This window comes from Ceratotherium simum, chromosome 21 (genome assembly GCF_057802395.1).
Source record: "Ceratotherium simum simum isolate JZ-2026a chromosome 21, ASM5780239v1, whole genome shotgun sequence".
Lineage (NCBI taxonomy): Eukaryota > Metazoa > Chordata > Mammalia > Perissodactyla > Rhinocerotidae > Ceratotherium > Ceratotherium simum.
The window spans coordinates 45,846,382-46,122,726 of NC_141920.1; the positions used below are offsets into that span (position 1 = coordinate 45,846,382).

General features: G+C 43.4%; 3 protein-coding genes across 15 annotated transcripts; 2 read left to right on the forward strand and 1 right to left on the reverse strand.

Moving 5' to 3' along the window:
- The first annotated feature begins 1,982 nt into the window (after positions 1–1,982).
- On the forward strand, positions 1,983–217,684 carry RIN2 (Ras and Rab interactor 2). 11 transcript variants are annotated; one of them, XM_087445668.1, is made up of 13 exons: positions 1,983–2,330; positions 42,963–43,088; positions 115,402–115,494; positions 155,349–155,449; positions 175,726–175,918; positions 179,067–179,178; positions 182,017–182,137; positions 188,401–188,492; positions 191,784–192,950; positions 206,349–206,654; positions 208,746–208,877; positions 212,848–213,011; positions 215,825–217,684. In XM_087445668.1, the coding sequence occupies exons 3-13, from the start codon at positions 115,438–115,440 to the stop codon at positions 216,146–216,148; spliced, it is 2,769 nt and encodes a 922-aa protein (XP_087301794.1). In that variant the 5' UTR covers positions 1,983–2,330; positions 42,963–43,088; positions 115,402–115,437; the 3' UTR covers positions 216,149–217,684. The 11 variants fall into 11 exon arrangements, with proteins under 11 accessions (XP_087301794.1, XP_087301793.1, XP_087301800.1 ...); XM_087445667.1 differs by lacking the exon at positions 1,983–2,330 and adding an exon at positions 2,701–2,781; XM_087445674.1 differs by lacking the exons at positions 1,983–2,330; positions 155,349–155,449 and adding an exon at positions 2,701–2,781.
- Positions 217,685–232,075: 14,391 nt separating this feature from the next.
- NAA20 (N-alpha-acetyltransferase 20, NatB catalytic subunit) lies at positions 232,076–250,945 on the forward strand. 2 transcript variants are annotated; one of them, XM_087445678.1, is made up of 6 exons: positions 232,076–232,184; positions 240,194–240,218; positions 243,225–243,315; positions 244,026–244,161; positions 249,883–250,028; positions 250,512–250,945. In XM_087445678.1, exons 1-6 carry the CDS (start codon positions 232,132–232,134, stop codon positions 250,595–250,597), a joined length of 537 nt encoding a protein of 178 aa, XP_087301804.1. In that variant the 5' UTR covers positions 232,076–232,131; the 3' UTR covers positions 250,598–250,945. The 2 variants fall into 2 exon arrangements, with proteins under 2 accessions (XP_087301804.1, XP_087301805.1); XM_087445679.1 differs by lacking the exon at positions 249,883–250,028.
- Positions 250,946–253,689: 2,744 nt separating this feature from the next.
- Positions 253,690–271,532, reverse strand: CRNKL1 (crooked neck pre-mRNA splicing factor 1). 2 transcript variants are annotated; one of them, XM_004433709.3, is made up of 14 exons: positions 271,371–271,532; positions 269,350–269,502; positions 268,191–268,282; positions 267,213–267,371; positions 266,340–266,506; positions 263,127–263,305; positions 261,793–261,963; positions 260,700–260,891; positions 259,916–259,975; positions 258,058–258,138; positions 257,044–257,283; positions 255,730–255,831; positions 255,016–255,264; positions 253,690–254,051 (listed from the first exon to the last, which is right to left on the reverse strand). In XM_004433709.3, exons 1-14 carry the CDS (start codon positions 271,419–271,421, stop codon positions 253,884–253,886), a joined length of 2,064 nt encoding a protein of 687 aa, XP_004433766.1. In that variant the 5' UTR covers positions 271,422–271,532; the 3' UTR covers positions 253,690–253,883. The 2 variants fall into 2 exon arrangements, with proteins under 2 accessions (XP_004433766.1, XP_087301803.1); XM_087445677.1 differs by lacking the exon at positions 258,058–258,138.
- Between the last annotated feature and the right edge of the window lie 4,813 nt (positions 271,533–276,345).

Below are 276,345 nucleotides of genomic sequence, written 5' to 3' on the forward strand. Positions count from 1 at the left end.
TCTCTTTCTCTTCCCGGATTAATTTTTCTCCACAGCACATAACATCATCCACGCCATATATTTTCCTTGTTTGTCTGGCTCATTGCCTCCGTTTCCACGATTAGAATGTGAGTTCCCTGAGAGCACGGTGTTCCCTCCTTCTGGTTCACGGCTGTAGCCCTGCTGCCTACAGCAGTGCTTGGCACATAGTCGCTACTCAATAAACAGTCTTGAAAGACTAGCGTCCAAATCCATCTCTGCAGTAAAAGATGTTTTTCTGGGGGACGACAAAGCCAAATGGGCCCCAAATTCTGGAATAGATGGAGTCTGTGGGGCCACCCGTGGGGCAATGTCCACAAGACAAGGAAGTTTTCAAGAGGGTGAGTGGAGGGGCCAGCCGGGTGGCATAGTGGTTAAGTGCATGCTCTCTGCTGCGGAGGAGGCCCGGGGTTCAGATCCCTGGTGCGCACCAAGGCACCGCTTGTCAAGCCATGCTGTGGCCGCATCCCAAGTAAAGTGGAGGAAGATGGGCACGGATGTTAGCCCAGGGCCACTCTTCCTCAGCAAAAGGAGGAGGATTGGCCACATCCCAAGTAAAGTGGAGGAAGATGGGCACGGATGTTAGCCCAGGGCCACTCTTCCTCAGCAAAAGGAGGAGGATTGGCAATGGACGTTAGCTCAGGGCTGATCTTCCTCACACACACAAAAAAGAGAGTGAGTGAAAAGAGAGAAAGGGGAAAGAACAGAAAGGAGCAGAGGCCCTACAGCCTCAGCATTTACCTGGGGTGCTTTGTGTATAAAACAGAATCGTTCTGGGGCTAAAGGACAAAAGAGGGAGTGACGTGGGGCTAGTTCTGCCTCTGTACACCCTCCCTTTTGCCCATGTATCCAACCTTTCAGGAAATCCTGACAGTTCTCCTCTCAAAATAAATAAGAATCCAACTACTCTCCACCTCCATCTATGACCTGCTGGGGGCCACCTTCATTTCCAGCCTGGATTATGTGCACAGCCTCCTAACTTGTTCCCACCTTTGCCCCTGCAGCTGGCTCCCAGCCCGGTCAGACTCCTGGTCAGACTCCTCTTTCAGCACTGCGCATCAGATCATGTCACCCTCTGCTCAAACCCTCAGAAGCTTCCACCCACCAACTCAGAGCCTTTGACCCTAAAGCTTCCTCCAGGTCTGTCCTCACCTCCCTCAGGCCTTTGCTTCCACCCCACCTTCAGGAGGCCCACTCTGACCACCCACCCTCTTAATTCCGCAGCCTGCACCGGACGCCAGCACTCCTCCGCCTCCTTATTCTACTTTTTCTTTTGTTCTCGGTCACTGACCTTTTCTAACATCCCAGGTCATAGTGGACGTTCGCGGTTTACGCTGTCTCCTGCCCCTGCCCCTGCCCCAGAACGTCAGCTCCCCAGGGGCGGGAGATCTTTCTGTTGGCCAGCGTCTCCCCAGCCTTAGAGCGGGCCTGGTGCATAGCACCGGCTCGATTATTTATTGAACGGGCGACTTCGGACAGAAAGAGAAGAGTATTGGGTTATGCTTTCCTGCCAGCTGAGCTGATTATAAATGATAAATAACTCTTGGGATTTTAGAAGACAGGATCCACCACCAATGAAAGCCCGTCTCTTGGGCTAGTGGTCTGGAGCAGAACAAAAAAAGAAATAAGGCCTTTGTCCATTGCCTTTTTCTGCTTCTGTCCAAAACAGGTGTCTTTGAGACTCTTTCTGCGACACCAGCTACCTGGGCAACTCTAACACTGTCAGGTATTTCTCTCCGAAGGTGCTCTCCCCAGAAGGGAAGCGGGAAAGCTTCAGCAGCTCACCAGGGACCCGGCCGGCTCGGAGGAAAAGGCGCCTGCTGGTTCCTGGCTCCCGGCTTCCCCGCCTGCCGTGTCGCCCTCCCTCCGGGTTATAAAGGGCTCCCAGCGCAGCGCCAACCCCCCTCCCGCCTCCCTGCCGCTCTGGCCCGTCGAGCCCGCGCGGGCTGGGCGGCCCTGCACACGCAGCAACCAACCCAGGCGGCCCCCTTCCCAGCGAGGATGAAGCACAACACCCCGCGGGGCCGCGGCAGCCGCCCAGGCCCCTGAAGCGTGTCCGAGGCCGGCACACAGGGCCGGAGCCCACGCGGACCTCCCCGACCCGGCCGTTCCAGCCCGCGCCGCTGATGTGGGGTCGGCGGCTAGGCGGCGGGCTCGCTGCGGGCAGGGGGTGCGCACGCATTGTGCTGCTCTGTAGTGAGGGGAAAGCAAGGAGACAGGGAAGAAAATCTCCGAGAACAAAACTCTGGTCCTCCCCGGGGAGTGCAGAAGAGCGAGGCGGCGGCGCCGAGGCGGGTCGGGAGCCGGTCCAGGCAAGTTTGCTCTGGGTTAGATAAACTCTCTCTCCCTCGCTGCAGCCCGGTTCCTGCTCACCGGGTAGGACCTGAGGCTGCACGCCTGGAGGGGAGGGGCGGGGGGTGGGCGGTACAAGAGGAGGGGCGGCCGGACCCCTGGTCGCGCAGGCGCTTTCCTTGCTCTCTCGGATCGCTCTCGCCCGCTGCCCTCCCCGAGCTCGGGAGGGTGGCTGGGGGAGGGGGGATGGCTAGCACTGGAGCCGAGGGAGGGCCGGAGGCAGACACAAAGCCCTTCCCTCCCCTCCCCCTCTGCCTCCCCTCCCCTCCCCTTCCTCCTCCCCTCCCCTCCCCTCCCCTTCCTCCTCCTCCTCCTCCTGCTCCTCCCCGGCGGGGAAACCCAGCCCCGCGCTAGTCCGCGGGGCCACCGGTCGCCCCCGCCTCCAGGACCTGCGGGGAGGGCCTGCGCGAGGTAAGGGGCGGTGGCACCAGAGACCCCACCCCCTGTGCCCGCACCCATCGTCTGGGGAGACTCTGGGGCGCGGGCGGGGGCTCTGCGGGGTTCAAGGCGCCGGGTGCTGCTCCTCGCACTTCCCTTCTCTCTGGAGGAGACTTGGGGAAGAGAGCGAGCGAGCGAGCGTCCTCAGGTGTCGTGGGGACTGATGGGGGAGGGGGCGCCGGGACGGGGGCAGGGTGACATTCGGGCGCTGCAAGGCGGCCGCTGGTCCAGGCAGGGTCAAGGGGTATCCTCGGCTGATCTCTGCGGGGTTGGGGTGAGGGGCAGCCGGAGGGTGCAGGCGCGATGGCTCGAGGTGTGGGCGTGTGCATGCGCGCAGGAGCAGGAGGAGGTAGGGACCTTTGTCGAGTTCTGCCTGCGGGGACGTCTACGGGGTGTCAGGTGCGCCCCGCGCCTGTGCGCGCGGGCCGGACCCGGGGTCGCACAGCCCAGGTGCCTAGCGCAGACCCGGTCGGTGCGCCCAGCCGGTGCACGGGGGAGACGCTCGGGCCCGAGATTTCTCCCCCGGGTGGAGGAGCCCCGGCAGGAGGGTCGGTGAGTCCGGGCAGGGGGCGACTGGGCTGTCGCGGTGATTGATGACGGCGCCGCAGGCGGAGGAGGAGCCCCGGGTTCCTGCCGGGAAGGAACGGGGCCACATTCCCACTTTGAGGCCTCCCCGCCCCCTTCTGGGCTCGGCCTCCACCCTTGGCCTCGGCTCCCAGCAGCGCAGCGTCCACACACCCGTCACCCGGCCCCCCTCGACGGCCGGGGGACAGCAGGGTTTGCAGAATTCAGCTTTAAAGCCTGTGATATGTTGCCAAGAAATACAGGGCGAGACCGCCCCCTGGGCCCTAAGAGGCGCCTCTCTTCTCAGAGATCTCAAATCCTTAGGGCTTTTCTGATTCAGCAGAGGAGGCCTCACACAAACCCGGCACACGGTGGGGTCTCACTTTCTTTCAGGCTGAGGGTTTCAGCGCGTTGCGGTTTCTTAGGAACATGCTGCCATCAGTAAGGAAACCTCAGAGCACTCTTCGGCCAACAGGACTTTGTAAATATTGCAGCAAAAATAAACACTTGGCCACACTCACTATTAAGAAATAGTATGTTAATGCAATATTAAAAAAAATCAAATTTAATGTAAACAATCCATGATGAATAAAATGTCATAAAGATGGGTGTTGTTAAGACCCTGCCTCATTGTGCAATAGGAACAGTGGTTTCCAGTCTCCCTCAGTTTGGTCCCTATCTGGGGGTTGATGAAGGTTGACAGTGGCTTTCCAGTGTTGCAAGAGATTAGCAGTGCCAGCTTTAGATTTGGTCATGTTTTTTGCCTGTAGAGCTTTTATAAATTTTTTACGTAGTTCACATATGGGAGAATGTTTTGATAAGGGTACACGGAGGTGTACATTTTTCTTTTTGCCTCAGGCTCCAGTATATCTCTAGAACACTTGTGCATTGCCCACGCTCTGGCACTTCTGTAGAGGACATTGGCCACGGATTGTGAGGGGCCCTTACACTTGGAACTGGAGAAGAAAGCTGGTGGTTGACAGGAGGTTTGGGGTTTGGGGACTCTGCTCTCAGCGGTTTGAGGCTGGGGACAGTGCTACCAGAATCTCCTTTGTCTGGAGATGTTTTCCTGGAGACAGATTGTCTAAGTAGAGAAGGAGAGCTAAGATAGCCCACACTGGACCCCATGAGGGGCAGATGGGAGGAGGTTGACTCCCTTTGGGGCTGTGGTTTGTGCTGCTTGTGTAGAGAGAACTTCTGGGCACCACTCTTATCCCTCCACTCTCCAAATTCAAGGGTCACTCCCTACTCCAAAGAGGAGTTCCATGCTTCAGAAACAACTTCCTTGCCAGGCTAAATTCTCTTCCTCTGCTTGGAGGAGATAGAGAACTCATTTCTCCTGTGGGCAAGGGCATGCAACACTGGAAGGTCAGCCTTCGCTGGGCCCATTCTTCACATACTCCCCACATTATATCATTTTGGCGTTAGGTCCCACTCCCCTGGTACCTCTAGCCCTCCTAATGATCCTTCAGGTTTCCTAATAGCTTCAGCTGGGAAGGTTTCCCTGCCTCCCTCCTCCTTTCTCTGGTGAGGCACCCCCTCAGCACCACCAGAATACCTTGCGTGTATCACTTACGAGCAGTGTGCGCTGGACCCCAAGGTGGAAAGCCAGATCAGAGCTCTACTGCGCAGCCCTCAAGGAATAGGTGTTAAAAGAATGAAGAAAAGTATCCCTTTGTAAATGCATCTTGAGGCATTACAGAGCAAGAAGTGTATTCTTAGCAGATAATCATATTTTTATAGCACTTTATAAAATGCTTTTACGGATAATATCTCAGTTGTTTCTCACAACAATACTGTTAATTCCATTTGGTAGGTGAGAAAACAGGCCTGGAGAGGTCAACACACCAAAGCTAGAACCAGGGCTCCAGGTCCAGTAATTGTTTCGCCGAACCACAGCTGACTTGCTGGAGGTGGCTGGCTGTGCTCAGAGGCTCACCCCATGCAGTATTTGTCTAGAGCAGAATTTACCAAGTTGTGTTTTAGGATGCACCTTTACTAAAGAATTACTAAAGAGTTACAGTGGTAAAATATATTAGAGAAATGCTAATGTTAAGCAGTTTTCCACTGCAGGACTTTTCAGTGCCTTTATTATTATAATGTGTACTGGGACTCTTTAGGGTGACGCCATAATATGGAATGTTGGCCAACTTCATTTGGCTACGGAACACTCTTTCTCATGAAGCATCTTCTGGATCCGACGTTCCAAGGAGTCCACTTGTTACCGCCCAAAAGGGGGGTTTGTCTGTCCGCCAGGAGACATGTCAATAGTCAAGAGGCAAGGTGGCAGAGAGAAAGGACTTTTTATTACAGCCTGCTAGCAAGAGGGACCATAGCCGACTAATGTCTGAAAAACACTGTCCTAGTGAACAAAGACTTCAGGCCAGTTATATACAGTGATGATCTCCGGGTGGGGGAGGCAGCTGATCTCCTGGTGGGGGCATCCATCTGGTCTTAGTTCCTGATAGTCTTTGGTTTTACTGGATATGCATCAGAGACCAGGGCAACACCCTATACCCTGATCTTTCAGTTGTCATTGATGATGGCTGTCAGCCTGGGCTCTCTGCTAGGGGGTCATCACATTCCTAAGGAACTCAAGAGAACAAAGTTATCAACTTATAGCAGCTGGGAGGGGCCATAAAATCCACAGAGCATGTCTGGGCTAGTCAGAGGTCATTCAAAGTTACCATAGGGTTTCTTTTCTACAATATGGCTTCCCTCATGTCAGCCTTGTGTTGAGCCAGTATCACACTTTGGGAAATGTTGTTTAGTTCACCCAAATGTTTTTAGTTTACCTTCTGACACCTGGGCAGTTTCCGAGGAACATTGGTGCTTAGGATAGTAAAAATGTATATTCTGGACGTTAAAAAGGCACAGTAATCCCCCGTTGTAAATTTAGGATAAATTGTTGGTTTGCCAGCTTCTGTGAGCCTGATTAACATGAGTCGGTTCTCCAGGGTTTGATCAGATCTGAGGGAAATGAAGGAGTCGAGTAAACAATGCCAAAGGCCCTGGAGAGCTCCGTCTTCGTGGTGCCCAGAAGCCAGCAGATCTCAACCAGCCTTCCCTGAGGAGCCCTCAAATGCAGCTGTAGATAAGGGACGGCAACTTAGGGGTTCTTGTAGTTACGGCACATTTTGGTCGATCGCCTCCATTGAATAGGAGAATACACAGTCGTCTCACTTCCTCTCTCCCTGGGATCTGGCAGTGTGGATTCTGTAGGGTATCAGTGTCCACATTTACTCGTGAAAAGGTAGCAACAGTCACTCACTGGGCACCTCTGACCTGGAACAAAGGACTGCTGATGTCAGCCCCCAGTTCGTATGCACCTGTTGTTTGAAATCAGGTGTTTTTAAAAAAGAGTTTGCCTGCAACCTACTATTAGGCACTTTTCACGGATCAGTAGCCCCTCCTATTCAGGCTTTATTGCGTTTAACAGAGGAGGTGAACAGGGGAAGCCTGAGTTCGTATTTTAGGGATTCACAGGAGAGTTGTGGGCTAGCGGAGGAGCCTTGGAATGGTGATGCTGCAGTCAGAGGCACGGCCTGGGGAACTGAACGTCCACCTGCAGACATTTCTCAGTCTCTAGGGCTGAGTGAATTTATCTCAAGATTTGTTTCACAGATTTTTCTAAAGCATGGGAAGTAAGAAGTCTCTGAGATGTATATTGATAGGGTGGTGTCACAGAAGTCAAGGACAGTCAAGGCGAGGAGTGTTTCGAGAAAAATGGACCTATCAGTTGGTGTGTGTGTGTGTGGCCAAGAAGGAGAGTAGAGAGGAAATCCTGTGATTTTTTTTTTTTTTCTTTTTGTGAGGAAGCTCAGCCCTGAGCTAACATCCATGCCAATCCTCCTCTTTTTTTTGCTGAGGAAGGCTGGGCCTGGGCTAACATCCGTGCCCATCTTCCTCCAGTTTATATGGGACACCCCCACAGCATGGCCTGACAAGCGGTGCATCGGTGCCTGTCTGGGATCCGAACCCCGGGCCGCCAGCAGTGGAGTGCGTGCACTTAACCGCTATGCCACGGGGCCGGTCCCCCGGGTGTGATTTTTAACTGTCGAGTTTAAAAGTCCTGTGTGTTACCTGGATAGCAATTTTCAGTAAGCAGCTGGAGACACAGGGAGTCCTTGGAGCACTGTGGGGACCCAAGTGGGAGTTGATGAACTTACCTAGGGGGAGGCCCCAGGCCAAGCAGAAAGGGGACAATGCAGGGGCCGGGAAGAGAAGTGTGACACAATCCAGAACTTTCACCCTGCTTGTTATGGCCAGCGTCTGTTGTGAGTGGTCAGGGCTCAGGCTATCCCAGAGTGTGAGGTATTGTTAATGCCATCCCTGGGAAGTGTGGAGTGTCAGCTGCGAGTGCAAAGGAAACCACACACCTTAATACAGCCACTAGCAAACCGGCTCAGCAGCGTTATCACATACTGAATGAATGGATTAAGTGACTTTGGTTTTTTGTAGTAGAAACTGTTTTTAAACTTGCTAATGGTTTGGAGAAAGTCTGAACAGAGACATTGTGTAGAAGACTCTCAGAAAATAAAGTTGGATTTTTGGGGGGAGCATAGGTTGAGTCTATGGGCATTCCATCCTGTGTGAGATGTCTTATTCTGGTCAAGAATCTTTGGTGGCAAGGAGCCCCATCAGTAATTTTGAATACCCCCAAAAGTTGTAGGAAAAGTTATAAAGGTGTGCTGATTTGTGTTTTGAAACCATCTATAAGAATGATGTGTGTGTGTGTGGTGATGGGTTGTAATTAGTATTTTGGTGGTGAACATGATGTAATCTATGCAGAAATAGAAGTACAATGATGTACACCTGAAATTTTTACAATGTTATAAACCAATGTTACTGCAATAAACAAAAAATTAAAAAAAAAAAAAAGAATAAAGAGCTCTTACCACTCAACAATAAAAAAAAAAAAGAATGATGTAAGTGATGTTGCTGAGCTTCATGGTGTTCGAATGAGAAACTAAATCAGGTGTTCTATTTATTACTGCTGTGAGCTGATCTCTCGTTTTTGTTTGACATGACACGTGGTCAAGTGATAGTAAATGAAGATATTAACATGTAATCCCCCACTGGCCTGAAATTCTCAGAAGTTGAGCATTTTTAAAATTAGACTTGTTGGAAACATTTGTATTTTACAATTTTTAATGAATTAAGTCTATTTTAATTGAATAGGTTAACCTAGTAAATGAGATAGACATTTTATCTGTTTTTCACGTATATGGTTTTATGTGTTTGGTCAGGAATACAAAATACAAAAATCCAAACAATTAGGGTGGTTTAAATAGCTAGATGAACTTTATTTGCTTAATAAAACATTTCTTTTCTTTATTGAAGAAATCACCACAGATTTTTTTTTCCCAAATAGCTAACACCCCATCGCATTTAAGTCTGGTTTGATTACAAGAATACTTTTTAAAAATGAATTGAGGCAGATGTGTCTCCTGTATAAGCAAGGGGCACCCTCACGGGTCGGATTGCACATGAACTATTGAGTCCCAGGAACTCAGCCAAGATCCCACACCTCCCCGCAGGGCTGAAACCAGAAGCCGGGTCTCGGAAGACCAGTCTGGGGTCTGTCTGACTTCAGCACGCGGTGCCAGGAGAAGTGAGATGGCATCTAAACAACACTCCTCTTCTACTACCCAGACTTTCCCTGCCTAAATGCTGAGTGTTCCTGACTTTCTGTCATACAACTTTAACGTTTTGTGTCGTCAAGTGTTTGTACTTTTCCTTTGGATTTCTTTCATGGCTCCTTTGCTCAGAAAGCCTTTCTTGCATCCTCAAACAATTAGTCATTTATATTTTCTTTAATTCTTATGGTTTCAGTTTTACAGATTACTGTTTAAATGCATTTGGAATCATTTGGTAGGGAGCTGATGAAGTAAGAATGCAGCTTCTTTCTTTGTTTTCCCCACTTTCTTTTCCCCCCAGGCCCAGCGTTGTTTGGGGAATAAGCAGGCCTCGCCCCAGCTCTGTAATACTTGCAGGATTTGGCAGGGCAGGTCTCATCCACTTTCCGCCCATTTATCTTTCTTTTTCCCTCACATTTTCTTGGCAATGTTCACCCTTAATTCTTCCAGTTAAATTTTATTCCATGGGATTTGTTTGGAATTATATTAAGCCTAGACACTGATTTGGGAAGACCTGGTGGATAGTTTTTGATCCTCCTCTTCTAGTAAACCACAAATTGAATTAAATCCTGCAGGCACTGGTCGTGCATATTCAGACCACACTTATTTACCCAGAGGAAGGAGGCGCAAACCGGACTGGTTCTGCAGAGACACAGCGGCTCCCAGTGTCAGCACTGCGGGGAGATGTGGGATCCTCTGGGAGTGTGGGATGCTGGCTGACTCCCGGAACTCCGAGGTTCCTTTGTGATCTGACCGTCAGGTGCCCCACAGTAATTCCTGGCCTGAAGGGCCCTCCAACCTAGCAGGGGATACTTACAGGTACTGGCGAGGGCAAGCCAGTGCAGTCATGGCTGGACTAGGGAGACACACTTGTGCTGAGTTGGAACTTGAAAACCCCTAATTAAAGTTCTTCCTTATTTTCCTTTGCAGTTATTTTTCTTCTTGGCAATTTAGTGATCCCAAGGAGAACAAAGACAGAGGCTTGTGTCTTTAAAAAAGATGTTTATCCCTCATCTCTTTATTAAACAAGCATAGGGATGGAGGTGCTATTTAAGAGGCTTCTCTAGCTTTTGACAACTGTGTGTGTGAGAAGGAAGGAGACTCCACCCCAGAACAAAGGCGAGGGAAGGAGGGAGGGAGTGGGGACGGATGAACAGACAGGATGCCCCCAGCCCAGGTGATGAAGGTGCTCCATTTAGGATAGTTGCCTCAAAGCTTCTTATCCTCTTAATAGGGTGAGGTCTGATGTATGAAGTGGCAGTCAGGCCTGACAGCTCCCTGTTCTTCCCCCAGCGGGGGAGCCCTCTCCTGGCCATCTGTCTGTAGTTTGGGATTCCTGTCTTAGCACATACTCGGTATTACAAACAGTTTTTCTCTGGGCATATCTCATACCCTAATTATGCCTAATATTTTAAGCTAATGTCTTTCCTTAAACAGTGGACATGGTGACCTTAGGCTACATATGTGATCTAAACAATATGAGTGACCTCTTTACACTGTAATGTTGGCTCAGGCGATCCCCCCTCTTAAAGTCTGTTTTCACAGGGCTCTGGTACCTGCCGGAGCTGGTGTCATTTCAAAGAGCAGGAGCCAGGAGAGGGCATGACCTCTTTCTATTCAAGGGGGACGTGGTTGCATATAGAAGGGGCACTTGATCCTGTCCTGGGTGTCAGAAAAGGATTCACAGTGGAAGGGATTAGTTATGACGGATGGATTATTTGGTGATAGCTAGTAACAAGTGGGTTTTGGGTGGGAATGTCAGATGCAAAGAATGAGAATCAAGAGGAGCATGGTGCATTTGGGGGAAAAGAGGGCGCTGTTTGTTATGGCTCTACTTAGAATGCGAGGTTCCCCACTTGGATTCTGTGAAGCGGGGAGAGAGGAAAGACGTGGTCCAGACCCTCGAGGGCTTTCAACCCAGAGAGGGAGGCAGGAGCTGTACATTTGGGACAAGAGGAGGACAATTTAGGACAGCATCATGTGCTAAAGAATCAGATTGTGTGGAGAGATGGGGAGAGTCTGGAAGGGAAACCTGTCATCCGCTGCTCTGGGTACCACAGCCCCGTCACAAAGGAATGCTCAGGTCCTGCAGGGATTGTGCCCTATTTTTGATTAAGTAGAATCTCAGCCTCCTTTATCTATAACAGGAGATAAGGGGTGGTCTTCACAGAAAAGTTCTGGAGACAGTGGAGGACCCACCAGAGTGGCTAGATCAGCGGCCAGCTTACTGGAGTAGTTATACCCCTGCGTCGGTCAGTCTTTGGCTAAGGGCAGCCCCAAGCACTTCCAGCTCTGTCTATGCAGCAGGCAAAGCAGGTCCCATAAGCCCGAAGGCCGTCCTTCCACAGAGAGACACAGATGCTGGCTGTGGGAGGGAAAACAGTAAAGGGATCTGAGGGGATACGGCAGAGCACTGCCAGCGTCTGCCCCTGTCTGGGATGCTTGGTCTCAATCTCTCAACCTTACAGAAGCCGGCAGAGTGGACAGTTAGAAAGAATTAGCCCTCCTTCATTTCTTGTGACCTCTTCTTGTGATGGCGTGAGGGGCAGGAGTTTCTTACTAACCCTCTGCCACGAGCGATCACATGTATGGCTTACTGGCCGTTAGTGGTCACACTGGCCCACGAGAAGCCATCTTTGATGCTTCCTGGCCACGCTTATTCCCCGCAGTTCTGCTGCGGATTTTTATGCCCTCAGACCTTATTGGAAATATTCAGTACACTCACAGGATGCCTATAAATATGTAAATACTCTTCTTGGAAATAGTTTGCTTTTTGTTTCTATTATTGTTGGCTACCGGTTCCTTGAAGAGTAACTGATGAGGTGTAGGATGGAGGACATTGAGAACCTTGGGTCTAGGAGATGGGAGAACATTAAGATCTGAAGGAGAATTTCTTAATCACGTCTGGAAACAGCAGCATACACCCTCACTGTGCAGGCCAGTCATTTGTCAAATCCTTACTCCATAAGTCCACCTAAGCATCTGAGTGCATAGGCACCTCCTGCGTCCTTTCTGCCCCATCGTCATCATCATTGTCCCCTCCTCATTTCTGGAGGTTGCACAGGCCCTGCCACTGGCAGCATAAGATGGCGGGATATGCGAATTGTTTCAAACTGGCCAGTCACAGGAGGCTTCGGAGATAAAGCGCATTGTTATCAGGGGTTGCAGTTTAACATGCAGATCCTACCAGTGATACCACCAGTAAGAATTCCATGCATATCTATTCTGAGCATGCAGCAGCTGGAATAATGGTTGAGACAGAGAAACCAGAGTAACATGGCAGGACCATGTGGAATCAGATGAGATTTTAAACATGGTTCAAGATCTCAGGAGATATATCATGGTAAGGTTTAATTTGAACTATTGATATAAGGTGGAAATCAATCTCTTTTAGTTTTTTCTCAGGTATTTTTCATTTAGTTTAAGAATTAAGGGGCCAGCCTGGTGGCCCAAGTGGTTAAGTGCACGCGCTCTGCTGCGGTGGCCCGGGGTTTGCTGGTTCGGATCCCAGGCGTGCACCGACGCAACGCTTGTCAGGCCATGCTGTGGCGGCGTCCCATATAAAGTGGAGGAAGACAGGCACGGATGTTAGCCCAGGGCCAGTCTTCCTCAGCAAAAAAAAAAAGAGGAGGATTGGCAGATGTTAGCACAGGGCTGATGGCCTCACACACAAAAAAAAGAATTAGGAAATCATTAAAACGATAGTTGTAAGAGAAAAAATGATCAAACATAAGGATAAAAGAAAATGAACATGACAAAAGAAAGAGTAATGTTTTAGCTACTATTTTCCCACGAGTCCGTTTAAACTTCTGGGTCTTAGTTGGTCTTTAATATTCTGAGGGATTCTCTATACATCCCACGAAAGATGATACAGTGAAAGCATGAAAGGCTTGAGGGAAAGCTCTACTCAGTTCTTCCAGAGAGAGGAAAAGAGCCTCACAAGAATTATGATGCTTTTATAAAATTAATATTCTAGAAACAGAGATAAAAATCAATAAACACAGCAAAATAGTTGTTGAAGGTTGACTGAACTGAAGGTACTGTACAGCTCTATGATTAAGTATTATTGAATTTAACAAAACTGCCTTTGAGGAAACATTGTTTTGGTGAGTGCTGGAAAAATTGACAAAGGTAAGATACCATTTGACTTCAAAACATTTTTATACACCATTTGAAAAGCCCAGCACAGAAGCAAGGAGAAAGCCCTCTGACTGATAAAGCATTTTCCAGTAAACCATTTAAACAGAAAATTTCTGCAAATGAACGTTGGTGACGGAACACAATTCGCCTTGCCCTCAGTCTTGAGGAAGAAATGTGAAATCTTGTTTTTCTTGTAGAGTTCTTCGACTCAGCCACCACCATGACCTGTAACCCACTGCCCCTGCCCCTGGTTGCTGTCTCCCTTCTGAGTCACATCCTCACCTGTCTCCTTCCCAGCTCGGATTCCATAGTCTGGGATTATAACCCTTCCTCTGCATAAACCTTAATTCTCTTGCCGGTCTGTCTCAGGTACTCCCCTGCCTGAAGCACGCCTCCCCTAGACTGTGCCTGCACCGGGCAAATGGACATGGCTGGAAAACCACAGCCTCGGTAAGGGGTTTATGGCCGTTGATCTCAAGGAGTCCTACTCTGTTTTATTAATCCATCCACAGACTTTGTAAAAAATGACATTCATATATATAGGAGTGAAATAAAGTTTTGGAAATTAACACTTACTACTCTGATATTTCCTTTTCTCTTCTCTCTGATCCTATCCTATTTCGTTTACTTAAAATGTGCTGATGGTGACCTCCTAAACTGATTTCACACCCCACTCATGGGTTTTGAAAAAAGATGCTCTGGGTTATTATTTCATGCTGATTCCTCCTTTCCCAAACCTCCCACGTCCTCCCACGCTCGTCACTCTAGGGTAATGACCTTACTTCTTATTTCATTGAGAAACTGGAATTAATGAGAAGAACTTCCATCACTCCCGCCTTAAAACTACCAACAGCCCTGCATCTGTCTTCGTATGCCCTAGCCTCCTCTCCTGCTACAATGGATAAAACACTTGGGCTCCTCTGTGGGGTCAGCCCTTCTGCTTGTGCAGTGGATGCCAGCTTCTGTCACATAAAGGACATTGCTGCAGCATTTGTTCCCTGTCTGTCCTGGATCACCAGTTGTTCCTCTCTCTATTGGGTGATTTCCATCAGGTACACTCATACTGTAATATGGCCCATTTTTAGGCGACCCCCCCATCTGCCTCCAGCTCCTACTTCTTTTTTTTTTAAAGATTTATTTATTTATTTTCGCCCCAAAGCCCCAGTAGATAGTCGTATGTCATAGCTGCACAGCTTTCTAGTTGCCGTATGTGGGACACGGCCTCAGCGTGGCCGGAGAAGCGGTGCGTCGGTGTGCGCCCGGGATCCGAACCCGGGCCGCCAGCATCAGAGAGCACGCACTTAACCGCTAAGCCACAGGGCCGGCCCTCCAGCTCCTGCTTCTAAACCTCACTTTACAACAGAGCTCTTCACGGGGTTTCTGTGCTCCCTGCCTCCGGTTCCCTTCCTTCCATTCTTTCCTAGATCCACTTGCATCAAGACATTGTACCCTGAACGGAGCTTATCAGTGTCACCTATGACCTCCATGTTGCCAAATCCAGTGGTCAGTTTTTGGTGCCCATCTCGTTTGATCTTCCAGCAGCTTCTCACACAGGTACATGCCCTTCCTTCTTACAAATACTTGGCTTTCAAGACCATGCTTTCTCTTGCTTCTCCTACTTCCCTGGGGGCTCCTCAGCTGCCTCTGATAGCTTCCCCCTCGTTGCCATGATCCCTAAACATCGGAGCACCTTGGGGCTTAGTCCTTGGATCTCTTCTCTTCCCTACTGGTGCTTCCACTAGGTGGTCTCATCCAGCCTCGCTGCTTTATTTTTTTTTTAATTTTTTTTATAATTTTATTTATTTTTTTTCCCCCCAAAGCCCCAGTAGAGAGTTGTATGTCATAGCTGCACATCCTTCTAGTTGCTGTATGTGGGACGCAGCCTCAGCGTGGCCAGAGAAGTGGTGCGTTGGTGCGCGCCCGGGATCCGAACCCGGGCCGCCAGCAGCGGAGTGTGCGCACCTAACCGCTAAGCCACGGGGCCGGCCCGAGCCTTGCTGCTTTAAACCACCTGTGTGCCACTGGTCTCCAAATTAGGGGCCTCCACTGAACTGCAGGCTCTGTTGGATAGCCGATGGCCTTCTTCATACCTCCACTGGGTGGTCTCGTAGGAATCTCAAACTGAATGTGTCCAAAACAAACTCCTTGTCCTCTCCCCACACAGCCATGCTCCTCTCCTCCTCTCATCATTTCCGCATCTCAGCAAATGGCGCTCTATTCTTTCAGGTTTTCAGGCTCAACACCTTGGGCACTCCACCCAGTCCCCGGCACTGCCAGTATCTGCATCTAAACCGCCAGCAAGTTTTATCAGCTCTGCCTTCAAAATGTATCCCTGATCTGACCACTTCTCCCCATCCCACCATCCCCACCTCAGAGCCCCCAGCATCTCTCACCTGAATCTTGCAGTGTCCTCCTACCTGGTCTCCTTGCTTTGTTCTGGCCTCCCTGCAATGTTTTCCTCCACAGCATACTCACAGTGATCTTTTAAAGACGCGTGAGATCCTCTTGTTTCCCTCCAGTTTCCATCTCACTCAAAGTGAAATCCACAATCTTCTCCACAGCCTGCAAGTCCCTGTATGATCTGGGCTCCTTACCATTCTCACCTCACCTCCTACCACCCATTGCTCACTCGCTCCAGACACACCAGCCTCCCTGCTCCCCTCTGGGCCTCCACACTGGCTACTCCTTCATCTGGGATGTGCTCGTTCCAGATATCCACGTGACCTGTCCCTCACTTCCTTCTGGTCTCTCCCTGAACGTCACTGCAGAGAGGGTGTCTCTGACCACCCCATATGAAATAGCAGACCTACCACCCGCCCTCCTACTCACTCCATCCCCATGCCCTGCCTTATTTTTCATCAAGCATTTATTTTCACCTGATATGTATTAGGAAAGTCGGGGTTATGTCTGTTTTGTTCCATGCTGCATCCTCAGCACCTAGAATAGTGCTGGAATATAGTAGGTACTTAATAAATATTTGTTGAATTAAACAGTTAAGGCAGAAAGATTCTTGAAGGCTTGGGTAGAGTACCTAAAGAGGCCAAAATATCCCTTTGGGCTAAAAATAAAAAAGCATTCTTTGTTCTAAGGAAGCCTTCAAAAGTTCCAACAGGAGACGTTTCGCACCGACTCAAAGCCCCATGGCTCACGCCAAGGAATTGGGAAGAAAATGGGTTACGGAAGTACTTTCCTTTTATTGTTTTCCCAACCCCTGGAAAAAATTTCTGCAAGAGAGATTTTTTTAAAGTACAAATACATGTAGTGTTCAAAGTTAGAGAGGAAGACATTTGGAAATTTAAATGCAACCTCCAGAAAGATCTGAAGGATGGTGCTGAGGGACTGTGATGCTCTAAAGCTAATAAAGGACCCAGACCCTTGACAGTCACTGAAATACTCCCAAAAAGAACTTTCTCTTTCAAATGCTGGTTGCTGATGTGGAGGATCAGAATTGGCCACCACTAAACGTGTCTCTTTGCCTTGGCTTGATTATTTTTAAGAACAAAAGACTCTGAAAGAAACTTTGGCCTTCCCCCTAACTGCCTAAAAGAATTTAAGATAAAAGTCCTGTCCCCATGACAGGCCATCACGATAGATAGCTCTGGGTATCAATAGACTGGGAGGGTCCGTGACAGAGTAGGAGGGTCCTTGATAGACTGGGAGGGTCCTTGCTAAGCCCATTCTTATTTGTTTAGCAAACATTTGCTTGTTTCATCTCTATGTGAATTGTCTTCCTCCCCTTTGAAGTCCCAAACCACTACCCACAACATCTTCCTTTGTCTTTAGCTGAAGATGGTATTTAAGATGAGAGCCTCTGCCATTTTGTTGAGTTGCTCAGTTTTCCTGAGTCTCTCCCATGTATACATATTATAAAGCTTTGTGTGATTTTCTCCTGTTATTCTGTCTCATGTCAATTTAATTTGTAGCCCAGCCAGAAGGACCCAGAGTGGGTGGAGAATATTCCTTCCAACCCATGTGCGTGACTGGAGGAGCTGGCAACATAATTAGTGGGGTTTAATGCAAAATGCGAATGGGGGCCCCTTGTTCAAAAATTATTAATAATTTCAAGATGGTATCAGCAGAGCATTAAACCAAGAGTGGGGCCCTTCTGAACACATGGCCTGTGTGACTACATGGATCGTGCACTGCAAAGCTAGCTCCCGAGCCATGCAAATCTCATGTTACGTGTTGCATGAGGCATAAGCTTCCACTGACAAACACTTCAAGATCACAATTAATAATCACACCAGCCAAGCTAAGGGCACCAAGTGCCCACGTGGGGCAGATGCTGTGCTCAGGACTTCACACATACTGTTCTCGTTTCGGAATCCTAATAAGCCTGTGAGGTGGTTACCTGATGTATCATCCCAAGGTACCCATAAAATAGTTTTTTTCTCCTTTATTTTTTTCAGATTGTAGAAACTGAGGCCCAGAGAGGTTAATTAACTTGTCTGTGATCACACAGCATGAGGTGGAAGAGCCACAGTTCAAACCAGGTGTGTCCAACACCAGGAACTCTGCTCTCAGCACTACCCTATAATATCTCCAGACTATCTCTGCAGAAATGTGAAGGTGTACTAGTTTCCTAGGGGTGTCATAACAAAGGACCACCAACTGAGTGGCTTAAACAGTAGAAATTTATTGTCTCAGTTCTGGAGGCCAGAAATCTGAAATCAAGCTGTCAGTAGGGCCGTGCTCCCCATGAAGGTGCTCAAGAAGGAGCTGTTCCTGCCTCTCTCCTGGCTTCTGGGAGCCTCAGGTGTTGCTTGGCTTGTAGATGCATCACTCCCCTCTCTGCCTGCATCCTCACAGGGTGTTCTCCCTCTGTATCTTCACATCGCCTTCCCTCTGTGCTTGTCTATGTTCCAATTTCCCCTTTTCATAAGGACACCGTCATACTGGATTAGGGACCACATAGACACCTCATCTTAGCTTGACGAAATCCGCATAGACCCTATTTCCAAATAAGTGCACATTCTGCGTGGTACTGAGGATTAAGACATATCTTTTGGGGGGGACATAATTCAACCCACAACAGGGTGTAAAGTAGAGTCTGATCAAATATCCAGGAAGTGTGACCAACGAGCACAGTCAGAAAGTAGAGTCAGGCATTTTCAGTAGTAAATAGTTAACTCCACCATCTAAGTGCCTGACAGGAATCACCTGTCTCCTGCCTGGTTCTGCCAGGGCAGGGATCCTCAGCACCGTCATAGGACCGGGTGAAAGCCGAGAATGGGCGCTAAAGGCTTACGGAGATGGACGAGCGAAGTGGCTGGTTCTTGACTTGCTTTGGAGATGTGCAGTCCGTTAACCCACCATGGCTGGTTCCAGTGGTCTCTTGGCGGCACCGTTAGGTGCCGCAGTGTCTGGAGAGATCGGCGCTTAGTGAACCGCAACTTCTCCTTCCCGCTGGCTTAGGGTGTGCTAGACGCCAAATGACTGTGTTTGGGAGCTGAGTAATAGAACTTCAACATTCTTAATAATACAGTGATTCTGATCACAGTCACTTTAAAAATAACATCATGGAGTGTGATGATAAAATGTATTTTATAATATTATATAACTATGATAATACATCATCTACATACAATAAAAATAAAAGGAGTACGTGTAGCTTTCTGTAACACTTGTGGCCATGCCCTTGCTTTCCCCTGGCCAGCACCATCTCCATGACCTGGAGGTCCCTTCTTTCCGACTGCGAGTTCTGTCCTGTGGATCGACTGCTCTCATGCACGGGCAGGATTTGGAGGCCTTTTCAGGCTTCTGTCTTTTTTCTCACAGAAAATTGGTAAAGGCAGAGCTTCAGTTCCTGAACTCAGCTTACATAATGCATCTAAACCGACTCCAGAAACGGTTCTCCCTTCCTGCCCCCAGCAGCCAAGAACAGTCCCTGAGGCAGGAAGGAGAGCCTGGGGATTGCTTAAGAGGCCTGGGCTGTGGAGCAGCACAAAGCACTCAGCGGAGCCAACCCCGATTTTGTTTCCAGAGGAAGTCAGATAGGAATGTGGACTGGGCACATTGTGTTTTTCTTGGAGCAGCATGTGATAAAAGCGATATTTTTGCAACTAGAGAAGTGGGAAATGATCAAGAGCCAGAGATTGCAGAAGATGGGAGAGGAATATTTAGTCAGGAAAAGCTATGATTCTCCTTGTCTTCTGCCACTGTGGCACGGGAAGGAATTGAAAGGGCCTATAGAAAACCATTCCTATTCTAGAAAAGGGGCAGAAGAGAGTGAAACCCATGCATTCATTCAAGTCTGAGTACCTACTGTCTGTCAGGCACTGACGGGGGCTGGGGTACCCACTTCTGTGCTTTTCTGGATCTTCATGGCCATTGTCACGTCTTGTGAGGAGGATGATAGAATAGGAGTTTATCTTAAAAAGATCACCCTGACTGCTGGTTACAGAAAGGATTTCAGTGGAGCAAGAGAGACCACATGGGAGAAGATTGATTGTTCAGAGTGTGGCTCCAGACTCTAGGGAATAATTGGAGGGAAAATTTGGAGAATGGCCCAGCAGAACTCAGTGATGGATTTGATGTGAGGGATGTGAAGAGAGACGCCCTGGGCTTCTCGCATGACCACTTGGGTTAATGGAGGCACCACTGAAGGAGATGGTAAATCTGGGAGCAAAAGAAGGCGTGACAGAGTTCCACTTTGTAAATGTTAAGTTTGAGGTGCCTGTGAGAAGCCAAGCGAAGTGTGAAGAAGGGGCTGGCTCCAGGATCTGGAGCTTAAAAGAGAGCTTTGGATTGTAAATACATAGTTAGCCATTTTCAGTTTATACAGAGCCAGGGGAAGATAAAATTGCCTACAGAAATGGTATGAAGGTGTTGTCCTAGGGTAAACTTACGGAGCAGGATGGTAATAAGTGCAGAATTTTATATTTCGAAGTATGGCATCCAAAGTCTGTGAAAACATTGCAACTCAAGGGTTGGCTGCTGATTCCTTTCACTTGGCCGCATAGCTTCCCTTCAGACAGAGCCCCCTTGAAAGTTGGGACTGGGAGCATTTGCGTCTGGCTCCCTCTAACACAGAGGGTTTCTGGGTCTGGAGAGATGTTCCCTGGGGTTAGGAGACCACTTGATTTCAGCAAGAGACTGTCGATAGAGTGCTGGGGTGAGAGCACCAGTAGTCGTCATGAGAGCCAACATTTATTGAGTCCACGTGTGTGTCACTGCAAGGCTTGGTACAGTCCAGGCGCTATCTTATTAAATGCTTATACCAATCTTGAAGATGGGTCCTCTTACTATGCCCATTTTACGCTGGGAAAACAGAGGCTTGGACAGCATAAGTAACCTGCTCAAGGTCAAGCTCATCTGGGGGAACAGGGTGTGGATCCAGGTGTACCATTGACAGAGCCCCAGCTCCTCAGTGCCAAGCTGCACCCATCTCCACAAGGCAGCAGTCTAAGAAACATTTCCATCACGTGACCCACCGCCGGGTAGATGGGCGTGGGACTCAGTGCATCCAGGAGCCCATCCTCCACGGCTTGTCCAAGCCTCCAGCTCAGCTCCTGCCACAGCTGCAGAGAAACGCCCCGGAAATCTGGTTTTACAGTTTTCCTCAGAAATAGAAATACTATTACTAACCAATATTTTTGTGATGTTTATAGTTTATTAAACACTCCCAGGTATTCTCAAGCCTCAATCCTTCCTGTGCCCTAAAGTCCACCATTAATCTCTTTGCAGTTAATTGATGAACTAGGAACAGGGAAGGAGGTGGAGGCACAGGTCAAGGGGGGGACGTGTCTTCCCCCCCATCTTTAACTGGCTTCTCTTTTATTTGGAAGGCTGTGTGGCTGGTGGACCACCAAATTCTCATCCTTCATTAACAAATAAGGAATTTCAACTAAAAGATTAGTTACAGGTTTTTTTCCTCCTTTTTTATTATTTCTAATTGTAAAATATAACAAAATTTACCATCTGAGCCATTTTTAAGTATGCAGTTCAGTGGCGTTAAGTACTTTCATATTGCTATACAACCATCATCGCCATCCACCCACAGAACTCTTTCCCTCTTCCCAAACTGAAACTCGACCCATTAAAGGATAACTCCCCACCCCTCCCCCAAGCTCCTGGCACCATTCTGCTTTCTGTCTCTGAATTTGACTACTCTAGATACCTCATCTAAGTGGAATCATGCAGTATTTGATGAACAAGTTTATTGGCTTATTTCATATAGCATAAATACTATATAATTATGACATGAAATAGTGGCTTATTTCACTTAGGATAAGGTCTTCAAGGTTCAACCATGTTGTAGCATGTGTCAGAATTTCCTTCCTTTTTAAGGCTGAATAATATTCCACTGTATGTACTACCACATTTTGTTTATCCATTCGTCTGTCAATGGACACTTGGGTTGCTTCCACCTTTTGGCTATTGTAAATAATGCTGCTATAAATATGAGTGTTCAGATATCTCTTTGAGATCTTATTTTTAATTCTTTGGAGTATATGCCCAGAAGTGGAGTTGCAAGATCATATGGTAATCTATTTTTAATTTTTTGAGGAATTGCCAAACTGTTTTCCACAGCGGCTGCACCATTTTCATTCCCACCAACAGTTCACAAAGGTTCCAATTTTTCTACATTCTTGCTAGCACTTATCTTGTTTTTTGGTAGTAGTCATTCCTAATGGGTGTGACATAGTATGTTATTGTGGCTTTGATTTGCCTTTCCCTAATAATTAGTTATGTTGGGCATCCTTTCATTTGCCTGTTGGTCATTTGTATATCTTCTTTGGAGAAATATTTACTCAAGTCTTTTTCCATTTTTTAATCCAGTTGTTTGTTTGTTTTTGTTGTGTGTTGTAGAGGTTCTCTGTATATTCTGGATATTAATCCCTTATCAGTTATATGATTTGCACATATTTTCTCCCATTCCGTAGGTTGCCTTTTTACTCAATTATTTGTGTCCTGGAGACACACATGTTTTTAATTTTGATGTAGTCCAATTTATCTATTTTTTTTGTTGCCTGTGCTTTTGATATCATATCCAAGAAATCATTGCCAGATCCAATGTCTTGAAGCTTTTCTCCTGTATTTTCTTCTAAGAGTTTTATAGTTTTAGCTTTTATGCTTTGGTCTTTGATCCATTTTGAGTTAATTTTTGTATGTGGTGTAAGGTAAGGGACCAACTTCATTCTCTTGCATGTCGATATCCAGTTTTCCTATCACCATTTGTTGAAAAGACTGTCCTTTCTCCATTGAATGGACTTAGCAACCTTGTTGAAAATCATTTAACAATATATGCTTGCATTTATTTCTGGGCTTTCTATTCTGTTCTGTCAGTCTTTATGTCTGTCTTTATGCCAGTACTACACTGTTTTGGTCACTGTAGCTTTGTAGTAAGTTTTAGAATTAGGGAGTGTGAGTCCTCCAGCTTTGTTCTTCTTTTCCAAGATTGTTTTGGCTATTCAGGGTCCCTAGAGATTCCATCTGAATTTTTGGATGGATTTTTCTCTTCCTCCAAAAAGACACCATTGGTATTTTGATAGGGATTGCATTAAATTTGTAGATCACTTTGGGTGGTATTGACATCTTAACAATATTAAGTTTTCCAATCCATGAATGCTGGATGTCTTTCTATTTATTTCTGTCATCTTTAATTTCTTTCAATAATGTTTTGTAGTTTTCAGTGTACAAATCTTTTGCCTCCTTGATTAAGTTTATTTCTAAGTATTTTATTTTTTTTGATGCGATTGTAAAGGGAATGTTTTCTTAATTTCCTTTTTGGATTGTTCATTGTAAGTATATAGAAACACAACTGATTTTTTTGGGTTTTTTTGCTGGGAAAGATTTGCCCTGAGCTGACATCGGTTATCAATCTTGCTCTTTTTTTTTCCCTCCCCAAAGCCACAGTACATAATTGTGTATTGTAGTTGTAAGTCCTTCTAGTTTTTCTCTGTGAGCCGCCACCACAGCATGGCTACTGACAGATGAGTGGTCTTGTTCTGTGCCCAGGAACCAAACCTGGGCCGCCAAAATAGAGTGTACCAAACTTTAACCACTAGGCCATCAGGGCTGGCTCAAAAGCGCAACTGATTTTTTGTGTTGATTCTGTATCCTGCAACTTTGCTGAATTCTTTTATTAGTTCTAACTCTTTGTGGAATCTTTAGGGTTTTTTAACATATAAGATCATATTGTCTGTGAACAGAGATGATTTTACTTTTTCCTTTCCAATTTGGGTACCTTTTATTTCTTTTTCTTGCCTAATTGCTCTGGCTAGGACTTCCAGTACTGTGTTAGATAGAAGTGGTGAAAGTGGGCATCCTTGTCTTGTTTCTTAAAGGACAGGAGGGAATGTTTTTTTAATCCTTGTTTCTCCAGCATTAATGGCAGTGTTTTGGTATTTTTGTTTGTTTGTTTTGTTTAAATGCAGAGCTGTGTGCCCAGGGACTGAGGATACAGGCAGAGGCTGTGGAGCACCTAGAATTCCTGAGAAGGCTGGGAAGGGAAGGAGGCTGATGGGCCAAGGGCTGGGGATGCATTAGGGGAACCGCAGGGCTGTGGGGAATCAGCATGTGACTGAGATGTGAAGTGGGGGCTACACCAACCACTGGTGGCCTGGTTCACAGAGCTTCTTCCCCTCCAAGCCCAGGGGACCCATTACCCTTCCTCACACCACTTGGCCCCTTCTACCTGTGGCTCCCTGCTCACTTGTCCTGCTGGCGTCTTTGCCCCAGGCCACTGAAGAAGGTAGCTGGCGTCCCATGCAGTGGAGAGCCAGGGAGGAGTAGCACCAATCTCACTTACAAAGGAGAACAGTGTTTTTGGAACCTCAGCTCTGCATTCCTCACACATTTTCCCTTTAGGACAGGAAGTTTAAAATTCCACACTCCAGTTACCATAAAACTGCACCCCAGGGATTAAACAGGCTTCTATAAATTGTTAATTAGATCTGACCCCCACATAGCCTCGGGTTCCAGGAAATGACCATTTGAAACTAAACCCTTAAGTAAACTGGGGCTGTTTTTACTCATAGCAGAAACATTCGCCAATACTTTTCCCTAACTTTATATTTGTTTCCCAGCTGAGAACTGACCTTCTTTATAATAAGGGGATTTCCTGTTTGCATGAAATCTTTCATTTCTCTGGTGCAGTTTTCATTCCATAGGAATTCAAAAATACTATGAAAAAACAAAATGATCAGGTGGAGCAAAGTCTTGCTTTGTGGCATCCCTGGATTTTTACTTTGCCTTTTTTTAAAGTCAAATTTCATTCTTTTAGAAACAAACAAAAACATAACTGAGTGCTGGGAGGCTTGAGACCTATGATTACAGTCAACACGTCTACCATCCAGTCTTAGGCAGTGTGATTTTCCTCCAAATCTAAGGAAATTCCTAGAAAGGCAAATAATGCTACCAAAGCTATATTTCCAGTAGAAAAAAAAATCATGTCTCTATTTGGGGTCTACCTGAATATATTTTCATTCGTTTGGGAAGGAAAAATAAAGTGCCCTGATATAGAAGAGATAACTTTAGAAATGTAAAGAGTATTGCCCCTGAGCATTTATGAATTTATAAATTGTCTACATGAACATGCTTCACTGCCAGGTATTATAAAAAAGGTATAGTATTCGGTGTTCAAACAAGATGGTGAATTAAAGTTGTGTGAGCATTTACATCAACAAAAAACTTTAGATAACAAAAAGACCGTTAAAATCATTGAACCCTGAGACAGGCAGGAAGCTAGATATGAGCTGGGAGCAAGGTCACTCCATCAGGTGCAGCGTCTTAATTACTGGGCAGCGGCTCTTTGGACGGGCAGCACCCCCCCCAAGCCCGACCCTGACTGAGAGTAGCCCCAAGCCTCGTTATACCTCATTGGCATTGTGGTCTTGACCCTCCTTGTGGGGGATCACCACCATGACAGTTCCGGAGATGCCTATGTAAGGGAAAAATCTCCCCTCCCGACGTGAGGGTGGAGACATTGGCCCGATTGGCACAAGTTCCAAGACCTCCACCCACCCACCCAGACCCAACATTCCAAAGTCACCGACCACCACAACTTTGGTGCAGTGCTCCCCTGGAGCCTGCCTGCCCCTCCCCTTGGGGGTGTACTTTTGCTTTGCTAATAAATCCTTCTCTGTTAAAACTTCTGCGGTGTGTCTGCTCTCAAATTCTTTTGTTTCTGTGGACCAAGAACCTGGGACCACACTGCACTGAGCTGACTTGTGCCAGTGACAATCCTACCACCTAATTTTACAGGAAGAGAAACTAAGTCCTAAAAAAGTTAAATTATGTGCCCAAGTCTTGTAACTAGCCACTTCACATTTTTGGCCTTGTTAGCTGTGTGCTAGCACTGTGCTGTGTGGGGCATTTATTTAGATGTTGCTAATTAGGTTTGATTTTAATCTCAAATCATTAGTTGCTTTTTTTTTCCCTTCCTGGAGAGAAAACAGTCTTACCTAGAAGGAAAGACATTTAGTGTTTTTGTTTATCTTTCTGAAACATGCGATTTTGTAAATTATGTTTGTACTTCTATAACTGAGTTATTTTTAGCCATTTGGATTTTTTTTAGTTTGTTGCCTCCAATGTGTTTGCTGCTTTAATTTCAAACTGATAATTTTCTAATTTTTTCAAATTAAATAAGTAAAAATTTAAGTAAAGAGAAAAAAGCATCATCTAATTTCTTTCTACTCTTGATGTCACAGAGGACGGTGTTATATGAAAAAACTTGGCCATAAACCACTGAATAGAAAGGTGATCCAGAAGAATTGGACTCTGAATGTGAAGAAGTTTGAGAGACCCTAAGCAATTAATTTTGCTTATAGTTGTCCTTTTTTTTTTTTTTTGTGAGGAGAATCGGCCCTGAGCTAACATCTGCCAATCCTCCTCTATTTGCTGAGGAAGACTGGCTCTGGGCTAACATCCATGCCCATCTTCCTCCACTTTATATGGGACACCACCACGGCATGGCTTGCCAAGCAGTGTGTCGGTGCGCGCCCGGGATCTGAACCGGTGAACCGCGGGCCACCACAGCAGAGCGTGTGCATTTAACCCCTTGCGCCACCGGGCCGGCCCCTATAGTTGTCTTTTTATGTGTATGCCCAAGGGTGATATATGATTTATAAAATATATTCTAATTAAGTTGAATAGACCTCTTTTGATGAGAATAAAATAAAACTTCTGTGATTAAAAGAAAAATGGTTCCCACTATGCTGGAAACTACTTTATTCCATTTAGGGTCCGCACACAGTTTTGTAAAGTAAGTGCTTTGATCCCCGTTCTACAGATGGGTAAACAAAGGCTCTGAGAAGTTAAGATAACTTGTCCCAAGTCACAACGTTAGTAAGTGGGGCCAGAGCCAGGATTTGCTACCAGGAGTGGCAGGTTGTAAAGCCCAGCCCGACTTCCCATGACACATCCCAAACACAGGCCTGAAGCCACATCTCCGATTCTTAGCTGGGCCACATGCTGGGCAGGGAGAACCCTGAGCCCCTTGGGGACCAGGGGCTGAGGAGTCCCTGAGCTCCGGCGGCCACTGCTGGGGCCACACCAAGCAATGGAGTACTTGTGCAGGTGACCTTTGGAGCAAAGGATCCATTCCGAGAGCTGGGACCTCAGAGCACCCCTTGTGGGGTGAGGAAGGAAACTGAGGCCAAAGGAGCCACAGGAGTTGCCTTGTTAGTGACTAGGATTGTGTCCCAGGCCTCCCGACTTACTACGACTCCGGGGTTCCCCTTCTCCTCTCTTCACAGCCAAAGACCAGCAGTGGGGGATATGGGTCTTGGATTGGGAAACACTACAAAGTCAGAAGGTAGAAACATCAAAAAGAATACTGTAAGTAACTTGAAAGAGAAAATAGGGCCATGCAGCTGAGCCAGGGAGGCCGCTAATGGGAATGTTCTGGAGGATCCGTCCATTTGGATCACCATGAAGGCATAAAAGGAGATCTGGTGATATTCTCTGCAATTCTGGGTCCAAAGAAGCAGTGTCAGGCCCCAGAGGGCATCTCAGTGAGGATCGGGAGGGTGTCTGATTTCTGGCTCAATTCTAACTGAAGTCCAGCCAGTTCTGCTCCACAAATGCCAAATCTTGTGTGTCAAAGTGAGACCTAGCATTCAAAACCCAGATAAAAATATAATAATAACAACAGTTAATATCGTATTGAGGGTTACCAGGCCACAGGCACGGAGCTAAGGGCTCTTCCTATTATGTTACTGAATCTTCCAGCCAGTAAGTAGAAGGATTGTGATAGATCCGAAAAAAAGAAAACAATCAGCAAAAACAGACGCTGAGGAGCAGTCTTTAAGGAAACTTCCGGTTTGTTTTCTCAGAGACTCGCTTCTGAGCACAGCCTGTCCTGGGCTGTTTTCAATACGTGTGCAGGAAGGGAGGGGGGACATGTTGGGCGGTTCGTGGGGCAGCTTCTCTGGGCCGGGCCCTGGGCCGGGCGGGGCACAGATGTCTCAGTTCGTTCCTACAGCACATCCTCACCTGAGGGTGTGGTGTTACTGCCCATGGTTCGTGGGTCGGTAGAACTGAACCTCAGACGGGTGTAAATAACTTGCTCAGGATTCTAGGATTAGAAGCCATGGAAGCTAGGATTTGACTAAGGAATGTGATTCCAAATTTCAGGACCCATGTTGCCTCTCGGGATGAAAAACAGATTCATTTTAGCCACAGCTGTCAAACTGTAAGCCGAGCAGAGAGCCTCAGATAAGTGTCCCCAGATCCAGACACTAGAAATGCAAGTATGTTACATCCCAAACACTTAGAGATTTTCTAAAACAAAATCTTTGCTGGTGAGACAATCCAGCTACACCACGCTTGCAAAAGTATCGCAGCTCTTGCTTACAGAGCTTCAGTTAACACAATTGATTTGTTTTTTATTGGTACCAGCAGATTTTGTGGCTCTAGGAAAAGAATGCACTGAATCTTAAGTCTGCCCAACCAGAGCAAAACCAGCCCCACTCTGGAAGTCAGAGCATTTGCCCTAAAGAAGCACTGTTATGGCTTTTGTAATAGTTGAGTCGTTTTCCTCCCTGTGAGCACCTCATTAATAGATAATAGCTTTTATTTCTGATTATAAAGGTGATATCTACTGGTATACAATTTGAACAATTCAGAAAAATACAAAACACCAAAGCTCATTGATTCAATTCTTGGGCCAGAGTGTAATGTGGTTCAGGGCATGAATTGTTAATAGGGAAGATATTTCTTGAGAAATTTCATCCATCATGCAGGCAACTATATGATTTCAAGGCTGCGTATGCCTAGAACTCTGTGAAAAGGAAAGCGTTAAAATAGCCTGGAACAGTCATGACCCAGGGCTGTTTGCAGAGCTTCCCGTAATGGTCACGAACTTATGGGTTTTGAAGAGCAGTGCCTCCCTAAAAATATAGTCAACAAGGGAGACGGTGTTTCACGCTCTGCCGAGACATCACATGCCCGGCCATCTTCTGGACTCTGGATGTACCAAGTCTCTCCCAGAGCAGAGCAAGCCCAGGGTGACTCGGGTATCGCCTGAGCCCACCATGAATCAGTGCAGTGGTAGCTGACGTGTGCTGTGCTCAGGAGATGGCTCGTGCTGAAACAGGAGGCCGATGGAGAGGCAGTAAAGTGTGGTGAGCAAGAGCGTGTGTTCTAGAGCTGTCGAGCCTTCACTGACCAGCTCTGGATATGTAGGCAAACTGGTTAACCTCCTGAGCCTCAGTTTCTTCATATGTGAACTGGAGCTAGGAACAGCCCCTGCCACAAAGAGTTATGCATGTGCAATAATTAGATTTGACGGCACTTGGTATGCGCCAGCATTTGTTCTCGCGATTTCGCGTGCCGTAGGGACAGTAGTAGAGGTCCTGAAGGAGGATCTGGGCCTCTGTTCGTTTTGCCTCGGGTCTCCTGGTAACAGAGCCGGAAGAACAGCTGCCGCCTGACCGGATGGTCAGGAGAGGCTGGCGGACAAGCCCCAGGCTGTCAGGAGCTGGACACGAAGGTGTGTGTCCAGCTGATGTGGGCTGGGCACCTCTCTCCGGGTGGTGACGCAGGGCCCCAGGCTGTTGCTTCTTGCAGCCTGTCATCTGAACACACGGTCACAAGGCCGTTGCAGAAGGGGACGAGTGGCTGGAGACTCATGGGATGCTTTTAAATGTCACGTTGAGAGTGGCGTGCATCACTCTCCACCCATATTTCGCTGGACAGGACTCAATCACATAGACTCTCCTGAAATGCGAGAACATCTGAGAAACAGGAGGGGCACGTGGATGCTTAGTGAGCAGACGTGGCCTCTGCCACAGGGGCTGCCATGTTGTAAGCAGTGATGTAGAATCACTTATTATATTATTGCCAAGACAGAGAACACTGATCATGACTTTGAATAGGTGACTTTCTGGAGGTTAGGAAAACTGTGACCTGGTTTTAGGAATCCGTTTAGAAAAGCAGCGATGTTGCATCACCCTGGAAATCTTACATCTGCTTACCCTTCACCATGCTTTTACGAGAGGCAAATGACTGCAGACGAAGATGATGTCCTGTTTTGTTTTTTCCAGGAAAAGTATTTCTAGGCACTTATCTGTGGCCAATCTTCCTTAGACCTGTGCTTGCAATGCTTCCACTTATGATGCTACTTACAGCGAAGGATGCAAAGCCCAAAAATGTACGTGCTGAAGGTTACTGATGTCCCAGATCATCAAAGAAAGGTTACATTTCTCCTGGCAGGCTGGCTACTAAGGGAGAGCGATTTAGAACACATTTTAAACAAAGTCCTATAAAAACACCTGTTTAATTCTTTGAGGTTTTAATGCCTAAATGGGGAGCCATTCCTTTCTGGGCTCTGCATCTGACCAGAACCCGTAGGCCCCCATCAGACAAAGCAGATATTTACAGGGAAATGATTCATAAGATATTTAATGGACCCATCACCCTAGATTGGCCTTTCTCACTGAATTCCTTCAGGGAAAGGCCCTGATGGAGCCTGCCTATTCCTTGCTGTGTGCCCAGCACTTCACTCAATGCCATGTTGATTATTGTAAAATAACAAAGTTTAAAAATAACTGCTGGTTTGATTAACTGATCTTGCCAAGAATTCAAAAAAGCAGTGATTCTGGCTGTAAATATTCACTGTTTTCTCCTGCATTCTCAATGCCTGATTGCTCCTTCAGGCGTGAGCTTTGCCTGCCAGTCTGGCCTCTTCTCAAACATGACCTGGGTTGACAGTCCCTTGGCTTAATCATTAAGGTAGTCCCTATCTGGCTCACAGATGTACTTATTTCACGGCCACTCAAGAGTATTCAGTGGGACCCCCTGCACACCTGGATGGCAGCCCCCGCCTGGAACTGGAGAGGAACCAGGAGCTCCCCTAGCTGTGTGGCAAAGTGAGGGAATGGTGGCATAAACTGTTTCTACCTCTCCACTTGTGACGGCTCCTTCACTATGCTGCCTCAGCCGGAAGTCACAGCAGAGAGGCGGCCGGTGGTCAGAGCCCCCAGGGTGGCAGTGGGAGGAATTCTGAGAATCCATCTCCTGCTCATCCTGGTGGTTTTATTTCTCTATCGCATCATAAAACAACAAATGTTTCCATTATATTTGAGTGGTCCCTGGAAAAACCTTCCATGTTTAACAGGGTTTACATTAATGTGGTTTTCTCAAGTTGAATTCCTCCTCATTCATTCATTCCACAAATATTTATAGAGAAGTTAACTATATACACAGGCCTCTGTCATGGAATGCAGAAGGTCAGCCCCACTGCTGCCCCTTTAAATACTGGGCCATCGCCACAGTAGTAGCCCTGGGGATGGAGATAGCCCCAGGCTCTGCTCTGCATGCACACTCCTGTTGGGACCTTCTTGTGAGCTTCCCTGGACCCATGGGCATTACATCTAAGACCCCTCTCCTTCTCGCCCTGCTTGGATTGGTGACTCAGTTTGGGGTGTCTTCCTGGCTCTGACCTGGGAGCTAACTGTCTGGGTGGGAGGCTCTGAGAGGCTAGAGGAGAGGCCCCCAAGCTAGGGGCTGTCTCAGTCGGGGTTCCCCCAGAAAAGGGCCCTGAGCAAAGATTCCAGTGTAATTCATTTCGCGGGGGTAGGGGGGGAGCTCAGGAAATGCTGGTAGGGGAGTGGGGAGGTGAGTCAGGGGAGGGTGGCAGCTGATCCAGGGTGTGTTATCAAGAGCTTAACCCTGCCTCAGGGTTAACGCTGCCTCAGTCATCGCCTTAGTCATCGTGCCTCAAGGGCGGGGCGGGGGGTGAGGGGCCTGGTATTCCTGTGCCAGCTCCCAGCAGTCCTGGACGAGGGCTGGTTGGGGTGGGCGGGGGATTATACTCCCAGCACTTCAGGCCTGCCGTGGTCCTGGGAAGAGCCAATCCCATAGCCAGAGACATGCTCAGGCAGAGCTGACGGGCGGGCTACCGCAGGGGCCTGGACTGAAGGGCCAGGTGTGTCAGCAGGACTGGCACCTGGGGCCAGAAGGGCTCCACTCCAGCCCAGCGAACTCCCTGGATTTCAGCAGAGGCTGTTATCCAGGGCCACTTGACAATCAGATGCAGCTCTTCCAGTACCTTCCACATCCTGTGATTTCATTGAGGATGGCAGGTGCTGTCAAGGGCTCTGCCCTTTGCTGACAGAGTTGGGGCAGGTTTGGCTGTTTTGGTGATCGCTGATGATATTGAAGAATTTTGGCTTTGGGTATGCTTTAGTTGTCAGCAAGTATTTCAAACAACTGGTTTTGTGTGTGTGAATGCGTGTTAGTTATTACAAAGAGTTCCTTTTTTAAAAAGTTACATATACTGCTGTGCTGAGACACTCCTGTATTGTGAAGAGTAAATGGCTTTCGGTAAAACAGATATATTTAATGCAGTAAATGGCATTACTGTTTAAACAGAGAGAGCTCTGAGTTGCAGTAGAATAATGGTTGCTTAGATCCAAATCTCTTTGCATAACTTCCAAAAAAAAATCACCCATATGGGCCGGCTCTGTGGCTTAGCGGTTAAGTGCGCGCGCTCTGATGCTGGCGGCCCGGGTTCGGATCCCGGGAGCGCCCCGAGGCACCACTTCTCCGTCCAACGTGAGGCCGAGTCCCACGTACAGCAACTAGAAGGATGTGAACCTATGACACACAACTATCTACTGGGGCTTTGGGGGGAAAAAACTGAATAAATAAAAAAAAAAAAAAAAAAAATCACCCATATCAACAACAGAGCAAATAAAACCATCGTTGACACATGCCCACAGTATTATTACTAGGAGACAGAATTCTACAAAGTTCAAGTTAACTTGTGAGGAGGAAGATAAGCACCCAGGTCCAGCCTGGCTGGCTCCCTGTCAGGAGCGCTGGGCAGAGACTGCAGACAACAGGTGGAGAAAACGACAGGAGTCTGGGGAGCCTGGGGTGACGCAGCCCTGGAAAGACAAGTCCCATCCTGAGTGGAAATACCTGAACGCGCCTGGGGCCCTAGGTGACAGTCTTGGGAAGGATGAGACTTCAAGACTGAAGGGCGGGCGGTGGGTGAGGGGCTGGGTATTCCTGTGCCAGCTCCCAGCAGTCCTGGATGAGGGCTGGTTGGGATGGGCGGGGGATTAACTCCCAGCACTTCAGCCTTGGAAGGGCACTGGCCCCTTGGAGACGGGGAGATATGGAGAAAGAACAGTGAAAGGGGTAGAATCAGGAGACTCGCAGAGATAAAAGAAAAGCACAAAATCAGAAGAGACCCTCCCCTCTCCAAAAAGCGGTACAATAAAGAAGCTGCACTTCACCAAATCAACAGCAGAGGGGGTGTTCGCACCGAGAAACCTAGTTAGCCGCGCGAAGCCTGTCCCTTGTCTGCGTCGCCTCATTGCTGGCGTAGAAAAGAAAATGGATTAAAAAGGAACTGAAAGCAGCAGACAGCGTGCAAGGAAAGCTGCAGTCAGAAGAAAACAGTCTGAGAATCAAAACACTTCGGGGGATCAATGTTCTTACCCCTCTAAACACACACCCAAAACAGAAGAAAACGGCAATACAGTCTTCCAACATTAATTAAAGTATCCTGAGATAAGCATTTTCATATATACATTTCATATATATATGAACCTTGAATAAAAAATTCAAAAAATCAGTACTAAAATGGACAAAACTCAGTAAGATGTGAAATGAGAGTTGACTGAACTGGGGAGAGGAAATGAAGAAAGTCAGTTTGCAGATGCTGTCTTGTCCCTGGGACCATCCTCTCGGTGGACACGGACCGACCACTAACCTGGCCCCTTTCCCATCCGCCGTTCTTTCCTTCCTGAGTTCCAGCCCACGACAAGCATTCCTTGCCCTGAACTGTACTGCCTCTTCTGATGGGAAACATTTTGTCAGGCCAATTTTGGTGATAGTTTTTACTTTCCAACTTCTCTGTGAAATGCAACTCTCAGAAATACCCAAATACTTCCCTAGGGCGATTCAAGTGGTACTTGTTAAGTAGATAAAACTTTCCAAGAAGAGCTTCATCTCTCTTGGTAATATGTCAGATTTTCAGAGATAAACTTTTCAAAGATGTTTCCAAATTGCAATGAAGGTCCACAATAAATTGTGCCATATTTTATAGTCCACAAAGTAATTTCCACATATTATATTTATCTTTAAAGTTGCATGTTTAAACATAGATTTGATGGTTTCTTTCCCTCCTCTGTGTAACCAGAAGCAGCTGAGGAATGCTTAGCCTTGGTGGACGTATCTGAAAAATGAGAATGGCAGTGGCTTCCTTGTATGTGACATTTGCACTATATGGCTAACTTCAGACTGTGAGACAGACTGTATTTTTCTAAAGATGGCTATAACATCATCGCCCATCCCACATCCTTAGCCCATCCCACATCCTTAGCCAGCTCCCTCTCAAGAGATGAAGTCTAATCCCTTCCCCTTGTATCTCGATACATTTTGGTCTCACCTGTAATAATAGAATGCAGCAGAAATAATACTGCGTTACTTCTGAGGATAAGTTGAAAGAAGTAATGCCAGTTTCACTTTGCTCTCTGGAACATTCTTGCTGAGCCCTGAGCTGCCGTATAAGCAGTTATACTGTTCCATGGCTGCCATGCTGTGAGGAAACCCAAACTAGCACCTGGTAAGAGACCACCTGGTCTGAAACTACACCAAGTAGGAGAAAGATGCCCTGCTGGTCTCCAGTGGTGCCGGCCGGGCCTCACCCACCACCGCCCTTTGTTCCAGCTCCAGCAGCCATCTGACTGCAGCCACCTTTGGGACTCTTGGCCAAGCCCTTCCTGAATTCCAGACCCTCAAAAACCAAGGAGATGATAAAATGATTTTGTTTTAAGCCACCAAGTCTTGTGGTGATTTGTTACGTTGCAGTAGATAACTAGAAGGAATGAAGCCTCAAGGAATAAGGAATCAGGACAATTTCTAGAGAACGAGTAGTAACTATGCCTAATACCGTTTGTTGTATTTTTGTTTTCGATAACTTTTAAGGAGAAAGTTGATAGACCAGAACGTGTCTCTTTTGAGAAGAATTACGTTCCTCTCTAGATTTAGCTTATTAACTAACCTTTCCACTGGAAAAGTGTTGAGTTATTTTCAGTTGATTTTTTTTTTTTTCTTTTTGTAGTTGCAGAGCTTTAAATATCTATTGCTTTTGGCAAAAGTAGGTGATAGGACAGAATGCTGGAGAGAACTGTTTACTTTGTCCTCGAATGGGATAAAGCTTAAAAAATGCAGGAACTAAGAACATGGCTGCCATTCTCAAGCTTTCTGATGAAGCCCAAGGTGGAGGCTACATGAGAGCAAACATGACCGATGGTCTAGGCCATAATCAAGAGAAGTGACCTGAAATGGAGGACTGGAGCAAGATTTCCTTCTTAATGGAGTAGTGGCTGTGTTATGGAGTCAGACCACCTGGGTTTGCATCCTGCTCCCCGGTGTACTGGCGGTGTGACCACTGGCAAGTAAGCTCATCTCACTGTGCCTTAGTCGCCTCATCTGTTACAAGGGTTGTCACAGGGATTGAGTGAAAAAATACATGGGAATGGCTTAATACAATGTCAAGCATATAGTGAGTGCTCAGTGCTCTCAGGAATTTAAGCTCCAGATCCAGAGACCCAGATCTAGTGAAAGGGGGATAAAACGCAGGAACTAAGAACTGTCCAGAGATTTAATTGCTTGACTCAAGTGTATGGTTAGTGGCTACCATGTTACTGCCCCCTGCAGTAGACAGGACAAGTCTAGACCTGCTTAATCTGTCCAAGGCAATGGTCTTTCCCAAACAGGGAAATAGTTCTTCAATCAACAGTGTAAAGTGCTATACTCCCTTGCTGAAATTTCCAAATAACTTATCATGGTTCCATTGTAGAATTTAATACTTAAATTAAAAATGCCTAGATTGCTCTTAGCAAGCTAAGATTAAAAGGTAACAGCCTTAATCTGATAGATGGGATGTACACGGGCAGCTGTTACACCGCTCTTCCTTCATTCCCTACTTGTGTATGTGGGCTTTTGGAGAAGGGACTTTTTATCCTGATACTAATTATCCATTTATTCCTGTTAATTTTTTGACTAGTGTTGGATTTTTCAACTTGACTCAATTTATCTAAAAGTATAATAATCATCTCCCGCCCACACCAGCTCTTCTTCCGACTTCTTTATCCTCTCGGTGGCCATACTGGACACTTCCTCCTCCTGTTTGGCATAGTAGAGCATGGTCTCCTTCCAAAACGGCTCTCGTCTGGCACCTTCCTTCCTAGTTCAAGTCCATAGTTCCCTAGTTCAGATCTTCCTTATCTGCCCTCGCTGGTCCTTCCATCTGCAGCACCCCACCCCGGGGCACAGATTTCAGTGGCTCCCATAGGTTTACGTTGTAGAATGGAAGCCCTCCTCTTCGTCCAGGCTCTTACCTGGCCTGCCTTTCTACTCTAAGCCCCAGTCCCCCCAGGGCCAGCCAGGGTTCTAATGTTTTTACCTTGGCACATCTGCTTTTGGCCAAGTGGTTCTATCTAAACTAAAATGCCTTTCCCCATGCTCCCCCAGTCAAAGGTGTGCCCACGTGCTGCATCCGTTTCAGACGCCCACCTCTAAAAGCTGGACCCCGTTTGTGTCCCTACAGTGTCCTGCTTAGGCCTTGAACAAAACCCAGCCAATGTTTGTTAAAATGATTAAATGAATGAATGAGTTGCCCCTTTCTTGAATTGGAAAAATAGAATTAGAAATGGTTGAAAAGTTACCGTGGATAAATATGTATTCCTTACTGGTCATTTCTGAAGATACGAAGAGGTTTCCAAAATAGTGACAACAATGACTTTTGAGAAAATGACTCAAAAACAATCTTGTGGATCTCATTGAATTTAATCTTGCATATTGAAGCAAAGGTCAAGGAATCTACTTTGAAGGTATAGTGCTAAGGTGTAGATTGTTTAAGCTCAACAAAACTCTTAGCTTGTTCTTTGAGAGAAAAATACCAGAGTAAACAATGATCCACGAGGAGAGGAGGTGTGCCCCTCACCTCGATGTTATTACACTGAAGTGAGGAAAACTTAATAAAGTCACAGCAACGTGGCTTCTGAGGGAAAAATCGAGATCATTGGTTGAGGAAAGTTCACCAAGAAGCCCATTTTAAGGTAATCTAAAGTAATCTAAATTTTCTCCGTTACACAAAAGTCTTTGGAAAAGGAATAAAGAAATATAACAAATTTAAATTCTTATTTTTCACAAGGGCTATAATTTCTATTACCAAAAAATAAATTATTCCTCAGAATAAGCGTTCCCAGAACTGCTAACGGGAGATACTTTATTGCGAAGTGTTACTATTCTCATGCAAAGTCAGCATTTGGAATGACCTGTTAGTACAACTGAGGATCTTTATTCTGCTTTTATTGTGCCCATTTCAGATAATAAATAGATAAGGGATGAAGAGTCTTCTAAACTTACAAGAAATGTTCTTGTTTTGGAATTACCCATAATTAATATCTTAATTCCTTCCATATTTCCTTCCCTCCCTCCCCCGTCAGTTTCTTTGCAGGCAGTTTTCTATGGTTGGGGTAGGTAGGGGGCGGGATCCCCTCTAGGGACAAGGCCAGAGCAGTGGACAGGGTCAAACTGACAGTTTGAAAGAGAGAGAAACTATTCTTTGTAGATCGAGGAACTGCCCTGGGAAGTCCTCAGAGGGGAGGCCTATCAGGGTGGAAATGAGGCTTCCAGCCACTCTCCTTTGCTTGCTGGGTTCCACCTGTCAGCAGCAGTCATCCACATCAGTTTCCCCAATTCCCATTCCCGCAAAAATCTGCTTTTGTAAAAGGTGGTGCGAGGAGGAGATTCAAGTATATAATTTGCTTTACATTAATCAAATGCTGGCTGAGGTCTCAAAGTGTAATTTTCTATGAAGATTTAAACAAGAACAGAATTTATTCTGGTCTTCAGAGACAATCATCTGGATCAGACAAAATCGAAGTACAGTAGTGATAATACAGTGCAATAATACATGCTGTGAAAAAGATGTATAAACCAAGATGTATCAACTAAGTGCAGTGAACGTTCAAAGGAGTGAGGGATACATGTGGCTGGGGACTCAGAGTAGACTTGAGCAGTGGTGGCAAGAACCAGCCTGGGGGTTCAAGGTGGGGACTGTGGTGACTGATGAACCAGATGGACCTGGGCTTTGCCACTGACCAGCTCCTGGTGCTAAGCAGGTCACTTCACCTCTTCCTGCTCTAAAGTGAGAATCTAATGCTACCCACTTCGTAAGGGTGCTGTGATGGCTTAAGGGAGTCGCGTGAAAAGTACCCAGCATAGCGCCTGGCATGTAATCAATTCTTAATAAATGCCAGTAATTGCCTGTGATATTTTGAGATGCATCTTAAAGGATGGGCAGGATTATAGCAGGAGGTGGCAGCAGAAGGTAGGTGTTTTAGGCTGAGCAGCAGTTGCGTGTGTGTGTGTGTGTGTGTGTGTGTGTGTGTTCAGAATATAGCAAGTACACCAGCCAAGGGGTAGGGGATAGCCATGTGGTGTTACTGACCAGTAAGGCTTTGAGGGCTATTCCATAGAGAAACATTGTCCAATAGAAATGTAATATGAGCCACATATGTCATTTTAAATTATCTAATAGTTACATTAAAAAATGTTTAAAAAATAGGTAAAATTAATTTTAATAATATATTTTATTTAATCCAGTATATCAAAATATTTCAACATGTGATCAATGTAAAAAATTGTTAATGAGGTATTTTACTTTTTTTTTGTATTAATTCTTCAAAACCCTGTGTGTATTTTCTACTTGCAACACATCTCCATTGGGATTCCCCACATTTCAAGTGATCAGTAGCCACATAGTGGCTGCTGTATTGGACAGCCCAGCCATGGAGGGTCTTACTCTGATAATAGTAGCACAGTTTTCTTTATAGCTCTTCCTCTCTGTCCTCTCCCCTAGAGAGGTAGGTGGCAATGCCTTTCCCTAATATGAGTAATTTAAAGAAAATTAAAAAAAGAAAGGATAAATAGAGAGAGAAAAAGTGCTCCAGGTCACCATCTTTCACAGCTGCCCTAATCCTGAGATGTTCACTAACAAAAGCTCTTCGGTCAAAGAATTTTGGGAGATACTGGAGCATACTTTAACCCTTCTAGAACACATTCACATAGAGGCTCTAGAAATCTTACAACAAAGAAACCTGTTTTACTCCTTGTAACTCCACAGTCCTCAATTTATTAGGATTATGGAACAGTGTTTTTTTTTAACATTTACTAACGTTGGTAACATTGGTTGGCAGCCTGGTGTCTTCAACCTGCTTTTACGTTGAGAGTTTTCGTTTTTAAATATTTCATAAGGGCTTTAGAGCTTCTGATGAGAATAGTGACTCAGTATTTCCCACTGTGCATTGCACCTAATAGATGCTTGCTCAATATTTGTTTAATTAATGAATACTTGTGATCAAGACATGTCCCCTGCATAAATTTAGCTTTTCTCCATAGAGAAATTAAACTAAAACTTAAGATAATTTACAATTGTCAAGGTTAGAAACACTTTAGTATTCCCTAGAGAAATTCTAGTTTGCTAAGAAACCAATATAAGTTTGAAATGAATTTGCATTTGTCTTAGGAAAACAACCATGTTGAAGTTCAATAACCAACTGAAAACAGATGCCCTTTGCTGAGGAAATGCCTCTTGTGTCCCCATGCTGAGACCAGCACAGCCAGGCTGGGACGGCTTCTCGAGTCGCGGCAGCTGTTCACCCCGACTCAAACGGGAGCCTCAGGCCCTCTGCTTCTCGTCTTAGTAGCAGTCATAGTTTTCTTATATAAAGACACAGTCTTTATGTTGCTGGTGTTTTAAGTTTCTGTGTGTGAGATTTTATAACATATGTCATATATGTCCACTGTATGCTCAGTTTAATATCTATTCCTTAGGGTTGTTTGCGTTTGGCTAGTTATTGTATTTTTAAAAGTCAAAACCCCTTTGGAAATTGACTAATAGCATTTTGCCTGGTGAGTTTTTTTCCCTCGGGTGCTCAAAAAACCTTGTCTTAAACACTCAGAGATATTACTGCAGCAACATTAGTGAAAACTGGATATTGGCCGCAACATTTAATTGTCTCTCTTTTGTCCATGTGGTAAGCCACCAGAAACCTAAAACTACAATCTGATGTAAGAAGCATGGTGACTATTGAGGTACTGCTAGTGACAGCAAACCCCCTGCTCTGTAAGGCCAGATATGTTTATCAGCCTCCCTCGTGTACTGTTTTGTTAAATCCAGATTGGACATAGATGCCAGAGTGCTCCAACACGGTCTACAAGAATTCATGCAAACACCTGTTTTGTGTTCCCTACCGTGTGATGCACCATGGTGAAGAGGGCAAAGGAAAGATTAAGACCAGTATCCCCTGAGCAGCATACACTGAAACAACATAATTAAGCTCTAAGTTTGTAATCGTTTGAGAATTTTTCAAATAGGTGAAATGCTGCATGATATATAGATATGAAATAATGGTCAGTGGGCGAAGTGTAACACACAAGGGCATATGTGCACACTAAAGGAATGTACGTGTGAGTTTGACCTTTCTGGTTTTGTAAAATGAAAGATTTGGGGTATAATAAAGATTTTCAAAATGGGCATCTGTTAAGTATGGACTTTTTTTCAGGGGTTTGCATATCCTCTTTGGGAATTTTTGACATATGTTTTTATATCAAGGATAATATTTAGTAATTCATTGAACTATATTCTGGGTCATTTAAAGCAGTGTTTTTCAAACTGTGGGTTATGACCCCCTAGTGGATTGTGACCCATTAATGGGTGAAGTTGGGCACATCCAACATTGTTTTAAGTAAAAGTGATTGGAATGGAAAACATCAGAATGTATGGCTGGCAGTAAGAGTGAAGCATTGTTTTATAAAATGTTTGTTTCTGTTTTATGCGTGTGTGTATGGCTGTGGGTTATGATGTGAAATGAATTTATTACCATGGGCAGAAGTCAAAAGAGTTTGAAAGCCATTAATCGCTAGATCACTGGTTCTTAGCCTTTGCAGCACATTGGAGTCACCCAATGGGCTTTGGAAAATAGGGCTGTGTGGGTCCCATGCCCAGAAATTCTGCTGTAATTCCTTTGGGGTGTGACCTGGGCATGGGGCTTGCTTAAAATTTCTCAGGTGTGCAGCCAGGGGTGAGGACCCCTGAAGAGTTGAGCCTTGCAGCCAAGTTCTGCCAGGTATTTCAGTGCCTGCCTTTGGTTTGTGTTTATTTAATTTGCCTTGGGACCAAGTTGTCCCACAGATTGGAATTGTTGCAGGATATGAGGAAGGAGCAGAGGGGGCTTAGGTCTTTGCCCCAAGTGAAGGCCAAGTGCAGTCTAGTGGGGTGAATGAATGAAAGCTTCACAGTAGTTCAGATAGAGGACTGTGGAGGGGGAATTCGGGGAGTGGAAGAGAGTTTGAGATAATGTGAATTGTGTAAGCAGTTCCACCCGGTGAGCGAATGTCCCAGAGTCGGCATGATATGGGACACTGGAGTCTGCTCTTTCCCCGGATGGTCTCAGCTTGTGGGTGCTTCTCACCACTGCAAGCCTCTCCATACAGCTAATTACCTTTTAGGGGAATTCTTGATTTATTCTCTTATGTTAGTCCTTCCCCTCACAGAAGATGCAGCTCCACCATGTTCACATTACAAGGAGTGACTTAGTTTCAGCACAACGTCATCCATTATGTTAAAATAATCTTGTTACTCCTGATTGAATTGTTTACATTCTTGTTCTTGTATAATTTGTAATTGTCTTAGTTGTATAATTGTACAAGATCGTGAAAATAAGGTATTTATACCTAGTTATTTTATTTGTCCATACTTATTTAATATTATAATATAAGCAATATAATGGAGGAAATACTTGAATTTTCGTCCCTTGAAAGGATAACCTCCCTTTGCTCACTGGCTCCCTTTGTTCTGTGGGACTCTGCGGCTCACCCTGAGTGCAGTGGGCTGGTAAATTAACTCCTTAGCTATCTATTAGCAAAGATCAGAAGACATTGTGGGTGATGTAAATGGAGCTTACAGTTTATTGCAATTATTTTTCAGTAGTCCTATCTGCGTGTGAGGTAGGAATCCAGAGAAAAATTTGGATTAAGAAGGAAAGTGGGATTTAAACTATTACCCAAAACAAGGTGATGATGATGATAATGACAGTGACTGATGTTGGTGATGGTGGCAGTTAACATTTATTGAGCATTTACTAAGTAACCTGCAATGGGCCACTGCTTTCCGTGGATTATTTTACTTAGTCCTTAGAACAGCTCTCTGAGGTAGGTGCTGTTACAATCATCCTACTTACGAACCCAAGTTAGGTGATTTCCCTGAGTCTCAGCTGGGATTCAAGACCAACTATGCTGCCTCCAGGCCTGAGAGCTGAATCTTCTCAAGTCCATGGAGAGGGCAGGGAGGATATTCCAGGCCAGAAGTGCGAATCCTGGGAATGAAGGAAGGGATGTGTGTGACATCTGCCAGGGAGCATACCAGGGGAGGTGCTGGCAAGGAAGTCAGAGTCCAGTTATACAGCCTGATGGAGAAGTTGAGGCTATGAAATATTAATGAAAGAGTTAGGAAAAAAAAAAAAAGAATGAGATCATCTTCTTATCCTGATGTAGGGAGTCTGAGAAGACATCCTGAGAATGGAACAAGCAAAGTATGAGATGACACACAATAACCATAGAAAAGAAACACACGCATACACGTGTGTGTGTGTGTGTGTGAGTGAGAGAGCGACAGAGAGAGAGATTGAATGTTTGAATGCCCAGAAGTGATCCGGAAAGATATCATCCCAAATTATAACAGGGCCCACCTCTGCCAGGGTGCAGGCTATAGGTGTTAGTGCTGATGGTCAAAGGGAACTTGGCTTTGATCTAATATTTGCATTTTGTTTTCTATTTGCAAAAAAGATGACTGCATTCGTGTACTTTGGTAATTTAAAAAGGTTCTGGTGTTGATACAAGAGATGGGAGATAATTTGGGGATTTCATATTCAGGTGAGTCCTGTCCCCAAGTCCTAGACTGGAAGATGGCAGGACTCTTTAAATTTGTAGGCGCTGATGTGATGCAAGGGGTAAAGGAGCAAACAGATTGTCACTTCATTGACAGAAGACACAGCATTGTTGCTGATAAGTTCTGTTTGTTTTAAGTGGAGTTTTAGAAATCTGAGCATTGGCATAGAGATTTAGAGAACATTCGGGTAAAGAAAGTCATCCCCTCTGCAGTTACCTGGCCCAGAGGTGAGAATGAGGGTCAGAATAGGAAGGGAAGTCCATTCGCTATTCCCTCATTGATCAGTGTATCCTCCCAGAGCCAGGTGAGGAGCAAGTCGTCTGTGTGGTTGTTCGTGGTATTTTTAAAATGCATACAAAACCCTAAACAGCCGATTCTGTGTATTGTAGATGGACACAAGAGATCCGGACTTCTGAACTTCTCCTGGAAAAGATAAAACGTGCAAGCCCTTCCGAATGCGGGGGAGGTTGGGGCTGAACTGAAGTGGGAGAGGAGAAGAGATGCTGGCGTGAAGGGTAGGTAACAGCGAGATCATAAAACCCGATGCGTGACAACCCCCGGACTGCCTCGCATTTCCAAGTTCTTCACTGCCGGCCGGGATATTGTGTGCTCGAGCTTGGTTGTGTTGGTGTGAATGTGACCTCTCTCTGACAGAGGGTCAGGGAGGACGCTTACCTATTTCCACGTAGCTGAGGGATTCAGTTTATGATGCATTGGCAGCAGAGCCAAACCACGATCAGGACAGCTCAGAGCCCCAAGAGCTTTAAATATAACCGCTCACGTGTATGGAGGACTGACTACATATGAGGCACGGCTCTAAGCGCTTTAATGGGTTATTTTGTTTAATTCTCACAACAACACCATGAGACAGGCACTGCTGTTGCCTTCATCTTAGAGATGAGGGGCACCAGGGGCACAAAGACCCTGGTCAATTACTGAGGAGGACAGTCGCCATTGCTGGGGCCCCAACATAATTCCTTTCTCCCTTTCTTGTACGTTTCCCACAACCTTTCTTCCTGTCCCCACTTTTCATCTATTTTTGTTTCATGGAATCATAGATCTCCACACTGAAAGGGAATTAGCATCAAAAATTGTCAGGATAGGTCGCTGTGGCAGATCATAATTTCCCAAAATGGCCACAGCAGTATTACTGCTCTTCTAGAACCTTGCCACGCTCCCATCAAGCAGGGAAGTCTGCCTTCCCTCCCCGTGAATCTGGGTGGGACTTGGTGACTGCCTCGACAGAGACTGTGGTAGAAGTGACACTAAGTGACTTCAAAATGGAGATCAGCAAAGGTGACGTGGCTTCCACCTGGCTCTCTCACTCTCTTGGGACGCTGGCCTTTGAGACCAGCCACAGTGTTGTGAGGAAGCCCAGGCCAAAGGCTGTGTGCAGGTGTTCCAGCTGACAGCCCCACCTGAGGCCCCACTGACGTGTGAGCGGGCCTTTGGATGGCTCTAGCCCCGGCCTCAGTGCTGCCCCCACTGATGCTGAGTGGAGCGGGAACAAGACAGCGGTTCTCTGATGAACCATTCCCGCTGAGCCCTATGTCCACGGCAGATCCAGGAGCAAAATAAGCCTTGTCATTGTTTTGAGCTATCTCACGTGAACCCTCTGCAACTCCGTTTAAGGTAGATGTCATTACGCTCATTTACAAGTAAGAAAATGGAGGCCGAGTGAGATGAAGTGACTCACCCAAGGCCGCACCACGAGCAGGGATTTGAACCCAGGACTACCCGACACCAAGCTTGTGAGAGCCACCCTGCCCCAACTGCCCGTTCCTTCTGGACCAAGAGCTGGGGCCTGTGCTACCCCTCAGACACAACTGCTCTCGGAGAAAGCAAACACATTTGGAGTAGAGAACGAGAGAGTACAACTTTGGAGAGCTAGCTCTCGTGACTCTATTCCCTTAATTTGAACCCTCGATAAATTCTGCCGGTCCTGCCTTCAACAAGCAGTGCTCTTGGAAAGCTGACTCCCCTCCCTCCGTGATCTTAGATTCCATGGTGTCTGCTCATGTTACACGGGATACATTTTCACATCATGTAAGAGTCATTTGTGTGACCAAATGCTTCTGTGTCATCAGTGTTTCTATGTCTTGTTTGACTTCAGGCTCCCTGAGGCCAGGGATCTGTCTGTGTCTCGTATTCCTTGTTTCTTCTAGCATAGACGCTGACCCGTAGTAGACAATGAATAAATGCATGTTAAATAAATACCAAAGAACATTAAATGTGAATTTTCTTGAGAATGATGATGATAGGATAAGGAAGTGCAAAATTCCAGGTATTAATACTCAAGTCTTATCTTGGTGCGAAAGGTTTGTCTTTTGGGTCAAAGCTTTCTTTTTCACTTCCTCTGTCTTTCCTGTTAGATAAAACATCTTTCTGTTTGACTATTATAAATAAATAACTTCAATAAAATGCAATGGTAAATGAGACAATAACAGGAACTGTTGGGCTCTGAGGCACTGTTTCATTAGGGTGCTTTCCAAGTGGAAAATATTTTCAGATGTGCAACATTGGAGAATTGACTTTGGTGTGAGTGTGGAAATATGACGTATGTAACTTTTGCATTCATTCTGGTCAGCCTTTGCTCCTAGGAAGGGTGGCACTCGTGTCTTTCACCTTGTGTTTAGTTACCTACGTGCATGTCATTGCAGCCACTTGAGAACTGTGAACAATTCTTAGCTCTACATTGTCCAGAATGTCTGATACTTGATCTTATGCTTAGTAGGTATAGGGCTCCAGTAATAATGGAGGTGGCAACAGGACCAGAATATGAGGATTTTTTTTTCGAGAAGGATAGATAAATGCATGTATAATGTTAGGCAAGTTTAATTTTTAATTGTATTTTTTAGTGCCTAATCTATCAGTTAGCCTTGTGCCTAACAAACCACCCCAAAACTTAGTAGCTTAAAATAATAGCCATTTATTTAGTTTACGGTTCTGCCGGTTGACACTTTGGGCGGGGCTCAGCTGGTCTAGCTGTGTTAGCTGGGCTGACTCATGAGTCTTCAGTCAGCTGCCAGGTGGGCTGGGAGCCGGCTGGTCGAGGATGGGCTCAATGAAGGTGGCTCACCTCTATCCTACATGTCTGTCATCCTCCAGCAGTTTAGTCAGGTCTCCAAGAGAGTGGACACGTTGGCTTCTTGAGGCTAGGGCTTGAGAATGACCTGGTGCCATTTCTGTTTCATTCTGTTGGCCAAAGCAAGTCAGAGGCCAGTCCAGATTCAAGAGATGAAAAATAGACTCCAGCTCTTGATGGGAGGAGCTGCAAAGCCGCCTTACAAAGGGGGGACCTACAGGGAGGGGAGAAAACTGTGGCCGGCTTTGCAACACACAACACCAAGTAAAATGCAAATATTGTACCGAGAGAATTAGTAACATTACAATGGAGATGGTGGAAAAGAAACCATTTGCGTGGTTTATAACTTATGAGAAAAATGGAACTGGATTGAGAAGAGAGGATAGCAAGGAGAGGCTGAGGTGGACAGAATATAGAAAAGCCATGGGCGATTTCTCCGGTTCTCCATCCGCTTGAGTTTGTGAGGGGGGATTGAGACGGCGTTGGGGGAAAGATGGTGGCAGAGCACAGAGTGGATGGTTGATCGTAAAGAGAGCGTTTTTTTTTTTTTTTTTTTGCTATTCTTTCCTCTCCTATTGTCAGCTGGGGGTGGCAGGCCATGAGGGCAGGGTAGGCGGATCAGAGGTTAGTGTAAAGCAGCCACTTCATGTCTAAACCAATGGAAAGAGACCTCTGTGACCCTGACAGACCTGGATCACTTTAGTTCTACTTCCTTCCACTGAAGCTTCAAGTCCCACATGGTTTGATGGGTTTTGTTTGCTGGAAGAGTTGGGGGCCAGCAAAGCAGGAGGGGAAGGGTCAAATGATCTGGCTCCTGTATCCCTTTTTTCCCATGGATTTTCAGGAAGGCTTCAACTTACGAGCCCTCAGCCTCCTGACACTACCGCCGAATTCATTGTCGCATTTTATCGTCATGATAGCCCTCTAAGGGTGGGGTCGTTACCATCCTCACTTTGCAGATGGGGAACTGAGTGCTGAGAGGTTAAGTAACTTGCCCTAGGTCACACAGTCGTGCAGTGGTCAAGGCGGGGTGTGAAGCCAGGCTTTGGATTCCAGTGCATGCGCTGAACACCACTGTGCCAGGGGGGCCTGCGAGTTGCACAGAAATGGCTGCCCAACAAGTGTAATCGAGCAAATAGGGCTTGACCCCTCCCCCTTCCCCTTGCCGCAGTTTGGATGGAGGTCTGGGGAGTGTGTTAAGGAAAGGCAGGGCTGGTGGGTGACATCACCGTGGAGAATTCATCAGCAAGCAGTAAGAAGCAGCTACCTTTGGGAGGATCCCCGTCTTCCCCTGCGTAACTGGGGATGGGTAATTTTAATCTCAACTGGGTGATCCATCTCCTTCTCCCCCAGCTGAGTCCTGGGGCCCCCCGGAGGCCGGGTTTGGGCCCCCTATATTATGGTGCCCTAAGGAGTGCTCTGGAAGTGTCTAGAGCAAGCCTAGTCCTCTGCCCACCAGACTGAAGTCCTCAGGCCACTGCTGAACCTGTTGGAAATAATTCCTCACTCAGGGCAGTTCCTCTGGAAATACCTCCTATGCCTTAACCATGCACACCAAGGAGCACAACGCGACGGGCATCTCCAGCTGGAGGCCCCTTTTTATCTCCTCTGGTTCTCAGCCTTCTCCTCCCTCCATGCAACAGAATTTCCCTAACTAATATAACCAACGGAGAATGCTTCATTTCTCCTGTATTCTCTCTGCTCGATGTTTAGTTAGAGGCTGGTGCTGCCATCAGCTGGCTGAGAATTTAAAGTGGTTTTGTGAAGATGGAATTTATTCCTTTTCTCTTCATTTTCTTTTTTTCCTCTTTATTTTCTGCCATCCTACCACACTCTGTGTAACATTATCAGACGCAGCTTAGTAGTAAGGATAAGTGAGTCTTGCTTGAAAATGGGTGGCATTTATTGAAATCTTGCTGAATCAGGTCCTGTTCTAGGTGCGTTTCGTATTCTTTCCTCACAGCAGCCCTGAGAGGTAGCTAGGCACTGTTTTTGTCCCCATTTTACAGATCACAAAACTAAGGCACAGAGAGGCTGAAGTCATCTGTGTGCCATGGTGTCTGCACATTCAAGAGCTCAATGGATGTTAGTTATTATTTATAGAAATGAGCTGCATTAGTTTGGGTCAAGAATTAGGGTGCAAGTATTTATATGGGCCGTGATCACTGGAAGCACAGTAAGGGAGTGCAGGTGGGATAGGGAGGGAGGAGAGGCCATACAGGGTGTAACCACGAGAAGGTGACCACTGTGGGCAACTGGGGTCAGTCCCACTGGGGTCTGTGACAGACTGCGTAGGATGCATTTGGAATTATCCCACTAAGGGACACAGACGCTGGGGTCTTCTTGGAGAACTGATGGGGACCTTTCTAAAGCAACCGTGAACTTCATAATTATATCCTGGATGTTGCCACCCATTTGTCCAGAGAAGGAAAGAGGGAAAATCTATTGTGCATCATTCCCCTTGATGTACTTCCCCTTTGTTCTCTGCATCAGCTCTTACTGGGCAACACACCACCCCCAAACTCAGAGGGAAAACTAATAATGAGCATTTAATTAGCTCATGGAACTAAAAGTCACTGGGGTTTGGCTGATCTGGATTGGGCTCAGCTGGGCAGCCCTGCTGATCTTGGCTGGGCTAAATCACATGGAGGTGGTAGCTGGTCCAGGCGGGGCTCAGCGGGGCGAGTCTGGTTCTGGCAGAGGTCTGGCTAGGCTTGGCCTCTTGCTGAGGTCTAGTTCAGGCCTGCTCCACCTGAGTACATTCTAAGTGCAGGCTTGTGGGCAGTAGCAACCCCAGGGAAGCTCTTTTCATGACCATGACAGAGGCACAGGGGTGCAAGTGGAAACCCAAGAAGCCTCTAAACTGACACGTCTGTGCTATTGTATTGACTAAAACCAGTCACATGGCCAAACCCAAGTCAGGAGGCAGAGAGGTGTAGTCTGCCTTTACTGGAGACGTTTCTACTGTTGGCCTTGGTTTAGGATCATTAAGGCACTCTACTGTGCTTCCTCTGCCTGCTGCCAAACTGGGCAAATATAATGTGAAATTTAAAAGTCTTTGCCAATGCAGATTTAGTTATCACTTTGGGCAAAATCCCAAACCTTTAATGATATTCTAATTTGTTATTAATGGGAGGTGAAACGGTTATTAAAGCATATCAGACCTCCGTGGGAATTGTTGCCTTGTCTGGTCCCCATGGCTTTGTCGGGGACTCAGGAAGTGTCTAGAGTTGTTGAACCTGCTCCTCCCACGGTGACCACTAAACGTCTTTCCAAACACTCGTAAGTTGTTTATACTGTGTCTGTGCATTGGCCAAACAAGCAAGCAAGTCAACACAGACCTTGACGCTAATATCTTAACAAGGGCACCTTATTTGGCCAATAGAGCATTCTAATTAACCCATTAATGAAAGCATATGCCTTATTAATATTGTTAAAATGCCTGTGGACTTCGTGGTTTGTTTCTGTCTTTATAAACACACAGGATTGTGCAGAAACTACCAGATGTGTGAGCCAATTAATGTCACTTCTTGGTGGGAAGGATGGTGGAGGAGTGGAGAAATGAGACAGGGAAGGGAAGCAGTTGTGTTAATGAACAGATTACCGCTGTGGGCTGCTGGGGCGCAGTCCTGCTGGGGAGCTCTGGGAGATGGTGTCGACCTCCCCTCAGTTGTTTCACCCAAGGAGTGAGGATGCTGGAGTATTTATCCACCAACTCTCATCTATCGCTGGTGAGAACTGTTCCAAGGGGCAGTAACTCCCTGGGCTTCTGGTCCACCCATGAGTGAGTCAAGTATGCTGCTGTCATTAGAGTCTTCAGAAAGAGAGCCCTGGGTACTTGGCAGTGGGAAACTTTTGACATGTATGGAAATGGCGGGTGCTGGGGGGAAATGGGTGAGGCGCCATTAGCATCTGCTACAGGTACCTCTAGAGATTTTAGTGAATAGAAGGAGGGAATTTGAGCTTTTAAATCCGAGCACAGCGGAAGCCCTTCAAGCTCTTTGGACTGAGTGGGAAAAGGAGAATATTCTTTTGCATGGCTCTTTAATTTATCTAAATTTTGGTACAGCCATACAATGAAACATATAGTCACTAAAAAAAGAGGAAGAGCGGGCCGGCCTGGTGGCACAAGCGGTTAAGCGCGCGCACTTAGCTGCAGCAGCGCGGGGTTCGCCCGTTCGGATCCCGGGCGCGCACCCACGCACCGCTTGTCAGGCCATGCTGTGGCGGCGTCCCATAGAAAGTGGAGGAAGATGGGCACAGATGTTAGCCCAGGGCCAGTCTTGCTCAGCAAAAAGAGGAGGATTGGCATGGATGTTAGCTCAGGGCTGATCTCCTCACAAAAAAACAAAAGAGAGGAAGAGCTACTGTGCTGATATAAAACCTGCATCAAGTTATAGTTTTATAGGAAAAAAGCACAGTACTGAACAATATTTAGAATATGCTCCCATTTATAAAAACAGTTTATTTGAGAGATAATTCACATGTCATGAAATTCACCCATTTGAAGTGTACAAGTATGAGTGTTTGGGGAAATTTATACAATTTTCTAGAAATTTCGTATAGATGGAATCATGCGATATGTAGTCTTTTGTGTCTGACTTCCTTCACTCAGCATAATGTTATTAGAGTCATCCATGTTGTAGCACATGCCAGTAGCAGGTTCCCTTTTCACTGTGGAATCGTATACATTGTATGGATATATCACTTTTTGTTTATCCATTCTACAGTTGATAGACATTTAGATTGTTTTTAGTTTTGTTATTGTGAATAATGCTGCTATGAACATCCACATACAGTCTTTTTTTGGAAATATATTTTCATTTCTCTTGGGTAGGTACTTAACGTGTGAAATTTCTGGGTGGGTATATATTTAGTTCTTTAAGAAACTGCCAAACTGTTTTCCAAAGAGGCTGTACCATTTTACCACATTCCCACCAACAACGCATGAGTGCTCTGGTTTTTCCATATCCTCACCGACAGTTGGTAGTCAGTCTTTTTTATGTTGGTCACTCTGTTAGAAGTGTAGTGGCATCTTATTGTGGGGTGGGCATTTCCCTAATGACTAATGATGTTGAGCATCTTTTCATATGCTTATTTGCCATTCGTATCTCTTTTTTGGTGAAGTGTCTATTCAAGTCTTTTCTCATTTTTATGTTGGGTTGCTTATCTTCTTCTTATTGATTAGTAAGGGTTCTGGACTATTTCTGTTTCTGTTAAGTTCAAAATTATTTCCAAAGAAAGTTAAATAAAAAAACCCTAGCCCCCGTTACTCCCCCCATGTTATCTCAGAATGGTACACTCAGGAATTGTTTTGTAGTGTGGACATCCTCACTAGAAGAATTAAAGGGAAGGACGAGAGCAGATTTTAAATCTTTGCCAGAAAGAGTCATTGTCCGGTAACGACATGATGGATCTTTATTAAATCAAGACTTACTCCTTTGACCGCTTTTTCTCTGTGAATGGGAAATTGGTGATTAAAAAATGTCCAGATGTTGGATAAAGGGAAAACGTGAAAGGGCTTATTACTCTCTTTCTTCAGTTGCTGCAGAAGTTACTCAGCTTCCTCAGCCTTTCCCCCTTGTGTATGAGCAAGAGGCACTTGCTTTGTGTCCTCTGGACAGTGTAAGGGCAGACCTTGAGAGTGGAGGGATGAGCCGAGCTGTTCAATCACCGCTTCTGCAGCACAAGCACAGGCACCCGTGTTCCACAATGGCCGTTCCGGTTCTCACGCGCTCCACGCTGAGCCTGACTGGGGCACAATCAGCCCGTTTGTGGAGTCGCCTCTCTTTCACGTCCCACCAAATCCACTACTTCTATAATTTCTCACATTATGAAAGTGAACCAAATATATGCCTGTAGCTAAATTTACTGAGTTCAAACAGAAATTAATGGGCTAATTAGCCAATGGCAGATGGAATAAAGACCAATTGAGGTGGAAAAGAGAGATGTTCCGTCCACTTGCCATCTCCCTGACATTGAGCAGGTTGGCTTGTACTTACTGGCTTTCAATTTTTCAAATATTTAGTGAGTACCAATTATTCATTCATTCATTAAATCTTTATGAACTCCTAATATGGGTCAGACACTGTGAGGCTAGGGAGGGTTAGTAGGGAGCAAAAGTGGCCAAGTACTTTCCCGTGAGACTTCCATCCTAGTGGGTGAAACAGACAATGAGTAATTAAGCAAATAAATACACAGTGTATGTCAGGTTATAATAAGCATTACACAATGAAATAAAACAGTGAGGAGGTAGAGATAGATGGGTTTATAAAAATTCTGTACTACAGAGGATTAATAAATAGACCTATAGTTTAAAAAAATTTATTTATTTTATTTTATTAATTTATTTTCTAATTTTTCCATAATAAACTTGTGTTTCTTTGGTAATAAAAATGTATTCTAAATTTACAAAAATCATCAGATTCGAATGTCCACATGATTAATTGTATCACTGGTTGCATCATAGTTTTATAACCAAAAATATTGAAAAAAATCAACTGGAAAATAATACATAGTCTTTATTATCTGGGGTGTAGTTTCTGCACATTTTAGGAATTTTGGTATTTGGAAATATAAGATAAATAAATTATAGAAAACCAGATGTGTTTATAGAATGCCTTCCCAATGGGTAATTTGAAATGATGAATAATCTCTTCCAGTCTTGGTAAATTGTAAATTTTGCTAAGTAGGTCAGAATAGAAAGTGGTAGCATTAAATGCAAGATGCAGGGATGAAAACATTTGAGACTGAAATGCTGTTCCTGACATGATTTTGTTTTGTTTTTACTGGCAAATGGGAGAGCAATTGTGTGTCTCCAGGTTCACACAGCAAAACGTAAAGTGGAGGTTTCGGTCATTTGGTTAGCTCAGCCCAAGAAGACCGGCAAACCTGGATAATTCAGACAACAATCAGACCTTTCAAGGCTTGACCAAGGCTGTATGCCGTGGGGCTCGCCTCCCTGGAACAGGTGCCTACTGTAGGTATGTGGATGGCGCCCACTTCCTGCTTCCTTCCCTCTGCTCTGCCCCTCCTCTGTGCTTCCACACGTCTCACTCTGCTTTTTCACTAATTGGTGCCACTTTCAATCAAAAAAAGGTGACATTTTATTTCCTAACGTCACCACTGATTATAACAACGGCTCACAACAACTAGCATGGTCTTACAACACCCTCGCTCAAGACGTCCACCCAAACCTTCCTGCCCCCCACTGTCGAGTCATTTGATTTCTGGTCTATACTGGTTTTAAAATCCACTTGGCCGTCTCTGATGCTGGAATAAATCAAATCCTATCCAAATATTAACTTCATTTTATGTTCTGTAAACTTGGTCATGTTTTCTTATAACTAAACAATTCAAATTAATATTTATCCACTTAAGCATGACAAACTCAAAATTTATGTCCACATGGATTATTAATTGGCTCATACTTTAAGTCTAAGCTCTGTGACTCTGCTCATTGTTTTCAGTGATTCCCATCACTTCAAAGTGATTGATCCCATAGCTCTGAGGCTTGTTTTTTGGTTTTTTTTACTTGCTTATTTTTTGGATTCGAAGGAACCCAACTTTCACTCCCTTGTTTTGTGTTCCCAGATAACTCGTTATTGAGAAATTAAATGATGCTACTTAAGAGAAGGCTTATAATGAGGCAAGAATTCTGTCTACAAAGATAAAGTGTACTTTATGCAAAAGTTAAAATTTTAAAGTTTGGTAGTATTCAACAAAAATTATAGGAGTATGTAATGGGCTATTTGTGATTGAGTGAAAAATAATATGTTGGCTCCTATCTTATAACAAATACCAACTTCACTAAAAATAATTCATTTTATTTTTGTATAACTACATTATATATTATACTAGTTCAATTTTTTCATAAATAGTTTTAATAGGCTTTGTTTTGGAAATTTGCCTTTTTTTTTCTTCTTTGAACTTTAAAAAGCAGAAGTTATATTGACATGCCCAGTGTGGTATTTGCTGATGCCTGAGAGTGCGTGTGTGGTTTTAGTTTTTGGTTGTTGTTTTTCCCCCTAACCTTTTCTTTTAATGTGAATCACATTGTATTTCCCATTCCTGAGCACTGTGATTCATTGCCATCCACTTCCTCCGGAGCTCGCTACACCGTTGAGTCTTCTGGGAAATGGATGAGTCACGGCCTAGCAAGGCACCTTGCATTCCCATCGTCAGCATCAGCTCCAACAACTGTGTCTTTCAGAGGAAGATGAAGGTTACTGTAGCATCTTCCTTTGGGGAAGTAATAAGGCCTCAATTGAGGGGGTTTGTATGGCTTGTCACTCTCCGTGGGTTCATCTTTATGATATAACACAGGCAAATTGGATCTTAAAAAAGACAAACCTCTCCTTTGGTTAAGAAGCTTTTCAGGCACACTTCTGCCCTCAGGAAACAGACATAAGAGTTGGTCATAGCCCTTTGCCTGTGGCACATGCACAATGTTTGTGGATGGGTTGAATCTTAATATGCAGTCTTGAAAAACTTGGAACAGATTCAATTATCTGAAACATATTTTTGTCTAAACCACTTGGGTCTAATTTCAGAAATTTCAAGCCAAAGAATTTTTCTTCATAGGCCAGACTTGTGAAGGCATTCCTGAAGTCATACCTTCATCATAGCAATTATTGTTTCTAGGTTTCAACTTGCATTTACTATTGCTGATTGACAGCTTGTGACCGTCCATCGCCAGGGTGTAGATTCGATCCTACCTCCATTTGAGAGCACTTGATCTAAGGGTGCTGTGGCTGCCAGTTCTGCAATCAGGAGAACTCTCTAATTTTCCTTTTCAGAGTAAAGCCTCTTCAAGTTTAAGGAGCTAGAGCAGTTGAAGAGCAGGGACAAATGGTTAACCAGTTAGATAGGCCGAACGAGGTGTCAGAGGATCAAATTCTGGTCTGAGCCTTAGGTGGCTTTGGGAAACTGTTTTTGCCTCAGGTTTCTTATGAGTCTGTCAGCATAGGGAGTTAGAGGTGGGAAGGCAGAAAGAAAACAGTGCAGCCGGGGTAAGGGTTTGACATGGTTGACCTGCAATCAGAACTGGGCCACACAGACAAAAAGCCTGACCAAATATTAAGTGAGCCAGTAGGAAGTATAACTCCTTACCTGTTGCAGTGAAAAGGATTGCCAGCCCCGTCTCATTGAGACAACGGCACTCTTACCTGGATATTCTGCTCTTGCCTGTCCTGTTGATCATCTGGAATACAGATGATACGGAATAAGAATATAGTAGCCTTCCTACTTGGAATTAGGATTTAAGTGTTGGCACGTGGTAGGGGTGATCAAGAAGAGCCATGTTGTGCTGGCCTGCTTCAAGACCTTGGGCAGATAATTTAGCCTTTGGGCCTCACTTTCTTCGCTGATGGAATCAGATTGGAGCCGACTCTTCCTGAAGGCCTGGAGTGCTGTATTGAAAAGGATTGTGAGGTACCCTGTTGGGAAATAGCGCTGCAACTGATGATCAGTGTCTGCAGTGTAGGGAGAGAGGGAGTGCCTGATACCTGCCATCCACGCGCTCAGTGATCTCTCAGCTTCCCCCCAGTGCTGACCGCACCCTAAGACGTTGTGACTTATGACAAGTCTTGAAGGCTGTGTGTGTTGCCAACAGCATGGATAACTAGCTCACCTGTACATTGGCCAGAAACCCTTACAGGCATAGAAACTCAGTCAACACAAGGGGAGGCCCAAGCCTTAGGTGGTTTCTCCTAATTGGATTCACAGCTTGCTCCTGAGTAAACCACAGTGCCGGGTATTGATCTATCCTGCGAGCTAATGCCTGGTGGGGAAATGGAATACCCCCTGCTGTTCCAGAGTTTGTAGGCCAAAGAAAATACATTACTTTTTCAAAAGATGCCTTTGATGAGCTTAGAACTAGAAAGAAAGTGAATGGTATTGGTGGTTACTTCCCATGGATGACTGTTCTGCAATTAGAGGTCCTGGATATCTGACCCGTCCCCTCTACCAACAATCAATCCAGGGGATTCTGATAAACCGGTTTTCATAAAGCCTTTTTGTTTCAGTTTCTCTTCTCGCTGGGGTGTTCCGTTTTCATTATCTGGTCACTCCTGGCTGTCACAGGGAGGAGGAGGAGTTTGTTTCAATGTGATTCAAATCATGTTTGTTCTTTCCAGCCTTTTATTTATTTCATAGAACTTAATTTAGGGAACTGATTGGACATGGTGTGAGCTGGTCCCAGAACGTTGCTGCAGGCGACACTGACACTGCTGACCTGGATGAGCCTTCCTGCTTTATACCTCAAATTTCACCCATTTCACCCACTGGTGATCCTGCCTACTCTAACTCTGTCCACCCCCCGTGACTGTGTGCCTGAGCTCCAAACTCATATATGTAGCTCTTGCTTGGTCATCTCCACTTTGGTGACCCACAGTCTCCTCAAACTCAGCTGGTCCAAAGTTCAACTATTTTGTTTCTCCTACTATACCTGCTATTTTTCTAGACACCATATTTTGGTGAATTGTACCACCTTCCACCCGTTTCCTATGGATGAAACCTGAATGTTATCTTAGACACTTTTCCCCTTCCCACCTCCCGCATATATCAAATCCTGTACCCCCTAAATAGACCTCACATATATGCCCCATCCATTACATTCATCTCACATGTGTACTATCACCCCCCACCCCCAACCTGGTTGGCCCTTCACAATGTCACTCTCCTACTCAGAAGTATTCAGTGGTGCCTCGTCATTGTCCATAGGGTCAAATCTAAATTTGTTTGCATGGCCTACAAGATGATCTGTTCTGTCCAACCTCAATTCCCCTTCCACAGAATTCTTGGGGCTCTAGCACTAGTGAGCGATAGTGGATTTGTGGTTTCTCCAAAGCACTTGCTCACCCCTCACTTCTGTATGGCATTTCTCATGCTCTTCTCTCTGCCTGGAAGCCCTTCCACTGCCTACTCATTCCTCCAGGCTCAGCTCAGAGGTTGCCTTCTTTGTAAAGCTCTTCTGGTCTCCTTCAGAGGAGCTTACACTTTGTATCTTCTGTTCCTATTGCACTGGTCACAAATCTCAGTTTTAGCAGTGATCTTGTTGTAAGTGTCTGGGTACAGAGGGCAGCATTTTAATACGTCTATTATCTCACATTGACTGCCTGGTATATGGTAGATGCTCAGTCATATTTGTTGGATGGAAGAATGGTTGAATGAATTGTGGGCCAAGAAACACCCATCCTCAGTGCATGAGTTTGGAAAAAGAGAACTGGAAGGGTGAAAACCAGGATTAGAGCTGTCTCATTCCTCTCTCACAGGTTTTTGGGGGATGTTTTCAAACTACCCAGGAATATGGTCTCCAGAACCTTCAGGCCCGTGAAGTCCATTCTAGTCTGTGTTCCAGCCTTTAAGATGGACCCAGGTGTATTTTATTTCTAGGTGGCTCAGAGGTCTGAGCTTCCTGGGAGATCTGCAGACTAGAAATGGTGCAGGACAGGTATGGAACAGGTTGACCAGTTCTCCAGGACTGAAGAGGAGGGTGAACACTGCCTAGATTTGACCAGGGGCGTGGTAGCACTCTATTGTTCTTTCTATTGGGCTTCCTGTGTTTTCTCAGAGCTTATTGATGAATTTCTTTTAATGAATCCAAAGAATGGCAAGAATTTTCAGAGGTGGAATCAATGGAATAGATGGAAGAGATGTAATTGTATGAAGTGACACAGAAAATAAGGAACCCTAAAAGCCAAGAATAGATTCTAAACTGATATCCTGATTTTATCTTTAGAGCTCTCTTGCTTAGGGCGTATCCTTCCCTGATCCTCTCTGATTACCTTTACTCTGTTAGATATTACAATTATATTAACTTAGAATGCTGGTAATGGCCCTGCTAATGATGCTTATTCTCCCAGGCACAATAGGTGTTCACTGATTTATGCTAATGAGAGAGAGATACACACACAATTATAAATCCTGAACAGTAAACACCATATACATCTATTTGGATGAGCATAATGAAGTTTTAATTATTTATGGTCACTCTTTATTGCTTAGGCTAATATATGCGTTATTATGGTTATATAATTTTGACAATAATTTAACTTGAAAAGTACTTTGCTTGCATTTAATATTATTTCTTCACTTTGTAAAAGGAGGTGGCTATTTGCATGAATACTTCTTATCTTGGTCTAGCAATTTAGTAAACCAAGCTTTTAAGAAATCTTTTTAATAATTTCTAGTGATTAATAATAATCATTAGTATAGCTAACATATATTAAGGACTTAGTGTATTCCAGGCATTGTGCTAAGAAGTGCTTTTCCGTAGATTATTTCTTTGAATACCTGTCTTACAGAAGAGAAAAGGCACAGGGAGATTAAGTAACTGCTCAAAGTCTCCCACTCAGTGAATCCCTTGGTTGGACCCTTCCCTGTTTTAACAGTCACAGAGCCACAGCAAGATGTTGCCAATTGTTGGGTTTCTAACCTTAAAATCAAAGCTAACATCGTGAGGAAGCAAAAGGTAGTGAAAATGTTCGTGCTCTGAAATCTGAAGACTGGGTTAAGTTTGATTTCATCCCTTCGTAGCTGATTGACCTTCTCTGAGCAAAAGTGAGCAAAAGGTAGTAACACCTGCTTTGCTCCCTCCTATGGCTGCCCAGGGGCTGGTGTGAGCATCAGCTGAGTAAGTAATTGTGTAAAAGGGCTTTGAAAGCTGGTCCTGAGGAAAGTCCTGCTTTAGGGGCCTGAACTAGGGAGGCTCCCTCCGTATGACCCTTTCCTTCCTGGAAGAAGCTTAGGGCAGAGAAGAAAGCTTCCAAGACTGTTTCTTACCACTGCTTATCAAAGGCGGATATGTCCACCCTTGGTTGAATGTGAGATGATTTTAAATGGACCAAAGATAAATCTTTTTTGAGCTTAGGGATTTAAGATTATTTGAAAATATATAACTAGCACATCAAATTGTGATATCACCATGATTATTATTTAAGATGAGTTAGGTATATTTGTTTTTAAGTAAATTAATTTTAAAAAGTAAATAAATAATAGTACAGTATTCCATGGATATGGCAAAAATTAATGCAGGTCGATGTAGATGTATGTTGTATCTAGTGACACTCAAGTGTCCTTCAAGGCCCTTCCCTTGCCCAGAGGCCTTCCAGGGGCCTGTGGGCATTTTGCATTAGTAATTTTGTATTCTTTCTCATAAAGGAGGCTTCCAAAATAGAATAAGCCTTAGGCCCCTTGAAATCTGGATCTGCCCTTGTATAACATGGACTTTGTAACAATTATAGGAGCTTCTTAGAATCTCGGGAAGAGTGATTTTAGCAAGTTCTGGCTGCCAGGGACACAATAGGAGCCAAGAAAAAGAAAAATGGTCTTTAACAGTTTTTGAAAAATGAACTCAAGACATTAGTTACAAAAACTCAAGTCCCATCAATCATTTCCAGGTGGAGAGGAGCATTCAAAGGCCACCCTGTTAAACCCCTATTTGCAAGCTGATCCACCAAGATCCCCTTCACCAGGCTGGTGCACCCCTCCCTCCCCAAGCTGCTGTGGGAGTTGAATTCTAACAGCATCTCAGAGGCCTCCTTTTTCGGAGAGCTGCTCTCGGCCAGCAGGAACCTCCTCATACAGGAGGATATGCCCAGCCGGGCAGGCCAGGCCAGTGACTGACTGATACAAGCATGTAGAAGGCAGGCCTCTTGCCTCAAGTGGCATAACTGTGTGGTTCTGTTCATGCTACAGGGTTCCCTATGGGGTCAGGCCAGGGCTAGACTTGACCTGCAACCACAGGCTTGCTTGGCTCTTTATCCTTCTCTACTCTGCTTTCTTCACTCCCTGCCGGGACATGGGTGTCTGAATCCCCATCTCAGATGCTGCTTCTGGGGAATCTGACCTAGGACTAAGTCTTTCTCCACCACCCCTCCAAATGGTTGAACAGCCTATGCTTGACCTTCCCCAGCAATTAGGGGCTCTCTGCTTTCTAGGGCAGTCCATCCCATTTGTAGGCAGCTCTGATCGTTAGATAGGTCTTTCTTAGGCTGAGCCCATCAGGTTGAACCTAGTTGTAAGAAGAAAGCTCTCCTGCCCCACCCCACCCGCCTTTCCAGTCTTCTATTTACCCTAAACCTCCCCAGGCCTTTCAGCTAATCCTTTTGTGGCCAGATTTCTGCTCTTCTCTTGCTTCCTGGCTTCTCTCCTCACCTCAGTCCAGTGTTGCAGAATCCCACCATTGGTGCCCTCCAGCACTGAGCCCTACACTCACTGAGAGCAGAGGACTCACAGAGCAGGACTTCTTCCAGCAGACAAACTGCTTTCCATGAGCGCAAATATGCATCAGTGATTCAGGTAACTCCATCAGCTTGGGCAAAGATTCAGCTTCAATCCAGAGTCCCCTTCACATGTGCTCCTGGAAAACTGCACCTTCCCCCAGGATGTGCTCGAGCAATGTTTTTTGTATCCTTACTCACAGGATTTTGCATTTATTTCCACTAAATTTCATTTTGTGAGCCTATAGTCTCGGCCAGTTGAGTTGTATCTTGTATCTCAGTTACGTCATTTGGTCCCATTTTTCGAAAGCATGCTACAAACGCCACTAGAGATAGCCCAGAAGATTTTTAGGTGGTACTCAGATTAGCATTTTTTATACTTTTATTTCTTTATTTTAATTATTTTGAACTTAATTTATAGTACAAAAATATAATTAGCACATCAAATATATGGTCTTTTTATATAAATTTAAGTTAACAGTGAGTCAAGTTAAAATCCTTAAGCCCATGTGGTGCACAGTGGTGAGATTGTGTAGGCTGTGCATGAATGACTGGTGTTTAGGAAACACTGACAGAATATTTGCCGTTTCTTTCTACTTTAAGCCGTTTATCAACTTAACCTTCACACAACCCTTATCCCAGTTGAACTTTTTAATCAACATCCTGAACAGGGGGAGCATGGAAAGAAACTTGGGGTGTGCTCCAGTTTGATAGCAATCCATTGGCCAGGGCTCTTTGTGTACGGGCATTTAACTATTGTATTGTTATCCTCTGATGCACACTTTTCCATCTTGCTAAGAAGGTACCATTATTTGTCAGCTCCCTTTTTGAAATTCAGATCTATGGGTAACAGATTTTTCCTAATTCCCAGTCTAATAGCCCTTCCAAAAACTTAACAAGTGTGGCTAAACTAACATAGCTTGTCTTTCGAAACCCAAGCTGACCCCTGGGGATGAGTACTTTTTGCCTAAGATATACCATTTTTGCCAATAATCCCAACCAGAGTCATGCATAAGATGGCCCTCAAGCCCACGGCTACATAGCTGGAAGAGTCTACTGCCTTCTCTGTTTTTAGGCCAGGAGTCAACACTATCTACCAACCGTGTCCCAGCACCTCTTCAATTCCCTGTGAATGCTTGAAGACGACCACAGATAATCTCATATGCATTTTATTTTTAACAGTAGCCTGGCATGTGATCCCTCCAGATTGGAAAATGGAAATGCCTATGATATATCTAGATATCCTCTTACAACTGCCTCAGGGACTTTAGGATTCAATCCTGCTTATAAATGCTGGCCTCCTCTTCCCAGTCTTACAGTCTTCCTTCTTTTTTTAAAATTTTATTATTTTTTATTTTTAAAATTTTCTGTATTTTAAAATTTTCTGCCCTCGCCATCTCCCCTTCCCCTCTGGTAACCACCAATCTATTCTCTGTGTCTATGTGTGTGTTATTGTTGTTGTTTGTTTATCTTCCACATACGAGTGAAATCATACAGTGTTTGCCTTTCTCCATCTGGTTTATTTCGCTTAACATAATACCCGCTTAACATAATACCCTCAAGGTCCATCCATGTTATTGCAAATGGCAAGATTTCATCTTTTTTTATAGCTGAGTAGTGTTCTATTGTGTATATATACCACATCTTCTTTGTCCATTCATCTGTTGATGGGCACTGAGGTTGTTTCCAAGTCTTGGCTATTGTGAATAATGCTGCAATGAACATACGGGTGCATATATCTTTTCAAATTAGTGTTTTCGTGTTCTTTGGATAAATACCCAAAAGTGGTATAGCTGGATCATATGGTAGTTCTGTTCTTATTTTTTGAGTGATCTCCATACAGTTTTCCATACTGGTTGCAGCAGTTACATTGCCACCAGCAGTGTATGAGGGTTCCCTTTTCTCTACATCCCCTCCAAATATTATTGTTATTTCTTGTCATTTTAATAATAGCTGTTCTAATGGGTGTGAGGTGATATCTCATTGTAGTTTCGATTTGCATTTCCCTAATCATTGGTGATGTTGAACATCTTTTCATGTGCCTGTTGGCCATCTGTATATCTTTTTTGGAAAAATGTCTGTACAGTTCCTCTGCCTATTTTTTTTTTTCAAAATTGCTTTCTTTTTTTTTTTTTTGGTGAGAAAGATTGGCCCTGAGCTAACATCTGTTGCCGATCTTTCCCTTTTTGCTTGAGGAAGATGGTCCCTGAGCTAACATCTGTGCCAATCTTCCTCTATTTTGTATATGAGATGCCGCCACAGCATGGCTTGATGAGCGGTGTATAGGTCCACCCCCGGGATCTGAACCTGTGAACCCCGGGCTGCCGAAGTGGAGCACACGAGCTCAACCACTACACCACCGGGCCAGCCCCACTCTGCCCATATTTTAACTGGGTTATTTGTTTTTCTGTTGTTGAGTTGTATGAGTTCTTTATATATTTTGGATATTAACCCCTTATCAGATATATGATTTGCAAATATATTCTCCCAATTTTTAGGCTGTCTTATTGTTTTGTTGATGGTTTCCTTTGCTGTCCAGAAGCTTTTTAGTTTGGTATAGTCCCACTTGTTTATTTTTTCTTTTATTTCCCTTGCCTGGGGAGACATGATATTCAAAAAGATACTGCTAAGACCAATGTCAAAGAGCATACTGCCTATGTTTTCTTCTAGGAGTTTTATGGTTTCCGGTCTTACATTCAAGTCTTTAATCCATTTTGAGTCAATTTTTTGGTATGGTGTAAAATAATGGTCTACACTCATTCTTTTGCACGTGGCTGTCCAGTTTTCCCAACACCATTTGTTGAAGAGACTTTCCTTTCTCCATTGTATGTTCTTGGCTCCCTTTGTCGAAAATTAGCTGTCCACAGATGTGTGGGTTTATTTCTGGGCTCTCGATTCTGTTCCATTGATCTATGCATCTGTTTTTCTGCCAGTACCCTGCTGTTTTGATTACTATAGCTTTGTAGTATTATTTCTTTTTTTGTTCGTTCATGTTACATGTATTAAACACTCCAATGGACAAGGAGTTGAATAGGTTTGCTTTTCTTTTATTCTGCTGCCAGGCAACCTTATCTTGTTCCAAAAACACCTTTAAGAAGTTATTTTATGGTTTTATTTAGCTTTATTTGTGAGACACCCCTTTCCTGGGCTTTAGGCTTCTAGACGTTATTCATATAGATCCCTCGCCGTTTGGGCTTCACCTGTGCCTCTGGATGTTTTTGTCCTTCTAGCTGTGAGTTCATTGCAAAGTTGTCTGTGCAAACGCATCAGCTTGTTGTGATTCTTCTCCCTCTCAGCTATTTATGTACTTGTGTTTGTGGTGTCAGAACCCCATTTTCAAGAAATTTCCATCCTACTCGATAAGAAGGAGGACTTTTTTTATACTCCAACTCATCTTTAAACTTTAGAAATCTCTGCTCACAAACTACAAAATTCTCAGCAGAACTAGGTTTCTTATTCCTAGCTGTCATGAAAATAAAGATGACGTGCACATTTTCTCTCACAACGCCCATCACTTCCACTTCTCCCATCAGTTCCTCCTTGTTAATTGGAAGTAAATCAAGAATAGCAGCTCCTCCCACTGCTTTCTCAACTTCTGAGGGCTGAATCTGTCAGTGAGTTAGGTCAAGGGTCTGTCATATGCAGTTTTTATCATAATGATGCTATGAGAATGTGTGTGGACGGTTGAATCTCCGATCAGTTCTGTCTTCGATCTTTCTTCCTGATTTCTGTAGCGGGAACGAATCACTCATTTCCTGCATTTGACAATGGCTGTGGTATCCTGGCATTACTAGTACTTTTCTCTGTTCGTCTCCATTATTTTCCAACATGAAAACTCGTGTATAGATGCATAGATTTATTTGTTCTGGACTTACAGAGACAGCTTACTGAATCTCCAAAACAAACAAACAAAAATCTATTTCTTATGAGCAGAACATGATGAAATATGTCCTCCCTTCGTCATATTCTAAGAGTCCCATTCCTAAGGTCTCACTGACTCCTATGAGGTTCTGCTGAGCTGATCATTTCCTCCACCACCCTTAGATCCATTTTTGTTTTCCCTGACTCTGCTCTGTATTGTGACTGGACTGGCCTAACCAGCTACGTTATCTCAGGCTCCCTTTGCTAACTGGCTCCCTGCTAGTTATGAATGTGATGCCCTGATGGATGTTGAGGGTGGAAGGAAGGGAAAAGCCAGGGCAATTCACCAACCTTGGTGTATTAATGATTCAGATTTGTGCCTCAGCAAAATTACCGGATACCTGGAGTCATCGTTGGAGAATAGTTACATTTGAAAATGGTAGGCCCGTGAATGCTAAGGACTATTGAAATGACTAGTCATTGGATGCAAAGAGGCGTCGGTGAGAGGTTTGCAGAGGTTATAATTGATCCAGTCTTGAAGAGTGCATGGGCGTTTTCCAGACAGATAGAGTCATGATGAACATGCTAGGAAGAGGGAAGAGTGGATGAATGGTTATGGATACCCAGAGTTGTAGGTTGTGCTTGCAAATGGGAATTAATTGGGTAGAACAGGAGGCATGATAAGAGATAAAGCAGAAAAAAAATAGATTGGGTCCAGTGTAGGACGCTCTGTAATAATCTTGCTAAGGAGTTTGTACTTTCCCCTACAGGTGAGTTCATTGAAACCCTCGAGTTCTAGAGTGAGGAAGGACAAGACCAAGCTATATTAGAACAACTCTATTTATAATCCACTTTGTATACCAGGCTTCTACAGAATATTGTATTTGATGAAAGTGTGCTATGGCTTAAAAAGTTCAAAATCCACTGTTGTGGGTGATAGGGAATGTGTTGGTCAGGGTGTTTAGATGCATACAACTGAATTGCCTCTCGCTGGTTTATGCAGGAAGCAATATTGAGGAACAGAGTTGTCAGAATCATAGAGTGGGTCAAGAAGTGGGCCTGAGGCTGAACTTCGCAAGTGAGTCCCATAATGGCACAACAGAATCAGCCCTCCGAGGATCAGGAAGCTGGTGAATCAGAAGAGCCTTCCCCAGCTGCTCTCAGAGCCGCACCAGCTCTGCCGTGGCCACTGATCCTGCCTTTGTCCCTGCATCACTCAGTGCCCAGCAAAGCTTTGCACAAGCCCTTCTGCTTGGCAGAACCGAAATCACACGACGGCATCCCAGCAGCATGGAGGCCAGGAAGTGAGAGTTCTGTTGCTTTATTTTTGCATTCTATGTTGGAAAGACAGGAATTATCCTGCAAGACATTATCAAAGTGTGGGGAGTCTGGTCAAAAGATTTGGGGTATACACCAATGACAGGTGTCCACTTCAGGAAGGCACTTATTTTTTTTAGGGGAGGAGTATAGGATGATGTCTTAGTCTGTTCAGGCTGCTGTAACAAAATACCAGTTATTATAAACAACAGAAGTTTATTTCTCACAGTTTTGTAGGCTGGAAGTCCGAGATCTGTGTGCCAGCATGGTCAGGTTAGGGCCCTCTTCTGAATCTCAAACATCTGTCGTGTGCTCACATGGTGGGAAGGACGAGGGAGCTCTCGGAGGCCTCTTTTATGAGGGCACTAATCCCATTTGTGAGGGCTCCACCCTCATGGTCTAATCACATCCCAAAGGCCCCACCTCCTTGGCTTTTTCAACATATGAATATGGGCAGACACAAACACTCAGACCAGAGGAGATGAAATTTTAATTTTAAAATGTCATTTTGATGAAACCATTTGGTTTTTCAGCCAAAGCCAATCCTGATGACTGTGTAGAAGGTCTGTGACCACTGGTTTCTTTCATGTTTTATTTTAACAAGTTCTCTGAATCCAAGTTCATTAACTTTTACACCAGGTCTCAAATCATTTTTTACTTATATGGCATGACCCTGGAATCCTTTCTTGGCCCCTCTCTCATGTGTTATTCTTGTGTGGTTTGGTGAGGACCATGTGCCACCTGAGGTATAGAGCCCTCCTGTGTTACATGGGGAATACCCTAATAATGGAACCATCAGCCATGAATCCTAGCCCTTTGCAACGTCATTTCCCACAGCCTGTAACATACAAGCAGATGTTTATCACAGCTATTCCAGGCCACTAATTCAGTCTCCAGCCCTGCATGTGGGTTGGTTGGAATTTCCTGTTGCTGTGGGGTAAAGCATGTGCAGTTGCCACATGATGTGTCTCTAAAATGACTGAAGGGTCATCAGTGTGATGGGCATTGAGCTGTGCCACCAGACCCCCTTCAAGGAGGGGCTTGTTCCCCAGCTGCTGGGGTGTTGACCACAGGCAGCCTTCAACATCAGCCCCTTCGGGGGTGCTTCAGCTGCAGAGAGCTGCCTAGGGCAAGGTCATGGTTAAAGAATGAATGCATTTAATGCCCCACAATTGTAATGCTGGGCGTAATAGAATTCCTCCTCATCCCCCCTCAATTCTTCCAGGGAAATTCCTGTTCAAATTAATTAAAATTTGAGTGAATTCATAAGTGACTATTTCATCATTATAGCATCAAACCAAAACTGAAAGGATCTATACTCAACTCCCAAATCAGCAATTTAAAAATTAAATATGAAGAGATTTGTAATTCTCATTACATATTATCAGCTTATTCTTCGGGAAAAGTGAACTAATTTGATTTAACTTTATTCCTCATAGTTATGTGGTATTTTAATTGGAATTACGTTAAATCTCTATATTAAATTAAGGGCTATTTTCATCTGTAGTATTTCTAGTCTACCAATGACAAGACCATGATATCTCTCTCCATTTATTTAAATCTTTCTTCATTTTTCCCATTAGGGTTACATAATTTTGAATGGTTTTTATGTTTACTGAATTACATAATTCTCATCTATTTAATTTCTGTAGCTATTATGATGGGGGAAGATATTAAGTTTATATTCTATTACTAAATTAAATAATGAAATTGATTTTGGGTTTATAGTTAACATCCTGTAATTTTGCTGAACTTAACTATTTCCTCAAAAAAATTTTTTGTTGGTATTGGTACAACTTGAGGGTATATAGATCATACCATTATAAAAACAACAACAGCAGTATATTAGAGTCTTATAACTCTGCAAACAGTGGATATTCATTTTAGAGGGACTGGAAGATGCTGAGCATCATCATGGCCACCCCACTATTGTTACGACTACCACTTATTGCATGTCACATGCAGATACTTCCCTTAAAGCTTTATTTGTCTCCATTTTACAGATGTGGAAACTGAACCTCAGAGAGGTGAAATAACACTGAACATAAACTGCATGCACGCACGTGCACACACACGCACGTGTGCGCACACATATGCGCACATGCGCAGGCATGCTTGTGCACACGCGCAGGCATGCTTGTGTACACACACAGACATGGTAAATTACGGAGCTGGGATTTTTAACTCAGCTCTGACTGAGTCCAAAGCCTTTACGTGTAATGGCACAAAAAAGAAAATACTTGAGAATTAATTTAACTCAATACGGGCCGGCCCCGTGGCTTGGTGGTTAAGTGAGCGCGCTCCGATGCTGGTGGCCCGGGTTCAGATCCCGGGCGTGCACCGAGGCACCACTTCTCTGTCCATCCTGAGGCCGAGTCCCACATACAGCAACTAGAAGGATGTGCAGCTATGGCATACAACTATCTACTGGGGCTTTGAGGGGAAAAAATAAATAAATAAAAATCTTTAATTTAACTCAATAAACATGAGGAATCATTCAAAGAAAATTAAAATACCTCAGGGGAAAACAAAGGCTGTGAGAAATCAACAAATTTGAGCATTATCTTTTTCCTAATCTTGGCTAATTTCATAAGTGAGAAATAGTTTTTCATTGTCAGTTTAATTTGCATTTCGTAGTACTAGGAAGTTTTCAACATTTTCAAATTAACGAAATATTTTTTTATCCCGTGGTTTTTTGTGGGGTTTTTTTTTTTTGTTCATAACGTCTGCTGATTTCATCATTGGGATATTAGAATTTTTTATTTATTTATTTGAATTAATTGTGTAAGCATATTATCTTTTGTCAAATTCCTAGCAAATGTGAAGCAATCTTTTTACTTTGCCTTTTAATTATGTTTATGATGTGTGTTGATGTACAGGTACTTTTAATTTTTTGTATGTGTGAGGAAGATTAGCCCTGAGCTAACATCTGTTGCCAATCCTCCTCTTTTTGTTGAAGAAGATTGGCCCTGGGCTAACATCCGTGCCCATCTTCCTCTACTTTATGTGGGACACCGCCACAGCATGGCTTGACAAGCAGTGCGTCGGTCCGCTCCCGGGATCCGAACCTGCAAAGGCCGGGCCGCCAAAGTGGAGCACTTGAACTTAACCACTACACCACCAGGCTGGCCCCAGGTACTTTAATTTTTTATATAATTAAATTTATCAGTCTTTTCCTCTTTGATTCTGTTTTGTTTTTTTGAAGGGTGTGTGTGCTGAGAATGATCTTCGCTATCCAGAGATGAGACAGATGTATGCTTGTATTTTCATCTAGTTTTACTGTTTATTTATTTAATTCTATAATATATCTGAAATATTTTGAGTGGAGGGGGGCAAGAAAAAGAAACCACTTTAGCTGGCTAAAACAGTCATTTCACAAAAATCAGGTCCTTTTTTTTTTTTTTTTTTTTTATTGATGTTTTAATGGTTTCTAACATTGTGAAATTTTGGGTTGTACATTTTTGTTTGTCCATCACCACATATATGACTCCCTTCACCCCTTGTGCCCACCCCCACTGCCCTGGTAACCACAGTCCAGTTTTCTCTGTCCATGTGTTGGTTTATATTCCACATATGAGTGAGATCATACAGTGTTTGTCTTTCTCTTTCTGGCTTATTTCACTTAACATAATATGCTCCAGGCCCATCCATGTTGTTGCAAATGGGACGATTTTGTCCTTTTTTTATGGCTGAGTAGTATTCCATTGTATATATATACCACATTTTCTTAATCCAATCGTCAGTCGAGGGACACTTAGGTTGCTTCCACTTCTTGGCTATGGTGAATAATGCTGCAATGAACATAGGGGTGCATAAGCCTCTTTGGATTGTTGATTTCAGGTGCGTTGGATAGATTCCCAGTAGTGGGATGGCTGGATCATAGGGCATCTCTATTTTTAATTCTTTGAGGAATCTCCATACCGTTTTCCATAGAGGCTGCACCAATTTGCATTCCCACCAGCTGTGTATGAGGGTTCCTGTTTCTCCACATCCTCTCCAACATTTGTTGTTTTTTGTCTTGGTGATTATAGCCATTCTAACAGGCGTGAGGTGGTATCTTAGTGTTGTTTTGATTTGCATTTCCCTGATGATTAGTGATGTTGAGCATCTTTTCATGTGCCTATTGGCCATCTGTATATCTTCCTTGGAGAAGTGTCTGTTCATTTCCTCTGCCCATTTTTTGATCGGGTTGTTTGTTTTTTTGTTGTTCAATTGTGTGAGTTCTTTATATATTATGGAGATCAACCCCTTGTCAGATGTATGTTTTGCAAATATTCTCTCCCAGCTGGTTGGTTGTCTGTTCATCTTGATTCTGGTTTCATTTGTCTTATAAAAGCTCTTTAATCTGATAAAGTCCCACTTGTTTATTTTTTCTTTAGTTTCTCTAGTCTGGGTAGGCATGTCATCCGAAAAGATTCCTTTAAAACCAATGTCAAATAGTGTGTTGCCTATATTTTCTTCTATGAGTTTTATAGTTTCAGGTCTCACCTTCAGGTCTTTGATCCATTTTGAGTTAATTTTTGTGAATGGCGATAGCACATGGTCCACTTTCATTCTTTTGCATGTGGCTGTCCAGTTTTCCCAACACCATTTATTGAAGAGACTTTCCTTTCTCCATTGCATGTTCTTAGCACCTTTGTCTAAAAATTAGCTGTCCGTATATGTGTGGTTTTATTTCTGGGCTTTCAATTCTGTTCCATTGATCTGTGTGTCTGTTTTTGTACCAGTACCATGCTGTTTTGATTACTATTGCTTTGTAGTATGTTTTGAAGTCAGGAATTGTGATGCCTCCTGCTTTGTTCTTTTTCTTTAGGATTTCTTTAGCTATTCGGGGTCTTTTGTTGCCCCATATAAATTTTAGTATTCTTTTTTCTATTTCTGTGAAGAATGTCATTGGAATTCTGATTGGGATTGCATTGAATCTGTAGATTGCTTTAGGTAATATAGATATTTTAACTGTGTTTATTCTTCCAATCCACGTGCATGGGATATCTTTCCATTTCTTTATGTCATCATGGATTTCCCTCAATAATGTCTTGTAGTTCTCATTGTATAGGTCCTTCACCTCCTTGGTAAGATTTATTCCTAGGTATTTTATTCTTTTTGATGCAATTGTAAATGGTATTATCTTTTTGAGCTCTCTTTCTGTTAGTTCATTATTAGCATATAGAAATGCAACTGATTTTTGTAGATTGATTTTGTACCCTGCAACTTTGCTGTAGTTGTTGATTGTTTCTAATAGTTTTCCAACAGATTCTTTAGGGTTTTCTATATATACAATCATGTCATCTGCAAATAGTGAGAGTTTCACTTCTTCGTTACCTATTTGGATTCCTTTTATTCCTTTTTCTTGCCTAATTGCTCTGGCCAAAACCTCCAGTACTATGTTGAACAGGAGTGGTGAGAGTGGGCAGCCCTGCCTCGTTCCTGTTCTCAGAGGAATGGCTTTCAGTCTTTCCCTGTTGAGTATGATGTTAGCTGTGGGTTTGTCATATATGGCCTTTATTATGTTGAGGTACTTTCCTTCTATTCCCATTTTATTGAGAGTTTTTATCATAAATGGATGTTGTATCTTGTCAAATGCCTTCTCTGCGTCTATTGAGATGATCATGTGGTTTTTATTCTTTGTTTTGTTGATGTGATGTATCACGTTGATTGATTTGCGGATGTTGAACCATCCCTGCGTCTCTGGTATAAATGCCACTTGATCATGGTGTATGATCTTTTTAATGTATTGTTGTATTCGGTTTGCCAATATTTTGTTGAGGATTTTTGCATCAATGTTCATCAGCGATATTGGCCTGTAATTATCTTTCTTTGTATTGTCTTTGTCTGGTTTTGGTATCAGGGTGATGTTGGCCTCATAGAATGATTCAGGAAGTGTTCCATCTTCCTCTATTTTTTGGAATAGTTTGAGGAGGATGGGTATTAAATCTTCTTTGAATGTTTGGTAAAATTCACTGGAGAAGCCATCTGGTCCTGGACTTTTATTTTTTGGGAGGTTTTTGATTACTATTTCAATCTCTTTACTTGTTATTGGTCTATTCAGATTCTCCATTTCTTCTTGGTTCAATTTTGGGAGGTTGTATAAGTCTAAGAATTTATCCATTTCTTCTAGATTGTCCAATTTGTTGGCATATAATTTCTCATAGTATTCTCTTATAATCCTCTGTATTTCCATGGTATCCGTTGTAATTTCTCCTCTTTCATTTCTAATTTTATTTACTTGAGCCTTTTCTTTTTTTCTTAGTAAGCCTGGCTAAGGGTTTGTCTATTTTGTTTATCTTCTCAAGAACCAACTCTTTGTTTCATTAATCCTTTCTACTGTTTTTTTGGTCTCAATATCATTTATTTCTGCTCTGATTTTTATTATTTCTCTCCTTCTGCTGGCTTTGGGCTTTGTTTGTTCTTCTTTTTCTAGTTCTGTTAGGTGTAATTTAAGGTTGCCTATTAGGGCTTTTTCTTGTTTGTTAAGGTGGGCTTGTATCGCTATGAGTTTCCCTCTCAGGACCGCTTTTGCTGCATCCCATATGGTTTGATATGGCATGTTATCATTTTCGTTTGTTTCCAGATAGTTTTTGATTTCTCCTTTAATTTCATCAATGATCCATTGGTTGTTCAGTAGCATGTTGTTTAATCTCCACATTTTTGTCACTTTCCCAGGTTTTTTTTCCTGGTTCATTTCCAGTTTCATAGCCTTATGGTCTGAAAAGATGCTTGTTATGATTTCAATCTTCTTAAATTTATTGAGGCTTGCTTTGTTTCCCAACATATGGTCTATCCTAGAGAATGTTCCATGCGCGCTTGAGAAGAATGTGTAGTCAGCTGTTTTTGGGTGGAGTGCTCTGTATATGTCTACTAGGTCCATCTCGTCCAGTTTTTCATTTAAGTCTAATATTTCTTTACTAACTTTTTGTCTGGATGATCTATCCATTGCTGTAAGTGGGGTGTTAAGATCCCCTGCTATTATTGTGTTGTTGTTGATTTCTCCTTTTAGGTTTGTTAATAGTTGCTTTATGTACCTTGGTGCTCCTATGTTGGGTGCATATATATTTATAAGTGATATGTCTTCTTGATGTAGTGTCCCTTTTATCATTATATGTTTCCCTTCTTTGTCTTTCTTAACCTGTTTTATCTTTTTTTTTTTTTTTATAATTTTATTTATTTATTTTTCCCCCAAAGCCCCAGTAGATAGTTGTATGTCATAGCTGCACATCCTTCTAGTTCCCGTATGTGGGACGCGGCCTCAGCGTGGCTGGAGAAGCGGTGCGTCGGTGCGCGCCCGGCATCCGAACCCCTGCTGCCGGTAGTGGAGCGCACGCACTTAACCGCTAAGCCACGGGGCCGGCCCAACCTGTTTTATCTTGAAGTCTACTTTGTCTGATATGAGTATGGCAACACCTGCTTTCTTTTGTTTGCCATTAGCTTGGAGTATTGTCTTCCATCCTTTCACTCTGAGCCTGTGCTTGTCTTTAGTGCTAAGATGTGTTTCCTGAAAGCAGCATATTGTTGGGTCTTGCTTTTTAATCCATCCTGCCACTCTGTATCTTTTGATTGGAGAGTTTAATCCATTTACATTTAGGGTAATTATTGATATATGAGGGCTTAATGTTGCTGTTTTGTCACTTATTTTCTGGTTCTTTTGCATTTCCTTTGTCTCTTGTCCCATTTGTTTTGGACTGCCAATTCAGTTTGGTTGTTCTGTCTTATGATTCTTCTAGTTTTCTCTTTGTTTATCATATGTGGTTTTGCTTTGATTATTTGTTTAGTGGTTACCTTGAGGTTTGGGCAAAAAATCTTGTGTATGAGATAGTCCATCATCTGATAGCCTCCTATTTCCTTATACTAAGTCAATTCAGTCACTTTCCTCTTCCCCTTCTAAGTTGCTCTTGTTATACCTTATTCTATCTTGTGTTGTGGCTGTGTGTTTACAGTGATGAGGTTAAATTTCTTTTTGGTGAATTTCTTCCTTTGATCTTTGAGTTTAGTATTTAAGTGGTTGCTAACCTATTCCGGTAAAGATCTACTATTTCTCTGATTTTGTCTACCTACTTTTCTCCTTCCTCCAAGCTTTGTGTTCCCTTTCTCTTCTTTTTTTCAGGCCTGAGGGCCTTCTTGAGTATTTCTTGTAGTGGGGGTCTCATGGCCATGAATTCCCTTAGCTTTTGTTTATCTGGGAGAGTTACTATTTCTCCATCATACTTGAAGGATATTTTTGCTGGATAGAGTATTCTTGGCTGAAAGTTTTTGTCTTTCAGTATTTTGAATATATCATTCCAGTCTCTTCTAGCCTGAAAAGTTTCTGTTGAGAAATCGGCTGAGAGCCTGATGGGAGTTCCTTTGTGTGTTATTTTTTGTTTTTGTCTAGCTGCCCTTAATATTGTTTCTTTGTCGTTGACCCTGGCTAGCCTTACCACTAGGTGTCGTGGTGAAGGCCTTTGTCTGTTAATATATATAGGTGTCCTGTTGGCTTCGCTTACTGGTATTTCCTGCTCCTTCCCCAGATTTGGGAAATTTTCAGCTATTATTTCCTTGAATAGGCTCTCTGTTCCTCTTTCCCTCTCCTCTCCCTCAGGAATACCTATAATTCTTATGTTACATTTTCTAATAGAGTCAGATATTTCTCGGAGTCTTTCTTCATTTCTTTTTAGTCTTAGTTCTCTCTCTTCTTCCATCTGGAGTATATCTGTATTCCTATCCTCTAAAGTACTAATTCTTTCCTCCATATTGTCAGCTCTGTTCTTTAAAGATTCCAGATTCTCCTTTATCTCCTCCATTGTGTTCTTCATCTCCATCAGCACTGATTGGTTTTTCTTTATGATTTCAATCTCTTTTGTGAAGAAACTCCTAATCTCATTGAATTGTTTGTCTGTGTTGTCTCGTATTTCGTTGAGTGTTTTTATGATAGCTATTTTGAAATCTCTGTCATTTAGTTTATGGATTTCTGTGTCTTTGGGGTTGATTTCTGGGTGCTTGTCATTTTGTTTCTGGTCTGGTGATTTCATATATTTTTGCATTGTGGTTCCTGTGTTGGTTTTGTTTTTCCTCATCCTGGAAGTCTCTGGTTGCAATTTCCACCTGCCACCACTGTCTGGTGGTAAAGGGCTGTGTAGTCTAAGCCCCCTGCGCTCTGCCCGGGTTTTTCTGCTGCGATCCGCAGTTTTGTTTTTTTTTTTCCCCGCTGCGATCCAAGGGTCCAGTCCAGTTTGATCAGGTCTGCCTCGGATCACTAGGTCTGGTCTGGTCGAGCTGCAGACTCCAGGTTGCGGGGAGGGGGGAGCTCTCTCTTTTGTCCTCTGGGTCCCTGACGTGGGAGGCGTCTCGTTTGCCCCTCTTTATCCGCTCTCTGGGGTGCTCAGATGTTGATGGTAGCCCTGTGGCTCCTCTGAATCCTCTGTGCGGGAGTTTCCCACTGGCTGAGAGAGTCCGAAGAGCCACGGTTTCCCCGCCGAGGGCCGCCCCTCCCCCCTCTCTGGGAGCCATGTGGACCGGGATCACTGATCTGATGGGGAGGGAGCGGAGTTCTCCTTACCTCTCCCCACTTCCTCCGGGGGCCCAGCACGTTCGCTCTCAGATGTGCGGCAGTGTGGATCCCTCCGCTCTAGGTTTTCACTGTCTGGGATTCCGTTGTTGGTCTGTGGCTGTTGCTTTTGTTGTATCTTGTGGGGGAAGAGTTCACGGGAAAGCTCACTCCGCCATGATGCTAACGTCACTCGCAGGTCCTTTTTTTTAGTCAAAAAATCTTCAGAGATTTTAGCTTGAAAATTAAATTACATCTTCTCTCATTGGGAGAGGCTATTTTGTTCTTTTAACATGGAGTAACTTTTGCTAGTTACCTTCTAACTTATTTTTAAACAGATTCTTCATTGTTGGTCGGAGACTAGTCTTATCATACCACAGCGGATAAGCTACTATGAGCTGAACTTGCATTTGCTCTGTATCTTGAAGAATGGAGGTGTGCCCTGGAGGAATAGACTAGATACTATGGTTTCTTAACTAATTTCCTCAATCAAGTTTAACTAATTTCCTCAATCAGGTTTAATAGTGACTTTAGTAAGACCATTACTTTTGAAAATTGAGATATGATCCACATGCCATAAAATTCGCCCTTTCAAAGCATACAATTCTGTGGTTTTCAGTTTATACATAAAGTTTCGCAACCATTACCACTATTTAATTCCAGAACATTTCCATCACCTCAAAAAGAAGCCCCATAACCATTAACAGCCGCTCCCCATTCCTCTTTCCTCTCAGCCACTGGAAACCATTAATCTACTCTCTTTCTCTATGGATTTACCTATTCTGGACATTTTGTATAAATGGAATCATATAATATGTGGCCTTTTGTGTCTGTCTTCTTTTGCTTAGCATATTTTCAAGGTTCATCCATGTTACAGCATATATCAGTACTTCATTCTTTTTTATGGCTAAATAATATTTCAGTGTGTGGATTTGCTACATTCATCAACTGATGAACATTTGGGTTATTTCCACTTCTTGGCTATTATGAATAATGCTGGTATATGCATTCATGTATAGGTTTTGTGTGGACATGAGTTTTCAGTTCTCTTGGATATATACCTAGGAGTAGAATTGATGGATCATAGGGTAACTCTGTTTGCTTTTGAGAAATTACCAACTGTTTAGTAGCTGCACCATTTTACAATCCCATCAGCAAGGTGCGAGGGTTCCAATTTCTTCACATCCTTACTAACACTTGTTGTCATCCCCCTTTTTGATTATAGCCATGCCAGTGTGTGTGAAATGGTATGTCATTGTGGTATTGGCTTACATTTCCCTAGTGACTAATGATATTGAACATCTTTTCATGTGCTTATTGGCCATTTATATATCTTTGGAGAAATGTCTATTCAGATCTTTTTCCCATTTATTCATTGGGTTATTTGTCTCTTTATTGTTGTAAGAGTTGTACAAGTTCTTTATAAATTCTGAATACAAGTCTGTTATCAAATGTGTAATTTGTATTGTAGCTTTGTAGTAAGTTTTGAAACCAGGAAGTTTCAAATTCAAAGTTGAGTCCTCCAACATTGTTCTTCTTCAAGGTTGTTTTGGCTATTCTGCATCCCTTGCACTTTAGCATCAGGTTGTCAATTTCTGCAAAAAAAGTTTTGAAAAGGATTGTGTTGAATATGTAGATCAATTTGGGGAGTGTGGCCATCTTAACATCTTCCAATCCATGAACATAGAATGTCTTTCCATTTATTTACATCTTCCTTAATTTCTTTCAAGGATGTTTTGTAGTTTTCACTGCACGTCTTACACTTCTTTTGTTCTATTTATTCCTAAGTATTTTATTCTTTTTGATGCTATTGTAGATTGAGTGGTTTTCTTAATTTCATTTTAATTGCTAGTGTATAGAAATACAATTATTTCTGTGCATTCATTTTCTATCCTGCAACCTTGCTAAACTTGTTTATTGGTTCTGATTGTTTTTGTGTGTAGATTTCTTTGGATTTTCTGTACACAAGGTTGTGTCATCTGTGGGTAAAGATAGTTTTACTTCTTCCTTTCCAATCTGCATGCTTTTTATTTCTTTTTCTTACCTAATTGCCCTGGCTAGAATCTCTAGTATAATGCAGACTAGAAGCGGCAAGAACAGACATTCTTGTCTTGTTCTTGATCTTTAGGGGAAAGCTTTTAGTCTTTCACCATTAACTATGATATCAGGTGTGGACTTTTCATAGATACTTTTTATCAGGTTGTGGAAGTTCCCTTCAATTCCTAGTTTATTGAGTGTTTTTGTTGTGGATTTGATTTGATCAATTGCTTTTCCTGCATCTATTCCTAGTTTATTGTGTGTTTTTGTCCTATACTTTTATTAATATGGTACATTACATTGATTGATTTTTTTCAGCTTTATTGGTATAATTGACAAATAAAATTGTAAGATATTTAAAGTGTACATGGTGTTGATTTGATATGCATATACATTGTGAAAGGATTCCTCCCATGTAGTTAATTAACACATCCATCACCTCACGTGTTTATCTTTTTTTTACCTATTTTGGCGAGAACATTTAAGTTCTATTCTCTTAGCAAATTTCAATTATATAATACAGTGATATCAACTATAGTCACCATGTTATACATTAGATCCTCTGACCTTATTCATCTTATAGCTGAAAGTTTGTATCCTTTTACCAACCTCTTCCTGATTATCCCAACCCCCAGCCCCTGGAAGCTACTTTTCTACTCTCTGTTTCTGTGAGTTTGACTTTTTTTGGATTCCACATGTAAGTGATATCATGCCGTATTTGTCTTTCTCTGTCTGGCTTATCCCACTTAGCATAATGCCCTCAAGGTTGTTGTTGCATCCGTGCTGTTGCAAACAGCAGGACTTCCTTCTTTCTCATGGCTGAATAATATCTTTTTTATCCATTCATCTTCTTTGTCCATTTATTCCTGATAGATGCTTAGGTTGTTTCCATATCTTGGCTAATGTGAATAATGCTGCAATGAACATGGGAGTGCAGACATCTCTTTGAGATCCTTTTTTCATTTCCTTTGGATATATACCCAGAATTGGGATTGCTGGATCATATGGTAGAACTATTTTTAATTTTTTTGAGGAAACTTCAAACTGTTTTCCATAGTGGCTGCACCAATTTACATTCCCATCAACAGTGTATTAGGGTTCCCTTTTCTCCAATCCTTGCCAACACTTGTACATTGATTGATTTTTGTATGTTGAACTAACCTTGCATTCTGGAGATAAATCTCAGTTGGTCATGGTGTTTAAGCCTTTTTATATGTTGCTGGATTTGGTTTGGTAGTATTTTGTTGAGAATTTTTGCATCTATATTCATAAAGGATATTGGACTGTAGTTTTCTTGTGATGACTTTGTCTGGTTTTGGTATCATGTAATATGGCCTCATAGCATGAGTTAGGTAGTGTTTCCACCTCTTCTATATTTTGGAAGAGTTTGTGAAGGATTGGTGTTAATTCTTTAAACATCTGGGAGGATTCATCAGGGAAGTCGTCTAGTCCCAGGCTTTTCATTGTGGGAAGTTTTTTTTTTATTACTAATTCAATCTTTTTGTTTGTTATAGATCTATTCAGATTTTCTATTTCTTGAGTCAGTTTCAGTAGTTCATGTCTTTCTAGGAATTTATCCTTTCATCTAGATTATCTAATTTGTTGGCATACAATTGTTCACAATATTCTCTTATAATTCTTTTTATTTCTGTAAAGTAAGCAGTGATGTCTCCTCTTTCATTGCTGATGTTAGTAATTTGAGTCTTCTTTTTTTCTAGTTCAGTCTAACTAAATGTTTGTCAATTTTGTTTGTCTTTTCAAAGAAACAACTTTTGATTTTGTTGATTTTTCTCATTTTTCTATTCTCTAATTCATTTATTTCTGCTCTAATCTTTATTATTTCCTTTCTTCTCTTTGCTTTGGTTTTAGCTTGCTATTTTTAAAAATTTATTAAGGTGAAAGGTTAGGTTTTGATTTGAAATCTGTTATCTTTTTTAATATAACCATTTTATAGCTAAAAATTTCCTGTCAAGCACTGCCTTAGCTGCATTCCACAAGTTTTGGTAGGTTGTGTTTTTGTTTTCATTCATGTCAAAGTATTTTCTAATTTGCTTTATGGTTTCTTCTTTGATCCATTCGTTATTTGAGTGTATTGTTTAATTTCCACATATATGAGAATTTTCCAGTTCTCCTTCTGCAATTGATTTCTAATTCATCTATTTCTAATTCTTCTATTGTGGTCACACTTTGTATGATTTTAATCATTTTGAATTTGTTGAGGCTTGTTTTATGATCTATCTGGTAGGTATGACCATTCTTGGAGAATGTTCTGTGTGTACTTAAGAAGAAATGTGTATTCTGCTGCTTTTGGGTGGAGTATTCTACGGATGTCTGTTAGGTCTGGTTGGTTCATAGTGTTGTTCAAGTCTTATATTTCCTTGTTTATCTTCTGTCTCATTCTTCTACCCATTATTAAAGTGGTTATGGGAATCTGTAGCTATTATTGTTGAATTTCTATTTCTCCCTTCAATTCTGTCAGTTTTTACTACATGTATTTTTGGGCTCTGTTGTTAGGTGCATATTTATATTGTATATCTTCTTCATGGATTGCCCCTACTGTCATTATGAAATGTTCTTCTTTGTCTCTAGTGACAATTTTTTGTTCAAGTCCATTTTGTCTGATATTAGTGTAGCCTCTCTGGTTCTCTTTTGGGTACTGTTTGTATGGTATAACTTTTTCCATCCTTTTACTTTCAAGCTATTTGTGTCTTTTGAATCTAAAGGGTATCTCTTATAGAAAAGCTATTAGTTAGGGTTCTCCAGAGAAAAAGAACCAATAAGATAGATATAGATATAAAAGGAGATTGATTATAGGAATTGGCTCATGTGATTTTGGAGGCTGAGAGATCTCATGATCTGCCATCTGCAAGCTGGAGACCCAGAACAACTAGTGGTGCAATTCAGTCCAAGTCTGAAGGCCTGAGAAGCAGGGGAGCTGATGATGTAAGTCCAAGTCCAAAGGCCCAAGAGTCAGGGGGTCGGGGGTGGGAGGGGAGGCAATGGTTTAATTTCCAGTCTAAATCTGAAGGCCCAAGAAGCAGGAGAGCCAGTGTCTGAGGGCAGGAGAAGATGGATGTTTCAACTCAAGCAGATAGAGTTTGTTTGCCATTCCTTCACTTTTTGGTTCTATTCCAGCCCTCAGTGAATTGAATGATGCCCACCCACATTGGTGAAAGTGATTGTCTTTACTCGTCTATTGGTTCAAATGCTAATTTCTTCTGGAGACATCCTCATAGGCACACCCAGAAATAATGTTTTACCAGCTATCTGAGCATCCCTTTGCCCAGTCAAGTTACATACAAAATTAACCATCACAGAGAATATATAGCTAAATTTTTAAATTTCTTTTGCCAATCTCTGTTTTATTGGAGTGTTTAGTCCATTTATATTTAATGTAATTACTGGTAAGGTTGGATTTACATCTGCCATTTTGCCATTTGTTTTCTATATGTCTTATGCCTTTTCATTTGTCCCTTCCTCCATTATTGCCTTCTTTTGTGTTAAGTAGGTATTTTCTAGTGTACTATTTTAATTTCCTTGTTGTTTCTCTTTTTTAGTTATTTTTTTAGTGTTTGCCCTGGGGATTACAATGAACATGTTAACTTGTAACAATCTAGTTTGGATTAATACTAACTTAATTTGAATAATATATAAAAACTTTGCTTCTATATAGCTCTGTTTCCTCTCCTTTGTGCTAAATCATCATACAAATTATATCTTTATGTACTATAAGCTCATCAACACAGTTTTATAATTATCGTTTTAGGCAATTGTCTTTTAAATCAGATAGGAGAAAAAAAGTGTTTCAAACAAAAAATACATTTATACTGTCCTTTATATTTTTCTATGTAGTCACCTTTGTTGGTGCTCTTTGTGTCTTCATGTGAATTCAAGTTACTGCTTAGTGTCCTTGCATTCCAGCCTGAAAGACTCCCCTTTGTATTTTTTGTAGGGCAGCTCTGTTAGCAAAGAATTCTGTCATTTTTTGTTTATCTGGAAGTAGCTTACCTTCTCATTAATTCTTGATGGATAGTTTTTCTGGATATGGAATTCTTGGTTCTTGGTTTCCTTTCAGCACTTTGAATATGTTATCCCACTGCCTTCTGGCCTGCATGGTTTCTGATGAGATCATATGTCTAGGCCAACAGGCATGATATGAAATTCAGTAGGTAACAGAGCTTGCCATTTGCCCATTTCAGTTTCCATTTCTTCACCTTCTGCAGAGAAGGGGCATGCTCCGTATAGCTCCAGGAATCTGGGGCTGCTCTCAAACTTTAGATGCCTAGAGGAGCTCTGAGCCTTGGAAGAGCTTGCAGGTTTACTGGGGGTAAAAATCTCTAAAAAAATTTAAAGAGAGAGAGAGAGAAGAATTATATGTTAAAGATCCTGCAAAGAGGGGTGAACTGATATAAAGAGCAATGTCTATTTGTTTAAATAAATCTATTTAAGGAAGAAAAAAAAGGGAGAGAGAGAGAAGAGAAGGGAAGGAAAAGAAAAGTCAGACATCAAAGAGTACATACCATATGGTTCCATATATGTGAAGTTCAAACAGGCAAAACTAAGTTATGAGGTTATAGAAGTCAGGATAATGGTTCTCTGGGATAGGGCAAGATAGAGGCTTCTGGGAAGCAGGCAATTTTTTAATCTTGGTCCAGGTGTAGATGTGTACAAAAATTCATAGAGCTGTCCACTTAGGACTTGTGCATACATTCCACATCAATCCAAAATATAGGGGAAAATATAATTCTGGAAAGATATATTCCAAACTATCAATAGTGAGGGAGTAGTAGAAGTAGAATTATGGGGGGAAACAGGATGGGGAATGTCACTATGTCTATCCTGTTTAGAAAAAAAATTTTGTTTTTGCAGTATTGAGTATTAGCAGATAAGAAGGATTTCTGTTTTGGGAAAACATTAATAAGTAAGGACTGGTGGAGGGAATGCTTCTAATAGGCAATTTAGCACTGGATGCAGATGAAGATGGACTGGGGGGTCTTTGGGACGGTGGATGATTGTGAAGGGCAGGGTAATTTCACAGCACTTGGGGAGGACTATGGTTGTAGCCACTCCTTTCTGCATTGGGCATCATCCTGGGGCCTGGAGCTGGCTGTTTCCATTCGTGTCTCTTTCCCTTCGTGGCTGGAGGAAATCACACTCCCAAACGTGGTAAAATCTAAACTGATGGCCTGGATGCATCCACTGCAGACAGATTTGGCACTGTTTGTGACCCGAGGGGTTGGATAACCCAGCAGGTCTCGGCACACCTGCATCCCAGCATCTGTTTCTCCAATGTGGGATGTGGCTCTGGGTACAGGGCTGATGGTGGGGGTGCCACACCCACCCCACACACTGGATCCCTGGAGACCTCACCCAAGCCTCCTCCTCTAGTTCCTGTAACTCCACCCAGTGGCCTGACAGCACAAACTGCTCAGTTTAGTGGGCCTTTGAGGCCCCTGTGCTCATTTTTAATCTACACGAGTAGAACAACCTGTTTGTTAAGAGCAGGATTCCAGCAGGAGCTGCTGAGTGAGACTGCTGTCTCAGTGGGAAGGGCCCAGGTCTGATCCAGTGCACATGCCTGTGCTCACCGCCTCATTGCTGCACCCTGGCACTGGTTCTTATCCTCTCGGTGAGACATCACCACCACGTGGTTTCCACGGGAGGAACAAAATGGCTGGTGAGAAAAGCTGTTGTGCACAAGTCTCTTTTGTGGGTGTATACTTGCCTAAATACTTGTGAAGGAAATAAAATAAAGGCCAAGGTGGGGAGGGGCCTCCTTTCCCACGCAGTGAGAATAACTTGCCCATGTACATGCTTTAGAACTTGCCTACAGCTTTCATGAGCTAGATCCATTTTACCATCCCAGCCACACTTCAAAGTAGGAACTATTGTTTGCATTTTACAGATGAGGAAATGGAAACTCAGGGAGGTTCAGTCACCTACCCAAAGTCACAAAACCAGTCCAGCGATGGAGCCAGACGTGTCTCCTGGCTCCTGGCCTAATGCTTTTCCTCTACAAATGGCTGCTCCACCTGCTCCGAGTCTGCTGTGTCATAAGAGATTTGTTTGACTAGAGAAGGCCCTGTTCTCTCTTCTCCTTCCAACCTCCTCCTGGAGGATCTAGTTCAGCCCTTACCCCTGGCTTCTCTCCTGGGCCTTTCTTCTTGTGTCTCTGCATCCCCATCCCTCCCACCCCTCCCACTTCTCTTGGTGTGATGTGGTCGGCAGGGCCCTCTTCTTTCCCACTCATGCTCTGAGTGAATCATGTATTATTACAATGAGCATGTGTTATTTCTATAATCAAGGGGATAAAAACGCCAAAACTAATATTTCAATACCAATTTAGACCTCAAATTTCATGAAGAAAGGAACTGAAATTCAGAGAGAACATGCCTGGTCCATGGTCACACAATGTGTTACCAGTGGAACTGGCTGAGTCCAGATCTCATGGCTCCCATCCCCGTGGCTTTCTTCTGGTGCCAAGCCTTGGTAAGAGAGTGGTCAAGCTTGCCAGTACTTACTTAGGCAGGAGTTTGGAGTTCATTGTTTGTCCCTCATAAGGTGCCTGAGTTTCCCCTATGTGATGCTGAGCAGGCAATGTCTAGGGAGACAAATTGAAACAGACATACTCCTGTTTTGTTTTGTTTTTAGCATACAAACACACATCATCATTTCCTTTCCGTAGAGAGCTCTTCCCCACAGTTTACAGGAATGTTTTTTAATTGTTGACAGAGTTCATTCGTGGGCTCTTTTCAAGACTAAGTCGCCATGCCCCTTAGTCCAACCCAAAAATACATCTGATAATGAAGGAGATGTCTTTAATGTCCAATCACACCCTGAATTGCGGGAGAGCATCTTCATCCAGGCTGAGTAGTGAGTGATCAAGCCTCGAATCCACACAGTGCTGTTCCCTGGGCCCCAGTAGAGCCTTTTCCATGCAAGGAAGGTCCTCTCGTGGGCACCTCATTGTGCTTGGAGTTGTCCAAAACAATCGATCAACAGATGTCTTTTCTTTGTAGGAACTCATAGATTTAAAACCTTAAAACTTGGTCATAGTATTTTGTTGTTGTGAGTTGAAACATAAGTCAAATTCAAGCGAGTTTCCATTATCTCCAACATGGGACTTTTGCACCACTTTCTTCTTTCTTTGGCTCATCTCATTCCCTAAATAAGATGTGCTTTAGGGAGCATTTGAGCATATGAGCCATATTCAGTCCTTCCTGCATACCATGCAAGGACTTTGTCAAAACGACTTTATTATGATTTTTTAGCATTGCTGCCTTAAATATGAGTTGGCTTTTGTTCTTTCAGTTGTATTGAAGTTGTTCTTTCAGCTGAATTGAATCTATAACTTCACCTGGAGTTGGGAGTAACAAATGCAGCCCCACAAACTTTGTCTTATGGAATAAAAAGACCATTGAAATGATGATTTGAAACATAATGACAGAGTCATCTCTTTGTCTACTAGTAAGAGTTCATATTTGTTTTGGAAGATGATCTAGGTGACCTCATTATGAAGGGGACTGTCATGTGATGAAGCTGACCTTTTCAAAGATCAAAACCTTTGAGTGCCTCTCACAGTCAAAAATCAGGGAGAGGCTCTGGGCCTAATGTGGAAAGGGGTGGGGGGCGATGATGGAAGTGTGTGGAGCTCAACTGGTATTTAGTCAGCACCTCCTCTGTCCCTTCTCCATGTGGGGATCCTGTCAGGGATGTTTTGTCGATTCTATAATAAAGTCCCTGTAATATAAGCTTCACGGTTGAGAAGGGAATTGGGAAGCAGCATTATGGAAGTAGCACAAAGTGTTTGAGAAAGTTTTCTGGAGGGAGGCGGGGCATGAGAAAGCTCTTGACTGGGCAAGGTTCAGAAAAGCAGAAAGTTGTTGGAGGAGGGTGGAATAAAGGATGGACCAGGGCTGCTGAGGCACCTGACCGAGGTGTGTGGAGAATTTTATGAGAAGAGTCTGTAGAGTCCTTGTAGGTCTGCCATGGCTGCTCTGGGCAATTTTAATGTTTGGTTCAGAAACTCAGCAACCTGAAAAAGGAATGAGCACGTCACTCAGCTGGTTGTGTTCAGACCAATCAGGGCTGCCTGTGAGCAGAGCGGTGGGGTAGGCCAGCTGAGGACTTCACACCCACTCCCTTCAGCCAGGGCAGCTCTGCCCTTTTCTGGTGAACTTCCACCTCAGATTTCACCTGAAGAAAGGGATTCTGCTGCAAATACAAGATGTTGGATCTCATCAATGCAATCTATCCACCCCATGTTAAATATGGGGAAACTGAGGCTCAGAGGAGTGAGGCAACTCCTTTTAGGTTATACAGCTAGTCAAAGACAGAGTTTCTAGATTGTACAGCTAGTCAAAGACAGCCTCTCTTTTGTCTGATCCAGTAATCTTTATGTTACTGTATGCACCAGCATGTTAAAAAGTAAAATGGTAAGCAACATTGAAGAATGGTCACTTTCTTTGAGTTTCTTTTGAGAAGAACTAATTTGGTTAGAAGTGGAAAATTATTCTGACAAAATAACTTTTAGTTCTCAAAATGTTTTCAAATAAAAGATGTTGACTTTATGGAGAATACATTTTATAGTTCTATAAAACATGCAATGCTATGGTTCTACAACATGATTTAGGTAGATTAACAAGATTGAGAGTACAGATAGCTTAAATGGGATGCCAAAAGAATAAACTGTTAGTTTCCTGATTGTCGATCATATTTAAGTCCTCAAGTATGTCAAACTTCAATGCCACAATAATTTAAGAGAGAATAGCTCTAGAAATGATGTTGTTAGAGTATTTTTCCAGTTTGGCTCGTAAGATTGGAAACAGTTTGTAATTGCAATTCTGTGCTGTTGGGAGCTGCCCATTAGGCACTTCATTGTCTCAGATGTTTAATGGATAAAAAAACATCACTTGCCTCTGAATCTGGGACCAACTATTCTACCAAGATAAAAGCTAAAGGATCAAGGCCCCTAAAGATTTAATTGAAACCACTAGGATATAAACCTGATAAATAATAGTTTTCACTTCAGCTAAAATGTCTCCTATTGCCAATAGCATGTAATTCTATTACTCTCAACATTAGCTTATCATAATTCCAAAAAGTTATCTTGGTGTCTCAAAGTTATGTCTACTGCAGGAGGCACAAACTTGAAAACCTGGTAGTCATGTAAGCAGGTACATGACTAGTGTATGACAACTGGGAACAGTGGGGACTGCGGCCAACTAGAGACCACATTCTCTTTCGGGGCAGGGGCCCTGCTATTCCATCCCGCTGACTGTTGTCACAAGGGAATACAAGACCTGTATTCCCAGCCACTGTCATTTTTCATAAGATGACAGAAATTCAATTTGTAAGTGGTATGTCTTAATTTTTAAACATTGGCAACTACTCAGTTTCTCTTTTGTCTGTTTTTGTAGCATTGAACAGACCAAAATTAGTGTTTTGCCCTGCGGTCAACATTCTTCTGTTGCTGAATAGAGTAATGACGGAGCTGAATTGCCAAAGATATTCTTACAGAACGCTCATCTATTCCTCTTTTTCTTTCATCCTCGTTGAAAGCATTTAGCCTTTGTTTGCGGGTCGCTTGCTTCAGCTTGCTTGTTAGCATCCTTTTCCCCTAACAAAAGTCCAAAGGGTTCTGATGCTCCCCACCCACTCGCTCTGCCCCTTCTCCTAAAGCTGTGAGTTAAGGCAGTTCAGCGATATGTTTCAACTAAGAGTGGTAGGATTTCTGAGTGTGATTTTTCAATTCACATTTTAAAGAATCAGGGAAGCTAATGCAGAAATGCACGTGCAGTGGAAGGGGAGGAGTCCAGGCTGGCAATGGGATCGGCGAGGGGTAGAGGTGCTGGAGCTCCAGCTTCAGAGAGCCAGAGGGTGGTCTAGAACTGTGCTACCCAGCACGGTAGCCCCTGGCCACATGGGACTGTTGAGCACTTGGGGTGTGGCTAGCGTGAATTCAGATGTGCTGTAAGTGTAAAGTATACACCGGATTTGGAAACAGTATGGAAAAAAGGAGAAAGCGTCTAATTTTTTACATTGATTACAGGTTGACATTGATTACAGGTTGACATGATAATATTTTAGATATATTGGGTAAATCAAATATTGAAATTAATTTTATTTTGACTTTTTAATCTGGCTACTAGAAAATTTAAAATTACATCTGTGACTCTTATTATATTCCACTGGACAGTGCAGCTTTAGAACAAAGGTCTACAAACGTTTTCTGCAAAGGTCCAGAAGTAAATATTTTAGGCTCCTCAGGCCATACGGTCTTTGTTGCAACCACTCACTCTGCCATTCTAGTGCAAAAGTAGCCATAGACACTATGTGTTCCAGTAAAACTTTATTTACAAAAATGGGCAGGGGCCAGATTTGCTGACTCCTGCTTGATGAGAAGGTAAAAGCCAGTGGGAAGAAGAGGATGGGGGGGACACTTCTGGGGGGCTGGTGGCATTCTCTTTCTTGGTCTGGGTGCTGGTTAATTGGATATGCTAACTTTTTGTAAATTCATCAAGCTGTTTATGTATAATTTGTGTATTTTTCCATATGTACATTATACTTCAATAAAAAGCTGACTAAAAAGAGCCAGAGATGTGCTTCTGCTCTTGTTAGTCAGTGACAATCCTCTTCCCACTTTAACACTGAAACCATTTTTTTCAGTTCTCCAGCAGTAGTCAACCATTTAGTTGTCCCAAATGATTTGGCTTTTCCCCACTTACCTGTAACTCCTGTCTTACTGTCCATCATTCTGTACAATGGTCACGACTTTGGGAGAATTGTACAGGGACAAAAGTCAAGCTTCCGGCCATTCGGGGAGTTGTAAGCAAACAGAATTCACCAGAAATCAAAAGCTTATACTATTTAAAACTGTATATGCTTATGCCACCAGATTTTGCCAATTAAAAATTCTGGTTCCCTCTGAGCTCATCCTATCTGCAGACTGAATAAACGAGTTTTAATATTTTGTCCTTTAAATACAGACAGTCAGAAAAGTATGACTTTTCCTTCTGGATCTCGATGCTGACCAACTATAAGGCATTTGTGCGTGCCTGTTCGGATCTTGGGAGAGAGCCTGGAAAACAGGGGCCGAGGTCTGGGCATGGGAACTCGATACACAGCCGGGTCCAGTGGCTGAGAGAGTGTCCTTCTACCCCTAGCTCTTTGCTCCTGCTCTGCATCGAAGTTGCAGAGAGAGGGCTTCCAGAAGTGGAAACATTTTTAAATAAGTCTTTTAACTTTTCGCCTGTGTCTACAGCTGCATTGACACAAAGCCATGTTTGAGGCATGATGTCTCGGAAGCCTGGCACCATGGAGTGTTTTTCTACTGGGATCCATAATGGCTGGCTTTGAAGAGTGGTCCTGTGTTCAGTTTTATCAATGTGGTGCTTGAACCGAACTTTCAGCTGACCTCCAAAAGGAAATAGTTTTAAAAGGAAGAATTTTAAGTCTGCCAAGAGTCAGAAAATGGCACAGATAGAAAAAGCAAGGGTTTTGTGGTTTTTATATTAAAATACAAGTCTCTTAATGCCTCAAAACAGCAGCCTCCAGAAAAATGTGAAGTTTAATATATGAGGGTAGAAAAAGCCATTTGAAATTTTCCCTCTTTGTTCCTTGTGATTTATCAGAAAGGAACAAGTTCCTTTCTCCTGAGCCTCCTCCTACCTCTGTTTTGGGTTTATACGAGTGACTGTTCTCATTAAAGTAGATTTCAAAATACTCTGAAAAAGTCCATGCTGTGTCCACGACCTCCTGCCTGGGGAGATTTTAGCCTGGATGCTCTGCAAAAATGTGCCGTGGGGACAAAGGCCACTAACATTTGGTTAATCCAGCATCATCAGTTGCTTTCCTACCTGCACGCTGCTCCTTTTGCCCAACACATAATTGAGTGGGGACCCTGAAGGACGAGGGGGAGGTTTGTTCACTGTCTCAGCACAGTCTCTGACTCAGTGGAGGCTGTCATTTCTCCTGAGAGTGATCATTTGTAAGGAGAAATGCTACGTATCCCATCCTCAGTGTGGATTCTCACTGGATTTTAGACAGGCCATAAGCTCACCTGCAAATCAGTTCATGGGAAATGTAATCTACAGTTCTCACAAACCAGTTGGCCCCTATTGTCATCTTACCTTCTGTTTGTAGCAGTCTTGGTGGAGCTATAAAGAACAGCACAGGCTACTGAAGGAGGTTTGGGAAACCCTAAATTCAGCGGAAATGCCACCTACACTTTTATCACTTGACACATGCCCCTGGTACGGTATATTCAGTTATAAGAACAAGTTCCAAGAGGGTGCGCATTGAGGTTAGAAATGGCTGACAGAAGGGGCTTTGCCTAAACTGCAGTCTGACGCTGATCTCCAGGGCTGCTGGAACCAGGGCAGTGAGAGAAGACCATGAAGCAAGGGGGCAAAGAGAAAACCTCAAGGCCGATGAGATAAAGGTGGGGAAGGGGACCAGATGGCGTGGAGGTGACACTGGGCTAAAGAGGATCCAGTCCAGGAGGGAGGAAGGATTCGCAGTTTCAGGAGCTCTAGACACAGGTGAAGCTTGGAGCCAGCTGTAGATGAAGGGGATTGGGAAAAATTTCCAGCCACGGCGGAGGTCTACCTGGTGCCGGAGATCCAGAGGGACAAAGAATGTTGGGCTCCTGAGAGTTACGGGGTGGAGTGACTTCACGCTGTTGGTGGGCTCTGTGGCAGCTGCAATGACTGGCTGGGAAGGTGTATCACTTAGCTCTAGTCTCAATAATGCTGCTTAGCAAGGCACCCCCAAACTCAGAAGCATACAGCCACAAACATTGCTTTCTCACTCTCATGTCTGCAGGTGGCTGGAGTTTGGTGATCTAGGCAGGACTCAGCTGGGCTTGGCTCCAGGTCACGGGTTGGTTTGGGTCTGCTCCACGTGTCCCTCATCCTCACGGGCTCTCTGGGATGTGTTCTTCTTGTGGCCGTGGCAGAGGCACTGGAGCACAGCCCAGGTGCTTAAGCACTTTTAAAGCCAGTGCTCACATCCTTTATTCTAGTGGCCAAAGCAGGTCACGCAACCAAGCCCAACATCAAGCGGGCAGGAAATATGCTCTGCCTCTGCCAAGGGGAACTGCAAAGTCATGTGGCAAAGGGTGTGGATAGAGAGGGGTGAAATATTGGAAGTGGGTAACATGATCAAGTGGATTTTTGCCAGCGTGTCCAGCTGGTGACCCCTGCTCAGGATAGACCCCCACTAACTAAACCCACACAGCTGATACATGAGCCAGAATGCCAATTTATTGATTTGCAATGAGAAACCTGATTATGTTGTGGACTAGATAACTCTTATCATCCACTCAGTGCATTGTTTTCTTGTGGGAAAGCTACTTAGAGCATCAAATCATAATTCAAATTTTGCTTATGAACAGGGAGACAGAGCAAGGGACATTGGTTGGTGATCTCAATGGCTTGAATTATCTTAGTCCGGTTGCCAGAGGCCTCCATCTCCACTACAGGAAAATACTTGCCAAAGGGGTACTGGGCAGGCCACTTCTAAAAGGTAGAGACAGTGCCAACTCTTTTTTTGTGCTTCTCTTTTCTAACCTCTTCTGTGATCATTCTTAACCTACATTCTTTCTTTAGGTACAAGGCAATTGACTCAACTACAGCTTTAGAGATAATAATGAAATTATTCTTCTGTGACTACAAGCTAATCACCATATTGAGAATTAAGGCATTTGCAAGACTCCCCAGCTACCCGGTTATTGACTATCACTTAGGACAAGGTGCTTTACATGTTCATTGGTATTACAATGAATTCAATGGGTATCACACCTGATGGGATCTTACGATGCACGTTGGCCAGGTGGTCATGAGGTGGTTGTCATTTCCTGTGTGTGTACAGCTTGCTTGTTATTCTTGGGGGCCTGACTGGATACCTGTAGCACCAACATTTCAGTCAACAATGCATTTAAGCACCATCTGAGAAAGGAATAAGAGTCTAGGTTGTTGTCTGAAAACCTTCTATTGACCCTTTCTGAAAGATCAAGAAAATACCAACATCAGACTTGCACAACTGATGTCAGAAAAACCCATAATAGTGGGGCACTCTTTTAAGAGATCCTGCACAATAATGCTCTTGAAAGATCAGACTCTGTATATGAAGGAATTTTAGAACTATATTAATCAATTTATTTTGCTTTTAATGTATGTAGAAAAATTACATATGATAGTATTGTATGTCTAAATAAGCCTTCAGGCTTTTAAGAGTGCTTTCAATAAGATTAAATTCTAAGGGATAAGAAAGCTTCGTGTCATGGTTAAATTGGCAATATTTGTCCAACCAGATGGCATGTAAAATAATGGTGGTCTTACTATCAATGGTGACTTAGAGGCTATCAAATTTAGTATTTCTCCACTGGAGAATTCCAGTGATTGGTCATCAGAAATGGAACTAAATCATAAGTGGAGTGATTCCAGACCCTGCAGGGTTGCTAGTAATGAAGAAATAGGATGAGATACCACTTTTTGTGTGACTTTTTAGTGCCTTTATATAAGCCGGTATATCTTAGCTTCTATCAACCCTCATTTTGTAAAATTTTATTTTTATTAAGTATAATTTTCATACAGTAATAGTAAAATCTTAGATTTTACTCAGTGAACTCTATACATATACCCCTGTAGCCATCACTCAGATCACGGTAAAGAACATGTCCATCACCCCAGATACTTTCTTCGTCAATACCACCCCCAAACGAGGAGGGCCACTATTGTGCTATCTGTCACCAGAGATTGGTTTTGCCCAATCTTTGGCGTAAAATATCTACATTTTTATGACTGCCTTCTTTTGTTCAACATAATGTTTTTGCCATTCATCCGTGTTACGATATATATCAATAATTTGTTCCTTTTAATTCCTGGGTACTTACCCATTGTATGAATATACCACAATTTGTGTATCCATTTTCCTGTTAATGAATATTCACGCTGTTTCTAGTTTGAACTATATGAATTAAGTTGCTATGAATATTCTTGTATATGTGTCTTTTTTGTAGACGCATGTACTCATTTATCCTGGATGTATACCTGGATGTGGAATTAATTCCTTATTATAGGATAGGCATAGATATCAGTAAATAATCCAGTTTTCCAAAGTGGTTGGACCAAATTTTACTCCCACCAGCCGTGTGTGAGAGTGCTAGTCTTTCCACATCCTTGCTGACACTTGATGTGATGAGTCTTTTATATTTTATCCATTCAGCTGGTTACATGGTATATCTCACTGTGGTTTTAATTCAGATTTTCATGACGAATAATAGCTTTGAGCACCTTTTCAAATGCTTTAGATTTGCGTATTCTCTTTAGTGAAGGGCCCGTTCAAGTCTTTTGCTCCTTTTTAAAATTTGTTCTGTCTTTTTCTTACTGGTTTCAGGTTGGTTTTTTTTTTTTTTTTAGTATATTCTGGTCATAAGTTCTTTGTTAGATGTATGCATTTAGAATATCTTCTCCCATTCTTTGGCTTGTTCATTCACTTTTTAATGATGTGTTTGTTGAACAAAGTTTTAAATTTTAATGAAGTCTAATTTATTCCTTTTTTATGGTTTATTCTTTAAAAAAATTTTTTTATTGAGATGGTTCCTGCTTTTTTTTGTTTTCTGGTGAGGAAGATTTGCCCTGAGCTAACATCTGTTGCCAATCTTCCTCATTTTTTTTTTTCTTTTTTACTTGAGGAGGATTAGCTCTGAGCTAACATCTGTGCCAGTCTTCCTCTATTTTGCATGTGAGATGCCTCCATAGCATGGCCAATGAGTGGAATAGGTCCACTCCCGGGATCCGAACCCACAAACCCAGGCTGTGGAAGCGGAGGGCATGAAATGTTAACCACTTGGCCATGGGGCTGGCCTGAGATGGTTCATGCTTTTAATGTCCTGTTTAAGAAGTCTTTGCCTACCCCTCATCTCCCTCATCTAATAACTCCTATTTCTCTTGACCATTCAACTGCATACCAAAGTCAATGCATTTTCTTGAATAGAGAGAATGGAAATCAGATCAGGCTAAATCTGGGTGAGGCAGGAAGTGTGCCAGAAGTTAAGTTAGGAAGATGAAGTCTGCAGATTTGTAGAACAGATTGAAGCTAGAAAAGGCCCAACACTGTTGGTTTTTGGTCCAAGGATCTGAAAGGAAAGATGTATTCTAGAGGCTTTGTGGTTGGGTGACCAGATGATTATCTGTATTTGTGTTCAGTCTGTATTGTATCTCTTAGAGTATTTTCAGAAGCTTGTCAAACTTCTCGTAAAATCAAACCCTTAGATGTTCACAGCCCCTGATTTACTGCCTAGAGACATTAAAAAGTCAACAAAGTTTATATTTTAGGGACATCGTGCTAATGTCTAGTGGCCATCATTTTTCTTCTAAGCATTCAAAAACCATCATCTTAATAATCCTTTCTTGACCACGTTCAGGAAATAAAACCTCCACTTGGAATAACATTTACCCATCCCTAATCCACTGACTCCTCTCCCATTCTCCATAAGTTTTCCTGAAAAAGATCAGTGTCAATAATTCCATGATCTCATCTGTTTTCCTACAGTCCAGGGTAAATGTTTGGGTCTGCTTTTCATAATGAGATCCTGGCAAGGCCCCGATGGAAATGCCCCGGCAGTGGGGACCAGAGCCAAGCAGGAGTTGGCAGGAAGCACAGAAGATGCAAGGAGAAGGTGGGACCACTGTAAACGCTGTGGAGGACAGAAGCCTACATCCCAAAGTGGATTGAGATCAAGTAGCAGCAGCTGAGTTGAGACCCCGGGGCTCGGGATATGGGCTCTGGAGACTGTGGGGCTGGGAGGTTCTCCTGGGAAGGCAGAACAGTTGGATAGTGAGAACATACCTCCATGCCAGGCCATTCCAAGAGTTTTACCATTAGATTGTTGGGACAATAGGAATGGAACTTAGTCTCCTAAGAGACAGTAATTGGCAGGAACAAGATGAGGAGGAGGGCCGGCCCTGTGGCTTAGCAGTTAAGTGCGTGCTCTCTGATGCTGGCGGCCCGGGTTCGGATCCCGGGCGCACACCGACGCACCACTTCTCCCGCCATGCTGAGGCCGTGTCCCACATACGGCAACTGGAAAGCTGTGCAACTATGACATACAACTATCTCTACTGGGGCTTTGGGGCGAAAATAAATAAATAAATCTTTAAAAAAAAAAAAAAAAAGATGAGGAGGAGCCATGCAACTTCCAAGACGGTAGGCTGGATGAGACTGCAGAGATGCCCTTGGGCCTCCACCCTCAGGAACAGGGTACATGAGCTGGTGTAGTAGAAAGAGAGGGCTCTTGGGAGTCAAACATACCTGGTCCTAATCCTGGCTCTCCCACTTATTCACTGTAGGACACTAGACAAGATGAAAACTCCATCCTAAGATTGCTAAGAGGATCAAATAATATGTATAAAATGCCAATTTTCCTGTTATCCTCTCATTTCTGTGGTTCTTCCTTCCTGTTGCAACACCCAACAGATAGCTTTTGGTCCTTGTCTTTCCTAGCCACTTTGCAGCACTGGCCCCATTGAACAGTCACAATGTCTTGAAATAAAACCTTCCCTTGGCTCTCATGTAGATCCCTCTATTCCATAATAACAGCTATCATGTTGTTTAAGTCTTCTAGGGCTGCCATAACAAAATAAAACACAGACTGGGTGGCTTAAACAACTTAAATTTATTTTCTCATGGTTCTGGAGCTGGAAGTCCAAGATCAAGGTGCTGACAGGATGGGATTCTTCTAAGGCCTCTCTCCTTGGTTTGCAGATGACCACCCTCTTACTGCCTCTTCACGTGATCTTTCCTCTGTGTGCCTGCATCCCTGTGTCTCTCTATGTCCTAATCTCCTCTTCTTCTTATAAGGACACCAGTCAGTTTGGATTAGAGCCCATCATAACAGCCTCATTTTAACTCAATTACCTCTTTAAAGGCCCTCTCTCCAAATACAGTCACATTCTAAGGTATTGGGGGTTGGGGCTTTAACCTATGAATTTTGGGGGACAAAATTCACTCCATAACATGTACATGCTGACACTTCCCATGCTTGTGTCTTGAACATTGTATTCCACTTCAAGGGCCAAATCCACTGATGTACCTGCCTCCTGAACTTTCCACATGGATGTCCTACTGACAACTTACTCAACAATTCCAAAATTCAATTCATTATCTTTTCCCTAAATCTTTCCCTTCCTTGCCAACTTGTGGATTTATATAAGGTGAGCACTATCTCATATGAGTCTTATCAATTTATTGAATCAATTCCAATAGGAAAAATCAAGAAGAGCAGCATGTATGTGCCAGGAGAGGAGCAGTGTAAATTTATAGCATAGTATGAAGCGTGTGGCCTCTGGAGTCATCACTCGTCTCTACTACTTACTCTCTGCCGACTTTGGGGCCATTATTTCACACCTTTACGTCTCATTTCCATATTTATAAAATTTGGGCTGATTAGGATGCCAACCTCTTGTGGATGTTGTAAGAATCATATAAGACCATGAACATGCCCCAGCTGTGTACCCTTGAGGCTTATCATTTCAGTTCATACCAGCCTGACTTTTGGCTCCTAGGATTTGCATTTCTCTGCCAAAAGAGTAGTAGGAATTAATGCCCTTTGGGAGGAGACCTCAACCAATGACTGATGGGAGTTGGTGTGGAAATACCCCAAATCGATCACCCTTTCAGACAGGGTTATTCTGAGGCTTGTATTTGACGCTGTTTGCCAGAGTTTCCTTGTGGATCAAACTTCAGGTGTCTACAGCGGTAACTGGCATGAAAACCAGCCTCCCCTTACCTGCCTCATTCCCAATCCACCTACCAATATTTCTGGGGATTGTCTCCCCAACAAATTCCTTGCCCTGGAATCCTTGTCTTGGGGTTTGCTTCTAGGGCAACACAAATTATGGCAGTATGTTATGGTCTGAATGTTTGTGTCCCCCTAAAAATCATATGTTGAGATCCTAACATCCAAGGTGATGGTATGAGGAGGTGGGGCCTTAGGAGGTACTTAGGTCATGAAGGCAGAGCCCTCATACATGGGATCAGTGCCCTTATAAAAGACACCCCACAGAGCTCCCTAACCCTTTTCGCTATGTGAAGATACAACAAGAAGTCTGTGACCAGGAAGAAATCCTTTGCCTAACTATGCTGGCACCCTGATCTTGGGGACTTCTAGCCGTCAGAACTGTGAGCAATAAATTTCTGTTGTTTGTAATAGCTGTGGTATTTTGTGATAGCAGCTCCAGTGGACTAGAACACAGTATGTAAAAGCTTGGCTCAGTGCCCAGCATCTAGCAAGTGCTCAGAACTGTTGGTGTTGTTTCTGCCATTATTAAGATGTTGTTCATCCGTAGAAAGCAAAGATGCCCGTACGTAGGAGTGCAGTCTTCGTGCTGTATTCATCTCCAGGCTGCCCTGTGGGGGCATCAGGAAGCTGTGAGAGCCCAGTGAATAATGGTTAGTTTACAACATGCATTCTCAACGGGGCTGTATTGGCCTCCAAGAGCCCAAAATTGTTTTTTGGGGAGGCACAAAAAATCTTACTCTTTTTATTTATAAATCACAGAGTTCCATATGACATATAAACAAATATACAGTATATCTGTGGTATTAAAATTTAATAGGGGGGATCAATTAGAAAAAAATGTCTAAAAGGCTCCTGGGAGGGGAATAATAACAACAGTTACAAAACCCCACTGGTTTCTAACTGGCGGGAAAAGTTACTGTTGACGTTACCCAGGCCTCACACCATCCTGGGTGGCACTGTGTAGTTTGCAGGGTTCATGTCCTCTTTTCTGGAGTGGGGAGGTAACAGTGGAACTTTCATAAAATTGTTTGGTTAAATTTGCCCAGTGAGGCACCAGGCTTTTTGACAAAACATCCATCTGTTTGTGGTTAAGATTTTTCTGGTTCTTATTACAACTAGACTTGGTTACATTTCGAGAACCGTGAAGCTTGGCTCTGATGAGCAAGACGACCAGTTCATCCAACATGGTGTCCTTTGAATCTTTCCTTCCTGACTTCTCCAAAGCTTCTCCTCCTGGCTGACAGCACTGAATTTGGCAAGAAGAAAAAAGGACCAAATTCTTTAGTTCCAACCCACATTTCCTTTGTCAAAGTATGATCATTAAAAAGTTTTTAAAATACAGCTTTTCTACAGCCGTATAATGAGTATGACTTAAAAGATTTATTTCACCCATTAAGAAGGCATCACCAGGATGGCCAAGCTGATTCAAAGTAGGATATGGAGACTGATGCATATATAATCACTTCAAAGTAAGGCCGCTGAAATATGCTCACTAACTCTAGGTACAGAACTGGTTACTGTCCTACAAGGAAATCAAACCATAATCTTTAGAGTTGTTCTCTACTGGACAAATGTAATTTTTAAATTATATCGGGATGATTATATCTGGATATTTTGGACAATTTTTCTTAAATTATCATCTAGATTTCACCTTAACATTTTCTACACCAGTCTACTGGGCTATGAAATCTTAACAAGCTTTAGTTCTCCATTTTCCCTTTTGAGTGTCTGAAAGGCTACCTGAAAAACTTTGTCTCTTACATCTTTGATTAAGAGGTAAGAGCTAGGTACATTCAATGGTTTGCTGTAAATGTTTGCAACACCCTCATATGTAGAGTTTGCATATTTCCAGGGTTTAAATACTCCAACCATGGTGAATTTCAAACTACCAGTATGATGTCATTGAAGGCAGAGTTGGGAAGAGATGTATACACTCACTATTGTGAGTCAGTATTTTCTGTTTCCAGCATATCCTTGGGTGTGTGCTATGACATATATTTTATGGATCACAGTCACGGTATTCAAGTTACTTTCTAAGGATATAGAATCATGATCACTACATAAATATCTCTGAAGAGCCTGAAAGATCAGCTCATCCAATGATTCTAGCACTGTAATTCCTGGAACTGTAATATTCCTTGTGGGTCCCTCCGGGGTTATATAAACTTTCTGTTTAACAGTTGTATTTTTGAAAAATACAGTGAAAGTATACACATACATACGTATGTAACAAATATATAAAGAAATATATGGGACTGATGAACACCAAGTTTAGAATTCTTCTAACTTCTGAAATGGAGAAGAGGATACGATGGGGAAGAATCCACAGGGGTGATGAGCGAGAAGATGTATGATATAATCTTTAAACTTTTTTGCGTATCTTAAATACTGCATAATAAATTAATAAAACACTCATCCACAGATGGATTTTATATCAAATTCCAGGCCTTTAAAAAACACTAACACATAAAGTTGTGCTTCCAGACTAACTTATTTTGTACACATGATGGAATAAAGCATTCTCCTGTCCTCTCTATTTAAGTAAACATTTTCCATTGTTGCATGGTGAGCTGTTCTAAAACAATAAACAGTCACTAAGAATTTTGTTTTATTTTATTTTATGTAATGAGGCAGTGGAATGTACTTTTAAATTTTAAAATAATTTCCAACTTAATAAATGTTGCAAGTATATCAGAAAGAATACTAGCATGCCATTTATTTATCCAGATTAATAAATTTTTAACATATTACCACATTTGTTTTATCATTCTGTCTCTCTCACACACACACACATACACACTCCTTTTTCTAAATGATTTGAGAGTAAGTTGCATGCGTCATGTCTGGAACAGTTAATACTTCAGTATTTACTTAAGAGCAAGGATGTGTTCTTATGTCACCACAATACAGTTCTCAAATTCAGGAAATTTAACACTGGTGCGATACTTTAATCTACAGTTCATACTCCAGTTTCACCAATTATTCTAATAATGCCATGTATAGCAATTTTATTTTATTATGTTTTAGATTCAAGATCCAGTCCAGGATCATGCATTGCATTTAATTGTCATTTCTCTTTGGACTCCTTCAATCTGAAGTGAATCCTCAGCCTTTCTTTGACTTTCAAGACCTTGACATTTTTGACGAGTTCAGGCCAGTTGTTTTTGTAGAGTGACCCTCAGCTTGGTTTGTCTGATGCTCCTCAGAGGTGGATTCAGGTCCTGCGCTCTTGGCGGGAATGCCACAAAAGTGATGCTGCATCCTCCTCGGTGTCTAATAGCGGGAAGCACATGTGGTGGGTAACTGATGATTGGTTAAGCTATTGTCCTCAGGTTCCTCTACAGTGGCAGATTTTTGAGAGCCATGATTTGACAAAAAATGAGAGATGAATCAAAGGGGGGTTATTTAGACCTTTCTGGGTGGTGGCTCCAAAGTAGCTCTGAAAATGTCATCTGCTGGGCGACCAGCCTGCTCTCTAAGCTTGGAGGCATTTTTGTGGCCTGCGAAAGTGCAGCATCAGCAGTCTGCTCTGTGGTGGGGGCTGGAAAAGCCATCAGTGTCACATGTCTGTCATGGGGCACCCTGGTGCGCAAAGAGCTGAACCAGATTCTATGACAGGAGCCAACACCAGGCTGGGCCTCGGGAGGGTGGCTGAGTCTGGTTGTCCCCCCGTCTGGTGATGTGATATTTGTGCCATGTGGCTTTTCTAAGGTTTCTCCACTTTCCCGTATAAAATGAAGATGGTCTTTCCTCTGAGCCAGGGCTGCTGAAGCTCTGGGCCCCAAATCTGCATTGCCTGACCCAGGCCGGGACAGCAGCCTCTCACAGAGAAACAGGAAATTAGAACTTATGCACTTTCCATGTATTGGCTAAATGATGAGTTTCTCAGTGGTTCCATGTGGCTTGAATAACAGAGTAATTTTCGTTCATGGAGTAAAATACCCAAACTAATTAAGATGTATTGTATTGAATAACATTTTATTTTAGTGAGTTGTTTAGTTTCCAACACGGTTTTAAGTTCTATCACAGATTCACTCATGAATTCATTCCACAAGTTTTTCTTGGGCCCGGGAGCATGTGGTGTGGGCAGGGCAGATGTTAAGCCCTCATCCTCGTTTTGTAAATATCTATACCTGGGCACATTTTATATATATCCTGTATTGATAACACTGGACAGCACGCGGGGCCCTGCTGTGCAGAAGCACACAGCCTGCAGGCAATAAACAGAAACCTGGAATGAAAATGTCATGGAGGCTGTCAGAGGGGGCTGTGGGCACCCAGGAAGGGAAAGACCTAATGGGGGGGGGAAGGTCACACAGAGGAGGTGGTCCTTGAGCTGAGATCTTGAGGGATGGAAAGAGTTTACCAAGTAGCAAAGGGGGCATTTTAAACAGAGGGACTGTTGCAAGGATACAAAGGTGTGGCAGATGTGGGTGGGCTCATGGGAGGAGTCAGAAATGGAAATAAACCTTAGAGTCAAATTGGGGAGGACCGTGTAGTATACCCTATGTCAAAGGGTTTGGACTTCATGTCCTAAGTGTCCCGGGGCGTCTTGATTAGGTTTTGTGTTTTTAGAGCAGAGTTTCTCAAACTTGAGGGTTTCTGGGAACAAAGGCCCTGACTTACCCTTCCGAGGGAGCTGACTTATACCTAGATAGGTAGGTATGGGAGCGTGAAGCCTGGCGCTGCCACAGCCATTTCACCACTGGCCACACTGAGGATGGGCCACACTGACTCCAGCAAGGCAGGACCAGGAGATGGAAGAAAGCCAGGGAAATAAAACCTTGTTGAAATCATGGAGCCACTGAATTGGCCCACACCTCATGGTGCCCACTTCGTTTGAAGCCCACTGGATCCCCCTAATCACTTTTATTGCTTAGTGATTTTAAATTTTTATTTTGAAATAATTTCAAACTTCTAGAAATTTGCAAGAATAGTTCAGAGAACTCCCATTCACCATTTATTCAGATTCACCAATTTGTACCATTTTGCCCCATTTGCTGTATCATTCTTTGAATCAGTTGAAAGCAGGTTGCAGGCATCGTACCTCTTTACCACTTACTACTTCCGTGTGCAATTTCTAAGAACAAGGGCATTCTCTTATAGTCCCACAGTCCTATCATCCCAGGAACTTCATCAATGATATGGTATTTTTATCTAAACCACAGATACCGATTTTCACCAATCTTCCCAATAATGTCCTCTATAGCATGTCTTTCTCCAGTCCAGGTTTGTGTCTTTTTCTGGGATTCAGGTCTCTTTAATCGCTTTTAATCTGGGAGGATTCCTCAGCCTTTCCTTGTCTTTCATGACATTTGAGATTTTTGTAGAATCCAGGCCAGTTCTTTTCTAGAATGTCCTCAACTGGAGTGTGTATGATGTTCAGGTTCCACACCTCCCATTGGAATATGCTGTAACTGATGTTGTATTCTTCTCTGGTCATCACGTCTGGAGAACACAGAATCTGTCTACCGTCACTGGGGATTTTAATTTTCATCCCCTGGTCAAGGTGTTTTCTCGTTTCTCCACTGTTTGGATACTGTCGTTCCTCTAGCAATTAATATGAGCAGTCTGTAAGGAAACATTACTGGTTATTTTTAAGCCAATTTGAATTGGGTTTTCTGTTACTTCCAACATAAAAGCTCCTCACTGATTCAAGGGCCCATTTATATTGTGGGATTAATTGCTGATTACCATGGAGAAACAAGCAAGGGATTATGATGAGAAAAATAGCAGGAGATTCTTAAAAGCTTTAATTGTGGTCAGATGGGAGCAGAGCTGAACCCAAGTGTGTGGACAGCCTGAGAGGGCTAATCATTTGGTGATACTTCTTAGTCTTTGAATTTATTTTGCAACGGCTGGACAAAAAAAAAAAAGATTCTCCATTAATAAAAATTACATCCTCTGTTCAAAATAGTTTTATCATTAGTTGCACTGGCTGTAACAACATTTTAACTTATTTGCAAGTTTGCAACAATTTGCAAATAAGTCTTTCATTTCAATTTTTTCATCACTGGTAACTGGATAATGTTAGTTATACTCACAAAGGATAATGGTTATTTATAAAGACATACAAATTTCATTCAAGGGCCGGCCCCATGGCTTAGTGGTTAAGTGTGCGTCCTCTGCTGCTGGCGACCCGGGTTCGGATCCCGGGCGTGCACAGACGCACCGCTTCTCCGGCCATGCTGAGGCCGCGTCCCACGTACAGCAACTAGAAGGATGTGCAACTATGACATACAACTATCTACTGGGGCTTTGGGGGAAGAAAAATAAATAAATAAAATTATTTAAAAAAAATTTCATTCAAAATATGTTTATGTATTTTTTTCTGGATTTTAGCAAAAATGTTTCCATTAATTGTAAATGCAGTACCAGTTGCACAAGATTCCTAAGAGAAGAGGTGAACCAGACTATGAGACAAGGATTCAAGTGTAAGTCATTTACTGAGAGGTGATCTCAGGGGACACCAGTAGGAAAGTGGGGACGGAAGACGGGGAAGGGGAAGCAGCTATTAAAGTACGTTATCAAGCGTGTGTGTGTGTATGTGTCCGTTCATGATTGCCTGTGATTGTCTTGGTGTGGATGCCTCCAGAATCAGATAAGGATTCAACTGCAAATAGTTTTTTTGGGGGGGTAAAGGGAACACTGGTGGGAGAGTGGGAAGTGAGGAAAAAGGCAGCCAGTAAAGGAGTGTTATCCAGCCAGCCCCCGCTGGGGCGACGGGAGCCTAGTCTCACGGGATCCACCTGGAGACAGCACAGAACACGCAGCTCAGAGCTTCCCCCTGGGAGATGAGGGAGCTGGATCAAGGTGAAGCAAGTCACTGTTGCTCATAAGTAGCCGTGCACCGTGTATTATGCGGCTTCAGAATCTCACCTGCCCAGGACTGCCAACTTAGACCACTTTCAACTCCCTGGTCTAGGTTTGGCAGTGTGGCCAGGAGTAACGGCACATAAATGTCACGTGTGAAAATACTCAACAAGGATGGGTGGGTGCTAGTCAGGAATGTTCTCTATCTCCATTTCTGTGGGATCTGTAAGATCTCTATACTGGAGGGGGCAGAGCCAATCCACACACATGTCACTGCCAAGACTGGAAAATTGGGTTGGAAACAGATAAAAAAGGGGCCGTGGATATCCAATCAGGGAATATGGATATTAAATTCTAAAAAATGGGTTGCGAGCAGGGAAGCAGAATGCTGGGTTCATTCCTCTGGTATGGGCCTGCAGGATGGAGGGGAGCAGACACAGACGGTTAAAGATGGAGAGACATCAGGGAGCTGCTGAAACTATTAAGGTTGCCACTGTCCAAGGCCGGAGTGGACGGTGCAGAATGGGAAGGAAGTTAGGGGCATTTGGACGAGAAGACTCCTCAGAAGTGCGAGTGATTGATGTGCAGAGTTAAGTGAGGGCGGAGCTGAGCTTCAGGTCTGGTGTTGTCATTAACAGAGGGGAGCAAAGAATTCAGAGGAACGGAATGTTAAGTGGAAAGTCAGCATTTGAAGCTACATTTTAGAGAAGGAAACCAAAAATGAGTGCTTCTTTTTGTCTCTTTTTGTAGACAGATATTTCTGAGTTAGAACAGGAGGTAGGAAAGGAAGAAGAGGACTCCACAAGTGCTTAGTTTTGTTTTGCTTTGTTTTTTTTAAATTGGAACCAGACAAAATAAATAGCTGCAATCCAGAAATAATGCCCATCTGCCAACTGAATGATTTGGCTTCTGTCTGCTCTCTTCGTACACCTCGATGACGTAATAAAGGGGTTGAAAAGAATCGAAAACAGGGAGCAGGAAGGCAAAGGAAACACTCAAGGCCTAACTGAGAACAAGGTCCGTGGAGAGAGATGTGGGGAAAATAGGAGCTTCCGGCTGTGGGGAGCCTCATGTTTGTAAATAGAGGTGCCAGACAGCATGTAATGCCCTAACAGGCAAGTAAAATGGGGGTTCTTCAGGTAAAAAGGGTAAAAGCCCTCTATAAATCAAAATATCATAAGCTAACTGGGTCACTGTCCCCAGAGTAGTGGGGCGTTAGGTCTGTTACATCCAGACCCCTCATTTGGGTTAAGCCAATGGGGACAGTGAGGCAGTTGGGTTTGCCCAGTATTGAAGCAGATATAAACTCTCTTTCCTGGATTTAACAAAAACACATTCAGCCTTCTGGAGAAGAGCAAGAGGGTAAGGTCTTCAGGAAGACAAAAGCAATAACCTCTAACTTCCCCTTTGCTGGAGATCTATTACAGCCACCCAAAGAGAGGGAGGCCTTGTTTTACCAAGAGAATCGGCTTTGAGGTGACTCTCAGGATGTTGTCCAGTTTTCTATTATCTGCAGTACCTCGAGGCCAATAAAAGCTGATTGTAGAGGGTCATAAAATTACCTCAGCCCCAAAGCAAGTGTGCATGGCGGGGCTTGACCTCAGACACGGGTAGAGGTATTTTTCAATGCTTACTGGGTGTGTTTTGACCTCCAAGATGAGGGTGCTAGGAAGGGAAAGAGAGATGGTTTAGGATTAAGACAGGATTGGAGGAGGCGTTCAAGAGGTGGGTCCATAGTGCAGAGGCTGTAGTGTTTTAGAAAAACCAGAGGAGGAGAGAAGGCAGACCAAGGAGCACAATAGCTGGGATGCTTTAAGGAGAGAGCATGACCTCTTAAACTGGGATTAAGAGCTAGAGAGAAATCAGGATGTCTTAGAGCTGTTGAATCCAAGTCCATCTGTTTTCTCCAGGTGCCACAGGCTGTAACTAGGGCCTCTCGGGACTGCACCTTACACTTCTGCAAACTAGCATTGAGTGATGGCGGGAGAGGAACAAAATCAGTAGTGGAAGCTGTGTCTATTGTCTCGTGGGCCCTAAGATGATCCCACCTGCCCACCCAGTAGTGCCCCAAGACCTGGGCAAGAGGGGCTCTGCCCTGGGCTGTGCACTTTGTCCCACTCCAGCCTCCTCTCCAACTCCCATGGAAGGAGAGGTCTGCTGGGCCAAGGGTTGTGCCACCTGGAGCCCACATTCCCCACCCCTACTCCACTCCGGGTACACAGCCCTTGGGAGTCCCTGCCACGTGCCCGAGCCTGCTCGCCCCGGAACCTCCACACGAGGGCTGGCCCTGCTCCTGCTGTAGCTCCGTAGGCTGGAAGGTTTGGGAGGGAATGCCAGATGGACAGTGCTTGGACAGGAAGGCTGGGGTGGCCACAGAGCTGTCAGAGAAGGGAAGGGTGACAAGCCATGGGGTAGGTTCAGGAGCGCCCCATGTCCCCACATTCAGCACAGAACACTGAAGAGTCTGTAAATTTTAAACTGAAACTGGGCCTTCCAGGTCCTTATAAAGGTTCATTTGTCGTGGTAGGAGAACAGTTAACAGTTTGTAGTCTTGATTTATAACTTTTAAATATTCAGACATAAAGTGCGTGAGCCTCCATTTGTCTTCTTGCCCCGGGCCCTGAAAATATTAGTGTCCACCCAGCATTCCCTTGAGAAGCAGGAGAGCCCAGACAAGGTCAGTGGCACCCTGTCTCTGCTATCCACGCAGCCCATCCATCCATGGGCCCTTTGGACCTCACGTCCTTTGCTCCTCTTTTTCCAGAAGTCTGACCCCAAGGCTATCATGACCTGAAGAAGTCTCCCTTAGACGTGAGTTTGTACTCACTTTTAAATTCTCGCTATGGAAAAAGGATGATCCTACTGCCTCCACTCCACCTTGGGCTCCATGCCAATGGTGCTGCCGTGCCATAAGCGTGGGTCAGACAGCTGCACAGAAAGATAGGAGAGGTAAGCTTTGAAGAGAGCCTGCAGAGCCAAGCAGAAACGATTTGGTAGTTGTAACCGGTTGAGTAACATGCAACTGGATTTGTGAAATATCCCAATAATATGTGCTTGTCTCTCCCAGCAAAAGACATGAATGCTGTTGTTCAGCCAAGAGAGATTTTTAACATGCCTGAACTTCCGAGCCAGTGTTTCAGACACAAAAACCACCTTTCTGGTGATGGCAGCAGATATTGCTGAGAGCCTTACTGAGCTATGTGGGTTTCCATGACTCTAGTGTAGACACCGAAAATATTGTTTTGGAGAGCAACTGTTTCTTTCTTTATGCATCTATCTCCCTTGATAATTTCTGGATTCTGGCTGTGATTCTGGCTGGTATTAATGCATGTTTCTAGGGCATTTACTATGTATAGAAGGTTTCATGGTATTTTGTTATTTTGATATTGGATGGTGTGCTTCTGCTGACCATCCCACATGGACTCTGTAGGCTTAGAAGGAGGGCATTCTTCAGAGGAGGCCCAACTGTTCTCCAACGCACTTCTTTTTTTTTTTTCCTTTTTTTGTGAGGAAGATCAGCCCTGAGCTAACATCCCATGCCAATCCTCTTCCTTTTGCCGAGGAAGATTGGCCCTGGGCTAACGGCCGTGCCCATCTTCCTCTACTTTATAGGGGACACCGCCACAGCATGGCTTGACAAGAGGTGCATCGGTGTGCACCTGGGATCCAAACCTGCAAACCCTGGGCCGCCACAGCAGAGTGTGTGCACTTAACTCCTGTTAAGTGCACCTGGCCGGCGCCTCCAACGCACTTCTTATGAGCAAGGTTGGGGATTTTAAGGCTCTAATCCCCACAACACATAGACGCAAGTACATGCACCAACACACAGAGAAGTTGATATCCTCGGCCAGTTATATTTTATTGGGAGTTTTGCATCTGTTCTGGTGGATTTGTTTTTGTTTTGTGGTCTCTGATGAAGATGCAATGACTTGGACACACACCTTCTCTAGAATTCTGGTTTGTGCAAAAATGAAAGAGCTGAGAAACATGACTGGCTGGGATCTTGTAGAGAACAAAGTGGATCTGTATGACAGGAAAGGCCTCCAGATCACAGATTCCCTGGGAAAAATCCAACCACAGAAAGAACACGTTGACTCCCTAAACCAATGTTCTTATGTTTCAAAATGGTATAAAAATGTTATTTTTCCAGCATATCATGTGGGTCAACAGCATGGTGTGTATGTTCCTGGCATTTGAGCCTAACTTGTCATTCTTGAAGCTATGGTTCTTCCTATCATACTTTGAGGAAGCCTTTCCTTAAAAACTTTCCTTTCAGCCTAGATGACTTCTCTGTAAAATCTCTCGCATTTATTTATCCAACAAACATTTACTGAGTGCATTCATGCCAGGCACCATGTAAGGTATTGGAGCTACTACTCTGAATAAGGCAGATAAGATCCCCAGTGTCTGATCAGCTAAAGGAAGATCATTTCTCCTCTTCAACCTCTAAAGAAATGGAACTACTAAGTCTTAAATAACAGATTGAACATACGGCTTCCTTCAAGTTTTCCTGATGGCAGCATTTAACTTGGTTAAGATGGTAGCCAGAAATATTTCATGTCTTACTAGGGACAAATAATGTGGTTTCATGGATAAAGCACTGGTTTCAGTCTGGAGATCTAATTTCTTACTTTTGCTATCTTTTATTGCTTCAATGTATGAAGAATCAAATAAAAGCACCCTCTTCAGAGACCTTGTGGTTTAGAATGGGTGAATTAAATGCAGTGGTGAACTGGAGTCAGTTCTCCCTACTCACTAGAGCTGATGCGTAAATTTTCATGAATTTTGCAAGCCTGTTGATGTCATGTTGGTAGCTTGAAATTGCCCATGATGGGAGTGTTTACACCACAAAATAGGCAAATGCTAAAACTTGGGGCTTTTATTCCCCAGAAAGCCAGTTGTTAAACATTTTCCAGCACATTACTGATTAAAGGGGAGGGTAAATCTAATGGTGAAGTGGAAAGTTTGGAAAGACATCAGCATATGCAGGATCAAAATGAAGGAAAAAGAATCAAGTTAGTACATGAAATTCCAGGCAATATACGCCCTCGGGGTCTAGTTTATTCTATAGGGATGATATTGTCTTTTTTTCCTTCATAGAGGTATCTGTCGTGACATTTTAACCTAGGACATTTTATTTTATTTTATCGTGGTAAGAACACTTAACAGGAGATCTACCCTCTTTTTTTTTTATTTTTTTATAAATTTTTTCTTTTGAATTTTATTTATTTATTTTTTTCCCCCAAAGCCCCAGTAGATAGTTGTATGTCATAGCTGCACATCCTTCTAGTTGCTGTATGTGGGACGCGGCCTCAGCAAGGCCGAAGAAGCAGTGCGTTGGTGCGCGCCCGGGATCCGAACCCGGGCCGCCAGCAGCGGAGCATGCGCACTTAACGGCTAAGCCATGGGGCCGGCCCGAGATCTATCCTCTTAACCAGGACATTTTCATGTAACCATTTGGCCTTGTGTATGTTCTTTACTCTTTGCTCCACTAATGGCATAGGTTGATAGTAAACCAAACAAAAACTATTAGAAGAATAAAGAGTACTGAGTTTAGAATTATAGTAGTCTGCTGTTGGGCAGTAGAGTATTCCTAGAGTTCCGAGGAGGAATGCTTCCACTTTTCTCACTGATTATCTAAGAAAAACAAATTATCCAGTATTACGGCCATTTCGTGATGAAAGAGGTAAAGCTGTGCCCAGAATAATTTGTGATAGACCCAAACCCTGACTGATGAATTACATCTTGCTATAATTTTGGAAAGTGAAAAAACCTTCACCTGAGAAAAATTACACCAGTAGAAGAAAACCTGACAACAGCTAAAACTATGCGCAGCCAGATTGTTACTAAAAATTGACAGAAGCATCAAATAATCTTGCAAAATATATATTCAAAAGTTAACCCAGGAAAATTGGAACTTCACAGAAATAATGAAAACAATAACCACCATCTCATAGGGCAGGAACTTTAAATAGTAGTTTCATGAAGACAAAATTCTGTTTGATCAATCGCATCTCTGGTATAAAGTTAACAAGGAACAGAATTCAACCCTAAAAACTATTTTCCATAAAATTAAAATTAAATGGATATCCATGTGGAAAAATAAAGACTCTTGACCCCCTACCTCACACCATACACAAAAATTAATTTGAGATGGATCATAGATCTAGGCATAAAAGCTAAAACTATAAACCTTTTAGAATACAGCATAGAATATTCAATAGCTTTAATTCTTATATTAGAAAAGAAGAAAGGTACAAAATTAAAACAGAACTGAAAAATATTTTAAACAGTTTAACTGCCTTGTATAAGAAACTGACCAAGGAATTAAGATGGCTTAATGGGGCATGCTCCAGAAAATATTTTCTCCATGAAAATTATCAATAAAGGTATAATTCCAACTAAAATATTTATTTTTGTTAAGCATTGAGTTAAAACTTCCTGAGGTCACAAAGACCAGACTAAAATAATAGGATAAAAAACGTCTTTATAACAGTCTACAACTCTGTCTCCTGATCAGAAAAGCTGAATCAATTCCATTTCATTCAAGTCAGAAACTTAAATTTTAAAAATATAGACAGATCAAACACACACAGCAAAGCCTCCACTCCAGTCTGCAATGGTGATAGAAGAGTTAGAAACGTGCCTTTTTTGGTCCTCTTCACCCCCAAATTGAAACATCTTCTCTCAGATGGTCCAAGGGCCTCCCTATCCTATTTTTACCTAAGAAATCCTCACCAAAGGTGACACCTGCAAGTTCTGTTCTGGTTTGATGGGGCTTTACTTTATCAGTGTGTGCTTACTTTATTCCAAGATCTTTGAATTAAACATTTGATAAAGTGGTGATAAACATCGTAAAGCTCTACCTGCTTCTGAGAGCTCAGGGTCATCTTTCTGAAGCTATTCTGGTCAAAAGCACATTTGCTCGAAAGGAATATAAATCTAGCCAACTGCTCAAGAAAAGGGGACATGCATTGTCAGGATACAGATGCACTGAACCTTGATACTGCCAGGCTGGGTGGGAACGGCCTGAGGCCAAGACTCAAGACTCTCGATTGCACATGTGCATTCTCCCCTCCCCCACCTCCATATCTGCTCACTCAGAATATCTGCTCCCCATAAATCGAGCTGACATATGGCTCCAAATCCAGCTTTCAAGCATAAGCACCTACCCTGTGACTCTCAACTCGGATTCTCCAGCAGAAGGTTCTGTTTCCTCTGAGAACAGCCAGTGAATTACTAGCCTGGGTGAGGTGTCCATCTCCAGTCCAGTCAGCTGAGGGGATGGGGCAGGTGGAATCCCTCACGTTGCATTCTTGCAGGGCAGGTACTCTACAAGAGGTGGGGGTGGGTCAGGCCGGGAATATGAGTGAGGAGAGCAGATTGGTGGGCACTGGTGGACTGAAAGAGCTATATCCCATCTAAAGAGAACACTCAGAGTCAACCAGTGGCCATGCTGGAATGATAGCCCAGTGTGACTAGAGAAGCTAGACGTCTACTTTCTATGCAAAATGTCCTGAGTTTTTAAAGCTGCCAATTGTAGCAGACACTGTCAAGCCCTTCCCATGTTCCTTAGCATTTTCATGCATGCTGGCCTGATTTCCAACAGCTATTTTTGCCTGAGGGCTCTCTTTGGCCACTAAAGCCCAGTCTACCCACATCAGGGCCATGTTGGAAGTGCTGGTGAACTGGCCTCCTGGGGGCAGCCCTTGGCCAATGACTGGGGGGAGCTGGACAAATACCCCAGCTCCCTGGTGTCTCAGTTGCAACAACTCTGAGGCACTGTCTACACTGGCTCCCAGAGTTCCCCAGAAGGGTTGATGTCCAGTTGCCCACAGTGGCTACTTGCTTGGTAATGCACCTTATATTGCTGCCCTTCCTTCCCTGTGTCACATCCCCTCTCCCTGACCAATGTTTCCTGAAGTCACCTCTAATAAACTACTTGGACATGAATCTTTGTCTCAGGGTCACTGGAGACAGTTAATTCAAAAAATTTTTAACGTGTGTTACTTAATCTACTGTGTTTACACTGCAGACACAAGATAGACTCAATCCAAGAGCTACTAGGTTATAACCTCCAATCAATATTAACCACCTGTATAAACTCTTTTACCACCTTGGCCAGAGAGCCTTGGAAAAAAAAGCTCTAAAGTCCAGTGCTCACAGGTTAACAAGTAGACCCTGAGGAGACCTGCAGTGTGTGGCTTCTTGTGCATGGCATCCTTTGGGTTAAGAGCCAGTGTGACTTGTGAGGCTTTCTCATTGTATGCGTGAAGTCACTGCACACGTGCGCTGGGTATGTGGCCACTTACCACATGGAGCTTTTCAAATGAGCAGGTTTGAAAAGACATACTTTTGAAATGCCAAAAGAGAATGATCTCAGGGGTAGCCGCCCCCTCTCCCTTCTCAGTGCTGTTCCAGGTGCCCAGAGTGCACCAGCCCTGAGGCCTGAGCCACGCTCAGGAGAAGCTGTCACTCAGGGGAGGAATGGGGATATCCGCTAGGATGTGGAGAGGGAGAAGCAGGAGGCTAATGCTTACATGACCCAAGGGTTAAAATGAGGGCGTTGGGTAGGGGTGGGAGAGGCAGTTTCTGGTCCAAGAATAGGAGGAATTTCTGTTGCCCAGGGTGGTACCCATTGCCCTTGGTGAAAGTGTCCACACTTCAGCTACATGGGCATTGGCAGAGCTTCTGTAGCCTGGGTGAGGCAAGAGTCTCTGACTCCAATTTTCCAACGACAGAAAGGATGGATTTCTACCAGAATCAGCCCCATTTACAGGCCAACCCTGTCAGTGGCAGAAATACACTGTCTGACTCCTGAGCACCTTGCCAAAAAAAAAAATATATATATACACACACCCTTGGTTACTCTCCGAAAAATCGAGGCACTGAGCATTGTTCCTAATTCTATTTAAAAACACAGTTATTGAGTACAGGGGCTGGGAATACAGTTCTCTGTTTCTGATTTCTTACTTCTTACAAATTAGTTTCTTTTTTCAAGGAAAAGTTTTCATGATCTTAAAACTGCTTAAAAAAGTTTGACTATCGCCTGAGGGAAAATCAGTGCTGGACAGTGATACAAGATGCTTAAAGAAAGAAAAAATTTAAAAATTCACTTAACTCGAATTGTCAAGCCAGAGCCTGGAATAGAGTTTTTCTGTCCAACTTGTAAAATCCATGGTAATACAAAGATAATTATGGAAATATTTAGAGACTTTCCCTGGATCCAGACGCAGAGCCATCCCCACTTGCTTCTACCTCTCTCAGTCAAGACGAAAAGCATTAAAAAGAGAGAAGACCTGCGGTCATCGGAGCTGTTTGAGGAATCAGGCAAAAAGGTGAAGTGCATTTCTCAGGATTGGCCTTGACCTGACAGGTCCCCAGGGGTGAGTCACTTTCTCCTGCTTCAGTCAGTTTGGCTGTAAAATAATTATAATAACGAGACCTTGTTTACTAAGGACCGAAGTCCACTTTGCCTCGCCTCATTCAACTGCCAGAAAGAGGAAGAAAAAAGGTGGTGATTAGAAAGCTTTTGTGGCCAACTCTCACAGAAGCTTGGAGATGGGAACCCAGGACTTGAAAAAGCCAAGTTTCTTTTAAATTGGACTTGAGTGTAGTGGACGCCGATGTAAGTATAACTGCTGCTTCTCTTGTGGGTTTGCACTTGTGACGTGAGACAAAGAAAATAGGGAGTTTGACTGTTTTGACTAAATAAATTGAGGGGAGAGGAGAGGCGGAGAGGAGGATGCATCTCGGATTCTCTATCTTGCCAAGATCTGGCCTGTGGCCAGGTAAAGCTGGAAGAGTGCCAGCGCCAAGCCAGCTCTGTTGATCAGTGGACTGGAAATCAGGCACTCCGTGTTCCCACCCCCGGCGGCCAGCCTGTGCCTCCGTGCCTGTCCTCAGTGGCTCTCAGTAGAATGGACAGGACAGCTAGCCTTGAGCGGGCTTGCTCAGCGGAGTCAAGGCAGCCCAGAGCCTGGCCAGACGACTCAGTGAGTCCTTTATACTTCTCAGGGGAGGCTTCACCTCAGCCATCGCTCTTGGGGCCACGTGGAAAACCACAGCTAGGTCTATTCTGAAGTGGCGGAGCCTGGTGTCTCTAGGAGAGTGAGCAATATTCACTTCCTGCCTTTGTCCTTTGGCCTCACTAGAGCAACCAGCTCCGTTTACATTCCTTCAGTGATGTTATTGAAAAGGCTTGGCAGCTCCAAAATGTTTGCAGTGTCCTTTAGTCCCATTAGGGCTTTTTTTTTTTTTTTCCTTTACTAGCTTTTAGCTAGCATCTGGAAAGATCCGCTGGACGTGCTGGGCTTGTTTTTTAAGAATCCACTTTATCCTTCAGGGAAACCAGGAAAGTAGAAGCTTCCACTGTGTAAGTCTGGAGGAATCTTACAGCCTCTCAAACTACGGTACCTTTTTTGTTTCTTAGTCCAGCCTGTTATTGGGGTGATTTTAGGATGAATCTGCTGGTGTAACTTCTCGGGGGAGGAGTGGGCAACCATGAACGGAAAGAAGTTATTGTTTTAAATTATATTAAATTTCTGTCAATATTGAGCCAAGGTGTTAGAGGTTATGGTTTGGGAAAGAAACTATTGTTACAGCAGGAAAGACCTTAAACCAAAACTTCTTTTGGGCTGTTAAGAACTTTATTTTAAAAATTAGCGTAACCTATGATGTGCTGCCGTCCACATGGATTTCATTCCTTGGGAAGGACCTACTGTGGCACTTGGCAGCCTCTTCTTATCGCCTATTCTCATCTCCATCCTGGAGCAGCATTATGAAGAAGGAGGGATGCGACCTGTATCTTCTTGAAGAAATGTGATGTATCTGCCTGGCCCGCACAGAATCCAACTGGATGTTTCATTGAGGACCACTTGAGGTTGGAGTGCATGCATGCACTTTTCAGGCAGCTAATTAAACTAGTAAAATTTGGAATCCAAATTGCTCCGTTGCTATATGCAAAATTCCCTGCCTGTCGTGGCTCATCAGAAAAGGTTTGTATATTAGGAAACTTCTGAACAGAACAAAGAGACTTGGGTCTGGATGAGGAATGAAGTCTTGGCTCTCGCTGAGCTGTTCCTTAACTGCTGTGGGATGTCAAATCCCTTGCCGAGTAAACGTCTGAAAGGAAAAGAATTGCAGACATTAGGCTTGGTTTCAAGATGTTTACTTTTTGTGTGTGTGTGTGAGGAAGATTAGCCCTGATCTAATATACGTTGCCAATCCTCCTCTTTGCTGAGGAAGACTGGCCCTGGGCTAACATCTGTGCCCATCTTCCTCGACTTTATATGGGACGCCGCCACAGCATGGCTTGACAAGCGGTGCGTCAGTGCACGCCCAGGATCCGAACATGCAAACCCCAGGCCACCGAAGGGGAGTGTGTGAACTTAACTGCTACGCCACCGGGCCAGCCCCTCAAGACATTTACTTTTTTATTTGTGTGCTTCTGGGTCTAAACAGTTAATCATTTGCTCCGAAGGTTACAGTGTGGTTCCATTTCACTCAGTTCTGAACACAGTACTGTGTTTTCTTTCTGGAGTGACTCCAATCTGTGGACTTTGCTAATAAGTGATGAACTTCAAAGGCCTTGGAGCTGGGGCTCCATTCAGCTACTGAGCCCGAGAACCTGAACCTCTGGAGTCAGCAGAACAGCAGTGGAAATCTCACCAGTCTTCTCAGGAGGGTTTGGAACGTTGGCCTTCATCCCAGCAGGATTGCAAGTGGGAAGAAACACAGGGAAGACACCTCTAAACCTTTAAAGGGACTGAGCCATTGGAGAAAGGACTAAAATAGGTGAAGGCTCTGGAAGGACGGTGGGTGTGCGCTGCACTATTGTTTTTTCCTTGATGGGATTCCACCAGTCATAGCAGCTCAATAGAGGCAAATCGTGGCACTAAAACAAGCCTCTCTCCAAAGATCGTTGCTCACTAATGTGTATGCAGTCCTCTCCAAAGTGTGTAATTATGCTTTTCCCCTTGTTGAAATGTCCCTTTGGTGCTGCTGGCTCTCTGTCCCCCAGCAAATAATGAAACAGCCTTAGAAACTGGTAGCGGCTATGGTGACCTCAGCGCCTCCCCCCCCCCCCACTCCTGAACCCTTTTTAATATTCCTTAATGTCCCATGAGATTGTTTCACTTAATATTTTTCTCTTAATATTTGAAAATGTTTTCACTTACTATTTCCTTTATTGTCCTCCCACCGTGTTGGTCGTGGTTAGGACCAGCTATATCCTGTGCATGTTGTGGGGAGCAGAAGGGATTGTGAGCGAGAGGGCCATTTTATAATTGCTCTTGGTCCAGCGTCTCTGGTTAAGGAAGGTTTAGGGACGCTCCATCGTGTCTCCTCAGTGCACACTGGCCAGGGTAAGGCCAGCTGCCCAGGTATGTGTGAGTTTTACTTAGAAATGGACATCAAAGGTTTTGTGGCTGAGAGGGAACGTTAATGGGTTTTGGTACTCGAGTGAGGGAAATTCCAAGCTCACATAGCCATGGTTATGATTCAGAATCATACCATGCCTTTAAATTTTCCTCTGTGTTCCAAAGTGCACCCCCCCGCCCTTGGGTTATCATGGAGCTGTTTACATGCTATTTCTTACACAAACTGACCTCTATAAACAGAGACACAGGATTTCATCCCAGTCTTTGATTACTGTGGAGAAAATAGAGGGATTTATTCCCAGTGCCCTTGTGTTGACCTTGCCTGGGGGAGAGGGCTGGCAGCGTTAAGGATGACCTCATCCCATTCCAGCAGGATTTCCTTGGACAGGCAGGGTCTCATTCTTCCGCTGTCCCCCTGCAATCAGCCACATTCAGTCCATGAGCTTTGGAGCAGATTACGGTGACATCTCATATTGGTCCCTTTCGGACTTGAGCACAAGGTCAAGCAAACACAAAGCAATCATTCTGTTTTGCGCAGTCCCAGAGACCTTCTGCGTCAGCTGGAGAAGCGGGTGGTGGGGCGGTGAGGTGGGGCACAGTCTAGGAACTGTGCTGTCTGAGGCAGGAAATCAGCCTGAAAGGAGGTGGAAGGGCTGTGGTGGGAAATAAATGGCACTGTGTTATTGACGGAAAAAGATCTTGGCAGGACTGTTGTTGTGAGTGTTCTGTGGCTTAGAAAGGAATTTCCTACAGGCTGAACTAACCATTAAAAATGTCTCTACCTTCAGGAGTCCCAGGCGTGCAGTAGAGCCTCGCTGGGGGAAATGTCAGCTTGGATCATGGGTGCCCGCGGTCTGGACAAGCGAGGAAGTTTCTTTAAGGTAAAAGGAAGCCTTGATTGGAATTGCTGATCGGCAACTTGCTCCCTTTGCTGCCTGGGGAGCCACAGGCGCTCCTGCGAACTGCAGAGGGAAGCCTGCTCTCTGAGCTGGCTCTGGCTGAGGGAGCTTGCTTGAGCCCAGCTGGGAGCTGTAACCAGGTTTTACAGTAGGTTGGGGTTTTTGTGAGTTAGTGCTTCCAGACAGGCCCAGGACCCAGGCACAGAGAGATGCCAACCTGGGTAAGACAACTGAGGCAATCAGCTACTCCATTTTCAGCTGGGTGATTTTACGATGGAAGCTGGACTTTGTGTTCCAGAGAATCAATGCTGTAGACTCGTGTGTTTTACACTTTGCTTGATTGTACGAACCACTTAAGAGCTCATTAAACAACAACAATAAACAGATTCCTGGGCCTCACCCTAGACTGGTTGAATGTTATTTGCTAGTTAGTGTATTTTATCGAACACCCCAGAGGCCTCTTATGATCAGACAAGAGAGAACAAGGCAGTGTGACTAAAACTGCACAACTTTTTTATATGCATATTGATGTTAGTGGGATAAAGTGGGATCTCATTGCTAGCTTAATGCGATAAGATTCTAAATGGGTATTTTGTATATTCTGTGTGGGTGTTTTTTAAATTAAGACTTGGTGGTTATTTCTAATTGACACTTGGGGAATTAATTTTCTTCCTTTGGCTTTTGCTTTGTGTCCTCTCACTCACCCTTGAAATAATACATACCCATTGTAGAAAATTTGGAAAATACAGAATCATGTAAAAGAGTAGAAAAATGGAGGTAAAATGTGCGTTTGAGATCTGTCACAGGCAGGTGTTCAAACACCAGATCTTTTCCTCAAAGGAGGAATGATATAGAGGCCTCTTAATTTTATTACTGAGGAAAACTGACAATGTTTAATAATTATCCCACCCTGATGGGTTGTAAGTATTTATTAACTAGCATTTATACGCCTCCTGTTTCCAAGAGACCAAACCTGATTTACTGTGTCAATTATGGACTCCAAAAAATCCATCAGAAGAGCCTGCTATAAAGCTAGGTTCATTAAACTGACTGTAGTAAGGAAGGACATCGCCAGGACACAGTCCTGTTGGTGTCTAAGCAAGGGGAGGTCAGGAGGCATCTTTATAGGGTTTAGAGGTTTAGGCCCAAGTCCTTAAAGCTGCATTTTTCAAGGAGAGAAGTGATTGGGTTTCAGCAAAGTTTATGTCCTAATAGTTCAGCAAGACGAGGGTCTTGGCTCGTAAATCACTGTTTGATAAGCAAGCTGTTTTACCAGGTGAGCAAACTGTTTGCCAGGATAAATTTGCAGGAATTTCCTGCAGCAAACAGCAAAATTATTTATTGGTTTACAGCCTTAACTTCCTGGGCAAGAATATCTTGGAAGAAATAGTTATGTTGACACAGATGGTCTCGATTCTCAGTCCTAATAGTTTAGCTCTGTGGACATAGCAGTGTTAATTCTCAATTGGTTTACTCAACTTGAATCAACTTGTATAACATCCACCCACATGAGGCAGACAAGGGGCTCCTCAAGTCTCCTAGAGACCAGGCACTAAACCCACCAGGCTCCTGACTCATTCCGCACAGTCTTAGGCTGAGATGTTTATTTCATCCTGGTAGAAGGGATGAACTCAACCCCCTCCTTGACCCAAGCCACTGCCTACATCAGCCTAAATATTGGCTAGTCCGTGATTACCAGCTTGTGTTCGGGAAGCACAGTGGGATTGAATCTTACATAGTAGTTAGATTGTAAAGTCAGGGCAAAAGGAGAAAATCGAGTATAGTCAAAATTGCCTTTGAAAATTCCTTAGGAAGAGACCTTGTTGGACCCACTACTACCTATTTTATGTCCATTGTAGCCAGTTTTTCCTGCAGTCCTGGGAAAAGTCATTTTTGTTTTTCAAATTTTCAGTTGAACAGCAGGTGAAATAGTTCACTTGTATTTCTGGGCTACATCCTATGAGAGAATCCGTCAGACAAGAGGCGAGGGGCCTGTCTGAACCTGCTGAGGGCAAGTCCTGTTTCTTCATCTCTCTTGAGTCAGATGCCCTTGAGGAAAGCATTGGCAGAGTGGCAGAGTGTTTAACTTGGCATTGTCTGTATTTGTTTTTTTTTTTGGCGGAGCTTAAATTGTTTAATTTATTTAAGTTAGATCCTCCATGTAAATGATAGAGTTAGCTTATACATCTTTTCTTTCTTTCCTCTTCTTTATAGACAGTGCTATTCTTTACTATGGCTATTCCATAATTAGTTATTATGGAATAATGTCATTTCAGTTATGATAAATAAATAAATATTATTATTAATTATTCCATACTTAGGCATGCAGTTATCTACCAGGATGAGGTCAACTGCCCTTTGGACATTTACTACTGACTCTTTGGAGGTTGGTTTTAAGAATGCTGGGGTAGCGTTCAGTTGCCTGGGAGAGAAACACCACAAGCCATCCCTGACTTTGTGGAACTTTCAGTCTGAAAGCAAAGAAAGATATGAATCAAATAATCACAATACTAAACTCGTAATAATAAATCTTAAGAGGAAACAATGTTTCTTGTGAGAAGTAAAAGGGGCACTGAGAAAATATAACCTAATGTGGAGTTCCAGAGAAATCTTTCCTGAGGAAGTGGCCTTTTGTTGTTGTTGTTGTTGTTGTTTTTGGTGAGGAAGGTTGGCCCTGAGCTAACATCTGTTGCCAATCTTCCTCTTTTTGCTGAAGAGTAGTGGCCCTGAGATAGCATTTGTGCCCATCTTCCTCTATTTTGTATGTGGGACGCTGCCACAGCATGGCTTGATGTGTGGTTTCTGCACCTGGGATCTGAACCCACGAACCCCGGGCCGCCAAAGCAGACTGTGCCGAACTTAACCACTTTGCCACCAGGCCGGCCCCAGAAGTGGCCTTTGATGTGAGAGCTGAGGTTGACTCCGTATAATCTAGGAAGGTGGGTGGAGCTAAAATTGGGGGTGACTCTCTTATGCTACTGCAGTGCTCTTCCCCACATGCCCTATAACCGGAGAGGACAATCTCACAGAGCGTAAGAATTCATGGTTACATTCTTGGCTCACAGCTGAATTCTTCGTGCTCGTTATCCCTGTCTTGGTCATTAGGGCTCATATGATTTTGTGTAAAGTGTAGATAATTGAAAGGCAGTCACTAGGCTTCTTTTTCAGCATTATCTTCCCCTATCCAGTTTGTATTTTTAAACCAGAGTTGCTAACCACTGGTAGCAAGCCTTGATTTGTGGTTTCCCATCTGTCCTGGCTCATGGAAATGACTCAGAAAAGTCGCAGGACAGGATGGTCGTGGATAATGCACAGATTGTCTGAGCATTCTGGAGTAATCGAGAGTGCCCCAAGGTTATTGTTCTTGTGGAGTCACATCCTGAAAGCTCTGGCCACAGAAATCTGTGCTGGACAAACATATTTTCCACAGTCCTTCCCAGCACCATCCTTAGTTTCCCTCAACCACCTGTGAGAAAGAGGATCTTCCTGCTCTACGAGGTGTCTGTGAAAACACATAGGGGCGGTGGGTGATGCCCTGGACAAGGCAACCAAAGTTATCTGCACCTAAGTAATAAAATTGGACACGTGTTGCTATCAGATTTCAAGGGTGTGTTGTGTGAAAGAGATTGTGTAAGAAAAACATCATCTAGGCTGGGAAAGTTCTAGGTTGTCCTGCACTAGGGCAGAGATGCTCAAAGTCATCTTCAGTCCCTCCTTTTCCTGAATTCCACAGCTTCCCCCAAGACCCTCACCCCTACCTTGTCCAGGTGCCCAGTGCTGGCAAATCTCCCTCAAGTCTCCAAAATCCACACCCTTCTTCCTTTTCCTACATCCACCTCCTTACTTAGGTTCTCATTCTTTCATTTGTGGGTGCTACGGATGACGCTCATAATCCATCTGCACTACCATCAAACCTGTGTGTTTGTTTTCTCCCAAACCATTCCATCCATCCACGCGGCCTGCTTGTGGACTCTGGCTCCATGCGGGGCCCAGGACCAGGTCTGTACTCGTTGCCTTGACATTCAAGGACTTTCCGGCTGTGCTCCACCTTCTCCCCAACTTTTCCTGCACTGGTCCTGCCACTGCACCATCATGGGTCTGCTCCTGTGGCCCAAACCTGCCAATGCCTGGCCTCCAGGATTTGCCCACTCTGCCTCCTCTCCCTCACCTTCCACCTTTCCCCATCAGGCTCCAACTACCCTTCTAGGCTGGTGGAGACCCACTTTATCAACTGACAGTGGAGCTCCCATGGGCTAAGCTGGTATCTGCCTTTTCTTTTGTCTGAAGATAAAATTGTGGTAGAAGACCTAGCTGTGGCCCTGCTGTAGTGCCAGGAAGTAAACTTCAGTTCATAACGAGCTCTGCCGTGAGGGATCTGTTCTGTCCTTTTGTTGCCATGTCCCTGACCTGAGGGGGGGGTCCTCTCAATAGCATAGAACAGTGCCAGAAGAGGACCAGTCTGAATTGCCCACTCAACAGTTCTAATGTCTCCCAGGAGTGCCCAGGTGAGCCTGCCCTCACCAGCCTACAAGTTGGTAGAGCTGCCTGTTTCTGAGTGGCTGCTTCCCAGCCTCCCTTTGCCTCTGGGACATGGGAGCATTTGGTCTTAACTGACCAGAAAGAAGATGTGTTGTAACTACAGAGACCCTGCTCTTCTGTGCCTCCAAATGGTTCATTCTGTGGGGAGAAGCCCCGAGCCTGAGTTCACAAACCAGCGGGGTTGTTCGAGAGCCCACCTCAAGAGTAGAGCTTCAGTGTGGTCCTTTTGCATGGTTTGGATAACGGGTGCATCATATTGGTCTTTCAGAAACAGAAAGCCTGTGATTATAGTTCAAAGAGGCCGGAGAAGAGCTCTCTGGCACCACAAAGGATAGAGGTGTGACTGGCTTTGAAGAAACCTACTTGCTAAAATCTGACTCTACAAAATAGATAAACCAGGGGTGATGTTTCACTCTACCTCCATCATCCATATCTGGCACAGCTCCACATCTTGGGCCTCAGTGATTCCTGGTTTTTGAATTTTCAGACTATTCTTTGTGTGGAGAGTCTTTTCTCCCCATGTACAGCCCAGACAACAATTCACTGTTGTGTAACAGTGGACAGAGATGGCAGGGGCTTGAAAAATAATGGATGGAACCAAAATCACATTTTAGTCAATAATTTCATTGAACAAATCCTTGCATGGATCTGTGGGTGCTTAAAAGCCATAGATATGAGCGTTGGGCCCTTGACCTCCCTGCATGTCCCCTGGACAGTGAGTAGACGTCGTGTCCCATGCCAAGAGTCTGGGGGCACCGTGCACCAGTTTACGAGGAGGAAAGGACTAAGCGCCCTGCGGTGGAAACAATAGCAGTTAGAGATGTGGTTAGAGCGATTGACATATTGATAATTTTTCATAATAATATTGCAAAGCATACCTGACATCAGTATTTGTTGTGTCTTTTGTTTTCCATAAATAAATTCTTCCTAGACACTTACACCTGGAGAGGCCTTAGTGCCGTCCCATAGAAGTACAAAGTAAGCCACAGATGTCATTTTAAATGTTCTAGTAGCCACATTAAAACAAAACAAACAAGTGAAATTGATTTTAATAATATATATATATTTTTTTTTTGTGAGGAAGATCAGCCCTGAGCTAACATCCATGCTAATCCTCCTCTTTTTGCTGAGGAAGACCAGCTCTGAGCTAACATCTATTGCCAATCCTCCTCCTTTTTTTTTTTCCCCAAAGCCCCAGTAGACAGTTGCATGTCATAGTTGCACATCCTTCTAGTTGCTGTATGTGGGACACCGCCTCAGCATGGCCGGAGAAGCAGTGTGTCGGTGCGTGCCCGGGATCTGAACCCGGGCCGCCAGTAGCGGAGCAAACGCACTTAACTGCTAAGCCACGGGGCCGGCCCAATAATATACTTTTTTTAACTTGGTGTACCTAAAATATTGTCATGTCAACATGCAATCAATATAAAAATATTAATCAGATATTTTAAATCTTTTTTTTTTTGTACCACACCTTTGAAATCCAGTGTGTACTTTACACTGAGCACATCTTAATTCAAACCAGCCACATATCAAGTGCTCAGTAGCCACATGTGGCTGGTGGCTGCTGTATTGGACAGTGAAGGCTTACATTTTATCTAGTCTAAATCTCCTCCTTTTACAGATGGGGAAACTGAGGCCCAGGGAGGTGGAAGTGCCAGGGCTCGTTAGTCTACAGCAGGGAAGGAAATCGGACCTGGCCTGACTATCTCCTGTGGCACCCCCATGCTATGTAGCCTTCCGGAGGGTTCCACCCTGTTCCCTTTCCCCCTTTTCCGGTGAGATCTCCCAGGACACTCCACCTGGAGAGGTCTCAGGGACAGTGGCCTCTCTCTGGAGGAGCAGTTGGTTTCTTATGGATACACATGCTTGTCTCTCACCATGTGCTCCAAACGCTTCCAGGACACAGATCAGCCCCCCAGGATGTGACTTTCTAGGAATGCCATGAACTTATTGGACAGCAGTTCCTGTTTGTGTTTCCAAAAAGCAGTGGATTTCATGGTTTACAGGGTATTTTTTCCAGCGCGTTTTGGCCATCCATTTCTGATATTAAATGTTGCCTGTCGGGCCTCAACACATTCTCACTTGCTTCAAGGAGCTTTGTTTTCTAAACATAAGGAGTGAAATAGATTCCCCTGTTTCCCCTCAACCACATATTTCTCCAGGCTCAGTTGTAACTCTGAGTTTTCATAATTAGGAAGGGAGATAAGGGAGATGTAGATTTAAAGGGCTATTGTGTCAATTTATAATTTTCAAAAAGTTAAAACATGATTCTTGTACAGTATAGAAAGGACATCTGTCAAAGCTTTGTTCCACTCAACCAGTGTAAAGCTGGTTCGAAGAACACTTTGACAAATGATGTGTTTGTAGTTGACTTAAAAAGTCATTCTGTAATAAGTGTGCTGAATTAAAATCAAAAATGGTTAAAGTCCTACAAGGCAATAAAACTGTAACTTTTGGGGTAATCCTTTTTTTTTTTTCTGAACAGAAATCTCCAGGCTGACATGGGACCTCACAGTGCCTGAGCCCTTCATTAATAGCACATAGCAAAGTCAAACACAAGTGTATTTCCCTAGATAATGAAATAACCTTTAAGTGATCTTGTTAAACAACACCCAAGCATCACAATGAAAGGACATACTCAAAAACAAAGGGCTCTTCCACCTGGAAATTTCAAAACTTTCCAATAAACAACTTGTGAGTGAAAGGGGAAATACAAACTGGAATTACAGAATTTCTAAAAAATAAAATCAAAACACTACCTGTCAGAATCAATAACATACACTTAAAGCAGCAATCAGAGGAAAATTCATAGCACTGAATACTTTATCAGAAAAGACATGCCCCACCCACCTTTTTGCCTTATTTACAAGTTTTAAATAGTGTTTCTTAACAATTAACACTGAAATGATTTATTCCTCACCCCTTCTACAACCCTCTCCTTTGCTTGTCCCTAAATTTCTTTAACCAGGGATTGTGTCTTAAAAGAGTGAATGTCTTCAAAGAGATTGTAGAACCATGGGAAAGCTTGTTCTAAGTTAAATGATTTAAATATCACTAGAGGGGAAACTTCCTGTTCACTGAGGAATCGCGGACGTATTAATAGCATTAATTTCTGGGCTCTTTTTCATAATGTAAAATCCTGACAGCAATATGTTTTGGATATTGCTCTGGCACCTAAAATCAGGTGACAAAATCCTTCTATGTGTGGCTGTCACCAGCAGGTTCACTGGGCTGAGGCAAAATGGATGGAGCCTAATTTCCCTGAATAATATTCTTTCAAATGTCTTCATGCTGATACGCAGAAAACCACTTTCACAACAAAATCCAAAGCTGTATTATCTATTGTTGCAAAACTAATTACCCTAAACATAGTGACTTAAAACAACAAACATTTATACTTCACAGTTTCTCTGGGTCAGAAATCTGGGCACAGTTTAGCTGAGTGCCTCCAGTTCAAAGTCCCTATGAGATTGCAGTCCAGTTGTTGGCTGGGTTGCAGTGTCATCAGAAGGCTTGATCAGTGGGGAATCCACATCAAAACTCACTTGGCTGGTCTCAGTCCCTTGCCACATGGGCCTTTCCACAGGGCTGGCCTCCTGACCTGGCAGCTGGCTTCCCCCAGGGTGAGTGATACAGGTGCGAAGAAGAGAAATGAAAGCCCCGGTCTGTTTACAACGTAATCTTGAAAGGGATGCTGCATCACTTGTGCCACATTCTGTTCACTAGAAGCCAGTCCAGTCATCCAGCCCTTGCTCAAGGAAACATCACTCAAGAGTGTGAACATGAGGTTGTGGGGTTCACTGGGGGCCATCTTAGAGACCAAAACTTAGGTAATCCTACAGGGCCAGACAGAGTGATATGAGTGAAATGGATGAGTGGGCGTGGTGTTAGACAGATTGTTTTGGTGGGGACCAGAGCCAACTGGAGAGTACAGGCCCCTTCTGGGAAAGGAAAGCTGCTAACTTAGTTCCAACGAGCTGTTGTCATACAAGAATGAATGTGGGTCTTCTGATATTTTTCAAGAGAGGCCAGAAATCCAGATTTTTGTGTAAACGAATCCCAATTTAAAAAGCATTTTGAGGATGAAAGAAAATGCTTCAGAGGGCTGGCTGTGGCCTGTGGGCTGTCAGTTGGACTCCTAATCAGTTGGCTCAGAGAGGAGATCAGTTATGTGGAAGCTCAGGCTCCTAACACTGCTGACCCCCCAGGAGGCTCTGGGGGTGTGCAAGGGAGGCGGACGCCCCAGCTTCTGTTTCTCTGCGGGCCTCATGTTCAGCAGTGACAGAGCCTGTGAGTTCCAGCCGAGCCCAGGGAGATAAAGGGTCATCCGTGGATGGACTGAGGGAAGATAGGGAAAGGCACACAAGGGTCTCCAGGCCTTAAGACGGTGCCATGGGTCAGCCAAGGTCACCGGAGTACGTAGGGACTTTAAGTTATAGATTTCTCCTCCCATGTTTAGGAATAGCTTCTCTTCTTTAGCTAATGGGGTACCTAGAACCCACTATCCCTGATGGAAAGATGTCAAGGGAGGAACTACTGAGCTACAGAGTCTTCTTTCTCCTTTCTCTTACCTTCTAAAAAGGAGAATGGCCTGCCCTAAAATCTCTTTCCCATCTGCCTGTAATTCCAACCAGAGACTCATTTTGAATTAGTAAGTAGCACTTACTGGCAGAGTGTCAAATGTACCATTAGTCATTCACAGCTTAGTATAAACTAAGGCTTTCTGAACCACTAGCTGAGATCAGCCTAGGGAGGAAATTAGAGTTTACGTATGTTGAGGAGGAGTGGATGAAGAAAGATAAATTGGGGTCTCTGAGAGGAAGGACAGGGCTCAGGGGCCCACTGTGGGTGGGTCAGGCAGCACAGGCACCAGTCACCCAGAGTGGAGAGGGTGTCGGGAAGTAAGAGGTGCAGATATTGATAAGCACATCTTCTAGACGTTCTCCAGACACCATTGCCCTGAACCTGGAGGCTGTGTGGTTCCACATGGGCCCTTTATTTAGGAGGCATCTTCCTTCACCACTAAAAGAAAACTTTCTCTACTCATAACACTTCTGACACCAAATGTGTGGGCTTTTCCCCACATCAGTCAATTCTCCAATTCTCTGTGGTGTTGACCAAGGAAAAATCACTGACCAAGGAAAAATCACTATAATTTAAACAGCAGATATTTATTTGTGCAATTAGAATTGCAACTTGGGAGACACAGATTCAGGTAAAAACCCAAAACATGTCCTGATTACAGGAGAGGGCTCAGGGTTTTTAAACCTTGGAAAAGGGAGGATGAGGTGAGTTGTATGAAAGAAGAGTTCGTTGGTGCTGGATAAGGTAAGGATAGGTTTGTGCTTCATAGATTGGGTTGAGATTCGATCATCAGGCAAAAGGCTGGACTTGTACTTCATTGATTGGTTAGTGATTCTGTCATCAGCAAAGTCCAGTTTCACCAGTCCCTACAAACAGGATATTCTTGTCCTTACTGACTTCTTGGAATGTTGGCGGCTTGGTCCGGTTTGGAAGATACAGAAAACAAGATGCACAAGGCTATTCCTCTGAAATATCTATTCCAGCTCTGTTTTAATACAGCTCCACTCCTGTCATCTCTCACAGTGGACAGCAGCTGGTGTCCTACAATTAAATTCAATTCTGACACCGACTACCCAGAGTTAGTGTGGACTCCACAGGTTAAGGGCTCAGTCCCACAAGACTGCCCCCACTTCAGACGCCAATGGCAAGTAGTGGGTCCCCAGGTTACCCACACTTTTATCTGACTTGGCTACAAATCAGGGATTCCCACAACCCCTACTCAGGTTCAATGATTTGCTATAAAGTCTCACAGAACTGCGGGAAATACTTTACTTACTGTTACAGTGTATTATAAAAGATAAAGGATACAAATGAACAGCTAGAGGAAGAGGTATCTAGGACAGGGTCTCCAATGTCCTGAGCTCAGGAGCTTCTGTTCCCGTGGAGATTAAGGTGCACCATCCTCTCAGCCTCACCAAACAGAAGCTCTCCAAAACCCTTTATTTATATTTTTTATGGAAGTTCCATAATGTAGGCATGGTTGATTAAATCATTGGCCACTGAAATTAACTGGGGATTAACTCAGTCCCCAGCCTCTCTCCCCTCTGTGGTGGTGGGGTAGGGTAGGGGGTGGGGCTGAAAGTTCCAGCCCTCTAATCACATGGTTGCTTCCAATGGCAACCAGCCCCCATCTGGAAGCTATCTGGGGGCTTCCCCAGATTAACATAAACTCAGGTATGGTTGAAAGGGGCTTGCCATGGATAACAAAAGATGCTTCTATCACCTCTATCACTCAGGAAATTGCAAGGGTTTTAGGAGCACTGTGTCAGGAACTAGGGTCAAAGACTGTATATAATAAATAATAAAACCATAATAATTCTTATTATGTCATAACCATGCAGGCAGGACAGGTGTGGTTAACAGTCCTGCCCATCTCTGGAATGAGACAAACCCTAAAACTGGTCTTAACCCAGTTCCGTTACCTTCTACCTGTGTAACTTCAAACAAGTTATCTCAGCTCTTTGGGCCTCAGCCTCCTCATCCAGAAATTGAGGATGAGCGTCCCTCCCTCCCTCGTAAGGCTGCTCTTGTAAGAATTCATGATATCACTCCTCATAAGCACTTAGTTAGTGCCTGGTACATGATTGCGGGCCAGAGGTCACAGGGTCCTTAAGCGCTGGCTCTGCACAGAGCACACCCAGGGGCCTGAGGTCCCACTATGAACTTGCACTGATTTGGTTGGGCCTTGGATTTTTCCGCAGGGACTGGACTGACCTTTAGCCAGGTGGAGTGAGGCCAGGGTCTGAGAAAGCTGTTGCCCCCAGTACCAGGGGCTGTTGTGTTCGGTGTTACCAGAGACCTGGGCTACATATACCAACTCCTCACATTTCCATTTCCTTATCTGTTAAGTAAGGGGCTTCCACTGGAGGACTTCCTTCCCCACACTTCTCATGGGATAAGAATCCCTGTGGGGGGCTGGCTCCGTGGCTTAGCGGTTAAGTGCGCGCGCTCCACTACTGGCGGCCCAGGTTCAGATCCTGGGCGCGCACCAACGCACCGATTGTCCGGCCATGCTGAGGCGGCGTCCCACATACAGCAACTAGAAGGATGTGCAACTATGATATACAACTATCTACTGGGGATTTGGGGAGACAAACAGGCAAAAAAAAAAAGGATGCGGGTTGGCATGGATGTTACCTCAGGGCTGATCTTCCACACGCACACACAAAAAAAGAATCCCTATGGGTACTTGAGAAGATGGAAATTCCCAGGCCTGTCTCATACCCACTGAATCAGAACCTCCAAGGAAGGGAATGGAAACCTTTGGCATGAACAAAGGCCCAGGTGATTGCTATTGTCAACAACAAAGAGGCATAAACTGCAAGAGAAGTAAAAAGTTTATTTGAGGTCTCAAGAATTGCAATTTGGGAGACACAGATTCAAGTAGAAACTCAAGTGTGCTCCAATCACAGGAGAGGGGCTCAGAGTTTTTATGGAAAAAAGAAGAGGAGGATGAGGTAAGTTGTATTAAGGAAGAGTTCGTTGGTGCTAGATGAGGTAAGGCCAGGTTTGTACTTCATTGATTGTGTCGATGCAAATAATCCATAATCAATCTATAAGTAAAAATTGGGGTGAGTTTATTATATGAGCCAGTTCTGAGGACTGTAGCCCAGGAGAACAACCTTCACCAGGGAAGGAAGGACTCTGAAGAAGCGGGGTGTACAGAGCAGTTGTATACTGTCTTGGAACAAGGAACGTACATCACATACGACAGGAACATCTATTTTACCACAGTCATGAGATGCTTTGCTAGCACAGCAGGTCAGTGGTCACAAGATGAGCACAGCAGGTCGGTGGTCAGCAGGTCGGTGGTCATGAGATGAGCACAGCAGATCATTAATTAATCCTTAGTTTCTGGGAAGAAATGCTTATCCTTAAAGAAATGTTGATATGGGTTGGGGGAGGCATATATCCCTGTCCTTAAGGGCATCATTCTTGGCCTTGGGACATAGTAAATGTTTAAAGCAGATGTACAATGCATGCTCAACAGGGCATGTCAGGCCTTTCTGGAAAAACAAGGTCAGGCTGAATTAGTTTTAAACCAAGTGACTTCCTTATATACCCCAATATCATATTGCTTTTCATTTCTGCCTCAGCTGGCTTGAGATTCAGTCATCGGGCAAAAGGCTGGACTGGTACTTCGTTGATTGGTTAGTGATTCAGTCGTTAGCAAAGTCCAGTTTCACTAGTCCCTACAAACAGGATGTTCTTGTCCTTATTGACTTCTTGGAATGTTGGCAGTTTGGCCCAGTTTGGAAGATAAAGTAAACAAGACGTGCAAGGCAATTCCTCTGAAATGGCTGCTCCAGCTCTGTTTTACTACAGCTCCACTCCTGTCATCTTTCACACTATCCTCAGAGAGCCTGGGAATCACTTACTAAACCAGGTAGGCCCCTTCGAGGCGAAATGCCTGAGTCTGTGTGTCTGCATTTACAAATTCCTCACAAATTTATTTGCTATGCTAATGTGCATATTAGGATGTAATTGATACCTGAAATGTGGTCCCCGCTTGGCTCAGGCAGCATTGGCATCGCCCAGTGCTTGTTAGCGAGGCAGCCTCAACCGTGGTTCTCGAAGTGTGGTGCCAGCTACCAGCATCAGCTTCACTGGAGAACTTGTTAGAAATGCAGATTCTCGGATTCCACCCCAGAACTAGTGAATCAGACACTCTGTGGGGTGGGGCCCAGTGGCCTGTATTTTAACAAACCCACCAGGGGATTCAAGTTTGAGAACCGCTGCTCTATACCCTATATTTGAATGAGTAAACAGGACGATACAGAAAGCATAAAAATGTCCGTATTCTAGACTAGCTTCATGTTCCCCTCTGGAAAATAGAGTAATATCACCTTCCCAGCTGGGTTGTGAGCATCAAGTAGTTTATATCGGGGCAGAAGAAAATCCCCTTTCTGCCCTTCTTGTGTTCTTATGGCTGGACTAATAATAAAATTGACACAAGACCAGATTAACAGGAGAAAAACTCAGTTTAATACGTGTTTTCGGAGATCACACAGCAATGATGCTCGGAGAGTGAACAAAGCAGGCAATATATATATCTTTGCACAAAGAAACAATAAATTTGTGAAGAATTGACAGAACAGAGAAACTTAAGCTTGGGGTACATAGTGAGAAACTTACACAGAGTTTAGGCCTGAGGTAGTAAATCAGCAAGGTTTGTTGATGCAGCCTTCTCACCGGGAAGGCCCTCGCTCTGGTGATGAGGATGCAGGGAGAGCACCTTTCACACGGGAGACTGACTTCCTGCTTTCAGGGGAACAGAGACAGGAGGGTCAGAATGCCCTTTGCTTCTCCAGTAACTGTAATTCAAAATAATCAATATGCCATTGTGGGATGTTTTGGAGTGGCCTGCCCTGGGCCCCCACATTTAGACATATAGCACTTTGATGATTTCAATCGCTCACTCTCTGTAAGCTTTGGTGTTATTGCCACCATCTAAGATGTTCTTTTTTTTGTCTGTTTTCCCACTACACCCCCACATTTTACTTGCTCTCTCAAAAGCGGCTGCGCACAGACATGCTACGGGAGGTCCGCAGAGGCAGGGTGGCTCAGCTGCCCAGAACCCTGTGACAGACAGAAGCAAAGTCACCCCACCAAGCCTCCATCACCTCCCATCGCCACTTACCCACATTCACTGTGCTCAAACGTTCGCTGTGCTAAGATTCAGGGATGCAAGCTCTTCCTGTCTCCAGCGAAGGCCTGGGGGAAGTGAATGTTTAAACTCTACTGTTGGTATCCACTACCATTAGCCAAAGGAACAGAAAAACCAACGGAAGCATGACCTTTGCTAAACATCTGGCATTTAGATGAAAAATACTATTTTGGTGCCACTCCATATACACAGTGCAGCCTCCCTCTTTATTCAACCACTTTTTAAAATTTATGTTTAATTTCATAAACACTATTCCAGGGATCGTTCTAAGCAGTTTAAACCCATTAACTTATTTAATCCTCACACTATCATTATGCCCAGTTTACAGATGAGGAAACTGAGATGTGAAGAGGTTATAAAACTTGCCTAGAGTCACATGATTTGTGAATTCTGTGGTGGTTCACGGTGACTGCACTTCACCTTGGAAGGAATTTCTTAGAGATGGGACCTAGCACTCTTGGGGCCTTAAAATGCTGACTCTGTGCCTTGGCAACTCTGAAATGAGCTATGGGCCCCCTCCTCCCACCACGTTCCATGTCATGGTCTGTGTTGGGCGCTTGTTAATCAAGATGCCTGATTTGCTTTCCCTGCTCCTCCCCCCAGCCTGTCATCTACTGGCCACCCACAGCTGTCCCTTTCAAGTGGTCACGTCTCAGAGTTTCCTGCCTCAAAAAGAGAGGATCGCCCTTTTCAGAGACCCCCAGGAATACACACTTCATCAGAATTCAGTTTACTAGCTTGGGAGAACACATCAGAAGAAGCATGGGGGACTCCTAGTAGGAGGGAGTTGGGAGGGCTTATTATAGGATTTGGGTTTGTGCTGGCTAATTCTAAGGAAAGAAGGGTTGCAGATTTAGCAAATAAAAATACAAGACACCCAGCTGAATTTGAATTTCAGATATAGCATAAGTGCATCCTATGCAATATTTAGGACACAAACTAAAAAAGCATTCATTGTTTATCTAAAATTCAAATTTAACTGGGCATCCTGTATTTTATCTGGCAACGCTGAAGGAGGATTTGAGTGTTATCAGGACATGAGGGCAGTTCAATGATTGTGTAGCTTAGTAATTTTTATCTAGAAGGCGGGAGGAGTAAAGGGAGCTAGAGGCATCACTGGGTAAGCAGCAGCTGACGCTCAGCGTGTGTCAGAAGAGGGGGCCGTTTAGTCATTTTTGTGGTTTGAGTGTCCTGTGTTCTGTCTTGTTTCAGACCTGGTCCCTGGTGGTCTTGTCGAATTGGTGTGTTTACATTCTGTGTGTGTTATTCATATTCGTGTGGGAGCATGCCGGAAGCCTTGCTCACTTTCTCATTCAACGTCCAGATTCTGAGCTTGTTTCAGTGTCTGTCTCAGAGATGTGGGTCACTCGGGGTTCTGGTCCAGGACAGCCAGGTAGTTCAGTCTAGGCCTCTGGTTTTCTGGAAATATTTTTGATTGTTACAACTTGGGTAGAGGTGCGACTGGCTGGCTTCCTACAATGCACAGGCAGCCCCCAGAGCAAAAACTATCTGGCCCCAAATTTCCATTGTGCTGAAGTTGAGAGATCCTGGTCTGCAATGTAAATTAGGAAATAACCCATTTCTGAGGTCTCTCTAACTATCTCTGGGGCAGGTTTTCCAGAAGTAAAGGAAATGAAAGCAAGAAAAGTCCTTGCATGTCTCTCTAGCACCTGCTGTCCTGAATTTGCATCCCCTGGGCCTAGCTCATACCTGGCCCTTAAGGCCTATTAATAGCAGGTGTTGATAAATATATTGAATGAATGAAAAATGTGTAGACATCTGTGTGTGTATTGTACATACATTGTTCATCTATTCAACCTGTATTGACTCAGCACCTGTAAGGGCAAGGCCAGTCCTGGGCCCTGAGTGTGCAGTGATGGGGGAAGCAGATAACAATTAGAGAAACCTGAGCTTGAAGGATGGTGAGGCAGGGCCGGGCTGCCTGCGTGGATGACTGGGGAGGGCTTCTTGAGGAGGTGGCATTTCAGCTGAACTCTGCAGGAGAGAAAGAGGCAAGGAGAAGAGCATTCCCAGGCAAGGGAAAGGCTCTTGCAGAAGTCTAAGCAGTGCCTGAAACTCAGACGGAAGGACAGGTGGGGAGTGCAGTGGACAGCGGGGGTGGGGGACTGGCATGAAATGAGGGCCGGAGGGAAGCAGGGGCCTCCGTGCCGGCTGGATAAGGAGTTGGAGTCCATTCGTAGTGCAATTGGAAGCCATGAACTATTTTGAGGAGGGAGAGACATGGTCCAGCATAAGTGCAACCCTCAGAAAGCTCACTAGGCGTTAACACCCCGTCGCTGCTAATCCATCAACCCGGAGAACCAAAGTGCATTTCTCATCTTCCCTGGAGTCCCTCAGGACACAGAGCCGGCCTCCCCGCCAGCACAACCTGCAGCTGGCCTTCTGGTCTCTCTCTGCACTTTGTCCATGTGCCCAGCAGCGCTGTCCCAAAATGTCCCCTCTCCACTCTCTCGAAACTCCTCCCTGAGTCTCGAGGTCATCTCCAGTTCACTCTGCCTCGCCCCCCACCTTCTCGTCTGTCTTGTGCACATCGTCTTGGCCTGTCTGGAGTCTCGAGCTTGATTCTCTGCTCCTCAGTCAGAATCCGCACAGCTGACATGGGCCAGAGCTGACCCCCCATGGGGAAGGTAAGAGAGGGAGGAAGATTGTCAACTCTGGGTATGTGTTTGTGGGTCAGGCTGCCTCAGACTTTCTGACATCGCTTCTGTACCTGGAGTATGTGGAGTGGACCAGGGGGAGCAGCGGAGGAAGGAGACACTCACTCAGGACAAAGTCAGGAAACTGCCATCGCAGGCCAGGTCCGAGGGCGCCTGCTTTTGTAATTGGGGCACAGCCACGCCCGCTCATTTGTGTCTTGTGCACGGCTACTCCCGCCCAAAGCTGCCAAGCTGAGTTGCTACAGGGACTGTATTGCACTCAAAGCCTAAAATATTTACTCTCTGGCCCTCTCTAGAAAAAGTTTGCTGACTGCTGACTTGAAGATAATTGCATTCTGTCACTGAATTCTCAAAGGCGATCTTGAGTGTGTGTAGCAGTGTCTCCAGTTTACAAATGAACAAACACATGCCAGGGCCAGTAGGAATGTGGTCTCTGAGGGCAGGGCCCATTCTCTTTCCTGAACCACACTTTCTGCCTCATATAGGTCATCAGAAATAGCTAGAATGAATATACCAGAGGGCTCAACCTCAGATGCCTGCAGGGGCCAGGTGGATAATGTAAACCGGCAAAGCCAACTCAGGTGAAAGTTGATAAATGGCGACTGACCTTTGGCCTCGGTATTGGAGAACAATAGGGAGTGATGGGGACTGAAGCAAACTGAAGAGCAGATGTCCCGTCTAAAGAGGGCCACATCACCACTACAGCCCAGTGTTTGTAATTTTCAAGAAGCCAGCCCTGGTGATTAACCTGGTGTTTAAGATTCGGCACTCTCCCTGCCGTGGCTCAGGTTTGTTTCTGCTTGGGGAACCACACCACCCATCTGTCGGTTGTCATACTGTGGCAGCTGCGTGTGGCTGGGATGCTGAAAGCTGTGCCACTGGGATTTCAAATACCAGCAGGGTCACCCATGGTGGACAGGTTTCAGCGGAGCTTCCAGACTCAGACAGGCTAGGAAGAAGGAGCTGGCCACCCCCTTCTGAAAACATTGGCCATCAAAACCCTGTGAATAGCAATGGATCATTGTCTGATACGGCGCTGGAAGGTGAGAGGATGGTGCAAAAAGACTGGGCAGGGTTTTGCTCTGCTGTACACAGGGGCGCTAGGAATCAGAATCAACTCGACGGCACTAATAACAAAGAAACCTTTTAATTTTTAAACTCCAACTTGGGTTTTTATGTAAATCTCCTGATTTTTGCATGAAATATCATTTGTGTTTAAACATTGAAACTATTTTAACCATAAAGGGCAGGACAAGCCCGTGTGAGGCAAGCTGGGCGAAACATAGCTGCATGTGTCCAGAGACCACCAGGGACCTCTGATGTATGACGTACTCATTGGAGTGAGTATCAGCCTTCCTCGGGAAGGGTGGGTCCATAACGAGGTGAGAGGAGGCTCTAGATAAGGCCCCTGGGAGTTGTCCTGGGCCCTCACCAGGAAAACTTCCATACCAGCCGTTAGCTCTGGCTTCTGGTCAAGCCTTCTGCTGGACTCTGAGAGCAGCCTCATACTCCACTTATCAGCAGAGGGAAGAAAGCGCCCAGGAGCCAAAGAGGCTACAGAGATGCAGGAAGGCTGAGCTCAGAGAGGAGGGGCGTGAGTTCTGGGAGAGCCCCAGGATCTGAGATAAAGCTGCTAAGTTCATCCTGGAGACTGCCAACAGTGGCTTTCCAGGGGTGCACACATCAACCTTTCAAATGTAATAAACCCCGGTATTACTTTTAGTGCATCAAAGATAGGGGCACCCTCCCTGGGGAGATCCTGGTGCAAGTCTGAGAACCCTGGCTGCCAATCGCTGTTGCAACCGTTACCAGCTGCTTGACATCGGAAAAACTCTCAGAGCCTCAGTTTCCTCATCTGGAAAATGGGATTATTAAAAGTCCCTGTCCTATTGCACCAGGATGATGTGAGAATTAAATGACGTGATGGCTGGTACTTGCTGCAGTGAAGGCCACTCGTTAAGTGGTACCTGCAGTTGGCTGAAGCTGGCTAACAAAGTGTGACATGTGATGTGGACTTCCTCAGACTTCTCCAAAGTTAGGACCGCTTCCTTCGGCTCTCCACCCATCACATTCATAGTGCTCTCACTTCAAGACCTGACAAGACTCGTCCAAGAGGCAGGATGTTATGTTCTGTATGTAGGAACTTTAGAAGGATTTTGGACATCAAAGGGAGGGGGAAAAATAACCCTCTGGTAACTGGAATAATGCTGTGGAATGAATCTCTCATTCCCAGCATGCAAGTGAATGAGTGTTGACAACAGTTCATGTAACCCAGACATTATTACTAAGGCTTCAAGTTTGAAAGTTTAAAGCTTTTCAGAATTAAACTAGAGAGGCAGAAATTACTCCCAGGCAGAAGAAGTTAGTGCTCCATTTTCCCTCCCTTTCAGAGAGATTTGTTGAAAACCTACTATTTGAAGGAGCTGGACTTAGGGCACAAGTAATGGGAAAAATACACACAGGGAACACTGTGCCTGCTCTCCAGTCTTTGCTAATAATCTACTGAGGGACATAAAACACACTGTCACAGAGCAGCCCGTTTTATAGTCTCCCCCTGGGCCCCCCACACTGTCTCCTCCACCCCTGCCACTCACCCCACAATCTTTTCTTGCCTTACCCCGAAGACTACATTAAATGCATTTAGAGTTTCCCAAATACTGAAAAATTTTGACCCACTACCACTATTTATATGTAATTAAAAATAAATTTTTATTTTTCCCAAGTAACACAGACGTTAACTATTTGACTAAATTAAACACGTTTCCTTTCTGGAAACGTTTGACAGCCAGGTGCTGGGTGAGTCCATCAAGGATGAGCATTTTGGTGCACAGTGTGCTCCTAGTGTTGGCAACCCAGCACTGCTCAGCAGCACCCCCCACTGGCCTGGGCTGATTTGGGTTGGGCTCTTACGTGCACACCTGTGCCAGGCACCTTCCTTACGCTAGTCCTCCCACCGAGTTCTCATCGCCCTTTTACAGACGAGGAAATGAGGCTCAGGGAGATTGCACTCTCGACTCATAGGTCCCACAGCTAGCAGGAGCCTAAGCTGGCCTGCCTGGTGGCCACTGAGCATTGGAACCCCCCCGGGGGGGCACTAAGCAAGAGCTGTGGTAAAGGGGCTCAGCTGAGCATGGTGGGCGTGCACAGGGGCTGTGGCACGGCCAGGCCTCGGAGCCCAGCAGCCTTGTGCAGGAAGAGGTGCGGCCCCCTCCACCACGCTTCTTCTGGCTTGTGTTCCAAGGGCACATCGATGCAGATTTTGAGAACAAAGAACAGAGATAACTGTACTTTCCAAAGTAGAGATTTCCCACAATAAAAATGTGCAAAGTGAGCTTTGGAGATATGCTGGGAAATGTTAGGGAAGTGGTTTCCAAGAGCCTGGTTTTCATTCTTTTTTTTTGGTGAGGAAGATTAGCCCTGAGCTAACATCTGTTGTCAATCCTCTTTTTGCTGAGGAAGATTGGCCCTGAGCCAACGTCCGTGCCCATCTTCCTCTGCTTTATATGTGGGACGCCTACGGCAGAATGGCTTGCCAAGCGGTACCCAGGTCTGCGCCCAGGATCCAAACCTGGGAACCCCGGACTAGAGAAGCAGAGCATGCGAACTTAACCACTAGGTCACCAGGCCGGCCCCTGGTTTTCATTCTTGAGTACATTGTTTTAATTTACACCTCCTGGGGGTCGGGGATGGTGGTTTTTACTGATATCATATCAAATTTACAGAAGAGCTACAATAGCACACGGGATTCCTTGTATTATATACTTCCATGTGTGTATGTACTATATAATTTCATATATATGTTATATGTAATTTTAAATTTCCATAAAAGTTGCAATAATAGTACAAGGGACTCCTATATACTCGTTACCCTGGTTCCAGACTCACCAATTGTTTACATTTTGCCCCATTTGCCTTATCATTCTCTCTCTCCACACACACACAATTGTATAAATATTCCATAAATATATAAATTTGCCTTTATGTAGTTACATGTGTAATATATTTTCTGAACCATTTGAGAATACAGTGGAGACATCATGCCCCTTTAAATCCTTCAGTGTGTATTCCCTAGGAACAAGGACATTCGCTTACATAATCAGAGTAGAAGATCAAAACCAAGACATGCAACATTGATACAACACTATCTAGCCCACAATTGGTCTTCAACATTTGGTAATTGCCTGTTAAGTCCTTACACTATTTCTTTTCCCCTCATCCTGGATCCAATCCAGGCTCACTCATGCATTTAGATGTTGTGATTCTTTAGTTTCCAAATGGCACCGTTTTATTACATGTTAAACTTTTTGTTGAAGTGTAACATACATACAGAAAGTGCTCACATCAGTATCCAGCTTGATGAATTTCACAGCTTGACGAAAGTCAACATAGTTGGTACTGGTTCTGAATGGTGCCTGTGTATGCTGTCAAAAACATCAATCCCTTGATTATCAGAATAGACGATTCTCAGGACGTGAACCCAGCACGTGGGGACCAGGCAGTGTGGGATGACCGTGGCTTTGATTGAAGGACCTGCAGGGAGCCCTTTTAATTCAGCTTTAACTTCCTTGCCCTGCAGATTCCTGTGGCTCCTTGCACCATTTCAGAGTATCGCCTCAATGTGTTTTGATGATTGAATTAGGCTGAACATTAAAAGCAGATTCTAAAACTCCAGCTTTAACTCCAGCAGTCTTCCTCAAGCACCCACCAACTGGACCCAGACAAAAGTCATGTGGCCCTAGACAAGTTTCTCATCTGAACTAAAATGCTCCAGCCCAAAATAGGGCAGGAGCTGCCAGGCATTGCTCATAGACACAAAAGAAAGACATATGGGGTTCCACCTAGCTCTCCAGCTCCGGATCTGACCGCAGGTCTGCCGCTCCAGGTCGATGCTCCTATTGTTAGGCCAGGTCTTCCCTCCTGGGGCATCTCAGACCGGTGGCCTGGTTCCAGGAGGCTTGTCCGGCATTAGAAGGATTCCTGTCATCCTTTGCTGGGCTGGTCATTCCTAACCATCTTTGTGTGTGAACAGCAGGCCCTTCTTCTCCATCCTGAGTGTTTGATGCCATTAGGAAACAGAAGACACTGAGGTGTGAGAGAGGCACTGCTGAGGAGGCTGCATTTTGTCTCCAGCATCAAGAGGAACCCTCTGAGTGTGGCAGCCCAGAGGTGGCCCTCAGCCCGTATGTATGAGATCAATGAGAGTGCTGTCGCAAGGTTCTTCCTCTTCACATTTTGGGCCCTTTTGAGTTTTGCTTCAGATGACTGTTACCTTCTTAGGGGGGCCCAGGGCTTAGAAGCTGGAGCTGGGTTATCGTAGATTATTTCCTCAAAATATGGTCTCTATAGCATATATGTCTAAAAAAACAACACAAAAAACTCTGATATCCTGTTTTCTGACTTTTGTGGATTACGGTTTTATTTTTTAATTGTGGTAAAACATACATAACATAAAATTTACCATTTTAACCATTTTTAAGTGTACAGTTCTGTGTCATTAATTACATTAACACTGTTGTGCAACCATCACCACCATCCATCTCCAGAACTTTTTCATCTTCCCAAATAAACTCTGTGCTCATTAAACAATAACTTCCTATTCTTCTCTCCCTCCGGCCCCTGGCAACCACCATTCTACTTTCTGTCTCTACGAGTTTAACTATTCCAGGTGTCTGATACAAGTGGAATCATACAGTATTTGCCTTTTTGTGACTGGATCATTTCATTTAACATAATGTCGGGGCAGGCCCCGTGGCTTAGCGGTTAAGTGCGCGCGCTCCACTGTTGGCGGCCCGGGTTCGGATCCCGGGCGCGCACCGACGCACCGCTTGTCCGGCCATGCTGAGGCGCGTCCCACATACAGCAACTAGAAGGATGTGCAACTATGACATACAACTATCTACTGGGGCTTTGGGGAGTAAAAGGAAAAAAAAAGGAGGAGGATTGGCAATAGATGTTAGCTCAGGGCTGGTCTTCCTCACAAAAACAAAACAAAACAAAACAAAAACATAATGTCCTCAAGGTTCATCCATGTTGTCACATGTGTCAGAATTTCCTTCCTTTTTAGGGCAGAATAACACTCCACTGTGTGTATATATTAGATTTTGTTTATCCAGTCATCTATTGATGGACATTTGAGTTGCTTCCCCCTTTTAGCTATTGTGAGTAATGCTGCTATGAACATGGGTTGGATTCTGTTTTTAAAGATCATGTTCCTAGTTCTCTTGCCCTGATTCAGAATATTAAAACTTCTCTGATTAGGGGCACATTTCGCACAGGGCATGTGTCATGTGTGTTGTGGTGGGTGTGTGCTACGACTAAAGTTAAACCTGAATCTCTCTTGCAAAATGCAGCCCCCTGTGTTTGCTGGCCGGGAAAGGCCAATCGCTTTAATAACTGCCATCTATTCAGTGATCAGAAGGGCTTTACTGAGGTGTCAAGTGAGTTAGATCAAGCAAATTAAAGTTGTCAGTGGCACAACTGTCTGTGACCACTCACCAGACACGTTTCTTGTTATTCTTCTGTCTTACTTTCCCAATCACATTGTAAGCTTTTTTTGGCACAGGGACAATGTCCATACCTCTTTTGGCATCCATTTATCCCAGTACCCCAAAAGTAGCAGGTCTCCGATAAATGTGAGTTGACAATGACTCACATTCCAAATCTGCCACCTACCCATGCTGTGCATTGACATCTTTGGTTTCCCAATGCAGTACGTACTTTCCCACTGTCAGAAGAACTTTTCTTTGCGAATTTTCACTAACAATTGCTCCTCTCATGTGTGCAGCTGGGCAGCTGAATTAAATTAGTGAGTTGAAGTATTAATAAAACCATTGCAAGAGTTGATGCAACCAGTATATATTTGTCACCCACTATGTGGCCAGTTGGACAAGATGCTGGATGTACCGACATCAAAAGCATTGCTGTTGGCCAGCCCTGGTGGCCTAGTGGTTAAGTTTGGTGCGCTCCGCTTCAGTGGCCTGGGTTCAGTTACCAGGCTTGGACCTACACCGCTCTCTTAGCAGCCATGCTGTGCTGGTGGCCCATGTACTGAAAAATAGAGGAAGATTTGCACGGATGTTACCTCAGGGCAAATCTTCCTCAGAAAAAAAAAAAAAAAAGAAAGCATTGATCTTGTCCTCAGGGCTCTTAAGGCCACTGGAACCTAGCTCCTTGTGTGGGCTGTCAGTCAGCCGAGGAGCTTGTTAGAAATGCAGAATCTCGGGCCCTACCCAGACCTAAGAATCAGGACCTGCATTTGAACAAGCTTCCCAGGTGATGCGCGTGCACATTCCAGCTCAAGAAACACTAATCTGGTGGATATTGTTCTGTTAGTTTTATTCTTAATGATGAAAAGAAGGTTGGAAACCTCTTTATCAAAGTTGTTTTGTTTGTGTAGAGGAGAGATGAGGCCAAGCTAGCACTGGAACACTGTGCCCGATTCTGGTCACATAAACTAAGCCAGAGCAGCGTTGCAAGAATAGTCTAAGGCACCCCTATATACTCACCCAGTACCTGGGAACACTAGGAGGGTCAAGGTCTGAGGGGTGGTAAAGGCAACTGGCCGCCTAAGATGGAGGAGATAGCCTGAGAGGTCTTGCTCTGAATTTATTGTGAAAAGGAAAACAGTGGTTGGGTTCCCCGGCAGCAGATTCAGAGACAGGGTATGAATGCCAGTAGTCTCTTTGGGAGGTGATCACGGGAAGCTCAGGGAGGGGAGTATGGAAGTGAGACAGAGAAGGGAAGGCAGCCACCGGGGCTCAGTCTTGCTGGGGACCTCTGGGAGACTGTGTAGTGAGTGTCAGAGTTGTCCCTGTGAGGGCGAGGAAGCTGGGGTATTTATGCATCAAGTCTCATCCTGCTCTGAGCTCATCCAGCCAGAGCATCCGTGAACCTTGGGCAGACACTTCCAGGTGTTTGCAGTAGAAGGCTGTCACAGCGAAGGGAGCAGTGACCTCCAAGGGTTACAGGCAGGCCACTAACAGTACCTGCTACAGGTGTCCTATCTGAAATGTTGAGCCGTGGGTGCCTCGGCAGACTTCTGCATCAAAGCTCCGGTTCTTGATGAGGAAGAAACCCTTTGCATTTTAGTTTCAGAGCCTCAGTGATTCATCCTCTCAGACTTACTAATCATCTTCATAAGACTGAAAAAGACCAAACTTCACATTTTCTTAAAATCTAAATTCCCTTTTCATAATCCCTTTGCCTTCTTCCTTCCCTAAACTAAATATGTGTGCTCAGAGGACGTTGTCATACTCAGCTTACAGAAAAAAAACTTAATGGTCTATTTCAAAATTTTCATTTTAATGTTGCAAGTTGTGGATTCCTGCCTCCTCTCGAAGTCCTTTCCCTTTGAATCCCGACTCCACTTATTTCTGCTTTTTTTTTTTTCAATTGAGACTGAAATTCCACATACAGCAGTTACTATCCTCAGGGGCCGTGTCAGCATCCCCTTAAGTCAGCATTTCTTTAAGGGTTTCTGGAGAACACTGCTCCCCTGAAATGGTCGTCAACGAAGAGTCCTGAGGGCAGTAGGTCTGTGGAATCCTGCACCCTGTTCTCTGCCTGGAGACCCACACTGCATAGCAGCATCTTCAAAGATTCTGAGGGGTCCACAGTGACCTTGTTTAATCAAATGTTTAACCCGGTTTCATTGGATGTTTCCAATGTTGTTGGGATGGGAAACCTTTTTTTGAAATCATGCCTTTTCACATCCTACGCTGCTAGTGTGGGGTGAACATTTGAGGAAATGCTACTTTAAACACACACCCCAGCTCTCTCAGTGCATTTGAAATGTGTAGACGTTTGGAGTGGGCTGAGCAGACGCATTGGGGCACGAGAAAATTACAGCTCAGAGTTTACTCTGGTTTTTTGTAACTAGAAAAAAAGAGAAAACTTCCTTATGTGTAACTGATATTTCGGATTCCATATTGAAGTCAACCCTGGCGTGGAATTCAGTAGCTCGGCCGTGAGAATTGGCAGAACATCTTATTTGCTTTGTTTTATCAAGGCCTGCACCAACCAAGTGATGTATTGCTGGCACTTCCATTTGGCAAATTTAAGCAGTTATTTGCAGAGTATTATATTGGCAAACCCAGGAGCTGTGAAGAAAACGTGTCTAATTGCGATGCTGTGAACTCCAAGCTTTATATGAATTCCACCATCGAATTATTCTTTTACTTCTATTTTTCCCAAAATGAAAATAGCTATTTTTTCTATGAAAAAAATATGCTTATTGCAGAATAATAAAAAAGTGTAAGGAAGAAAGGGAATATCACCTATATTGTACCACCCCTAATTGCTCCACCTGGAAATGAGCTCTGTGAGCGTCTTGATGCTGATGCATCCGGAATTTTGCTCTGTCTGTAATTCTATTATATTACATAAATCCATGTATAAATGTGTTACATAAATGGACTCAGAGAATATATACTGTTTTGCAACTTTTCTCCACTTAATATCACTATATTGATATATTGACATATACTGTACCTATCAATAAATACATAACCGAAACAGCATTTTAATGGCTCTATAGTATTCCAGTATATTGCTATACCACACTTTAATGAGCCCACTATCATTAGACATTTAGTCCTTTTTCCATTGTTGACTATTATAAATGAAGCTGCCAAGAATGTTCTTCTGTATATATCTGATTATTTCTTTGGGTCAATTCCTAGAATTTGAAAGGCTGAATTTAATAGTTTCATACTTAAATTATTGATATATACATTCAGTTGACTTCCAGAAATGGTGTCATTATTTCTCCTCCAATGCTTGCAGAAAGCCCAGTGAAGACAGCTGTTCAGTAGGAAGCTGGAGGTGGTAAAAGGGGAGTGAATGTGACTACAGCATTCATGCCGCTGCATTCCGGAAAGGCAAAGAAGTACAGCTGGCAATCACCAAGAGTTTGAGCTGGAGGAGGTGTTAGAAATCCATTGATCTATTTAATGCTTGAGGAGACTGAAGTCAAGAGAGGTTAAGCACCACCCCCCGCACACAGGCACGTACACAAGGCTAAGGACCTGCAGTCGTCAAGTCTCTTAGAATGGACAGCCCTAAACTTCAGAGACGATTTTCAAAAAGTGAAAAACATAATTCTCATACAAATACATAGTTAGTGTGTGTCAAAGATTGATTTAACTCATTAAGGAGAAAATCAACAGGATGTTAAAGCTGATTACAGATGATAGAGACTGGTACATAAATAGTGGACAAAGGAATCCAATCTTGAACCAGCTGTAACATCCTCTGTTAGCTGGCTTTGTGTATCTAACTTTGCAAGGTTAGATATAGGCTTGATATTGTTGATATTCAACAATTTTTTGACCTTAACATTGCAATTTCATGTAGTTCAACCTAATACAAAACTGGCTAAAGATGTACAGGGCAATGAAACCAAAACTTTTGGGGTTATCTTTTCTACCAAACAAATATCATTTGCAATTTATCAATCTTCCACAATTTCTGCATCTGACTTTACAGAGTCTGGGCCTTAATCAAAAGAAAAGAGGGCCTGGTGGTGCAAGCGGTTAAGTGTGCGCGCTCCACTGCCATGGCCCAGTGGTCGCCAGTTCTGATCCTGGGCGCGCACTGACGCACTGCTTGGCAAGCCATGCTGTGGCGGCGTCCCATATAAAGTGGAGAAAGATGGGCACGGATGTTAGCCCAGGGCCAGTCTTCCTCAGCAGAAAAAAAAAAGAGGAGGATTGGCAGATGTTAGCACAGGGCTGATCTCCTCACACACAAAAAAAAGACTCAAACAAAATGACATCCCGGGTGATCCTTAGATAGGCTTGTTAGTGCCCAACTATGACTTTGAAAGGGAACTTTTTTTGCTTCAAGTTTTGCCTAGTTTTCTTAACTGTAGGAGCAATGTTTTATGGCTGAACGATCTGCGAGTGGACGGGGTGATCTTAGTGGTGAACCTACCCACGCTGCGTTGGCCTTGGGGTCCTTGCGAATGCTTGAAGGCTGAAGGGCACCATGTTCAGGTTTCACTCTCATTTCCCATGCAAATGGGCTCCTGGCTTTGAGTTTCCCAGGGACCTAGGGTGGAGGTGCCTGCGCCCTGTGCAGGAATCTGCTCTTGCCAGGCTTCCAGCCACCGTCCTGGCACAACATCTCCCAAGAGGCATCTGTCTCCCTGTCGCACGTGGAGAGGGCTCCAAGTGGAGCCCAGGAGGCTGGAAGCCCTGCTGGTCAACTCGCCAGCCCCCATTTTGTAAATTCCAGACTGCTAGTCCCCACATAAGCGTCTCTGTCACAAACAAGACAGCAAAACCAGCACTAACAATTGACCAGCACAACTTCAGCCTCTTCAACTTGAGCCCCATGAAGACATAGATCAGCGCATTTCAATTCTAAGATGTACTGATTTTCGAAATTTATCGTCTCTGAAATCATTTGTATCCTATAGTCAGTGATGTGTTATAATTGTAATTGGCACCTCTTTTTTTTCTCTTGATGCCATATAAAATAAGTGTATCTTATAATTGATAACATCTTAAATTTGATGGAGCACACTGTGTTTTTGTTTTTCTTGCCTATTGTAGACGTAGAGCCTGATGTTTAATCAGTAGTCCATAAATATTTCTTAAAAATATAAAGAAAAAATGCAAAATCAAACTTAAAACACAAATGCTAAAACTAACCAGGGCTGTACAAAACACTAGTGCCAACTCTTAGAAAGAACTTCATTCTTCATGGTGCTTTTCTCATTTGGCTTGTTACTTAAACTTAAAACTCAAATGCCACGGCAGTAATACAGTAATATCTATGACTCTGAGGTCATTGAAGAATCTAACAGAATACTGGCCTCAGACAACTGACAAAGGATATCAGGGCCTCAGCAGAATGACTGTTTGAAGATATACTACACAAGCTGCTTCCATATTTCGTATGTTGAACTACAGACACTATATGTATCTTTAAAAGTTGTTTTTATTTTTTCCCAAGGAGATACTAAATTGAAAGTTATATCAGAGTGTTTTCTCTGCAGGATTGTTTCAAATATAGTTAAAAAAAAAATAAGAAAAACAAGTCTAGACTAGGCCTCTAGAAGTTGCACTGAATTGGCAGTGACACCTGTGTCAGCACGGTCCTCCCAGCCCTTCACAGCCTGCCCATATTTGGTGTCAAATGTCTGGCCAGATAGAGCCAAGTTGAGTCTCTTTTACATGTTGGTAGAAGCATTTTACAATTTAGTCATTAGGGGAACTGTGTTTAAAGCCAACAGCTTCCACTCCATGAGAACTTAACCGTGGATCAGAAGAGAGCAGCTGCATTCTGGATGTGCAACCACGTTGTTGTCTTTGGTGATGAATAACTTAAAAATCTTGAGCAGCACCATGTTAGTGGCCTCCACAATGTCAGCTACTTCCCCATCATGTCCAGCTGAGGTCAGAATGGACTGAGTGGAGCTCCACCTCCTCCATGTCCTGATTTACCCTTGGTCAGGAAGGAAATGAATAGGGAAGTTACAAAGAGGAAGGCGGAAGGGGGAAGAGCACTCGTTCATTCAACAGCTCATGTGTGCCAGAGACTATCCCTGAGCTCAGAGGATACAGCGGTGAGCAAAAAGACACCATACCTGCTTTGTGGAATGTACATCCCATGGGGAGCCATTTGGGAGAGCCTCTGGCTCCAGGAATATCCCACAGGCAGGACCATCAACCACGAATGGTGAAAGAGGGGGGCCAAGTGGGAAGGTTGGGGGGCATCTTGGGTCAGGTTCCTCAGAAACAGGCCCAGAGCTAAATATTTTCATGAAAGTAGCTTATCAGGAAGTGTTCCCAAGAGAAATCCACAGTGGAGTGGGGCAGAGAAGAAATTGGACAAGAGTCCAATTTCAAGCAAAGTCCTCTGAGGGTAACTTTGGCTCCGTCTTAAAGGGAGCTTGGGGACAGTGTAGGTCTCACCTCAGAGTGGTCACAAGCACGGGGGAGGGAGCTGGAGTATTTATACCCTAGTGCCCATCAGTCATTGGTCGAGAACTGACTCTGAGGGTCCTTCTAGGTCTGTGCACCAGACAAAGCAGGTTCCAGCTGCCTGAAAGCCATCCTCTGACAAGGGACTTGGGGCTGGCTGTGTAGGGCCAGGTTCCCTTCTCCTGACCACTCTCAGGAGGCATTAGGGGCTGCCTGGGGTGGAAGCACTGGTCTCAAGGGAGGTCATCAAGTGCAGCTTGATGTTTGCAGGATTTTCAGATTTGAGGAAGGTCCAAGAGGCTAAAAGCTACAGATTCTAGGTCTATCAATGAGGTCCCCCAGGGGGTACCAACAGCACACAAGGGGCATCAGGTCCTGAATTTTCTGGGACTCCCCTAATTTCAAATATTTCTTTCCATTGTAAGTATATCCATGCTTGTCAAGTCTTTAACAAGCCCTGTGGAATTAAGTGCCTTTGGAGACATAGCATGTGGAGGTCTCCCTAATGGGCATTGCACAAGGACCTGTGCCCCCCAACAGATACAAATAGCCAACACATCCTGCTGCCTTCATCCCACTCCACACTTCTAGCACCCTTTAAACCAGACCTCTCACTTTTCTGTCATCTGTGGTTGGTGTAAATTGCTGAGCCCTCTCCCCACCAGCAAATACATCTGCTGTGGACTTTACCTGCATCACCTCAGTGAACTCTTAAACAGCCCTGAGAAGCCCACATCAGCGTATCCTCAGTTCACGGATGAGGACATTGATTTGCTCAAGGACGCGCTGCTTGAAGTGGCACAGCCAAAGGAATTCCAAGCCAGGCATTTAGCGAAAATTCTACTTTTAAATATTAAATTATTCACTTGTGTTTGTTTCCTCTAAATACTACTATTTACTACTTTGAGCTAAAAACAGAAAGTTATTCACATCAAAACATTCCTTCACCTAACTCAGAGGATGGTATGGGGGTAGGTTGCTTATTACCTTTTTCTCTACATAAGTGTGTTGGAGGTGTGTTGTATTTTCTTTAAGATAGTGAATGTTGTTTTTTGGTTAATAGGAAGATTCTGGTTGTGATTAAGGGGACGTTTTTGAATCAGCAGAGCTAAGATGGACATTTGCATAAATACCATTGAGCTCCTTTGCTCTCTGTTTGGAATGAAAAAACAAGGGCAGAGTTCTACCTCATGTTTCATGGGCCACTCCCAGCCTTTGGGCAGATTTGGAAAAGGGAGCCCTCTGGGCACATTCCTTGGCCTGCAGAAGGCAACTGGGGACAGATATAGCCATTCCGGAGCTTAGGGGCTTGGGGAACCCAGCTCTGGCCGTATTATAGTCGTCCCTCACCACATGGTCCTGACTTCACACCACACGCAAAATTAAATTCCAGATGAATGAAAGGCCTACAGATAAATAAATACATTATATGTAAATAAGCAAAACTATATATACATCTTAGCAAAAAATAGAGGAAACTATTTATACTTCAAGATAAGGAATGACTTCCTAGACAAGGGTCAGTAAACAAGAGGCATAATGAACTTCTGATTCTATCAACATTAAAAGCTTAAGGAAATTTAAAAGACAGAAAAACAGTATGAGAGAAAATCTTTTAAATATTTGAGACAATGGATTCATATCCACAACTTATACAACTTAAGAAAAATCAAGAAACCCCAAAATGAGCAACAGATAAATGAACAGGCAACACTTCAGGAAAAGAAATACAAGTAGACAACAAAAATATAATCTGAGCAAAGCACATTAAGACAATAAAAAGCCACTTGTACTCATCAGATTGGCCAAAGCTTAAAAGTTTGGTAATATCAAACACTGACAAGTGAGACGGATGCTTTCAAAGACGGCGGAGGTAGTAGAGATGGACACTGGCACCTGGAGGGCAATGTGGCTCCACCTCATAACCTCTTACACGCACGGAAGCTGGCATTTTCCCTGAGGTTTCACACAGTACAAAGGATGTTCCTCGCAGTAGTGCTTGTGGCAGCAAAACATTGGAAACGACCTAAGTGTCTATCAAAATAGAATGGATACATGGTATATCCCTACGTGGTATCTTTATGGTGGAAACCATTCCCACTTAAAATGAATGAACTGGGGCTTCGTGTATCAATGTGGATAAATCCCACATTTCACTGGGTGAAGTAAGCAAGCTACAGGACAATACACTAATATAATTCTGTTGGGGAGAAAAAGCACACAGTGATAACATTCAAGAATGATACACACAAAACTGATGATAGTGGTTACCTCTGAGTAGGTGGGATTCTGGGTGATGGTCAAAGGAGATTAGCTTTAACTGCAGTAATCTATGTTTTTCAATGGGATAGTATTCATGTATTATCTTTCTAATTATAATTAAATTTAAATAATTAAAAAAATAAATAAATGCAACCACCCTTGGGAGATATAACTGTAGGGGAGGAAGACCTTCCTCTATCCACTCTGGGTCCTTTCTGGCTGGGCTACAAATTAAACTGACATGAGACCGACTTGCAGGAGAAAATCAAAGAAAGCTTTATAACATGTATACATGGGCAAGACCCAGGGAAACTGAGGATCTTGACAAATGGTGGAGGTTTTCACCTTAAATAGCACATTCAGGTAGACAAAGGAGGCTGTTGGGGGTGGGAGGGTCGGCTATGGGCGATGACCAGAAAGCACAGTGATCAAGAGTGTGCAGATTTAAGTCCTCCCTTCTGCACTGATAAGAGTTTCTAGAGATAAGGTCATCCCCCCCTTCTTCTGCTACAGAGGAGATACTTTTACAAATGGAAATTTCCCTTATAAATGTAAATGTCTCAAACAAAGGATAACTTCTACTTTTACTTGGAATGGGCTTAGCAAGGACCCTCTCAGTCTATCCATATCCAGAGTTAAATTCTTTTTTTTTTTAATTTTGTTTTTTATTTTGAGAATTTTTTTGTGTATGTGAGGAAGATCAGCCCTGAGCTAACATCCAATGCCAATCCTCCTCTCTTTTGCTGAGGAAGATTGGCCCTGGGCTAACATCCATGCCCATCTTCCTGTACTTTATATGGGACACCACCACAGCAGGGCTTGACAAGCAGGGCGTCGGTCCACGCCCAGGATCCGAACCTGTGAAGCCCGGGCCGCCACAGTGGAGTGCGCTCACTTAACTGCTACGCTACCAGGCCGGCTACCAGAGTTAAATTCTTTTAGGCAGTTAGTGGTGGGGAGGAGGTCAAAGTTTCTTTCAGAGAAAATAATCAAGGTAAAGAGACGTATTTTGAAGTAGCCAATTCTGAGCCCCCACATAACACACACAGTTTAAAAACAAGACAAAAGGGCAAGGTTCTGAGATGCTCCAGCATCCTTCCCAGACACTCCTTTACAAATGAAGGGAAGACATCTTCATTACTTTTTTGTTTCCATGGTGACAGTTCCTGGGAGCAAAATCATTTGAAAGTTTGAAGGAAGCCCATTATTTTCCAGACTACTTTAGAAAAACCCCAACATAGATGTACCCACCAGACCACGAGGCTTCTCCAGCTCAGAGGAAGCAGACAGGAGAGGGAATTGTTTGGGTCATGCTGTTTTCGTGACCTGGAAATAGGTCTAATCCCACACAGCTGATGGGAGTGTAAAGGCCCATCACACCCCAAAGCCAAGTTGATGCACTTGGAGAATAGAAATTCCACAGTTGAGAGCCAAGCACTTGACACTTCCCACACCCTAGGTTTCGAGTCTTCATCATATCAGCCACACATCCCTTTTCAAACGACTGATAACATTCCTGACTCAGATGTGGAATTTGAAGATCACTGTATCAGAACTTGCTCTTGAGCACTTCCTCGTCTTATTTTTACTTGACCTTCAAGAGCATTTTTCTCCTTTTATCTAACCCTAAAAGAAAGAAAACAAAATTTGGAATCTGTCTTGTTTTCCTCCCTCCAGCCTCCCGCGCAAGCAGAGATGGCATACAATGCTTTCTGTCCTCAGCTGGAGAAAATGGGCGTCTAATAGGCAGAGACTGGGGACTTCTGGGCAGACAGGCAGAAGGAAGATTGGACTCTACAAACACTGGTCTTTTGTAGTTCCCGGTCTGCTGCTAGTGATGAAATGTTCTCTTTGCAGGCTGGCAGGTATCTGAGTGTGTTTTAAGTGTCTTTTAGCTTTCTGGGCTGTCTGCTTCATAGCATCAATCATGATTAATATAGAGAGAATTTAAATAGGAAGAGAATTTGGGAGAATTTAGGTGCTTATGCAAAGTGTTTTAATCTCATTGTCCTTTTTAATCCTCCACACCCCTCTCCCTATAGCATCACCTTAGCATCAGGGGTCCAAGGATGAGTGTGCCCAGATGGATTCAAGACTCAGCCATCATGGGGCCCAGACGAGATTTGAAGGCAGGTCTTTCCGGGCTCAGAGCTGGTGCGCTCAACACTGCTCCATGCTGCCAAACTACCAGCTGCTTGCTGCGAGCTAGACTGCCTGTAAACTGTACAAGGCTGCTGCCTGAGGTGTGGCCCCTCAGATGAGGTTCCTGCCTCCGGGGAAATTACCCAGAATGATTACAAAATGGTGCAGATCTGTGCAGACTCCTGCCCCAGACTGGAGTGCGACAGGTCCAGCCTTGTCCGGGCCGAGCCCAGGGTGTAATCTCAAATGGCGAGGAAAGAACCTCTAGTCCTTGGCCTGGATGCCAGTTAGCGTGAAAATCACCCAGGTGAACACTGTTATGCGTGAATGCTCACAGATTAGGGAGCCGTTTTCTGAGTAGAATGAAGGAGGGAACCCAGAGAACCAAAGCCAGGCCTGCCTTCCTCTCCCCTGTTGTGGTGGTCACCAGGGCCCCGTCCCTCTGGCCTCTTCCCCCTATGGCGGCTGCAGAAGTTCCCGTCCTGCCAGCAGCCCTCTCTCTCCCTGCTTCGGAAGGCAAGCACACCTCGCCACTGTTTCCCTGCGGGGGACAGACACAGGCAATGCCCAGGCTTTGTCAGGGCGGGCTCCGCTGTGCCCTGTACATGTTAGTGGCCGTCTCTCGGCTTGAGGCCTTAGTCACTGTGGAGTTTTCTGGAGAGAACACAGATGCTGTGGTTTTGGTATAAGAACCACTGTCTGTCTCACCAACTTAGTGCCCTGGAACCTGGTGTCCTGTCTCACTCTGACTGCACTGAGTAACAGCCGCTTGGCTCTATTGCCACCTTCCCAGGTGTTCACACACATCCTGGGCAGCCAAACAGGATTGTGGACAGCAGCGCTTGCTTGCCAGCTTGTCAGATGCTTAGGCAGCCCCTTCCCCTTGTAGCAATTCTGAAGATGGACAGGGATGTGTTGGGGTCCTGGGTTGTGTAAGTGGATTTGGAGAAACTTCAGTTTTAGCAGCACCAATTTTGATGAAGCACTTCCATTGAAACTGCTGTTGGCTTTAACATAGGAAAGCTTAGGTTAAAACTGGTCCCCTTGGGGAGTGATATTGTCTCTGTTTGCCCTCAAAGAATGAAATTTGGAAGAACGTAAAAGCATAAGGGATGAGATCAAACATCTACAGGAATTGAAAACAAACACAAATGAATCTGGGGACAATGTGGGAAACACCTCAAATCCAATCAGTGCCGCCTGGGCAGACCTCAGGGCGGAGTGGGTGTTTGGGAATGACTCTTGCTGGTGCAGGGGCCTGGTGGGTGTGTAAACAGAGCATTCGGAGAGGCAGACTTGGCTCTGGAACCCTAACCTCTGGTCCACTTGTCAGGTAAATCCCTCCATGCCGTCAGATAGGTGAGTTGGGGAAGAATGGGGTGGGGGGAGAGAAGGAAGGGGCTGAGAAAACCCTCATCCAGCAGGGAAGGGTTCCATAGCCATCCAGCCAGGTGCAGCCTCAGTCCTCATCCACCTTTGTGTCTTGGGGTCACTGTGCGTCCATTCTGCATTACAGATGAGTGGGGTTATCCGGGATTTGCCATCTGAGTGCTGCTGAGTGAGAACCACACTTTGTAGTTTCTTAGTGTTTGGCTAGGTATAGAGAAGGAGGCTAGTGTGGACCATAGAGGTCTGGAGATGCAGCCAAAGGTGTCAGCACAAGCAATGTCAGGAGGAAGCAGCTGGCTGGAGAGCAGCTGCTTCTCCTGGGGAAGGTCATTTGGGAATTTTATGTTCAAATCAATATGGTGGCCATGAAGGTGACTGTGGGTGGGGAGGGTGGATGTGTCTAGTGACCCATTTTCCTGCTGAGGCTGCGAATCTTTAATCCTAGGTTTGCCTGAGGCTGTGTCTGGCCCTCCATCGGACAGAGCTCTCTGCTCCCTTGTGGGCTGTGTGTGGGTCTTCTGTCTGGGACCATAGCCATGGCCCAGAATGGGAGGGGGACCCCAACCCAGAGTGGCGGGGCTTCTGCACAGACACTCAGACTCCCCAGCTCACCCCACTTGCTCCCACCTTTTTTCTTTTGGTGAGGAAGATTAGTCCTGAGCTAACATCTGTTGCCAATCAACCTCTTTTTGCTGAGGACGATTGGCCCTAGGCTAACATCCATGCCCATCTTCCTCTACTTTATATGTGGGACGCCTGCCACAGCATGGCTTGATAAGTGGTGCATAGGTCTGTGCCCAGGATCTGAACCCACAAACCCTGGGCCACCAAAGCAGAGCCCACGAACTTTACCACTACGCCACTGGGCCAGCCCCTCGCTCCCACCTTCTTAGTCCCTCTATCTCCTTCCATTTTCATACACATCCACCCTTTTTCCTATCTTCCTAATAATTTTGTGTATGAAGTATTTTTAAATAAATGGAAAATCACACATAACACTAAAATACACATCACTAGCTCTGTCAAATTCTATCATTTTGCCATTTCATTTTAAGAAGTAAAATCTCACAGGTGGTTGAGCCTCTTGACCTGTGAACACCTCTGTCCATTTCTCCTCTAGAGGTAGCCACTATCCTTGATTAGAACTATAACCCCCATATTGCATATTGGAGTAGTCTTTACATCTATGTGTGTATCTACAAACACTAAATAGTACAATTTTGCATGGTTTTAAACTTCATATACTGAATGTAACCCTTTTCAACTTGTCTTTGTTTTTTTGCTTTTATGAAAGCTTTTTGAGCTTTGATGTTTATATATGTGTTGATGCATACAACTCTGGTTCATTCATTTTAACTGCTGTGTAGTATTCAGTACCTTAACTTATCCATTCTCCTATTGCTGGACATTTCGGTGCTTATAATTTAGTTTTCTTAGAAATAGTGGTGCAGCCAATACTCTTATAAAGGTCTCCTTACACGATGTGCAAGAGTTTCTCTAGAGTGCATATGTAGGAGGTCTGTGTATCTTCAACTCTATAAGATATTGTGAATTGCTCTCCAAAGTGGTCTATGAACAATACTCCTCTAGCAGCACATGGGGGTTCCTGTTTTCCCACATCCTGGAATATTTGGCATTGTAGAACTTTTTCCTTTTTTTTTTTTTTTTTTGGTGAGGAAGACTGGCCCTGAGCTAACATCTGTTGCCAATCTTCCTCTTTTTGCTTGAGGAAGATTCTTGCTGAGCTAACATCTGTGCCAGTCTTCCTCTATTTTGTATATAGGACGCTGCCACAGCATGGCTTAATGAGCAGAGTGTAGGTCCACACCCAGGATCTGAACCCTCGAACCCCGGGCCGCCAAAGTGGAGTGCCTGAACTTAACCACTACACCCCTAGTCCAGCCCCTAGGACTTTTTAATTTTTGCCACCAGGATGTATGTAAAAGGAGATCTCCTGATCATTTTCTCTCCCAAGGCCCCAGTGCTTCTAGAAGCTCTATCTACAGCCCCCACCTCAGTCACACACAAAGGAGAAGGATCAAGCATGGAGGCCCTGGCTGACCTCCCTTCTGACCTCTAAGTATTGGGAGTGTGCAGAGCTATTTGCAGGGACCCTTTCTCTATCCACACTCTTCCCTTAGATAATCTCTTCCTGTTACAGGACTTGGGAACACTAACACATATGCCAGTGACTTCCAAAGGTATAAATAGCTCCATCTTCAATGTCAAAAGCCACTTAAATTTAATTGATGGCCGATAAGCAACTCAAATAAAACTTAACCTGCCCAATATCCAACTCAATTTCCTCCTCAAACCTAAGACTGTCCCGTATCAGTCAAGGGCACTGCCATCCGTCTAATTGCTCGAGCTCAAAACTTAGGAGTTGTCCTTGATTCTTCTCTTCCCGCCACCCCCACACTCCATCCATCAACTTCCATCAATGTCTATGTCACACTGGTCCTGGGTTTCCCCCTTTCTTTCTACCTCCACTGCTACCACCTTTGTTGGGCCACCATCATCTCTTGCCTGGACCCCCGCAGTTGCCTCCTGACTGGTCCTGCTGCTCCTCCTCTTGGCCTTACAAACCATTTCTCGCCAGCAGCCAAGGTGATCTTTCTAGAAGATAAAACAAGTAAAATGTCTTTCCCCTCCTTAAAGCCTTCCCATGGTTCTTAGTGTAGAAAACTCAAATCCAAGGATACTGTGATCTAGAATGCCGAGGAGCTCTGGTTCCTGCCTGCCTCTCCTTCCACATGCCTCCCCAGCCTCTGGGACTTTCTCTGTGTGGAGGGCTCTTACCTTGATCGTTTCACGGCTCCCTTGTCATTCAGGGCTCCATCACTTCCTCAAAGACCTGTCCTAACCATCCCACTGTGGCTAGAGTGGCCCCTTAGCTGTTCCCTACAGAATCACTCAATTCTCTTTTCATTCTAGAACTTCTCAGTGTTCTATGCTGTGGTTTGTGTCCCACCAGAATACCATCTTCATGAGAATTGTCAGCCTTACTCTATAACTTGTAGTGCCTGGCACGAAGTGGGTGGCCAAAGAGGTTTGTTGAATTAATGAATGAATAGACGGGGTCAACATTTTAGAACAGTCTACACGCTCAAATGAAGTTTCTCCTGGAGTCTGGGTGGATAAAAGCTGCTTGAGGCAAGACAACACTTGTCTTTAGCTAGAGGAGTGATTCTCAAACTTCTTAGTCCCAGGGCACCTTTACCCTATTAAAAATTATGGAGGACCCTAAAGACCATGTGTTCGTGTGGATTCTATCTACAGATATTTGCTCTATTAGAAAATAAATGAAGAAATTTTTTAAATATTTATTTTAAAACAATCTATTACATTTTGACATAAATAACATTTGTATGAGAAATAACTGAATTTAAAACAAAAATTAGCAAGCAGTGGCACACTTTGAGAACAGCTGCTCTGTGCATACAGTGCCCCTCAGCACCAGGAAAGATTCTGTTGAATGAGTGGATCGGTGCCCTCAAGAATTTAGACCAGCCTTCAGGGTCAGATGTAGCCTCGTCCCAGGTGTGGGTGGAGGATACAAGACCACACCAGCCTCCTGCCAGAACATTTCCCCATCCATTCCCCTATGTCTACCCTGCCCGCCCACTCACCCACTCCCAGACCATGCTGCCTTCTCTCTTCCCCTTTCCTTAACAGTCGTCTCTCATCAAAAGAGAACCAGAATAAATTGAGAAATAAGTTTAATGTTGTTGGAAACTGATTTGCCAGCTGTATATGTCTTTAAAATATGCTTATTTCTGTAGCCGCAGCAATGATTGTATAAATGGTAATCCAGGGAATTCCTCTTGAGTTTTCCCTTTGACGATATTAATGTTGAGGCCTGGTTTCACCAGGATTTGTTTGTTGCTCTTTGTATTCATGTTGAGAAACCAAACTGGGTGTCATATTCTTTTTCTTAGGGCAATACCGAAACCTAAGTTCTTCCTCTTTCTAAGAAGAAGCTGTTCCCTCTCTTATTTCTTCCTCTGGATAGAGGAAATTCAGAGCCAGGATTTAAAAAAATAAAAAAGTGGTCATCTCTGTGCTCCTATAGAAGTGGCTGGAGCTACCGGCCCTGGGCCCGCCTCTTCCACTTCCTGACGTCACACTATTTTTGTCTTTGAATAGCTTATTGACACGATCGCCTCGGAGATCGGAGAACTGAAACAGGAGATGGTGCAGACAGATGTCAGCCTGGAAAATGGCCTGGAACCCACCGAAGCCCACAGGTGACAGAGGCGATTAGGCGTCGGGTGCTGTTGGGGGCTGCGTGAACCCTCTTAGCTGCAAGGACTGCCGTTCAGGTCGCTCCTCAAGTTTGGGAGCTGGGAGAGTGTGGCCGCTCCAGATGAAGCTCTCTGTAGGAGGTGGGAGTGGCCCAGGAACCAGTTGTCTGCTTGTTTATTTTAATCACTTTGAAGGCACTTGAACTTTACACGCTCTCAATTCCTCCTGGCATCAGAATCCGGAAACCTAAAGTTATATCTACCGTATCCACCTACTCACCATGATGGAAACAATAACGCAGCGGGATCCTCCGTGTGCAAAGTAGAATTCAGTGTAGCTCCTGTGAGTCTCCAGAAGGTTTAAAGGGGAGCACTAAAGAGGATGGACTCATTTTGCATTCTCAGGTCAGAAAAAAGCGCCAGCACTTACCATAGCCATTAGCCTGAAATGTGATGCAGCATATTGGAGATTGGATGTGGTTGAAAATGATTCAGAAAGCGGAGGCAGTGTGCTGCGCTGGTTAAGTGTGATACACTGTGTACATCGTGCAGGTGATCTGAGTAGGTCTTTATCTGGAGAATGTGGTGCAGAGGTCCGGGTGGGGGCAGGTTGGAGGAGACCGCCAAAACCTCCTCCAGCTCTTGGATGCCGCACTGTAACGCACTGCTAGCAAAGACAACAGAGTACGCTCAGTACAAAATGACGCGGACACTTGGTGCCTTGGAGGCCAGATTCATTATTAGTTTCCCCTTTCCTCAGGAAATGGGGTTGAGGTTACCTGGTGCAGTGTGAGGGTGAGATTGATGGAGCTGGTTTTGCCTGCAATCATGAGACGGGCAGGTGGCCTGCCAAGGAGGCTAACCAGGTGGCACTGGTTGTCCAGGCAGGTTTCAAACCCGCCCGACTTGTTCCCTGCCGCAGACCGAGGGGAGAGTGCGCAATCCCAGGGAGGCACTTGGCAGTGGAAGGTGGTGCTTTGACTGCTGCGTCTGTCTCTGGAGGAACTGTATTTCCCCTTAGTTGTGGGAATTCTGTGTGCCTTCTGTGTCCTTTCCTTCTCCATAAAATAGCTGGAGTAGACCAGATGGTCCCCAGGCTTCCTGCAGCAGCGCCTAGGCGTTCTATGATTCCTCTAGACCTCAGTGTGATGGGTTCGACTGGTTATTTTCCCTGTAAACTAGACAAATGCACAAGGAGTTTTGATTCGAGACGTTCTACCTCACATTCAGAGTAGGTTCAGCCTCCGAGCAACTTTAGCCGGGGGGATTCTCTTTACCCTTTTCATTATTGAGCTAAAATTAAATTGGAAGTCTGGGCTGATGACCAAAGAGTGGAGAAGAGAGCTTTAGTAGCTGATTTCTCCCACTTCCAGGAAACCCAACACTGTGCAATGGACCCTGAGCTCTGCAGATGACAGACAGGAGCCGCAGTGACCTCCCCTCCCTAAGCTAAGCCACAGGGGATGTTAGGTTTGCTGGAAAGAGTGGTAGCAGGTTAGGGGCCATCAAGATCTTGGTCTGACGGCAGTGGTCTGGGGGTGGGGTTGCTTGACCATCATTTAATCTTTAACATCTCTTTTAATCTTTTTCTTTTCAAATTTAAGAATGACTATAAGCGTTCCCCAATAACTTTATTATTTTCAGATTAATGTCACTTATTCTTGAATGCTGTGTTGTTTAATGCCTCCATTTTTGCCCAGTGTGTCAGGAGGGCCAGATAATGGAGAGAGGGTAAAGGGGACTTGGGGCTGTTTCCAAAATGAAGGCAGAGCAGAGCAGGGCTGTGGCCACGGGAAACAGCAGGTCAGCCTGGCACAGAGCCGCCCAAAAGGCAGACGAGGGGACAGGAGAGCAGGAGCAGGTAGCAAAGCCACCTCAAGTGAAACCCACGTGGAGAGAAGAAGCGATTGGCCTTCTGGGACCTTGGCTGGGCACGTTCTGGTGGCTGCACCAGAAGCCCTGCAGTCGCCCTCCTCTGTCACATCGTCCTTGGTGAGTGTGAGCTGTGCTATGGCCTCACCCACCCTGGTGCAGTCACCAGGACGTGTCTGTGGTTCCTTAGTTTGTTAAACGCTGGGTTAAGTGCGAGGCTGGTGCCCTAGGTTAGGAATGCTCTTCCCTAAGTTAGGAATGCTGTTCCTCTACCTATGCTGGCTTTTGGTTTCTCATTTGCGGTTAATGTTAAGAAGAGGTTGAGATGTTGAACTTTTTCTTGTGTCATGGACCCCTTCTCAGAATAATATTTTAAATGCATAAAATAAAATATGTAGGATGACATAGAGAAAACAATGATATTGAAATACAATGATCAGAATTTTAAACATGCATGATTTCGTAGCAAATAAAGTGCAGGTACTTTATTTACTTACACAGTAGGTGACAAGGTCTAGTTGTAGGTCTGGGAACTACTGTCATCTGGAAGCAGAGATGAGAATAAACAGTACTTCTGCACCACGAGGAAACATCTGGGGCTTCTGTTGGTCACAGAGTTTCAGCTGCTGAGAGCTACTGGGATTTGTTGCCTGCATTCAAGATGGGAGGAAGTTAATTTCAAAACCAGGTTAGTGAAAGTAAACATGTCACTTTTCAGTTCTCACCTCCTGTCCTATCATCATTTGACACGGTCCGTCTACCTGCCCTTCCTGGACCACTGCTTGGCTTGGCTTCAGGGACACCTTGCTGCCTGGTTTCCGCTCACCTCGCCTGCTGCTGCTTCCCATCTCCTGGCTGGGTGCTCCTCATCTCCCTGATCTCCTAACCCTGGAGCACCCAGAACTCAGGCCTTGAGCCTCCTCTCTTCACGCCTCCCATCTTCTTTCTCCCACTAGCCTTGAGCAAGATACTTAGAAATCTCTGTGCTTCAGTGTCCACATCAGTAAACTGTGGATCATAACAGAGCTTTAGCTCAGAGTTGTTAGGAAGATTAAGTGAGTTAATAGCTGTAAAGGACTTAGCACAATGTTGGCACGTGGTAAACACAATACAGTCTTGCGTCTTAACGACGGGGATAGTTCTGAGAAATGCGTCATTAGGTGATTTTGTCATTGTGCAAACATCGTAGAGTGTACTTACACAAACCTACTTGGTATAGCCTACTATACACCTAGGTTCTATGGTGTTAATCTTATAGGACTACCATCGTGCATGTGGTCTGTCATTGACGGAAGTGTCGTTATGCGGCACGTGATGGTATGTTATTTACTGAACGAGATCTCTAGAGTGATTCCCAGGTAATCCCATCCTGATGGCTTTGATACCATCTGTATATTGGTGATTCCCAACTTATATCCCTAGGCTGGTCCTCTCTTTGAATCCAGATGTTTGCATGTAGCTTCCCACTCAGCCTGACCTTTGGCATCTCAAACTTATAAAAATCAGGACTGAGCCCTTGGTTTCCCTACACAGACCTGCTTCTTCCACCCCCCTAACCATGCCTCAAGGTGCTTGGGCCTCACAGTCACCCCTGATGCCTCTCCTTCTCTCATAACCACCATCCTCTCCATCTCAAAATCCTGGCGGCTCCACCTTTAAGATAGGTCCCCGGTGGGACCAGCACTCACTAGCTCCCCTGCCTGGTGCCTCTGCTTTCACCCGTTCACCTTCTCTGGGCTCTTATCTAAGCAGCATAGAGAACGCTCTAACTTTAGTTCACCTAATCCAAGTCATGTTGCTCTTCTTCATTAGTTTTCTATTTAAAACCTAGTTGTCACATGGCCTTTGAGACCCTACAGGATCTGACTCCTCACATCCCCTCACCAATGTCTCCTCTTAGTCTCTCCGCCTCCATCACTCAGCTCCAGCTGCACCAGCTCCTTGCCAAGCAGGCTCCTGCCTCCTGGCCTCTGTACTTAACTGTTCCCTCTGCCTGGAATGCCCTTCCTCCAGGAAGCATTTACCCTTGACCCCTCCCTTCCTCTGTCACCTTAACTGGCTTTATTTTTCTTCATAGAACTTGTACAGATCTGACATATATTCGCTTGCTTCATTGTGCATTGTCTGCCTCCCAGCCCTGGAAGGTGAGCTCCGTGAGAGCAGGAGTTTGGTCTATGTTCAAAGCTGTTTTTCCAGTGCCTACAAGTGTCTGGCGTATAGCAAACACTCAAATATTTGTCGAAGGGACGAATGAAAGATGCCAACCCTTAGGAGATTCTAAAGTATTCGAGCATCGGAGGCCTCTTGCAGAAATAAAACATCACCCTTGTGAAGCAATTAGGGGATACCAGCCAGTGCATGAAAAAATAAGAAGTTGAAAATGTGTGATAGGCCTTAAGCTTCCTCCCTAGCAAAGAAGAGGGACCAGAACCCCTTCCCACTATGTTCCAACCCCGCTTCCTCCAGCAATTCTGAGTTCAGACTGTTGTGAACGTTTGTCAGTAGAATAGGAGCTGATTAAATCTACCCCATGCCCTTTGCTAGTGTATTACCAAATAGAAGCTAGGAGGCCAGCAGAAAGATGAGGGCTTTCTTGTTCCTGATCATCTGCTCTCTCAACATGCTGTTTCTTGTTTCCTCTTTCTTCCCACTCCATTCCCCTCAAAGACTAGAGTATAGGAAAATAAAGGCTTTTCCTTTCCCCTCCTCCCCCAGGATTTCACAATCCATTTTCGGGTGGGGGAAGGGTGTCTGTTTGGGCAGGCCAGTGCTCCTCCCTCATCATCACCTGGACCCATCAGCCTCTAGGCTGAGACAAGTTTCTAAAGATTCCTGTGTCCTCAGGTAGAACAGAGGAATCAAACAAAACAACTTCCTGAAGTGAGGCTCAGGCCAGGTGTGCAGGATCCCTGAGGATCCTGGCCAGACCAGCCCACCGAAGCTGCTGCTGCCTTTGTTTACCCTCTTACTGCCCTTTACCTCCCTCCCTCCTGTTATCCCCTGGCTGGTACACTTCAGCCCAAGCAGATCCCTGGGGATGCCCAGGGTGCCAGAACTCCACACCTTTATCCCCCCAGAATCAGACACACAGAATTAAAAAATTCCTTGGCCAACTCTGCCCAATGCTACAGTGTAGCAATTGGTCACCAACATTGGCCTCTTCTGGAAGGGTCTGTGTCCCAGGGAAGTTCCGAGCTTCCCAGCAGCTATGTGATAGTGTTGATATCAAAACCACAAGAAACTCAGACTGCCGGTCCCTGGTGCAACCCTTCACTTCCTCACTTGAGTGGAGGTTAGGACGCAAGATTAGAAGAGAACAATATTGGCTCACAGTGTGGGGAAGAAATGCCCAGCGTTCCACTTAGGTAAGTCTCCAGTAGGATAACTGTGACCCTATTAGCTGTTCTGTGATCTAGTGAATGAAACCCATTCTCACTTAGTGCTGCTTTTAAAACACTTTCTGCTGAAGTAAAACATAATTGAGAAAGAGCGCACAAATTAATATATAGCTAGATGAATTTTCACAAATACCACATAACAGCACCAAGATCAAGAAATAGAACATTCTCAGCACCCCTCAGTGCTCCTTTCTAATCTCTGTGCACCCCAAGGGTAACCACTTTCCTAACTTCTGTTACCATAGATTAATTTTGCCTGTTTTTGAACTTTATATAACTGGAATCATACAGCATATGCTCTTTTAACTCTGACTTCTTTCATTCAACGTTTTGTATAGGATTCCATTGTGCGAACACAGCACAATTTGTTTATCCATTCTACTGTTGATGGATATTTGAGTTGTTTCCAGTTTGGTGCTATTTTGAATAATGCTGCTATGAACATTCTTATGCATGTCTTTTCATGAATGCACATGACACACATGAGTTAGGAATATAGGAGTGGAATAGTTGGGTTGTAGGATGGTTATGTATTCAACCTTAGTAAATAGTGCCCAACAGTTTTCCAAAGTCATCATATCAATTTGCATTTCCACCAACAGTGTGTGAGAGTTCTGAATGCTCTATTCTCATCTGCACTTGGTACTGGCTACTTATTCATTCTAGCCATTTGGATGGGTGTGTGGATTTAGAGCTTCTGAAACCATGGTGGTTAGAGACAGGTAAGAGAACCTGTATGTTGAGGGCCAGCCTGGTGGCATAGTGGTTAAGTTTGCATGCTCCACTTTAGCAGCCCTGGGTTCTCGGGTTCGCATCCCAGGCATGGACCCATACATTGCTCATCAAGCCATGCTGTGGCTGCGTCCCAAATACAAAATAGAGGAAGACTGGCACAGATGTTAGCTCAGCAACAATCTTCCACAAGCAAAAAGAGGAAGATTGGCAACAGATGTTAGCTCAGGGCCAATCTTCCTCACCAAAAAAAAAAAAGAGAGAGAGAGAGAGCGAGAGTACCTGTATATTATGACTCAAGTATTTATCTCAGTGCTTTTCCTTGAGTCTATGAGACTCAGGAATGGGGATTCTTTAGTTTTGATAGAGCATCGCATTTTTCCACATGTCTAAGTTAAAGGTTAAAGTCCTGGAGAATTCTGAGCTCATAGCCAGTTCATTGGGTGATATTTATGGAAACTGGAGTACGGAAAGGATTATTTGGAAGGAAGAGATAAAAAGATAAAATAATCCAGAATTAGAAGAAAAGGGCAAAGACATATGTACCTTTAATTATTTGTATTTCTACTTTTGAATTTTAGATCTAATAAACTTGCAGCGGGAAAAAATTGGCAACGAGATTCTCCCCATCTCTTAAATTCCTTTGCATTACTTTGTTCAGTACGTATATGCAGAAATATTTAGCGTCTCATGAACTGATTTGGCCAAGGCCATTAGCTGCATCATAACTAAAAAATGTATGCGCTTAAACCTGATACAGCTATTTTTGGAGTTTTTAAACTTCAAATTTATTCTGCCTTTAAACTCAGAATACATCTGCATCCAAGACAATTTCCTGTATTTAAAAAATATATGTCCTCAAGTTCAGTGACTTCAAACACAGAATGTAATATCCCTTCATTTTATTCCTTTCTATCTTTTCTTCTTGAAAACATCAGATACAAAATGATTATTCTTCATTGATTTATGCCTACGTTTACTCTTCTGAAGATTTTGGAGAGTGTATTCATGAGGTCATTTGGAAGCAAATTTAAGTCATCAGATGCAAAAATCACTTTTTATTTTGTCTTCTTACACAGTATCTATGTCATGTGTAGTGTTAGCCCGCAAAACAATATTTCGCTCTTTTGCCATATCTGGAAACCTGCCTGCACCTCAGGCCGTTGGTTCGGGGCTTGGGGCCCATCCTAAGGTTCCACAGATTTCTGAGAGCAGGCGGCTCTCCTAGAACCAGTCACACCTGTCAGAAATGTTGGTTTTCCTCCATTACTGTGAGCTCCGGTCTGGTTCACCAGAACAAGAGAAGTTCACATTAATCATTTGCTGCAGATTATTAGGTATATCTTGCAGTATCTTAGGCCCCTTGAAAAAAGTGATGTTATTAAAACTAATGGTTCCTTCTTACATAATGTCTATTTCTAAGAATTGTAAATACACATGTCCACTAATTCTTGAATATTTGTCAGTGCCTGCCTGTTCACATTCTTTGAAGAATATCTAATGGGAAGACAGGATAGAGAAGCTCTTTGACTTGGGTTGAGATTGCGTTCTGAAAGACAGTTGAAAATCCATTGTCTGAAACACCCAAGTGATGCCATAGACACGGCCACTCTTTCCCTCAGTGGAGGTGGGGGGGTGCTTTGAGGGGACTTTGTTCATGATGAGAGGAGGTCATAGAGTGTAATAGTTTTGTAGTAATAAGACATTTTCCTATCCTGCCTGTTGAGAATATTCTGCTATGACTAGCTGATCAGTTTCCCCCTAATCACCCATAGTGTTTCCTCATTTCAAGCCACCAAGAGTTTTTGGAATGTAGTTTCAAGGAATTCTGTGAGGATTGACCAATGCTTTGTTCAATGTAGCAACAATTAAGTTCAACTTAAAAAATATATTTACTGAGTGGTGCTATTTGGTAAAATACCTGGACAGTGGAGCCTGAAGATTTACACAACCTAGGGAGAAAGCAGTGTAAACAAGTGAATATCATATAACGGAATGAGGACATAACAGAGGACTATACCAGATGAATGGAGGAGTGTACCAGGTGTCCTGGAAACCTTAGGGGGGAAGCAGGTAATTCCAGGTAGGAGGTGGTTTTAGAAAAGATGAGATTCGAGACTCAACACCAACCTTAAAGTGTGAGATAAGCAGGTGTAGGTACAGCCCCCAGATTAAAAATGGCCAAAACAGCTGTTTAGTCTGTCTTGATTGGTGATATCTGTGATATTGCAGAAGGTTTTTAAAAAGAACATGTAAGATTTCTTTTTTCATTACCAAACGCACAACACAGAAAATAAAAATAAATATTTATGAACCCACCCCCTGAGAAAGAGCCACTGTTGAGTGTGTATTGGCTATTTTATTTCTTTGCCTTGGCATGTATCCTTCCAGTGTTTTTCCATGTGTTAAAATGGTAGATTGTGCATGATTTCCACTGATGTACAGGGTGTTTTTGGTCGTCCTGGAAATGTACAGTGTGTCCTAGAAATCGATTCCAATTGTGTTGAGGGGTAGCACCTTCCAATTTAGTGGCTGGCTTTCCTGTCAGCAGTACACTTGGGCACACACAATTGTAACAATGACATACTCTCGAGTTAGATATCTTTTGCCCTTTACAGACCTTGCCTGGCTGCTAGTATTGGTAGTTGATTCGGCCACAGAATATCTGCTTGGTGAGAATGCAGTTGTGATTTAGTCCAGCTACAAAGTAACACCAGTGTAACCAAAAGCATTTAAAGACTAAGAAGTGCAAATCCACGCCCGTTCCGTGAAGCCTCCGCGGCTCAGGCTCAGAGGTCAGCAGGCCAAGACTTGGAGCCACCTGGCTCCTTCTCCTCCTGTTTTCAGCTCCAGGGATACCCAGGACAACAGGTTCTTTGTTTCTATTTCTTAGTTTTACAGGAACAAATGAATGCCCCGCCAGCGTTGGCTCCATATCTGCCCTTTTCATCTCTAGCTGGAGAGTCAATGAGAGGAAGTTCATAAGCAAAAAAAGTCACCAAATTGTTCTCCTCTTGTGAACGTGGCAGTACCTCCGCCCTGGAGGCAGACGTGTGTTTTTTTGTTGATGTTTCCATTTCTGTGTTCTCTTCTCCTAGTCCTCAGTAGCTAGAACTTAAAAATCATCGAAGGCCCTAAAAATCTTCCGCAAAAATCCTCCCTCAACATGCTTTTAGAAATCTTTTTGAGGAAGCTGAGGCCTCCTCCCTCAGAGAGTAGCAGCCCTTAGCTACGCAGGAATAAAAGCCACAACCCAAAATATGTTAGTCTTTTTCCTTTCAGAGTTTAGGGGACAAAAAAGGTCTTGAGGAATTAAAATATCAACTTGCATGGTGTAGGGTAACTGCACAAGTCAGAGAACTGGTCGCAAGCCCAGTTCTATCAACTTCTAGCGTTTTGACCTCAAATAAGGAGATAAACTGGATGGCCTCTACTATCCCTCCCAATTCAGGTAAACATGCAGTGATCCTTACAAGGATATCCCTTCGCCAGGCCTCTGCCCCATCACTTTTCCCATCTTGGGAGGTGGGTAAAAGATTCCTCAGCTCATCTGGCAATTTCTCTCCTATAAACTGAGAAATTAGCCAGGGCCCCTGCCTGTAGCCAGAATAAATTTGGGCCTCCCTTCTTCTCCTGACTTAAATATTACAGAGCAGGGGTTTAATTCAGCTTCACAAATTCTAAAGAAGTGTTTTCATGATTGAAAGCGTTAGGAAATCATTGGACATCAACTACTAGGTATTTTTGAAATGGAAAGTGTTCTGGGAATTTTTTGGTTGCTGTATGTGTACATAGGTGTTTAACAAAAATTGGAATTTGTCCTTGTGCCAGAAATTTTTGTCAGATGGATCTCTTCAGTATGAGCTGTTGTTTTTGTCAGGGTTGGGGGGAAATCGTTTTTCTACTCTTCATGTGTTCTTATGGCTTGACTAATAATAAAATTGACAAAAGACCAGATTAACAGGAGAAAAACCCAGTTTAATGCATATGTATTGGAGATCATAGAGAAATGATGCTCAGAGAGTGAACAAAGCAGGCAGTCTATATATATTTTACACAAAGAAACAATAAATTTGTGAGGAATGACATAACAAAGAAACTTAGATTTGAGGTACGTAATTAGTGAGGCATTTAAGCAGAGTTTAGGCTTGAAGTAGTAAATTAGCAAGGTTTGCTTCTTCAGGCTTCTCGGCCCTGAATGCTGTGGTGATAAGGATGCAGAGGGAGCACCTTTCACATGGGAGATTTATTTCTTGCTTTTCGGGGAACAGAGAGAGGAGGGTCAGAATGCCCTTTTGCTTCTCAAGTAACTTAAATTCAAAATAATCAATATGCTATTGTGGGATATTTTGGGGTGGCCTGCCCTGGGCCCCAACGTTTTCTTCTTCTCTCTACATAAGAGGCCTTTTCTACTAACATTTTTTCAGAACCAGTTGATCCCAGACCCATCACTTCTCTTCCTCCAGCTCTACAAAGCCCTTGATTCATTTCCCACCAAGCCTGGCATATTGGCCACTGTTTGGCATTTGGGGTGTGTTTGCTTTCCTTTTGATACATACACAAGGATCTACTGCTCCAACCAAGAGCAAGACTATGGTGGACACAGGACTCTGACTTCTGCCTGGTCCTTAGTTCTTAAGACAACCCCTGCACTGGCCTTTGTAGCTGGAAGCCTGAACTCCCCAGCAGTGCCATGTCCCGGGTTGCACCTTTCTTGCCACTGCAGGTAGTTGAGGAACATCGTGTGAAAAGGCTTTGTTAGGCTGGGGTGCAGCTGAAGAGCCGACATGGGCAGCATGAGGAAGGGAGGCCCCCAGAGAGGCAGGATATGCATGGAAGTTCACACAAAAATATCAAGAGAAGTGGCTTCTTGTCCTTTCTTTGTTCCATCTGAAAGCTGAGGAGGACGAGCACCAGAGCCCAGGTTGGGACTAGACCCTAAGGATGGGGATGCTCCAGCTCCAGAGACCTGCCAGGAGCCATCCTCAAGAAGGTTCATTAAATGCTGATAACACAAGCTCCAGAGTTTTGTCTATAGAATAGACTTTGTGTCTCCTAGATGGAAACACATTGCCTTGCTTTTTTCGTATGAATATCTAAAAATTATTTGTGAATATCTAAAAATAAAAGAGACATCCTGGAAACTCTACTGAACAGAATCTTTATTCACAGTTCCCAAGATGTTCCAGGCTCTTATAATCAGTTCTTTTCAGGTTTTGTTTGTTTTAGTAACAGATACCTTTTTTCAACAAGAATCCATCTTTAGAGACAGGGGAAACTGAGGCTCAACGACATGTAGTAAGGGGCCCCGGACTCACAGTTATGAAGAGTCAGCTGAGACTTTGATTCAAGTCTGACGGCGAATGCTCTCCCCACCAAACCACTGAAGATTATGAAGCTGAGCAGAAACTGGAATGGGGTTGATTTGATTGAATGTATCACATGCCTTACAAAAATTAACGACTTGATATTGATGCATTCACATGTGCAGGAAGTGGGTGGTTTTCATCCCAAGAGAATGACAACTCTTCGGTAACTGAGTGTTAAAGCCCCCGTAGGTGTGTGCGCAGGGTTCTCACTTTGGGGTTTTCCAGACCTCACTCTGTGCCTGACTTAACCGAAGGCAGCTTTCCTGCCAGTACTATCCCTCTCTTCTGTGCACAAAGAGCTGCTTTTGTTGGAATCCTAAATCTCATTCCCAGTGTTGGAATAAGGCATTCTGAATTTGGGGACCTTGAATGGAGTGCCTATCACCAATGTCCTGTGTTGGTGGGCATAGAATTACAATTCTAGGCCAAAACTCAGCATTGACTTTTACAACCAAAGCCACCCAAGACGTACCCCTTGCCAGTCGATGGCAGGCTGGAGGGGGTGTCCAGGTGGGAAATTCATGAGCAGGGAGGAAGGAGCTGCTGAAAGTTTGAATTTGTTGTTCTGGAAGGAGTTGGGCTGCTTCCTTGTCTCCCCCCAGGCCCTGAGATGGCCAAAGTCCAGGGGGCTCTTGATACCTGTGGTGATTTTTGCCACCCTTTCCTGATAAACCCAGAGACAAGAACCCTTTGTCTCCTGAGACCGGAACTGAGCAGCCGGATTCTATTGATGGGGCCTGGCTGAGGAAAGGCCTGAATCAGAGGTTGTGCACGGGGGACCCCGGAGGAAGCTGTTGGAGAGACCCAGTGCCCTGGACCTTTCTCATTCCCCACTGAGCTTCTCTCTTCCTCACTCACAGGGAATAAACCTACTGTCTGCAGATCACCTGCTACCCAGTGCCCCTCCCGGCACACCTAGAGTAGGTATTTTATCAGTGCCTGTGCTGGGCTAGGCCTGAGTATAGCCTGGAGTTGAAGCCGGGCCAGTAAGAGAGATAAGTGTATAATGCAGAGTAAAATGGGGTATGTGCCCCAGAGCCATATACACTGTGGGTAAAGGAATTCAGTGTGCGGGAGATTACTTGCAGCTGTAGGAGTTAGGGCAGGAGACAGGATTTGGGCTTTTGGGGAGGTGGGTAGGAGTCTGTCAAGGCAGTGGATGCCCAAGAATAGCGTGAACACAGGCAAGGAGGGGCTGAGCAATGGCAAATAGATGCTTTTTTCAGGATGATCTTCCCCCTTGAATCTAAGAGAGAAGTTTGTAAAAACTAACACAGGAGGGGCCAGCCCCATGGCTTAGCGGTTAAGTGCGCGCACTCCGCTGCTGGCGGCCCGGGTTCAGATCCTGGGCGTGCACCGACACACTGCTCCTGCGGCCATGCTGAGGCCGCGTCCCACATACAACAACTAGAAGGACGTGCAGCTATGACATACAACTATCTACTGGGGCTTTGGGGGAAAAATTTAAAAAAAAAACTAACACAGGAAAAATATTCTTATGTTCTAATCCAAATTTCAGCGGCCCAGGTTCATGGGTTCGGATCCCAGGCACAGACCTATTCCACTCACCAGCCATGCTGTGGCAGTGTCCCACATACAAAAAAAAAAAATAGAGGAGGATTGGCACAAATGTTAGCTCAGGGCAAATCTTCCTCAAGCAAAAAAAGAGGAGGATTGGCAACGGATGTTAGCTCAGGGCAAATCTTCCTCAGCAAAAAAAAGTCTGGAAGGTCTACTGGGACCTTCAGAGAACCAGCCCTTGGCTGCAGGAAGAGCGCTCAGTCTTTCCGAAGGGTTGAGTTATCAGAGAGCATTTTGCTGGAAATCCAGGTGGGGTCTGGGAAGGTAAGACCCAGGGAAAGCCTGCCACTGACCCCTTCAAATTCCAAATCTGAGGCGGCCCTTGTGGCTACTCAGCCCCCCATCCAACACCAGGATTGGCCTGGAAGGAGCAGGCAAAGCAAGCAGGGATTCTGCTTCCCAGAAGAGAATTACCTTCCACACCTTTGTAAAGCCCGATATAGGAGACCAGTGGTGCCTGAGTCCAGAAATTGGGGAGTAGAGAGGGAGACAGACCAAAAGCGGAGCTGTGTTTTAGGAGGTTGCGATAATCATTCCTCCAACTAGTCCTGCTGCCTCAGTCTGCAAATGGCTCCAGATGGCTCAATTTACAGAGTCCATTAACTCTGTAAGTAGCAGCAAAACAGAATACCTGGATAAAACATGAGTGGCTTTTCCATGAAGGTAGATCGCAAATGTACCAAATTCCAGAGCAGATGGGATAGTGTTTGTGCTAAGGCACAAGCACTCACACATGCAAACACAGAGAAGGGAGCCAGAGAAGCATGGAATGTGGTTTAGGAGAGCATTACCTGATTAGAGGCACCACCCACGTTATTTAATTCCACAGAGGTCTTGCCGTTCATCCTCTGAGAGGTTTTCAGAAGTTGCTAATTAAACCAATCTCTTTTTTAGTTAAACTGTGATCTAACAGTCTGCTGTAAAAAGGAATATTCTTAGTACATTTTAAATATTTCATTGAAACAGCTTTTCTCCTTAAAAAACAAACCAATCACATCACAGATGTTGATATAAATTGTCCATATAAAAAATATAATTGTTCAGCTTAATGAAGGTGTGTTTTTAACACATAGAGAAAGTTTGGGGGCTTTTTGTTTTTTTTAATTATGCTTGTTTTGTCCCCATGTCCTAACTCTGAGGACAGAGCCATCCGGAGCACTGCACTTGTACTGAGACCCCTTAGCCAAATAGACGTGTACCACCCTTGTTGACAGGGATAATTTGGCATTTTGCCTTGTATCTAGGCCCCTTAAACTTTATTTTGACTATTCAATAGCCAAACTGGGATTTTTATATCTAGGAGATTGTTGATTGTGTTTACTGCACTAGTACTTTTCTTTCACAGAAACAACCTAACATCAAATTTTTATGTGTTTCCTATACTGCCTTGTTAATTGTCTATCTTATTTGTTTGAAAAAAGACTGGACTGTAAAGTCAAAGTATAACCCCCCATGTGTTGTGTAGAATGGAGCTTGGGAGAAGGAGTGACGGATTGAGAAGTGCGAGGGAACCACACACTTCTAGACCTTGGTCATTAGAAGCTGCATTGATAGATTGTGCCATCCTCTGGAGTTCTGGATTAGGACAAGAAAGAGCATCATTTGAAAGTTCTGGTGAAAGTTTTTGTTTTCTCTGAGATGAATCTAAGTCTGCAAATTTTAATAAAACTAGTCCTCGTGTCTGCCTGACTGTCCTGCATTAGAATACGCTTCCTGCAATCACTTATTCTTGCTCCTCCCTAAGCTACTGATGCCTGGCCCTGGGAATGAAGGGGATACAGCCAAGTGGAAAGGCCACTCTCATTCCACACTCTGAAGAGCCTTAAATCAGGTGTGACCGGAGGGGAGCTGGTGCTGGAAAGCCCTGTCCCCCATCGCCCTCTCCCCCCAGAGTAGGTAGAATATCCAACCGTCTGCTTCAGAGCCCTGAGGCCCAGGTGGGTTGGAATGGGGAGAGATATAGTGTATGAGCTTTCCAGTGTTTGTTCTCTGGCTCTAGAGACACCTGAAATTTGTGGGGCATTTTATGATTCATTGAATATTTTCACATGTGGGTCTCAGCTTCATCTCCCCATGAAAACAGCCCTAGACACTTGGAAACAGTAGTAATAGTTGAGTAAATAAATCAATTTTATACTCATAAAAACCCAGTGAGATAGTAGATATTTTTCCATTCCATTTTCTCCAAATTATTATTTTTAGAAATTTCAAACATTACAGAAAAGTTGCAAGACTAGTACTGTTCATCTAAATTCACCAATTATTGAAAACTTTGCCACATTTGCTTTATCTCTCTATATGTTCTTCCGTTTTTTGTGTGGAGGGGGGTGCAGGACTGACCATTTGACACTTACTTTCAAACATTTTCCCACTTTGCCCCTAAATTCTTCAGTATGCATCTCATGCTTCTCTTAAGAACAAGAGCGTTTTCCTACATAACTATAATAAAATGATCACGTTTAGGAAATTAATCATCTACACAATATCATCTAATATACACCCTTATTCAAATACCCCCAATTGTCCTTTATTGCTGTTTTTTATTCTGATGCCATATGTGATCAATTCCATGCACTCACTATAGTTATCACATCTGTTTAGTTTCCTTTTATCTATAATAATCCCACAGCCTTTTTTTTTAAAAAATCTTCCATGACACTGACTTTTTTTTTTTTTTTTTTTTGAAGACTGGCTCTGAGCTAACATCTATTGCCAATCCTCGTCCTTTTTTTTTTTCCCCAAAGCTCCAGTAGATAGTTGTATGTCATAGTTGCACATCCTTCTACTTGCTGTATGTGGGACGCCGCCTCAGCATGGCCGGACAAGTGGTGGGTCGGTGCGCACCCAGATCCGAACCCCGGGTTGCCAGTAGCGGAGCGTGTGCACTCAACCGCTAAGCCACAGGGCCAGGCCAACACTGACATTTTCGAAGAATTCAGCCTGCTGGTTTTGCAGAAAGTCCCTGAATTTGGATTTGTCTGTTTCCTGCCATGTAGATTCAGGTTAAACCCATTTTGGGGCAGGAAGACGACCCAGGTGATACTATAATCTTCTCAGAGCCTCACATCTGACGCTCTGGATGTCAGGTGTCTCATTTTTGGAGGCGCTAACCCCAATCACCTGGTTCAGATGGTGTCTGCCAGGTTTCTCCATTGTCTGGGCACCTTTTCCTCTTCATGATAAGTAATCTGCAGGATGATATTTTAAGACTGCGAATGTTCTGTTTCCTAACAGTCTTTCATCTACTGATATTAGCATCCATTCATGATTCTTGATGGCACTAATTCTACATGGTGGGGGTGGGGTATTGTTATTTACCACTTTCAGGTTAGAAAGACAAAGCTCAAAAAGAGCTCACCAGGGCCGGCCCAGTGGGGTAGCAGTTAAGTGCGCGTGCTCCACTGCTGGTGGCCTGGGTTCGGATCCTGGGCGCGCACCGACCACGGCTTGTCAGGCCATGCTGCAGCAGTGTCCCATATAATGTGGAGGAAGATGGGCACGGATGTTAGCTCAGGGTCAGTCTTCCGCAGCAAAAAGAGGAGGATTGGCATGGATGTTAGCCCAGGACTGATCTTCCTCACAAAAAAAAAAAAAAAAAAGCTCACCAGGTCTCAGGTGCCAGCCGTCCCACTGTGACCATGTCATCATTAGAATCTCCTGGATTAGGTTACAGTGGTTTATCTTTTATAAGCCACTCATTCTTTGCCCTCCCTCATATTTGCACATGGACGCCTATGTTAGAAATCAGGTTTCTATTAATCTCATCAGATTCTGTCTTGGGTCTTGGGTCAAATTCCCTGGAAGCAGAGCCTGAGATGGGATTCTTGTGCAGTGATTGATTGAGAGAGGCTCTCAGGAGCAGCCTGTGAAGGAGTGAGGGATACAGGATGGGATAGGGAGGAAACTGGGCCAAGATTTGGGGTCAGCTGATGTGTAGCCTCAGCCTGATCCCTCAGGGAGCTCTGAAGTGTGACTAGCACCTCACAGTTGCCCCACCTTGAGGCAAGAAGGCCACTCCTCTACACCCCGTGTCAGTATGTCTTTAGCAGTGGGCCTGCTCCCAGGGGAGGGCATAACTTCCTGGTCATGTCCAGGAGAAGGGGGCGGCTGTGAGCCTTGGGCAGCTGACACTCACAGCAGCGGGGGCGTGGGTACCTGGTCTGGTAAAGGGGATCTGGGGCAGGGCACCAACAGCATCCACTGCATGTTGGACGTGTCCCTCATTAGTTCTTTCCTAAAGGTTGTCCCTGATAAAAGCCAATTTGTCCTGTAATAATGTGCCACAACCCTCAGATGGTTGTCTGAATAAAGGCATTAGTGAGCTTAGTCACTTGCAAAGACAAGATCTAATTTATAGTTGCTCCTTTATGAGGCCCCATGAATCTTATTCACCATCTTCCTGTCTGGGCCCTGGCTTTTTAGGCTGAGGTCAGTTGTCAGAACAGAGGCTTTTTAGCTTCTTGAAACAAGTGAGGTGTCAGGAAGTGCCCTTCTAAGGAAAGAAGTGTCAACATGAGTGTCAGGATTGCCATGTTAGAGATCGTAGAATTCGGTCGTGGTAAAATATCCCCAACCTGAAATGGCGGGAGTGAGATGTTTCTTTATTTGGGTTCCGAGAATTCTTTCAATGGCATGTTACCCATCACCCCACCCCACCACCCCCACAAAAAAACCCACCTAATTGGATCTGAGTTGAAGTGCACATTTTGCTCTTAGGTCTCAAGCAAGTGCTCCTCAAAGTGCTCCTCAGAGTGGCAGCATCAGCGTCACCCAGAGCTTGCTAGAAATGCAGTCTCAGGCCTGCCCCAGATCTGCAGAATCAGACTATCTGGGGCTGAAACCAGGAATCTGGCTTAACAAACCTCAGGAGATTTCTCACACGGGCTCAAGCGCTGATCCAAAGCAGTGGTCGTAAACTTGGCTGCACGTTGGGACCGCCTGGGGAGCTTTAAAAAATTCCGATGCCTGCATTCTACCCCAAAGTGTCTGATTTATTTGATCTGGGATGCAATCTGGCCATCAAACCATTTTTAAGCTCCCCAGGCGATTTTAATGGGCAGCCAGTGTTGAGAATCCCTGCTCTAAAGTTGTCTCGTTTACCTTACGTGAAAGGAATTTTAACACCAGCTTCATTTTGAAGAGTTTGTGTTCTTAGCGCTGCAAAGATTCACTTCAAAATACCCAGAGGCTCTGGAATGGCATTTGCAGAATGAGAAACTGCTCTTTTTTGGCACAGACTCTCCCATCTGGAAACTTGTAGCAGAGGCAAAGGGAAACTTAGAGGGGCCAGCCCACGTGCTATCATTGTGAGTGTTATTACTGAGTCTGCACACCCAAAAATGATGACCTTCGGTTGGCATCTTCTGTATTCAGTCCGACTTCTTAGGAGTGGAGCGGCCCACGCGGAAATTGCACACCTCGTTTATCCACTCTCGCCTTATATTCAGCTTCATCCTTTGTCTTCCTCAATGTTGAAGACCTTATCCAGGCCACCCTTTGGGGTTTAGATGTTTGAAGACCATGCTTACCCCAACCTAAACTTGGACCATGCTCCAGGACCAGTGTTGATGACCAGCTCCTTGAAAGCCATGGAAAGTGGTTGGAATTTCTACCCTCTCACTCTTACCGGAGGCATGGGTTGGAATTTCTACCCTCTCACTCTTGAGCAAGTTCCTCAAGCAGTCTGAGCCTCCCAGTCCTCTTTTTGTAAACTGGATTCCAAGTACCTGCCTTTCAGGGCTGTTGTGAGAAGGAAATGAGAGAATGTTTGCAAAGGGCCTGGTAGACGGTAGACACCACATAGATAGAAGCTATCCTGTGCTCATGATCTTACCTGTTACATGCAAAGTTGGATGAACACCAGAACTCTTGAATATCTAGCTCTGACTAGCTATTTATAGCTGGTAAATGGCTATAAATAGCTATAAATCATAGCTATTTATAACTCTGGACACCTCAATAACTTCTTGGGCCTCAGTTTCCTCCTTTGTAAAATGGGGATTAAATACTCAATAACAGGATTAGTGTTGGTGCCAAAGGTGACGATGGAAGTCAATATATTTTTTTATTAAAATTTCATTCACATGTCATACAATTCAAACTTTAAAGTGTACAGTTCAGTGGTTTTCAGTATATTCACAAAGTTGTACAACCATCAGCACATCCCATTCCAGAACACTTTCATTACCTCAAAAATAAACTTCATACTCATTAGCAATCACTGCCCATCTTGCCCCCCTCCCCAGTCCCAGGCAGCCACTAATCTTCCTGTCTCTACATTTTTGTCTAATCTAGATATTTCATATAATTGGAATCATACAATGTTGTGTCTGGCTTCTTTCACTTAGCATGATGTCCTCGAGGTTCATCCATTTTGTAGCATGGATCAGTACTTCATGAAAATAATGAAAATCCTATTCATTCCAAATACCACTCATTTAATCCAAAAATTCCATTGTATGGATATACCACATTTTATTTACCCATTCATTAATTGATGGAACTTTGGGCTATTTCCACTTCATGGCGATTATGAATAATGTTAATATGATTTTATGAATTGCACAGCACCATTCAACTATGAGGTTTTATTATAAGTATTAGTAATAAAAATGCCTAGATGGGGCCGGCCCCGTGGCTTAGCGGTTAAGTGCGTGCGCTCCGCTGCTGGCCGCCCGGGTTCGGATCCCGGGCGTGCACGGACACACCGCTTCTCCGGCCATGCTGAGGCCGCGTCCCACATACAGCAACTAGAAGGATGTGCAGCTATGACACACAACAATCTACTGGGTTTTTGGAGGGGAAAAAAAAAAAAGCCTAGATGTGTGAAAAGAAATGAAATCCCATTCATTTGCATACAAAATGAATGTGCCTGAGTGTGAATGTGAATGTTTTGTCTTTGCTTTTAGAGTGTGCCATGGTCATGCTTATGATATATATGCTACTGAGATTTAGGACCTCATTGTTACCACAGGGACTTTAGCATTTACAGTTCTGCGCTCCAAGTAAGAAATGTGCAATGCCAGAGAGAGACTAAACAGCATTTAGGATGTTTAGAACCTTGAAAACTGCGTTAGAAGTAGAAAGTTGGGTCTGTTGAGTGTTGTTGAGTACTGTTGAGTACTCTGTTTAATATTAGAGATGGAAGGAAATATAACGTGGTGTCTGCCCTCAGAAAGCTTTCAGTCTGGGGGGCAAGACAACGAGGTGGGATGACAAGCTTGGCTATGTGCTATGATAGGTCTTGCTTATGAGGTTGTAGGGTGGTATCCTTGTTAGGGAAATTGTGCTGCAGACGTTTGACCCCTGCCAATTCTCTTTCTCCTAGCATGGTAAGACACATGGACGATGGCTATTCCGAGGAAAAGGATGTGAAGCCCTGCCCCCGGGACTCTGGCTATGACAGCCTCTCCAACAGGCTCAGCATTTTGGACCGGCTTCTCCACACCCACCCCATATGGCTGCAGCTGAGTCTGAGTGAGGAGGAGGCAGCAGAAGTCCTACAGTCCCAGCCTCCGGGGGTAAGACTCAGAGCCACAGGGAAACAGGTTGAGGCAGGCAGGGCTGCTGCTTTCTTAAAGAGAAAGACTTGGAGTTACAGAAAGTTCTCTCAGCCTGTTCCCACTGTGTACCTGGGTTGCAATGCAGGGGAATTCTGGAAAGTACGGAGGCAGCTCCAAGGAAAAGAGCCCATCACAATTTGTCTTTCTGTCTTCATCTGCTTGGTTATCATGGGAGGTTCGGGGCTCGGCAGGATAACAGGGCATCTGGTAATGAGGAGGGGCTGCTGGCCAAAGGCCCTGGGCCTGACTTCTTGCGACTCAGCATTGAGCATGAGGCTGGTTGTGGGGTCCTCAGTTCCCCCTGCTGTTTTCCTTTCATTCTGAGCCTGGGAACCCTGCCGGGGCCCAGCTCTCCAGCTTGAGACCCAGCCTTCAAAAGTGCTATGTCCACAGACTTGTCTTCTGTGACTACTGATATAATCCTCTTTTCCTTGGGCTTTCTCAGTGGCTTTCCACATGGATCAAAGTCCAATTCGGTTTCTTCAGCTACTGCTACCCAAGACCAGTCTCTTAATCGAGACCACTTCATGACTCTATAGAAGTTCCTCAAAAATTATTATTCAATGAGTGGTATATCCTGTGCTGTCCAACGTGGTAGCCACTTGCTCCATGTGGCTATTTAAATTTACATTAATTAAATAAAATTAAATTAAAAATCTGATTCCTCAAAGTTCTATTGGACAGTGCTTGTGTACAGTGTCTCTTTCCAAAAAAAGGATAAATACAATAAATTACAGATAAAATAAGACTTGAAACAACACTACAATAAATAGTAACTAAGAAATATATGGAGAGGCAAGGACAAAATTCCATTAGTAGCTGGCTGAGGAATTTCGTAACATTTGAGCACAAAAATAAACTTTTGAGTTTCCTATCAGTCGGAGCCTGTCTGTTATCACGTTTTGACTTATAAGTAAGTGAGTCTTTGTTTCTCATATGACAGAAACAGACAGCACTGAGACCTCTGTTGGAACATGCTCAGGGTGACAGGCACAGTATTTGATCATCTTTATGAGGAATTCCTTGACTAGCATGCCAGGTGGTTGCCTCTAGTTTGGGTCTGTATGATGAGGACCCCAGTTTTTGGAAGTTGAGTTGTCTGCTCCTGCATTTCTGCAAAAAACCTGAAGAGGGACATCGTCCTGTTGCTAGGCAACAGTTCCCTTCCCTGCCCGCCTTCCCTCCTGGTGCCGGCACGTCCGTTCCTGCTGAGACCGGGTGGGGAACAAGTCAGGCGGGATGTTCTCTCTGTCCACCTGCTTGATCCCTGAACAGGACCGTCCTGACGGGATGGGTGGGCTGAGGGCAGGGTGAGGACAGGAGCAACATGGATCAGAAGAGGCCAAGATGCACCAGGAGAAGCAAGAACGCTGAAGAGAAGGAAAAGCAGGTGTGAGAGGAAGGGAGATTTGAAAGCCCAGCCTTGGTGGCATGGGTCTGGCATGCCACTACCCTTAATTATTCTATAAGCTAAGACATGGGTCTGCAAACTGTTTCTGTACAGAGCCAGAGTGTAAATATTTTTGGCTTTATGGGTCATACAGTCTTTGTCAGGTCTACTCAACTCTGCTTTGTAGTGCAGGTGCAGCCATCGACAGTACGTAAACGAATGAGCATGGCTTTGTTATAATAAAGCTTTATTTACAAAAATAGGTGGCAGGATGGATGTGGTCTGCAGGCCATACTTTCCTGACCCCTGATCCAAGGCTGCAGACATGCAGGAAATAAGCCTAGAGGTTGTGCTCTGCTCTCCCTGTCCCCCATGGCTCAAGGAGAGCCCCATGGCATAAGGGAATGATACTTCTTTTCCACCAACCAACAGCTGCCTCCCAGCAGTGCTTTGGGCTTTTACTCATCAGATAGTACATAGGAAGCATCTGCTTCAGTTTTAGGGTGTCCCAGAGGCATCGACTCCCAGAACTGGCTACTAGATGAATCTCATGGCTGCCTCCCCAAGAGTGCTGGGAAAAAAGAGAACTCAAAGGTATCTCTGTTTTACTCCTTACCAGACACCCAATTCCGACAACCCCCAATCCCCCAAAAAATAGTTAGGAGCTATTGACTGGACGTACAGAGAGAAGTGAAGATTAGGTGCAAAAAATAAAGAATAGTAGGGAGCGGAGAGTACCATGTCCAAATGTAGAGGAAAGAGGAGGAGTAAAGAAACAGGACAGGATAGGCTGCTTGGAGAAGGGTCATGTACTACAGAAGGGAACAGAACTCAGCCAGGCCACCACACTGCACACTCCAGGGAGCACCATTTGATTGGTGGTCCAGGTAAATGGCGCCCCCTGGAGTTGTGCAATGCAGAGCAGTCCATGGCATACTTGCCTCTTCAGCGACAAAGGCCAGAATGGTGTCCTGAGATCTGCACTGGGAGTTGGGCTGGTTTAAAGCACGTGTCTGAAGACGATAGAACCTGGAGGGAATTGTTGGAAAGTGAGGTCAGTCAGGAGTAAATGGACTGCCAGCCTCAGTGTTGGCTATGGCGAACCTCAGAGCACACCTACCCACCTCCCGAACAGAGCAGCCATTCTCGGGCTCCAGCAGATTGTTGCCATGTCTGGTCTTGCCATATCATCCCGTTTTCCAAGAGAAGTTGGAAATTCACATTTTAATGTGAAAAACAAAAATTTCTGCTTTTTCACTGTTGGCAACAAATTCAATTTTCTATCATAAATACACTCATGAGCCAAATTAGACAATGAACTCCCAATTCACCACCTATGGTTTAGGCATGTTACCTGTGTTTAGAATCTAGGTTTCATCAACCAGAATGCCCATATAAGACACTGGCTAGAGAACACGTAACGCTAGCAGTAAAACAATCACCAAACTGAAAATGCTTCTGCAGACCAAGGGAGCTCTTAGCCTAACGGAGAAGGTTCTGTCAAGGGAAAGTCGGGTTCTTTTGAGCCCAGTTATCACAGGAAGGTGTCTGGCATGCTCGCTGATCGTCCCTCTCTCAGCGGTGGACTGTCCTGTGTTGAGCCTTGCAGTTTAGCTATGAAGGGGGTTCATGGATGTTGGGTGTGTGGGAAATCATATGCCCAGGTTCCAACCTTCTCGATGTTTCATAAGCTTGAATTTCTTTTCCCTCCGCTAGATCTTCCTGGTTCGTAAATCCACCAAAATGCAGAAGAAAGTCATCTCACTTCGCCTGCCCTGTGAATTTGGAGCCCCCCTCAAGGAATTTGCCATAAAGGAAAGCACATACAGTAAGTGGTCACTGGATGGTTAGGTCCTGGTTGACTTGAGGGCCACGGGTCTCCTGGGCAAGTGGAAGTGGAAAGAGCCTGCTCTTTAAGACAGACAGACGTGGGTCTAAGTCCTGGTCCTGTCACTTACTTATTTAATGACTGGGCAGGTAACCTCTTCTAAGAGCCTTGGTTTTCTTATCTGTATAATGGGGTGATGGTAACCTCAGAGAGTTGTTAACAGTTTAATTAAACAGCCTGTGTGCAAAGTGTGCAGACTACTGCTTGGCATAGGGCAGGGGCCTAATAGAGGTTGCCTTCCTCGCCCCTTCCCAGTTAAGTAGAGCATGGATTTGGTTCCCAGGTTTGCTGATGACTAAGCTGCAGGGCAAGCTGCAGCGATCAAGCCTTTTAATGGGCTCTAATGCTAAAACATGTGTGTGCACATCTTCCTGAATAATCCTTGAGCAGACATGTTCCCTCCAGGCAGTCACTGTTCAGTCTTCTACAAAATGGAGCTAATCAGAGGCAGAATCCAGCCCTTTGAAAAAATTAACTGGCTGAAATTTTAAAGGGAGGGTAGTGTTCAATAGCGTTGGTTTTCTTTCTGCTCTTCCTTGGTCATTGGAAATGTGAAGTCTTGGGAGGATAAGTGTTAAATAAAAAATGGAACACACAGTTCTGATGTACTGCCAGCCCCCAAGAAAGGATCGGAAGACAGATCTGCACTCCAAAGGGGAAGGCTCCATCAAAATCACAGGTTAGCAAGCTGAGGTGTGAAGGCCGAGAGAGGTGAATTTGGAAGCCCATCGACTGTCTCAATAGCAAGACTGAAAGCAGGGTTCTCATTTGCTTCTTGATTTGGACCTAAGCAAGCCTCAGTCCCTGCATTTGAAGAAATTGAAGGTATTGAGATCAGTTGACGGGCAGATATGGATTATGCTCAGCCCGGAGTTCCTAGTGTCACTAAGCCAAATGGCCTTTCACTGAGTCTACAGGAGACGTTTCCAGCAGAAGTGAAACCTGCCAGCCTCTTTGTGAGCAGCCTCAGGCTCACCTGTACACTCGGGTCCTGTGATGTGTTTCTTCTACCTCTCACAAGGTCGCTGATGCCAGGGAACAACTTCCACGTGCAAAGACACACGAGCATTTACTTGAACGTGGTGAATGATTCGCACCACTTTATTTACCTTAGGAGGTCATCAGAAAATAGAGTTCAAACCCACTGTTTTAAAAATAGTGAGTTAAATATTAAGTGAAAAAAGGCAGTGCTGAGTTTGGCTTTTGAAAGTCTGCTAGACAAGAAGTGATAGATCTAACCGGTTTTCAAATCCCTTCTAATATCCAGAGTTAACCATGATAAGACAGGCTGGAAGCCCCTTCCTTCCCCTCCTACAGTAAGTTCAGTTAGTGTTTGTACTTGAAAGCTTTCTTAGTGTTCATCTTAGGTCCTTCCTGGCTGAAGGTTTTCCCTCCCTATTTTATCAAGACCTCTATCACTTCCCTGTTCCTTTCCAGGGGAATTAAAGTGGTTGAAAGAGCTCATCTGAGCAAAGCATTAACCTGGCTATTACTGGTCACCACAGGCCTTGGTCCTACCATGATGGCCCCTTCCCAGCCAGTGCCTGTCTTCCCTACAAAATGAGGTGGATTGAGAGAGGAAGGACTTACTATAAAAACATATAGATATTTTGTCATAACATCTGGACAGTGTGGTTTAATGTGGTATTTATATACCACCTCATATTTGTATAGACTTCTTTTACATAAATTACTCCATTTTTTAAAATTTCAGTTCCCACTACTGCCCCTCTGGGAGACAAGGAAAGTATTACTGTCCATTTTACAGATGAGAAAACCATGGCTTAAAGAAATTAACCTGCCCCAAATGGGTTTCCTTCTACTTAACTCACTAAATTGTGATGCACACGTGTGTGTGTGTTTTTATTTGCGTGTGTGTGTGTCTGTCTGTCATGGTATATGTGTGGAGGCACAGATGTGTTTTGGAGTGCTACAGAAATACTAAATAAGCAAAATAATATAAGCAAATAACAAGCAAAATAAATGAGGATATGCAATGTTACAAAAGGGAGAAAAACTCATCTGATTGAGGAAATCTTCACAAAGCTGAGGATATGTGGAATGTTTTTGGAAGAATGACTGCAGGAATGACATTTCAGCCAGGATGGCATGAGGAGGGACTGGCAAATACATGAGTATTTGAAGTCAAACCACTCACTCTTCCACCATTTGGAAGATGTGCAAAATGGCACACCACCTTGCCAGAACATCTCTTCTCGTTAGGAAGCTTGTGCACTTGGCAGTGGCCGTGGTGGGTGGGGGCACCCTAAGTAAATGGGTTTTAGAATCTTTCATACTGAATTTAACCAAAAGCTGATTACTGGGAACCTTGTGTTATCCTCCGAACTTTGTGCTCCCTCTGCCTTGTGTCTTTACCAGACGTGGCCTGTTTTGGCAAAGATGACTGTGACCCAGGAGGTCCATCCTAGGAAAGTCTACGGCAGTGGGGGCCTTGGTGTTGCCTAAGCCCCGCCATGTGCTGATGGCCTCTCACTCCAGCCAGACTGGCCCCTTGACCCCCGCCCAACTTTGTGTTCTGAAGTTTAGAAAAAGGTAGTTGTGCAATTTGAGTCTGCGCTGGTCTGTTCACCAAGCCCTGGAGCACGTGCTCAGAATGAGTCAGGGGCTGAACTTCTGGGCCGTCGACTCTTTACTGGCCTGTTTCTGGCTGACATACATCCTCCTCAGCTGGTTTGGATAAGCCGCACAGTAGTTTGAGAGCACAGAGATGGCCCTGCGCACGCAGCACACAGCATTGGAGGGCCTTTCTTTTCCCAGGACGCACTCAGGGACACTCAGCTGCTTTCCGAAATCTCTCTTTTCCAGCCTTTTCCCTGGAAGGCTCAGGAATCAGTTTTGCGGATTTATTCCGGCTCATTGCTTTCTACTGCATCAGCAGGTAAGGCCTCTTCATCTCTTATGATTTCAAGCACCTGCTTGGTGTGTGTGCAACATAATCAGCCTTGAGGTTTCTTGATTACAGCAGGGCGGAGGGATCTGGGAGGCTTGCTGCCTATTAGATGTCCCTGGAAGGATTGGCAACTGAATTAAAATGGTCACCAAGTCCCCTGGGCCAGGCTTAAGATCAAAACAAACTACCCTGACCTCTCCAAGTGTAAAACCTCACTAATATGATTATGTCTTCAAGCTGCTCCCATGGCTCCTTTCACACAGACCCATCAAGCATGGGAAACACGCAGGCATGCACACACATACACGTATGTGCACACACACACACTCACAGAAAGGGACCAGTGATGCAAACCTGTAACATTTAATTTTATTTATTCATTTATTTTTTCCCCCAAAGCCCCAGCAGATAGTTGTATGTCATAGTTGCACATCCTTCTAGTTGCTGTATGTGGGATGCAGCCTCGGCATGGCCGGAGAAGCGGTGCGTCGGCACGTGCCCGGGATCTGAACCCCCGGCCGCCAGCAGCGGAGCGTGCGCACTTAACCCATAAGCCATGGGGCCGGCCCAAACCTGTAACATTTAAAGGTCCTTGATAATGTTTCTGAAACTCTTCAAGGGATGCAGTTAATTCTAGAAATTTGGGTTCCTTGATCCAGCCCATAAATCTTGCATCACTGCCCTTCAGGCCCGCTGGGTGCCCATGTCCTTTTCATAACTAAGCAACTATTTCAACCCACATGAATTTAAGCCAAAATCACTATGTTAACAAGCGTCGGGAGGGTGCGAGTTGTGGAAGGCTTTTTTCTTTTCTTTCTAGCCGTAACAGTTTTTCAAAGTGTGTTCCGTCAGTGATTAAGAATCCACCCTTTACTGCGGAGACAGACAGTGGCTCCTCCTAGGGAGTGGAGCAGTGGGCCTCCTGTGCTTTCCTGGGTCTGTTGCAGCTGATGGAGCGGGATGGGCGCGGTTACTAGGGTTGTGTTCGAAGATCACTGCTCACAGCCTGTGATCACACTCTGAGGCTGAGAAGCTTGTTTGGGATTGGTTTATTTTATATTAATTTAAGAGTCAAGTTATTTCTCAAAGACTGAGTTAGACGTTCATCGCACCTGTTGGAGTAGACCCTTTCGAGGGCAGGCACTAAGCTGTTTACTCCTGGAAGACCCCAGGCCAGTGGAAGCCACACAATCAGCGGCCAGAGGGCGGGGAGGCGTTTTCTAAGGAGGAATCTAGCGCTGCTTACCAGCAGGAAGAAAATGAGGGGCTTCACCTAGAATGGGACCAGGGCCCTGTGAGTACCCCCTAGGGGATGCCACCTGCCACGGTGTGGGCAGCACCCCTGGCCTGCATGAGGCAAGTGCTGTCCAAAGAGAGGAGGCTGGTGCAGAAGACCCCCTGGCTCCGGGGGTCCACACCTGGTCTGGTTTGAGGCCGACCAGTCCCTGGGAGTGAATTTCAACACTGACATGACAGTCAGAGGTGACGATGGCCAATGTTTACTCTTCAGAGTTTCCTTGTTGATGATTGTGCTGTTGTTGTGAAAGATTGTTACACCTATAAAACAGTATTTGGCAGCAGCACACAAAAGATACCATCGCTTCCCTCAGTGTTCCTCATAGACTGGAATACCTGCTGTCCAGGGCTGTTTGATGATGGAAGGAGATAAAGGACATGAAAGCCTTTTGTAAACTACAAAGCTTGGTACCAAAATAAGGTGCTTCAGAAAAATCCCGATGTTGACATTTTGTGATTAGGGAGACCCCATTTTCCTTTTTTTTTTTTAATGCAAAGGATCTTGATGTTTTAGTTTCTCCTTTTACATTGTATGTTACTCATTTACCTAAATCTGAGTATTTAGTAATCAGTAATTGATTTGATCCAGACTTACCAAAATATTTTTGAAATGTTCTAGTTGGTTATTAATAAATATATTCAAAGAGAGAAAGTGATTAGATTGTCAGGTCTGGTTTCACACAGAATGCATATGCACATATGCCCTAGACTAGAGAATTCATGGATCAATATGCATGTGATTTGCCACATCAGGAAGGCACACTGAAAAGTAGAGTTGAGAACACAAATTGTCATGCAAACCTTGACCACCAGTGTCTAATAGCTCTGTCAATTTGGTGTAATCAGCGTAGAGGAGAGCACTGCCTTGCAAACTTTGATGTGCACTAGAATCACCTGGAATGTTGTTAGAACGCAGATTCCGATTCCGGGGGTCTGGGGCAGCACCTGAGATTCTGCATTTCCAACAAGCTCGCAGGTGATGAGGCCGATGCTGCTGGTCCTACAGCTGCACTTTGGGTAGTGAGGGGCTAGAGGAAATAAAAATTATAATTATTAATTATTAAATATAATTACAATTTCAGGGGCTTTCTGTATCTGTGCTAGGCACCATACCTACATTATTTCTGATCGTCATGGCAACCCTGAAATTAGGATCATGGTGGAGACACTGTGGCTCGGACAAAGTGAGAAACTTGCCTACAATTCAATTCAAGTAGCAGATATTTGATTTGAACCCAGGCCTGCCTTGATGCTGAAGCCCATAATTTCCCACTATACAGTACAGCTTCACAGACCACGGAGTCCAACACACCTGGGTTCGCGTCTCCACTTCATCCTGCATTAGCGATGTGAGCAGGAGCAGGGTCCTCCCCATCGATGTCATCCTGTGCTTCTGATCCGTGGGATGGGGGACATTGAAGCTTCCTCCCAGGGGCATATAGGGGCCACACATGAATTAAAGTGCTTGGTGCAATGCAAAGTAGGTGCTCAATAAAGTTAGTCTCCTCCCCTTTAGAAATACGACATACAATGTTAAACAAGTCTAGATTCTGCATGTACTAGGACTCTCGGGTGAAACGTTTATACCTAAGATGGCTTTATTTTGTCTGTTATGTAAGTTTTAGAATCAAGCCCCTTTCCTTAACAGGGAGTAGGTGAGAAGGAAGTACCCCTTTTGTGCAGGTGTGTGTGAGTGTGTGCGTGAGTGTGTGAGAGAGAGAGAAGGAGATGCTGTGTGTACCCTTGGCTGGCACAGTGGGTGGGGGGACTCACGCACAACATCTAATTTTCTCGTAGATTGAAACCTAAAACCACCCATTAGCGAATGACGGGTGTGGTTTCCTGTCATGTATGTCATTAAGAAAAACCAAAACCAGGGCCGGCTCCGTGGCTTAGCGGTTAAGTGTGCGCGCTCTGATGCTGGCGGCCCGGGTTCGGATCCCGGGAGCGCCCCGAGGCACCACTTCTCCGTCCAACGTGAGGCCGAGTCCCACGTACAGCAACTAGAAGGATGTGAACCTATGACATACAACTATCTACTGGGGTTTTGGGGGGAAAAAACTGAATAAATAAAATCTTTAAAAAAAAAAAAAAAAAAAAACCAAAACCAGGCATGTGATGTTTAGGCTCCAGGTACTGCACTGGGCAAGGTAAAAGTTTAAAATAAACATAGCTTGGTTTTGTCATATGTGGCTTTTCCCTCAAATTGTCTAAAGAAAGTAGCTTTTAAATAAGTTGATACAGGGCCGGCCCGGTGGCTTAGCGGTTAAGTGCGCGCGCTCCGCTACTGGTGGCCCGGTTCCGATCCCAGGCGCGCACCAACGCACTGCTTCTCCGGCCATGCTGAGGCCGTGTCCCATATACAGCAACTAGAAGGACGTGCAACTATGACGTACAACTATCTACTGGGGGCTTTGGGGAAAAAAAGGAGGAGGATTGGCAATAGATGTTAGCTCAGAGCTGGTCTTCCTCAGCAAAAAAACAGAGGGGGATTAGCACGGATGTTAGCTCAGGGCTGATCTCCCTCACAAAAAAAAAAAAAGACAAAAAAAAAGAAGTTGGTACAGCCATAGAAACATATATTAGCATGGTGCTTTGGCGTGACAAAGTTCTGGTTCCCATTAATCTTCTTTTAAGACTCTAATCAGAGTCATGGCCTCTCCTGTTACAAATGCTGCTGTCCCCTGTGGCTCCACCCACTTTATCCAGATCAGATGCGAGGGGACAAGAAGGAGGTGCTGACAACATCTGGGGGCAGATGAGAGGGTCTCCTGGAAGCAGGAGGTGACCCAGGCTTGACACCCCAGGAAAGAGGAGCCTCCTGACTGCCAGCTCCTAGCCTTTGTATAAGCAGGGTATCAGAGCCCTTGTGACGCCCTCACATTTTACTCATGTTTTGCTCTTTTCATTGACCTTACTAATTTGTTATTCATTGTCAATAGCGTCAAGGGTTCCAAAATCCTCCAGTCATTCACATTTAATCTGATTCAGCCTAGAATGTTGCCTAATCTTACTGTAAACAACTAGTTGTTTGGTATAGTTGTTCTTTTCAGTGGAAATTTTCAGGGCATCTTGTGTAGATAAAATACAGGCATAAGCTCCAAGTTTTGTCCCTCACTTATTCCACTTCAGCCACAATGGCCTCCTTGCCATTCTTCATACATGTCAGACCCTCCCCCACCCCAGGGCCTTTGCACTTGCTGCTCCCTCTGCCTGGAAATTCTTTCCCTCATGGTTTACTCCCTGGCCACCTTTAGATCTTCAGTCAAATGCTACCTGCTCATGGGACCCTCCCTGGCCAACTCTCACACTCGAACACTATTATTTCCCTTTTGTACTTTATTTTTATCCATGGCACACATCCCTTTCTCCCATATTCTATAAACTGCATATTTGTTTATTGTCTGTTGCACTGGAATGAAGCTCCATGCAGGCGGGGACTCGTCTGTTTTATTCCCAGCACCTGGAACAGTGTCTGCCACGTCAGAGATGGCCACAACCATTTGTTGAATGAATGAATGAATTCTTTCTTTGTAAGAGCAATTCCACCACCGAAAAAACAACTCCTTTTCAGATAAATCACCATTGTTATTGAACATTCATTCATTTATTCAAAACACACTTTCTCCCTGTCTGCATCAGGCAAGGCATTGTGCTGAGCCCTGTGGGGTCTTCACCAATGCTTAGAGCATGCTCCTAACCCTTGTATATGAAAATGGACAGGGCCGGCCCGGTGGCGCAAGCGGTTAAGTGCGCGTGCTCCGCTGCGGCGGCCCGGGGTTCGCCGGTTCGTATGCTGGGCGCGCACCGACGCACCGCTTGTCAAGCCATGCTGTGGCGGCGTACCATATAAAGTGGGGAAAGATGGGCATGGATGTTAGCCCACGGCCAGTCTTCCTCAGCAAAAAAAGAGGAGGATTGGCAGATGTTAGCTCAGGGCCGATCTTCCTCACAAAACAAAAAAACAAAAACAAAATAAATAAAGTTGAATGTTTAAAAAAAAAAGAAAATGGACAAATGTTTTTTAAGTCTGCCTTTGCCCTTTCAAAGAAAGCAGGAGGTCATGGTCCATGTGTTTACCAGTGGTGATGCTATCCCCTGACCCTGGCAGGACCCTGCTGTCAGCTCAGCTCTTTCCTGTTGGGCCTGTTGGTCTGTGACGCTGCAGTGCCTGTGTTTGCCAGTCTACACATGGTGCCATGCTGCTTGGGGGCAGGGTTGTTGCATGAGGGCCTTTAGATTTGTCTTCCTACTCAAAGTGTGGTCCAGGGTCAGCAGCAGCAGCGTTGTCCGGGAGCTTGGCAGAAACGCCAAATCTCCAGCCTCACCTAGACCTCCTGTGAATCAGAGTATGCAGTATAACAAGATCCCCAGGGATTCGTGTGCACATTGCGCTACCTTAAAACACGAGGAAATTTTGTCTCCAGCACAAAGGACAGTGCACGGGCTCTGGCTGGAAGATGTCACAAGTAAAGTCAACAGATATTCATTGAGAACCTGCCGTGTGTAAGGCAATGGGATACTCAGTCTTGGTTGAGGGTTACACATTGCTGCCCAGGGAGTTGAGGCCCCACATTCAGAGCATCTAGCAAATTAGTACATAATATTTTATACATATGATAGATCCACCAACATAGTTAGCGATTCGGATATTAACTCTAGACTCATTTTAGCTACCCGGGAAGGAAATTTGGTCCTGACTACAGATACTGAAACCACGTGGGCTTGTCTCTCAGCCTGTCCCAAGTGTGAGAATATGGGCAGGAATAGTATTCCTACAGCCCTATCAGCAGTAGAGATAAGTTCCCGTCATCTTTAGGTATCTATAGGTATGATGTGGCATCTAGTTAGGACATTTTATATAGTTTAAGCTAAAACATCTCTCGGATGGAAATGAAAGCAAAAGATAGAAACAAGACATGTAATTACAAATATTCTCTTTTTTGAAAAATCAGGGACGTTCTGCCGTTTACCTTGAAGTTGCCTTATGCCATTTCAACAGCCAAGACTGAGGCGCAGCTTGAAGAACTAGCCCAGCTGGGACTAAGTAAGTAGGTGCCCCTGCCCTGGGTCTCTCTTGAAATGAATCCATGGAGCAGAGTCAATGTTAGGCTGGCTGATGATACATCATTACATCAAGAAATAATGCCCATCTCCGTGGCAAAACTTGGCCTTTAGGTCCATGAGGTCTCTGAATCACAGCTTATGAGAGTCTCTATTAAGTCAAATGTTGAACCAACTCTCAGAGGCCGGTGCTGAGTTTGCCTGGGTAACTCCCATATCTGCACGGTGTCTCCTGTCAAGGAGTTTGAGCTACCCAAAATGCCAAGTCCCAATATTACATAAACTTCTGTAAAGTGTCAAGTGTTTCCTTTCTGTGGCATCTTGCTGGGGAAGGGCAGTGCTTGATAGAAAGGGAAATCCAGTGCAGTGCATCTCACATGCCCAGGTTTTATTCTAGAGGAACGCACGGGCATTGGCAGCACTTCTGTGCTTTGAGGAATTTGACAGCACAGGCCTCTAGAGTAACATCTGTCTCACTTCCTCTCTTATTGTTCAGTTCCGGCCCTGGTGTTCTGGGCCACATCCCTTACCCTGCCGTGCGACCTTGCTCTGGCCAGCTGGGCACTTCTTCCCTGTCCTGCCCCTTTGCCAATGCCCCTACACCCAACACCATGCTGCTGGGCAGCGGTTGACGCTGGATCAGGACACACAGCTCACCCAGTTTCACTTCTTTGTCCCATTGCCCTGGGGAATCCCTGTGGGTTTAACTTTTGCAAAAAAGTTTTCCTCCCAGATCGGAAGGGGGAAATTCTCTTAAGATTTTAGGGCTTCGGTCTTCAGATAAATTAACAACTAGGCCATGATATTTGAAGGGACGTTTGGGATTCTAAAGTGCAAGTACCAGGACTCCTAGCACCTAGGAAACTATGACACTTGACCCAGCACATAAAAAATATGTGTTCCTCCTTTGGCATATTTTTCTCTTAATTTAAAGAACATGTTTTGAAGCGGGCGCCGTTGCCAAGGGAGCCTGCATAATTCACAGAGAAGCCTGGAGGCAGATTCAGATTCCCTTCTGAAACTTGGATTGCTTCAAAAGAATTGCCACATGTGTCTGAGGCCTGTCTGATGGGCAACTGGGAAGTAGGACTGGGACACAGAATCCTGGTAAAAATATCAAAAGTTACGCCACCTCTTGCAACTGGGTTTTACACACCTTTGGAGACGGTTTAAAATATTTCCTGAATTTAAGTTAATATAATCAACTAGATTGTAGGCCTCTTGAAGTCATGACCAGGTCTCAGTTTTCTCTGGTGACTTCTGTCCCCATAACTGCTGGTTTGGCGTGCAGTGCAGGCTTCGTGGCGGAGCTGAAGGACTGAAGCGTCCTGGACAGTGCTTGTGCCCTGCAAAGATAAAGGCCAAGATAGCTTGCTCTAGTGGCCACTAACCTGAAGCAAATGAGGGCTAATTAATATATATTCCACTCGTAATTGTCAATGTGCACATTATCCATATTGTGAAGAGACAGCATTGTTTAAAATTCTGTACCTCATTTATGGGTTGGTCCAACAAATATTTCTGGAGGGTCTGCCGTGTGGCAGACACTATGCCCCACACCAAGGGTTCAAAGGTTAATCGTGTTCATCCCCTCACCACCCAGGTTTATAGTCTATTTGGGAGGAACATGTACATGTGAGCTCAGTGTACTGAGCCTTATGAAGTCTTACAGTGGTGGCAGGAGAAGTCTAAGGAGCACCCAAAGAACAGTTCCACCGAGCCAGACACTGGCCAATACAAATACATACAAGGTGAGCCAGTATGTAATCCACAATTGTCTAGTAGCTACATCAAAGAAAATTAAAAAGACAGGTGAAATTAATTTTTATAATCCATTTTATTCAATGTAATATATCTGAAATATTATTTCAGTATATAATCAATATAAAGTATTAATGAAATATTTTACATTCTTTTTTTCATACTAAGTGTTTGAAATCCAGTATATACTGTATCCTTACAGCACATCTCTATTCAGGCACTAAATTTTCATCAGAAATACATAATCTGTATTTAGATTTCATTAAATTTACAGTTGAAAAAGTAGATTCACATACTCAAGTTCTGAACCTACTTAAAAGTTTTCCAGTAACTGGATTGCGCATCAGTTTTAAATTTAAATTGATTTGCATTAAATAAAATTTAAAATTGAGTTCCTCCATCGCACTAGCTGGATTTCAAGCGCTCAATAGCCACAGGTGACTGTTGGCTCTCGTGTTGGACAGCACAGAACTAGAGGGAAGGGAAGGAAGGACAAGAGAAAGCAGGTACTCAAGCGCCAATCGCAGGCACATTGACAACACAGACCAGGCAGAGCAAGGGCTCCCAGTGTCGGCCTCTCCCCAACCCCCCGCGACCAGCCATTCTGGGCCCAGAGGAAAGAAACACATTTTAAGCAAACACAGCAAGGCAAAGCTATAGAGAGAGAATAACCAATTCCAAATGGAAATTACAACAGACAGCATTTATCACCACCACTCCCTCCCTCGATTTGTGTGGAAAACTGAGACCCATCTGTCAAAGGAGACACAGGCAGTGTAGCTGCAATGAGCAATGTGCACTACTCCAAACAGTGTTGAATATGTAGAGCCATGGTAAGGAGGTTGTAGGATTTGGGAAGGATGGGCAGCAAACCACAGAGATAAATGGTTGAACTTGCAGTTAACATTTGCATAAGTTTGCTGTCTTCTTTTTGCTGATGGGACCCGTGTATGTATTTTTCCTCCTTCTGGGGTTTTAACGCTGAACACATAAAACCCCAAGCCGATTGTGTAACATCCCCCAGGCCCAGCTGCTGGTCCTGTCCATTAAAGGGGAACTGCCAGGCCCTCTGGGGAGGCACCGCAGGAGCAGTTGATTGGAAAGGGCGGTGTTGCTTTGCGAGTGGACTCCGCTTTTGTAAAGCAAGTCAGGGGGCTCCATGGCCTTTTCCAGGCTTATAGTGTAACAATTCCAGTTCTTTTTTTCCCTCACCTGTGAAAAGGCTAGGCTGGCTTTGTATGTTGGCCAAGCCATTTCTCAAGGGCTGTGAAGGTGAAAAGCCCCTGCAGCCTTCCTATGAGCCCACAGCTGGGCCTGGCAGCATTTCTGCCCTTTCCAGTAAAGGAATGCAATTAAAGCAAAAAAAAAGAGAGAGAGAGAAAGAACAACACCCAAGTGTAGCGCCTCCTCCAAAGACGTGCGTTGTCATGCAAGTGTGCTTTTTTTAATTTGTGAAGGAATGGCCCGAGTGTACTGTATTTACATTCTTGTGTTCACTGATAATGACTTTCAGATTTTTGGAGCTCTCCAGCTGACAACAAACCCCCAAACCCTCCACCTCCCCATAGGCCTCTCTCCTCAGACGGTGTTTGCCCTGCCTCGCGTCAGCTCTGCCTTATAAATGGAGTGCATTCTATAAAAACCAGGACGCCTTCCGAGCTGGAGTGCAGCCAGACCAACGGAGCCCTGTGTTTTATTAATCCTCTTTTCTTGAAAGTGCACAGCCAGGACCTCAGTGGAGGCCTGAAATGGCCCTGCACAAGGACTCCCAACGCGAATGGCACCGAGAGGCCTCGGTCCCCCCCACCCAGGCCCCCGCCACCTGCTATTAATAGTCTCCACACAAGCCCTCAGCTGTCCAGGACTGAAACCCGGGCGAGCATGCCAGAAACAGTCAACCATAACAAACATGGGAACGTAGCGCTGCTTGGAACGAAACCAGCCCCCATCCCTCCACCCCGGCTGAAGAAGCAGGCTTCTTTTCTGGAGGCGGAAGGCGGCGCGAAGACCTTGACCGGCAGCCGGCCTCGCCCCGGCCCGGAGCGGGAGCGGGAGCCCGAGCCCGAGCCCGAGCCCGAGCCGGCGCCGGGCCCAGCCGGCAGCCCAGGTGGAGCCCTGCCGGAGGAGGCCCCAGACGATTGCACAAGCGCCCGGCCCGGCGGCTCTGAATCACGGCCCCCGTGGCATGGAGGCCGGCAGAGGCTGAGCGACATGAGCATTTCCACTTCCTCCTCCGACTCGCTGGACTTCGACCGCAGCATGCCCCTGTTTGGCTACGAGGCGGACACCAACAGCAGCCTGGAGGACTACGAAGGGGAGAGCGACCAGGAGACCATGGCCCCCCCCATCAAATCCAAAAAGAAGAAGAACAGCTCCTTTGTGCTGCCCAAGCTCGTCAAGTCCCAGCTCCGCAAGATGAGCGGGGTGTTCAGCTCTTTCATGACCCCCGAGAAGCGCATGGTCAGGAGGATCGCCGAGCTGTCCCGGGACAAGTGCACCTACTTCGGCTGCCTGGTGCAGGACTACGTGAGCTTTCTGCAGGAGAACAAGGAGTGCCATGTGTCCAGCACCGACATGCTGCAGACCATCCGGCAGTTCATGACCCAGGTGAAGAACTATTTGTCTCAGAGCTCAGAGCTGGACCCCCCCATCGAGTCGCTGATCCCTGAAGACCAAATAGGTGAGTCCTTACTTTGCCTTTTTTTTTTAATATAAAAAATACTGTAACCTCCTAGGACAGCGCACCCTATGTTAGTTATCTGGGATGAAGGTTTCTCCGGAGTTGGAAACAGCAGCACACTCCACCTCCTCGCCGGATTTGAATGGAAACATAGCTTCTTAAGCAGACCTCACCTTATATCTGCCCCGGCTGCTGCATGCCGGGCTTGGAAGTGTTCTGGAGAGTGACTGATGAACTGCAGAATGGCTCTGTTCAGGGATCGAGTTTGCCTTCTAAGGTCTGGTTGCCCGCCTGATTTTGTGCTGTGTCTGTGTGACACAAAAGTGCGGCTCTGCAGGCTGTGCATGTGTAGAAAGATATTTTTGCTGTCTTCCGAGAGGCAGGGTGGTTTGCTGTGTTTTGTGGGGGGATACACTTTTTATTGAGATATAGTGTACATTCAGAGGATGCAGAGATCACAGGTGTGCAGTTGGCCGGGTTTCCACCTGTGTGACGAGCTGCCAGCTCAGTGAGCAGAACATGACCAGCATCCAGAAGTCCCCGGGACCCCTGCCCTGTCACTCTTCTCCCGAAAGAGTAGCTGCCTTGCTGGCTTCTAATCCCATAGAATTCAGTAAGAAAGACTGTTTTGGAGGAAGCAAAAAAGATGGAAAGGAGTTTATTTTGTGTACCTTTAAAATAGGTGACATAGTTTGGAGGTCACATGAAAAGTGTTTTCTCTGAAGTCCACGGGAAATACTTTCTTTATAACCTCACTGAGAGCTGAATTGTGAATACTTACTTCAGCCAAGGAAACATTGAATTTGGCAAGCAGTCTTTTTTCCAGGGTGAAAGTGTTGAAGGGGTTTATTTATTTATTTTTAATTTCAGAAGGTTGACTCTCAAAGGCTAATTTCAGAGAACTCATTCACGGGGCAGCAGCAGCCAAAAGAGCTACCAAATGTGTCCAGGCAGTTCATAAAGCTCAACCCAGATCTCTTCTTTCTGATTGGGCCTGTTTGTTGAAAGTAGTAAACAGTGTGTGGTAGAGAGTGGGCTCTCTCTCTTTCTCCTTCCCTTCCTCTCTCTTTTTCTCCTTTAAGTGAGTTTCAGCAGCTCTTTGATTTTCACACAAAAGAATCAAAGCCTTGTTTGTTTTCTTGTGGCTCAGCCGGTTTGATGGGGCGTGGTTAGAGCTGGGGTGTTGCTGAAGCGAGGGGCTGGAAGGAATGTGCCCTTGCCATGTGCCTTAGGAGTGAAAAAGGCTTCCAGGAGAAGGCGGAAGAGCCACAGAGGCCGTCTCTTTCCCCCGCCCCACCGGAGCCCACCTCCCGGGGAGACCACCTCAGACATAATATTACAAGGACCCGAACCTGCAAGGGAAGCTTCCTCTGGGGAGGCCCGGGGGAGAGGGAGGCAGTCGCTGACGTCAGCTGTGGGCTGTGTGGCGGGCAGCGCCAGCCGACCCACAGAGACAGGGCTCCCGGGGAGCAAGGCCCTCCGTTCCTCGCCTGCCGGTGCTGCTCCGGGAAGCTCCCCTGCAGCTGCTTTTGAAGTGAAGTTCGGATATGGTACTTGCTCTTAGAGCGCAAGGGCTCATTTTCTAACCAATAAATATATACTTTGCTGCTCCGGAAGGATGCAGCTTTTAATTTAAAAGCTAAGGTCATAACAGAAAGGGAAGCTGGCATCTGTGGAGCCTCTAATATGAGCCAGGCAGCCTGCCCAAGCGATTTCGGTGGGTCCTGGCCTCACCCCTGTGAGGCAGGCACCAGCGTCCATGGGGAGTGAAGAGAGGCACCTGGAGCCGGTTGTCCCAAGGCCGTACCAGCTAGTTACTGGCAGGTGCAGCATTGGAACTTACTTCCCTCAGATTCAAAGCTCATGTTTTTCTAACCTCACCCCTCTGCTGCTGCTTGCATTCATATTTTCTCATCAGAAATTAAGGAAAATGGAAAAAAAATAGTTTTTAATTGTGTTGTACACCTAAAACTAATACAATATAATATGTAAATTATATCTCAATAAAAAATCAATCAAAAAATTTTTAAATAAAAAAATTAAAGGGAATTGGAATAGTAGGCCACCCCTGTGTTGGGGCAGCTCAGACTCCAGCTCTCTGTGGAGGGCATGGCCTTCCGAAGCTTTGTTATGCTTTTTTATTGGTTTGTTTGTTTTGGTTTTTTAAACTTTTGCATTAAAGCAGACACTTCATCATACCTTTTGCTTCCTCAATGAAACTGTCATTCTGTTTTGAAAAGTACAGTGACTGCACTGACTGGGCTTTTGAAATTAAGAGGAAGGTGAGCCGGGGCAGAGGTTAACCTGAGAAACTCATCACAAGCCCAATTTCTGGGAAAGAGGGACTCTAATTATTAGAAAACCAGTCCCATTAAATGTGCAAGTTACTAGATTAGGCTTCTGACAAGAAAATGGACTCAGTCTAGTTGTCTGTGGTTTACATATTCCTAAATGAAGGGCTGTCTAGTTTACTAAGGAGTTGATAATACAGTGACTCGTAATCAAGTCAAGATTGGTATATTTGTGTAGATATTGTTCACATTTTGCAAATTCAAAAATAGAGGCCAAAATGTGTAGAGTGACTTGCAGAAGGTTATGCTGCCAGTAAATAGGGGAGTTTGGATTCAGCCCAGATCTTCTCTCGCAGTTGTGTGCTCATTCCCACCATATCTCACTTCCTGGGAGGATGTAATTAACTTTGAATGTAATTCACTCTGAATGCCATCCCCAGAATCCCAAGCCTTGAATTTGCTCTGAACAGGTGTCTACTAATGCTCGTAAGGCTTTTCAAGCATGCCACTTGGGGTTCTCTGCTTTAAAAACTCTAGTCTGTCCTTTCCCACAGCTTCTGAAGGAGATAGCTCTGAAGGAGGTGCAGATTTAAATTTAAATCCTAGATTTACAGAATGTCCGTCTGAAATCAAGGAAGTTGGAGGAGGCAGTTCATTGGTTTAACCCATGTAGAATTAGAGCCATCATTCATATGTAAAAAATGACCATATGAATGAATGCATAGCATATATGCATTTAGTATATGGAGATAGTGCTAGTCTGTCTTTTCCAGAGAGTGGTTCTTGAGTTGCGTAGAGAAAAGCCAATAAAAAAACAGAATGGCTCTCACCCACTGCCACTTTATCCATATGCTCCTGTCACAACCCTTTAGGTTAGCACTTTCTAGATGATTATAAAATGATAAACAGTCAATCTCAAAAATGGAAAACTGCCATTCTAAATGGTTGTGTCCTATCATGGAGAATTTGCATTCTGTTTAGACTGCTCTTTAAAGTACTTCCATCCAGAAGCCCTGCCATTTAGAGGTTCTCGAATAAATATTAGTTGACTGACATCACCTTTGCCCTCCTGGTTGGAGAATGAAGCCAATGAGGATAAGACATGGTGAGTCCCCATGTGAGCCAGCTCTGTATTGATCCCAGGGCCACATATTGTGTGTCCCTTCTGGACAGTTATCCACCCCCCTCACCACCACCCCCGCCAAAAAAAAGTGGTACATGGAAAGGCAAGCAGATGCTTTAACAAAAACTGTACACAGTTTCAGGTCATACTCAAAAGCCGTGAGATCAGTAGCCTCATCGACAGAGTGAGGTAGACTCATTCCTGGAGTGTCCCGCCCTGTAAGTATAGACAGGGTGTGACATTACTCATTATTCCAACATCTGTTCCTCAGTCAGACCATTCTTGCTTCAGGCTTTTTCAACCAATGGGATAAATTAGTTCAAAATTTCTAGTAGTGAAATCTCCACTTTGCAGAACTTGTTGCATTTTGGTGGTTAGTGTTTTGACTTTATTCAAGCAAAAGAATTTTTATTTCTGATTTGATGTTAATGTTGGGAAATCTCTCTGTTTTCAAGTCTTGTTTCAAGAGAAACAAAACTTTTCCAGCTCCAAAAATGTTGGTAATCCCAAATTTTCTATTTCATTCAAACTGCCCACCACAGACTATCAACAATGATACAAAAAAGCCAACTATTCATGTTCCTAAAAGTCAATAGTGAAAAACAAGACAATATTGTTTTGCTTCTTTAATTTCTTTTTTTTTTCTTTTTGTGAGGAAGATTAGCCCTGAGCTAACATCCATGCCAATCCTCCTCTTTTTGCTGAGGAATATTGGCCCTGGGCTGACATCTGTGCCCATCTTCCTCTGCTTTATATGGGACGCCGCCACACCATGGCCTGACAAGCAGTGCCTTGGTGCGCGCCCAGGATCTGAACCTGCAAACCCCGGGCTGCCGCAGTGGAGTGCACGCACTTAACCACTGTGCCACCGGGCCGGCCTCTGCTTCTTTAATATCTGTACAATAAAGTAAGTATTTTCTCTGAAGAGTATTTTAATTATTTGAAGAAAAAGTATCCTTAAACTCAATTCCCACGTATTTCAAAGAGAACATTAATTTACGTATACATGTGTTTTTTGTCTTTTTAGTGGAGAAATGATACTGAAATGTGGGTTAGACACCAGAGAGTATGGCACGAATAAGAAAGGGGGGTTGAAGTGATTCTCTGGGAGTTAAATAATTACAACTACTTTGCTTCATATCATTTTTTTTAAAAATGAATATTCAAGTCTGGCTCAAGCTTCAATATCCAGTGTGACATGTTATTAATTTTTAATTCACAATCTTCTTTAAGCCCTTGAGTTATTATCTGCTCTTTTTAAGATAAAGAGTCATTCTGAGAGATGTGGTCAGAGAGGCATAGTGGTGCCATGTTGAGGTTAAAACCTTGAATCTGACTTCTGATCTGGTTCATGTGACCATATCACCTCAAAGGAGCGAATGTCCTTGTACAGTTAACAAGGGGTAGAGAGAGGAGAAAAATCAACCTCTTGCAGCATATAAAAAGAATGCCTATATTATTTTTGAAAATTAGTTTAAATAGAAGACCGCAGCAAGAAGCACTTATTTTTCCCACAGGGCATTATTTGTTTTATAATTTTTACTTTAAAACATCAAAATTGGGTTAATTATGTTCTATCAACTAAAAGATTCACAACGCTGGAGTTAAGACTCTGCCCAGGAGTCCCTGACTCCATGATACTTTAGACAAGGGCACCATTAGCTCAATAATTCAGAGAGCCCTTGCTAACAAGGTGCAGATTGGAGGATGGCATCACCAATAAGGCACATGAAGATGTCTGTGCCAGAGTGTTTTCTGACTATACCAGAATCTTCCATCTCAAGAGAGAGATAAGCTCCTCCCAGGCAGTAAACATCACCAGGTAAAAGAGGAATTCATATCGGAATTGACAGCGTGAGCCGAGGAAGGAACACTTGATATGCTACAGTGATTGAAATGGAAGCATCAGAATCCTTAAGACTTGGACACGTTTTCCACTACTCTACTCCTGCCGAAAGGATGGTGCTGACTGGCTGTCTTGGTGAGGCGAGCACCACGTAGAGGAGCCCTCGCTGTCCAGGGGTCCCACCCATAACCTTGCTGCATTCGCCCAGTCTCTCAACAGGGACCAAGTCGTGCAGGCACAGCCCCTGCCCTCTCACTTCAGACACAATGTCCACTTTGGAGCTTCTTGCTTATTCTTCAGGGCCGGGGCCTTCTGTAGAAGCCAGAAGTCACAGCCTGCCTCCTCTGTCCAGTCGAAGAGTATGTATTAAATGCATGCTGCATTTTTAATAGAACCAAGTGAAAGCCTCCCTAATCCCTCATCCATGTGTGGTTCTTGATGGTTTACAGAGCACTTTTATGCATGAAGTCCCTTTAAATCCCCTTAATACCTTAGGAGGCCCCGTTTATTATCCTCATTTTTATAGATGAGGAAACAAAAGCTTAGCGACTTCAAGCCAGAATGCAAGTAGGACTGAAACCAACTCGTGTGGCTAGTTTTTCCTGCACCTCCCATGGTGGCTACCACTGCCTTTCTGGTCCATTTTACGAGGAAGGAGAGTGACTGCAGAGGTGAATCAGACCGTGCCAGAGGGTGCCTGCTGTCCCATGACAGTGTGGGTGCTGTTACCCTGGATCACCTGCCCCAGGTTGAGTTTGCCGGGTTTCTGCTCCGTAAAAGTAAATGTCCCCCCACCCCCCCTTTCTATCCTCTGTTCTTCGGAAGCTAGCCACTAAGCACTGCCCACACAACAGATAGGGGTAGAATTAATCTCCATCTCCCCAAGCCCAGGGGATCTACATAAATTATTTGGAATTCTTCTGTAATGAAGATTGATCTCCTCTCTGCCTTTGTCTTTACTGGCCTTTTGCAAGAAGGCACTGAAATCAGTCTGATGGATTCTGTACACAAAATATGACATGAATATAGCCTGCACTTTTGCATAATGCCCTTTCTTGAAGCCAAGCAAAATGAACAAAAATCTAAGTGAATCCCAATCCCCTTATTATCTTAATTTTGGCTACATCTCTGCTGCGTCCTTATTTATTATTTATGGGCTGAAGTGTGCATTGCTGACCACACTTACAGCAAACCCAGGTTACAGGACATCAGGGCAACAGAGGGCTCTGCAGGGATGGGGCTGACTGCGCCATACCTGGGCAATGGCTTCATCACCAGAGGCATGCTTCCTGTAACCTGCAGGAGTAAGGAGAAGAGACATGATGTTCACGTAGCCACCCAAAGGAAGGATTTCCAGCTCAATTCAGCAGTCACTTTTGGAGCACGTGCTGCATGGGGGCCTCAAGCTGGGCACTGCAGGGGGCTCACGTGACGACTCCCAGGTCTGGCGTTCAGAGGGCTTCTTGAGGAGAGAGGTCTAGTTGCCTCTCTGCCTTGGCAGAGGCAGCAAAGAACTCTGAGGACACAGGGAGTGGGGAGAAGGCAGGCACACAAGTCTTTCATGGGAATCCATGTCAGGAAAGGCGAGGAGCCCACCAGACACAGGGAACAGCATGTGGAAAGGCGCAGAGGGCCACAATACTGTTGGCTGCAGTGAGAACACGGGCTGCTTGTTCAGGAGGTATGGTGGGAAGAAGGAATGGAGGGCAAGGCAGGGTACATCCCCAGGAGCTGTCTGAGTCTTTAAGGCAGTAGAGAGCATTTTAGAAAGATCACCCCAGGCAGGGGAAGAGTCAGGCTCTTTAACAGTCTCTCTAGCCCAGGTACCAACCAATCAAATCAGATGCTGGCCATAAACACCTGCGGACCAGTGTGACAGGCTAGGATGCCAGGGGCCTGGAGTGGACAGACATTGAGCAGGGACAACAGCATGAGCCAGGCCCTCCCCAGTTAGTGGACCAAAAACTGTTTGTGATGAACCGAATCCACCCTTTGTCCCACAGGCTTTCTCATCTGAAATGAGCTGGGGGGTTCTCTCCCTCTCTATTCCAATTGCTCTGAAAGATACACAGCTGCCTAAGATGTTCAGTTTATCTATGGTTTTCAGCTGTTAGATGGAACAGAATGAGCCTGTGACAAAACCTTGGGAGTTTCGGGGCAGGAAAACCCAGAGGGCCAGACCTTCTGTCTTTGTACCTATGGATAGGAGGGGGTGAGGAAGAGTAAGAAGACGTGAGAGAGAAAAATGTACAGGAAACCAGACGGCTTCTCAATTAATTTATCAAAGCACTTTAAGTTCTTATTTCAAACCAAGTAAACCACAGTTAACACAGAAAAAGCAAAAACCAAACAGGCCTGAATCATTAAACCTGGTGTCCCTTTTCAAAGGCATATACTGGACGTTCAGAGGGAACCAATGATTTAAGCTTGCTTACTAGGTGTCAGGTGCATACGAGGTGCTCATTGTGTGAGGTCTCTCCCAGTCCTCCCGACAATCCCATCAGGAAGCTGTGAGTGGTCCCATTCTACAGATGAGGAAGCTGAGGTCTGGAAAGTTCATCTTCTTCCCTCAAGGTCAAAAAGTAGAAAAACTGCTCATTTTCAGGTCCCATCTGACCTGAGGGCCACCGGGACACCAGGTGGTCTGCTTTTTATGAGTAGTTTGTACAGGGGATTAGCAACGTGCTGTTGTGGCTGCCTGGGTGTCACATCTCAGCTCTGCTGAGGTGGGATGGATAAATTTCTCAGCTGAAACGCAAAAGTGTGTGGTGGTTCAGAGCAAGCCACTGGGACCACTGGGTTTGAAGTCCCAGCTCTGCTGCTGATGAGCTCTGTGTGTGCTTGGTCATGTGTCTTAACATCTCTGTGCCTCAGTTTCTTCACTTGTAACATGTTGTACTGGACACTATTGTGCCTGCCTCACTGACACTCACTTACGTGTTTGATTGCCAACTGCCAGCGCCTGCCACGTTTTGTCCAACACTTTCTTGTGCCACCAGAGCCCTTGTCCAGGGCAGATGGCAAGGCTGGAGGATTAATGCCCTCCCCACCCTCTGGGAGCAGCCCTCAAGCAGGAGCTGAAGGGAGCAGGTGTATAAATACCCAAGCTGCCTCCCCTCTGGTGGGGCAACTCTGAGGCATGTGCTATGTACTGTGTCTTGGACTTCCCAGCTGCCTGCAGTGATAACTGGCTTAATAAAGCACGCAGCGTTGGCTGCCTTCCCTCCCGTCTCACTTCTCCCGTCCCCTACCAGTGCTTCCTGAGCTCACCTCCCAAATGAACTACTCACACTCAAGTCCTTGTCTCAGGTCGGCCTCTGGGAGAACCCAAACTAAGACCAATAGGGATTATGTACTCATGTCAGTCAGAGGTTGTTTAAATACGTGTCAAGTACATAATGGTGCTTGGAGCACACTGAGCACCCACTCAGCATCAGTTCTAATCCTTAATCCAGTAATATAGCCAAAGGAAACATGTTACACCCATTCATCTTGCCTTTCTTGTGCAGCGGGAGGCCCATCGTGCCATCTCCTGACGTGTTTGAAGTAGAAACAACCAGGCTTGCGTCTCGTTTCCGCCATCCTGGGAAAATCATTTGACTTCTAATTCTAAGCTTCGTATCCATCTGCAAAATGAGGATGGCACTAGTTCCTGCTTCACAGGGCTGAAGTGAGGGTTAACATATAGTGAGGTCACACCTATAGCCCCCATAGAATAGGAAATGCACAAATAGGTGCCCAATAAATATTAGTGATTATAAACATTTAAATTTATATTTTGAGTTCCCTACAAAAAAGGCCCACCTCTTGTCATCAAGCATTAGCTTCTATTCCTACTACTTTGCTTTTTTTTTTTAATAATCAGAATGCTAGAACTTGAATAACCAAGAGGCCATATGAACTAACCTCATCTTTTATCTTTGTCAAGTAACTTCAGGTTGCAACCTGTACGTTTTGAATATTATGTTGTTTAGACTCTGGGTACTGTTAGAATCCCCTGGAGAATATTGATTATTATTTTGTTTTGTTTTAGCAATCAATGAGGTTCAGACTGCTAGTTCTGTCTTGCCTTCCATGGGCAGTGATTCCAGTGGCAGTTCAGAAGGTCGAGGCAATGACAGTGAGAGAGGTGAAGTGACATGGCCAGAGTTGCTTAGAAAGGTAGAGCAGGGCCGGCTGCCAGGCCTCATGCTCCTAGTGTTCTTTCTAAGACACACGCCTTCTGTGGACTTCACCTGCACCTCTCAGGCTCTCAGTTCCCTCTAGGGAGCAGTGGGTAAGCCGAAAGTGCTCAAACCAAGTCAATGCATGATCTGGTCTTGTGATGGTTCCCCGTCTGATCTCTGACCTTCTCTGGAATCTGTGCTGTTGCTCAGAGTGAAGCAAGGGGACTAGGCTTCTGTCTTGCATTCCTAATAGGGGAGTGATCCCTTTATAGCACTAGAGACCAACACATTTAATGCTTCTTATAAATTACCACAACAGGTCGCATTAAAGCAAGGAGCATCCAAGCAACTGCTATGCTCGCTACCATTTCCCCCTTATGGATGAGCTTTAGGAACAATTGATAAAGTCTATATAAATATTTTGAGAAAATTTGTTTCCAGTTTCGGTCATTCAGCTAACATTTGGTTTCCAAAATTCAAAATGTTGTAGCTCAAACAATTCTCTAGTATTTTCTTGTTGTCTGTATATTTGTTTGTTTATGGATAAATACAGTTGACATAATCAGATTTCTTGGGTTCAGATCCTGGCTCCTCCTCTTACCAGCTGTGTGGCACTGATCTCTTTGGGTTTCAGTTTTCTCATCTGTAACATGAAGAAATAATAGTCCTCTGCACCTTGGGTTGTTTTTGAGGATATGAAGGGTCAGTGCACATGTCAAGTGCCTAGAAGAGTGTCATTGTTCTTAGAGTTTAAAAGGTTTTGTTTTCTTGGATTTAAAGCAAACAGAGATAGTGCAAAACAACAGCTAGAAGTAATTTATAAGAAATGTGACCAATCTGTTCTTTTTTTTGAGCTAGTCTACATTCTGAAAGGTTTTCTGTTCATTTTGCTTCCTCAAATCATTTTTCCCTCTTGATTCATGGGCAGAACCTGTTTTTCCTATTGGAGAGAACCAGCTGGGTACCAGGTCTCTGTTATTTGGACTTTGTTTTTCTATTCCTTATGTTTATTAAGGATTTGGGGTGGGGAGTGGGGTTAGGAGTAAAGTCCTGAAAAAGAATGCAAAGAGACCAGTCTTTCTTATTTGTAAATGATGGCCTTTAAAATGTACTAAAAAAAAAATCTAGCACTAGTAATTTTTTTCCTTCTGGGTTTTAAGAGAGGGGGCACTTGGCAGTGGGTCCTAGGTTTCAGCTCTCCTCACAGATTTCCACACCTCTGTTTATGCCTAAGGGTGGAGTTTACGGGGCAAAGGCCAGCATCCTTCCCTGGTGGCAAGGAGGAGGTACATGAGGGACCCGCATAGCTTGCTGGTAATGAGTTTTCTGCTGTCTTCCCCAGGAACAGCACAGAACCTTCTGGAAAAGATTTGTGTTAAGGCTCTGGCCCAGAAGTGACCAAGCTCACCCTGAAGCTCAAAGTTGCCCTTGGGGTTCAAGGTGAAAGTCCCAGGCTGGTCTCCACTTTTCTGTTTGATTTGTACATGGTTATTGAGGTTTAACTTACGTCCAAAAAGTACACAAATAAGTGCTCAGTTCGATGAACTTTCACGTATGTGCACACATATAGCCACCACCCAGATCCAGATATAAAACGTCTCTCTGGAAGTGTCACCCCACAGCCCCATTTATTCCTAAGGGTAACTGCCATCCTGACTTCTGTCATCATAGATTAGTTTTGCTTGCTTTTGAACTTTATATAAATGAAATGCTAAAGGAGATACTCTTATGTCTGTCTTCTTCCACACAGCATTTTATCTCTGAGATTCATCCAGTGCATCTGGAGCAGAAGTGTGTTCTTTTTCATGGAAAGAACCTTCCATTGTCTGAATTCCATTTTTTGAATTCCATTGTACAAATATATCCTTGTATCATTCCAATGGGATGGGCCTTTGGGTTGTTTCCAGGTTTTGGCTCATATGAATAATGCTACTATCAACATTCATGTACATTCCTAATATTAATGTTCGGCATGACTTTCACCCCCTTGGTGACCTCATTCTAACAGGAGTGGTCGCTTATAATCATGAATGTAGGCTACAGAACCTTTGGATAGAGAGGAATAAACTGGTGAATGTTTATAAAGTGCCTTGAACTCTAGAATTAACAGATCATTTACTTTGAAAAGCAATATGATTCGTTGTTTAAAATAGTTGTGCAGCCTCAAGCAAGCCATTAGACATCTCCAAGCCTCAGTTTCCTCATCTGTAAAAGGGGCATAATATTAGTATTATGCACAAATAATAGAGTTATTGTAAGAATTAGATGAGATAATGAAATAAAATACTTAGAGCCTAGACCAACTGAGTGCTCAGTGTTAATTGCTATTAGTGACTTTTCATCGTAGTGACCATTTAGGATGAAGTCAAAGGTGCTATAAAGTTGCCCAGGTTTATTAACACAACATAACCAATGCAAAACAAGTAATTTGCTTTAATGCCAGATGTCAAGTGAAAATGTTGTTCTGCTTTTCTTCTTACTTTATGACCTCTTTTGCTTCAACCTTGATTTCCATAGTTGTATAAAGCTCTATATTTAAACAAAGAGATCTCCTGGATAGGATATGGAAATGGAAGAACAGAGAAAAACTTAGGCTGGGGAAGCTAGTCATTGTGCGGTCGGCATTAACTTTTGGCATCAGTTTTAGCTTTGGGTTATGAGAAAATTGTTTGATGTTTGTGCATCTGCCTTAGATTTCTCTTTGTCCCTGACTTTCTAATAATAGGTGATAATTTGGATTCAATGTGATCTGATCCAATGTCAGGAATTCCAAAGGCCAGAGAGATAACTCAACTATTTCCAATGCTATAAGTAAGCGGATCCATGGGCTTCAAAATGGAATCACATTAAGGTGTCATATTATGTGTGGTTGCTACTTAGGTAGCTTTGATGGGAATGTGCAACATTTGAGATTGAAAAGCTGATGTTGAAAAAGCAGAGAGCTTATTATTGTATAAATCATCTTCAGTCCGGATCTCTAGATTTGTGGTCCTGATTGTTTTACCGTCAGCCAAGAAAGCTACTTCATTGGGCAACCATTCAAAGAAAGAGGGGAAAATAATGCCTCCCACACCTAAAGGTGTTTCCTAACTCTGAACAGAAACACATTTCAAAAATTTTTACTTTGAAATCATTTCAGACACACAGAAAAGTTGCGAAAATTGTACAAAGAAATCATGTCTACCCTTCACCTAGATTGCCCGACTGTTAGCACTTGGGGAATTTGTTTCATGCTCCTCCTTTCTCTTTGTTTACACACACACACACACACACACACACCCTCCTCTGTCTGAACCGTTTGAGAGTCAGTTGCAGATGTTGTGTCCCTTAACCCCTAAATACTCAGTGTGTATTTCCTAAAAGCAGGGACATTCTGTAACGAAACCAGAGTAAAATTAACACTGAGTCAGTGTTAACACTAAAACCTGATCTGCAGGCTTTATTCAAATCTCATCTAATGTCTCACAAATGTCCTTTATAGCAAATGAAATAAAGAATTTTTTTGGTCAGAAATCTAAGATAGCAGGTGTGTTTAGTTGAATTTATTTCCTCAGAAAATATTTTAAGGGATCTTGAACCCTTGCTGTTAGAAAATGCTTCTTTTAAAATAACATATTTGCTTACCTGTCAACTGGATGATCAATGGAAGGACTAGGTCAAGAGAATGTCTTCTAGAATTCACCTGTGCTTATGAGGGAGGGGGCATAAAGGTAGCTAAAACAAATATATTTCATTGTATTGATTGTATGCAAGAGAAACTGTAAGACTTTATTAGGAAAGGTTCACTCTTCCTGGCTTTACAAAAAAACATCTTGGAGTGTGAGTGGTGGTGTTGGGTGGTGGGGTGTGAAGTTATAACTTGTCTGCCCTGTAACCAATGCCCAGAGTTGCGAATGTCCGTTCCCAGAAAGCAGACGTTGCGTTTCCTCTTTCTTCAGACAATGGTCACAGTAGCTGCCCTTTCTTTGGCAGATGTGGTGTTGGAAAAAGCCATGCATAAGTGCATCTTGAAGCCCCTGAAGGGGCACGTGGAGGCCATGCTGAAGGACTTCCACATGGCCGACGGCTCGTGGAAACAACTGAAGGAGAACCTGCAGCTCGTCCGGCAGAGGAATCCACAGGAGCTGGGGGTCTTCGCCCCGACCCCTGATTTTGTGGATGTGGAGAAAATCAAAGTCAAATTCATGACAATGCAGAAGATGTATTCCCCGGAAAAGAAAGTCATGCTGCTGCTGAGGGTCTGCAAACTTATTTACACTGTCATGGAGAACAACTCAGGTGAGGCTGCCCGTCCAGGCTCTTTGCCACTTCCCACCAGGGCAAGTGACCGGGCCAGTGACCAGGCCAGTGACATGTCAGTCTTTCTGATTCCCAATTTCTCTTCCTTTCAGTCTCTTGATTTCACTAAGCGGCTCAGAATAACAAGTGTTACTCTAGTGTCTGGCAAATTAGTCACTTGCAACACATTAATAGCACCAAAAAGTGTAAGTGGATCAGAGCTACAAGATTTTTGTACAATGCCAATTTATTAAAGATTTAGTTCAGGATAGTGGATATGGATTCAGTCTCTGGAGTCTGAGTTCAAATCCTAACTCTGCAAATGAGTCAATTAACTGTGGGACTTCGGCCACCTAACTCAACCTTCTAAGCTGCAGTTTCTGCATACCTGTTGTTGGCTATGACCCTGTCCTTCATAAGGTGGACAATGCAGGCATAGCCCCAGGCGCAATGGAGATATTAGCAATTATCGTTACTACATTTTGGCCAGTGAGGTTTGTGTCAATGATCTACAGCATGTTTCAGAAACTCAGAGCATTAAATAAACAATGCAGTTTCATTACAGCCATTTCATTGGCTCTCCCTTCTTTGCTACAAGCTGAAGCAATGTAATTGGAATTCACAAGAGTTACAAAGTTGGAAGTAAGCCCTCAGATTTCCCCTGTGCTGCTGCTTATAGGTGCAGGAGCAACCATGAGTCATGGAGAGTGACTGAGCCCTGCATTGTTCCAGGTCTTCAGTGAGCCTGTTGTAATTCCGTGGATGATTACCAGATTTTCCTCTGAGTGAAACTGCTTCATGGAGAAGCAACAGAGAGAAAACACAGGCTGTATTAACCACTGCTTGAGTAGATAGGAATGTGTGTGCACGGCAAATTGTTGAGCAAAACATTAGCATGTGAGCTCTTGGGCTAGTGATGATAACATATGAACATCACCTGAAATTTGCAAGCATATTTCACATACAGGAAATATAATTTTTATAGTTCATGAAATAATTTATAAAAGATTCCAAAAAATATCTGCACAGGATTATGTTCTTCTGAAGCACAGTTTCTCAACCTCAGTGCTAATGACATTTAAATGAGATAGTTCTTTGTTATGGGGACCATGCCAGGCAGTGCCAAGTTCCCCTGGGGGCAAAATCACCCCAGTTGAGAATCACCATTGTAATGAAAAGTAGCAGTAAGGACTAAAATGTTTTTGCCATATGTTAATCATAGGTGCCTATTCAACATATACTGAATTAGCACATTTAAATAAATTAACTGTGCGCTCATGTTGAATACAAGGCACACTTTATTTCTGATTTGAGTTTGGTCCTGTCATTGTGTTTATGATTTTTGTTTGTTTGTTTTGTTTTGTTTGTTTGTTTATTTTGGTGAGGAAGATCAGCCCTGAGCTAACATCCGTGCTAATCCTCCTCTTTTTGCTGAGGAAGACCGGCTCTGAGCTAACATCTATTGCCAATCCTCCTCCTTTTTTTCCCCCAAAGCCCGGGTAGATAGTTGTTGTCATAGTTGCACATCCTTCTAGTTGCTGTATGTGGGACACGGCCTCCAGCATGGCCGGAGAAGCGGTGTGTCGGTGCGCGCCCAGGATCCGAACCTCAGCCGCCAATAGCGGAGCGCGCGCACTTAACCGCTAAGCCACGACAACCGCTAAGCCACGGGGCCGGCCTATGTTTATGATTAATTTGCACAGAAAGCAATAGCAACAAGACACAAAGGATTAACATAATCAGTAGGTACTTTGTAAATTTTTATACTATTACTTGCTGGAAGTTAAACTATTAAAAAGTACTCTGTTCTACTGTATAACTTGATGCAAATCCTGAAAATAGGGAGAAAATCTTTCCTGTGTTCAATGACTCACAGACATTCATTTTGAACTTGTGAGTTGGGGCTGGTCTCTGACATGAGCAGCGGGGAGAGCCCTGGGCTCCATGGGACTCCAGAAACCCCCACCTCTGTTCACGAATAGACATTCCCCGGGGTGACTCCTCACTGCCCAATAAAAGCAGCAAGTAGGATATGAAAGAAAGGAATGTTGGTAGAAATACTTCCTTCTTCCCCTTTCCTCCTGACCCTAGGGAGGCTGTACGGAGCTGACGACTTTTTGCCGGTCCTGACATACGTCATCGCGCAGTGTGACATGCTGGAGCTGGACGCGGAAATCGAGTACATGATGGAGCTCCTGGACCCGTCGCTGCTGCACGGCGAAGGTAACCTCCTTCTGAAAAAGTGGGAGGAACTGGGTGCTTTCTTTTAGTTTTGTTTTCATTTTTTTTATTGAGGTGAAATTCACATAACATAAAATTAACCGTCTTACAGTGAACAATTCAGTAGTGTTTAGTACAGTCACAATTTTGTGCAATCCACCTCTATCTAGCTCTAAGATATTTTCATCACCCCAAAATAAAACCCTATACCCACTAAGCAGTTACATGGCTACTGTTTTGACATCTTAGGGTTAAGTGTAGTTTTAATTTCTTTTTTAATTTAAAAGAATATGCTGACTTTTTTCTGATTACAAAAGTAATACATAGTCATCATAGAAAATTTGGAAAAGTCAGACACAAAAAATGTAACCCTACCCTAATTATACTTCACTGAGATTGGTTTTCTGCAATAAAAAATATCATTCAAAAGAATAAATGCCATTTTTAAAAAGAAGTGGTTTCTTTGATTCCAAGAGGAAGCTATAAACTTTTGTTAGAGAATATTTCCACTGCCAGAAGAACATTTTGCTGTTTTATCAGTGAAACGGATGAAGGCCTGTCTTTTGTTTCAACATTTTTTTAAAATCTTGTTTTCAAGATGAAAACAGCATTAATTTTCTTTTCTAGTTAAAAAATAGTATCTGCTCATTGTTAAAATAAAAATACAGTGGAGTAAAATCTGGGCGGTTTGCTTTCCATTTACCTTCTCAGTTCAGTTTCGTTCTTGCGTCTGCCTGACCCTGACATGTCTTAGCAGGAATTGCTTCTCCTTACACATCAGTTGGCTATTTTATCATGGAGATAGTTTGGGTGTTTGTCACTGTGGTGCACAGCCCTGAAAAGCAGAATAACTGGGACCCTTATGTGAGCTCGTCTTTTTACAGGAGAACACATCAGGGCCTGTCCTTGTGTATCCTGTTAATCTGTTTTCATGTGTCCCTGTCACAGCCCAGATAGACCCCAATGAGTGGTGAATTGTTGCAGAGAATTTCTTTCTTTTCTCGGGGGGAGATACAGTTTAGGCCTGAATAAAAATGTCCTTGCTGATAGGATTCCCCAGGGAATGCATCACACTGGGATTTTCCCTGGAGGGAACGTGTCCTTTGTCGCCTAAAGCCAAGCTAAGTGCTTGGCTTTCTTTTCAGAGGGTCTGCTCTCCTGGGAGCCCCGAGGACACCCTTCCTGCCCCTCCAGGGATAGTGCTGACTCAGGGTTAGTGATGCCTGGCTGTTCGTGCTGTCCTCCACCCCAGACAGATATGAATGAGCCTCTTATCTCCCCTCATTAATATTCACAACCCTGGAACCAGAGGCTCCATGATGAGCCACCAAGACCCTGCCTAAGCTTTCCTTGCCTGCTCTGCCCTGGGATTTAACAGGAGGGGAAGAGCATGTGGTTTTGTCCAGGCACCAAGAGAAGCACACAATAGTCTCTATGCCATGCTTTCCTTTCTTCTACTGCATTATTATTAGAATTTTACATGCATCTAGGTTTTTTGTTTTTGTTTTTGTTTTGAGCTTCAATCATGTTTAATTCTAGTAATAAGTATGTTAGACTCTTGGGGCTTTGGGAAAAGGGCATGCCAGTTTCACTCAGAAAATTACCATTCTGCTACTGACAGTGTGTACTGAGGACAAACATATGCTTACATCCTGTGGCCAGAGGATCGAGACAGCCACTTCCTACCACCTCTCCAATGTTTCCCCAGAGCAAGGCACTGCCCTGGGTACTGTGTTGATGACAGATGGGCATGTGGCTTTGCTCACCTCCGGGAATCAAACGTGAGAGAAAGACAAGGACCCAGCTAGTGACTCTATAGAGCAGCCGGTGAGCTTGTGCTTAAACTAGAACCTGCCTCCACTTAACTGTGTCTTGAGCTTCTTGGCCTCCTTCCTTGGGAGATCAGGGCGGCCCGGCCGGGTTGGCTGTGGTTACAGGCCAGGCCTGCACATCAGCGAACTGAAGCTATGCAGACGGCAGGAAGAGGCTGCTGAGCAGAGAGATGTATTACCCACCCAGCCCTAGTGGTTGCCCAAAGCCCTCTGGTTTGCGGGGCAGCAGCCCACATCTCTTTTCTGCTGTTTAAGCAGGTAGTTTCATTTATGGAAAAGGCATCACAAAATCCTTTTTAAGTGCACAGCTCTTGTAGGGTTATAGTTTTGCTGAAATTTAAACCTTCCTCTAATTGCATCCATATGTTTCAAAGTGTGGTCAATTTTGTGCTTGCAGCATTTTGAATTTCCTCCTTAGTGGCCTGAACAGATCAGAGCTATGGAGTCTAAAACTTGACATCCAAAGGAAACAGTTTCCCTCCCAAGTTCGATTGTAACCGTCCCTCCAAGTCCCAGCTCTGAGACTGACACCTCCACACAGCCTTTCTTGAATACTTAAATCCGTACCAATTTCTCCTGAAATCCTCTGTGTAGCATTTAAATTCTGTACTACTGAGTTTCACACTCAATCACAAGCTGATTTGTTCATGGGGCAAACATTTAGTAAAAATCAGCTACTCAGAATTCTGTACTAGCATGTAGGGCATGGGGAACTTACACCTAGGTGGTGGGGCCATTAAACTATTTAAATAACTAAAAAAAAAGCCTGACGTGATGTGTGCATGGAAAGTGTATTGCTCAGGGTGGGCTAGATGATGCTGCAGTAAAAAATAACCCCCCAATTTCCATCAGTGACCTGAAAACCACAAAGGTGTATTTCTTTCTCAAGTCACATGTCCGCTGTGATTCGCAGTGGGCTCTGCTCATCTCTCAGATGGTGGACCAGTTGCCATCTTGAATTTTGTCACTTGTTGACCAGAGAGAGTTCTTTAGGGTTTTGCATTAGCAGCTAAATACTTCAGCCATGAAAGTGATTCTTTCACACAAAACTCATTTAACCACAACTAACTTCTAACCCTGCGTGCATAAACCACCAGTGTCCTTTTTCTTTTATAAATTTATAAACTTCCCATAGAGCAGGGACTCAGATTCTATTTCTTACAAACCCACCCCCTGCTGTGTACCTGGCTTGGGCTTATGGTGGAGATTCAATAGGTATTTTGACAAAGAATGTGTCTCAATTTAAAATGTGCTGTGCCCAACTAGGCAATTTTTAATAAACATTCGGGGCGCCCCCTAGTGGTTCTCAAACATGGAGCTTACAAGTTCCACCAAAGGCACCTAAGTATAGTTTAGGACATAACTTACGAATACATTTATACGCATCTCACAGTGTTGTAAGTCTTTTAACACTCCCCCAAACATAAGAAATCATTCCCAAATGCACCATCAAAGGGACATCACTTGCTTTTCCTTGTAGACTATTTTTTCCTAAATGTGTTAATATTAGTCCCCAAGTAAGGGGAAGAGAAGCAATCAGGAAGGAGATGTTATTTTGAAGAACCCATATTATCGTGAACACGCTTGTAATTTGTGCATTTCTTTCAAAGTGTATAGTTTACTTAAAATTTAGAAAATATTGATTCCTGAAAGAAAAGCCCAAAAGCAAGTATTGCCAGGAGATATGTGGACTCCCTGTTGCTAAAGTAAATGACTCTGGCCTCAGAGCTATCAGCCTCGCTCCCCTCACATGCCTCCCCACCTCCGTCAGGCCTCAATGCCCTGACCTTTTCTGGCAAAGCATTTTCACAACTGTACTTAAATAATTTAGAGATTTTGTATGTCTCACCCATTAGAATGGAAATTCCATCAGTGAAAACAGGGCGTGATCAGCCTGGCCTGTCAGTGCCCCTGGGCCCTGGCACAGGCCTGGGTCACCCAGTTCGTCCCTGGGGATGATGCATGAATGGATGGGTCAAGGCTGAAGGGTGTGCTCTTGCACACATGCCTCTGTGGTCCCACATGGAAATGCATGTGGGAGAAATGGAGAAAATACAAAGCACGGCCTCTAACTCTGTTGTCCCCTAGCTCTTATCAAGAGTATAAATCCCTGCAGAACTCACTCTTTCTGCCCTTTCCAGGAGGCTATTACTTGACAAGCGCCTACGGAGCACTTTCTCTGATAAAGAATTTCCAAGAAGAGCAAGCAGCGAGACTGCTAAGCTCAGAGGCCAGAGACACCCTGAGGCAGTGGCACAAACGGAGAACCACCAACCGGACCATTCCCTCAGTGGATGACTTTCAGGTATGCACCCGTGGTGGCTGTCGGGGGTGGGGTGGGGGGGCATGCTGCTTCCTTTGTTCTCCAGAAAGCAGAGCTGGCTCACAGCAAACATAGTCCAGGGGGCCTGAGTCCCCTCTGTCAGATCATCCGGTGGAAAAGGGATATTTTCAACCACCCTCTGACCTAGTTGTTTCACTTCCCTGTTTTCCTCGCATTAAAAAAATATATGTGGGTTTGGCCCAAGTTTTGCTGCCCTTAAGAAACCAAGTCAAATTAAGGCTGGATTTCTCCCAGAATGATCAGCTTGGATGCTGAGCACCTGAGCAGACAGGAAGGAAGTCAAAAAGAAGGAAGCTCTGGGCACAGGCAGCGGATATTTTGCTTCATCAGGAGATGAGCCAACTAGAGACAGCAGTGTCGGGCACCGCAGTTAACCTGGTCTCCGAGAAGAAGGAGAGGTGCAGGACGTCTTTCCTCGTCTCCTTCCTTTTCCTCTCCCCACCCCCCAAACAGAAGACCCCAGCATCTCATCGGCAGCCAGTCAGGGCTAGAGTTTAAGAGTGAGCATCTGAGCCAAGTCCTGCCTGGATCCGCTTCCAGAGTTTTCCACGCCCATGAGCTGGTGCCCAGGCAGGTGGGGTTCCCACAGTGCCTGTTTCTTAGAGAGGAGAGTCAGACTAAGGCTGTAGAAATCTTTACGCAACACAGCAACTCTTGATCTGCTCATACTCTGTGAAATTTTGAGTAAGTCTGCAAATGTCTTTGAATAATATTTTGAAAGTTTCAAATCGAGTTATAAAACCTGGCTGTGTTTTGTTTCTGCGTGCCACATGGTGAATTTCCAAGCCGACAGTTTTGTCTCCATGTCCAAATTCACCTTCCTTGCCCTTTTTGCCTTCTCAACGCTCTGAAAATACTCAAAAGGTACGTTTGGTTCAAAGTCAGCCCTTTGTGGAAAGGCAGGATCAGCAAGTTGTCTTCCAAGATAGCAGTATTCTCAGAAGTTCCTTCCCAGGCACATAAATCTAAAAAGCAAGAACACATACTGTGTGCCCCGCCTTGGGTAGTTTTGTTAAGTGGTTTAGCATATGTGGGCCCTTGGGATCCTGCTGTATTGCCTGTCCGACTAGTGGATCCCTAAGGTCATCCAGCCTCTGAGGAGAAGAACGGAGGAAATGAGAGAAGCTTATTCTTCCATCTCCCCTCCTGCCACCAGCCCCTTCCTCCTTTCCCCTCTCTCCATCTGGAGCTTCTAACCTAGGGACCCTCCAGATGCCACAGAGCCCCTGCCTTCTGCACACCCCTTCCTGCTGGCCTCACACACCTTCTTAGACTGTAACCTAAGAGGGGATTGTCAGCAGTCGGCTTGATTGTAAAATCAAAGTCTCAGAAGCAAAGCTGCAGTTGGAGCTCCTGAGTCAGGGGTCACAGACACACACACGCACACACACACACGTCTCCTCACATTGGAGAGGCAGCACACCACGGTGGTGAAGATGCTGGAACTCTGGCTCTGCCACTCACTAGCTGTGTGGCCTTGGGCAAGTTACTTAGGCTCTCTGTGGCTGAGTTTCTTCACTGGTCAAATGGGGATAGTGTAGACTTCCTTCACAAAGTTATCTTCATGAGTCAAGGAGTAAATACGTGCAAGTGTGTGGGCCACGTGTTGGGGCGGTGTGACGGGAGGGGAGGGGGTTGGTAAAACGGAGCACGTGTGTACCCTGAGGTGTTTGAATTCAAGAGTGTCAGAGTTATCTTATATGTGAAAAGCGCACTGTCCTTCCATCATCCCAGTAAACCCTCTTGGTCCCCGTGTGGAACCCTGGGCAGAGAGCACCACTTCCCTTCACTCCTGAATAGGGTTGCCAGGTTTACAAAAGGAAAATGTATTTGTTTTCTGTCTGAAAATCAAATTTAACTGGGCATCCTCTGTTTTATCTGGTAACCCCACTCCTGAGGAAGTGGAAACTGAAGAAATTATACAGGGTCACAGAGTCCCAGAGAGCCTGGTATAAGTGTAGGATTCTTGACTCCTCATTTGGGCGTTGTGCGTGTGAGGTGGCAGGTTTATCCTATTTTGTGATGGCACCCGCCTGGTGCTGCTCACAGTGCCAGGCCTGCAGACATCTCCTTCTGTGTCCCTCACCACCACTTCACTCTTAATCAGCTCCATCTCCAAAGCCTTTTGGCCAAATCAACATTCTCCTCTTGCCAACTTTTCCACATTGGACTCAGAGCCACTTGGAACCTTGTATTAGGTTGAACCACATGAAATTGCCATTTGGGGAGGTGAAAAATGGTCAAATATTGGCAGACTCGTGTGGTCCAAGCTAACGTTATTGCCTTTACTTAGGTTTCATAAAAAGTAGTCTGAAGTGAGTACAGTATGTGCTCTTATGTCTGCATATTTTAAATGTCTCGTCCTGCTGACTCCTGGTTCAGGCTTTCCTGCTGTTTGGTTTATTTTTCAGGCTGGGAATAAACCCAGTATCGGGTCTGGTTCACACCCTTAACCAGGGATTTCCTAGCCAGGCTTTATGAGGGACGCTGAAAGATCAGAACAGGACTGAACGGACTTCCTGCTTCTTATATTTGCAACGAATTAAAATACAGCAACTCAGTCCATATAGTTGTTCTCCGCACTGTCCAAATTCAGATCAGCCTCTTTCCTTGCACCTTGAGGCCTCATGTCCCGACACTGGACGTCCTGAGGAGCCAGAGCCTGGAGTGGCTCACACATCAGACCTCCCCCTTGCATCTCATGGCGATCCCTTATTGCTCTGTCTCGTTTCCTCTTCTGACTTTGTCCCTCATATCTCTCTTTCCACCTGCAGAATTACCTCCGAGTTGCATTCCAGGAGGTCAACAGTGGCTGCACGGGAAAGACCCTCCTTGTGAGACCTTATGTCACCACCGAGGATGTGTGTCAGCTCTGTGCCGAGAAGTTTAAAGTGGGGGACCCTGAGAAGTACAGCCTCTTCCTCTTCATTGACGAAACATGGCAGCAGCTGGCAGAGGACACTTACCCTCAAAAAATCAAGGCTGAGCTGCACAGCCGGCCACAACCCCACATCTTCCACTTTGTCTACAAGCGCATTAAGAATGATCCTTACGGCGTCATTTTCCAGAATGGGGAAGAAGATCTCACCACCTCATAGAACACAGGACTTCTCAGTGGTGCATCCAAAGGGGGTCAGGAACCTTGCCTTTGGCTTCCATATGCTTGTGCTTGAAAAGCAGTCACCTCCTTGGGGACATCCCAGTTCAGTGACTAAGCCATCCACAGGCCAACTTGGCCATGGGCATCCTTAGCCACATTGCCCAAGCAAGGTAGCTGAGGTTCGTGAAGCAGTGGGATCCTCCCTCAGAGATGGAGAATTGCATTTGATGGGGCAAGTGTCCTGAGACAGTTTGCTGCCTACCCCTGGCCGGGTGCTAGGTTGGCTCACATATATGTATATGTGCTGAATAAACATTTAAGGTACCAGCTCTCCTCTTGAATTCAACAACAGGTGGTTGACAAGACTGTCCGATGCAGTGCGTCAGGTATTCTCAGTTCTGTGGGTGGCTCCATCCTTTCCTTCCTCTCTTTTTTTCTTTTCCTTTCCTTTTTTTTTTGTTTTTTTTTACAAAGAGCCTTTGTGTTTTTATATATTTCATAGAAATTTTTATAGCAGTTGCAGGTAAACTGTCAGGATTGGTTTTTAAAATATTTTTGTAACTTTAAGATATTCTATAATTATGCATGTGATTTTTAACATTTAATATTCAAAAAGAAATCTCTTGCTGGATTTGAGAGTATTGCATTTTTAAAAGTCTCTCTTCTGTAACTGGATGTTTTAGCAACTTTGTGGGGAGAGACTGCTGGATTTCTTAAAGCAATGTATTACTGACACTGGCCACAGAATGCCTTTGGAAATCTGAAGTACTGTTTCCTTGTTCGCCCTCAGTGGTATTGTGCTGTTTGGTGTTGTAACCAGGTGATGCTGAGGATCAGGAGAGAAATGAATGTAGAGAGAGGTCGAGAGAGAAATACAGACTCTAACAAAGGACTGAGGAGTGTAGTCTGCTGGTTCAGGCTCCTTGAAGGAAGTGGGAAAAGGAGATAGAAGGAACCACCTATGCTGAAAATACTGTAAATATGCAGTGAGATTTGGCAAAAATCTATCCCACGTTATTTGCTTTTGGAAACAATTTTGAAAACCCCATGTGGAAAAAAAAATAAAGATAACACTTTTTTTCCCTTTTCCCCATAAATCAAAACTAACAGCATCAAATTATTTTGGGCAGAAACCAAGTAATGTGTAATGTGACTTTCATTGAGTTAATTAGATGCTGTTTGGAAAAGAGTTTGCAAATGCACCAAAAAGCCTGTCTGCATTATGAGAATGTATGGTGAAGTTAAATTTATGTTTTATGAAACCTGTTTGGGGATGCACAAAGTGTGAGGGTCTTGTATTGACATAACACAGGTAGTTACAAAAACATGTTATTGTACTGTGTAAAGATGCATAGTCATCTAATTTGGTTGGCTTTGTACCTTGTACCTTTTTTAGCTTTTGCTGTACATCTAGAACCCTCAGCACATACTGTGTTGTACTTCCTTTTGTAAATGATTTTTTAAATGGAATTTTGCACATAATACATTGTAATACTGTACGATAATCATGTGTGAAAATAATTTTTGAAATAGTCTTCAGTTGTCTTTTTTTCCTCTAGAAGCAGAATAGAATTATGCCTCACACAATGTCATGTAAGTCCGAAATCTAAGCCAGTGTTGGTGGTTACGTAATCTGTAGAGAGAAAACAGAAGAGCTGACATTTTTCAGCAGGTCATGTACTGATATGGGGCAAAAGTCAAGGAGCAGAAGGAAAAGATAGTGTTCTAACCTGAAAGGATCTCCAGTGTTATTTAGGATAGTACTTGGCTTAGCTGGACCTAGAGAAAATCACAGTTTAATTGGAAGACAGAGCTAGCCAGAGCCCTGCAGACAGCCCCACCCAATCTTATGCAACCTCTGAAGTGCCCTGGCTGAGAGTTCAGTGCTGTTTCAAAATCAGCAGGGCAGAGCTCGATCTAATTTGCTGCCATATTCCCGGTGCTTGGACACATACCTGGTGCTTAAAAAGTCCTTGTTGACTGAGCAAACTTTCTAACCCATCAGTAGGATGGATACTTAAAGATCAGAATGATGGTTGAACGGACTGCCTGCTTTTTATATTTACAATGAATTAAAAATGACAGTTCAATCTGTAGAGTTGTCCTCCCCACTCTCCAAATTAAGGTCATCGTGCTCTCCTTGTCCTTAGAAATCAGCATGCTGCTGATTTAAAACAGGTCATAGTGTCTGAATGGGAGGAAGCCTGAGCAGCCTTCAAGGAGCAGAGAGTGAGATCAAAATAGGAAAAGTCAGTGTGAGCAGAAGAAAACATCACAAGACGGCCCCTGGTTTTGTCATCTGGCAATGTGTCCCTGCTAAAATTACAACACATGTGTCTTCACTTTTTCCCCCCACGCAGACATTTCTCACTTCTCAAATTGCCAGGAAACAGATTTTGGTGCAGTTTGGAAGGAATAAGAGAAGAGTAAAAATATACATGCTTGGTGGAGGGAGAGGAGAATGTATTTCCAAATCTAAAAATATGTTATAAAAGTTGACCAGAGGAAAGAATTTTTCTTTTAATGTTATATGCTGTGCCAAATGTTACCCCCTCAGGGGTGCAGAATAGAAATAGAAACTGTTAAAGTGGTTTGGTATCATGTGAAAGTTACAACTTTAGATCTAGAAGAAAACACAGAAGGCAGGAAATGCAACCATGAATGCTTTCATTCATAAATGTGGTCTCATTTCCATTGGGTAGCTCTTACCTTCATGTTTAGGAGACCTGAAATGAGAGAGCACTCTGATTATTAACAGCGCTGCCTGCTCATTCCCCAAAAGTCTGCAAGAAATGGCACAGTACAGGGACACAGGTATTTTAATTGTCTGGCAGTATCTGATAGTAAAATCCTAAAAATCATTATTTTTCAGACGATGGTCATGATGGTGAATCTGAGACCAAAAGTGTTGTTGGACATTTAGTTAACCCTGATCAAGTTGGAAATGTGAAAAAATTCATATAACATTGCAGAATCATAAACAGATGATAAAAGGGAAGAGATGGGGGAGAGAGGAGGAAAATGTCTAGAAGTTTGTCTCAGCAGGTTCCTATTTGAGAAAAACCTATTTTTCTCCAACGTCGAAGGATGGATGGCAGTTGGCACAAAATTTTCCCACATGAATATTGGCTTTGCCAGGAAAGGCGTGGGAAGTTAAAAATATTCAGAAAAGTCTGGGCCAATAGTTTTAATAAAGTGGTAACTGAGGTTACCCTGAAGGTCTGCCCTCGGAGGTGGGGAAGCTCTGAAGCGAAGCAGTGGGGGGAAGGGGAGCAGCTTCTTATCTCGATTGTAATAAATTCTAACATTCCAAAGTGGAATTTGCCCAAATTCTGAGACTCTGTACAGAATAGACATTTACAATATCATTATATAAGTGAATCTGAGTATTTCCTTTGACTAACCACATTAGAACTGTAGCCAGCCCTCTCGCTGCTCAGCCTGGACGGGGGAGGAGGCTCAGAGCCCACCGACCAACCGACCAACCGTGGTAGGGGCCAAGGCCGGACTCAGCCCAAGGCTGCAGTTTTCCTCCGGTCCGCATTTCTCACTCCCTGCAGCGGGGCAGGGGACTGGAGAGCCTGCACCTCTGTAACCAGCCCTCGGGGGCCTAGGGGGTATATCACTTCCCGTAACTGAGGCATTTTTCGGCTGGGGCTTCCCTTTTCCCCTCATTTGACTCCATTCCCTCCCTTTCCTTTCATTTCTCCCCCTGACTCTGGAGGGTGGGTTCTCCCTCACACCGCAGTCTTTAATGAGAGCTATCACAAGGCTCCCTGCCAAAAGGCGGGCTCTGATGGGCCTCGTCCTCTTCCCAGGTTGTCTATCCAGCGCCGGCCAGAGACTCAGAGCGGGAGCCAGGCCCCAGCAACACTGTCCTCCCACCCCGTTCCTCACCAGGACTCAGAGTCCGCTGTCCCTATTGGGATCAGGTTCTCAGCTTCCCCACTTCTTCAAATCACCCGCGGGCTTTTAAAACTCCTGATGCCCAGGCTGCCCAGACCATCAGAATTTCTGCAGACCTACCGGGTGGCTATATTTACTAAAACTTTGGAGGTGATTCTACTGTGAAATCAGGGCTGAGAAATACCAGTTTAGATCAAGACACAGGTCTTAAGATACAAACATACCTGGAGAGAGTGAGCCCGTGTCTACGGCCACTAACACCTCACCAAGTGTAGGTTCTCCATCTTATTCCACTGGCAGAAGACCGTGGAATATGTACTTCTAGCATGGTGCCATTCCATAGAAATATGATGCAAGCCACATATAAAATTTTAAATTTTCTAGTAGCCACATTAAAAAAAAGGAAAAAGGGGTGAAATCAATAGTAATATATTACTATATTACTAATAATTTAGTGCTATATTAGTAATATATTTTATTTAACCCATGATATCCAAAATATAATATTTCAACAATTAATCAATCTAAAATATTAAAGAGGAATTTACATTATTTAATTTTTTTACATTGTCTTCAAAATCTATCTTGGACTTACAGCACATCTCATTTCACACTTGCCACATCTCAAATGCTCAATAGCCACATGTGGTTAGTGGCTACCATATTGGATAGTGCAGTCCAGCATATTAACTAGGAATGATTTAAAAAGCTAAAAAATATAACTATGTGTGTATACAAAATAAAATCACATCCACAGCTTACATCCACAAAAATCACACACACGCATACTGCCAAGCATGTACATCTCACTGGCTGAGGATAACAGCATCTTGCCTCATCAGCGAGCTACAAGGCCAGTATGAATCAGTCTGTGCAAAGTACTTAGAGCGGGACCTGGCACACCATAAGCACATCAAATATTAGTTACTATTGTCATTACATAATCAACTTCTTCAAAATTTTTCCACTACTGCTTATTTCTACTTACCCATTCATATTATTTTCTGCTGCCAAGTTTCTTGTGAAATAGAAGAAAGGTAGTAACAGGTATCAAAGGTTTAAGAAAAATATATTGGGGTGGGATGCCCAGTGTGGGAGGATTAAAAATAAAGTGAATGCTATTCATTAATTTTGTTGTTGTTGATGATGGTGGTGGCGGTGATGGCGGTGTGTGTGTGCGTAAATTGGGAATATTTTCCCAGTATTCCCTACTGGCCAAGAGCATCACCGGAGCCCGTGACCAGTGGTAACTTTTGCCAAGAAGGGGAAAAGGGAGGAAGAAAGGTTGCAAGGACAAGCTTTGTCCTCTTCCCAGTCATGGGCAGAGTGAAATCCTGAGAGGAACCATCTCTGCCCCTGCAGCAATCCACGGTGGCACTTCCCAGAAATGAATTATTACTTAAGTAAAAGTCTAACTGTAGTCAGTGATTATTGCAATAACTTTTCCTCTTTTTATTTTATTATATTCACTTATTTATTTAGATATTTATATATTCATGTACATCATTTAACAGAATTTCTCTTAAAGCCTTATGCTTTATAAAACAAATGAGGTCTTTGAGGTGATTTTCTTTTTCTCTGATGTCCATGCTTCCTATTTCTTGCCAATTCTACAAATTATAAGAGAATGGACTCATTTGTCAGATTGCAGTTTCAGTCAATTTTATCTTTCTCACTCTTTTTTCTCTGCAGTTTATTGATGTCCAATCACACACAGAATAGACTTATGCATCTACTAAGAACTGAAAGAATGAAAACATGCAAAGACTCTTAAATCAATCAAAAGTAAATATGTGTGAACTAGCTAGGACGTTGGAAAGCTTCTGTTTTCACAAGCACATGGTAATACAATACCTGGAAAATGGCAAAATCTCACTTCACAGACAGTTGGAGATTTTGCTGCTGAAAATACAGTCCCCATGGACCAAGTATTGCATCTCCTGGGAGCTGGTTAGATCTTAGGCCCCTCCCAGACATGCTGAATCATAATCTGCATTTTAACAAAATCCTCAGACGATCCATGTGCACATTACAGTTTTGAGAAGTATTGAGAAGTGTTAGTTCAAGGCATATTTGGGTCAATGACATTTGTGCAGCTGATACAATTAAATTAAAGAAACTGAGTCTCTAGTACAATAGTTGAAAAAAATCCACATCAAGGCACAGCATTGAAATTTGAGAACAGTAGGGATAAGGAGAAGATTCCAAAGGTGTCTGGAAAATGGAAGAGAGTTGTATCAGTTAGCTTTTGCTGTGTAACAAATTACCCAAGCTTAGTGACTTGAAACAATTTGTGGGTTGGTTGGGTAGTTCTTCAGGTCTGAGCTGGATGCATGTTGGTTGTATGGTCTAAGACAGCTTCACTTACATGTCTAGGACTTCCTGGGCTGGCTGGGACTTCTCTCCACACAGTCTCTTATCTTCTAGGAAACTAGTTTGGAATTGTCCACAAGGGCGATGGAAGGGTTCTCAGCATCAAGAGAGGACCAGCCCAATGCACAAGCACTTTTCAACCTCCACTTGCATCATGTTTGCTGTTTTCCTTTTGACCAGACCCAGTTCTACGGCTGGGCCCATGGTCAAGGTGGAAAAAGACTATCCAATGTTATAGAAAAAAAGTGAGAGCTGATTCTTTAGGGGTCATTATGACAACTATGCAAGATATATGCACGGTAACCTTGATATATGCAAGGATTGGAAATCAAATGGTATCAGACTTCTCAACAGCATCTCTGAAAGCTAGAAGTCAAGAGAAAGAAAATGATTTCTAACCTTCAAAATTCTGACAGACAATTTCTAACACAGAATTCTCTACCCCGCCAAACTATCAAGCATTAGTAAAGACAGAAGAATCAGAAGAATATGTAAGGCCTCAAATATTTCACCTCCAATTTTTCTGAATGATATGCTTCAAGAAAACAAAGAAGTCGGGGCCAGCCCGTTGGCGCAAGCAGTTAAGTGCATGCACTCTGCTGCAGCGGCCCGGGGTTCGCCGGTTGGGATCCCAGGCACGCACTGATGCACCACTTGTCAAGCCATGCTCTGGTGGCGTCCCATATAAAGTGGAGGAAGATGGGCATGGATGTTAGCCCAGGGCCAGTCTTCTTCAGCAAAAAAGAGGAGGATTGGCAGATGTTAGCTCAGGGCTAATCTTCCTCACAAAAAAAAAAAAAAAAGAAGTGAGTGAAGAAAGATGTAAAAAAAAGATCTAGGAAATAAGAATAGGATATTTGACTCTATAGAATGGTAAGGAGAATTCCCAGGACAACAGCCCTATAGCAGTTTTAGAGACTAACTGATCCATATTACAACAGGAGGACAGATCTAGGAAGGATATCTCAATGCAAAAAAAAAAAAAAAAAGGGAAATGGTGGATTATTTTGAATTATTAGGTCATATTGCAAGGAATTTCTCAGCTGTGGAATAGAGATTGAAAATGAATTAGGGATAAGTACATTAAAAGTAAGCAAACAGAAAAAAAGAAGCAATTATTAAGTCCAAGAAAAACAAAAATTGTACAAAAAATACAATTGCATTGTAGTTTAGCTATTAACAATATTTACATTGTCATAATAATAAAAAACATTAAATTGATCTAAAGTGTCATATAATTATTTGGGGAGAACGGAGAAGAAAAAGTGCATGTGTACCCATACGTGGTGAGGAGAAGTCACGGTATAAGAAGATTGAGTCCTCACCTTTCATAATATGGACTCAGTAATTAATGTCTAATATTGGCAAAGAAATCAATAGACATCAGTTTAAGCATATTTTTAGAAATATGGAGATAAATAAGGGAAGACACAGCCGGAGAAGTTGTTTAGGAAGAGAGGCATCAGAAATAGGATGGGGGAGCAGGAACTGCTGCTTCCTTATACACCTGTGAATATCTGACTTTGTGAACTACGTATTGTGTTTATTTTTAGGAAAAAAAACAAATCCTCCCTTCTCCCTAAAAAAGATAGGGCAAAATCATGTGAATGAAGCAATGTCACAGAGAAAAGCACGGAGGGCTCAGGATTGTCCGAAATTACTGCCTGGAGAAACGGAAGAGTCTGACAATCCACCACCCCTCCCTCCTTTTGCAGTCACAGGCTGGTGAGTCCAGAGGAGCTCACTTGTGCAAATACGTGTTAAACAATTCACTGCTTGGTCACCAAAGACATTTAGTTAATTATCTCTTATATGTTTTTTCAAAATGGATGAGTAAAATGGCCCAATAATTAATAGGTCCTCAGGGAATGAAATAACTTTAAAAGGAAGTTGGTGGTCCTTTCAGAAAATAAAAATGCTTAAACTCCCTACATCACATGCAGACAGTGTGACTGACTGCCCAGACTACATGCTGGTGTCCCTGCACACACACCCACACCCGGGCACTGCCTCTGTGTGGATTGTTTTTATCAACTGTATCGTAATTCTGAGAACATATCTTATATTTCTAAAATGATCATTTCTTCCTCTCTATTTTCTTTGTTTTCTCCTTCTGGAATTCCTATTATTTGAAAATTGAACCTAGATTAAGCCTCTATATATATATATTTTTGAGCTTTAATTCCTAATTTCTGTTTCTGTGTTTTTATTTCTTATACTTTTTGCAGCATTGTTTCAATTATTAATTTTTTATTTATAATAACATTTTTGCAATTTCCAGGAATTCTTTTTTGTCTCTGAATGTAATTTTTATAATTTTTTTTTTTTGTGGATGTGATATCTTCTTATCTCTTTGTGGATAAGAATTACAGTATGATCTTTTTTTTTCTGTTCATCACAGATCTATTTTTCTGTTTGATTGCTTTGACCTCTGCCTTTTGGGTTAGAGGTTTACTCAAATATTCGTAATTAAATGTAAAGCCCCATAAAGCTTACTGGAAGCTGTGTATATTGGGCAGAGTTTTTGAATTGGTGGCCCTCCCCATATGGTGACCATGTGGCGTCCTGCTCATTATATTGGAGAGCCGAAAAATGTGAATATCTGTGAGGTTTTTCTCTTGGGTCAGGCTGTTTCACAACAAAAAATTCTCCAGTGTTCTCCTGAACGTTGCAGGGTGGGGTTAAATCTAGCCGCCAGCATTCTGGGAGTGAGGCAGGCAAGGGGCAAGCAGGGGGTTCATCTTTCAGTGTCTCGTCCTCACACTTCACTGCCTATGCTCTGAACTCAGGGCCACAGCTTCGTGTGCCTCTCCAGGGAGTAAGACACTCATCTTCTCCCTTTACTCGTACCTGGCTTGTCTAATTCCTGATCCTTGCCAGATTCTGCACTAGGAACCAGTTGTCTTGCCTCTTGGCTTTTCCTCCCACAGATGCTGAACTTGCAGCTTACTTCTGTCTGCTAAGTGAGCTTACTAGCAGCCATAATTTTACTGCCAGTTCTCATTGGCTAGTGTCTCCTCCTCCATTCTTTTTGTTCTTATGGATTTATGCCTTTTAAAAAGATTTTCTTAACTCTCTTTTATTCTCATTTTAGTGAGGTATTGGTAGGAAGATGTGTGCAGTCTGCCTCGTTTAATTGAAACCTGTAGTCAGCTCTTAATATAAATGGTGAGTGCACGTGAATAACCTAGTTAGCAAAACTGAAATCAGATGATTACATTGATGGTCAGAGTCAATGCATCTATCGTGTCCACTTCTTATTTTACATAAAATATATTTTTTATTTGAAGGCAACCACCCATCCAACCTCTTTTATTAGCAAGCACATTGCCTAGGATTTATCAAAATATATATTTACTGTGCATTCTGTCCTTTCCACATGATCTGAAGGAAAAGAAATGGAGCAACAACAGATGAAATGCCAAGCTGTTTGCTTGTTTAAATGTGGAGTTTTGCGTGATAGATGAGAACCTGGGTCAGCACTATTTACAGAAGAGCACATGGTGTTTTGTCTCAATGAGCAGGAAGATGTTTTGTGATAAAATGTGGGAAAAGCTTGTAGTTTTTTCCAACTAAGCAGTAAAAGGAATTACACAATGTAAAATGATAAATAAAAAGTTCTATGAGTCATCTTTAATGTAGGGAAAATGTGCAGCCAGGACAGAAACAATGTCCTTCTCCATGTTCTAAATAAAATCTAATGCACTGAAACAGAAATCAATAAAAGCATGTCCTAGAAGCTCAAACAACTGTGGGGCTCTAAGGGGTTTAATGTAGTTCATGCTTTTTAAATAAATTTATTGAAATGATGGGCACAATGATGTAAAGACTATGTTGATTCTATTTGTGTGTGTGTGTGTGTGTGTGTGTGAGGAAGATCAGCCCTGAGCTAACATCCGTTGCCAATCCTCCTCCTTTTGCTGAAGAAGACTGGCCCTGGGCTAACATCCGTGCCCATCTTCCTCTACTTTATATGGGACACCCCCACAGCATGGCTTGACAAGTGGTGCGTTGGTCTGCGCCTGGGATCTGAACCTGCGGACCCCAGGCAACCGAAGCAGAGCTTAACCACTACACCACTGGGCCGGCCCTGACTTTATTTTTTTTAAAGTCAGGTTTATTAAGGTATAACTTGCATACAGTGAAGTTCACTCTTTTTAGTGGACATTCTATGAATTTTAAGTTACATTCGGTCATGGAGCCACCATCACCATCACTCTCATCAAACGCTCCCCAATTTCCCCCACTCTAGCTCCTGGCAACCACTGATCTGTTTTCTGCTCCTATAATTCTGCTTTTTCCAGAATGTCATACAAATGGAATCACAGAATACATAGATTTTTGACTCCGTCTTTGGTTTTTTTTGGTGAGGAAGATTGGTAACATCTGTGCCAATTTTCCTCTATTTTGTATGTGGGATGCTGCCACAGCCTGGCTTAATGAGCAGTGTGTAGGTCCATGCCTGGGATCCAAACCTGCGAACCCTGGGCTGCCAAAGTGGAGTGTGTGAACTTAACCACTACACCACTGGGCTGGCCCCTGACTCTGTCTTTTTGACTCTGGCTTAAATATCTGTGTACAGGTTTTTGTGTGAACATAAGTTTTCATTTCTCTGGGATAAATGCCCAGGAGTGCAATTGCTCGGTTAAATGGTAGTTGCATCTTTACTTTTTAAAGAAACCACCAAACTGTTTTCCAGAGAGGCTGGAAATTTTACATTCCCACTGGCTATGCAGGAGCGATCCAGCTGTGTGTGTGTGTGTGTGTGTGTGTGTGTGTGTGTGAATTTCAGTGTTAAACTGATGAAACTGTCAGAGTTGCTACATTTAAAATGTATGCCCTGTTAAGAATGTTTTATTTCTGGAAATGTTATGACTAATGACACTCCAATATAAACTAAGTCACCCACAAAAGGGAAAACAAAAATCATGCTAGCCTTATTCTTCCCCCCCAGAAACTTTAAACACCAAAAAACAATGGAGTAATGATGTTTTCAGAGTTCGGAGGGGAGAGAACATGGGACCCATGAATATCCAGCTGATCTTCCAATCAGGCATTCTAACAGACTAAGGAGCTCTGGAAATAGAGGACCAGCCCCTGTAAAAACAAAGCGAAGCAAAGCCAGACAAACAAAGAAAAAAGACTATAATGAAATCTAGCCAACCTATAAATGAATCAAAATGAAGAATGGAATGGGAAAATTGTAATAAAAAAATGGCGGTGAACTACTGGGTATTTATCCAAAGAACATGCCAATACAAAGAGATCTATGCACCCCTATGTTCATTGCATTATTCACAATAGCCAAGACATGGAAGCAACCCAAGTGCCCATCAACTGATGAATGGATAAAGAAGAAGGGGTATATATATATACAATGGAATACTACTCAGCCATAAAAAAGACAAAATTGTCCCATTTGCAACAACATGGATGGACTTTGAGGGTATGATGTTAAACAAAATAAGCTAGACAGAGAAAGACAAACACCGTATGGTTTCACTCATATGTGGAAGATAAACAAACACATGGATAAAGAGAACAGATTAGCAGTTACTAGAGGGGAAGGGGGGGCGGTTGGAGAAAGGGGTAAAGGGGCACATATGTACGGTGACAGGTTAAAATTAGACTACTGGTGGTCAGCATGATGCAGTCTATATAGAAACTGATATATAATAATGTACACCTGAAATTACACAATGTTATAAACCACTATGTCCTCAATTAAAAAAAATGGCAGTGAGCATTACATCCACTCAATTATGGACTTAAAACCAAACAACTGGGAGATGAATAGTTGTAACACAGACGTAGATATAAGTTCTGAAAAGTAACAATAATACAAGCAACATAATCAAGAGAATAGGTTAAAGGAGACAAAAATCATAATCAACTCATCTTTCACTACAAAGAGACAATAGTGCCCTAAATTGAAATTTATAATTAAAAAAACACGATTTCAATCTCTCCCTGATTTTCATCAAGATGTTAAGATCATATTTAATATATATGACGTGGGCCAGCCCCGTGGCTTAGCAGTTAAGTGCGTGCGCTCTGCTGCTGGCAGCCCGGGTTCGGATCCAGGGCACGCACCAACGTACCGCTTCTCTGGCCATGCTGAGGCCACGTCCCACATACAGCAACTAGAAGGATGTGCAACTATGATATACAACTATCTACTGGGGCTTTGGGGGAAAATAAATAAATATATAAAATTATAAAAAATATATATATGATGTAATATAATATATATCCTAAGCTTCAAAGGAAACTTTTAGGTACCCATTTTCCTATGGTGCTCAGCAATCTTTTCAGTTTTTTTTTTTTTTTTAAAGATTTTATTTATTTATTTTTTCCCCCCAAAGCCCCAGTAGATAGTTGTATGTCATAGCTGCACATCCTTCTAGTTGCTGTATGTGGAACACAGCCTCAGCATGGCCGGACAAGTGGTGCGTTGGTGCGCACCCAGGATCCGAACCCGGGCCGCCAGCAGCGGAGCGTGCGCACTTAACCGCTAAGCCACGGGGCCGGCCTCAGTTTTAATTCAGTTCTTTTTTCTTCTGTTAAATTGAAGGAAAGTTAAAGTAATATTTTTCATTTAATACTGACACGTATAATCTGGGCCTCTTTTAAGTAAAAGTCTCTTTCTCACTCCCCTTAAACTACATAGAAAGATGTCTGAAGTTCTTCCAGGGTTAACATGGTTTATTTCTAGGTGGTAGAATTTTGAGTGATTTATTGCTTTCTTTTTTGTACGTTTTTACAAGTCTTCAATTTTCTAAATAATGCATATATGACTTTTATTAAAACAACACAGACTTTTAAAAAATGTAAATCACCCTAAGAGGTATTTATAAAAAAAAACCAAAAACATAAAACAAGTCACGTTGACACGCAGGCTTTTCTGCGGGGAGCAAGACAATAAGAGAAAGGGAGGTGGCTTCCAAGGACCTGCTCGTCTCCAGCGACCTGCTCATCAGGTGCGTGAGCAGTGTGTGTCCGCTCCTGCACTGACTGTGCTAAGGGTTCCACGATCCAGGGGTTGCCTCTCCCACACTCTACATTTCAAAGTTTTGGTTCTTCCAAATGCAAAACACTTAATTCTACTTGTTTTCATTAACAAATACTTATATGGCAAGCACTGCTCCAAGTGCTTTACACATATTGGCTCATTTAATCCTCATAACCACCCAATGAGGTAAATACTATTATTATGCACCTTTTACAGATACAGAAACTGAGGCACAGTGAAATAACTTAGTTGATAACGTGAATATCCTGTTTGTAAACTGCTAAGGATGACATGATTTTCTGCATAATCTGTGTGTCACCTTTCATTCAGCCATTCAACTGGTATTTCCTGAGCCCCTGCTGGGCACCCTTCTAAAAGATGCTAACTCATCGCAGGTGCTCAGCAATGGAAACTGATAACAGTTTAAAAATAAGTAGACAAACAGGGAGGGAAAGGAGATCCAGCTTGTGTTTCCAGGATGTTCTGTAATTGCCTCCATGTTCCCCATGACCTGGCACATATTGCCACAGCCATGTAGCTACTGTAGAGTTTTGATCTGTGACTGGAAATGATGATTCTGAATCATAATTTCTATCAGTGGTTGCAAATTGGTGGCCCATAGCATCCAGTGCCTGCAGGGGTCGAGTGTTGCCTTTGTGTTAAATTCACAGCGGTTTTTAAAAATCAAAATTGCTTTTCTTATACCGCTATTTAAATAGGTACAAACATAAAGGAATCATAAATTTCCTATATTTATAATGCTAATAAATCAGAATAAAAAATTATAAAAACCATCAAAACTTCACAAGCAACAAAATTCAAATCAATGTATCAGTTCATGCCAGAAAAAACATGGTCAGACATTTTGCAATGAGCAGAAAAAAAGAAGACTAGGTGTCCTGTCAGGTACATCCTGCCAGATTAACTCTGCCTTTTATTGTCTTTGACCTATTTTACAAACCTACATGCTGGAGAAAATTGACAGTAATGAAAATAATTCTTGTCTATAGAAATATAAATGCATTGTGTGTGTCCAGGAGATGCAATACATAAATTACCGTGCTATGGATATTGACGAGCTTGACAACTATTTGTACATACATTTCCACATCCTGATTGCCTCGTGCATTTTAAATTCTCCTTTGAACTGGCTGTAACATCTTACTGGTTCTTTCATTGATTAAAGAGTTAAAATCTTTGACGAATGTTCATTTTATATTTGTATGAGAATCATAATTTTACTCTTTCTAAAAATTATCCTTTAACATTCATTTAATGTGGCACATTAGGTTTTGCTGATAAGAAATCGTCTCTAAAATTTCTCCTAGTTTAAACACCTAACAGGCAGTCGCTGAGCTCATGTCACATTCTGCCCTCCGGGTGCTTCTGTAGCGCCCGTGGACATGAGCTAAGTCCCAGGGACTATTTACACTTATGTTTATACTCACACACTTATAGTGCTGCAGTTTTGGCAACAGTGTCTGGAGCTGATCTTGGACCTTGGGAGATCCTCCTTATGGGCCTACTTACTTCCTCGACCACCTGCTTTCTCTCCTCCTTCCACACCTGGGCCACATGTCTGGGCAGGGGCTGCTGAGCAGTTCCCATGGAGCAACTTGGGCCCCAGGGCAGTTAAAGATGTAAGGCCCTTGGAATTTAAACTTCCTGAGGAGTTCTTTGGTTTGGTTTGATCAATGCAACCTGTCCCCCAAAACCTCCTTAGTAGTTGCTTAGAAAGGGGGCAACTAGAAAAAACCTTCAAGAGCGGGTAGGACATGCTCATTTCTTAGCCTCTGGACCTGGGCCATCCAATACCGTGGCAGCCTCTACCCATATGGCTATTGAGTGCTGGCAGTGCGGCTAGTGCCACTGACGAATGGAATTTATAACTCTATTTAAATTTAATTTAAGTTTAAATTTGAAAACTGATATTCCTTTCAGTTATTTGAAAACTTAGCATGACTGGAACGTTTGCGTATGCGAATCTACTTTTAACCATACGTTTTATAAAATCTAATTACCGAACAAGTACTTCTGATGACAGTTTATCTCCCGGACTGAAATATGCTGCAAAGGCAAAATACACACAAAATTTCAAAGACTTAGTACTAAAAGAAAAAAAAAAAAAGTACAACATTCCATTAATACTTTTTCTATTGATTACATGTGAAATGATAATAGTTTGCATACACTGAGTAAAATAAATTATTAAAATTAATTTCACCTTTTTTTCTGTTTTTAAACGTGGTCTGAGAAAATCTGAGATCACATACAGGGCTCTCAGAGTTGGATCGGGCCGTTCTGGACCACGAATCCCCCCATTTCTCTCCACTTCCTTTCTCATTTACTACGGGGACGCAAGTGGTCCTGAACCTCGCTTTCTGCTTTGGTTTCCTAATCCCAGGCAGCTTTTAGTCTCCTTCCTAGCTGATCACACTGCCTCCTTTCTCCAGTCCCTTCCGCGGGCGGTGAAGACCCTGGTGACCTTGCGGGAGTGGTCTGGCAATTCCTGACTCAGGCCGCCAGAGGGAGCTGCGTCGCCGCTCTGGTTGCCGAGCAACTCGTGGCCCGGAAGCAGTACCCCGCCCCGCCCCGCCCCGCCCCGTGGCGCCCGCCCCCCCCCCCCCCGACGACTTCCGGCGGGGCGGACAGAGACAGGGTCGCGGCGAGGCGGCGGCTGCGGCGCCGCGATGACCACGCTCCGGGCCTTCACGTGCGACGACCTGTTCCGCTTCAACAACATGTGAGTGAGGCGCGCACTAGGCCGGAGCTCGGGCCGCGCCCCTCAGCCGCTCGGGGCCCGCGGGAGCCACCCCCGCCTGGTGGCCGCTGGCGCCTCCCTGGGCCCGCAGGGTCGGAGGCCGGGGCGGACGCGCGGACGGCCCTGCTGACCTTGGCCGAGGCGCGCAGACTGCGTCCCGCAGGCGTGCGTGCTGGCCGGGGCGGGGCAGCGCGCGGGCGCCTCCGCCGGCGGCCGGAGGTGGGAGCGGCCGGAGCGGCCGCAGGGGCGGGGCGAGGTCAGTAGCTGATAGCTCCGCGTTTGGCAATCTGTGCGCTGTGCCGCCCCCCTGGTGGTGACAGCTGACTTGCGTCTGAGTGAAGTGGCGTCGGGACCGCGGCCCCGCGGCGGTTCCTGTCTCGCTCGTGTGCGTTCGCTCCCTGTGGACGCGCCGCCTGGGCGTTTTCTCCTGTGAGGAGTCGGGGCGGGAGGCACGTGCTGGTGGAGGCCCCCGTGTGTGGTTTCTTTCAGCCCGAGTTGAGTTAGGACCTGTGACTTGCAGGTACTTTTTTTTTGTTAAGAAAACATCTTATCATGAAAAGTTCTGAACGTAGAGTTGACCATAGCTTCACCGTGAACGTCTACGGTCACGTCAGCGTTTTGCTCCACTGGCTTCCTCACTTGATCTGTGTCTGGGCTTCATCTCTCTCCTCCCGCATCCACTTGTCAGGACAGCCGGGCAGTGTGAAAACTAAGGACCAAGGGTTCAGATTCGAGTGTCAGGAGGATGGAAAGAACTTGAGATGAGGTGGCTAGAAACGTTTCAAAGTGGGGATGAGCCAGGAAGAAGGATGAATAAAGTGTTGATGGTGACAAGGAGGGAAGTTCTGGAGAAGGAAGCAGCTTGAAGGTGAGAAAGCTGGAGGTGTGGCCACACGTCTGGGGGATGAGTGGTGGGTGTCTGTAACTGAGCAGTCAGAGAAGACGGTGAAACTGGACTTTTGCTCCATTGTTGAGGGGTTTAGGCTTGATCCTGTGGGAAGAATTTCCTATTGGGTCTCCCGGTAGAAGCAGCATAACCTCGTCGACTTGTGTTGAGCTCTCACCCTGCCCAGCACTGGCCCTGTAATAACCCGTTTAATCCACACGCTTCTGTGAGGTAGGTGCTCTCATTATCCCCATTTTACGTATGAGTAAACTAAGGGACTGAGAGCTCAAGTGAATTGCCCCAGGTGGTAGACCCCTGGGGTGGGAGTGGGTGAAGCAAGGAATCTAACTGAAGGGGATTGGCACTAGAGCACTGGTTCTTAAAGAGTGGTCTCGGACACTGGGGAATGCTTTGGAAATGAAATTCTCGGCCTTTGAGAACCATTGCTCTGGAGCCTGAGCTCTTCACCACAGAGGTGTGTGGAATGGGGGGTGATTAGAGGAGGTGTACCAGGCAGGTGAGCCATGTAGGAGGTCTTGGCAATGGCCCAGAGACGATGACTTGACAAAGGCTTGGGTTTGGGAGGTGCAGGCCTGGGAGGTGACAGAGTGCCTTGAAGCTTCAAGAATAGACAAGACCAAGCCTCTTGGAGAGTTAGTTTTAACTGAAGCTGTAGGAAGGGACCCATAATATTTTATGCAAAAATGAGTAGAGAAGAAGGAAAATAACCATGAACATTTATAATAAAACATTAGATTTCAAAGAATCATCTAGCTTGTTAAGGCCTCTTCAGAATATGCTAGTGAGGGAGCGCCTCTTCCCATTTTCTCTTATTTCTCACTTTGATGAGGGCACTTCAGTAGGGAAAGCGGAGAATCACAGGATTAGGGTGTTGCAGTGGGAATTGAAAGAAGCAGTGGATCGCTTCTCCGCCTTTTGGCTAAGATCAAGTGAAAGAAGCAGTGGATGTAGAAACATTGCAGTTAATTTAAAAAATATTTCATTTATTCTTGGGAAAATATTTGCATGCTTACTATGTACCAGTGTTAGAAACACAGGAGTGAACAAAACAGAAAAAAAATTGATGTATTTATGGAATTTACATTTTAGAGGGAAAAACAAGATAAAATATAACATTTGGAACTTAGTGTTCGGTACAAAGGAAAAAATGAAAACAGAAAAGGGAAATAGGAAGTGAGTGGGGATTCAGCTTTCGGTATGGTGTTCAGGGAAGGTGTCACTGAAGAAAGACCTACGGGAGGTGAGGGGGTGAGTCATGTGGGTATTGGGGTCAGGGGAACTTCCAGGCGGAGATACCTTTCAGACAGGAGGAGGAGGCCAGTGTGGCCAAAGCAGAGTGAGTGTGGGCGTGTCAGGAGACCAGGTCAGAGTCAAAGGACTAGATCTTGGAGAGGCATCATAGGACTTGGGCTTCTCTGCCAAGTGTACTGAAGTACCCAAGTGGAGAAGTCAGGCAGGCCTCTGGGCATGGGAGTCTCCAGTTTAGGTCTGGGCTAAAGATGAAATTTGGGGGTCAACACTGTGTAGATGGTATTAAAACCAGGAGGCTAGGTGACATCAGTGATGGAGTGAGTGTAGACAGAAAAAAAGAGGCTCCGGGATGGTGCCCTATGGCAATCAGTATTAGAGTAAAGGAGACCTAGGGGCCAGTGAGGTGGGAGGAAAACCTGATGGTGGGGTCTCAGAAGCAGAGGGAGTGGGGAACTATGTCAAGAGCTGCTGATGGCTAAGTGTGCAGCACATTTGTACATCTCTTCCGGGAGAGTGAGAATTGCAGAAGCAGGGTCTTGGGTAGTGAGAGGTGGTGGGATCTGCTCACCAGAATGCCAGGCCTGGTTACAGAAGAGCAAGTAGAGTATGGGTGCAAATGTTTTTAGGTGGATGGGTTCCGTGGTGGGACCTGGTGAAGCTTTCTTTTTTCTGTTGTATTTTCTTTGTGAATAGGAAGCAGCTGAGATGGAGAAGGGGGTGGCCTGTTGGAGAGTTGAGGTGAGATGAGAGTATATAAAATAGTCATTGAAAAGTGTGGGAATGTGAATTCCCACAGTGTATCAGAGCAGTGACTCTCCAGATGTGGGCTGGGGCTCTTCAAGATTGTGTTGGGGGTTCTGCGGGGTCAGATTTTCATGATAATACTAAGGTAGTTTTTTGCCTTTTCCACTTGCATTCTCTCATAAGTGAACAGTGGAGTTTTCCAGATGTGTGATCTTGCAACAGCAAGCATAATAGACACAGATATGAGAATCCAGCTGTCTTCTATTAAGCCAGACATTAAAAAGATCTGTAAAATTGTTAAAATGTTGCCATTCTTGTCAGTAAATTTTTTTGGTTTAGAAAATAGTGATTTTTTTGGTTAAAAAAAAAAGTTATTCATGCAAAATGGGTGAAGGTGGTAAAAGGTACAAACTTATAGTTATAAAATAAATAAGTCATAGGGATGTGATGTACAGCATGGTGACTGTACAGTCATGCACTGCCTGATGGTGTTTTGGTCAACAGTGAACTGCATAAGATTATAATGGAGCTGAAAAATTCCTATTGCTTAGTGACATCATACCCATCATACTGTAGCACAACGCTTTACTCATATGTTTGTGGTGATGCTGTAAACAAACCTACTGTGCTGCCGGTATAATAGTATAGCACATACAATTATGTACAGTACATAATATTTGATAATGATAATAAAGGACTATGTGACTGGTTTATATATTTACTATACTAAACTTTTTATCATTATTTTAGAGTGTACTCTTTCTACTTAAAAAAAATTAGTTTACTGTAAAACAGTATGCCCTGTTAACGCCGGTAGCAGCCTCATACGTTGTGTGTTTACTGCATCTCTTAATTACATCATTTCCTTGTTTCTGATTTAATCTCCAGTTATTTTGTTCATCAAGTCCCCTAAGTGTACAAAATCCACTGCTAATGTTGCCAGTAAGAGGCCACGTCAAGTAATTGACCTGGAAATGAAATTAAAAGTGATTAAGGACTATGAAGGTGGAAAATCAGTGATGGTTATTACTTGCCAGTCAGGCGTGTCCCATTCCACTATAGCTAGGATCTTGAAGAACAAGAACAAAGTGACTGAAGCTGCTAAAGGATCTGCTTCCTTGAAGGTAATGAGACTAACAAAAATGCGAGAAGGGCCTATATCAGACATGGAGAGACTTCTGATGACCTGAATTGAAGACCAGACACAGAAGTGTATTCCTCTCAGCACCATGACAACACGGCCAAAGCAAAAACTTTGTGATGTTGAAAGGAAACGCTGGACCTGACTACGATGTTGAATTTACTGCTAGCTCTGGGTGTTTTAAATGATGGAAGAATCTTATTCATTACATAATGTGAAAGTGAGTGGTGAGTCTGCGAGTGCTGATGTGAAGGCAGCTGAAGAATTTTTGGAAACTCTAGATAAGCTCATTGGGGAGGAAAATTACTTGCCAGAGCAAATATTCCATATGGATGAGACTTCCCTATTCTGGAAATGGATGCCTGAAAGGACTTTCATCCATAAGGAGGTGAAGTCAGTGCCAGATTTCAAGGCTTTTAAGGACAGGATAATAGTCTTGCTTGGGGGCAATGTTACAGGCTACAAATTGAAACCCTTTGTGATCTAGCACAGTGAGAACCCCAGGGCCTTCAAGCATATCAGTAAGCACACACTGCCAGTGTACTACAGGAGCAGTAAGAAGTCATGGACAACCCAGCTCCTCTTTCAAGATGCCCTCCTGAATTGCTATGCCAGCAAAATGGAGAAGTAGTCTTTGGAGAATAACATACCTTTCAAGGTTTTGCTTATTATTGATAATGCTCCAGGACAACCTCCTTTTTTTGATGGTCTTCATCCTAATATCAAAGCAGTGTTTCTCCCTCCAAACGCTATCTTTGATCCAACCAAAGGAGTTACAACAACTTTAAGGCCTACTCCCTGAGAAGGACCTTTTCTCAGGCTACTTTTGCAACTGAGGAAGACACTGAGAAGACATGGATGCAATTCTGGAAGGATTACAACATATGACTACATCAAGAACCTTGCTTGGGCTTGGGGTGATGTCACCAAGGAGTGTATGAATGGCATCTGGAAGAAGACACTCAAGAGGTTCGTCTGTGACTTCAAAGGACTTGCCAAGGATAAGGAGGTTGCAAAAATCAACAAGGTTGTGGGTGAGATGAGAGACAGCTTTAACCTGGATGTGGCTGAGGATGACATTGAGGAGCTCCTAGAGGTGGTTCCTGAGGAATCGACTAATGAGTTGTTTTAACTGGAACAGGAATGCATAGCTGAAGAAGAGGCAAGACAAAAGGAAACTGCTGAAGAAAAAGAACCCCCCAAGAAAATTCACAGTGAAGGGTTTAGTAGAAGGTTTTGCAGACCTCAACAAACTCCTTAAAAAGTTTGAAAACATGGACCCTAACACTGAAAGGTTTTGTTTAACAGAGAGGAATGTTCATGGTGCATTATCTGCTTACAAGAAAATCTGTGATGAAAAAAAGAAACAAATCAGGCAAACCACTATGGACATATTTCTGAAAGGAGTGACACCTCAAGAAGTGCCTCAGGCAGGTCCTTCAGGAGGTGTTCCAGAAGGCATTGTTATCATAGGAGATGACAGCTCCATGTGTGTTATTGCCCCTGAAGACCTTCCAGTGGGACAAGATGTGGAGGAGGAAGACAGTGATATTGGTGATCCTGACCCTGTGTAGGCCTAAGCTAATATGTGTATTTGTGTCTTAGTTTTTAACAAAAAAGTTTAAAAAGTAAAAAAAGAAATAAAAAATGGAAAAAAGCTTATAGAAAAAGGATATAAAGAAGAAAAATATTTTTGTACAGCTGTGCAATGTGTTTTAAGCTGTGTTATTACAAGAGTCAAAAAGTTAAAAAAAATTATAAAGTTTATAAAGTAAAAAGTTACAGTAAACTAAGGTTAATTTATTATTGAAGAAAGAAAAATATTTTTTATAAATTTAGTGTAGCCTGAGTGTACAGTGTTTATCAAGTCTACAGCAGTGTCCAGTAATGTCCTAGGCCTTCACATTCCCTCACCACTCACTCGCTGACTCACCCAGAGCAGCTGCCAGTCCTGCAAGCTCCACTCATGCTCAGTGCCCTGTACAGGAGTACCATTTTTTATCTTTTATACCATATTTTTACTGTATCTTTTCTATGTTTAGATAAACAAACACTTGTGTTATAATTGCCTGCAGTATTCCATTCAGTAATATGCTGTACAGGTTTGTAGCCTAAGAGTAATAGGGTATACTATAAGAGCCCAGGTGTGTAGTAGGTTATACCATCTAGGTTTGTGTAGGTACACTCTATGATGTTTGCACAACAACGAAATTGCCCAGTGATGCATTTCTTAGAATGTATCCTCGTTGTTAAGCAATGTGTGACTGTAGTTAATAATATTATATTATATATTTGAAAGTTGCTAAGAGGGTAGATTTTGAAAGTTCTGACCACAAGAAAAAAAAATTTTGTAACTCTGTGTGGTGATGAATGTTAATTAGATGTATACCAGTGATCATTTTGCAGTATATCCAAGTGTCGAATCATGTTGTACACCTGAAACTAATACAATGTTATATGTCAAAGTTATTAACATGTAATTGACTTGTTATTTTTAAATGAATAAATGTTTAAAAATCTTAGCTATCAATAGAAATAACCCACATAAGTAGAAGTTTTTTGGGGTCCTCAATAATTTTTGAGTGTAAAGGGGTTCTGAAACCAAAAAGGTTGAGAACTGCTGGATTAGAGAAATGCAGTATGACTGTTGGGCATTGTTAAGGGTCCCAAAGAAGAATCGGAGGAAGAGTTGAATGTACAGTAGTCGCCCCTCATCCATGGTTTTGCTTTCTGTGGCTTCAGTTTAGCCACGGTCAACTGCAGTCTGGAAATATTAAATGGAAATTTCCAGAAATAAACAATTCATAAGTTTTAAATTGTGTGCCTTTCTGAGTAGCATGATAGAATCTTGTGCCGTCCTGCTTTGTCCTACCTGGGATGTGAATCATCCCTTTGTCCAGCGTATCCATGCTGTATACACCACCCTCCTGTCATTTAGTAGCCACCTTGGTTATCAGATTGACTGTTGCGGTATCACAGTGCTTGTTTTACTTAATAATGGCCCCAAAGCACAAGAGTAGTGATCCTGGCAATTCAGATATGCCAAAGAGAAGTTGTTGTTAATCTCTTACTGCGCCTAATTTATAAAGTAAACTTTATCATAGGTATGTATGTGTAGGGAAAAACAGTATATATAGGGTTCAGTATCATCCACGCTTTCAGGCATCCACTGAGGGTCTTGGAACATATCCTCTGCAGATAAGGGGGAACTGCTGTAGCTGGTTTTGAGCCTGGCAAAATACTGGTTCCGTTAATTGAATAGGAAAGTGAGGGGCAGAACTCTTTGTAGATGGAAGTGGAGGTGAATTTCAAGAAATAAATGCTGATTTGGGAGTGTTGTCCTCAGATGCTGGTGAGGCAGGTGCTCAGCAGCACCAGAGCCACATCTGGGAGGCTTCCTCCAAAATTACAGAATTGAAAGTATAGGATTGGGAGTGGTGGGGAAGGGGAGGTGGGACTGTAGAAGAAGAAGAGTGGGGAGCAAAACCTGTGTCGTGAGAGAGCCCACATTTAGAGAGTGGAATAAAGGAGCAAGGAGTTGTCAGGGAGGGCCCAGAGACAGGCTGGGAGGACCCTTGTCAGATACTGCAGCGGGCTAGTTTTACCTTCTGTCTGTGAGATTTACGTGCCTGGTTGGTCCCCAGTCCCATTAACAATTTATTGCCATTTAGAGAATGAAAGATTTTGTTGTAGATTTATTAACTATAAAGTAATTTGTAAAGAAGCAGCAGTCAAGTGAAAATGTATAGGTATCTTTATAGTGGCTGTGACAGATCATTATGGCCATTAGGTAGTTTAAATCATCTTCCTTAGCCCTAAAGTTGGTTTTAAAATTGTGGATTTAGCATATTTTGTTTTCCTTCTGCATATCATTTTTAATTGTAATGGGCTCATTTAAACTGGTTTGTAAACATCACTTACTATTGATATTTCTGTTGTTTCTTTCAGTAACTTGGATCCACTTACAGAAACTGTATCCTTTTTAAAAAAAGTTAAATGAAGGCTTACTGAGAGTGTGGAAAATGGACAAACAAAAGGAAAAAAATAGACAAATGCTGAAAATCTTTAAAACTTGTAGGTCAGGAAACATAAGCAACATTGAAAGCAATTTTAAAAAAAACAGCTGGGAACAAGAGTTGTCTTAAATCTGCCTGACAAGCTGCTAATATAATGACCTCATATAAATCTATAACAATACACCTCCCCTGCCAACTTTGTCCCTCAGTAGTAAATATGGCTGTATAAAACAAAAAGCAGTGACTTCAGCAAAATGGGTTATTTCTGTCTGATGTGAATGAAGCCTGGAGGTGACGAGCAGTCCAGGGCAGGTGGTGGTTCCATGAAGTCATCAGCAACCAGGCTCTGCACTTGAACCACTCTGCCATTCCCAGGGTGGCCTTAGCCTTCCTGTCCTAGATGTCCTAGATGCCATTTGCTTTCTGTCAGAGCAAATGGCATCACAGCCATGTTCCTGACTGGCAACAGAGGGGGAGGTGAGAGTGTCCATCCCTTTCAGGGGTACCTTTGGGAAATAACATGCAGCCCTTCTGTATCTCGTTGACCAGCACCTGCCTCGTGCCCCACTTACCTAGTTATAACAGGAATGTCTGGGAATGTGCCTAGCTTTAAATCGGGGTTTGTTACTAAAGGGAGGAAGGATTTGGGGTAACAATTAGCAGTATCTATCATGCCCCCCAATAGAAAAATGGGCAAAGATGTGTGAAGTTAGGGTATTCTGGGTTATGTTGCACTAACAGACAACCCCCACATTCTCAGTGGCTTAAAACACAAAGTTGGATTTCTAGGTTATGTCCCATGGCCGTTGCAGGTGGATAGGAGGGTAATATTAACTAATAATTTAATAAAAGAGGGCATATAGGAGGTTAATGAACATATTAAGAGTTCAGTCTCACTAGTCAAAAGACATGTAAATTAAAACCAGAATGAGATGCCATGTTTTAGCTATCAAATTATCAAGGATTAAAAAAAATGATAAGGGGCCAGCCCCGTGGCCCAGTGGTTCAAGTTCTGTGTGCTCTGCTTCAGTGGCCCGAGTTCATGGGTTCAGATCCCGGGTGCAGACCTAGACCACTTGTCAAGCCAAGCTCTGGCGGTGACCCACATACAAAATAGAGGAGGATTGGCACAGATGTTAGCTCAGGGTGAATCCTCCTCAGCAAAAAAAAAGATAAAAACTCAGTGCTGATGAGGGTGAGGTGAGAGGAGCATTCTCATGAATTACTAGTGACAATATAAACTGCTACAGTCTTTCTGGAAGGCATTTTGGTAATGTTAATACTTAGTAATTCCGTTTCCTGGAAGCTGAAAATAATAGAGGCAGTTATGTCAGGGATTGGCAAACCTGAGTCCACTGCCTGTTTTTGTAAATAAAGTTATATTGGGACACAGTCATGCTGAATAATTTTCATATTGCCTGTGTCTTTGTCCATGGCTTTCACAGTTTAAGTAGTTGCACCAGAGAACATATGGTCCATAAAGCCTAGAATATTTACTGTCTGGCCCTTTACAGAAAATGTTTGTTAACCCCTTAGTTATGTCATTACAGAAATGTTTATTGCAAAATTATTATATAAAAAATTTGGAATAACATTCACACATAACAATATGGAAATAGTTACATAAATTATGCTGTATTCATGACGGATTTAAAACAGTTTTTCGAGAAACTGGAAATAACCCAGATGTCCATTGTCAGGAGACAGGGCGTTTAAATTGTCTGTTCACACAGTGGAATCCTATACAGCAGTAAAAATTAACTATAGGTATAGGCAACAGTAGGGCTGCATATCAGAAACAAAGTGAGTGGAAAAAGCAAAAAATCCCCAAAGTTTTCATTTGTATTTTAAAAATTATGACTGATTAAAGCCCTCTTCATGTTAAAAAAAAATAGAATTTTGAATGACACAATTTTCACTGTATAATAAGGGAAAATATTAGGATACAAATCAACTTATATGGTGTGCTTCCAGTTACACTTAAAATTTACAGTAAAAGTCCCATAATCCAGGTGAGGCCATGTTTGAAAGTAACCTGCCAGGTCTTAGTGATAGATGATTTGGTGTGTCGGGCTCCTCCATTAGCCGGAGGAGACACAGTTATGGTGTCTGTGGCTGGGTGGGAGGAAGACTGGCTGTCCTGCCATGTTAAGGGTTATATTTGAAGAGTAATCAAAATATGGCTGTCCTTCAGAAGAGAATTTGAAGAATTTACTACTGAACAGGTTTTCCGGGAATTTTTTCTTTTAATGTATGACTGATGGTGTCTCCTCATAGAACTGCATCATCAAGCTTACACTAAGAAGAAATATAGGAATGAGTTCATGTCAGTAAGGACACCCAGGGTTGAAGAGTTAAGTAATAAGCAGATTATTCAGGCATTTACTTTTAAGTCAGCCTTTGTTTGCATTACTAGAAATGGAGAATTTGAATCAGTGGAGGGGAATAAGTGGGTAATTAAGTTGCCTCTGGAAGTACTTAAATTTTAAAGTTATTTTCAAAATCTCGTAGCTGAAGCTAGAGTAGGAATTAGTCATTAATTTTCCAGTGCAGTTATGGGAAAATGAGTCTTGCACCAGGGCTAGAGCACACATGGCATTCAAATTCTAAGGGGAGACAGTGAACAAATAAGACTCTCAGGTGATGACAGAGCTGTGCAGAGATTTAGATACAGTGTGATCAGGAGGGAAACAGGTTATAGAGGAAACCTGGAGTCCTGGTTCTCTATTGATTAGATGGCGCTGTCTCCTTCACATCTGAGATTATATGTTTAGGCAATTTTGTTAAAAATTAGTGCTAACCTAAATATTTTATGTAATGATAGGATATAGGAATCATACATATATGGAGCTGGGGATAAAGTAACAATATAGTTTTTAAAGGAAACTTTCATCAAAATATATCCCTTTCATGAAGAACTTTTTACTGTTTATTGCTTTTCGCACTCCTTAACAAGACTCTAGTATGGGATTCCTTTTTACTTACAGTACCTTGCCCACTGGCCAGAGTATTTCATCGTTGCAGAGGCACCTGGTGGAGAGTTAATGGGTTATAGTAAGTATAATACTACTAGTACTATTTTGGATAGGTAGTTAAGATTTTAATATAGGTTTCAACTGATTGTTTTAGACTGATTACAGAATTGGAATTATAATGATGATGCCTACAATTTTATTTCCTTTTCAACCATTTGGCAACTCACTGATCCCTTCTATGTTTTAGGCATTGTGCTAGGCCCAGGGGATACCACAGTGAACCAGACAGACATGGTCTCAGTCTTCTTAGATCTTTCATTCTATATTTATGTTAAATTTCTGCGTGCTTTATTTGGTCCATAATGCAAGGATTGTAGCATCTTCATTGAATTAGTAGCATTACTAACAAGAATTTGAGCTGTAGATTGTCTCATTTATGTGTACATACACAGATACCTACGTGAAATGTAGATATTTTAAAAAGTACATATTCTGGTTCTGTGTTCCGAATTAGTTGTGTTTTTAGTGTATCATTCTTTTCTTTTTAAACTTTCTAATTCTGATCCTACAACAGATTTAGCATTATATTTACAAGTGAAATTCAAATAAAAGCACTAATAACCATTAGCTAGATAACTTTAAGTACTACTTAAAAATTAAAACTTTTTAAGTAGTTTTACAAGTACAAAGAAACATTAGTTTCTTTGTAATAAAAATGTACCAAACAGTAATTCTTTATATATTTGTAAATCCATGTGTTTAATTATTGAATGAATCTTTTGTTGGCAGTTATGGGTAAAGCAGAAGGCTCAGTGGCTAGGGAAGAATGGCACGGGCACGTCACAGCTCTGTCTGTTGCCCCAGAATTTCGACGCCTTGGTTTGGCTGCTAAACTTATGGAGTTATTAGAGGAGATTTCAGAAAGGTGAGATTTGTGCTTTTCAAATAATTTATGAGCCTTGATCATTTGATGATTGTTGAACATTTATAAGATTTTCTTTCTTTCAGTCTGAATATCTGTCATACTTTACAGTTTACAGGAATTTCATTTTCGGCCTCCAGTAGTCCTCACGACAATTCTGTCACATATTCAGAGTGGTATTATTGTCTCTATTTTACCAGTGAGGAAAATTGAGGTTCAAAGTGAGTGACCTGCCATAATAGGCTTATAAGCTGGGTTTTGATGGAATCAAAGACCTTAAGGTTTCTTTTAGTGTTCTTGCCACTATGGCAGATGTTCCCAAATTCTCTCTTTTTGCCCTTGGCATCTCACTAATTTTTTTACAGTGCCCCTATGCCAAAAGAAAAGTTTAGTCTTAAGCAGTTATGTCTTAACTGCTTAATAAGTATTTATGGCCTAACAATCTAGGAGCTTTTTGGAAAAAAATAAATTGAAAGAAAAAATATTTTTATTTCATTGTTAAGTAACTGGTTACGTACTAATGAGATGTGTGCAACTGTTGGGCATTGCATGACTTCTCAAACCTTGGAAACAGATTCGATACAACCACCTGCATTCCTGTTTCACATTGATTTTCATGTGGTAATGGGTTTTTTAAATTATAGGAACTGCCAGAAACCTGGCTTCATAAAGCTATTACGTCATCAAAAGGAATGTAGCGTGATGTAATGTTCCATTTGTGAACTACATCAAACTAGTAGTTTGCCAGTGTCTGAAATGTAAGGTTTGTCTTTGTTTTCCCCAAACATTTGAAATATCCTACATCACCTCTGAGTTTGGGGCACCAAACATTTGAAATATCATACAGCACCTGTGTGAGTTTGGGGCACCTTGGGGCATCTCAGTGCATAGTTTGGGAACTGTCAAAATATGCCATTTTTTTTAAAAAGACTAGTTGTATATTTCATCATGTGAGATAAAAGTAATATAGTAATTAACAGAGAAGACGACTCCTGCCAGCTCCCATTTTAGAAGAGATAAGAGATGTGTGTATGAATTTAAGTAGTTGTCAACCTGCCACTTTTTTCTCTACTCTAAATGCCTAGAAGTATTGTAGGAAAAGGAATAGCAGCTGGGAAGGGCTCTTGAGCCTTTCCACTTAATTAATGGATTTAATAAAGGTAAGTTATAAAGAAGTAACTTTAGCTTGAAAATGCTCTGAGCCAAGTGGGGGCAAGGGGAACTTGAGCTCATTCAGAAAAGAGAGGAAATACTGTTAGCTGAAAAAGAAGTCAACTCTAGTCTTTAAGAATTTTAAAAATTCTCCCTAGACTAAATAAGGAAGAGGAGAAAATTTAAAGCAAGATTATAGTTTATATATGTTTGTTAATGGCATATCTTGTTGAAAAGTATTTGGCATTATTATATAGTGGATGGGGAGTTAGGAAATTAGCTATGACCTTGCACATATGATTTAATGTATTTATAGGATAGATTATCTCTTGGAGAAGAAAACCACTAAGCTCCCTTCCCTTCCAAGTTCTAAACCTTCATTACTTTAGACTAGTTGCTAAGATTTAAGTGATCTTTTATTTGTATGGGTGTGTGTGTGTGTATACCTATATATACACATACATACATACATGTATTTTAAAATATACATTACAAATAGAAACAGTATATAATTTTCAAACAGAAAAAATGGAATGATAAAAATCAATTCAAAAGAAGAGAAGAGAAAGGAAATTAAAGTGGTAAAACAAAAAGATGGTGGCTATGAATCCAAATATTATCAGTAATTACAAAAATAAATGTTAAATGGAGTAATGACTCTAGTTAAAAGACAAAGACTTGAGGACATTATGCTAAGTGAAATAAGCCAGTCACAGAAAGACAAATACTGCATGATTCCACTTATATGAGATATCTAAAATAGTTAAATTCATAGAGTGGAATGGTGGTGGCCAGGGGCTGGGGAGAGGGGGAGAAAGGGGAGTTACTAATTAGCGAGCATAAAGTTTCAGTTAAGCAAGATGAATAAGCTCTAGAGTCTACTGTACAACCTTGTACCTACAGTCAACAATAATATATTGTACATTTAAAATTTATTAAGAGGGAAGATCTCATGTTAAGTGTTCTTATGACAGTAAAATAAAATTAAAAAAAGGACAAATACTGTTAGAACTGTCTTCTGTTTACAGGAAATATGTGAAAAGATTAAAGATACAGCAAGATTTTTGAAAGTAAAGAAATTTTTTGTTATGTAAATTCTAACCAAAAGACAGTTGGTATACTTAATTTAACAATAGTCACATTATATTTCAATAATTACCAGAGTAAGAGAGTCACTGCATATTGATAAAAGATTTAATTTATCAGGAAGATGTAATAATTAAAAATTTTATGTACCCAGTGACATCGGTTCAAAGTAAAAATGCAACAATTGACAGAACCATAAGAAGAAACAGACAAATCATCATCGTAATGGGAGATTTGAACATGTATCTTTCTAATTGATAGAACCATCAGAACAAAAATTGATTAAGGGTATAGAACAGAGGTCAAGAAACTTTTTCTGGGTCAGATAGTAAATATTTAGGCTTTGCGGGCTACCTAAGGTCTCTAGTGCATATTCTGTTTTTTTTTTTAAACCCTTTAAAATTGTAAAAAAGCCATTCTTAGCTTGAGAGCAGTACAAAAATAGGTTGCAAGTTGACCCTTACCTTAAAGAATTCAGTCAGTAGCCAAAAATCTTTCCACAAAAAAAGCTATGGCTTCTCTGGCTAATTTTACTGACTATTTAAGAAATAATGACTATAAGTTCACTTTCACACAAAAAGAGGGAACATTCTTCAGCTTATTTTTTAAGGCTAGGATAACCTTGATAAAACCTGACAAGAAATATGAGAAAGGAAAATCTCACTCATTATAGATGCGAAATTCCCAGAAAAATCTTAGCAAAATGGATCCAGCAATTCATACAAAGGATGATATATCAGGGGAAGGTTGTTTTAAAATTAGGAAGTCTGTAAATATATTCTACCATATTAATAGATTAAAAGAGAACAATTATCTCAGTACATACAGAAAATGCTTTGATAAAATCCAGTATTCATTCTTGATATCAGCAAACTAGCAAATAGAAGGGGAGAGCTTCCTTAACCTGAAAAAAGAATATCTACAAAAAACCTGTAGTAAATATCAATGGTGATACATTGAATACTTTCCCTTTGAAATCTAGGACAAGACAAGGATACCTACAGTCAGCCCCTCTTTGGTAATTTACTGGAAATCCTAGACAGCACAGTAAAGCCAGAAAAATATATGAGGTTTGAGAAGAAACAAAACTGTTATTTAGCACATATAAGATTGTACAAATAGAAAACCCACAAGAATCTACAAATAAATGCTTAGAATTAATAAAAGTTAAGCAGAGTTGTTGGATATAAAGTCAGTATAAAATTCAGCTGCATTTCTGTACAAACAGTAAAATTTAGAAAAAGATGCCAATTGCATTGGCATCAGAATATATTAAGGCCTTCTGAATAATCTAACAAAAGTTGTGCAAGACCTCTGAAGTTTATAAAATTTTATTGAGATGTTAAAGATGACCTATCCAAGTGGAGAGAGAAACTACCTCTGTGGCATAGAGGACTTGATATAGTAAACTGGTAATTGATCCACAGAACCAGTGTAACTGCAGTAAAAATCGCAAGTATTTTTTGTGGGACTTGTTGATTCTGAAACTTACAGGGGGAATGGAAAGAGCCAAAAAGAGACAAGACATTCTTGAACAACAAAATGGGTGGATTGCCCCTCCAGATATCAAGCTATAGTAAGACTGACTGTGTGTTAGTGCTGGAGCAGTTCTCTAGACCAGTGAAACACAATTTGAGAAACAGACCTGGGAAGACATGGATTTTGACATCTCAGCGGAGGCAATTGCAGTTCAGTGGTGAAAGGATCCACTTTTCAGTAAAGGTGGTGGCACAAGTGTATATCCATATGGGAGAAGTTTTTCCCACATTACTACCTTACCATACACAATTCCACATTTATTAAGAACCTAGATGTGAAAGCAGGACTAAAGAGACCTTTGAAGATAATATAGGAGAGTGTCTCTATGACCTCGGGGTAGAAAAGAACTTCTTAAACAAGCCATAAAAAGTGCTAACTGTAAAGGAAAGGTTTATATATTTAACTTCATTGAAGTGAAGTAACTTTGTTCATCAAAAGATACATAAGGATAATGACAAGCCAAGCCAAAAATTGGAAAAAAGATTTGCAACATTCTTTACACAATGTTTAATATCCAGAATACACAGAGAACTACAGCTTGGGGGAGAAAAAGAAAAAATACGTGAAAGACCAATAAGGACTACAGAATGAGAAATCTAAATGGCCAACAAAATTATATTCAGCCTTGTTAGTAATTTGACATGCCAATTAAAATTACCCTAAGATACCATTATACCATAAGATTTTCAAAAATAAAAATGTCTGATGCATCAAGCCTTGGTACTGTGGGAATGAAGTCCTACCTACTTCTGTGGTAGTATAAGGTGGTACAAGCAGGTTGGGAAACAGGCATTACTTAGTAAAGTTGAAGATGTGCATACCCCTATGAGCCAGTGATGATGACGCTCCTAGCTGTCGACTTTAAGTACTGTACCATGAGACACACGACAAAAATATTTATAGCAGCATAGTTTGTGGTAGGAAAAACTGGAAATGTTTGTAGGACTGCGGACAACTTATAATATATCCATACAGCGGAGTGCTAAACAAAGTGAAATGAACAAGCTCCAGCTACACCGAGGCTGACTTGCACAATACTGACTGAGAGAGACAGAGCACTAAAGAATAAATACAGGATGATTCCACTTACATAAAGTTCATAAACAGGAGAAACTAAACTATAATAGGTGGTAAATCCACAGCAAAAAGCAAGGAGCTAATGATCACAAGAGTTGAGATGTGGAAACTTCTGGGTAAGGGAGGGGCTGTCACTGACCAGAGGGACCTGAGGGCTTCAGGGCTGTGACCAGTATCCTGTGACCAGTACTTGGGCCATAGCCACACTGGTCTTGCTTCAAAATCTTTAATTTGTACATATGGATGAAAATATTGTATGACTAACTGGTAAAATGAATATATCAATTACTATAATGTAAAATATACGGCAATTTTTTTAAGCCAAGGAGCAGAATTGAAAAAAAATCGAATGCTTTTATCTTTTAAGAAAACATCTATTGGTTTTGAAATATTAGCATGCAAACAGAAAGTTGTCTTTCTGTACCGCAAAATAATTGCCATAAATCCTCAGCAATTAAAAGATTGATTTATGATGTAATCAGTTACAAGGTTCTTTACTACCATTATATGAATAGTCTTCAAAGCAAATAAAAACAAGCGTTTTTGAAAATATGTATCTATTGGGGCGGGCCCAGTGGTGTAGCAGTTAAGTTCATGTGTTCCGCTTTGGTGGCCTGGGGTTCAGTTCGGATCCTGGGCGCGGATCTATTCACTGCTCATCAAGCCATGCTGAGGTGGCATCCCACATAGAAGAGCTACAACTCTACAACTGTGATACACAACTATGTACTGGGGCTTTGAGGAGAAAAAAGAAAAAGAAAGATTGGCAGCAGATGTTAGCGCAGGGCCAATCTTCTTCAAAGAAAAAAAAATGTATCATTTTCTAGGGTTTCTCACATTCTAACTTTTTCCTTTTTTTTTGTTTTAAAGAAAGGGTGGATTTTTTGTTGATCTCTTTGTAAGAGTATCTAACCAAGTTGCAGTCAACATGTACAAGCAGTTGGGCTACAGTGTATACAGGACGGTCATAGAGTACTATTCAGCCAGCAACGGGGAGCCTGATGAGGATGCTTATGGTAAGCTCCCTTCTGTGGCAGTGTCCCCAAGAGGAAGCCAAAACATTTACATTCATTCTCCAGACTGAAATTTTCAATTATTTTAATAAATTTAAGAGTCATATTTTTTGGACTTAATGTTTTAAATTTGAGCTATAATATTTAAATCTCCTTTAACCTGCTTTTATGAATCTACCAGTAGTTAACTTATATTAACTAACCAATGGTTAATTACTGTCAGTTATTATTTTACTATGTTACAGTCATGTTATTTTACTAAAATTCTGTCAAAAGGACGTTTGTATGAAGAGCTGAATCCCAGCTGGGGTTTGGTTAGCGTCTGGTCTCCTTGTGATTGGGAGTCTCAGTTACTGAAGACATTTCTCTTAGACTCTGGTGAAAGTGGGGACAAAACCTCTTATGGGAACTTTACCTATTCACTTTAAATTTGATATAAAATGTTTTGATATTTGGGTAGTTACATTAAACTTTCTTTCCTAACAGATATGAGGAAAGCACTTTCCAGGGACACTGAGAAGAAATCCATCATACCATTACCTCATCCTGTAAGGCCCGAAGACATTGAATAACCATGGGCAGTGGTTCTTAGGCTGATGCTCCAGGTATTTTATAGACAATATTATTTTCATTGGATGATCTTGGACCTCTATTAGGAGAAAAGTAATCATTTAGGTCTTAAAGACTTCAAGAAAATGCAGGTTCTAAACTTTAAATCTCATTGTTTCCAGTTAGCAATATCATACCTACTAAAGCTATATGCTAGGGAAAAGACTCACTCCAGTCTCCTCAATTTTGTGCCTGAGAACCACTGATGCATATACATTTTTTATTTTGTATTGAACTGTTAATTGAAGCTTTAAAATCATATATGAAATGTATAGATCTAAGATGTATAATAAAATGCACTGTTGACTCTATGAGTGTTTTCTGGAAGTTTGTTGGTCATTTATAAAACTAAATCAGGATTGAGAAAGCATCATTTAGGATATGTTGTTTCTCTTAAATATTTGATTTATATGTAAAGCGTGTCTGTGTGTGAGGAAGACTAGCTCTGAGCTAACATGTTGCCAATCTTCTTTTTTGCTTGAGGAAGATTGACCCTGAGCTAACATCTGTGCCAGTCTTCCTCTATTTTGTATGTGGGTCGCCACCATAGCATGGCTTGATGAGTGGTATAGGTCTGTGCCTTGGATCTGAACCCTCGAACCCTGGACTGCTGAAGCGGAGTGTGCCGAACTTAAGCACTATGCCACTGGGCTGGCCCCTGTAAAGCATCTTTTAAATGCATACCTGAAACAGTCCCTGCCCAGCATGCTTAAGCTTCCTTCTTATTGCATAGTAAATTCTTCACAGTTACTTGTTATCATACTGTGAGTCCCAGATCTTTTCTTTGTCTTGTTTCACATACGAGACTTTGCTTAAATCTTGCCTTTCAAAATATAAAAAGATGCTGAGGTTTATTTAAAGGGGAGAAAGAAACCTAATTCCTAAAGGCCGTATAACTGTATTGTAGGCCAGCCACGTATTATATAGTTTTCATCACCTGTAACATCTGAAAACATTCAGTGAATAAAAGAAATAGCTAAAGAAAAACCCATGGAAATGATTATTACAAAGCTTTTACTCTGGAAAGGACTTATTTGGCTGGAGTTGAGAGTGAGAGAAAAATGAATACTTTATGTTCTCCCATGAGAGAATAACTTCATGCATTTCACACTGGCATTTGCCAGAAAGTGTTACTAGTTTACGTTGGGAATGTGATCACTAAGTTTTTTTCTCATGCGTACATGCAACATAAACAGAATTCTAGGAAGACGCTATGATTAGTCACTTATATTAGCATTCTGACCTGTTTTCATCTCACCCTTCAATTCTGCACACTTGGCCAAAGGATATTAAATTCACAAATGTTCCTCCTGACTAGCCAGACCTCAGTACTCAACAGTCAGAACCTATCTGTCTGATAGCCCAGCAGTTGTTGACACTGGACCAGTGACTAAAGCAGTGACACTGAAAACAGGTTTGCCTTTTATCCTATTAGTCCTATTTTATTCTGCTCTCAAACACTGTATCTTATTTTCAAGATATGGTTTAGTAACATGTTGACTAGCTGTTATTCCCTTGGGTGAACAAGACATTTGCAAATTTTATAATAAGTTTGCCCAATTAAATTTGCAAATAATAAATTTGCTAATAATCCTTGTGGGTGAAAAACAATCTTCATGATATACTGTTTTAGTCAAATAGCTTGGCCAGTGAATAAAGCAAGAAAAGACAGGCCTGAGAAATACAGGCCAGGTTAAAGGAAACAATCGCTCAGATCTGTTAAGGAAAATATTTTTTGCTTGAGAACGTGAGCAATGTATCAGCAAATATTTGTGCAGTTATCATACTTGTGCTATTTAAAGTTTCATTATTTAGCATATAGTTAAGTTAGGTGTTTCTCACATGTTCTAACCAAGGGTAAGTTTAACGTGTCCAGTGTTACGGGCAGTCCTTTTCTGCTGTACCACACTGGAAGATATTTGTTGGTACTCTAGGTAGAAATGATTCCCTTGTCCAGTACGTTTGGGAAAATGCCAGCGTCGTTACTGGGAATTCACAATGTATAGTAGCATATCAAAGGCTCTGGGAAGCCTATAAAGAGATATGATTGACAAGGCTTAACCCTTAATCTAGGGTTTCCCAAACTTATTTGTGCACAGGACATCATTTTTCACAGCACACACATTACTGTTCTTTAAACAAGCCACTATAGAACTCAACCAGTTTGGGAAACTGACTAGAGCATAACTGAAATTTGGCTAAAATGTTCTTGATTGCGGCTGGCCTGGTGGCGCAAGCGGTTAAGTGCGCGTGCTCCGCTGTGGCGGCCCGGGGTTTGCTGGTTCGGATCCTGGGTGCGCACAGATGCAGTGCTTGGCAAGCCATGCTATGGCGGCGTCCCATATAAAGTGGAGGAAGATGGGCACGGATGTTAGCCCAGGGCCAGTCTTCCTCAGCAAAAACAAGAGGAGGATTGGCAGATGTTGGCACAGGGCTGATCTCCTCACCAAAAAAAAAAAAAAAAAAAAAAAAAAAAAAAAAAAAAAAATTGATAAAAAAGACCTTGTTCAGAAATACAGTAACTGTAAATTATTTTCTAACTAATGTTTTGAAAAACAGTACAAATGGCCACTAGTAAGAAAGTAAGGTTATTTATAAGAAGTATATTAATCCAATCACATTCGATTCTATAAGGAATGAACGTATTGAAGAAAGTGGCTGGGAATGAACATTTTATTGAGTGCTTACTATGCACCAGGTATATTCCTTTTCTAATCTTCAAAATGAGTTGGCAAAGTATTAGCTCATTTAATGAGTGACGAAACTGAAAATAAAGGTTAATAAGTTCTATATCACTAAGTGGCACAGCTGGGAACAGAACTCAAGTCACTGAAGACATGAAAAAGTTACAGGTTTCAGATGAATGCATAAAATATGAAGACGACAGGCATGAGAAAACTACACCTTAAAAGTTACTGTAGAATGTAACTTCAAAACTTCTAGAAAGACTTTCAAAAGTCTGCAGTTCCATCTAAAATAGACGTTAAGCATTACCTTAATTAGGTTTCCTAATTCATGATGTGGACAAAAAAATGTTTGGACTCAGATAAAGAAATCCAGCAGTTAAAAAAATTCCTTTACTTGCAATCCCCCATCCTTAACTAACGCAAGAGCATTTTAAAAATAATTCAAAAAGATTCCAATCAATTCATTACTGGTGAAATATATAAAAACTTACAGGAGTCACAAGAGTTCCAAACTATTAATTTATAAAAATAATAAAAACATTTATCAATGTGAACAAGAAGATCAAGATTCACTCTCGTCGATGTCCTTATCTGGGTCTTGCTCAGCAGCCTCTTTTTCCTGTTGCTGTTTCTTCCAAAGTTTGGCCATGGCCAGGAGCTTGAGGTTGGGTTGGTTGGCAGCATCTTCCGGAAAGATGTAATCATAGTATTCTTCCCAGCCTGCATCAGACTACAGGAAAAAAGTAAAACAATTAAGAGAGAACTTAACACATGGCTGAAATATGCACATTACAGTTACTTTAAAGTGGAGAATTTTCACTGGGAAACCCAGAGTTCAAATTCAACTTATCTTCATCTCACAAAACAATATCAAAGTCTACTACAGAAAAAACAAGGGCTGGGCCCTGAAGATTGGGAGTGAATAAGTAGCTGTTAGATTGTTGTTGCTGCAGGTGTAGCTCACTGAGAGCCTAAAAATCTGGTGGAAAAAAATTCTAAAAATCTAAGCACAGCTCCTCTATAGTCAACAAAGAAGATACTCAGTGTCTCCAACTCCACCTTGCAGTTTAAGATTTTAAATTTTTAAAGATTTACTTAATATTTAGCCAGTAGCGAAAGCCATAAATCTTGTGCATTATCATTCTGACTCCCTGCCCTCACATTTCCACCTCCAGTCAGTCACTGATTTCACTTCCTAAAGATCACTCTAGTTCCAGCTTCCACCACCACTTGCTTTGCTTACCACAGCCTCCCGACAGGGCCTCCTCCAATCTAAGCCCCTCAAGTCCACCTGCAGGAGACGCCAATGACTGGGTCATGTCATTTTGTGGCTAAGAACCTTCCTATAGCCTACAAAGCCTCTGGATTGGCTCCTACCAACAAACTGAGTTTCATTTTCCTCCATCCTGACTTCCTGTTTAATGTTCCAGAAATATCAAACTTCATGTAGTTCCTGCAATCAGCTACCACCAAGAAGCCTTTGCCAACCCTCTCCCATTCTCCACCCCTGGGTGGACTATACACCTTGCTCTGTGTTTCCACAGTAGCCAGATGGCAGGCTACTTACTCCTACTCCAGGCTGTCTGCTCCATTCTCAGATTGTACATATGCCACTTAAAAGTACAAATTTCAAAGATGGATGCATTTCTGCTCATTTGACATGAGATGACCAGCTCTAGGGGCTCAGTTCTTACCCCATCATCAGCCTGGACCTTTCTTCTCTTCTTGACTTTCTCTGGCATGAGTTTGTCCACTCTCTCCTTATCTGATACTGTTCCAAATTCATCTTCAAAGCTTCTCCAAGATTCTAGCAGCATAAGTCTCTCTTCCTTTTCTTCACAGTTTCGCATGGTTTTGTTAGCCTCTTCATAAATTTGTCTGCATTTCGCCAAACTTCCTTCTTTCCCTGAAGACAACTCAAACTGAGCAAAACTGATCCATACCTTAAAAGAAAATTATTGTAGAACCAAATTAACCATGTTACTCAGAAGACAATAATGTAATAATAATAAAGCTAGTTTCTTGTTAATGACATCTGAATATACTAATGTGTTCATATCTGGTATTCCAAGGAATATAACATATTGACTATATGCTTCAATATAGGAAACTTGAAGCAGTCCGTTTCTATATCCAATTAGGTGTCTGAAATAGTCTTAAAATCCTGAAAAAGAGTTTAACTTTTTATTCAATTCTGTGATATCAGAGTTATTCACATGCAGTATAAATATTGACCTGGTATAAGCTTAATATTCCAAAGTCCTGTGAGACTCACAGGTTCTCTTTAAAAGCAAGGAAGTCATTTAAAATAAATATATTCAAAAAACACTTAAAATATAGAAATATGATGTGTCTTCAGAAATTCTGATTCAAGGAAAATCAAAGATAATCTATAAGGCACAGGATACCTTGACATGTTGTGTCCGTTGAAGCAATCGTCGGTAAAGATTTCGTGTTCTTTCAGTTTCTTCCTGCTCAATTTCAAAATCAATATATGATTTCCAAAGCACCTAAGAAAGATAACAGGTCAGTCTAGACATTTAAAAAGCAACAGGCCCCTATTCAAAGCACAGCTTAACTACCACTCCAACCTAGGACATCCAGGAACCTATCCACATGCAGATGACGTGGATAAAATAATACTGGCAATTATAAGCTGGCCAAAACTTGGCTAGAATTCTAGATTATGAGAAAAAAGATCTTGGGTTTACTTTTGGATTCTCTCTTGGAGTTTTTCAAATGCTGGACTTAACCAAGAAGAGCTGAGAAACTTGCCAAGTCTCCCAGGCACTGTTGTGATCCTGCCACATACAATTGAACTTGTGGAGAAATAGGCCTTAGATAGCCAGTATATACTGTTTTAACCTCCACTGTAAATTCGTTGATATGTTTGAGTTCAACTCAACAGGCATGCAGTGAACAGCTGCCCACCTGCTAGATACAGCCTGTCAGGCCACAAGAATGAGTAAGATGTGGCCCAGATGCCTGGGAGCTGGCAATCCGTGGAGGAGCTAAGACCAACTGATGGAACCAGCAATACATAAAGCCTTGCCCTAATGCAATCAGTGCAGCCTGGTGAACCAATAAAGGCAGGGTCATATTGGTGCAAGATTAACAAAATGGCTGAGTGAGTTCAGTGGTTCCTGTGAGATTCAAATTGGCCCTAGCTGTGGTTTGGTGCCACCTTGTGGCTCAAGCTTAAATACTGAAAGGATGATTTTGGGTCCTGTGGCAGGCCAGGACTTCCAGGACAGTGGTAGTAATGATTCCAGGAACATCCTGGTTTAGTCAGTGCCTCTTTTGCTGGCCCAATCTGGGCAAAACTGTGCCAGGAGAATCCAGGGATGTGCAGTCTCAACCTCCGTCTCCCTTGTTCTCCAGATGTGGTTGCCTGCTACCTGTTTCCCTGACTGGCTTTCCCTAACCCATCCCCTTTTGCCTTCTGTTTGAGAAGCAGAGGAAGAGAGCCAGTCACCCACCCATTATATCCCAATTCATTCTAGGTGTCATAGTGGGGCTTTGCTGTGCTCTGGTATCCAACTAGAGGGCTGCTGCCCCTGCCTTTCTATCTCCAAAACAGAAAAGACCTAATCTGAGTAGAAAAGATTGTGGGTTAGTTACATCATCTCTATGCTCTAAAATGCACACACATTTCGATGGTCAACTAAAGTCATAGTAGAGAAGTGTCTAAAACAAAATTATATTGAATTTGAGATCCTCACCTCCGGCATGTCTAAGCGTGGCTGACTGATGGCTAACTCATAGATTGCGCGGGCTCTGTCAATATCACCAAGGATTGTCTCTAATTCTGCAAATTTAATCCAAGAGGTACAATTTTCAGGTCCAAATTCCAGGAACTTTTCATAAAGCTTCCGGCATCTGTCAAATTCTCGAAGCTGTAGCTCCAATTCTATGTAACCTTTAAATAACTTGTTCTTTGGACATTTCCCTATGGAAGTTCCCTGGAAAAGAAAATGACCAACTCCTGTGATGCCTTAGTGGGTTCAACTTGTGCATCATCGACCTGTAGATGCTGTTCTCTGCTGAGCAAGAACCCTGGAGAGTCAACATGGCAAGCCGCTCTTTCCCTCTGTGGTATCAGACTGTTCATGATGGCTCCTGACAGAAGGCCAGAGGAAACCCTCTAATTCACTCAGCAGTTGAGAGGGCCTGTGCCCACTGGCGCCTGTGTTGCAGAATTGTTTGGATAACTATTTTGGATTTTTAATTTCTCAGGATCTCCTAGGGAATATGGATGTCAGATGTATAAAATCTCCTGTGAGTAAAAAGGTAATGAAAAAATAAACCCTGCCTTGCTGCCCATAGCCAGGGCAAGAGTAGCTTATCAAAAGGACAAATGCACTTAAATACAGTATTTCATCCTATTAAGAAATTTTAGAACAGCTGTTAGGAGGGAGGTGTGCAAAAACTTTGCACAGGATCAGACCACTAAAGATCTAAGATCTAATCTGATCTAAGATCAGATCTTTCTAGTCCGAGGAAAGATCTGCTAACTGGTAGCTATAGATAAAGTTTCCCATGTTGAAACAGAATAATTTAAGCATTATCATCCAATCTTTCTTCAAAGGCCATGTGTTTTCTAACATGTCTCAGGTTATAAAGGCATAATATATTCTGTTGCTTTCTTAGTAGGAATTGTACAACTTGTAAGCACTAAGATTTTAGTTTCCTTCTTATAGAACTTCATGATGCATTTTGATCCTTTCTTTACTTACCAAAGCTCTTCTGGCAAATGGTAAATTTTTCTGTCTTATTTCAAATTGTGCATATAGTAACCACATTTTGGCAAATGTGAACTAGAAAACAAAAGCACAAAAACATCTAGATTAAGAGACTCATTTAAATTAAATTAAATTTAAATTTAAATTTAAATTTAATTTAATTTAAATTAACAAAAGGCCACTGGTAATCAGATTTCCCTAAAACTTCAGAGCTAGGACAGATGTATTTTCTTGTTTATATGCAAAGATGACAGTATTTATTTCATCAAAGTTACAGTAGTAATCTAGATACCATGTATTGCATGGCTCTGCAGCCCCTACTTAGAATCAGCTTTGTTCTGTGGGTATGCTTGTAAGTGGGCAGAACCTGCCACCTCTATTCTAGAAGCTAACTTGGTCAACATCTCTGTTTGTTTCTCTGCTGGGCAATACGGCAGAGAGAACGTCTCAACCATTTCCAGAACAGACACGTGTTCACTCACGCATGCATACATCCACTCAGTTGCCCACAAACACCTGCCGTTGTTTCCTGTACATGCCGTGTGCTCTCTGGATGTGCGTCTTCCTCCTTGTACTCAGTCTATTCCAATTACTCATCCTCCTCTGAATTTCTACATTAGTATCTGTATTATTCATTTGTCACTTAACACAGGTTGTCCTCTCAATTAGACTGTAAGCTGTCTTCAGAGGCAAAGAGCATATCTTTTTCTTATTTATGTTTTCCATGGTGCCTAGCACAGGGCAATATTTAATCAACAAATACTGAAAGTGATGTCAGCATCATGGCAGAAGTGAGTAGTTCCCTTTGTCTCTCCCCTCTAAGTTACAACTAAACGGACATACATTAACCAACAGAGGATTCCCTACACAGCACAACAGGACGCCTAAGAGATCTATGCAGCTATACATCTGAAGTTGGATAGGCTGGACCCCCGGGGAAGCAGTAGAACTAGGGGAGTGGCCCCTTCCCTCTCCCCGGCTGCAGTGATCCAGGACACGGATCCTCACACAGTGGCCAGCACAAATCAAAACTACAATGAGATATATCGCCTTACACCTGACAGAATGGCTATAATTAACAAGACAAAAAATAACAAATGTTGGAGAGGATGTGGAGAAAAGGGACCCCTCATACACTGCTGGTGGGAATGCAAACTGGTATAGCCACTATGGAAAACAGTATTGAGATTTCTCAAAAAATTAAAAATAGGAATACCATATGATCCAGCTATCCCACTACAGGGTATTTATCCAAAGAACATGAAATCAACAATTCAAAGAGATCCATGCACCCCTATGTTCACTGCAGCATTATTCACAATAGCCAAGATGTGGAAGCAACCCAGGTGCCCTTCTACGGATGAATGGATAAAGAAGATGTGGTATATATATACAATGGAATACTACTCAGCCATAAAAAAAGACAAAACTGTGTCATTTGTGACAACATGGATGGACCCTGAGCGTATTATGCTAAGCGCAACAGGCCAGACAGAAGAAAGATAAACACCATATCATGCCACTCGTATGTGGAAGATAAACAAACACATGGATCAAGAGAACAGATTAGTGGTTACCAGAGGGGAAAAGGGTGGGGGGAGGGCGAAAGGGGTAAAGGGGCATATATGTATGGTGACAGATAAAAACGAGACTACTGGTGGTGAACATGATGCAGTCTATACAGAAACTGATATATAATAATGTATACCTGAAATTTACACAATGTTATAAGCCAATATGACCTCAATAAAATAATTAAAAATATATATATATTTATTTCACTGAATTATTTCACAAGTAACAGAAGCAGGATTTTGACATGTTTGGAACAGAACACTTAGAGCAAATGTACCTTTTTATGAGGAATTAGTTCCAAAGAGGCTTGATACACCTGTCTTGTCCTCTCAGGATCCTGTATTAGGATAAGAAATTTTTGCAAAATATTGAAGTCTGTGGCTAATACTAATTGTTACTAATACTACTAAAAATGTACACCCCCAACATTGAATATGTTTTCACAAGTTGCTATTTTCAAATCCTGATTCCATTTATGATCAAAAGTGTGACTACCTTTGGCCATCAAATTTTGGTTTAAGAATCACCAACAATATTGCCATCAAACTAAGAGCTTCTGTGTAGAAAGGCTTTTTTGCCTGATAGCAGAAGGTAATAAAGAAGTTTTATGGTCTCAGATCAACAGCAGAAAGTTAATCTTTTCTTGTTAACTTATACATGACCAATTTCTGAAAATGCCACTTGATCTTTACCAAAAGCAAAAATGCACAACTAGCTGTGATCTCTATTTATAAGAAAACCCAGGAAACTATATGTAGTTAAACAAAGGGCTGGTTCATTGTTCCTTTTCAAGTTCCAAGTGATAATCTTGTTGTGCCTCAAGGTTTAAAAAACAAAATACAACAAAACAAAAAAATACTCACCTGTGCCCACTACAGGTATAGAGTTTAAAATGTTGCGGAGAGAATATGTAACTGTATGGCTAAATGGAGGCCTATAAGAATCTAAAACTAAATTCCTCTGTTTCAAGGATTGTTAAGTAGTTACTACCTACAACAGCCGAGCTATAAGCACAGGGTTAAGGAAACCGTTAACAGATGACACGTAATTCCATTTTTCACCTTTGCCTCCAGTTCTTCATAGAGTGCATAGTTGACCCAAAGATAGATGTAGCGCTTCCAGTGCCGCTTCTCCTGAATGGGTGGGACGTTGGCAATGGCTCTTTCATAGACTTCTCGCACAGTTTCTGCTTCTGCATCACTTTCCACCAAGCGCAGGTAATCAAACCATGCATCATAATTGTGTGGATTAGCCTAGAAAGACAATAAGTTTAATAACTAAAAACAAAACCAAGAGCTACACTTGCTGGACTATGTGAGCTGAAAGAAGGCACTGGACTGACTTTCTATTTTTTAGCAACTTTTTTTCTAGATTTCACATGCTATCTCATTTTAAAAATACCATTCCTGAGATTTTATAAATAGAAAAGAATAAGGAATATAGAGGACAGATTATTAGCTAAGTGTTCCACAGGAAGACCCCTTTCATCACCACTCCCAAGATAATTATGCAATAATTAGATGCCTATTTTTATAAATGTAGTAGTTTATATATGTGACTACATATCATTATGTATGGATTTAAAATTACAATGGAATTTTACCATGCTCACAACTGTGAAATCTGCCTTTTCAATTAACAGTAATTTATCTTACTGGCCTTAACACCACACTTAGTCTTTTGTTTGGAGATACCTTGAAAATGCGACTATCTTTGAATTCAACTCAAAATAGTACATTACAGATATAGAGATGAGACTGGGATCATACCTACGATACATCTTTTGTTCAAGTAGTTAAGCTAAAAGGTAATATATAAAAACTGTTTTTCTGGATCAATCTCTGATGCTTCCATCATCTTTCAAAAATGAGCTCAAATGGATTCCAGGTTTCTTTTGCTCAAATTCTACAGCACACACTTAGCAATCAAAGTGACTTTCCACACGTGAGTGGCAGAGCAAATCCAAGTGTTGTCTGCCTTTTCTATCAGCCTCTTTACTCCTACCTGTCTGGAATAGCTGCCAATTTACTGCAGAAACATATCAAGAACATAATCACTGGTAGCCCTAACTTGCTATTATTCATTTTATTATAGCTAGTATTGGTTGGCACATCTTAGTTACTTGCAGAGTTAAGCATCTACACCAGCAATCACCTTCACTTCCTCTTCATACTGGAATCTCCGTTTGCTCACGATGATGTCTTCAATGCCCCGCCTATCACCAAACTTCTTCTCAAAGATGGTATAATTTTTAAAGAGTTCTTGGGCTTCTTGTTTTGAAATTCTGTCCAGGGCATACTTGTAGATCACTCGTACCCTTTCAAACTAAAAGGGGACAGGTTGGTTATCTGCCATACACAACATTCTCATTCTAGTCACAACTAGCAAAGTAATGATGACATAAAGCATTACTTGTCAGATTTTGAGGCCTCAAAATGTTGAAAATAAGATTTTTCTTCTCCCTTTTGTTGAGGTATTTCATTCAGGCTAGACTGACACTCTGAGCTCCACATTTAATACTGTCTACCTAACACTGCCCATCAGATGTCATCTGCACATCTCAGAAGGAAAGGTCTCAAACTGAGCTCCTCTTTCTGCCCACCAGACCTGAGTCTTTCCCAGTCTTCCTCATCTTGGTAAGCAACACCTACCGTCACATGCTTGCTCAGCCAAAAACTCCGGGAGTCATCCTTGATTCCTCTCCTCTCCCCATCCCCTACATTCACTGCTTCAGCAAGCCCTGCCATTTCCACTTCTTTGACACAGCCATTCACTTCTCCCAAGCCCCCCTGCCCACCTATCTCCATTTCCTCCCTGGACCATTTCAGAAGTCTCCTCACTTCCACCTTTGCCACCCTCCCCCCAATACAATCTCCATGAATTAGCTAGAGGCTCTCCTTACAGTATAAATTATATCCTACCACTCTTCTGCTTAAAACTTGCCACTGGCCTTAGACTAGAATCTGAACTCCCTACTGTGACCTGTGCAAGACCTTGCATTCAGATCTCAGCCTACCTCTCTAAAGTCTGCATTATTTGAGCTACTTTAAGGGATTATTTTCCATACATACTGTGGAAGAAAAGAACTGACTTATTTGTGGGACAATTTCTGTTTTCATTTCAAATTCTGTTCTCTGTTCTGAGGGCTCTGGGCTTTGTATTTCCCAGATTTATTACCTGTAAAGTCCTTTAATCAGGAAACTAAATGACCAACTCTCAGTTTATAGACAATATTCTCACTCTACATTTAAAGGCTTAATTTTCAAGCAAAGCACAACAAAATTAAGTCATAATACAATCTATAAACACTCAGCTCCCAATATGCAGCTTAGCCACAAATGTATGCTGTTTTAAGAAATCAAGTCACGTTTTTTGTATTTTGAACTCCAAGGATAAAAGTAAATAAGAAAATGGAAATGAACTCAATGTGCACAAGAAGTAATCTTTTCTAAGCTGTTTTGCAACATAATTGAGTTAAGTTTACTTACTTCTTTCTGATTTTCTTCAAATTTGGCAAAGGCAACATAAAGGTGTTCATCCATATGTTCGTCTCCAAAGAATTCGACAGCTCTCTCATACACTTTTCGTGCATGGGCAAAATAACCATGCTTTTCTTCAAAGCGGGCATACTTGATCCAGTTCTTCACATCGGGGTGCACGAGAACAAGTGCAGGGGAATTAAGGAAATACCAGGCAAGACACATAGCTTAAAAAAAAAATCAAACCCAAACCCAAACCCCCGACAATGCCAGTTACAACGACAGGGGTGATAAAACACGTATGAAGGCAGAGAACCACTCAACTGTGACCCCGTGAGGGGCCATGTCTTCCTCCAGTGCTTATTCAATATTTTAGTAGTGGTACAAATAGGAGCCATGAAAAAGCTGAACCCGGTGCACGGCTGGAGCTGGCACAGGAGGGGCGGGGGCAGCGGCAGAGATGATGGCTCCAGCTCTGGCTTAGGCACGGGCTCCAGCTTGGGTGGCGGTGGCAGTGGCAGTGGTGGCGGCAGAAGAGTAGCGGGAACAGTGGCCCCAGTGGCTTGGGGGGGACATGTGGACCGACGGCCCCTGGATAGGTGGAAGGAGCAGAGGCTCTGATGCCCTGCTCTCAGTGCTGGTTGTCCAAGAGTGATTGGCATGAGCAAGCAAAGACCTGGTTGATTGTCCTGGGCTGTGGCTGGCTGTGGTGCTGGAGCCCTGGATGGCCCCTGAGGACCTGGGGCTTTAAGTGCAGCCCCAGGGAGGACAATGGTGCCCCGTGTGCCCACACTCGCAATGCTAGGTTTGGTGGCAGGCGCCCATGGGGACAGCAAACCTGTCTTCATTAAGGTCCCTGAGGACTACACTGGGCTGTCAGGAGGGGTGGCCTCCTTCGTGTGCCAAGCCACAGGGGAGCCCAAGCTGTGCATCACATGGATAAAGAAGGGGAAGAAAGTCACTTTCCAGCGCTTGGAGGTAATTGTGTTTGACAACAGGGCAGGGTCCATGCTGCAGATCCAACCGTTGCAGGTGCAGTGGGATGAAGCCATCTTTAAGTGCACGGCCACCAACAGTCTGGGAGAGATCAACACTAGTGCCAAGCTCTCAGTGCTCGAAGTAACAATACCTGTTCACTGTTGAAAACTGGTAAGTATGAAATAGCACATCGGAAAAAATAAAAGTCACCTGTTATCTTACCTCTACTATTAACATTTGGTTATTCCCTTGTAGTCCATTTTCTGTGCATGCATTATATACGTAACAAAAACGGGATCACGTTCTGCCCAATGATTTGGGGAGACTGCTTTTAAAAAAAACGTATTGTGAAAATCTTCCTCGCCATTGACTATTCTTCTGCATTGTTATTTTTAATGACTGTGGGTAAGTATCACATGGAAGTACCCTAATTTATTTAGCCATTCCCTTATTGTTGGACATATATGTTGTTCCCAGTTTTTTGATTTTATAAATAAAGTGCTATACATATGCATGCAGATTTAAAAAAAAAAGCTGAAGCCTGGTTACCAGCCATGTGATTTGGACAAGTCACTTAACTTGTCTAAGCCTCAGTTTTATCATGTGTAAACAGAGAAAAATAATACCAACCTCACTGGCAGATGACTGCCACCTTTAAATGAGAAAATGTATGTAAAGCTCTTAGCAGTTTCTGGCCAAAAGAATGTGCTCAATACATGGCCCCTATTACATTACATGTTCAATAACATTAATATTTGAATTAACGATTAAGAAAAAAACAAGTCACAAAAAACTGTTAACTAGAGCCAAAAGAGCACGTTCTGAATTACCATGTTATTTCTTAATACGATATATCTATTTCTAATCTACTTTCTTTGAGGAAATCATTAATTTCTAAAGTACTAATACATTCAAATATGACAGCGATGTTAAGAGCATTGGCTTTGAAGCTGCTACTGGCTTCAAATCCCATCTCCATCACTATCTGAGAGACCCTGGTCAAGCTGCCTAATCTCTCCTGCTTCAGTCTCCTCGTCTGTAGAAGGAGTAGTTCCTGCATCACAGGGTTGTCATGAAGATTAAATGAAAATATTTTTAAAGTGCTTACAATGCCTGACATATAGCAAGTGCTAGAAAAGCTTTTGTTAAACTAATAATATTAAAATGAATAGAGGTAATTAAGATCTTAAAATTGCATAATAAAGTTGATTCTCATTATTGGTGGTAGTTATGTTCTGTGAAGTCACTGTGAGCACTTAATTAGCGAATACCAAACCACTGCTCCTGGGGGAAAGAGTATATATACACATCTCATATAGATTAAAATCTCAAATCCTAAAAAAAAACTAATCCTTAGATTCTATTTTCTTTATTTTGTAAAAGAGAAAGCAAGCTTCAGAAGTGTTAAGTGACTTGCCTGAGGCCACTCACTAACTGGTGTCAGAGAAAGGATTCACATCCATCCAACTGGCCCCAGAGTGACTACACTGCACTGCGCCATTCCGTCTCTATCCTCTGGTCATCTCTGTATGACAGCAGGGACAAGAAAGCAGATGGTCACCTTGTTTGTCTTCACCTGGGACATGTGCCTCAGGTGACTCAAATTTTTCATCACTCTATGCTTGTCTGCAAATGACTATGAAAGAGCCACAGATATTGATTTTGGGGTTACAAACAGATTTTAGCGAGCAGGAGAATTCACAAATATGGAAACAGTGAATAGTGAGGACTGACTACTTTAGTTGCTAAGAATGCCTTCATGTGTTATCATCTAATCTTCACAATCAGCCCACAGTAGGAATTTTTATTCTCATTTTACAGATGAGAACACCAAGGCTCAGAGGAGTTAACTGACTTGTTGGGATCACATGGCTAGTAAACAGTAAACCTTTGAATGGACTCCAGTAATGGTGCTAATGACCCACTTAAACCCTACAAAAACAGGACTGGCTACAGCAGCCAGAGCCTTAGCATGTCATTTTCCACAAGGAACCACAGCATTAGTCCCAAAATATAAACAAATCCAGTCTCACTGAAAAGACTCAGTTACCCAGATCATAAACTTTTATTCTGACCAACCTACATCTCTAGAAATACATATGTAGCTTATGAAGCAGATGAAACTTGCATCTTTGACTTACAGGCCAACATTAATGACTGTGTGTCCTGACCATGACTACACCTCCATGGGAGGAGCAGCACCCAGGACAATAATGGCACCACTCAGACCTCGCCAAAGGATATATCGTTCATAAATGGTGCGGGCCCGATCCACCTCTTTGTATCGCAGCTCAAAGTTGATGTAGGAGTGCCAGGCCTGCTCCTCAGGCTGCCACTCCATCCAGCGCTCAAAGACCTGCCGGGCGCCAGCAATGTTTCCCAACATCTCCTCCATGTATGTGTACTTGTACCTTTAACAAAATCGTCCAAAAATATCTGTCACGGTCAAAATGACTTAGGGAGAAAATGTTCTTTGGCAATTTCTAGTTCTACTTTGTTAAAAGTAAAGAATATTTAAGACTTTATCTTCCCTAAAGGTTAAATTGAACATGTATTCTTATTAAAATGTAAATCTGAAAAGGATGAATTGGAAAAAAAATATTTTTTCTTAAAAATTGCTTTTAGTTTAACAAAGAAGTGTCTTCTTTTTTTTTTTTTTTTGAGGAAGATCAGCCAATCCTCCTCTTTTTTTTGCTGAGGAAGACTGGCCCTGGGCTAACATCCATGCCTATCTTCCTGCACTTTATATGGCACACCACCACAGCATGGCTTGCCAAGCGGTGTGTCAGTGCACGCCCAGGATCCGAACCGGCGAACCCCGGGCTGCCACAGCAGAGTGCGCGCACTTAACTGCTTGCGCCACCGGGCCAGCCCCAACAAGAAGTTTCTTATGCAGAAAAGATTGCAATCAAAATTTTAGTTTTGATTACAGCTATTATACATTGTAATTATGACCTAACAGACTATAAAACATTAAAAAGAACTTTAGTAGGTTTAAAGAAAAAGTAGGATGTAAAATTAAATACATAGGATTACAATTCTGTAAATAAAATAAATAACACGAATGTGGAACTTTTCTAGTCTACAAAAAGCCATTTCGTTAGATCAGAAACTTACCAGAACTGGTTGACTCGAGGCAGGGTTGTTATGGCCCTGTCCCAGATGTTTCGGGCATGGTTGACCTGGCGATTCTTCATTTCCATTTCTGCATATTTCAGCCAGAGTGTAATATTTCGATAGTCCACATCTAAGGCACGTTCGTATATGGATCGAGCCCTAAAGAAGCAAGATTTGGAGGGCATCAAAAGCAGTACGTACAACACATGTAGTAATTATCTCAAACCATCTGCAGTGCCCTGCCATTTTATCAGGTGTCTACCGTGAGCCATGTTCTGGGCATAAGAAAAGATATGATATGCCCAGGAACCTTACAAAGACTTAGAAAAAGATAGACACGCACGTAATTACAATGCAATGTGATAACTGTTTAGCTAAGATCTGCACAAGGAAGCAGAGGGGAAGAAATAAAAACATCTGGTGGAAAAGGCTAAGCACTGGCTAACTCCAGAATCGAGGACTTGACGAAAGTACCAGAGGCCAAGGCGAATGTGGAGGGGTGCTCGTTCCAGGCAGAGAGAACAACCAAGTGTCACAGTCAGGAGTCAGGAGTGGCAAGTATGCAGGCGCAGTGGTGGCAAGGGGTATGCTGGGAGAATGCAGAAAGGCTGGACAACAGGAAAGGCCAGTTGCGATTTTTAATCTTGTTGACCACTGGTCTTCAGTGGAACAATTTTTATTAAAAAAAATTCCAATACAGAGAAAGCAGATGAAACTGCACTTCTCTGGCTGTAGAGTGTGTGTTAGTGGCGAGACCTAACTATAGAGCCTCCTCCGCTATTCCCTCCAGGACTAGCCTACCATAGTGCCCCTGAGGCCCTTCAAAGGAAACCTAGGGTTCCGTGGAACAAACTTTTGAAAATTACTACCAGAGGCACAATCTTTTACTTGTGCGTTAACTTTTTCTATTTTTTTATATCTATTACCTTATGATGTCTTTATGTACAAACTGACATAAATGATGCTCAGCAATTTTACCTTTGAATCTCCTTTAGACTCTCTTCCCATTGTGCGTATTTTATCCAGTTACTAATTACAGTCCTGTTTTTTCTTATGTTATCTTCAAAAGTCTGGCGGAAGGCAAAAAGGGTCAAATTAAAGGAAAATAACGAAAAATGACATTACATTTTGTGTATTAATTCTTGTACTAAAAAGGTTATTATGTTCTTTTTTTTTTTTAATTAATTAATTTATTTTTTTCCCCCCAAATCCCCAGTAGATAGTTGTATGTCATAGCTGCACATCCTTCTAGTTGCTATATGTGGAACTCGGCCTCAGGATGGCAGGAGAAGTAGTGCCTCGGTGCGTGCCCTGGATCCGAACCCGGGCCACCAGCAGCGGAGCGCGCGCACTTAACCGCCAAGCCACGGGGCCGGCCCATTATGTTCTTATTTAAGAGAAATTACATCCAAGAATCCTTGAGAAATAAGAAACCCACGAAAGAAGGTTACAATCACAGGTATTTCTTTCAACTCTTACATGCAAACAAAAAGAAAAACTTTAGATATTAAGCATTATTAGCAGAATTGTTGATATTTTCTCTTATTGCTCTTAACAACTAACTGATACTTTAACATACTCTACTTGTTCCTAATAAGAAAACGCTTTTGACTATTTACGTCCTCCCAGTAATGTCTCAGAATTTCATATATAAACTTACTGAGGATAACTAATAAGTTGATACAATAGGATTAGTGGTTTAAAATAATCCTACACTCTAGGGAGAGGAGGTCAGATCAGTTCCCTGAGTCTTCTCATGGCTCTCTCCCAGGTCTTAACTCTTAACATAGAAAGTGGTACAGACAGAAGTACATAACGCTGTCTTGCTAAGTCCACCCCTTTTCCAGCTGTCAGTTGTTCCACCTGTTAAACTTCTACCCATCTTTGATTCAGCATCAAAAATTAGGTGTCTGGCGGATTTAATTACTTTATACTTTAAAACAGCCAACTCATGGCATACTTTATAAAGTTCAACAAAAGGCAGTTATCTGGTAACCAGAAGTTATATTATGCATGTGGCTAGAAACACTAACCCCTTCTTATTTTATAGTCTCTCTAACCAGTGAGGAACTTTTCAAACTCTGACCTATAAATTCTTAACAATATTAATAGACGAAAAGATATCACATTGACGGACCTTCCTTTTCCTTAGTTTATAATCATTTAACTCTTCTTCATCTGTGATCTTCTGTTGAGGTGGAGGTGGGAGAAGCTCAAGTTCTCTTTCTTTAGCTTCTCTTAAGAGTTGTTCTGCAGTTATCTGTACCTCAGCCGGGGCTTTGTTTTTCACCTTTTAAGACAGAAGACATTTCTATTTTTAGCAGATGATCTTCACACAAGGTTTAGGAAACAAACATTTCTTAGGATGTGAATTTTATAAGTATTATTACAAGATGCCCTTTTTGTATGACATGTTCCCATTTCTCTACGAAACTAAATAGAAAAAAAATTATGTTTTCTATCTTATGCATGGTATTTATTACAAAGCCATGGGTAAAAGTCTTAAGAGAAAAGGTAGCAAAAATAGCAAGTTTTCCCTTTTAGATTAGTATAATAATAAACTTTGAGACTGCCTAGGTAAAATTGTCACCAGAGGTTTTGTTTTATCAAGATGTATACCATTTTTTATCTAGCATTACAACCTCTATTTACAGAATTCTTCAACTTATGCCCCACATGGTTAATTGTACTTGGTTTTTCATGGCATTCCAAGTCAAAGACAATATTCAGTAAGTTCCCATCATTAGACTGTAAGCTTCTTGAGGTCTTAGAACTGTGCTGTCCAGTATAGTAGCCATGAGCCACATGTGGTGAGTCCAAATTGAGATGGGCTGTAAGTGTAAAATTCATAGTGGATTTTGAAGACTTAGTATGAAAAAAAGAATAAACTACCTAATTAAATTTTTTAATATTGATTACATGTTGAAATGACAATATCTTGGATACACTGGGTTAAATAAAATATGTAATTAAAATTCATGTCACCTGTTTTGACTTTTGTGTGTGTGTGTGTGTGTGTGTGTGTGAGGAAGGCTGTTCCTGAGCTAACATCAGGGTCAACCTTCATCTATTTTTTGTATGTGAGATGCCTGCCACAGCATGGCCTGATGAGCAGTGTGTAGGTCCGCACTCGGGATCTGAACCTGCAAACCCCGGGCTACCAAAGTGGAGTACACTCACTTAACCACTCTGCCACAGGGCTGGCCCGTTTTGACTTTTTAATGTAGCTATGAGAAAACAAAATTACATATGTGACTCACACCATATTTCCATTGGACCAGTGGTGCCCAATACAAGTTTATGTAACTGAATTATAAAAAACATTAATTATTTAATGCCATGTGTAGAATAATGATGATGATAATGATGACAGCTCATATCTAATGTGCATTAAGGGCCAGACACTATGCTATGTGCTTTAGATGCATCATCTCTGGGAGTCATCCAAATGGATATGTAAAGGACAAGCTCAAGAGAGCCCTCTGGGCTGGAGAAACAGACTGGAGGAAGAGTATCTGTAAAGGCTCAGGACAAAGCCTGTCACCTATTAGCCATTCGGTAAGTATCAGCTATGGATGCAAATATCAGATAATATCAAATTTATTGTTTAATGAACTTAAATTATGCCTCTACATAACTCTTGTCATCTACTCTCATTCTGTCCACTCTCAGCTGGGTTAACTCCTACTCAGCCTTCAAGTCTCGGCTTAAATGTCACTTCCTCAGCAAAATGTACTCTGGAGACCCCCTCACACAACTCTCATTATTCCACGGCCTACTCTACTTTGCCTCAGTAGTACTTGGTAAGGCTGCAATTTTACACTTACTCGTGTCTTAAATTTGAGTACTGCTCGTGGCCCGCATTAGAGCGTAGCTCCCCAGCGCCGAGCGCACTGCCTTTCTCGGTTCATGTTTGCTAAATGACCCCAATCCTCCGTCCGCAAACACAACTCCCCAGAACGAAGGCCATGCGGGCTGCTCCGTGGTGACAAGAGCCTGCGGCCCACCGCCGGCTGACCCTTCCTCTCTTTCTCTCCCTCGGCCCCGCACCGGGTGGGCCTGCGCCCGGGACAACACTCTCCCGCCCCGGGCACCACGGGGGTTCAGGCAAGCCCCTCTCCCAGGCCTCCTCCCACAAGGCCCCTCGCTATCGCCTACCTTGGCCACTTTGGGAATCCTCTGCTTCCCAGCCGCGGTGGAGGCCGCCATGGCTGCAGCAGCAGACCTCGGGCGACCCCTGGACCCCAGAAACCAGCCCCAAAAGCTCAACGACTCTCCAAATCTTTCTGACAACAAACTGGAGCCCGGAACCGGAAGCGGAACTGACTGGGGGTGACCTTTGACCTCCAGCACGCACCGTGACGGAGGCAGCGTCGTTTCCGTGGTAACCGAGCTGCGCGTCCTCCTTGGAGCCGGGGGTGGAGCGCCGCGTCCGGGAATTGCGGTTGAGGTAGGTAGCGCTGGCCTGCCCTGCAGGGACACTCTTACAGGGTCTAGGGCGTCAGGGGCGCGTCCCCAGGTCAGTCTCCAGGACTGGGATGACCTTGCGAGGACGGGTGTATCTGTCGAGCTGTGGCGCCCGGCAAAGGGAGTGGGAACCAAGCTCCGGGCCGGATGCTCGAGGGCTGGCGAAGATCGGCAGGCCAGAAAACTAGCATTCCCAGCATGCTGAGGGGGCAAGGTGCTGCGCTCCTAGGCGGCCCGGCGCTGCGTTGCATTCTAGGCTTTGTAGTCTCTGAGGTCCACTCCCCTTCTGCACACTTGTGCTCAAATAATTAACTCTAAGGTTTGTGATTAAAAATAACGGACGGTGTTTTAAAACCAGATAATAGGGAAAAAAAAATAAGTCAGCAGAGTACTAGCAAACCAGCCAGCCTTGTGGTCGGATAAACAGATGTTTAAATTCTAAGAGTGCCTTAATTATGTAAATTCTCTTGGCCTCAATGTCCTTAACTATAAGAGGAGGGTAATAATATCCATTTCACCAGGATTAAAGAGAAAACCTATGTAAAGTGCTCAGTAAATTTTAGCTGGTGTAATTCTTGTCCTGCCTACAGAAACAGAAAAATTAATTATCTGCAAGCAAATGGTTAAGAGAAAAAAAAAAGTCTTTATTTTTTAGAGCAGTTTTAGGTTCACAGCAAAATTGAGTGAAAGGTTCACAGAATTTGGTATTTCCCCAGCACCCCCCCACACCCTCCCAACTCCCACAGCCTCCCCACTATCAACATCCGCCACCAGAGTGGTACGTTTGTTATAGTCGATAAACCTACATTGACACGTTGTTATCACCCAAAGTTTGTAGTTTACGTTAGGGTTCAATCTCCGTGCCTGTTCATCCTTCCCCCCACCCCTTTGCCCCCTGCAACGACTGATTTTTTTTTTATGATCTCCGTAGTTTTTTGCCTTTCCAGAATATCATATCATTGGAATCATGTAGTATGTTGACTTTTCAGATTGGCTCCTTTCACTTAGTAGTATGCATTTAAGCTTCCTCCATGTCTTACATGGCTTGATAGCTCATTGATTAAGAGAATTCTGACAGCTGCAAGTCTCTTTTGGTGTTTGGAAGAAATATATTTATATGTTTAGGTATGTAGAAATATGATGTCTACCTTTGCAGATACTGCTTTCGAAAAAATTTTACACTGATTTCCCAAACTGCAGTCATTTGTAACCAATGTAAAAATATTTGCCGTAGCTGTGTACCACCTATATTATTGTTTAAATATTTTTATCTCACTTTTCAAATTTTAAATAAATTGAATGAGATTTTATATCACTATGATAAAGAGAAGTGACCTAACAAAATAAACAAATAACTATTAAAATAAAAAGATGTTTCCCTTAAATTTGTAACTATGCATGATCGATTTAACAAAGTTTAAAGTTAATCATCTCTAGCCTCCTCTCAAAGATACAGCACCTTAGAAGGCTTTACTTCAGATCGCCATCCTTCCATCTCACAAGTTTTTATTGTCTGGTAATTCAACTCAGCTTTTTTTTTTAAGCAAAATTTATCATGATTATTACTTTTCATTTTGCTATCAATACTTATTTAGATATACCTGCGTTTTTCATTTTCTCCTCCCAGCATTTCATGTTGTATTCTACTCCTTTCTGATTTTAATTTTATTCTTCCTGATATACGCCTTTTACTAATTCTTTTAACTGGGTTCTTTGAATGGTAATTTCTCTTAGCATTTGTATGAAATTGTATTTATATCACCTTTATTTATTTATTTATTTATTTGTGAGGAAGATCAGCCCTCAGCTAACATCCATGCCAATCCTGCTCTTTTTGCTGAGGAAGACCGGCCCTGGGCTAACATCTGTGCCCATCTTCCTCTACTTTTTATATGGGACACTGCCACAGCATGGCTTGACAAGAGGTGCATTGGTGCACACCCGGGATCCGAACCTGCGAACCCTCAGGCCACTGAAGCGAAGCACGCACACTTAACCGCTGTGCCACCGGGCCGGCCCCTATATCACCTTTATTTTTAAATGATTGTTTAGCTAGGTGTAAAATTCTAGGTTAATGGTTGTTTTTCCCTCTGTATTTTTAAAATACTATTCTGGTGGTCAGGAAGCTATAGTCCATAGGCCAAATCCGGTCCATTATCTATTTTGTGTGACTCATGAGCTAAGAATTTTTTTTTCATTTTTAAATAATTGAAAAAATCAAAAGAATATTTTAGGACACACTAAAATTATATAAAAGTTAAATTTCAATGTCCAAAAGTAAAATTTTACTGGAATACAGTCATGCTCATTTGTGTTCATATTGTCTCTTGCTGTTAGTGTACTGTAATAGCAGAGTTGAGTAAATGCTCAAAGGGCATATGGCTCATGAGGCCTATAATATTTATTATCTGGTCCTTTACTGAAGAAGTTTGCTAACCTCTGTTCTATTGGCTTCTATTGTTGCTGATGAGAAATGCACTCTTAGTCTAATTATTATTCTTTCATAGGCAGTCTGTCTTTTATCTGATTGCTTTTGGGTTTTCTCTTTGTCTTTGGGGTTGTCTCCCCATTATATATTTAGAATTTATTTTTATTTTCCTGCTCAGAACTGAGGTTTCATGTCTTTCATGAATCCTAAAAAATCACTAGCTGTTATTTTCAAACAACATTTTACTTATCCTTTTTGGAATTCCTATAAGACAGATTTTTTTTTTTCATTCTGTCTTACATGTCTCTTAAGTGCATTCTATTTTCCTGTTTCTGTGTGCTTCTTTCTGGATAATTTCTTCATAACTGTCTTCCAGTTCATTAATTCTCTTCAATCTTGTCTAATATGTTTTTAGCCCATCCAATTAGTTTAAGTTTTAATAACCATATTTTCCATTTTTAAAGTTTCTGTTCTTTTTTAACACTTACCTGTTCTCATGACTTTTATTTCTCTTTCTAATAATTGTAAACATATTTATTTTATAGTCACTTTAGAATCCATTATCTGAAGTTCTTGAAACTTCCCTACTATACTGGTGGTGTAGATTGGGATGCCACACCCACCTTGGTCTAGAATTTGGACTCCTCACAAGTATTTTTGTTTTGTTTTCTACCTAGAGCTGTGGGTAAAGAAAGCTTCCTTGGGCGGGTGGGTTTAATTTTTCTAGTCCCCTTGTTCACTGAGAGGCCCACCCCTCCAAAGTCCAGGCTGTATGCATGGTTGCAGTTTAAGTTCACTGTTTTCAATGAGGCCCATGCTACCCCATGAAGTGTTAAAACTCTGGCCCTCAGGACCTGTATCAGATCTGCTCACTTCCTGAGCCACTGCAAGTGAGGTCATTGCCCCCTGGGTGGAGGAGGCCCCTTGCTCATTTTCTTCCTTCTTTTCTTGTTTCTTTTTTCCAAGTTCAACTCTCTAATTATACTTTCGTATTTTATTTTATTCAGAATTTTTATATATTTGTAGCATTACCTTATGAGATCATGTTTCACAAACAGGATGTCTCTTTCCAGTTTTGCTTTTAAGTTAAAACCAAAACCAGGAATGACAATATTTATGGCCAGCTTTGACAGGAGTCTAGACATTATTAAAGTCTATTTCTACTCAAAGAAAGTAAAGGATATTTGCAAATATGAAAATGGATTGTCTCTACTAATGCCATGTCTTAGTAGGAAGCACCTAGTTTCACATTACCAGGAGCTGTGGGAAACATCATTGAGTATTTAATTGCTCAGATGGTAGTCAGCCAGGTTCTGATCGCCTCCTTTGAAACAATGCTGTCACTTTATTGCTTATTAATGCTTCCACCAGATTTGGAGTGAGAGAGGCCTTCAGGTGAGACACCCGCCAAGGATTCTCTCCCTGATGGGCTATTGTGCCCACCCAGCATGTGTGGTATGTGTTTGATCCCCTAAAATGGACAATACAGTCTGGGATTATACACATGCCAAACCCAAAAAAGAGGGGACTTGGATTGGGACCAAGGGTTTCAAAACAGGACTTCAGATGAAAAAGTTCTGGAGATGAATAGTGGTGATGGTTGCACAACAATGTGAATATACTTAATGCCGCTGAACTGTGCACTAAAAAATGGTTAACGTGGTGGAGCTGGCCCGGTGGTGCAGTGGTTGAGTTCACACACTCTGCTTTGGCAGCCTGGGGCTTGTGGGTTCAGATCCCAGGCGTGGACCAACACACAGCTTATCAAGCCGTGCTGTGGCAGGCATCCCATGTATAAAGTGGAGGAAGATGGGCACGGATATTAGCCCAGGGCTAGGCTTCCTCAGCAAAAAGAGGAGGATTGGTAACAGATGTTAGCTCAGGGCTAATCTTCCTCACCAAAAAACAAAAAAAAAGGTTAACATGGTAAATTTTATGTTGTGCGTATTTTACCACAATAAAAAAGGCAGGATTTCAGCCTTATGTGTAAAGTTTTATGTTTTTCACAATGAGAAGGTATTGTGCATTGAGAAGGTATAATGAAGAATGCATTTTAGTGCATTGGTGTATAATTAAAAATAATTTTAAGAACTACATGTTAAGAAAGACTGACATTAGAGTTAGAACATAAAATCATCTCATATTGCAGTTGGGCTGTGTAAAGGCATCTTAGAAAAGAAATGCTATCAGTTCATCAAAACTTGACTGCAACTTGATGAAAGGTGTGTTCGTTTACCT

Bases quoted from the DNA above. Each gene is read 5' to 3' on its own strand.
- NAA20 (XM_087445678.1), top strand. From the start codon at position 232,132: ATGACCACGCTCCGGGCCTTCACGTGCGACGACCTGTTCCGCTTCAAC. The intron at 232,185-240,193 runs GTGAGTGAGGCG...TGTTTCTTTCAG, and splicing joins CTGTTCCGCTTCAACAACAT to TAACTTGGATCCACTTACAG. The intron at 244,162-249,882 runs GTGAGATTTGTG...TTTGTTTTAAAG, and splicing joins TTAGAGGAGATTTCAGAAAG to AAAGGGTGGATTTTTTGTTG.
- CRNKL1 (XM_004433709.3), bottom strand. From the start codon at position 271,421: ATGGCGGCCTCCACCGCGGCTGGGAAGCAGAGGATTCCCAAAGTGGCC. The intron at 260,892-261,792 runs GTGATTGCTGGT...TTGTCTTTCTAG, and splicing joins AGTATGAAGAGGAAGTGAAG to GCTAATCCACACAATTATGA. The intron at 255,832-257,043 runs GTGAGGATCTCA...TATCTTTCTTAG, and splicing joins CACGCTTAGACATGCCGGAG to GTGCTTTGGAAATCATATAT.
- RIN2 (XM_087445668.1), top strand. From the start codon at position 115,438: ATGTCAGCTTGGATCATGGGTGCCCGCGGTCTGGACAAGCGAGGAAGT. The intron at 192,951-206,348 runs GTGAGTCCTTAC...TTTCTTTGGCAG, and splicing joins GATCCCTGAAGACCAAATAG to ATGTGGTGTTGGAAAAAGCC. The intron at 213,012-215,824 runs GTATGCACCCGT...TTCCACCTGCAG, and splicing joins CCTCAGTGGATGACTTTCAG to AATTACCTCCGAGTTGCATT.